At 44.3% G+C, this 243,793-nt stretch overlaps 12 protein-coding genes and 1 long non-coding RNA gene across 50 annotated transcripts; 9 read left to right on the forward strand and 4 right to left on the reverse strand.

The window, feature by feature from the left end:
• Positions 1 to 3,673: 3,673 nt before the first annotated feature.
• MYL2 (myosin light chain 2) lies at positions 3,674 to 7,780 on the forward strand. Its single transcript, XM_051785420.1, has 7 exons — positions 3,674 to 3,894; positions 4,793 to 4,882; positions 5,480 to 5,555; positions 6,383 to 6,487; positions 7,184 to 7,259; positions 7,349 to 7,397; positions 7,531 to 7,780. Exons 1-7 carry the CDS (start codon positions 3,892 to 3,894, stop codon positions 7,627 to 7,629), a joined length of 498 nt encoding a protein of 165 aa, XP_051641380.1. The 5' UTR covers positions 3,674 to 3,891; the 3' UTR covers positions 7,630 to 7,780.
• A 568-nt stretch (positions 7,781 to 8,348) lies between these two features.
• On the reverse strand, positions 8,349 to 15,963 carry CCDC63 (coiled-coil domain containing 63). 5 transcript variants are annotated; one of them, XM_051785429.1, is made up of 12 exons: positions 15,895 to 15,963; positions 15,261 to 15,354; positions 14,453 to 14,613; positions 13,813 to 14,002; positions 12,632 to 12,751; positions 11,983 to 12,164; positions 11,690 to 11,871; positions 10,827 to 11,035; positions 10,299 to 10,373; positions 9,545 to 9,716; positions 8,685 to 8,876; positions 8,349 to 8,495 (listed from the first exon to the last, which is right to left on the reverse strand). In XM_051785429.1, exons 2-12 carry the CDS (start codon positions 15,273 to 15,275, stop codon positions 8,362 to 8,364), a joined length of 1,632 nt encoding a protein of 543 aa, XP_051641389.1. In that variant the 5' UTR covers positions 15,276 to 15,354; positions 15,895 to 15,963; the 3' UTR covers positions 8,349 to 8,361. The 5 variants fall into 5 exon arrangements, with proteins under 5 accessions (XP_051641389.1, XP_051641386.1, XP_051641388.1 ...); XM_051785426.1 differs by having other exon boundaries at positions 14,453 to 14,616; XM_051785428.1 differs by having other exon boundaries at positions 15,261 to 15,462; positions 15,895 to 15,953.
• Positions 15,964 to 34,225: 18,262 nt separating this feature from the next.
• On the forward strand, positions 34,226 to 51,359 carry PPP1CC (protein phosphatase 1 catalytic subunit gamma). Of its 2 annotated transcripts, XM_051785847.1 has the most exons (8): positions 34,226 to 34,487; positions 43,462 to 43,593; positions 44,642 to 44,872; positions 46,414 to 46,518; positions 47,486 to 47,709; positions 48,092 to 48,226; positions 48,671 to 48,731; positions 51,208 to 51,359. In XM_051785847.1, exons 1-8 carry the CDS (start codon positions 34,433 to 34,435, stop codon positions 51,222 to 51,224), a joined length of 960 nt encoding a protein of 319 aa, XP_051641807.1. In that variant the 5' UTR covers positions 34,226 to 34,432; the 3' UTR covers positions 51,225 to 51,359. The 2 variants fall into 2 exon arrangements, with proteins under 2 accessions (XP_051641807.1, XP_051641806.1); XM_051785846.1 differs by lacking the exon at positions 51,208 to 51,359 and having other exon boundaries at positions 48,671 to 49,909.
• Positions 51,360 to 52,645: 1,286 nt separating this feature from the next.
• Positions 52,646 to 58,254, forward strand: HVCN1 (hydrogen voltage gated channel 1). Its single transcript, XM_051785849.1, has 6 exons — positions 52,646 to 52,739; positions 54,111 to 54,337; positions 54,780 to 54,884; positions 55,351 to 55,582; positions 57,566 to 57,678; positions 57,940 to 58,254. The coding sequence occupies exons 2-6, from the start codon at positions 54,143 to 54,145 to the stop codon at positions 58,003 to 58,005; spliced, it is 711 nt and encodes a 236-aa protein (XP_051641809.1). The 5' UTR covers positions 52,646 to 52,739; positions 54,111 to 54,142; the 3' UTR covers positions 58,006 to 58,254.
• On the reverse strand, positions 55,951 to 72,047 carry TCTN1 (tectonic family member 1). Of its 6 annotated transcripts, none has more exons than XR_007904285.1 (16): positions 71,836 to 72,047; positions 70,251 to 70,371; positions 68,448 to 68,578; positions 67,552 to 67,718; positions 67,078 to 67,165; positions 66,156 to 66,265; positions 63,539 to 63,559; positions 62,997 to 63,122; positions 62,290 to 62,415; positions 61,866 to 61,950; positions 61,395 to 61,533; positions 60,943 to 61,099; positions 59,985 to 60,110; positions 59,522 to 59,666; positions 57,708 to 57,860; positions 55,951 to 56,073 (listed from the first exon to the last, which is right to left on the reverse strand). XR_007904285.1 is itself a non-coding variant. In XM_051785845.1 (15 exons), exons 1-14 carry the CDS (start codon positions 71,999 to 72,001, stop codon positions 59,523 to 59,525), a joined length of 1,707 nt encoding a protein of 568 aa, XP_051641805.1. In that variant the 5' UTR covers positions 72,002 to 72,047; the 3' UTR covers positions 56,050 to 56,073; position 59,522. The 6 variants fall into 6 exon arrangements, 4 of the variants coding, with proteins under 4 accessions (XP_051641805.1, XP_051641804.1, XP_051641803.1 ...); XR_007904286.1 differs by having other exon boundaries at positions 57,708 to 57,896; XM_051785845.1 differs by lacking the exon at positions 57,708 to 57,860 and having other exon boundaries at positions 56,050 to 56,073.
• Positions 72,048 to 72,373: 326 nt separating this feature from the next.
• On the forward strand, positions 72,374 to 77,665 carry LOC127470395 (uncharacterized). Of its 2 annotated transcripts, none has more exons than XR_007904288.1 (3): positions 72,374 to 73,252; positions 73,968 to 74,093; positions 77,068 to 77,665. It is a non-coding gene; the product is annotated as an uncharacterized LOC127470395 (long non-coding RNA). The 2 variants fall into 2 exon arrangements; XR_007904287.1 differs by lacking the exon at positions 77,068 to 77,665 and adding an exon at positions 76,778 to 77,050.
• A 1,601-nt stretch (positions 77,666 to 79,266) lies between these two features.
• PPTC7 (protein phosphatase targeting COQ7) lies at positions 79,267 to 99,788 on the forward strand. The gene is made up of 6 exons (XM_051785857.1): positions 79,267 to 79,627; positions 88,895 to 89,074; positions 91,753 to 91,951; positions 94,093 to 94,216; positions 95,739 to 95,868; positions 97,098 to 99,788. The coding sequence occupies exons 1-6, from the start codon at positions 79,426 to 79,428 to the stop codon at positions 97,154 to 97,156; spliced, it is 894 nt and encodes a 297-aa protein (XP_051641817.1). The 5' UTR covers positions 79,267 to 79,425; the 3' UTR covers positions 97,157 to 99,788.
• A 614-nt stretch (positions 99,789 to 100,402) lies between these two features.
• RAD9B (RAD9 checkpoint clamp component B) lies at positions 100,403 to 108,352 on the reverse strand. 6 transcript variants are annotated; one of them, XM_051785854.1, is made up of 11 exons: positions 108,179 to 108,352; positions 107,256 to 107,326; positions 106,109 to 106,258; positions 105,812 to 105,926; positions 104,861 to 104,960; positions 104,648 to 104,754; positions 103,227 to 103,333; positions 102,716 to 102,780; positions 102,063 to 102,182; positions 100,995 to 101,294; positions 100,403 to 100,881 (listed from the first exon to the last, which is right to left on the reverse strand). In XM_051785854.1, the coding sequence occupies exons 1-11, from the start codon at positions 108,210 to 108,212 to the stop codon at positions 100,860 to 100,862; spliced, it is 1,191 nt and encodes a 396-aa protein (XP_051641814.1). In that variant the 5' UTR covers positions 108,213 to 108,352; the 3' UTR covers positions 100,403 to 100,859. The 6 variants fall into 6 exon arrangements, with proteins under 6 accessions (XP_051641814.1, XP_051641811.1, XP_051641812.1 ...); XM_051785853.1 differs by lacking the exon at positions 100,403 to 100,881 and adding an exon at positions 101,566 to 101,779 and having other exon boundaries at positions 101,015 to 101,294; XM_051785851.1 differs by having other exon boundaries at positions 100,403 to 101,294; positions 108,208 to 108,352.
• Positions 108,353 to 109,462: 1,110 nt separating this feature from the next.
• On the forward strand, positions 109,463 to 112,951 carry VPS29 (VPS29 retromer complex component). Its single transcript, XM_051785891.1, has 4 exons — positions 109,463 to 109,517; positions 111,678 to 111,869; positions 112,074 to 112,309; positions 112,602 to 112,951. The coding sequence occupies exons 1-4, from the start codon at positions 109,515 to 109,517 to the stop codon at positions 112,717 to 112,719; spliced, it is 549 nt and encodes a 182-aa protein (XP_051641851.1). The 5' UTR covers positions 109,463 to 109,514; the 3' UTR covers positions 112,720 to 112,951.
• A 426-nt stretch (positions 112,952 to 113,377) lies between these two features.
• On the reverse strand, positions 113,378 to 148,648 carry KNTC1 (kinetochore associated 1). 2 transcript variants are annotated; one of them, XM_051785880.1, is made up of 63 exons: positions 147,960 to 148,529; positions 147,735 to 147,858; positions 147,217 to 147,332; positions 146,825 to 146,897; positions 146,149 to 146,226; positions 145,623 to 145,657; positions 145,357 to 145,467; positions 144,351 to 144,444; positions 143,955 to 144,007; positions 143,577 to 143,689; positions 143,017 to 143,071; positions 141,786 to 141,884; positions 141,204 to 141,247; positions 141,026 to 141,091; positions 140,849 to 140,924; positions 140,320 to 140,445; positions 140,138 to 140,227; positions 139,516 to 139,581; positions 138,975 to 139,036; positions 138,502 to 138,613; positions 137,650 to 137,793; positions 137,370 to 137,426; positions 137,178 to 137,279; positions 136,830 to 136,946; positions 136,227 to 136,370; positions 135,858 to 135,956; positions 135,318 to 135,421; positions 135,101 to 135,206; positions 134,595 to 134,729; positions 134,052 to 134,171; positions 133,193 to 133,262; positions 133,055 to 133,122; positions 132,220 to 132,512; positions 131,433 to 131,605; positions 131,151 to 131,245; positions 130,203 to 130,344; positions 129,544 to 129,600; positions 128,845 to 129,008; positions 128,223 to 128,327; positions 127,440 to 127,568; positions 126,652 to 126,768; positions 126,148 to 126,257; positions 125,723 to 125,933; positions 124,974 to 125,063; positions 124,524 to 124,695; positions 124,054 to 124,112; positions 123,692 to 123,908; positions 123,038 to 123,111; positions 122,052 to 122,262; positions 121,839 to 121,948; positions 121,421 to 121,461; positions 120,983 to 121,061; positions 120,391 to 120,509; positions 119,912 to 120,047; positions 119,467 to 119,562; positions 118,731 to 118,787; positions 118,351 to 118,405; positions 118,208 to 118,271; positions 117,068 to 117,197; positions 116,111 to 116,200; positions 115,444 to 115,589; positions 114,554 to 114,644; positions 113,378 to 114,302 (listed from the first exon to the last, which is right to left on the reverse strand). In XM_051785880.1, exons 1-63 carry the CDS (start codon positions 148,089 to 148,091, stop codon positions 114,261 to 114,263), a joined length of 6,666 nt encoding a protein of 2,221 aa, XP_051641840.1. In that variant the 5' UTR covers positions 148,092 to 148,529; the 3' UTR covers positions 113,378 to 114,260. The 2 variants fall into 2 exon arrangements, with proteins under 2 accessions (XP_051641840.1, XP_051641838.1); XM_051785878.1 differs by lacking the exon at positions 113,378 to 114,302 and adding an exon at positions 148,620 to 148,648 and having other exon boundaries at positions 114,325 to 114,644; positions 147,960 to 148,097.
• Positions 148,649 to 148,863: 215 nt separating this feature from the next.
• On the forward strand, positions 148,864 to 162,705 carry RSRC2 (arginine and serine rich coiled-coil 2). Of its 3 annotated transcripts, none has more exons than XM_051785888.1 (10): positions 148,864 to 149,003; positions 151,831 to 151,990; positions 152,538 to 152,581; positions 155,125 to 155,337; positions 156,250 to 156,393; positions 159,718 to 159,840; positions 159,939 to 160,018; positions 160,631 to 160,863; positions 161,625 to 161,714; positions 162,063 to 162,705. In XM_051785888.1, exons 2-10 carry the CDS (start codon positions 151,907 to 151,909, stop codon positions 162,240 to 162,242), a joined length of 1,191 nt encoding a protein of 396 aa, XP_051641848.1. In that variant the 5' UTR covers positions 148,864 to 149,003; positions 151,831 to 151,906; the 3' UTR covers positions 162,243 to 162,705. The 3 variants fall into 3 exon arrangements, with proteins under 3 accessions (XP_051641848.1, XP_051641847.1, XP_051641850.1); XM_051785887.1 differs by having other exon boundaries at positions 155,147 to 155,337; XM_051785890.1 differs by lacking the exon at positions 148,864 to 149,003 and adding an exon at positions 153,459 to 153,536 and having other exon boundaries at positions 151,897 to 151,990.
• Positions 162,706 to 163,078: 373 nt separating this feature from the next.
• On the forward strand, positions 163,079 to 175,672 carry ZCCHC8 (zinc finger CCHC-type containing 8). Of its 6 annotated transcripts, none has more exons than XM_051785883.1 (15): positions 163,079 to 163,285; positions 164,147 to 164,189; positions 164,750 to 164,824; positions 165,347 to 165,452; positions 166,120 to 166,197; positions 166,503 to 166,606; positions 167,989 to 168,054; positions 169,065 to 169,128; positions 169,685 to 169,827; positions 170,512 to 170,654; positions 171,458 to 171,573; positions 172,469 to 172,552; positions 173,021 to 173,135; positions 173,889 to 174,475; positions 174,764 to 175,672. In XM_051785883.1, exons 1-15 carry the CDS (start codon positions 163,123 to 163,125, stop codon positions 174,974 to 174,976), a joined length of 2,100 nt encoding a protein of 699 aa, XP_051641843.1. In that variant the 5' UTR covers positions 163,079 to 163,122; the 3' UTR covers positions 174,977 to 175,672. The 6 variants fall into 6 exon arrangements, with proteins under 6 accessions (XP_051641843.1, XP_051641844.1, XP_051641841.1 ...); XM_051785884.1 differs by having other exon boundaries at positions 169,068 to 169,128; XM_051785881.1 differs by having other exon boundaries at positions 173,889 to 175,672.
• Positions 175,673 to 181,288: 5,616 nt separating this feature from the next.
• On the forward strand, positions 181,289 to 242,727 carry CLIP1 (CAP-Gly domain containing linker protein 1). Of its 14 annotated transcripts, XM_051785751.1 has the most exons (29): positions 181,289 to 181,427; positions 193,184 to 193,380; positions 193,826 to 194,400; positions 206,550 to 206,674; positions 207,673 to 207,889; positions 209,618 to 209,815; positions 209,991 to 210,094; positions 211,912 to 211,972; positions 213,036 to 213,068; positions 216,948 to 217,052; positions 218,398 to 219,342; positions 220,628 to 220,744; positions 221,651 to 221,708; positions 221,915 to 221,998; positions 222,953 to 223,109; positions 223,760 to 223,925; positions 224,008 to 224,223; positions 225,314 to 227,578; positions 228,721 to 228,858; positions 229,688 to 229,794; positions 231,379 to 231,499; positions 235,073 to 235,125; positions 237,206 to 237,226; positions 239,850 to 239,967; positions 240,212 to 240,371; positions 240,506 to 240,552; positions 241,329 to 241,334; positions 241,487 to 241,611; positions 242,282 to 242,727. In XM_051785751.1, the coding sequence occupies exons 2-29, from the start codon at positions 193,287 to 193,289 to the stop codon at positions 242,502 to 242,504; spliced, it is 6,639 nt and encodes a 2,212-aa protein (XP_051641711.1). In that variant the 5' UTR covers positions 181,289 to 181,427; positions 193,184 to 193,286; the 3' UTR covers positions 242,505 to 242,727. The 14 variants fall into 14 exon arrangements, with proteins under 14 accessions (XP_051641711.1, XP_051641701.1, XP_051641708.1 ...); XM_051785741.1 differs by lacking the exons at positions 241,487 to 241,611; positions 242,282 to 242,727 and having other exon boundaries at positions 207,673 to 207,859; positions 240,506 to 241,417; XM_051785739.1 differs by lacking the exons at positions 181,289 to 181,427; positions 241,487 to 241,611; positions 242,282 to 242,727 and adding an exon at positions 181,632 to 181,765 and having other exon boundaries at positions 240,506 to 241,417.
• The last annotated feature ends 1,066 nt before the right edge of the window (positions 242,728 to 243,793 follow it).

Here is a 243,793-nt window from a genome sequence, read left to right on the forward strand (position 1 = left end):
ATCCTGTTGCCAATGCAAGGCACAGCCCTGGGACAGGTCAGGAACTCAGGGATGGGGAATCATCAGTTCTTGTCCCCATCCTCAGGCCACCTACCCCCTGGCTCTGTTTGGTGGGTGGCAGCTCTTTCCCAGCCCCCTGGGCTGGACAAAGACTCCTGGCCACAACCACGGTGATATATCCTTCTGATGGAAAACAGAGCTGAATCAGGCAAAACTGCTGAATTAAATCTGTCTGGAAGAAGCTGTTAAACATGGAAACCTTCTGAACATGAACGGGAGAGGGATAAAATCCTCCGAAAGCTCCTGAGGATGCTGCCAGCAGAAAGGGGCTGTGGAGGGGTGTGATGAGCAAGGGAAGGATTTTCCCAAAGCTCCACGCAGTGGGAACTGAGGTGCAGGGATGTGACAGAGGGCACAGAAGCCGACTGAGGCAGAGGAGATGAATTCCAGCCACCAGCCAGCACTGGGACACACAGGTCACCCCACGGCCCCCCTCAGTGGGGAGGGGGTGACCACCACTGCCAGCTTCAAACTGCAGCTCTGAGCTGCACAGGAATCCATCCTTCTACCTTTAATGAGCTTTCTCCCTTTGAAAATAATCATTACCAATAAACAAATATAGCAGCCAGTGTATATAAGCATCAAATTAAGTAGCTACATGCATTTGTTATATTTGATATAGCCTTGTTAACTGAAATTCCTGGGTTTGGAATACGTATTGATTTCAGCAAACATATATTATTTTACTGTAAGTACCAACAGCCATTGTAGTTAATATACAACAGTTTAATTTAAAATGCATTAGTTTAATAAAAATGCATAAAACAGAAGGGAATTGCATTAGCTTCAATAAAAAATTCAATTTCATAAATATTATCCAGTGTTAAAATGCATTGATTTCCTGGGAAAATGTATTGGTCAGAGGTAATTTACATTGGTTTGGGTGGGAGCGTCCTGGTGTGTATACATATGTATTAGTTTAGTCAAATGTGTCTGATCACAGAAAAAAATATAGGTTGGAGCAAGGGATATTCGTAAGGAAATGGTGTGGAGCGAGCAGCGGCACGGGCTGGCTCTGGAGCATCCTGCCCCAGTGCTGTGGCTGTGCCAGGGCCTGGACACCCCCAAACCAGCTCTGTGGATGCTCAGACTCGGGGACACCACGTTGCTGCCGGAATTCCCGGGACACAGGGAGCCCATTATCAGCCCCGGGCAGGACTTGGCTGGGGCGCAGGGACACGTCTGGCTCAGGCTGAGCACACGCCTGGCAGAGAGCGGGGGTTAATCAAATCCTTTTGACTCCGTTTTTTATCGAGCTCAAGAGGGGCTGGCCTATTAATTAGAAAGGCTTTTTCATGTAAAACACAGGCTCTTTTGCAGATAAGAAGGGACGATGCTTGATTCTGCCGTGGCACGGATACGTGTGTTATTCCCTGACATCCATCCACGGGCTGCAGCCACTTCCCACAGCTCTTTTGTTCACTACAGGGCTCCAGAGGCACATATGGACATACAGACATATTTAAAGCACTCAGGTTTTCCTGGGTGCCAATAAGCCCCCTGATATCCACAGTGGGAAAAGGATACATACAACTCCTGGAGGTGCCTCTGTCCATAGGATGGACTGGAATCCTTGTGGGGAGCAGGATCTGGCCCGTGCAGCACAGAGGATTGCAGCTGGCAGCAAGAAGCGAGCAGTGGAGCAGAGGCACTGTCTTACAAATTTCAACAGAAATCCAGGCAGCCACCTGCACCCCATCCCATCCCAGATTTCTGTGCCCCTTCGGCACCACCGATCCCTTAAAGCCCCCAGTCACCATCTCATCCCCATTACAACCTGGGCAACACTGGGGAGAGACCCAGGTCTGGCCTCTTCCAGGCTGGGCAGGCAGAAATGCTTATTCCCCAAAAAAACTCATATTCTGGGAGATCTCCACGGCTCCAGGAATGCCTCCTGCGCCGCCAGCCATGCCCGGCACGGACACGGAGCCGGGGACGGGAGCGCCCAGGCGGCGCCGGCGGCTCCATGGCCAACCGGTCCCGTTAAACCACCACACATCACTTCCCTGATGCTTATGGATTTTTCCTTAATGCCACAAATTAAGGTAATTGGGCTCGGCTGGCCGATGAATCCAGCTGAACTTGTCAGGAGGAGGGAGCGGCCGTGCTGAGATTGATCCCCCTCATCCCTGGCTGTGCCCGGGGCCGGTCCTGCCCCCAGCTCTGCCCCCGCGGTTCTCTCTCCTGCCCTTTTGCTCACGCAGACCCCAAACCACACCCTGAAATCCCTTCCGTGAGCTGCAGCTCCATGCAGATGAGGCAATCATTCCAGGATCAGGAGTTTTCTCCTCTCCAGGCACTTTTCCCAACATGTTTCCCTTCTGCCTACAGAAATCCTCCCTGTAATGCCATCCTTGCTGGCTCGGCTGCGGCAGCCGGGCAGCGAGGTGAGACAGAGCAGCGAGTGCCAGGGATTAAACACGATATTTGTGTCCTCTGGGAGAACAAGGGCAGCGTCTGGGCAGAGCCTGGAGCTCTGGGGATCTGGTTTCACAGTCCCTTTTGTTCCCAGCCTTGTCCCAGACCTCCAACCTCCTCGGCATGCAGAGGGGATGATGCCAGGAGCGAGGCTGGCAGCCCCCTGTGCCAGCCACTGGGTCATGGCCATGCCAGGCACCACAGAGCTTGGGGGGCTGATGGGCATCGTTGGGCTGCCAGCACCATTCCCACCCCAGCATTCCCACTCATCCACCTCCAGCCTCATCACGGGCAAGGCGAGAGGGAGGGGAGATAAAATAAACAGGCTAAAAATACTGAAGACAAAAGGGAACCACCAAATAGCCCAGTCCCAGCAGCCATCGATCCTGCTCCATGAGAGCAGTTCACATGGAAGAGGTTTTGTGGGATTGCTGCCTGCCTACCGTGGGTTCCATGGCTCCTGCTGCAGAAATGCAGCTTCTGGACAGGGCGGTTGTGCCACGGCCAGGGTGGCTGTGCCATGTCCAGCTGGTCAGTCACGGCATCCAGGCGGTGTGAGTGCCATCACTCCTGGTGCTGCAGGATGTGTCCCTGGGACAGAGCCCAGGATGGGGAGAGTTAAATGTGTGTGTCTCTGGGACCAGGGTGAGCAAGTGTTTGGCTTAACTGGGTGACAGGTGCCTCAGTGAGGGATGACACTTGAGAGAGGAGCCCTTGGTGCCTGCCCGGCTTTGTGAGAGCTCGGCATCCACCTCTGGCCTCGTCCCGGACAGGGCTGCAGCAGGATGGTCCCTGTTCGGCCACAGATGGAGTGACCAGGCAGCTGCTCCTGCTCTTGGAGCATCCCAAGCAAAGGCATTCCAGGGCAGGGGGGCTCCTCCACCTCCAGCAGCTGAGCAGAGCCCAGCTTTGCCATGCCAATGCTGCAGTGGGGCACCAAGCATCCCAAAGATGCCTGGCAGGACTGAGGGAAAACTCCACAACGCTTGCAGGATTGTAGCTGGGAGTCCCCTGGGGCCAGGCCCTCCCTGCATGTCCCAACAGAGGGGACAAGCCCAGCCCCAGCCCGAGTGACAAAGGCAGGTGGGGCTGCTCCCGTGCAGTACGGGGTCAGCATCCCCAGGGTGGGAGCCGGGGGCCGCCTGGCACTTGGTTAACCTTGAAACCCTCCAGGGCTCACATGTCACGTCAGCCGGTGACAACAACAAGCTGCTATTCCAGATTAGAGAGAGGGAGGGCCAGAGAAAGGCAGAGACAACAGGGTTGGGGGCGGCCAACTCACCTATTACAGCCAAAAGTGGGCATGGGGCTATTTTTAACCCCGAGGGGGGTGTATTTATTGTTTGAGCCGGGGAGAGTGAGTGACTGCCTCCAGGACACCCCTCACTGCGACATCGGCAGCCCTGCAAGGCCATGGTGAGTACTGAGAGCCCAAAGCTCCAGTGGGGAGAGAGAAAATCCACTAGATTTTCCACCAGGATAGATTGAATGGGAAGGGAGTGATGGAGGCAACAGGGATCTGAGGGTCAAGGGTCCCTCCTGCCCTGGAAAGGGGGTGAGCAAACTGAGAAGCATCTGGCTGGATCAGCAGCACCCCATAGGGAACAGAGAGGTGTATCCCGTGCTAGCAAAGCTTTCTAACTGGGGCAAACCTTTTGGGGGTCCAAATGCCTTTTTGCTCCTTTCCCTTCCTCCATGCAGCGAGGGGAAGGGCGGTTGTGTCCCCCAAAGCCCTCCTGCTCTCCCTCCTCTTGGCAGACCCCTCCAGTAAGAGGGAACGGCTGCTGGAGCAGACACTGGAATGAGGGATGATGGGCAGGGTGGGACAGTGAGGGGCTCTGTCCTTCACTCTTCTTTACAACACACATTGAGCCGTTTCTGGTTGTTTCAAGCCTCAGTGCAGGAGAAGGCAGAAATTTTCGTTAAGCAAATACTTTAATAAGTGCACAGCAGGGTGAGGAAGCACCTAATGACTACAGCCCTTGTGCAGCCTCAGCACCACTCCCAAAGCCGGGGTTCCAAAAGGGATATCTCGCCCTGGTGCCAAGCCTTTCACCTGTGACTGGGAGAAGTGATTTCCCGCCTCATCTTTCCTTGAACATATTTGGCTAAATTCACCAGGAGCTGTAATTTAAGCAGGAATCTTAATGCCCCTCCGTATCCCAGAGCTGCAGGGGGAAAGCAGCAAGCCCCCAGGGAAGAGAGTCCCAGCCCAGAGCTACCACGAAGGAGTCACGACTAAGGGCAATTTCGTGCTTTTATTCCACCCCCAAAAAAGCCAGTGAGTTAATGAGACATCCTTGAACCCCTGCAGGCACCCAAGAAAGCCAAGAAGAGGATTGAAGGTGCTAATTCCAATGTCTTCTCCATGTTTGAGCAGGCCCAGATCCAGGAATTCAAAGAGGTAGGTGGGTTTGGTGGGAAGGACTGAGGGTCCTTGATGTGATATGACCTTCAGCTCTCGGATCAGGGACAGCTGGTTCTCAGCAAGAGGCAGCACACCCGGTTTTTGGGTCGCTTTATTTCAAAAGTGAGAATAACAGCTCAGTGACGTTGTTAAATATGGCATTGCCTCCGAGCTTCCAAGGAACCTGCACCCCACAGAGCAGCCGGCAGCATCCCAGAGAGCCAGAGCACATCTCCCAGCTAACTCCCACCTGCAGTGCCAGGAGCTCTTACCCTCTGCACAGCAGGCACTTGGTCCTGTGTAGATTTCAGTTCCAGGGATAACCGGACCCAGCTGGGGAGCTGATGATTCAGGCTGGCTTCTGTCATTGGTCTGCCACTGCCTGAGGCTGCAAGGACCAGGATTGCTGCTGGATTAGGGATTAGGGTGGGTTGTTCCTCCCTCACTGGGTGAGGACTCCCAGAGCCCCACCCTGGGAAGGCTCAAAGGGCCCTTGTCCCATCCAAGTTGAAGGGAGGAGGAGGAGAGCACTAAAGCCTTTGCAAAGGCCAACAATTCTCCCTCTCCCTGTGCTCCCTCCTCCTGTGCTTCCAGGCATTCACCATCATGGATCAGAACCGGGATGGCTTCATCGACAAGGCGGATCTGAGAGACACATTTGCTGCCCTCGGTGAGCCCCTGTTCAGCACCCTCCCCTCCCCAACAGCTTTGCCAACATTACACCTATTAAGTGATAAACGAGGGGGGACCCCCCCAGTAACCAAGCCCCCATCATTAACTGGATCTCCCGTTTTGCCAAAACCCTCCTGATCCAAACCCAGGCCTGTTAGCCCGTGAGATCCCACACGGGTGACCCAGAGCAGCTCCCACAGCAGCGCTGGTCTATCCCATCAGTACTAGAGCCAGCTCCTGGATTACACTGAGCCAAATGCCTTTTCCCATGCTTAGAAGCACCTGGCTGTGCCCATCCCACGGCATCCTGGGGTGTGCAGGCATTAAGGGGATTTACGGGATCTGGGAGAGACTGTGACGTTGTGAGCTTGGCTCTCCCATCAGGGAGGTCACCATGAATCAGCAATGGGGCCAGGGAGTCCCAGGGACAACCCAGCCCCAGGAAAAAGGATGAAGGCATTCAGTCCCATTACCCTCCGGTGCTGGCGACCAGAGGAAACCCCAATGGTGGTGGTTTTGACCCAAAACACCTCCTGAGGAGGGCTGAAGCAGGCTGATCTGTGGGGCAGTGAGGGAAGGAAGCAGCACAGCATCACTCTTTTCTGTGATCCTGGAGCCCGAGGAACCAGAGCTGGAGATGGTTCCCCCACCTCGCTCCTGCTACTGCTGTTCCTTGTCAGAGGTGGCTCCCCAGGGATGTGCTGCTTCCCTCGGGTGGGGGGAAATCCCCCACAGGAAGGATCCCACGGTGTGTTGTAGCCCCCAGCACATAGAGCAGAGCAGCCAAACATGGACATGGAATTGTTCCAACACGGCTCTCCCCAGGGCGCCTGAATGTGAAAAATGAGGAGATCGATGAGATGATAAAGGAGGCCCCTGGTCCGATCAACTTCACCGTGTTCCTCACCATGTTTGGGGAGAAACTCAAGGGTGAGTTTGGGGAGCTGGAGGGGTGGTCAGTGGGCACCCAGGGAGCTGGGGGGTGGTTGGTGGGCACCCACACCGTCACCAACATCCTGTCCCACCTGGGCAAGCCACCCAGCTCCTGGGACTCCAAACCCTTCCAGGTGAGACCTGTCAAAGAATCTTTGAAGGGTCCGGATCTCACTCCATCTCATACCCGTTGGGGGGGTATGATGTGGTCTCCATGCCTCAGTTTCCGCAGCCATTTACAAAACCCAAACAGCTGTGATGCTGCTGGCCCCACAGGAGGGGGGGACAGGAGTTCTTGCAGTACCTCTGAGCGTTCTGACACCAGCAGTGGCACCAATGGCCACCCTGGCTACCAGCCACACTCTGACCCATTTTCCCATCCAGTTGCACCCTGTATCATGTACTTTACCCAAGGAATGCAGCCTCCTGCAGATCTCCAGGAGGCTACAGGGCCCCAAGGGCTGAGCCTGGAGCTCTATAAATACACTCCAAAGATTAGATAAATGCCGGATGCCGGAGCGGTGGCGACACAGCCTGCTTTGTGCTCACACCACCACCCTGCGTCCACACTCAAGTGTCCAGTTGCAGGGTCAGCATTCCTGCAGGGACCCTGCTTCCCCCTACGAAAGCTGGGGGAAGCAGGAGGATTCCTGCTTTGCCAACCTCCAATGGCCATGGCTGTGTCACCCGCAGGTGCCGACCCAGAGGAGACGATCCTGAACGCATTCAAGGTGTTTGATCCAGAGGGAAAAGGCCTGAAATCTGCCTAGTGAGTGCAGGGGTATCTGGGGCAGGGGGTTAGGAGGGGGTGTCCCCACCAAGACCTCCCCAGTGCTTACCACACTCTCTTGTTTGCAGCATCAAAGAAATGCTGATGACGCAGGGCGAGAGGTTTTCCCAGGAAGAGGTATGAACTGCTTCCCACCCTCTGGCTCTGCCAGCCTCCCATGCCATTCATCCCAACAGACCCCATCCCTTCTCCCAGCCCTGGTCCCAAACCCCTTCTGTGCCACATTTTCAACCTGGCTCTTCCCTGGCAGATCGACCAGATGTTTGCAGCCTTCCCTCCAGACATGTCAGGCAACCTGGATTACAAGAACCTGGTCCATGTCATCACGCACGGCGAAGAGAAGGACTAGCCCACACTCAGGGCTGGGGCTGCCACTGGGAGATCACCTCTCCCCAGATCACACGGGGTTTCCCTTTCCTCTTCCCCTGGAGAGGCATGTGCCTGGGAATTTGGCACAGGAATGGCATCCACATTAAACTGCCTTTTGGCAAGAGGATGCACCCGCTGGTATGAGCAGTGTTTGGGCACGTGTGGTGTGTCTGCACGGTGCGTCTGTGCCCCACAGGACCCCTCCCAGACCCCACTGCCCCCAGACTCCCAGCCCTACTGCACGTCACCCTCGTGTGCCCTCAAATCCCTCTGCCTTGCTGTCTCCCCGCTCCCACCCCACAGCCCATTCCACACTGGGCTCTGGCCATCCCATCTGGTCCCATCAGCCCAGGACCAGCACTGAGCTCAGATTTACTTCAGGCAGCAGAGAGTTACCAGCTTGGCAGGGAACACCCTGCAAGCACAGTCACCCCCCTGCATCCCAGGCCCCTCAGGCAGGCATTGTGCAGGAGCAGGACCGTGGTCCCCAAATCTGGCTGCGGGAAGCCCACTGGGCTGTGTGACAGGGATGTCACCCCGACATAGAGCAGCTGATCCTGACCATGGCTGTGGGTCTGTCAGCAGTGGGTGAAGCCTGGCCAAAATACCACCTCGTGAGCTTTTGCAGGCTGCGGAAGGTGTTGGGCTCCTTCCAGAGAGGGAAGATGGAATGATGTCCAGGACGCAGAAGTTCAAGAATGAAACTGCTTCTTTACTTCGCCCGTGCTGGGCTCTTTGATGGGGATCTCCTCCTCTTCTTGCCCGTGCTGGGGGGCTTGGCCGCCTCCTCCTCGTGCCTCTTGATAACCATCTGACGCAGCTGGTCCTTGTCCAGCGGCTCTTCCGCTGCCCAAGAGAATGGCCACCCCATGGTATCACGAGCTTTATGTACCCAGTGGGGCAGGACAGGCTGGTTGGATTGACTGGGGAGGATGTGTGTGGATGTGTGTGTGAGGATGCAGGGGTTGGCCACGGGGGAATTGGGGAACGGCTGCTGCCCAGCCACGGCCCTTCCCTCCCTCCTCCCGTGCTCACCAGTGCCGGGGTCGGTGCTGTCCGGGTCGGGGGGCGGCGGGCAGAGCTTGTTCCGATCCATCACCCAGAGGAGCCCCGAGTTTCCGCTCATGGGGCTGATGAAGGACTGCGACCGGTGCGCGCGGTCGACTGACGTGTAGCGCAGGAGGGACTCCAGCACCAGGAACTCATCGACCTTCTCCTCCACAGGACCTGGGTGGGAAGGAGCAGCATCCCACAGGGTCCCTGCACCGAGATCCTGCACCAGGACCCTGCCCAAACCCACCCCTGGCCTTTGCAGAGCAGGGGATCCATTGGCTTCCCCGAGGCAGCGTCAGTGGGCAGCCTGACTCCCCAGGGGCAAGGGACCAAGGCTAGGTCATGGAATCATAGAATCACAGAATCACTAAGGCTGGAAAAGACCTCCAAGATCATCAAGTCTAACCTTCAACTGAATACCCCCATGCCTATTAAACCATATCACAAAGTGCCACATTCACTTGTTTTTGGAACACTTCAAGGATGGTTCCCTGGGGAGTCTGTTTCAACACTTGACCACTCTGTCAGTGAAGAAATTTTTCCTAATATCCAGCCTGAACCTCCCTTCATGCAATTCCCCTTGTCCTGTTGCCAACTGCCTGGGAGAAGAGGCTGACCCCCACCTCTCTACAATGCCCAGAGACAAGATGAGGGTTTTGGGGGTCCACTGGGATGTTTATACAGCTGAGTTGGCTCCCGAATTCACTGGGAATTTGGTGCTGCAAATTCACCCTGGGGACCCCCTGCCTGATGGGGCCGAGGGAAAAACCCAGCTCAATTAAAACACAGAGGGTGGTGGACACACACAGCTCAGGCCGTGTGGTGTGGGAAGGCAGGCCTACCAAAAAGTGGCAGCAAGCTGCTCCCGAGCGGCTTCACCATCTTTGTGGTGTCACAGTCAATGTCTTTCAAGAGGGTCTCTATGCGGGATTGAAGCTGTCCCAGGAGTTTGCTGCTCTCTTTGCATTTGGCTTCATACTTGTTGGCTTCTTCAATGGTTTCTGTTAATTTTGCCTATCAACAAAGGTTTTGGCAGGTGTCACACCAGCTCCTCACTGATCCCACCACCCCGGTGCTGCCCAGTTTCAATCTGGACATTGGAGACAGAGTCACAGAATCACAGAATGGGTCAGGTTGGAAGGGACCACAGTGGGTCATCTGGTCCAACCTTCCTGCTCATCCTAGAGCACATCACACAGGATTGCATCCAGGTGGTTCTGGAATATATCCAGTGAGGGAGACTCCACACACTCTGTGGACAGTCTGATCCAGTGCTTGGCCACCCACACAGTACTCTTTAAATACAAACTAAAGAAGACATCCCAGGAGAGGCTGTGGGATGCTCCCATCCCTGCAGGGAAGAAGGTCTGTGAAGGGGATTCCAAACTCCCCATGCCAGACCAGGGCTGGCAGGAGCCCCACTGTCACCCTCTCACCATGCACTGGGAGCTGCCAAAACCTTTGCAGGGCCCTTTTCTGCCCACACCTCTCCAGCCACTTGCCAGAGCAGCGCTGACAGGACCAGACTCCCTGGGACAAGTGCCGGGACAGAGAGGGATCTGCAGCCCTTCCAGAGGGAATTCATGGCTGCCATACCTCCAGCTCCTGCATGACATGAAACCGGGTTGTCTCCTCCTCTTCCCGCTCCTGCATGGTGGCTGTCATATCATCCTGTGTAAACACAAGCACATGGAAGGGGTGCTGATGGAATGCCCACCAGACATGTCAAACAGAGGCTGGGGACATCCCTCTGCCCTGGGATCAGGGACATCCCTCTGGACTCCTCTGGGGACCGCTGTCCCCAGGCCAGGAGGGCAGGGGATGGATGACCCCACTTCTCATTCCAGTCAGCGCCACACACTTCAAGGAAGCTCTTGGCTGTCCTGGATACTGCAGTATTTTTCCTGGGTACACGGTGGCAGCATTGAGACACGTTTAGCTCTGACAACACAGCGTTGGGAATTGCATTTTTGGCTACTCCTTCACATCCCCCAAATCCCACCCGTGTGCCTGTGAGCCAGGCTCTGGTGTGGGCAGTGATGCCGGACACTCGGGAGAGGACAAACCCACCCCAGGCCAAAAGCACTGCATGGAAAGGGGAGACATGAAGAGCCTGGAACAGACCTGGATGGCCTTGATCCTCTGTCTCATGCCCTCATTCCGGACGTTCAGCCTGATGGCATAGGCGAAGAGGATGAAGAATCTCCTGTTCTTTTCCACGAACTCATCCAAGAGCTGGTCGATCTCTCCGTCCGACAGCTCCAGCAGGCGCTTGTAAGCCACCTCATAACTCTCTGCTTGGCTCTGCTTCGCCCACTCAGCTGCCTTCAAAGCTGAGAGAGACAGAGAGCCCCTGTTGTCCCTCCCTGCAGTGCTGTGGGGTTTGATGTGGTGCTCCCCAGAGGGGCAGAGAGTGCCTTTATTTTACAGAGAAACTAAGCAGGGAGCTCAGTGTTCTCAAGGGAATGGAGCAAACACAGTGGGACGCCTTACCAGGAGGATAAAATAAGTACATTAGATTAGATTATCTTAGATTAGATTAGATGTTAGGAAGAAATTCTTCCCTGTGAGAGTGGGGAGGCCCTGGTACAGGTTGCCCAGAGAATTGTGGATGCCTCTTTCCTGGAAGTGTTCAAGACAGGTTGGACGGGGCTTGGAGCAACCTAGGCTGGTGGAAGATGTCCCTGACCATGGCAGGGGGTGGAATGAGATGGGCTTTAAGGTCCCTTGTAACCCAAACCAACCCCAAACATGACAAAGGCAGCCATGGCTGCAAGAGGAGCAGGTTCCCAAGGGCACCCCAAGGCACTCAGTGCTGGGTGGTCTCAGTTATCACTGTTTAACCTTTTCCCTTGTAGGGTGAAGGTTGGGTTAGGGAGCCTGCAGGCAGGGCAGAGGTGCTATAAACCACCATAACCAGTCCCCCGCCAACTCTGTGGACTTTGGGTTTGTGGTCCCAGTTACACACATCCTCCCTCCTGTGATACCTTCTCTCTGTTTGGCCTTTTCCTTCAATTCAGAGAGATCTGTACATTTGGTGACAAAGAAATTTTTCAGTCTGATCTCCTGCTGAAGGGCACACTTCAGGTCCAGCATCTTGATGTTGAACTGGATGGTGTCTCTGATTCGTGCTTCCCTAATGTCTGAGATCTTTGAGAGATACTCCATCCTGCGCACAGAGAGCAGCAGTCACTCCGTGCTTTGTGTTCCTGGCCATTCCCATGGATCCCTGTGCCTGATCTAGCAAAGTTTTCCCCTCAGGGCTGGCAGGGTCACGTACCACTGCTCGTAGTCTTCTGTGGCCAGTTCAACAGCAGAGTTCAACAGTCTATTCTGCTGAGTCAGCTGCCTGTCATACTTCCAGTAGTAGTTGTCAAAAACGGCTTTCTGGATTTTCAGGCTTCGGGTCTCCTCCCGGAGCTCGTTATTCCGGGTCAGGATGGTGTTGTAACGCACAGTGGCCTGGGGAGAGCGGAGCAAAAGGTTTGGAACCGGTGGGAGATTGAGGGGCTCAGGTCTCTTCTGGAAGACCTTGACTAGGGCAGAGACAAACACAGCCCAAGAGATTTGAAGTTGGCCCTGCACTGTCCTCCTCCCCAAGAGAGGAAAGGCAGCAGAAGACCAGGGCAATCACAGCAGGGACCTGGAGCTGGTGTTGTCCAAGGTAAGGTGGCTGCAGGCAGCTTGGTTTGATCACTAAACAGGTGCAGACCTTCAGGCCTCTTGGCACGGCACAAACCCTGCTTTTGGGTCACCAAGCTTGAAGGAGCCTTTGAGATATTCTGGGAGCAGTCAGGCCAGTGGAATCAGACAGCTGATTTCTGCAGCTTTTGTCAACCACAGAAATTTGCACCGCTGTGCTTTGTCCTGACCAAGAAGGTCCCAGGCCCCTCTGTGGCCCCACAAAGGTCTCCAAAATGTTTGCTTACTTGGTTTAGGCGGAATTCCAGTCCATCGACCTTCTCCTGCAGCCGTTTGTGATTTCTTGCTTCCAATGCCTTCGCTGTTATCTCTCTTTGCTTTGTAATCTCTCTTTCCAGCTCTAGCACCTGCACATACACAGAGGGGAAAAAAAAAAGAGGCAGTATAATCTCCACCCCTGCCTTCTGGACTCTTGTCAGGACACACAGCCAAAGAAAATACCCTCTGTAGACCTAAACTGCAGCAATAATGTCATTAATGAGCTCACAGTTATAGAAGCAGCTTTAATCCCAAAGGATCCCATCCTGCACATGCAGAAACAAAAACTGTAGCTGGGAATGGGTTTATTTTCGTGTCATGAAGAAAATGCAGCTGCCTCTGGAGGGAACTCCAGCAGGTGTTGAGCACAGCACAGCAGCACTCTGTGGGGTGGGAGAGGCAAGGAGGATGGGTTTTGGTTGGGGTATTGTGCTGGCCAGGCAGAGATCCATGGGGTTCTCCCTGGGAATCAGCAGAGGAAAATTTTGCCAGAAGTGGGAAGCTGTCAGAGCAAATAAATCCACGGGAAGAATGAAGTAGTTGGGGAACAGCAAAGCAGGGGGCAGGTCAGGGAGATATGACTGAGCCAAGAGATCCCTGACTGAAAGCTGACCCTGTTGGGAAAGCTCTGCAGCACCTGCAGCAACTGCAAACTATCCAAGCATGTTCCCTGTCTTCCATCATGGGCAGCTGGCTCAAAGCACAAGGCTGAAGGGACCTGTCACTTCCATAGCCCCACATTTCCCTTGGCCTCCCACCCCACTGCTGCCCAGATCCAACCAGGATGTCCTCAGGAGAAGGAATGGGACATCCCTTAGGTGCTGCTGCTCCTCTATTTGTCACAGGCAGCATAAACTTTCCATTTTTGCCTTTTTCAGGACAATAAAAAAAGTGAAGGGAGAAGCAGAGGGATGTTGTGTGACCCCAGGCAGGGATCTGCCATCTCAAAGGGGCTGCAAGCACTGGTGGGACAACCAGTTTGAGAGTCTGACCTTACTTTTCCAGTCAGCACTGCTGACTTGAATGGGAGCCTGGCTCTACCCACTTGTCATTGTCATGTGTCATTTGCCAGGAGGAATATTCCAAGTCCTGAATTAAATGTATTTTACATTGAGGAGTTTCAGCCAGGGAATGGTCCAAATACCCTTACCTGCTTGCCCAGGTCAGCTATCTGGGCTTTTCTCTCTTTGATCAGGGCCTCATTCTGAGTTTTGATCTGAAAAAGGGTTTCGACCTTTACACGATTTCGGTTTTCTATCATCACATTATTTGGTGAATAGATCTGGCTCAGCATTAGTGACACATGTCTGTGTTCTTGCTTCAGATCATCTATTGCTTTTCTGTAAAAATGGAATGACAAATAACATTTAGCACATCCCATCTGCAAGGCCAGGGCAGGCCCTTACCCCTCCCCATCTCACCACTCTGGTCCCCACCATCTCTTTATAAAAAAGAGAGAACAACTTTTTACACAGTCAGACGGTGATAAGACAAGAGTGAATGGTTTTAAACTGAAAGAGGAGAAATTTAGATTAGATTTAGGAGGAAGTTCTAAGAATGAGGATGGCACAGTTTGCCCAGAGAAGCTGTGGCTGCCCCATCCCTGGAAGTGTCCAAGGCCAGCTTGGGTGGGGTTTGGAGCAACCTGGTCTAGTGCAAAATGTCCCTGCCCATGGCACAGTGGGGAACTGGATGAACCTTAAGGTCCCTTCCAACCCAAACCCTTGTGTGATTCTGCAACTCATGGAGTTGCTTCCCAAGCACAGTGTGGCCTGTGGATCTGTACTCACTGCTGAGCCTGGATTTGCCTCCAGATCTCGGCATCATAAAATTTCCTCTTGCACGCTGCGTGATGATACTGTGTCTGCAGGTGCCTGATCTCCATTTTAGCCCTTCTGTCCTTCTCATGCTCAGAGAGTTCCGAAAGGTCCTGGCTCTTAGAGGGTTTCCTCTGCTGTCACAGAGAGGGAGGGTTTGGTCACTTGAGCAAGCACAAGCAGCACTGGCAGCTGGCAGAGCCGGACATGGGGGAGTGGGTGAAAGGCATCACCAGCCCCAGCTCTTCTCTGGCACCTGAGATACTCATCACCACCTGAAACCTCAGTTCCTGGGCAGAGAACAGACCTCCACCACCGGGGAGGGCAGGGGATTGCAGGTTGTCACTTGTTTTATCAGACTGCAAGGACCACGTGAGTCAGAACCAAACCCACTCGTGCTGTGGACTTGAGGGAAGGCAGGTGACCTTGCCCACGAGTGGAGCAGGAGTGCTCCCATCTCTGGGTGGGGGAAGGTGACTTCTACTGAGAACCTGCCCAACAGTGAGCACTGAAGCTGTGGCAATTAGATCCACCATTACCTGTGTCCTCAGCTGACTCATATTGCCCAAATCTGCCCCTCTCAACACCCAAATATCGTGCCGTGCCCTCATCCCTGGTACAGGAGGGCAGGCAGAAGCAGCCCCACTGCAACCCAGCACCTTGCTGGCAGAAGCAAGGCTGGTTCCCCACTGCTGGACCTGTATTCCAACAGATATGATCCCTATGGCAGATCTTCTGTAGTCCCTGCAAACTTCAGCTTTAGTTTGTGCTTCATTTTCACCTTTGAGCTCTTCATTTTTCCTGTCTAACTCTGCCAGTCTACTCTGCAGACGCCTCAGGGAAGGAACAAGGGAGACTTCACAGGGACAGGATCGCTTTCCAAGGGAAAAAATGAAACAGGAGTAATGGGGTGGTTGTGTCCTCCTGCCCATCCCTCAGCACCCGCTCGCATGTTTGGCACAGGAGGAAACCATCACAGATGGCTGCGAGAGGAATAAAAGGAGAGCATTTTTAGTGATGTCATTGTGAAATGATCGAGTTTACAAGTAGGGGAGGAACAGATGGTTTGAGCTATTCCACCCCGTTCAGTACCTGGGTTTCCATAGAAATTCCAGTGAGGTCAGTCCCCCCCCACCCTGTGCCAGCAGGCAGAATTCCTGAAGAACACCTGGATTCACCCCCCCATCCCGCTGCTGCCAGGGAAGGCTCTAGAGTGGACCCCACATCCCTTATCCCAAAGCTGGTCCCCAGCAGCCACACTGCAGCCCTCTGGGTCCCCTTGAACCTCACAACACTGCTCAGCCCCCCCAGGGTACTGCAGCTCCTCTCCAGCCAGGAGACAGAAACACAGTGGAGTTGTGTATTCCCAAAGATCAACTTCTATTTCCAGTAGGAAGCTTAGGAGAGGTGAGAACCTAGAAGGGAACAGGTCCCAGGCCCATCCTGTGCCCTGCACTGCCCCATGCCCTGTGGAACAATCACTGCCTGGTTGCCATAGCGGCATCATCACAATGGAGTGTGGATGGTGCTCCAAGGATCACTAAGAAGGATGGAGCAAGGAGTTGCTGGGACCCCACACTACGTGGACCAAAGGAGTTTCCATGCCCCAAAACCAGCCCTGAACCACATGCTCTGATATCTCTCTGACTTCATGTCCACAGCAAGAAGAAACTGTCATTTTACCAGTTCTCCTCTTTCCAGTGTTCGAACTGACCCATAACCTGGAACTTTGAAGCCTTTTGCTCCAACAGGAGCATCCAGGGGTTCACCATCCCCAGCAGCACTTTGGGGTCACAGCTGCTGTTCCCTCCTCATCCTTCCCAGCTCCACAGCTTTCTGAGCTTCTTGGATTTTATCTGTTCTGCTCATGAAGAGGCAACAATCACCACACACCACTGTTGTCCCCCTCAGCATCCAGACCCCCTCAAGGTGCCCAGTGTCAGGAGAGAGCAGTGGTTGGCACTGCCAGCCTGGGGAAGGTCCCTGGAAACTGAGACCAGTTAGGCAGCTGATTAGGTGCCAAATTGAGGCTTCATGCCTGCTTCTCTCCCTTCCATGCAGGGAAGCACATGAGATCCATGTCCTGAGTCACAAGGGCCGTGATAATCCGTTCCCTGTAAGCTGGAGCACGTGGCCAGCTCCTTCCCAGGGACTCAAACGCTGGGATCCCTGGAGGGCTGGACACAGGAATCTGTGTTTTGTAGCCCTGGAGTTGCTTACTCAGCTGTGGGTTAAAGGGGAACAGAGAAGTACTGAAGGTGAGCAAAGGGCACCCGTGTCCCAGTTTGCAGGGCTGCGGTGAGTTCAAAGCCATGAGCAAAATCCTCGGCCAGCATGTCGCTCCCAAGGCAGCACGTCCCCTTATCCCAGAGACTTTGATGAGCTAACAATCCAGTCACCGAGTACCAGGCTAATTCCCAGTCAGATAGGCTCTGAGAAGGCATTTAATTGGAAATTATTTTCATGGCAGGGAGCAGAATGTGGTGTTTGATAAGAAAAATCACAGCCGAGGGCAGAATGATGCTGGGAAGGCACCGGAGCCTGAGGGTCCTGCTGGGGCCAGGAGAAGCTCCTGCATCTTCCTGCATGATCAACAGCTCCATGGAATAATAAGAGCAAGCTCTCCAGGGCTGAGGTTGTCCCTCAATCCCGGTGGCCCTTGTTATGCTGCACATCCCTTTTCCTCACCCTCAGCAGAAACAGGGCCAAGCCTCCAGTTCAGAATAAAGGTAGAGGTGCACGGGTGAACATCATTATTCCAGAAACAATATCACTGGGTGGCTTGAAATCCTGTTTTTTCTTGGCTTGGACTGGTCCAGCCTCAAAATACAGCCCACATTGTCTGTCCTTTTTTGTGTTCTTCTCCATGGACCAATTCTCAATTGTTTAACAAGAACAAGTCAGTAAATTCAGGAGGGCTCTGATTTGGCAGAGTCTGTGTCTGTCACCCTCACTGCAGAAGCATTGATTTCACTAAAGGGGACTGTTTTCACCCAAACAATGCCCAACTGTCAGGCTTGCTTGCTTGAGTGAGGGTGACTTCATTGTCTGAATGGACCTTTAAGCAGAAGGTAATTGGAGCAGGATGAGATTGTCCATAAGATCTGAATCCAACAAATCTCCAACTTCTGGGATAAACAGAAGAAAAGTGACTTTCTGTGCAATTTTCACCTTAACCCATCTTCCCTGATTTAACAGGTACATTTAGCACTGATTGACATGGAGAAATTATTCTTTCAGCCGCAGATCTGGGGGCTGATTGAAACTACCTGTACTATTTTAAGGGTTGAATTCTGATCTGTGCAAGCAGTGTAAATCCTTCCTGATTTCAGCAGAGATTTCCCTATTTCACCGGGTCCAGTTCCTGGTGGCAGCAGGGGATGGTCAGAGCCGGGCTGGCTCTGATCTGAGCTCCCCCCTGGGAGTGTCCCATCGACGTCAAACAAAATCTCTGGGGTAAATTAGAGAATCAGGCCCATATTTTCATGCAAATGTAGTACATTCATGTTACTTAATGCCTATTTATAATAAATCCAGAACTTAATTCTACTTAACCCGTCTTTAGTGTTTGACACATGAAATCGGTGAGTCAGAGGGCTAAATATGGAACTGTCAAAACTTTCTTTTTTCCCTCCTCTAAAAGCCTGGATTAAATCATAATCAAACTCCCGTCAGCTCCAGCAGCAGTGCTGGGAGAAGCAGGAAGATGCTGACAACTGCTAAGGCAGCTGGTGATGGGGAAAGATCTTCTCAGCCAGGAGATTGATGACAAAACCTCACAGAAAAGGTTGTGAATTCGGACACAGGCTGGGTCCATCTCTGCTGGAATCATAGAATTGTAGAATTATAAAATGGTTTGGGTTGGGAGGGGCCTTAAAGATCATCTTGTTCCACCCCTTGCCATGGGCAGGGACAACTTCCACTATCCCAAGCCCTGTCCAACCTGGCCTTGGACACTTCCAGGGATGCGGCAGCTACAGCTCCTCTGAGCAACCTGTGCCAGGGCCTCACCACCCTCTGAGTAAAAAATTTCCTCCTAACATCTAATTGAAATCTCTCCTCTTTTAGTTTAAAACCATTCCACTTTGTCCTATTGCCATCTGACCATATTAATGTCATCCTGTGGACCTGGAGTGACCCCTTGGCCTCCTGGTGTGACCTTACCAAGACCTGCCTTGCAAAAGGTGTCCCATGAGCACATTTTCTACCCAGGTTTTTATTTCTTTCCTCTGATGAATGTTATCTTCACATGTTCATGAACCATACCAGCCTTCAAGATCCATTTTGGCCCCAAAAAACTTGTGAACACACTGAGAGTTGTGGTCCTGCAGCTTTTTGCAACTGAGTTTTCTCAGTCTGTTTCTTACAGAAAAGGTTTCTTTCAAAATACACACTTGTTTGGTCCTCAAATGCTGAGCTGTTCTCTCCCTGCACCATATCATTTCTTCCTCTCTGCCCTTCCTGGGTGGGGTAGAGACATCTCTATATGGACACATGGCTTCAAGTTTCAAGAGTAACTGGTATGAGAGAGAGGAGAGGAGGCTGTTTGTCTGCCTGCTGGATTACAGCTGTAATTCCTCCTCACTCACAGAGGAAATTGTCATCCTAATTTCCTGCAGATGGGTTTCTTCTGAACTGCTGACACCAAGTGAAATGTGATTTCCAACAGGGAACTGTCTCCTCTGTGGCATTACTGGGTATTATTTAAAGCATCATTTGAGGAGCAAGTTCCCCAAGCCTTGACTTTGGGAGAGTAAAACTCTTCTGCAGCAGGCTCAGCCACTCCAGCAGAACCTATTAAAATGGATTTCATCCTCTGTGCTCCCTCCCAGCCACCTCTGGCTGCAGCAGGTATTCCCTGCTGAATTACTGCTCAAAGGCTACTGCTGCAGGGGGGGAATGAAGAAGGGAAATAGTCGAGGATGTGCTGAAAGCAAGAAGAGACCTCTGAAAATTTCATTGGCCTGAGGTTAAACCTGGCATGTAGGAGGCACACAGACACTGTGGGATGATTTCACCTAAAGGAAGAGAACAGGGGACTCAAGGACAGAAGCTACTGTCACCTGAGGTCATGCCTGATCAGAAATGGGTTCTCTGGGATTTCCCATCCCTGGAAGTGTTCAAGACCAGGTTGGATGGGGATTGGAGCAACCTGATCTAGTGGAAGCTGTCCCTGCTCATGGCAAGTGGTTGGAACGAGATGATCTTCCAACCCAAACCATCCTGTGATTTTATGACATTGTATTTCACTGTGATTTAGGCAAAGCTTCACAAAGTAACTCTCTTAGTGGGGCTGCTGGTCCCTCAGAGGTTTTGGAGGCATGAAACCCAGGCAGGAGGCAGGGTTTTTTGCTGTTTTGCTGAGGGGTGGGATACATAATGCAATAGCTCTCCAAGTCTGCCAGGGCTATGGCTGAGCTGAGCTAATAATTTCCCACATTCTGTCCTTCCCGAGGGAAGTCTGTTGGCAAATCCAGAGGCTGTGCTGGAAACCCTGCATGCCAGATTGAGCTGGGGAGCACTGGGAGAAGGGATAGGAGGGTGGTTTGTGGCTGAGGAAGTGGCACATCACAGGTGAAGTCCCTTCCCCGCTGATCCTGGTGGCTCCACGTCAGGTCTGGGCAGAGCTGGGCAGGCTGGGAGAGCACAGCAGGTACAGCCTGGTTTAGAAGAGCTATTTCCAATTAATCATTCCTGATTACTGTCCTGTGCAAGGCTCCTGGTCAGCACTAAGAATACCTTATTAGTTGAGCATGCTCTGCCAGTGGCTTAAGGCAACTCAGGATTTGCCTATATAAGATCACTCAGGGAAACTATTCTGAATTAACATTTAAAGGCAATTAATTAAACTGCTGTATGGCTGTTCTGCACCACCTGCATCCAGTTTATTTTCTTTTACTTTTCTTTTCCAAACCAAATAAAAGCCAGTTGATCTCTAGGTTGGACACAGGAGAAAAGTATCCTGGGGGAACTCATAAGCCCTAAAGAAAGCAGAACAACTGAAATAAATCTGCCTGGAGAAACTGCATCCCAGGTCCAGCCTGGTGGGATGTTGATAAAGGCAGTTCCAGAGCTTTCTGTCTCCCCAGTTTTGGCTTTATGGGAGAGGTCTGGGCACTCTTGTTCCCTTCCAACAGCAACTGCAGCACTGGGAAGAAACTGAGTGCACCAAGTGCTCTGGCTCAGTGATGTTAATGCCATGTTAAGTAGGTGACAGAGTGAGACAGTAAATGCTCAGCCAAGTGCAGGCAGAGGACCCGAGGAGGATCAGCAGGGTGTCCCTGCCCAAGATTTTCCCAGTGGTTGGGGCAGAAGGCAGAGGACACAGCAGTGAGCAGGTCCATGGGACAAGGCAAAGCAGCACAAACCTCCCTGGAGAGGAGTCAGCCCAGCAAAGCCACTTGGAGCCTCTTTGTTTGATTCAGGACGTGTCTCCCAGTAATTAGCCTGGCTCGGCCCTGCCATTTCTCTGAAGCTTGGGTTTCAGACCAGCTCACGCCAAGAATAGCTGCTTTCCCAGCCTGCCACCGGCACCACAGCCCTGCTCTGGAGCAGGAACAGATTGTTCGGAACAAGCTGGTCCATTTGCCATTCCTGGGAGCTGGCTGGATTTGCTGTTTATTGCCACTCACTCAGTGACTGATCTTGTGCAAGATCACAGCTATCAGTGCCTCCCCTCCCGTCTGCTGCGGCTCCACGGCTCTCACTGTCAGTCCAAGGCTTTCTGAGGGACATCAGCTGATTTTTGTAATAGTTGTTACTCAAGAGTTCATTTAAATTAAAGCTTTAGGAAAGAAAATCCCAAGGGTTTGGGCTGCATGTTTCTCTTAGTGTAAATCTGAAGCAGCTTCCAAGGAAATGCAGAGGTGACAAGAATCAAAGTCAGGTTATAATGAATCCTCCTGGGTGTTTTCCCACATTTCTGGGACTAGTTCAAAAAGGAGCTGCACAGCTTGGAGATGGGTTAGAAAAGAGAGTCCATTTCTAATCCTGTTGTTGAAGGAGTGGGTTGGATGTGCAGGGAGGTCATCCCCACTGGTCAGGAGCATCCTGTCCCACCAGCAACCAGTGGTCCCTGCTTTTCCTACTGGTACCTTCCCAGACAGGTGGAAGTAGGCTGGGACAGCCCAGGAATGCTGGGCTGGCTGGGGCAGAGGGATGCAGGGATGCAGGATCCCCTGCTCACTGCTCAGAGGGAGGAGAGGCTCAGAAGGCGTCAGAGCTGTGCCAGTTGCTTGGCAACTCCCCTGCAAATCTCTATCCTGTCAGAAGACATTTTTTCCAGTGATTTGGATGGGTTTCACAGGCACAGGATCAGGCTTGGATGATCAGGTGGTTTTAAGAAACCACACATTGTACCTGGAGAGGCCACACACCCGCTTTGGTCTGGTCCTGGCCATGCAGCAGCTCCTGAAGGGCAGAGCAGAGCAGGGAGGGCTGTGAGGGGGTGACGAGGCTTCCTGGGGCTCCTACACCTCCATTTCAGCCTCTGCTCAGGGACCACAATGCTCTGCATCATCTGTGTCCCAGCAAACAACAGGGAATGGAGCACACTCACCCTCTCCCATCTGCAGGCAACCCATGGATGGAATGTAAGCCACCTCTGGGGGGGAATGAGGGGTGGATGTGAGCCCAGGTGAGCTCCTCTCTGGTTCCATTGGCTCTCTAGGCTGAGAGAGAAGCTGAACCAGGCTGATTCCAGCTCAATTTTTGCATCTCTCCATCACTGCAAGAGCAAGGCTGTGGTGGCATCATCCTCTGGTGATCCCAGCCAGGCTTTCCTTTGACATCCCATGCCTCAGCCATCCTTCAGTCCACACCTTGAGTCCCAAAACTGAGTGGTCAAACCTGACCTGGAAATCCATCTAGCTCCTCTGTGACTGCCCAGCATCTGTGGTCTTCACTTTATGTGCAGAGAGGAAGGACAAAGAAGATGGGCCGGGTTGTTCCCAACATTTGATGGAGAACAAGCAAAGCAGAACACTGGGGACCATGCTGGGTTTGGCAGTCAAATCTTAACAAAAAAGTGGCAAAACAGCCCTAAACCACTGCCAGAAAGGCTGGATGCTGGTACATACAGCATCTCTGTTCATCTCTACTTCACTCCACTCCTGCTTGCATTTCCCATGGGAGATGTTCCTGGCTTTGTCACCTTCGAGCTGCAGGAGCCCGGCATCACCATCACCATCACCAGTTGTCATCCAAGAGAGGAAGGATGAGCCATCCAAAGCTCCCTTTAACCCCCTCCGCACTTCAGCATGAGCCCATTTGTGTGGGAGCTGATCCTTCTGCTCGGAGCTAATGAAGAGGGAATTTCCTCAAGGGAAATAAAATGGTCTCAGCCTGAAAAGGCTTTTTTCGCCTGGATTTTTTGGTTGGGAACAGCGGCTGGAATTTTCCTCTCGGCTCTGCTGACACAACCCCTTCTCATCCAGTGTGGGAGGGGAATTTGGCCCGCTGATCCTCTGTGCCAAGTTTAGATCGGGATAATGATATACTGTTCGGGTTTCTATAGATTCTCAGGTCACTTTGCAAACATGAATTAATCTTGACAACGCAGCTGCAAGGAAATGGAGGTTTTATTGTTCCTGATTTAAAGAGAGGGAAACTGAGACCTGGGGAGCACAAGCTTTTCACAAGGTTGCACAGAAAACAAGCAATGGAGGCTGGGAGCAAGCCCAGGGTCCCGAAAGCCTTTCCGCTCCTCGCTGAGCTGCAGAGGCTCCTTCCCACACAAACCCATTCTGGAGCATCATTTTACACCAGCCCAAAATGTAACTCTCTTTTTATATTTAGCTCCCAGGTTCTGTAAAGGGACGTTATGTAACAGACCTCAAGTGTGGCATTTTATAATTTACCAGCTCAACTTGTGCTGCTTCTCCAAACCCGCCTGTGCACTGTATTCCCCGGCTCCCCCTTGCCCATCTCCTTCTGAGCTGGCAGAACATCCCACTGGGCACCCATCTGTGGTTTTAGAGCCCCTTGGCGTGCCATCCCAGCCCGCCACGCTGGCTCTCAGGCAATTAGTGTTGTCGCCAGCTCCATTTTTATTGCTGAGCTCTTTGCTCCTGCAGGAGGAGAGGACGTCACTGGATGTGCTGCTCTCGGAGGGCAGGCACAGCCCTCGCTGGTGGAAAATCCTCTTTTGGGTTGCAGAAGGGTCCAACAGGCTCTGAAATCCCCAGCAAGGGCAGGAGAGCACCCAAGCCCCTCTGCCCAGCTGGTCCCATCCATCTATCCCTCCAAGGAAAATAGGTATCCCCAAATCTGGAAGGTGATGCAGCAGGCAGCCAGCACCACGTGGTGATGCCTCGCTGCCACACGGTCCCTGTATCCCTGCTGCTCCCACTGCCAGGCACACCAGGAGGGCTGTGGACCCCTGTGCCTCAGAAATGGGGGCTTCACACCCTGGGGTGCATCCCTAGGGAGGAGAAACCCAACCCCAAGCTCCAGAGGCCACGTGGTGTCTGTGATGCTCAGTGCTCCCGACAACCTGTCTGGTCCCATCCAGCTCTGCCGCTCCGATCCCACGCAGGAGCCTGACGCCTTGGGAAGGCCCCTCATGGCCACACAGTTGTCCCCACACGTGTCCTCGCTCTGTGACTGATGGTGAGTTAAGCACAGACCCACCGGAGCGGGGAGAGCATGTGTCCTAATGGTGAGAGCTCAGCCTGCTCCCTCTGCCTGCAGCAAACTGGTGCTCCGGACCTGGCAGAGAGATTTTCCAGCAGCTCCTCTGCTCTGGAAGCAAGATCCGCCCTGGACACAGCTGGTCCTGCCAGGGACAGGAGTCTACTCCAGCACAGAGCAGAGCTGGCAAATACCAAACCACAACCGCACTGGCAGCCCACAGACTCCTGTCCCATCTGTGTGTTGACGCTTCTCAGCGCTCTGGATGTCTAGTGACTGATGAAGAGTTTGGAAATCTGAGGGGTAAGGAGGGAAACACCAGGGTCCCTGCCATCACCCAGCTCGGGAGGCTGTGGAGAGGCACTGCAGGTAAAGCACCATTGCAGGGCTGACACCTCCAAGGTGAGCTGGTGCTGGCAGGACAAACACAACTGACAGGGTTCCTGGCTTCCATCCTTGCCTGCAGGCAGAGGCAAGGAGACACATAAAGGAATATTTGCTGAAGTGGAATAGAGCGGGACATCCTGGCTTACCCCAGCTCACCCCTCAGCCCCTCTGCTGCTGCTGTGGCCTGGGACAAGCCAACAACAGCCCTGGGTGGGCAGATGGACGGACAGACAGCCCTGATGGATGGACAGGCAGCCCTGCTGTGCTCATCTCCAAGCCAGAATAACAAAGTGACCCCACACTTCTTTCAGCTGAGCTGAGCAATAATGTGGAATGGCCTTAAATCCTGAGTGTGCCTCTTCCAAGACATTATTTCTATAATAATATATATCAACTGGAGCTCCCTGGAAGTTTTGCCATAAGCTCTGGTGCCGATGAGCAGTGAGAGCTCATCCAGCTGCTCATTTCCTTCTCCCTCCAAAAGCCAAGCATTTAACTCCCAGGTTATTTTAACCCTCAACATCTGCAATAAACAGCAGAAGGGACTTGGTGTGTAACTCAGAGAGGGACGAGGAAATGACCGGAAACTTCAAATCCTGAGCTGAAAACACTGTTTTACTAAAAATACATGTTCAGGCTGTTTGAGCGCATGAGCCTGTCCCTGCCCTGGGAGCTGAGTTTCAATCACATCACTGAACATCACCATCAAACAAGTGAAACAGAAGAGCATTAATTAATCAAGCAGTTGACAGCACAGCATTTAAAGGCTGTGCTTGGGAGAACCCGGAGCAGTGAGCAGAGGATTTAAAACATCACTTCATGCTCCCACTGCACCCGAGGGGAGCTGGGGACACCCCGCAGCCCGAAAGCCACTTCCAGAGCAGGATCAGTGGCAGCACAGGGATGTGTTCACCCAGCCTGGGCATATATGATAGTTTCCATATTAATCAGAGCACAGTAAAGAACACCAAACAGAAACGAGCTCGCCAGCGTGGCCGAGCTCCCACCACAGTATCGAGTGTGTTGTTATCCTTGCTCTTTGCACCCCTGGGATTCCCAGTCCCTCCTTGCAGCTTGGTTTTAAGCCCCGGGGAATTCAGCAGCGGTACTGCAGTTTCACCAAGTGACTCATGGCTCTTCACCTTTAGGTTTTATTCCCTCCCCGCTCCCTGCTTTCTCATGCAAATGTTAAGCTGCCAGAGTGCTGCGGCTCCGGGAGCGTTTCTGGCATCTCCTGCTGCTGCTGGAAGTCTGGATGAGACGGGGCGGGTGCATTCACTAGCTGGGGCTAGGAAGGCACTGCAATATGCACACTTGATAATAAGTAAATGCATAATAAAAATAAATGCGAACTGGGAAAAAAAATTAAATTAATTAGAATGTGTCTGTGGTCAAACAATGTAACACCGCAGGGAAAAGCTCCTCCTTCACAGATGGTGCCAGGGACAGGAGAACCTGGTCACGGCACAAGGGACATCAGGCAGCATGGGAGGGGGACACCCAGGTCGGGAAAAGGTCATTTGAGCAACCAAAATTTAAAATGGTGCAGGAAGAAGGAAGACACAGGCAATGGTGGCTGCTTGCCTTGTTTCAACCTATTGCCCACACTTACACTGCTGTGGAAAGAGAGACAGATGGTGTTGATTTGGGTTGAAACAGCAGTGAAGACCAAGCAGAGAAATTGTGGCTGCCCCATCCCTGTGAGTGTTCCAGGCCAGGTTGGACAGGGCTTGGAGCAACCTGGTCTAGTGGAAGGTGTCCCTGCCCATGGCAGGGGCTGGAACAAGATAAGCTTTAAGGCCCCTCCCAACCCAAATCGTTCTGGGATTTTATGACTGGGAGAAGCAGCATGTGCTCATGGGTCCTCTTCCAGAGGCTGTGAAGGCACCTCATCATCAGGGCAGGCTCCATGGTATCCAGGACAGGCATCTCCAGGGTCTTCGATGAGCAAGTCTTGGGGGTCAGCCAAGGGTCAGCTTGTGTCCACCCCAAGTTCTTCCCCCATATCACTGGTCCCAGCACATGCCATGGATTTCCTTACTCAGTTGGGAAGGGCCGTGACCTTGCCTCTGGTTCTGCCTCGTGTGTGCCAAATCACATCTATAAAAGAGAGAAAAGTTCAGCTGAAAAATACAGCTCACCTTTTCATAGAAGAATATGGGATCTGTTACGTTCCAGCTGAAACCCTTCCAACAATCCAGGTGGGACTTTTTCTATATATACTTCTAAATAAAACCATTTCTTTAAGGAAAAAAAAAAAAGAAAAAGAAGGAAGAAAAAAAAAGAGCTCTGGCAACTATCCCACGCCAAGAAAGACATTTAATTGAAGCCACACAAAAGGCAGTCGGTGTCAGCAGCAACTGCACTTCTATCTCCTCCAGAAACCCTGACACACAAATCCAAACCCTAGGATGAATGTCAGCTGTCAGGTCCCTACGGCTCTGCAGTGACCTACATGCTACAGAGAAAAAAACCACCCAACACTTGTTTGAGGTTGTGTTGGGAGAAGTGACAAAGGCAGCACTTGGCAGAGGGGGGGTCACTGGGTTGGGAGCTGGGGTGAGGCATCCCCCACGCAGGCACTGCCCAGTGAGGCCCCTCTCCTGGGGAGTTTGTGGTGTGAATCCCAGCTTTCACTGTTTCCTTCCCCATCCCCTGTTAGAAGAGTTAAATTCACAGCAAGAACTCTGCAGGCAAGTCAAAGGGTATTGGAAAAGGAGTGCGAGTGGAGCCCAAGGGCTGGAGACCACCAAGGCGTTGCCCTTTGGTGGGGGCTGCAGAGAAGCAGTGTGCAGTGCATGAGGAGTCTCTGATCCCCAGCAGGATTTCTCCATCTCTGGAGATGTTCCTCCTTCACCTCCAGAGACTTGTATTTCAGGCTGAACCACCTGGGAAGAAGTGGTTGTGCTGGGAAGTGTCCCTCTGAAGAGGTTTGCCAGAGAAGCTACAATGGTTCAAGTTATCATCAGATAATTTCAGGTATGCACAAACTTTCCCAAACTACTTTCCTTCTAAAATTCTGCCTCGTGGCCTCAAAATCCACTTTTCCCCCTCATGCACAACAGGAAGGGACCTGTCCCTTCATCAGGTTTGGCCACACTGCACATGCAGTATCAATGGGAGCCTTGTGCCTCGTAGGGAATGTAGACTCATATGTGGGGTGTCTCTTCCCTGCCTGGACGGGAATGTGGTGACAAGATGTAATGATACATTTGAACCCTGAATGCATCCTTGAATCATCAAAGCTGTCCTGGACTCATCCTGTGATCTTTATTTTACCTTTCAGGTGGAAGGAACGGACTGTCCGTGCCCACAGCCTTTCACTCTGAGGCACAAGTTTAACATCAGCCATCCATGTCTGACGGGCTGACCCAGAGCTGATGCAATGCTGAAATCTCACCCAGTCCCAGCCTGAATCTCACCTGCTACACAAACATGCAGGGCATTCTTACTGCAAACAAGGCAATCTACTTCTAAAGTGCAAAGAAATCACATGAAATAAAATACAGAGGGAAAGACGGGAAAAATTGAGCTCCTGGGGAGCAGGGACTGGAAGAAAAGTGGCAAGTTTCCAAGGCTCCCTTTTCACCCAGATTAATGTTTCTGACTCTCTGGTCTCACCTGCTGCCTGGCAGTGAACATGTGCACGGAGCATTTATGTAAAAGGCCAGTATATTGGCTAAACCCCACCACTGTGCTCACTATCTTTCATAGCACTTGGATTTGTCACCACATCCAAACCCAAACACTCATGATTTGTCACCAAAGGCACCTGGCTGGAGACAGCGTGGGAGAGAGGCCAGCTCCATCCCCTTGGATCTGTCTCTGCCATCACCCTGAGATGGGATTGCAGCTCCCCGGGTTGTGTTTGCTTTAAACCAGCTCCCAGCAGCACCCAAAGCACGTGGGTGCCACGGGGAGCCTTGCCCACCTTTCCATCAAGTCCATCCTCTCTGCTGCTGGGCTGAGCCCCCACATCCTCTCCAAGGGGTTCCAGCAGTTTGCCTGGATGAAGCCACCCATGACGTGGAGGAGAGAGCATTCCAGGAGAAGGAGGGATTCCTCAAGTTCCTTAAGGCATCCTCTGGATGCGGGTGCAGGTTTTTGAGCCAAGAGCACAGCTCAGAACGACTCAGGCTGAGGATTCCAGATGGGTTTAATCCGTTTCATACGCCGTCCCTCAATCGGATAATTACCATTAATTAAACAGGCTTGAACTCTGGCCATGCTCTCTTGGAAACCTGGAGAACCTGCTCTTGGAAGTGGCTGCGTGCCCAGGAGAGCCAGTGTGGGACCACATTTGCTGCCACAAGGCAGCTGTGACAAAGGCAGGACTGTTGGAATGTCCTGGACACCTGGTCCCAAGGGATGTCAGGGCAGAGGATACCCCAGCAGCTCACAATGGTGTGCCCAAACTGTGCAGATAAAACAGAAAGAAATCCAGGGATCAAAGGTGATTCCAGCCACGGATCCCTCTGAATCCAATTTTGGCGCAACGTTATGTAAGAGCAGCCCAGCTCCTGAAAATCTGCCAGGCAAGGAGGAGGTGAGAATAGAAACAAATAAATAAGCACACGTGGCAGCTACCTCCACAGTGGACCACGTTTTCAAATGCTGCATCTAAGCAGAAATTCCAGGTGTCCAAGGGCCGTCAGTGGCATTGTGCTGGATGTTCAGGAGCATAAGTGAAAACACAACCTGGATCAGCAAGTCACTGCCTTCTGAACATTTGTGACCTGTCCCAGGTGCACCTTCCTTCAGGCACATGCAGGTAGGGTTTCCCACATATTTCACCTGCATTTCCAAATCCTCGGTGGAATTAGGGATCCCTAAGGTACGTGGAAGATCTCTTTCTTGCTCCTGTATCTCATGTTCAGAGATGTGTCTCCTGCCAGGGTCTGCAGTGGCATCAGAGACACAGCAGCTGTTTGACCAACAGCAAATCATCAGACTTTCATCCTATTTCCACTTTCCCACTCCTGTGACAGCCCTCCTGATCCTCTTTTTCCATCAGGTTTAATTAGAGAAGAGCTCAGCCTGGGAGCAGGGCTGTGCTGGGGTAAAATCTGAGGCCGTGTCCAGGCTGCTAATGGCATTTCTGGCCTCTGCAACGAGAAACATCCACAAGGTGTTTTCTCAAGCCACATGACACTGCAGCTGCACAAAAACGTCCCACTTTGAGAAGCAGTTTTCTCTCCTTGTTTTGCAAGGCCTGCTCCACACCATGGGACAACTCCCATCCCTCTGTACCACCACATCCAGGTGTACAAAGCAGCTCCATTTCCCAACGCCACCTTTGCCCCCCCAGCACAGGGAAAAGACAGATTGTCCTCACCCCACCACAAACCAGCTGGAAAAGGGCTGAGAAGGCCCTTTGCTGGATGTACAACACTGGTTGCTGCCCATGTTTTTCCCTTTCCCCTCAGCCGAGCCCCATGGAAGCCCTCAAGAACTTTCTAGCTGGTTATGAAACTCGCTTTGGCCGAGTGTAGAGATTCCTGACAAAGAGGGGAGGACGGGGCTCCACTCGGTGCCAAAGCGGCGTCAACTGATCCGCTACGGCTGTTCTACACTTAAAGTCAGACAAAGCCTCCTTTGGAGCTGTTTCTCCTCTTTTTATAAGCAATCATCACACTTGACAGGGATGCCCAGCCACAGACAGGACACATCAAAATGGCTCTTGTGCCTGGTGTAGCCCTAAAAGTCAGATTCATGTCAGAAGGGTGGTATGTGCTGTGTTTTCTTAATCCAAACAGTTGTAGCAGGAAAAATCCTATTGTGGTCACTGCTATATTAGAAAAAAAGTGACTTATGACATTTTTACACGAGAAGGATTTTATTGGTAGTATTTCTACCAGTTTGAGCCTTCCAAAGCTCACCGGTTTTCCATTTGAAAATGCCTTTCTTCAGAAACCCATGAAGTACATCAACTTTTAATAAATTTTAAAAAATAGCGGGGGGAAGGAATGGCAAATCATATTTCTTCCATGTCCAAATAACCTGTCTTAAATTTTCTGAGCTGAATCTTTTAACATCAGTTATCAAAAATTTTAACAAACTTGAGATGGGCTTGCCATTGTTGTTGACAGCTGGGGGGGGGAGAGATTTCAGAGGGAAACCAGCTGTTGAGGCTGGGAAACAGTGGGAATCAAGGCCTGGCTCTGGTGTGCTGGGTACATCTGTGAGAAGAGAGAGTGTAACGGAGTCTCCAGCAGGAATCTTCTTGCTGGTTGTCTGGGAATGAGGCTTCATTGAGCTTCTGCATGTGGTTTGAGTCCTCGGAGAGCCCCAAGGCAACGCCGGAGGCTCAGGAGCATCCACCAGCCCCGAGCTCCTCGCCGGGTCCCTCATGATCCACGGGGTTCGTTGCTGGAGGGAGATCGTGGCACTGTGTGTTTTGTAAATAAAACATGACACTAAGAAAGCTCCAGTCCGTGCGTCATCAGCTCCCCCTGGAACAGGACACGGACCCTTCCATCTCCAGCTCATCCTCACGGCTCTTCCAGCTGCTCCTCTTTTGTCTGACAAATTGGCACCCTCCACTCCCAAAACTCTGCAGCAGCTGCAATTTGGGGGGGTAGCAAAATGTTTCAGGTGTCAGAAGCAAGAAGCAGGTGCAGAAAGGCTTTATCTTGATTGTAACACCAGGTAATCTGGATGCAAACAGTAGGAGTTATGAAAACATTGAAGTGTTGGCTGTGGATCAGGTTACGAAAAATAACATCTGACCCACAAGTCACCCAGTCTTGTTTTGGCAGTGTTTGAACAGCCCATGTAGAGCTTTGTTTGAAATGTACACAAACACACTGAATTTCACAGGCTTAGCAAATGTGTAATTTAAGGCGAGGGGAAGTGTGGATTTCTTAGGACCCGCCCATGGACAGGGACAAAATAGGGAGTGTTTCATTATTATCTGCACATATATACATGTATGTGTGTATGTATGTAGTGTAAATATGTATAATACACACAGTATATATGTGTATATATATTTTTATATATTTATATGCATAACAATAATGAAATCTCATTTTTCTCCTGCACATAGGTAGGTATCATACATATAATATAGATATATATTAAACTTAACCGCATTATTAGCAACCATACAATAACAAAGCGGCATGTGCATGAGAGAGTGAACACAAATCACTGGGGAAAGATATTTTACATGGAGGTTTCCAAGGAATGTTACCAAAGTGGTCATTTGTGGAATTTCAAGGGGGGAAAGGAGGAAAAGACACAAAGGTCTCAGAGCTGTGAGTGAGGCAAATCATACATCATCATGTGTTTAGCAAAGCAGAATGAAAATTGTAGACAAATAGAAGGGGTGGAGATGTTGGTATATGAACAGTGAGCTTCAAAATCAGGGAATGTTTAAAGCCCATGTGCAGAATTTAAGGACAAAGGGATTTCCCTGACTGTTCCCTCTCTGGAAATAAATCTGTTCCCCCTCTAGAAATAAATCATTGTTGTGAGCAACACCGGAGAACAAAATACTTTCAGGATATTTATAACACCTTGGCTGGGTCCCTTTTCTAATCAGGGCATGGGGCGAGGCTTGTTTTTTTTTTCCAGCAGAGAAAAGTTGGCTTATTAAAAAGATAATTTTGTAGTGGCATTTTAATACCTCTGGCTCTCCACAGAGTTTATGGCTGTTAAGGAAGGGTCCTTATTTTTTATGAGAACGAGAAAGACCCTAAGCAAAAATCCAGCCCCTCCAAAAAGGACACTGGGCGTTGGCAGCTGCCGTTGGGACTTGGAGCTGCAACAAGGCTCGTTGGTTATCAAGGTGATGACGAGGCCTCAACAGATTCACATTTATGTGTCATTTCTCTTCTTTCCTCCTGGCTACGCCTCTTTTAACAAGAATTGACAGTGCTTTGGACCTTGCCTGATATGGTTCAGCAAGTGAGGTGGATTCTTTGCCCTGACCAATGTCTTTTGAAGGGCTGGATCCTTCCCTCCAGAAATACTGGAGTTTCCAGTGAATTCCCAAGTACATCTCCTGGGTTGCACCTGGGTTGCTGAGCTCTCCCCCACCGTCCTGTTTTCCAGAGCATTGACAGGACTGAAAGCAACTCAGGACCCCACTAAAGGTGCTCAGATCCCCAAATGACTTGTCCCTGGAGAGGGGGTAACAGCTCCCCAGGATGACATAAGAAGAAGGTATTTTCAGCAAGGAAAACAAGGCCAGGAAGGTTCCTCTGGAAACACACGACCAGTTTTCCTTGTTAAATAATTCAGCAAAGTCCAAGAGAACAACTCGCCCCGCAGAATTAGAAAGGATTTGAAAGAGAAAGAAAGCATTCGGTGCAAGAGCCGGAGGGGGCCGTTCCCCGGGAAGGTGCAGCACAAAAATAGATGTAAATCTGCAAAGGCTGTCACGTTGAAGTAAATCTGAAGTAACTCTATTGTTTTCAACGGGGTTACTTTGGGTTTACACCAGCGTGACTAAGATTAGCATATCAGCCTGGGCGTGCTCATTACGATAAGGTTCGCTCGGGGAAATCGAGCGTTGAGGCTGCGATGGCAAGGGGCAAGAGCCTGTGTTTCAGGTAGACTCTGCATCCTCTTATCTCCTTCCTCCTGCAGACCTGAGGTGTGCTGAGACTGCAAGTCCTTTGCTTTATCGCCCTCACAGATCTGAACTCTGCTCCAGCCCCACCACGGCAATAAGCCGTAATGAATATTGTTTAACTGTAGGCAGGAGGAATCCGCCAGGCAGAGCGGGAGCAATCCATGCAGGGAGGGGAGGGGAGGAGGAAAGAGCTTGACACAGCCGTCCCTGCAAATTAAAGTAGGAGTAAATAAAGCAATTAAACAATATTCAATCAGAGATGCAAAGTGAACAGTGGGAAGGGCCCGCACAGCCTTGGCAAACGCACTCCAGGTCATGAGCACAACCTCATTTAATTGTTTGTAGCCAAGCTGTAGCTACATACAGAACAAAATAGTAGATGTGTGAAATAAAATAGCAGGATGCTTTTGGACGAGGATGCTGATTTCTTCATCCATAAGGGTTTTTAAAGTGCTGTGTGCTTGTTTCTGAAGTATTTGCAGGGGCAGAGCCACATGTCTGAAGGTGCTCAGGAGCCAAAGGGCTGCTCAGGCCACATTGCCTCCAGCTGTGAGGCAGCAGTGGCTGGGTGTGAGGTGAAGGATAGGAGGGATGTGTTCCCCCTGCCCTAAAATGGGGTGAACAGCACCAAAACCCTGCCTGCAGCCACTGTCTCCCTCATGGTGTGCAGGGACAAGGTGTGTGGGGCACGTGGGGCTGGGGGGAAGAAGGTGAAGGCGATGGTGGCCCCTTCCAGTTCCCTGCAGTCCCCAAGTCCTCAGGGACCCTACATGGGACCGGCCTTTCTTCACAAAGAGGGCGATTAGACATTGGAACCGGGGAGGTGGTGGAGTCACCATCCCTGGGGCTGTTTAGGGCCAGACTGGACGTTGCACTTGGCGCCACGGTCTAGCTGACAAGGTGGTGATCGGTCATAGGTTCATCGGTCGATCCCATAGGTCTTTTCCAGCCTAATCGATTGTGTGACTCTGACAGCCACCACAACGCGACCGTCGCGACAGCCGCGACACCGGGAGGCGGCACCACCGCACTACTTCTCCTGCCGGCAGCGGAAGGATCCCGCGGATGGCCGTCATTGCCCCCTCTGTTCCCGCCCGGCCTATAAACGGTTCCCGGGGAGGCGCCTCGCGCGCGTAGTATCCATGCGCCGGGCTCGCTCGCGGAGGGGACGGCGGCCATTTTGTTCGGTGCTGGGTCTGCGCTGAGGGGGCGGGCGGGGGGGGGGGACAGGGAGAGCGCGAGGGAAGGCGCACAGTAGGAAGGGCAACAACGAGACAGAACGAGGAGAGAGACGTGGGACCGGCCAAGCCGCGAGCGGAGCGGCGGGGAGGGCTCCGCCCGGCCACTGAGAGGCGATGGCGGATATAGACAAGCTCAACATCGACAGCATCATCCAACGGCTGCTGGAGGGTGAGGGTCGGGGCGGCGGGGTGTGTGTGTGTGGGGGGGGTGGCGGCCGGGCCTGTGCGCCGCGTCCCGCCCGCCCGGCGGGGGCTGAGGGGGCACCAAAATGGAGGGGCTTGAGGCGCTTTGTCTGCCCGGGGTCGCCGCCGCCGCCTCCCCGCCCGGCTCTGCCCCCCCAGCCCCAACTTTCCCCTCAGCCCGCGTGTTTCCAACGTGTTCCTGCCTCCTGAGCCCCCCCGTGCAATGCTGAGACCAGCCGGCTGTCCCCCTGCAGCTCTGAGGGGATGCTTAATTCAGTATTATTTTCGTGGGAAGGTGTTTTAAAAAGCCGGGGGCGTTCTCTTTGCCTTTCGCACATGCACATGGGGTCAGGGCTTGGCTGGGCAGTCGGGGGGCTCTGGAAATCAAGACCCAGCGTGTTTAAAGAGTGTTTCGGCAGCTTTTCAGCAAGTCGGGAGGGATCTGCCGTGTACCCTGGGTTTAGCTTTGATTAGCTGCTCGCATTAACGCTGCCACAGGATTTTGGCTCTTAACTCGTAACATATGGTGGGGTTTTAGGTGTGAATCGAGGGTTGGGTTTTGGTCTTTTTGTCTGGGCTTATTGTCTGGTATTGTTGGTGCTTTGGGGGTGAAAAGAGTTATCTGGGAGTTCCTAAATCGAAGGAAAACCTGGAAGTTGCAGGGGGTGTCTCCAGCATCATTTTTTCGCTTGCAGGGGTCAGCACTGGACTGGAGTTGACTGATTTTAGGTCAAAAGGCTGAGAAGTCACCGGTGAAAAATTCTCTTCCAGGCATCAAGGAAAATCATAATTATTCAGAGGGGGAAGCTCTGCTGATCCAGCCTCATTTCATGTGTGTCAGGGCAGGCATCTCATCTGGGCTCACACTTGAACAGCTTGTTCAGGGATTTAACTTTTTAACATTTGGCAGAAAGTCATCTGGGATGTTGCTGAGACAAATGGTGAAGAAATGTCTTTCTTACACACTTTCCTTCTTACAGGATTTTGCTTGTGTAATGCTTGGATAGCAGAAGGTCAGGCAGAGGAACAAGAGTGCTATTCTAGAAATTATTTGGAGTTAAAAATCCTATGGATGAATTATGGGATTACTGAATAAGTAAAAGTAAATGAGGTTTTTCCTCTCATCCGTTTTGGGGTTTGCCTGTTACCAATTTAAACTCCCCTGGCTTCAATTATTTAAAGACTTCCCTTCATAAAGTTAGACCAGGATTTTCCTGAAACTCCAGTAGTACAACTTGTAAATGTCAGGTCTTGTATGTCCTATGTTTGGTGACATATTAATACATGCCCAGTTTTACTGCAGGTATTGGTTACAATTCTTACTGATTTTCCCTAGTGCCATTTTCTCAAAGTGTAAATTCTTAATATCAAAAGGATGGAATAAAATAATCCTAGAAAGAGACCTGAATGATTTTGAATTATTCCTCTTGTTAAGTTTCAAAAAGTAGTGAGATATACGGTGTCAATAATTTAAGTTCTTACCCAGTTTATATCAGTATTAGACTTTTGGAGCAGATAAGAATTCGTAAATCAGGCTTCAGAAGGTTTATTTTTAACAGATGCTTCCTTCAACTACAGATGTTACCTGAGGTTGCATCAGCTGCCAGAACTGAAATTAATTTTTGTCCTTTATTAATATTTCAGAAGGGATTTTGGATTCCTTGAGGCAATGATTGTCTTTCAATATTTGAAACAATTACCAGTGTTAGTGACCTGTGCTAGTGCTTTTTTTTTGCTTTTATTAAATGTCTGTTATGAACATCTTTGCCAGACAGAGAGTTGTGACTGACCTTTGTGACAGTCTGTCATTTTTATACTTTTTTTTTTTTTCTAAAATGATGGTGCATTTTAGCAAACATTGCATTTCTTTATAGAGTGTTAAGTTGTGCAAATCACTGTGCAATTGTCTTGGGTTGTTTAAAATTAACTTGACTCATCCTTTTCCTGAAATTATTAAGGTCTGGCCAGGTAGGTGACAGGACTGAGCGTCCAAGGTGGTGATCTGCAGGGTATTCAATGGAAGGGGGACCAATATTTGAAGCATGTGTAAGAATTCTCATCCTATTTAAATTTAGAGCAAACAAATCATACTTTTTCAGTGCAGTTCTGGAAGAACCACTGATTAATGTTAGTTTACAAAGTGTGATGTGCCCGTACCTGAGCACTGTTTCAGGTGATCTCCCCTTCAGACAAGGTTGCACACAGATTAAAATCATACTCAAGCATGAAACCACTGCTTTAAATCTCGTTTAATAATCAGATCACAAACTGAGTTGCTGAAATCCTTGTGCAAGCTTTAATTTTAGAGCAGTTTGATATTTCATTTTAGCTCTCTTCAAGCCTTAAATACTTACATATTTTTACAGTGGTTAGCTTTAGGTGATTTTGCTAATGAAATGTAAAGGGTATGAACGGGGGCTTATCCCTTTTAAAGGGTAACAAATCCAAATATTAAGAAGATACTTAGAAAAACAGTGGAAATCAACGAGCAAACACAGGCAGGTTTTTGTTTTATCGTATGCCTTAGCATTGCACTGTTGGAAGAAGCAGTGATTCTAATGGTTGAGGCAAAGTGAAAGGTGAATAATAAATTACTCCTGCTTTTGTCCTTAATATGGGGTATTAATAATGTATTTGTGAGGGATTTTAGTTGCTCTCTATCCTGATTTCTCTGGTCAAATGATGTTATTCCTACTTTTCCCCCACATAGTGGATATTCTCCCACTCACATTAGGCTGGCTAGCTGAAATGATTAGTTTGTTCTTTAAGAGACCTGGAAGTATATACTTCAGCTTCTCATTCTAAGGTAAATATTTGAAGAGTCTTTCTTGCTCTGCATGTTTACAGTACAGAGCTGTTTGGCTTTGAAATGTCACAAAAAGCATTTTTCAGTAACATTGTTCTCAACCTTGGAAAAATGATCAGTTAAAACGTTGAACATGCTGATCTGGTTTTGCTGGAGTTGAATTTATATTTGTTCCCTTCTTTACTAACGAGAGTTGTGTTCTGCTGGGAGCAATCTCACGAGTACAGGGTGTCACTTTTAGTAACTGTAATAATCACAAGAATAAGGCCTCTAAAATATAGTAACTGATAATATCCTGCACTGAATATTAAAATGTTTCCTAAGTGTCCTTGAGAGTGGATAAAGGCTTGAATATTGATGGACATAACTCACTTTCCTGAGGAATAAGAAGGGACAAACACGAGAGCAGATTACTGCCCTTCTGGCAGGAGTGCTGTGGGCAGCAACTGTGCTTGTGAGCCTGCAGCTGTGTGTGTGCTGAGTCAAAACTCCCAGGAGACAAGACCCGAAACCAGCTCCTTGTAAGATGAAAATCAGTGGCACCTGTATGGTCTTGGAAAAGGTTCCAGGAAATGGCAGAATTCCTGCTCAGCTCCCAGTAAAGAATGAGTGACAAATCCTGATTCCCTGAGTGTGAGTGTGGCTTCCTTTCTGTGTCATGGCAGGTGGTGTTCCTATAACCTGAGCCCCTTATCCATTTCCTTCATCGACTGAGTTGGCAGCTTTTGCAGCTAAGTAGGGTCTGGTTTGGAGCTCACAGCAACATATTTAGAAAACAAGATTGAAGTGCATTAGTCCTACCATGGTAACAATGAAAAACAGGGTAAAATAACAGTAATGTCAGCAGACATAAGTGAACCCAAGTTGAAATGTGTTTCTGAAAATCTTTCCTGTGCTGCATCCTCTGCAAGCACTAAGGGAAAACTAACTAATGAATGGAGGCTACTCTGCAGAAAGCCATGCAAGGATAGAATGGTGGCAGCCATTCTGAAAGCTGAAATCCTGGTTAGTGCACTAAAATCAGCAAAAAGACTCTTAAATCCTCAAACATTTCTGTTTATACACCCACAGATTTCTATTCCCAGTAAAGCCCGTTGTAGAGCTGTCAAGGACATACTCTCTCTAATTTGCTTTAAATAGGGGAAGATTATCATCGAGTTATTAAAAATAGTTGAGCTAAAGAGCATGGATAAACTTTTGCTGACAACAGAGAAGACCATTTCTTACAAATACAGTTCTCTGAATTCTTTTTCACCTTTCTGCTAAATACAGCATTAACTGGGTCTGCAGGGGGTTGCTTGTTCTTCAGCTTTGTGTACTGAGAGAGGAGTCTGATTCTCAGAGATGTGAACCTGAAATGTCTCACGTTTCACTTGTGGGTGAGTTGGGATGCTGTGATGAGGTTTCTTGTAGACAAGCAGCACTTTTTGACCTCTGAACACATAATTTTCCATAGTTTGTGTAGCTTAATGTTAATTGTTTCCTGCTGTGGTGCAGCAGTTTCTAAGAGTGGGAAATAGAAACTCTCAATTCCAGAACTGAGGGTTAGATTCTTATCAGTGCCATGGATTCAAATAAGTCTGTTAAATTCAGTGCTTGTTGCCCAGGCAGTGAAGTGGAGGAATTTGTCATCTCTGAGTGTTTGTGATCAGTGTTTGTGACCTGTTGCTCTCCATCTGTCTGCATGGGGAAGTACATTACAAGATGAAAAATTTGCAGTCATGCAGAATCTTCCATTTGATAACACTGTTGTGAACTTCTGACATACTAGAAAGCAGACTGGAACTTTTTCTTTTTAGAGGCTTTTACAGAGGAGTTGCTTTTCCGTTTCAGTTTTGAATTTGAAGTGATCTGATCAAAGCTGGAAGTGCCTGCAGTAAAGTAAAACCTTTTTTACATCAACCACTTTCAAGTTATTTATTCCCTTTGTGCCTGTGGTGCAAAACTGACTGTGAAACTGTCATTGGGAGCTGCTAAAAAGATTAAAACCAACCTGCAGTATTTTTGGAAATGTCACTGGGATTGCAGGCATCTTAATGTAAAATATGGTAAAACTGAGAGACTTGTTTAATAAGCCAAAAAAATTAACTGACCTGCAGATAGAATGTTTTCCCTAAAACATTTTCTGTAGGACAGGTTAATTTTCTCACTTCAATTGGCAGCTTTTCAGCTGCTTCTTTTAATGCAGTACTGAAGGGAAATGAGATGTTTGGATCACTGAAATTTCTGGCATTGTTGAACTTTCTGCTATTTTCGAATACTTTCCTAATTATCATCCCTTTCATAATAACCTTGAGTGACGTAAAGGACTGTGGCACCAAAGTGAGTGTTGGAAAAGGGAGGGGAGGTGGGGTAGGAGTCTGTGCTCTGCATGGATGTGCTCTGTGGGATCTACAGCAGTCATTCCTGACCCATTTATCCTTCCCAAGGAAATGTAGAACAGTTCTCCTGGATGTCAGGTGGTGTTGTAACTCCTGGCAGCTGCAGCTACACTTTGTACTTGCTCTGTACTCGCTCTGTTTGCTCTCACCAAAATGACAGGGGTGCCCTAAGTTCTCGCTCTTCTTCCTTTTCCTTCCTGTTCCCCCTCTGCTGGGCGCCTGCCGTACTGCACCGTTTATAATACGCTAATTTTAGAGCTGGTATCTGTTGCTGTTTTCTGGCAGTTTTTGTCCTTGTCTTGGAAACCAACATTAGTTTTAATAGTGGAACCTGTGTTCTCGGCAGTACTTCTCCAGAGATCTTCCAGGTTCCAGGGAGGGATGTTTTCTGTAGTCTTTTCCATCCAGTGGAGAGCTTTATTTTTCCAAAACTTCTCATACTTGTACAGTAGAAAAGATTTTACTTGTTAGGAAACTGCCCAGACTGGACACTGAAATTTAGGCTCCCAAGAAATTATTTTTAAGAACAGGAGCGTCTCTGCCTAAAAGAGGGTGGGAATATTTTGCTGTCTGGAAATACTGCAGCAGTTGTTCAGACACAAATAAAATACTACTTGAAATGGGCTGACTTTTTTCCCCAGTTGATTAATCTTTAGCTTGTTTCACTGTCAGCTCCAGACTGTTGTTTCTGAGAGGTTATTTTTTATTCATTGAAAGAATAAATGTGCCCGTACAGGACTATTGAGCTGCTCTTTTGACTTTATGACCAAGCTGTCAATTAGCATCCTACTGTCTGGTCTCTGCAAGCTGCCTTGTTTTGATCCAAAGCAGAGAAAAGAAACTGTAAACAAAAACAGATTTTTCATAGTATATTATTTTTGCCTTTCTTAGAGGGCCTGAGTAATTTGAAGACTCAGAGAAACCTTTTAAGAAGTCATTAGACTAAACATCCTGCATTTCTGTGCCAGCTCTTTCATTGTGGACGAGAAAATCTTTGCACTAAAAATACAGATTCCTCAAACCAACATGCAGTTCTGCATATTCAATTCTTCTGAAGCCAAACCCACTTTATTTCCCAGCTTTTCAGGATATACAGGTCAATGTTAGAAGGAATTGAACACACTCATTTCTTCTGTGCCAGTTCCTTGTTGGACATAGTGGTGACAATGTCACTGGCAGGCAGAGCTGAACCAAACTGTCCTGCTGAGTTTGGGAACTGCAGCAGAGCACCATTTCATCTTGTCACGGTTTTCCAGAAGCAGGTGACTAAAACAGCATGAGGATTATACCAGTTCAACGAAAATGTATTGAAGAAACTTAGAAAACCTGTGTCTGAAACAGTTTTCAGATCCTCATTTAATCTTTAGCAAAAATTAATGCATATGCTTTATTCATGAGCTTTAGTGACTCAGTGCATTACATAGTCTGTATAATATTTTGTACTTTTTAATTTATGGATGTGAAATACAGGGTTCAGTTTTAGCAATTTCTGACATGACCAAAATCATGGAAAATCAGATTTTTGGCTTCTCGTAAAACTAAATACAAATATATTGTATTATCTTGAAAACAAAGGTGGCTGGTAAAATTTAAGATTAGGGGGAAATCAGTTTTACATTCATAATTCAGCGAGCTTATCACTTAATTCTAAAAATTTCTGTTCTTTATAGCTTCTGGATATTTGGCATTTTGAGTGACTTGCTTGTTGCTCAGGAGTCATTGGAAAATTACTGTATGGATGAAAAAATGACTGTGTAGATGAAAAGCCTCATGCGTGATAAACTGCTGTGACAAAGATTTAACTTCCATTTTTATGCTTCATTACTTGGGATATTTTAATGGAAGACATGAAGTGCAGTGGTAATTCCAGTGCCGGCGTGGAATGTCAGTGGTGGGCAAGGAAGAATAAAGGAGCACGTATTGCTTGAGAGATAACTGTTAAAGCCCTGACTTTTGACCTACAATCGTGTCACTGTCAGTATACGTTGTAATTTGAACTAAGGTTTAATTTGGAAGCTTGTTTGAGGACAGTTTGGGTGGTTTAGGGTGTTGTGGTTCTGTAGGGCAGCTGGTGCCGCCGTGCCTGAGGTCTCTGGGAGTCAGGGAAGAACTGTTTTAGCACTAACACTGTAGGGTTGGTAGGGATTGTATCTGACACGTGATTTTATGTATGGATATTGCACAGCCATTATTTTATTCATGGTCTGGGTAAGATCCACACTGGCTGAACAATGATTTCTGCTCCTGATCAGGGGCTTACGTAGAAGTCGGAAGCTTCTGTGCTAATGAGACATTGGAACACAACTGTGTCTGTTCGTGCTGTTCCCAAAACATGCCCCGAGCACCCCCCGCCCTTCCTGCTGCAGTTCTCACTTGGCTCCACACGGCACAAGGCCCACAGTGGCAGTTCAGGGATTTGAGTCATCTGCACCTTCCACATCTCTCACTGGGGTTAGACAGGCTGAAATGGTAGCTGGTGAAGAGGTTATTTAGGAATTCAGGAAGATGATACTGCATAGGTATTTGGAGGGATTGTTGCTTGCTTTTTTTTGCAATTAAATATCAAACCTTTTTGGATGGGGCATTGATTCTTCAGTCTCAGTGCAATAGGAGTTGCTCACAGTAAGTCACCTTAACTGGGCAGCCTTACCAGTGTAGTGATTTTGTTTCTGGAGGTGTTGGCAGAGCATTTCCAGGCAGCTGAGGCTCAAGTTCTCAGCTCCTTTGGCTTTGATACAGCTAAACCAGTGGGTTACACTGTGGACAATGACTGCTGCTCTTACTGCTTTTTTTCCTCTTCAGCTTTATCAGTGTTGTGTGTTGTCTCTGGTTTTGATGCCAAATAAAAATAATCTTCACCACTAATGGCATACTCAGAAATGTTTTTGTTTAGTCTTATCCTAACCCTGATAAATGCTCTTGTGTGCCATCTGAGCCATAGTTGCTGCTGTAGAAATGTCCTTTGTATTTCTGGGCAACACAAAGGGGGGGGGTGAAACTTGTTCAGACCAGTCTGGTGTCCTTGTCCAGAGCAGGAAACTTTAATGTACATAAAAGGGAACCAACTATTATAAATTGTTGCAGTGGGGGAGATTGAAGAGATAATGGAGGGGTGTGAAGGAGGGGAGTTGAGAGGGTGAAGTGGCCTGGGGCTGGGCCATAGATCTGCTCACTTGTCTTACTGTGCTCAAAAGGCAGTGATAAGGAGAGATGTTTTGTCTTTGTGATCCAAAACTGCTTCCTTAACTATAGTCATGGCTTTCCAGTCATGTGCTCCTTTATCTTCCACCTTTGCATCCACAACGTAGAACGGGGCAGTCCAGGATTTATGGGCCCTCTCTTGGGCCGGGTGCTGTGCTGGTTTAGGGGAGCTCACACATTTGAGCTGTGCTGTGCTGATCAAATGGCACTCGCCCTTTTCTCAGGTTCAGACAGCTTTCAAGTGTGTAACTGCTTCGTTAAAGGAATAAAATATATACAGTCACATTGTCTGAGCTGGGTTTATAGCTAAATGGAACTAAACTGTTGCTATTTAAAATGTGACATTGAAGGGGGGAAGTGTTGAGCCATGAATTCTGTTAAATGAAAGTAACACAGGCCTTGAAGGGACACGCTCCCCTTTCCCTGCAGCAGGGCCCTGTGTTTCACCTCAGCAGCGTCATCCTGCCCTGGTACCTTCTCCTTCAGTGCTACACTGACATTTAGTCAGGCTCTTAACAGAACCCTGGGGGTGTTGCTGCTCTTGATAACTGACTTCTGACTCCTTCTGACAGTGCGAGGATCGAAACCGGGCAAAAACGTGCAACTCCAAGAGAATGAAATTAGAGGACTGTGCTTGAAATCCAGAGAAATCTTTCTGAGTCAGCCTATTCTGCTAGAACTTGAAGCTCCCCTGAAAATCTGTGGTGAGTACTGTGATTTTTGGTTTGGTCTTTGGGCGTGTGTCAGGTCAATGCAGACCTTAGAGAACAAATAACTGGATGCTGCTTTCACTTACTAACAGTGGAACTAATAAGTAATTGTAGCAAAAGGGAAAATAAAACCCTGCTGGATACCTAGGGCAGAGGAATGGGGAGGAGGTAACATGTGGGAGTTGATGCAGGAACCAAAATATTCCAAACCCAAAAAGTAACTGGTCCAGTTTCACCAGGTCTTGGGGAAGGGATTCACAGGACGTTTTGGAAAGGAGTTTCTGTATCAGTTAAATGACATCTGGCCCATTCTGAACAAGGGGAAACAGTGAGGAACTGCAGTAGTTTATTGTAGCTGCTGTACAGCGTTGACAATATTTTAAAATCCTTCTGCAAACTTAAATTTCTGTCCCGTTTCTTGGAATTACTTTCTAGTTTGGTTTCACCACACTTGCAGACAGCAGTGCTCATTTTGCACACACGTACATGTCTGCTTACGCTAAAAGAATGAAGAATGTCAACATAAAAGCCTCAGTAAATGCACTTTTGAAAGCTTCTAGCAAACAGTATTTTATCCTACTCTAACACTGAGGACTTACTTCAAATTGAAGCAGCTTGTTCAATATTTATAACATGGGTAGTCTAAAATCATGATTTAGCATTCTGCTTGTCAGAAACAAACCCATGATTTAAACTAAAGGCAGAAATACCAATTTCATTTTTGATGCAGCTTCACTGCTAGAATTTGAATTACTGTTTCCAGAAAACACAGTTGGTTTCTTGGAACCTTCATTTTGTTTTATACAAGGGAACATTTTTAAGTAGCTACCTGCTATTTCTTTGTGCTGTTAACCATTGCATTGCATAGATGTCAAACTTAAAATGAGATGATCTTACATATATTTACTGTAATTTTAAGTACATTATGGGCAGCATGTAACTGCAAGCTTTTTTCTTTCTGAAACATCTGTGATTTTCTCTGGAATAAATCAGAGAATGTAGTGAAGGGTCACTTCTGTGCTGTGTCTGAATCTCGTTGCAGGTGACATCCATGGGCAATACTATGACTTGCTCCGACTCTTTGAATATGGAGGTTTTCCACCAGAAAGCAACTACCTGTTCCTTGGAGATTACGTTGACAGAGGAAAACAGTCTTTAGAAACAATTTGTCTTCTGTTGGCCTACAAAATCAAATACCCAGAGAATTTTTTCCTCCTCAGAGGGAACCATGAATGTGCCAGCATCAATAGAATTTATGGGTTTTATGATGAATGTGAGTAACAGAGGTGTTACAGTAACAGCCTCTCTGGCTGCAGACAGCAGGGGAGGAGGGGCCGGTGTTGCAGAGGTAGATGGTTCTTTCTGAATTTGCAGTGCCCCTTCTCATGTGCTCTTTAGAGGGGCCATTAACCCATTTTAGGAAGGGAAGTGTGTCCTTTCCCTGATCCTGCTGGGAGTCTGATCCTCACATACAAATCAGCAACCAACTGGGTAATTTCATTTATTGGCTGCTATGTTAACTAACAGTTCTCAGTGGTAAAATTCAGAAGATAAGGTCATCTAATGAGAGATGAGAGAATGTAACTTGATGTGCTATTCACAACAGTTCATCTCTTTCTTTCAGTCTGAGGGGTGGTGCTGTATTCTTGTGAGGGCTGGTCTTGCTGTGATTATGTTACAGTGCTTGACACCTATTTCCTATTAAGACCTGTAACACTGTAGTGTTAAAAAAGAACCCCCAGCCGTGGCCCTTCCCTGGATACAGCCCTGCTGTACCGTGTGCTGTTGCTTTGGCCAAAACCAGTGTCCCCTTTCCTAAACAGGGCAGAGCTGTGCAGCCATCAGTGTGACAGTGCTTGGACTGAGCAGCAGCTCCTTGGTGTGTCAGTAGGTGCCTTCAGCTGCAGGAGGTGTTACCTGGAGCAGTGTTACCTGGGGATGGAGGAAGTGCTGGTATTTCTTTGGCACCGTTGGGCTCCTTCTGAACACACACGGTGTGGCTGTGCCGTCACCGGCTCTGGCTCTGCCGGGGGGGGTGATGGGGGCTGTACAGAGACATCACCAGAGCAGAACAAGCAATTTTGCTGTGAAATAGAAATGTATGTTCATGTTTCAAAGGATATGACTTAATCCAGATGATATAGAGGAGATGATACTGTTAAATTAACTGTGCGCTGAAGCACGTCACAACTTGTGTGGTGCGACATACTTGGCTTGCAGCTTACGAGATGTGCTCTCCATGTCTTGCTCTCCTCCAGTGAGGAAACAAAGATGTGTGTGGTATTTCAGAGATTAATCACAGGCTTAGTCATAGATCGAAAAATGTTCAGGGTTTGTATCTGTTGGGAGAGTCCTTTTGAAATTCGTAAAACTGTAGCAATTTCGTTTTTCGGTCCCTGTTTCGTTTTTCAGTCCCGTTTCTTTGCTGAGAGTGACTTTATATGGTAAAGCAGAATTTTAAAGAAAATCTGCTTTTCAAGAATTGCTGTCTTCCCTTGAAGGAAATGGCAAGATTTTCTGAAATTCTCCAAGGGATAATTTTCCAAAGCAAAATTGAGACTGGAGAGCCTGGCTGCCAACAGGAGAATGCCATCCAGTTAAACAGACTTGTGCTGTTCTCAGAGCTCTGCCACAATGAGAGACCTTTGCAACTGTCTTTGAAGCAATGAAATAAGTCAGTGGGTGTCAGAAGATAAATTGTGTATAGGCTTTTGTGCTGACCTTTTGCAAGTCTCAGTAAACTTAAGGCAGCCATGTTAGGTTGGTTGTGGTGTTAGAAAACATATTGACTTTTTTCTCCCAAATCTCTTCTAGGTAAGAGAAGATACAATATTAAGCTGTGGAAAACCTTCACAGACTGTTTTAACTGTTTACCAATTGCAGCTATTGTGGATGAGAAAATATTCTGCTGTCACGGGGGTAAGTCGTGTCCTTAGGTGGTACTTGAGGAACTGGATACTCAGTATCAGTCGTGGCATTTTCATGTTTACATTGCTGAAGCTTCAAAATTTCAGGGATTTTTCTCTTCCTTGGCCCCTGCAGGAGGAAGGGTTGGGCTTGATGAGTGTCAGTTTTGTGAATCACAGAGCTTGGCAGTTTTGTAGCCTCGGACACAATGATCTGCTTTTCCTTTTCCACTAAAACACGTGTTTAATGGACTCTCCTTAAGAGTAAAATATCCTTGTAGGGCTTTGTAGACTTCTGACTAGGAGTTTGTTCTGAATCAGAGTGGGGTGGGGTGGAAGGCACCTTTGAGGGTCACTGAGTAGAACCCCCTGCCACAGGCAGGGATGTCTTTCACCAGGTCAGGCTGCTCAGAGCCCTCTACGACCTGGCAGGTTTAATTTGTACAGATGGGCTTGTACCTTGTGATACCTGCTCCGTGCAGCTTTTTGAGGGCTTAAAATACACACTGCACCTTAAATGTTTTATCACTTACCAGCCATTACAGTTGCCCAGGGACACACATCAGTGAAAAACTATGTGAGATTGGCTTGATACTGTATTTCATCTTACTAGGCCTGATCATCACAGTAAACATACCCTGTGATTTCTGGTGTAAATGCCTCTTTTACTTAACAGCTCTTTTATCAGACACTTGCACAATATTATTGAGATTATTGTAATCCTGTAAAACATGGAAATGGCTTTGCTTATCTTGCTTCCAGTAAATCTCCTAGGAAGTGACTTGTCTTCTGTTACAAATGCCTTCAAACAAACACAGGATTAAAAAAATGCCAGTTTAATGTCGCCGTTGAACTGCATAAAATGGCAGCGGTGAATCACTCGGAATACGGAGTATTTTTGTCCTGAAGGAACACGTCAGTCCTGCAGAGCAGAGCTGGACTGACATGTGGACTGTGTGTGTGTGTCTTACCTCTGACAGGTTTGTCACCAGACCTGCAGTCGATGGAGCAGATCAGACGAATCATGCGGCCCACTGATGTACCAGACCAAGGTCTCCTGTGTGACCTCCTGTGGTCTGACCCTGACAAGGATGTCCTGGGCTGGGGTGAAAATGACAGAGGAGTGTCCTTCACTTTTGGTGCTGAAGTGGTTGCTAAGTTTCTCCATAAACATGATTTGGATCTCATATGTAGAGCTCATCAGGTATTGTCATTTTGTACTTTAAAACAGAGAATAGTTTAGGTTCAGGAGGACCTGGTCCAGCCCTGCACACCCGTGCTCAGCCCGAGGTGCTGAGGGTCTTGTCCAACCAAATTGGAAATATCTGTGAGGATCTCTGAATGTGTCCCAGTGTTTAACAGCCCTTGTAATGAACATTTTTCTTTAATGCATAAAAACTGTGACTCTTGAACAAGGGTTTTCTCAATGCTAATGGACTCTGTTGCTGAACTGGTTCTTGTGATGTTCCTGTTCTGATGTAAAAGTTTGGAACTCATACTCCTTAAACACATCCTCTGGTAAAGCTGCTTTGCACCTTGGCAGGAAGAATCTGCCCAGATTAACACTTCTGCTTTTCTCTCTAAAGGTTGTTGAAGACGGATACGAGTTTTTTGCAAAAAGGCAGTTGGTAACTCTCTTTTCTGCCCCAAATTACTGTGGAGAATTTGATAATGCGGGTGCCATGATGAGTGTGGATGAAACACTAATGTGCTCCTTCCAGGTACAGTAGCTAAACGTTTTTACCTCCTAGTTAGTGAGGTCACATGTTAAATTTGTGAATTTTGCATCAGTGCTTTATTGTTAAAAAACAATAATAGTTCCAAATAAGTCTTTACAGCTATCACATGTAGACAGGGCAGTGTTTGCAGTCACGTCTTCAAAAATGTGATAAGCCTGTGCTGGTGTGATTAGATGAACTGTTTTACCCTGGAATTAAATCACCCAGGCAAAGCTGTTGGCTGTCAGCCTGGTCCTACTAGTGTGGGCTCTGGGATCAGCTGCTCCAAGCCCTGGCCTAGCTCAGAGCAGGAAAGAGAGGGAATTCTGGGCACGTTTAGGCTTGTCCAGAAGACCCATATAACACCTTTGAGCGAATTATTGAATTTGGAAATTTGACTGGAAAACAGCTAAAGCCTTTTGCTAAATGACCCCACTGTCTTTTCAGATCTTGAAACCTGCAGAGAAGAAGAAGCCCAATTCCAGCAGACCCGTAACACCTCCCAGGGGTATGATCACAAAACAAGCCAAGAAATAGTCACTTGGCTCTGCCTTGTTGGGACTTGTATCATAGTCTATAACCTCCATTTTTAAACCTGTCATGTTGTGCTGTTCAGCTTGCTCAAAATAGATAACGTGTTTGTGGTTTTCCTTTTCCATTTGATGAATGGCATTTGCTGGTTGTAACAGCGAATGAAAGACTTTTGTCCCTCCCAGGAAAAGAGTTTCAAAGTCCCCTTTTTGTCGGTGTTACAGCAGCACAGCTCCACAGCATCCCCTGCCAGCCGGGTAAGGCACGGCTGCTGGGACTGTACCATGAGTAGTGTAAATCTTGTTCTTTAGGATCTAAAGAGGGCACTCGTGTGCTGTGAGAGTAGAGATTTGTTCCTGTCAGCGATTACATACTGTTTATACAAACCACTGTGAACTTTTTTTTACGTTAAATTTTGTTTTAAAGGGATTGCTTTTCTTTTACTGTCTTGTCTCTAGTTTTTATTGCTGTTGACATTAGGAATAACCTTCAACCTTGCCAGCATCACTGGTAGGATGTATATTTAATTCAGACACACGGTCCTCTCCTTATACTTCAAATGACAATTAAAGCCATTATTTTAAGTGTTTGTGTCTCTTTCCTGAAGCCAAAGTTTGCTTAGAAACCCGTTTGTACACGACCCCCCTGCCGAGTTGGCCGGGCTTCCCATCCACACCTTCCTCTCGGAGAGAAAAGGAAGTCCTGGCTGGAAATAGCACATAAACACTTGTCCATGCTCAGAGTGAACACATTTGTACAGTTTCCTTGTGTTCCATGGAGCAGATCGTAGTGCTGAGACAGCAGTCCCAGGGCAGGGACAGAAATGGCTCTGGGAGTGACAGAAATGGCTCAGGATCTGCTGGAAGGGGTTTGTGCATTTCAGCCTAAAGACTTTGTTCTACAAAGAAACCCAGAAACTCGATAAGCCAACCAGAGGTGTTACTCTTGATCACCAGTTTATATAAATCTCTCACAGAATCTTGTTTTTTAAAAGCTGTTGATCTTTTTTGAACAGATGACAGTGTACAATACCATGTAGTGAAAATCACTTATTAAATGATGAAATTGTTAAATCTTCTCCGTGTTGGTTTATCACAACCTAGGCCCTGCTCTCCAAGGGCCTGACTTAGAGAAATAAATTGTTCTGGAAACCCACGGATTCTCGGTTTGGATTTGTCTGAGCTGCAAGAGGGGGGATTTTAAGCAGCAATGCTGGGTTTAGCTCTGGGACCCCCCCGGGGGTGCAGCTCCCCCAGTGACACGTGTTGGTGACAGCGGTGTCAGAGCTGGTGCTGTCACAGCCTGTGCTCGCGGCACCGCACACGGCGTGGGAGGCCACGCTGGGCTCGTGTTCGTTGTTGTGTGCACTGAGCAGGGCTGGCCTTGAACACAAGTGCTGCTCTGAGAGGAGGGGTAGAGCTGAGGGCAAGATCATTTTCCTCTGGTTTGTAATTAGAGAACTGAGTTCTTGGTGAAATGGGGAACTTGGGTAAACTTTATCAGTGCTGGTGTGGGCCGGCTGCCACGGGTGGTTGGTGTTGCTGGGTGAGGTGTGTGCCCAGAACAGCCTGGGTCCCTTGTGGCCCTGTGGAAAATGCTGTGGGATGTTCAGCACTCAGAGGAGGCGGTTTGTTCACAGCACCACAACAGCTGCAGTGCTGCTGCATCCCCTGAGGAACCAGTTTGTTGCGGAATGCCCAGCTCACATCCCCCATGGCTCTGTCCTGCTGTCCCACCCAGTTCCCCTCCATGTTCAGATTGAGTGGGACTTTCTTGACACAAATACATTTTCTGGCCAGACCCAGCCAATGATTTTATTTTTTAATGTATTTCTCTGAATCAAAGAGCTGTTTTCCTGCTCTGAAGACCTTTTCCCCCTCCCTCTACAGCTAATTAATCAAAAACCTCTTGCTAACCACGATGAGCTCCTTTTATCACGTGTCACAGATCACCTGTTAATAGTTTCTCACAGACTTTCACCTTTTAAATCACACTTGTGGTTTCCTTGTGGGGCTCTGTAATTTTTCTCCCTCCTTGTACAATGTCCTGTGGTCTGTTAGTGCTGTAGTGAGTTGGGCTGTGCCTGGTCACCCCTCACTCCCCAGCCCTGCTGCACGGGCTGTGTCACACCTTTGTCCTCCGTGACTTGTTTTCTCTCCTCAAAGGCAGTTTCGGTGACACAGGTGCCAGTTCTGGGCTGTGCTCTCTGCCCAGCTGCATTCCCTGGGGGTGGGTCATGCACCTCGAGCTTCCCAGGGTGCAGGTGGAGGTGGACGGGTCCTGTCCCACTGCAGGGCTGGGAAGGGAAGGAGCTGCTGATCCCACTGCAGGTTGTGATCGACAGCTCAGGGACATGTTTTATGCCCGTTTGTTGGGGTTGGGTTGTTTAATCAGTGGAGGGACAGAAGGAGGAGTAGATGCTGATTCCTGATTTTTTTTCCATAACAATACAGGTAGCTGGAGATTGTGACAAACCCAAGTTCGCCTCAGTCCCTGTCTTGTGCTCTGGAAAGAGTGGTAAGATCTGAGGCACTCCCTTGCTTTGGGTATCACTCAGTGACGTGTTCCTCTAATTTCTTCAAAATAAAGAGTGTCCCCATTGCCATCCAGCTGTGGAAAGGCTGTTTTTCCACACAGGTCACCGTTGCCTGTTCCTGGTTTGCTTTGGGATGTGTCAGGGCTGTTGTGGCTTTCAGCTTGGAGTCAAGTCAGGCTGGAGCACTTCAACAACAAAACATCCATTTTCCTTGCACTGTTCAGATGTTCAGACCTGTTCTGGTCTCCGGGGACATGGGGTGGAGGGGTTGGGCACATGTCCCTCATAGGGAAGCAGAAGCTGGTGGGGTTTTCTCCTTAAAATCCACAGTCCTTACCCAGAAGGGGATCAGCTCTGCAGAGCTCTCAGGTGCAGATCTTCCACCATTGGCTGATTGTGTTGGTGTTTATTGGACTCAGCTGAGACCAAAATGCCCAAATTAGCTGGAAACCCCCAGGACAAACCTCCCTGCTGCGGCTCCAGGGCTGTGCCTTTGCTGTCCCACTCCTCTCTGCTCAGCTCTGTAAGTGGGTGTTTTGGGGGGAGGGTTGAGGGATGGGGCATTTGGAGTTCCAGGAGGGTGTTACCTGTGTTCATTCCCCAGGGAGAAGGATGGGGATGGGCCTGTGCACTCAGAGATGAGGTGCTAGAAAATACTTAGGTTCCAGGAAAAGTTTTAGGTGTTCTCTGGGAGGAAACCCTTCCCAAAAGGGTCTTGGGGTTCTTAAAAGTGCAAAACTGGAGAGATGTTTATTACTTGGAGAAAATCAGAAATATTTGATTTGTTGTAGCAGAGATGCCTCAGAGGTGCTTTTCACAGCTGATGGTTTTTTCAGGACATTTCCAAAACAGCTTGTTTTTGGAAGCCAGAGAGGAACCCTAAACATGAAGAGGCCTCTGACCAAACAGGAGCCTATAAATGGAGGCAGATTAAACCAGGCCTGATTCCCGGGTTTTATGTTCATATAGTCCCTGGACCTCCACCAACTTTGTGAGACTGATCTGTGTCCCTGCTCAGCAGCCGCGCTCTGAGCTCGGCAGAGACTCAGGATTTAACTTCCCACCGTCCTGGAGCTTTGCTCGCTGTGTCGGGCAGGAAAAAAAAAAAAAAGTTTAAAAACAGTGGAAAAAAAAAAGTTTAAACTCCATCCGGCGGCGTCTCCTGTTCCGGCAGCTCCCCAGCGGGGGAAAAAAGAAAAGCTACGGAAAGGGGAAATGTCGGACGGGACCGCCGGGGATGGATGGGGGGACCCTAGGGATGGATGAGGGGACCCTGAGGATGGACGGGGGACCCGGGGATGGATGGGGGACTCGCTGGAGCCCCTCCGGGCGCGGTGGGAGGAGGCGGCGGGGCCGGGCCGGGGCCGCCCCTGTCCGGGGGAGGCGGGGCCGGTTCGCGGAGGCCCCGCGGCGGCGGCGGCTCAGGCACAGCCGGGACGAGCACGGACGGTACCGGGGACCGAGGGGAACGGGGCCGGGGGTAGCGGGGGCGGCCGGGGCGTCCCTGGGGCTCGGCGCGGTGGGTGCCGGCCGGGGGTGGGGGGTTGCAGCGGGGGCCGCCACGTCCTTCCCCGGGGTCCCGCCCCGCCCCAGGGCTCCGTCCCGCTCCGCCAGGCTGGGGATGGGGCAGGTCGGGGAGCCCCGGGACGCTCCAGGCCCCGCGGCCGCCCCGCACGGGGCCGGGGGGCGATGCCGGGGCCGGGGGGCGATGCCCAGGGCCGCTCCCGGCGGGGCTCCGCTCGGTGCCCGGGGACGGAGAACGAAGGTGCTGCCCCTGTGGCGGCACCGAGGGACCATCTCCGTCCTCACGGCAGGTGACGGGGTGGCCGCAGCCCACCCGCCCTCCGGCACCACCGCCGCTGGGAGCGGAGCCCAGCGGGAGCCGAGGGCAGGGCGAGCACGGGCTGGGCCGGGGGAGGTTGTGCTGAGCCCCCCAGGCGGCTCCGGGTCAGGACGGGAGCGGGGTGGGGATGGGGGTTGTGCTGGCGGCGGGAGTGCATCTCGGAGGGTTTGTGGGCCACACAGTCTCGCCGGGCGGCCCAAAGAGGAAGGAGAGCTGGGGGGCTGCGATGGGAACGCAGGAGCCTCTCCTGCAGCCCTTCAGCCCATCTGTGAGACCCCCGGGTCTTGCACTCCCAGCGAACTCGGTGTTTCATCCGTGTGGTTTTCATTGCTGGAGTGTGGCCTTAATGATTAGGAGCTGGGTTTGGTGGTCTTGCCCCTCACAGGGTGTCCACAGGGACGGGCTGAAACTGGGATGCCCAAGGGTGAGGTCGGCTCTGGAGGATGCAGGGAGAGGAGATGGGGAGGTCGGTGTCACCCACCGGCCAGGCTGAAACGTGGGGATCACCCGTTTCATTTACCTGCAAAGGCTGAAATAACAGGGGGCCCTGATGTTAATGAAGGGAAACCATGGCTGTTTTTCCCCTTGGCTTCTGACCAGCAGCCTCTGTGGATCAGTGTCCAACAGAAACACAAGGGCAGCTGCCTCCACCTGCATCACAAGGTGCCAGATAAGGGCTGGTGCTTTTTTGCTCCTGTAATCGATGCTTTGCTTGGAGAAGTTTGGAAAAAACTCGTGAGGAAGTTCCTCGTTGTGGAGCAGCAGATGGGGCACAAACAGGGCTGGGGAGGGCGGCGGGGGCTCCTCGTGGTGCCGGGGGAGGGGGAGGTGATGCAAAACCTGCGGTCCCAGCGTTTAGCAACTTCCCGTCAGTTGGGCCGGTCACGGTCCTGTCCCCTCCCTGGGGTGAAACCGGGAGATTTGGCATCTTTGGTCCACCCTGAGCGGGGAGGTGATGCTCTGCTCTTGTCCCTCAGTTGGCAGGGTGATGCCAGCTTGACCCAGAGCCATGTCCAGGTACCTGAAGCACTTCACGGTGGTGGGCGATGACCCCGTGCAGTGGAGCAACGACTACCAGAAATGGGAGGAGGAGGAGGACAATGGGGACAAGCAGCAGGACTCGGAGATCAAGGTGGAGCCCGCCAGGAGACACATCTCCTTCCAGGACATGATGAAAAAGCTCTTCAGCTCCCACAAGTTTCAGGTGAGGCAGAACAAGCCCAGGCCAAGGGCGGGTGTGGGATGGAGCTCAGGAAGCGAGGCTGAGCTCGTGAGCCCTGGCTGAGCTGTGCTGTGGGAGCTGAGCTGAGCTACTCCCGTGGGTGCAGGTGTTTCCTGAGCGGGGACAGGCCCCGGTGCCTCCGGGTCACTGCAGCACCAGCACGTGCTCCCCCTGTCTTGAGCTCCCCACATCAGGGGCTGGGAGGTGGTTGGGTTTATGGGGAGCCAGGTGGTTTCATGGGAGTGGGACTTTGCAGGAATAACCCACCATCCAGAGGGAGTGGGAGCAATGGAAAGCTCCATGAAACACAACCAGCTGAATCAGGGCTGTGGGTGTTGGGGTGTGTTCAGCTGTAAGGGCCACAATGGCTCCTCTTGTGGTCTGTGCTGGGAGGGGATTCACGTTGGTTCTTCTCCTCTGACAGATCGGGGTTGTCTGGCTGGTGATCCTGGATGCCTTGTTGGTTCTTGGGGAATTGCTCATGGACTTGAAAATCATCCATCCGGACAAATATAACATAACCCCAAAGGTAAAGTGTGGGGAAATGTCACCATGAACAGTGATTTCCCTCCCTTTGGTGGCTCAGACCCTCCCCTGGATAGGCTGGCTGGGCAAGGCAGGACCTGGAGCTCCAGCCCTGCCGACCTGATGGTCCCAGCACACAAAGGAGGGGCTCACAGGGGTGTGTGGGGCTGACCTGGCTCAGCTCACGCCAGTCCCTGCAGCAGCTTCGGGTTTCCTTGGGCTGCAGCAGAGCTGGATCACTCCCACCACCCTCCTCCTGCTCCTCTTCACAGCTCCTGGACCAGTTCCCCAGCACCACAGGCTGCCACATACTCTGTCCTTTAGAGCAGAAGAAAAGTCCCCAGCCCTTCTCCCTGTAGAGCCCAACCAGACGTGCCCTCGAGCAGTGGAGGTTTTCCATCCTGCCCTGCTCGTGTGCACAGAGGGGGGTTTCCCTCTTCCCACCTTCAGCTTGTGCTGCCTTTTCCCAGGTTTTCCACTACCTCTCCCTGTCCATTTTAACCATCTTCCTGGTCGAGGTGGGGTTCAAGGTGTTCGTGTATCGCCGCGAGTTCTTCCACCACAAGTTCGAGGTGCTGGACGGGGTGGTCGTGGTCGTGTCCTTCGTGCTCGACGTCGTCCTCATCTTCCGGGAGCACGAGTTCGAGGCCGTGGGGCTCCTGATCCTGCTGCGGCTCTGGAGGGTGGCCCGGATCATCAACGGTGGGTGAGGGGGTGTCCTGGGCCAGGGGCTGGATTTGTCACCTCCCCTCAATTACCTGGGCTCGTGTCTTTGTTCTCTCCTCACACCCATCTGTGAGACCCCTGGTCCTGCTCTCCCGGTGAACTCGGAGTTCCACCCCTGTGGTTTTCCTTGCTGGAGTGTGGCCAGAGTCAGGCTGCAATTTCTTTGGAGCAGGGATAGACATTCCCCCTAAAAAACTTCATAATCTATTCCTCTTCACACCTCCTGGACCAGTTTCCCAGCACCACTGCCTGCCACACACACTGGCTGTCCATCCTGGAGAAGGATGGCTCACATCCTAAGTTTCCACTGTAGGATCCTTCTGGCAGTGTTTTAACAGGGGAGCCCCTGTCTTCCTGCATCTGCTTCTACAGCAGAGTAGGATTTAATGCTCTGTTCTGCTGCTACTCCTCCATCCCCTCCAGGGATGCTGCAGGAAATGTCCTTGTCTCACCCTGGATCTTTCTTGCTCAGATTCAAAGGTTTTACCATAAAAAGAGAAATAGAAAAGAAAAAAAAAATAGAAATCAGACTTAAGTGACTTTGCTGTGGAAATCGTAAATTGTTGCAAATAGATGTTAATTCAGAGTATAGCTGGAAACACTTTCTTCCTTCTTGGGGAAGGAATTTTGGGATTCCAAAAAATGTAGCAATGAGATTATCTCTAATTCCTGCATGAAACCTCAGCCCAACTGCTGTCCTGTGCCTCCAGCTCAGGTTTGGTGAGTGCTCTGTATTTGGCACAGAGGGATCAGAGGAGGGGATGGCTGGGGCTGTGTCTGTTTTCAGCCCTCACTGCCCTTTGGATGGGGAGAACGTGCCTGGTCGGCAGCAGCTGGAGGGAGGGAGGATGTGAGAGCAGCTTGTGGCTTCTCTCAGTTCAGAGTGAAAGTCAGAGAGAAACTGGATTTGCCTGCAGCCCTGGGAGCCACGGGCTCTTACAGCAGAAAACAGGGTTGCTGTTACAAGAAAATCCCTTTATCCTTGGCTGCTCCTGGTTTCCCCACCAGCTTCTTGCACTTGCTGGAGGAACAGAGGGAACAAAGGGAACGTGCCCCACGCTCGGGTGCCGTGTCTGTGCCTGGCACGGTTCAGTGCCCCTGGCAGGGACTGGGTTACACCAGCTGGGGACTGGTCGATGTTACCAATGCAAATAATGCTTTGTCCCCTGAGCAATGAACCCCAAAACCCCAAACCTGCTGCCTGGAGCACGAGAAGCAGACACCCCCCGGTGCCTCCTGTGCGTTGTTCCGGAGGAGCCGTGTCGGGGAGGAGGAACAGGATGTTCTTCGTGCTCCCACCAGGCTGATTTATTTTTTTCTCCCCTCAGAAAAGGATGGCAAGAAAAAGCCTTTAGTGTGGGGGCTGAGTTCACATGTCATCACCTGATGGTGCTTGGAGAGAAGTGACACCTCTGCCGTGGTGAGACATGGCGTGTCCTTAGTGCAGCTGGGCAAGGTGAAGCCAAAACCTGGTGGATCTGAGGATGTGCCATGTCCTGTTCCACTGGGCTAAGCCTGTCCTGATCCATTGGGATGTTCCATGTCCTGTTCCCCCAGGCCACAGCAATCAGCTCCAGGGCACGAGCCCCAGGCTGTGCCCTGCTGTCAGAGCAGGTCGTGACTACACCTAAAACCTGCTAAAACACAACAAAGCTTCCAGCTCCATCCCCCCCAGGCTCTGCCAAGGGAGTACATTCAAATTCAGGATTTGAGTGACAGTCTGAGTGATTAATTCAGCTCTGCCTCTTCCCAGCAGAGTATCCCTATCCGAATCCCTCGGGTGGCTGATTTAAAACCCTCCTCATTAAGAAAAGCACTTGGGAAGGGTGGTTGGAAGATGACAGAACCTAAACTGGAGAGGAACATGTTTAACTCCTTGAGGACAGACCCTGTGTCCTGTTAATTCTGCTCGTGGCTGTTTTACAATGTAAAGCAAATCCCCTGGGAATTGTTCCACAGGAATAATTTTATCGGTGAAGACCCGCTCGGAACAACAAGTGTCCAAGTTAAAACAAGCCAACCTGAAACTTGCAACAAGGCTGGAACAACTGGAACACAGCTGTGTAGAGAAGGTAAAAAGCCACTTTTAATTTGAGTTTACCTGCCTGGGATCCTTGTGCAAGGCTGGCACTGTTGGAATGGTTTCCTCACTGGAAAGTGTGGGGTGCCCTACCCAAGTTCCCTGAGCTGCTCCTCCTCCAAGGAGTGATGTTTCTCTCTGTCCTACTTCCTTTAGCCAGGTTGTCCTGCTTTCCTGCAGCAGTGGGAAGATCTGTGGGAATCTGGGGAGCTATTTTAAGGATATTAATGATTTGACTTTCTGTCTCCTACAGGAGCAAGAAATCGAGAGGCTGAACAACATCTTAAAGCAGCACGGACTCCTCAGCCAGCCAAAGTAGGAGGCCAGTTTTCCAAGGTGGGAATTCTGCCTGGAGAGTGCAGTGTTGGAATCCACCAGCTTGACCTGAAAGGTTTTTCTGTCTCTTTACTTCCTCTTGCATTGTGTTGTCTATAAACATTTTCTATTTGACCACACTTTGATCAGACCTTGAGATTGCAAAAAGAGTTTTGCTGGAAAATTAATTACACGCAGTCCCTGTAAACAACAATTTTTTTCCCCTTTCTTGTACAGTTGTACAGTCAAAATTGCAAAATAATTTAATAAAGACACATCTTTACAAGCTACACACCCATAGAAGTACCACTTATTTAAAATAATTTCATTTTTTCTGTGATAACATTCTTTGTTTGCAACAGTAGAAATGATAAGAACTCAGGCTTGAAAAGAGAATTTCTCCTCCTCCAGCTGACTGTTCATGATCAGTACATCTCTTTGCCAACCATTCTTCTCATATTGTTGGTAGTTTCCTCATTTCTGTTGCTGCTTGTGCCACTTTGTTATTTATATAACATTTGTTTCAAAACCACCAACAGGCCGCTCCTTCCCTTGACAATCAAATCAGCCCCAAAATAGAGACAAGCATGTGCCACCCCACGTCAGACAGAGCCTTGTTCCACCAGCAGGTCCCAGGTCTGATACTGCTTTTCTCATCCCTTCTTCCCTTTTCAGTTCACTGGGCTACAAAGTTCTTTGTTTCCACAGCTCATAAATCAAGGTGTTAAAAGAACTGGAATATGTCAGAACAGATGTAGGTGAGTGGAACTGCTGGGAACAGTCAGGCTCCAGAAAAGCCATTAAGAAGCAAATTCTAAAGGACCAGGCTGGTGTTTGAGCACAACATGAGCATTTGCAGGTACTGGAAGGTCCCTGTGGAGACACTGTTTGATAGTTGGAGAGTCAGATTCGATGAGTGGGAATTCTGAAAGGTGTCTCCAATGGATTTAAGGCAGACTCAGCTGGAAGGGTCCCTGAGTTTTGCTCAAAGCATAACTGAACTGTTCAGATTTTTAAAGAAAGGTAATTAATTAGTGGTGTGGGGGAAATAGCCAGAAATATGTGGCTTATTCATGTATGGGGGTAGACAAAGCAGAGGCCTTATCTAATAGCACATGATTGCTTTAATTAGCAATTTAACTCTGCTGTTATGGGATAATGAAGCCTGGTTTCCTTTGGAGCTGTGCTGGGTCCCTTCCCCTCCTGCCCCCACAGGCAGGGAGCTGGGAATGGATCTGATGTGCTGGAAGGCTGGTGGCTGCACATGTGCTGACCAGCAAGTTCATATCTGGACCCTTTTTCCTCTCAGTGAGTTATAATTTGGAACTTTCCACTTAATGTGGTTTTTTTAAACCCTTCTGAGAACCCTCACAAGGTCTCGCCCCTTCTCTCTCGGCCGATTTTAGCCCAGTTTATCTACAATTTAGATGAAACTCATGGCCCATCACAGTGACTGGATAAACATTGGATGGAAAATCAGAAAAAGCAGAAATGTGGGGGTTTTTTTGATGAATGCTTACCTTAGACAAATGGGTAGAAAAAATCAAAGGGTAACTTGATGTTAATGGTGGGCCAAGCTTTATAGCCTGGCTCTGCAGGTGAGGAAATGTCAGTGAAAACAACAGAACTTGTTACAGGAATAGTCCTTTCCCTTCCTGAGGGAAGCTGCAATGAAAATACAAACAGGAATTAGCTTCAGCCTTCTGTTTGTATGACTGGTTTATTTGGTCTGGGTTACATTTTCACCTGTCAGTTGTAAATTTTTTTTTCCATATACAGTCCCATGTTTCTTTTCATTAATGATGTATGGATTTTTATTGAAGGGTTTTGGCAAGCAGCCACAGCTGTGTTTGAGCTGGAAGAGAATTGTTGGGTGGAATAAATGTGAAGTGCTGCCTTCAGATAAAGAGATTATCTGGGTCACTGGCACACAGGAAAACAAGCCCTTTGTTTTATCTTAAACCCTATAATTTAATTACATACCTGCTTCAGTGTGGTGGTGGTGAGTGTTGCTGTAACATTCACTATCCTGGCTTGGGGATTGACCAGGGATCCATATTTAGTCCACTTCACTTCTATTCCAAAGGACACTGGAATTTGGCACGAGCTCTGCAAAGTGTTAGAAATCCTCTCATTGTCTGACTTACACAAAAGCCACTTCATTAATTAATTATTCTTGTTATTAAGGGGCAGGGTGACCCAGGAAGCTCTCTAGGGAGGCAGCAGAGGTGCTGCAGCCTTTGCTGCCCCTGCAGAATCTCCGTAAAAGTGACTCTGTACCTGCATTTCAGCAGGACTGTCCTGCCTCAGGCAGGATTTGGCTCTTGGTGATTGTGCTCAGCTGGGACAAAGTAGGAATATTGGTGGGACAGCAGAAAATCCTGGACTCTGCCAGGGCAGAATTTTGAAGCCAACAAGCTGAACTATTTTTAGGCATTTCTTCTTGAACTGTCACGTTTCTGGTGACAGAAATTACTCACTCTTTGGTTGCAAAAGCATTCAAGGCACCTATACACAAAGTGTCATCTCCTATTGTGCTTCAAAGGATTCTTGTTCTCTTACCCTGACCTGGTGCAAGAGGAGAAACAGTGATTCTGTTACTTCACTCTTTCAACCTCACCTCTGATGCTTCATCCCCTCTGAAGAGTAGGACTAAACTATGGCTAGAAGTCATTTTGCACCCAGTATGTTGTCCTGAGCCATAAGAGGGTAGCAGCTTGATTCAAAATAAACCCTGTCTTCTACAGCCAGAGTGAAACTCCTCATTTGTGAATATTCCAGGAATTTCCTCCAGTTTGTTTATGCATTTTTTCCCTCCCATATTTTTTCTTCTAACTGGTTGCTGCGTTTTTAGGCTGGGAAGGTTGAGCTGGTGCTGCATTACAGGTACAGAGGAGAGAGAACAGTGAGAGTGAAGGTGGAGGGTGGTGTGACTTTTCACCTGTTCTGAGATGTGGAGGTGAGTTATTGGCACCCAGTCAAGCACATCCTGGGCTTGGGAATTCCCAAATGAGGCCACATACTCAGGAAAGTTTTGGCCCTTCAGTACATCCAGGAGGGTCTGAGCCAAAGGCTGGCATTTCATAGCTGCTGTAATTCTTCCAGAAAACAAAACAAAACAAAAGAGATGAGTTACAGCAAAATCCATTGGTTTGGCACAGGCATCATTTCTCCTGCTCCCATGCTCTGTTCAAGCCTTCTGGTTACAGTTGCTAATGCCACAATCTTTTCAAGAGAAAGACCATTGTTAATTAAATGCCATTTTTTAGAATTAAATACTCCGTTCCCAATACTCCTCCAGCTGTAGGAACAGCCAGGACCTGAACAGAGCCTGAGGGAAAAGGTTGTCAGAGGGTTAAAAGCACTAAATTAAAAATAAAGATTAGTTCTTACCGTAACTTACAGCCTGAGATCATGTTATAACCAAATAACACGGGGGCTCTGGCTCCCTGTGCTGCCAGGCAGTCCTGGGTGGATGTGCTCTGCAGGATGGAGAGCTGGCTGGGTTTGTTGGTGCTCTGAGTGATGCCAGATGTAACACACAGTTAAAGGGAAATTCAGCACTTCGTGTGTTTCAGGACAAAAAAAGAATCCTTAATCATATCCTTAAAATACATCTGAAAGTGCTGTAATAGCTCCAGACTCCTCTCACAGTGTGAAGCACCAGGGTGTGCAATGAAGGTCTGAATCCACTCACTACACAGTCCCAGGAGATTGCAGTCAGGACTGAGTCATTCCCTTCTAAAACACAGCCAGAAAACCACTCTTTTATACAGATATATTTTACAGATGTCCAGGCTAGAAAGGGTTTGTGAAGATGGACCAGAACAAGTGCTGCAAACAGAAATTCAGCAGGGAAAGGATATCCTTGAGGCCAGAATCCTGCTCTCACAGGCAGCCCGACAACGTAACCAGGATTGCCACTGAGAGGAACTGGCTTTGTGTCTACCTGCAATGCAAACACACAGGATTAGATCTTACCCTGCACTGAAAGGGCTGGGAAACACAGAAATATTTCAGTTATTTTAGGACTATTTATTGCCTGGAATGATGAGTAGTAAGGCTGTAAGTCAGACTTTGCTTTCTCTGGATACAGAGCCACAAGATGGGGCTTGTAAATGTGACACTTTGGAGGCCTTTACTGCCCAGCTCTGAAATGCTGCCTCCTCTGTTGTATCCAGGGCAAGTCATACTTTACTTTGCTGCTCACAATTGTTCTGATTCAAGTTTAATAAGTTTTGTAATTAAATGTCTCTCAACAAGTCACCCATGACATCTCCACAGTTACCTGAGTGAAGCTGATTTGGAAGCTCTGCTGGATTGAAAGTGCTTCTTTGGTAATTGCCCCCAAGACAAAAGCAGCAGCTGCTTCTATTATTTCTCCTGTGTCTGTGTAGGTAATGTGATAACTCACCTGAAAATTAAACATTTTAGATGTTCATTTGAATAAATGCATAAGAGAAACTAGGGGGGAAAAAAATGAAGCTAAAATTATTCAAGTGTTTTATTTCTTCCTTGCTTAAGAAACTCTGAACTACAGAGTGGGGATATATTATATCCTCTAGAGCTTCTTCAAAACTGACTTCTTTAAGCATAAACACAATGTTCATCTACTTCAGATTACAAAATGAGATGATGTGCAACATCTATTCCTCTCTCTGTGCCATCAGTGTGCCTGAAATCATCTTCTACCAAGCATAAAGCAGATTCTACACTCATGTTATTGTCTGTTTTGTCATATACACACAGTAATGACAGACAAGGATTTCAACCTTTCAAGGATTTCTCCTTGAAATGTTGCATATAGTTATTATTTTGTTGCAAAACACTCTCTTTTATCCCAAACTTGGTGTCTCTCCTGTGACATTTGCTTTGGGGATGTCACAATCCATGGGAACTTCAAGGCCTTCCTGACAGCTTTGCAATTTGTGCATCAGAAGTGATTTGCTGCAGAGATTCCTCCCATCAAACACCAACAAGGGCTGTCAGACCTACCCCAAGGACTATATTTAAGCACAGTTCATCCAAAATCATGGGGAGCCTCGGGACATCAGCACCCTTCAGTAAAGTCCTCATTCCATCCAGGGACTGGACAACTATGGACTGGACAGAAATATTAACCTGGAAAACAAACTCAGGTCAGTTCTGAATGTGAGTGTAATTAATTTTGGCTCTTTCTGTGTTATTGTATTCGTGACCCTTCCTGGTTCTGTCCCACAGTCAGTAATTCTCTGAACAATTACTGTGTTACACATACTGCAGAAGGTCAACCAAAGGGTCTATTTTTAAGTAAATAAAGAGATTTACTTAAAAAGAGAAAGTCTTATATGAGGGGAATATATCAGGCTTGAATGTTTGCAGGCAGTATATTATCTTGCTGTTGCTGAGTACCATTACTGATGGCAAATTATATTTTTTTTTTACTGTAAATATTAAGGATTAAGTCCCTGTTCTGATCAAGTCAGTCAAAAACTTCCAATGACTATAACTAAGAATTTTGCCCCCAGCTCTCCCAGCTAATTTAGAAGGGTTCTTACCATCTGACTTGATTTGGGCACCTAGGGAAGAATAAAAGGACAAATTAAAACAATAGCAAAGGTAAGACCTATCACAGTAGCAGTTAATCAAAGCAGGTAAGGCTTAACTCCTTTGCCTATTTTAGTCCCTCATTACAATAACTTTCACACTGTGGAAGTGATTGGATACACTCCACAGTATCCAGAGGTAGGAAAAGAACTGCTGTTCTCTGTGGCCAGTGGGAAAAATCTTATAATCCAATCCCCTCCTTCCTCTGAGTCCTGGAACTATTCACAGACCTCCAGTTTAGGAAGTTGGCCAGGCTGTGCTTCCCAAAGAAATGAAGAGCTTTTGTTGTCCTGTTCTGATGGTGAGAATTCCATAGTTGCATGCTCTTTAAACCAAAAAATGAGAAGCAAGTCTCCCTTTTGTTATACAGCACGAAAATTTCCACCAATATTTCATGGAAAAGCAGAAGTATTGGACCAAGGTCATCAGTCAGGCCTGAAAAATACCCTCATAAAGCACCACTTCATCAAATTTCACTTTTCTGATTTTCCAATGAGTGTTTGAGTCACATCTTTGGGACAGGACCAAGAGCTGGACTCTGACCATGAAGCAATTGTGCAGAATTCTGATGGGATACAGAGAGCAGTGACTCATCCAGGAACACATTCCCAAGAGCTGGAGTTCTGGAGGTGATGCAGGCAGAGTCTGTCCCATATTTATCATCCCAGGGTACAGCTCAGCCATCAGAACCAGCTCAGTGAATAAAGGTGCTTGTAAAGATTAGATTTGTCCTTCAGGGCATCACTATTCCTGACTAGGGAAGAGGGAATGAGCACCATTCCTGGAATTGTGTTTATCCATGACTGGGGTGATGGATCATGGCTCTGTAGGTCGCTGGCACAGCCTCCCTGTGCCTCCCACTGACTCTGCTTCCCACCTGGAAGGGAGGAGAGGGAGGGCAGGAGCAGCTCTTTGCTTTGGCAGCTCCAAGTACCCACTGACTGTGGTGGGAAGCATCTTGGTAGAGGATTCCAAGAACCACCCCCCCACTGGGATCTGCTGGACAGGCCAGGGTAGAGAGAATCTGGTTAAACAAATTAACTGCAACAATTACCAAGACATTCCTCCCACTCCAGCTGTCCCTCCCGGCAGCGAGGACGGGGCTTTCTGAAGGCCCCACTGTCCCAGTGCTCCCAGTAAGGCTCCCTGGCTTACTGGTTTGCCGTTTCTTTGGCCAGCAGCTCCACCTGCTGGCACTGGCAGGGCTCCTGCTCTGCCCTGTGGCCACACTGTCCCCAGTACCACCATCTTCTGATGTCACATCCCACCCTCAGCTCCATTTGGGAAGGGGATCTCCCTACAGAGCGACTCCAGCATTTATTCAGTCTTGTCCAGTTCCTGCATCTGATCCTTCCTGACACCCACTGACCTCTCCTGAGCTGGGCCACTCTCTTGGCAAGCACCATATGGCTGTTATTCCTCCCTGTTCCACTGAGGAAGGGGAATTCATCTTCAAATTCCAAAGCACTCCACTGCTGGAGCCTGGCCTGGCCATCCTCGTTCTCTCCTGGTCCTGCAGCCAAGGAGAACTCTAATTTTGGGAGGACATGGAAACACTCAAAGCCCTTCTGAGGCAGTTTTTTCCACTTCTTCCCCAGCAGGTTGATCAAAAGCCAACATCTGTGAGCAATCCCTGCCTGATTCCAACAAGGTTCTCAATGAGCAGGAGAATGATCCCACCTGTGAAAGTGGCTTTCCTTTCCTGTTGGCACCTTTGGAATCTGTAAGGAGACTGGAAGGGGTCTTTAAGCAGTCACTCGCTGCTAATTAAATCAATTTAAATAATCACATAGATTAAAAACACCTTAATGGTGGAGAGGATGCTGTTTCTTGAAGAGTTTCAGCTTCTGGAAGGAGCCATCGGGTCAAGGTCTGATGGGCTTCAGGTTCAATTTTACAGGAGTGATTTCTTTGTCTTCCTGAATATCCTCAAAGGGGATTTATTTATACATGAGACATCATCCTCCAGGTCAAAAAGGGAGGGAAAAGCAGGCTTAGCTTTGAAAAATAACCACAGACTGGATGTGGTAGTTGGCAGATCCAAACAAATTTGCTGTCAGTGTCATGTTCTTTGAGGAGCATAAGGGAGGTTTAGCATAGTGTGCCATCAAAAGTGAGGCTTGGGGGAAAGGGACAGATGCAGAGGATTAAACCTTAGTTTTACCAGCTCTTTAAAACTCAGATTTCTTGGAATTATGCACTCTGGTAACAGGCTTCTTGGAAAAGCCTGAACATGCACAAAAGCATGAAAGTGCAGCAAGCACTGGTTCAGGGAGCTTGTCTCTTCAAAACTATTATTTTGTATTTCATCTTTGACTATATTATTTATATTTGGCTAAGCAGAGAACAGAAAATTATTCTGTTACCAAAGCTTGAAGTAAAAACATTCCCAAAGGCTTTCTGTATAAAAGTCTGTTGTATAGGGAGATGTTTTTTTCCCAACCCACAATTTAAAAATCCAAATAAAACACCACATCCTTTAGTAAATAGACATTACTTAATTCTGCAGATTCAAAAAGATCTGTAATATCAACAGGCAGCTGTACAACTGTTTCAAATCATACTTACTGCCAAAATGCTGGAGTTGATGTAGAACAGCATATTAAGTGCTTGAATGCTTTCACATTTTTCCACACTTACGGATCTGATGCATTTTGTGGCCTGGTTTACTAAAAACCCTGAAAAAAAAGTCCAAGTATTAAAGGGAATTAAAGAGTAATCATGAAAAGCAGAAATAAATAACATTATAAGAATCTTAAGTACAAGCAAAAGTGAAAGTAAATGTCATCTCTACTGTAGATAAGGATACAAAGAATGATACTTTCTTATATTCTCACAAAATGGTATGAGATAAAATATTCCTTCTTAACAAGCAGTTGAAGCTTCATAAAAGCTAGAAAAAGATTTATTCCTTCATTTTTGAGATCCCATAAGGTTTTTTGTTTCACAAGAGACCTCAGCTCTCCTCCAGTCACCACCAGGACTGTTGTGAGACCCCGCTGACAGTGGGGTTTGGGAAATGCAGGTGTGGGTTTGCTCGTGGGTTTTTTTTTTCTTTTCTTGCCTCTGCAGATTTTGAGGAAACTGTGTGAAAGGTTAAAATGTAGAGCTCCAGCCTGCAAGTGGGACTTGAGAAAGGGACCTCAGTGTACAAAGGGACAGCTGGCAAAGGCTGCAATACCCTCTTCCCTCATGGGGTCACCCTTGTGCTGTTTGATTAAACCAATTAGGCCAAATAGGGTGTTTTATTGGTGGACAAACAGCCCATCAACAAGATGCTCTGGGGTTTACTTGGAATGTTCAACAGAGATGCAAAACAACTTCCATTCTATGTCTAAAAACCACAGAGAAACAGAAGCTATTTTCAAATAATTTGCTTGTTTTATCTGGATTTACATTGAGGGGTGTGCCACCTTTCTGCCTGGTGAATCTCAAGCCAGAGAAGGATCCTCTAAAGAAAATAAAATGGAATTCAAATGTGTTTTCCAACCTGCAGGATTGGCATCAGAGCACCAGGAGGAGACAACAGGACTTGGCAGTCTCAGAAATGCATCCTCTGTCTGTACAGGAACCCCATACTGCCAAAAAAACCACAGATTCGGGGACACAGGTGTGTTTCAGCCCATCAGAGTTTTACAGCATTTCCATTAACAGTAAATATGAATAGAAGAAGTGCTTATTTCTACTGTATCTGTCAATAATTTATACTATTTTGTGCATCAGTTTTTAAGCTACTGCTACAGCAAAAGAAAGCTACTTAAATTTCAAAGTCCTTAAAAATCTAGTTCTCTTTATCAGTTAACACAAAACACTACACTTCTGCTTTTTACATGTCCATATTTAAAGACCAATATAAATTTTGTCTCTTCCAGAAGAACTGTACTATTTAAAAGCAGATGCAAACAATGCTGACTTGTTCTTTTATGGAACAATCTAATACTTATTGAATCAGATAATTATTTACCTCATATCTCTGAGTTTCATTTGCATCAGGAGGGTCTGGAGCATCTGTGTCCATATTCCAGCTCTCAGGCTCAGCACTGAAAGCAGCACTCCCAAACTCATTAAGCAAATCATCAAAATTTTCTGGAGTTGGCATTTCAGGGGACCTGAGGTAAAGTGCTTGTTTATCTGCCCAAACATTTAAAAAATGAGATAGCTTTTAGGATATAAAGGACACAGAAACAGTATTTAGTAACCATTTCTCCTTCTGGAGTGGTTAAAAACTCTGTGATAGAAAAATACCAATGCAGCTTAATCTTTAAGAGAAAACCTAAACAGGATCTTAATTCATCTCACCCAGATGCATGAAAGCACAATTTTTATCATAAGGAAAGTCCCTGGCTTTCAAAATCCTGGTTTCTAACAGCAGAATTTCCAAACCACACATGTCAATTAGTGTCTGCAGTCTCCATGCTAAATATTCAGGTGATTACTGCACAGTCATAATTAAATTAAGAGGACATGGTGCTGATCACTTTTAACTGCCCTGCAAGTCACTTCAAACTTGGGCATAAAGGATTTGTACCACAGATTTGGATCGGATTGGGAAGTCACTTTTCCATGAGACAATTTTAAATTTGATTTATAGGAGATGATAAATTATTTTTTTTTTAAAAAAGGCACCCAAAACTGTATGTTTTTTTCCCAACAGAGACGAGTTAAATGTATGAGATGTTTTAAGTCCATGGTTTCACAAGTGAAAGGATCACAACACAAGGACTGTGAGCAGGCAGAATCACCAGTTTTCTGAGAGGTTTAATAAAATAGAAACAGTTTTAAATTTAGTCTCTTTCCGGTGCCTCAAGAGCTTACAAAAATAACACCACAATGTTTAATAGTGGCAACAACTCTACTTACAGTTTGTAGCATGAATGCAGAAAATACTGGGGTTGACTTGGTCAATTAATTGAAATATCCTTTCTGGTGGGTTTGCTCCAACATCAAGAGAATATACAGCAGCTTTCTGCCTGCATAGGTGGCTGTCACCTCTGCAAGCAAGGATAATAAATGAATGATCCACTAGAAGTTAGTGTTGACCAGATTTTAAAGTTCTTTCCACGTACTGAAGCAGCATCACAAAAAAAAAAACCCCATAAGATTACTGTTTTAACACAATTTGTATAATTGTGCAGCCTTAGAAGGCTCCTGTTGTTTTATACTCTGTGCTTAGTAATAAATAACACAGAATTTTTCCACATGTGGTATTTAGCAGAGAAAACTGTGAGCAGCAGCATGAAGGAAGGTAAGTAACAGGGAAGAACCTGCCAGGGATAATACTGGAGCTAAAATGACAAATGGGATGGGATCCAGATGGTTGAGGCACCCTCTTCCTTGGGATCAGCCAAATTAAATAAATATACAAATATATATAAACCCAGATGTAAATAATGAGATGCACAATACTTGCAGACATTAAAAAAGCCCCTGGATTTTCAGGCAAAAGGAACATTTCACACAAAAAGAATTTGGGGAAAGAAACACAACTTCATTTTAGGCATTTCTAGTTGACAAAGAGAGAACAGTCACTCCAGGCAATTTAAGTGTCACTCAGGAAGGTGTTGATTAGACCTTTCTGATATATAAATATCTCTAAATGGGTGGCAGGAGTCATTGTGTGCAAGAACAATAAGAAACCACAGTCTGGCATGATTGCTAATTCAAATTTCAAAGCACCAAGAATAAACCCCAGTGCTCAGATTGGCATAATTTATACAGAAGGTGGGCTGAAAAGCTGCACTTATTGTTCTCAGAGTTCACCAAGAGATCTTTTTTTTTTCCATTAGGATTTTGAAGTGAGCTTTCTGAACTCCTTTTTGAGAGGAAGAAATGAGATGAAGGGGTTTTTAGAGCAACTAAACAGCAAAGAAACAACTATTGGCTCTAATTTATTGGTATAATGTTAAATTTTAGTGGTGTTGAAGTGACAGACTGGCAGGGAGGCAGCAGGTTGGGATGGTGACTTTAAGACCAGAACAATGCTCACACTACTTCAAAAAGCTCTGAAATGATCACGTTTTTAGCTGATATCAAAAATGTAATCAAAGATGTTGCTGATTAATTGCTAATGACCTACAGAGGTGGTCAGATGGTACCATTTTCCTTACCTTCCAGGCACTTCATTATATTAATGGAAGTCTAAAGATACATCATTTTCCCCTCTAAAAAAGCATCACCACCTGAGTGTCCACAGACAGGAGCACAGGAGGAAAGAAGGAATAAGGGAAAGAGAAATGGGTGTTTATACACAAAAAGCATTGATTGCATCCAGAGAATGGTTCTAGTACCAATAACTATGTGCTATTTTATGGCAGCACCTTGTAGTTGAAGGTCATTGGAAATTTTTAGGAGGGGAATGAGAACCTGCAGCATTCAGGATGCATGCACTTGGGAAATTGTGAAATGCAACCATATATTTAGAAACTGCTGCAAGTTAGTGAAGAGATCTCTCAAATAATTTGAAAGAAATATGTCTACAGACTTCTCATTTAATGATTTTAAAATAAGGGAGCTTGTTTAAGTATTGAGGCCAAAGGTTTCCAGGCCCAGGGCAGGAAGATCTGGAGAAAGTGGAGTTAGGATGGCAGCAGGGAGGGGCTGGGAATTGGTGAGAGGAGAGGGCAGAGCCCTGATTTTGTGTTTTAGTGTTATTTATCCACTCACGTGACCACAGGGACTGAACAGGCAGTGAAGAGGCTGAACTCCTCGGGGCTGCAGTCGGGGTCACAGCAGCAGTTGACATCACACTGTGCCACCAGCAGGTCACACACACACAGCCTGGCAACTGCAGAGAGATGAAATCAGAACTGGGGCTGGGATTTCACACCTCCCAGCCCGTCCCAGAACACCCTCACTCTTCACCTCCACTTGGTTCTGACAACGGGCAAATCCAAACTCACCTGCTCTTTTTTGAAGGCATTTTTAAAAGCCATCCTTTGAAAAAGTCTATTTGGGACACATAGACAAACTGAGACACTAAAATCTGACAGTGAGAAATAAAAAAACCAACCTAACAGGAATTTTGAAGGCATGAAAATATACTCAGCCCTGCAGATGTCAAAAAAAAAAGAGATACAAACAAGAAGGTGTTAATTTTGTTTTACTGGGAAGAAATATAAAACATTTTGAAAGAGTGAGATGTTTATAAGCATTGAGCAGTAAAACACTTCCCTGATGTGCCAACATAACAAGAGTTGACTTCTTTGAAACTGTTTTTTCTCTCTGTCTTTAGCTGCTGTGAAATATTGTAATCACAGAGAGGAATTGTTGATAATTCTGTAAACTGGCCCCATAAAATGTTTGGTAACTTAAAACAGTCTTAGGTTTTCAAGTTTATAAATGCAAAGAACAGATATTACTCTACTGAACTGTTTTGAGAGTTGTTCTATAATAAATCTTGACAAAAGAACAGCACAAAATGAGGAAAATTAAGCTCAGTGTTTTATAGGCAAGACATTCAAAGGGTATTTTCATAATTAATTCTTTTATTTCAGTTAGACTGTTGTCTGTTTCTCTACGGCTTCCTAAGTGTTCTCTGACCACCTGAACAGTATCCAGGTATTTCCTGGAATCTCTGAAGTTCTCCCTGTTCTGCTGGCTGAGTTTACCCCTGGAATCCTTAGTTCACCCCGTGAACAAGAGCATTTTAAACATGAACGATTAGATTGCAAGGTTATGTCTCCCAGATTAGGGATTTAAGTCTCTTTTCCCTAAGGAGGGAGCACTGGGACAGGTTTCATTTGGCAACTAATCCATAGAAATCTGAACTGATGGAAGTAAGAAGTTAAATTAAAATGTAGCAAATAAGACAGTGGGAAACACCTTCTGAGAGCACAGTAACAACACTTTATTTACATTTGGTATGACAATGTATCCGCAGCACTGGGGCTGAATGAGGAATCTGGGGGCAAAGTGGGCACGTGGAGCTCTCCAAGGAGATCCAGGGGAGCCTCTGCGGGGTCAGAGCCTGCGCGGGGAGCGGGGGAGGGCTCAGAGCAGGGGCTGGAGGGGCAGGACACCCTGCCCTACACCCGCGGGCACACGCAGGGCTGGGTGACGGTCAGATATGTGACGGACACATCTTGCTGCAGCAACCCCCAGAGATGCCCAGGGAGAAGCCGGGCAGTTTTCCCAGTCCCGGGGCGGCTGCAAGGGGAGGGAAAGAGGCACCAAGGGCCCAGTGGCGACAGGAGGCCGCGCGCGGGGCTCCCCTCGCCCGGGAAGGGCCGCAGCCCCCGCAGGGACCCACCGTCCGTGATCGGGGCCGGCGCGCAGTGGGCCCGCGCCTGGGCGGCACCGCGAGTGTCTGCGGGCTCCTCGCTCGGCTCCGCTGCCCGGAGCGGCGGCGGGAGTAGGAGGAGGAGGATGAAGAGAAGGGTGTGGACGGGAACGGCTGCTCTCCCGGGCGCCGCCATGGCGGCCGCCCTTAGCAACGGTTGCCAGGGGCAGGGCGACCTGACTCTCGCGAGACTTGGCGGGGCGGAGGGGAACGGCCACACCCCGGCTAAGATGGCGGCCGGGGTGGTGCGGGGGGAACTGCAGGGTCTGTCAGGGTCTGTCAGGGTCCTCCGGGCTCCCCCATCGCCCCTCAGCGCGGGGAGAGGCCGCACGCTGGGCTTTGGCTGGGTATGGCCGCCGCGGTGGTGTCAGGCAGCCGCTTGTGCCACCCTCAGGAACAGTCCAGGCCGGCGTTGATCGGGTGCTGCCCCCTCAGTACCACAGAAAAGGTTTCTGGTGTAGTGAACCGCGAAGGAGGTCTGGGGAGAAAAGCTGCTGGAAAGTCACACACAAAAAGAAAAAAAAAAAAAGTGTGCGGAATGGTGCCTTGTGAGAGAAAAAATTCTATATTTCACGTTTTTTTGCAACTGTGTTTTTAGTAATCTTGCCTTAAACTAATTTCTGAAGTTTTAAAAGTTTCTCCTTCTGAAAATGCCCTGGGTCCTTCATGCTCAGTGTATATTCATTAATTAAGCTGGTTAGAAATTTTGCCATATATGCAGGTAATTTTGAGGTCTTTTTTAACCTAAATGGTTAATGATTCTAATGATTCTAAATGATTCTATTTTTATAGTAAATTGGAAAAACTAGGCTAGAGAGTGACTAGTGATCAGGGTTACCTTACAGATGTAACATCCAAGCTTAAGTTCAACAAGGAAATTAATTTTTAAAATGAAACCTCATCGAGTTTATGTTCTGCATTACCTGAGGGGAAAGTTTGTCACTCTCTACAACTCCCTGGCAGGAGGTTTAGATTAGATATTAGGAAATATTTCTTCATGGAAAGGGTTGTCCAGCATCAGAACAGGCTGTCCAGGGAAATGGTGGAGTCACCATCCCTCGAGGTGTTCAAAAATGTGTGGATGTGGCACTTGGGGACATGATTTTGTGCTGAGTTGATGGTTGAGCTCTAAAAGCTCTAATTTTCCAGTTTCATCCACTGGAAATGGAAATAATGTCCCTCCTTTGCGCTGTCCACTTACCCCCAGGGGTGTGATGAGTTACACAAGAGCACTGACTGTTCACTCCCTGTGAGGCCACCAGGGTGCTCTGATGTTCCCAAGTGCTGCTAACCTGGATTTGAAGCAGCTCCATGTCATGTGGCAAAGTCCTGGAGTCCTCCTTCCCATGGAAACACCTCAGTGCTCCAAGGACATGGTCACATGAAGGTGAGAATCCGCTGTACCTCAGAGCTGTGTGTGCCTTCCATCCCAAAATAACCTCACTGGGTCTCCAGCCTGTGTTCCTTGTTCCAAAGTTTCTGTGTTCACCTTTCCTTTTGGGGATGAAGAACTGGTGTGTTCAGTCTCTTTGTTTTTTGCTGTTTGTGAGATTTTTTTGGATTCCATTGGAAGCATCCATGCACTTCCTTTCAGCCAGGTGGTCAAAATGATGTTACAAGTGTTGGGTTTGTTGTTTTTTTCAGGCTTAAACAGCAACAGTGACTTCAAGACACTTCCATTTTGAAAGGAAATTGTAAAAATGGCACAATAGGACTTTTTTTTCTACTCACTGAGGCTGTGTCAGGACTGGCTGCAGCCATCCAAGGGAATATAGCCCTGTATTTGAGGAAATCCTGGGGATCTTTAAAAATCCATCTCTTGCACTGTCCCAGAGCAGGGAAACAAAAAGAAAAGCAATCCTACAAGTCCTGCAAAGTTGGAAACTTGGATTTTAGATTACAGGCTTGGAGGGAAAGTGGTGTTTGGTTTATTTATCACCATTGGTTATATTCTGTCTTCTTGTTCCCCTGCAGTGCCACGAGATAATTAATATTAAAACTTGTTAGTTTACACGTTTCTGATGCATTTAAAATCGGTTAAAAAAGGGCTGTTGACAATGCACCAGGGAAAATAGAATTTAATACATACTTTTTGCATCCAGAATTACTTGGCAAAGCTGATGGTGCACAAGGGACCAGACTCCAAGATGAAAAGCGAGCCTTGCTGGAATGTGAAAGCACAGATTGCACCCTGGATGAATGTGGGCAGGAGCTGGATGAATAAAGAGGTATTAATTCTTCCTGCATCTACCATTGAAATAGAACTGGGCGACTGTTCAATAGCAAAGTAGGATGGAATTAATCTGTTTTAGTCATGACCTTTTTTCTTTTCTCAGAAGTGTTAGGGCTTCACTCAGAGCAGCAGTTCACCTAAAAACCCATCTCCAGTATTTGCTGTAAGAGAAGAATAGGTCAAACAAGCTGCTGTGTCACTTCAGCTCCCTCTTTATTGGTGTTTAAGTGAGCGACTCTGAATTCCTCAGCTGTAGGATGTGATTGTTCAATAGGGTCATGAAGCCTCTCCAGAAATATGCAGAATGCAAAGTCCCTGCAGAAAGGAAGTTAAATAAAATACAACCCCCCCACCTTTGTCATGGAGAGAGGAAAAGCAAAATAAAAACCCACGTCTAAGAAAAACCGTTTGAACACCACTCCCCCAGAAAACCCACCTTTGTGTTGGATTTCTGAAACAGGTTCCAAAGAGCAACTCCAAGTGTGTAGGACAAGATCAGGACATCAATAAATAAGGCTTGTTCTCCATCACAGAGATTTTAATTTACCCTGTCAACATGAGTTAATTAATAATTAAAGAGGGCACTGTGATCCTCGTGTGGGAGGTCCTAGAAAGTGAAGATGCAGCAGTTGAAGATGCAGCAGGGTGCTGTCTATTAAAAAGCATATTAAGGGATTTGCTGTATTACTATTTTAATTATAATTTAAGCTGCAAGATTTTGATGTGCATTTAAGCATTACAACGTGGCATTTCCAATGCAAACATGGCAGGATTGAGTCCCATCAAGTAAATCCAGGGGAAGTAACTGATTATAAACACAAATAAAACTAACACAGATGTCTGATAAAATGCTAAGACTAAGCAAAAAGCACTACTTATATTTCAGTTTCTCTCATCCAAGCTTATAGTAATAATTCACAGTAAACTTTGGTTTTTAGCCATAGAACTTTCACCACAGCCCTTTCCTTTTAAATTACTTGAGATTTAAATAACTTTAATTACTTTTAAATAATTTTAATTACTTTTATACAGCTAAAATGATTGCTGTTCCTCAGAACAGAGGGCACTAGAGTTTTCAGAACAGTGCACCAATACCTGTCCTGCCCATGGACATGTATCATTTGATTAAATGTTTTAATTTTATTTTTGGACATTTAAACTCTGAGTAGAATCAGCTTATCAACCACAGTCTCATAAATTATGATGGATGAGGTGTTCAGACTTGTTAGGAAGTTTTTAGTGATAAAAAGTGCAGAGTTAATATAATAGAAGAGCTTCTCTAGGAAGTGGTATAATTCCTGTTATCTTAGACTTTTAAAATGAGGAGAAAATCCTAAGAGGAAACAGTTTTGGATGTGCATTACTTGATCTAAATATATCTTCTCAGCTTAATGCCATTCATAACATTCATAACCAAAAGTCAGAGTCACCAATAAACTACAATATTTTGTATTTTATAGGGTGACTTGGGTGAGGTTCTAAAGGAATTGAGAAACTGGTACAGAGAATAAATCAGCTCTCCGGGATTTTGGACAGCTGGGATTTGGGAGACCTTCAAGCCCCTTTCAGTGCTAAACGGGCTCCAAGGAGCTGGAGAGGGACTTTGGATGTGGCATGGAGAGACAGGACAAGGAGGAATGGCTTCCCACTGCCAGAGGGCAGGGTTAGATGGGATACTGGGAAGGAATTCTTGGCTGTGAGGGTGGTGAGGCCCTGGGACAGGATGCCCAGAGAAGCTGTGGCTGCCCCATCCCTGGGAGTGTCCAAGGCCAGGTTGGATGGGGCTTGGAGCAACTTGGAATAGTGGAAGGTGTCCCTGCCTATGGCAGGGGGGAGGAACAAGATGATCTTTAAGGTCCCTTCCAACCCAAACCATTCTGGAATTCTAGCTGGTGACTCTGCATCTTCTCTTGACTTTTCCATGTGGGAAGTCTGGTCCTTCTCACATGAGTTTTGTGTTTAATGCAGCTGTGCTGTCTTGAACTTCATCTTTCCAAGGCTGATGTTGGTTTTGCCGTATGACAGATCACTCTAAGAGTTCAAGTGGACAGGCATTTGGAATTAGAGTCAAAACAAAGTCAAACCAGGCTGAAATAAACTGTGTTCCGGTCTAGCACAACATTAGCCCTTAAATAAATAGTGAGGAGCCTGGGCTGTCTGTAGGGCAGATGGCATTACAGGTAATATTTATCATGCTCCAATCTCAGGACTAAGGTACTTGGGAGAGAGGATTGACGTCAGCTCCAAGTGAATCAGTTTTAAAACCAGCTGAAAACCTGCTTGTGCCTCCAACAGTTGATTATACTGTGCAGCACTTCTGCTTTGTGCATTTGTTGGTCTGAGCAAGCCTGGCAGGAAGAGTTCATTTTGCTTTTGCAGCTTAAATGGGCTGATGTAAATAGATCTTGGACTTTGAGGTGGGAAGATTCCACCCAGCTGCAGTAACCAGGGGGATGCCCTTTGCTCCAGTTTTTGTGCCAAATTTGTGCACTGGGGAATTTTAAACAAATATCACTTGGCAGAACATGGACCCTCAGGGTACAAGAAAAACACCGGCGTGAGGCAGCAGGGCATGGGCTGGGAGGGATTTACAGGGAGAACTATCCACACTGACACTGAGCAGGGGGAACAACCAGTTCTGAACTGTTTTATTAAAAATAGTTGGTTTTTGCGTCACAGGAGCCCAGTGATCCTCTGAATGAAAACCAGGAGCAGTTTCTCATCCGGCTACAGTGTGCAGGAGTGTGAAAGAGTTCAGCAAAGGTTACTAATTATCATGTAAATTATGAGGTCTTCTGGCTGTCTGGACAGACCTGGGTGGCTGGCCTGGGATAGAATCATAGAATGATGGAATCACTAAGGTTGGAAAAGACCTCCAAGATCAAGTCCAACCTTCAACTGAATACCCCCATAGCCACTAAACCATATCACAAAGTGCCACATCTCCTTGTTTTTTGAACACTTCACAGAATGATGACTCCACCGCTTCCCTGCAGAGCCCGTTCCAAGGATTTTCAAGGTTTTCCAAGGATTTCCAAGGATGGAGGAGTGTGAACTGCTCACGGTGTGCCTTGGCTCTGGAGCCCTCACTAAAACACGGAGTTCTGCTCTGCCAAGTGTGTTTGTCAGCCCTGAGCTCACACCAAGTTTCTCAGCCCTGTGAGTCAGGGCTGGTGGGCAAAGAGGCATGGAAAGCATCCCATCCAGCTCTGGGAATTGGGATGAGGCATGGACAGCTTGGGTTTAGCTAGAAGTGTGTGGGGGCTCCCAGGCTGAGCAGCACAGCCCAGCTGCTGTGGGACACACCACCTTGCACTACGATGAGCTGCCTCAAGGTCACTGTGGGCAAAGGTGCAGAAAAAGGGCTTAGGCCAGGCTGGACTTGTCCTAGAAAGGACGTGGACAAAGAGGAGGAAGATTGAGACTGAGGGAAGGGAAAGAATGATTCTGTGGGGGAAACTCTGAAAATATGTACTTCCCTTTCCTGATAAAGTCACAGAGGGCGAGGCACTGAGGAGAGCTACCTTGTTTGTCTGCTCTCACACCCTGACAGGCCTGGGCAGCAGCACCCCCTTATCTCCACCACGTTGGCACATGTGGCTGTGTTCCCTAATCCACCAAACGGGGACTGGGCTGCTCCTTGTGCTCCCTCCACTCTCCTTCTCCCTGTTCTAACAGGAGCATTAATTTTTAATAACTTTGGATACAATTTCAGCTCCAGCTGGAAAACTTTCATGCTTTGCTTAAGCCTTTAGCAGTGTAAGGGGAAAGACGTTGTCTCTGTCAAGGTACAGAGAGAGTGAAATGCCTCCTGTGTGACAAAGATGGTGCTTCAGAGCATTCCCATGGGCTGGGTCCATGGAGTGTGGCTCTTCTGTTCACTGCAGCAGCTCGGGGTGCAGGTTTCACACCTGCCTGTGCCGTGTTTACACCCCTGTTTGTTACTTAAGTTATATAAGTGGCAGCAGCCTCTTGATGTGTGTGTACACAGAGGAATTAAATTAATTTGCAGAGCTGCATGCTGGGAACCTCCAAAGGGACTACAGGCCCTTTTGCACACCCACGAGCAGCACAGAGAACTGAGCTGTGGGAAACAAGGAATTGGGTCTTTTTGAACCCACTGGGTCTCTATAGCATTGGAGCTGTTGAAGTTGTGCAGGGGGACAGCTGAGAGCTTTGTCTCTCTCACCTACAATTAACTTTTTTTTTGTTAACTCACCTACGATTAACGTAGTTTTAGTGGGTTTTGAGTGATGACTGCATGCCATGGCCACGTCGTGAGGGTTTTATTTGTCGTGAGGGTTTTATTTGGCATTTCACGTTCCTTACCCAAAATGGGTTTAACTCCCAGCACTCCCATGGATTTCCACAGAAATCTATCACGCACTTCCACAGAAACCTCTCCTGGCAGCCCTCTCACGAGCTGGTTCCGTCCCTAAACCAGCAGGGCGAGTCACCCTTTCAAACCCACATTTTTGCGGGGCGTGACTCCCATCGCTGTCCCCGGGCACCCGGAACGCGCGAGCGGCCGGAGCAGTCCCTGCGAGTTATTCGGGGCACGCGAGACACGCGGAGGGCGTGGAGGGGCAGTATCTGGGTTAGGCGCAGGGGCCGACAACGTTAATTGGGATAACCGTGGGTAAAAGGCGTCTCGAGACGCGAACCCGCGGAGGTCGCTGCGAGGGGATCGCTGTGAGGGGTCGCTGTGAGGGGGCCGCGACGAAGGTCGCTGTGAGGGGGTCGCGGGGACCGCCGGGAGCCGCCCGCTGTTATTGTCCCGCAACATGCAAATGAGGCGGCGCGGGCAGCCAATGACAGGGCGCCCTTCGGGGCCGGCCGCGCACGCGCGCCGGGGGGCGGAGCCGACGCCGCGCCCCGCCCAGTGCCGGGCCCTCAGCTCAGCACGCGCGGCGAAGATGGCGGCGGCGGCGGCCGGCGGGGCGCGGGGGCGGCGCGGGCGACTCTGACCGGGCACACACCGGGAGGGACGGAAGGGGCGAGCCCGGAGAGAGCCCGCAGAGCTCCGCGGGCAGCGGGGAGGAGCGGGACCCCCCTCGGGGGGGGGGAAAGTGGCGGCGGCGCGGAAGAGCGGGGGCGCTGCCGGCGAGCCCGGCCGTGAGGGGCCGGCGCGCGGGGCGTGAGGGGCAGCGAGGGCCGCACCGCGGGGGACGCGGTCCGCGGCGGGCGCGGCTCGGGGCGGCACCGGCGCGGTCCGGCGGGCAGGGGGAGGAAGGCTGGCGCCCTGCGGCGGGCGCTCGGCGGGCAGGAGGCGGCTGCGCCGGTGGCTCCCCGCGTTCCTGGCGCTCGGCTGCTGGGCGCCCCACGCCATGTTCTCGGTGCTCTCCTACGGCAGGCTGGTGGCGCGGGCGGTCCTAGGCGGCCTCTCGCAGACCGACTCCCGCGACTACAGCCTGGTCACGGCCAGCTGCGGCTTCGGCAAAGATTTCCGCAAGGGCATCCTCAAGAAAGGCATGTGCTACGGGGATGACGCCTGCTTCGTGGCCAGGCACCGCACCGCCGATGTGCTGGGTGAGTGCCCGCGCCGGGGGGCTCAGGTGGCTTTGACCTCCCTCTCCCTCTCTCTCCCTCCCTCCCTCTCCCTCTCTGCTCCGCACATGGCGAGCGCCTCAGCCTCTGCTCGCAGACAAAGGAGCTGGTTCTGCTAGGCAGTGTCAGCGTGAGTTCGCTTTTTTAGCTTCCCGAGGAAGCTCTCTGCTGCAGTTCAACCTGCCTTGGGCTTGCGGGGCTGTGTGTGCCGGGTGTGCGGGCCCAGCCTGGACGTTTCACCTGTGGGTGCCTGTAAGGCCCAACGGCTCCAAAAGTCACAGAAACAGCTCCTGATGCGTTTCACTTTCTGTCTGCCTTTAAAACCTGACCGAACCCTGTGGATATTCACTGCAGTTTCGCAGAAAAGATCACTGGAACAGACACTTCCTGATTTTAGCGTGTGCTGTGTCCTTGTCAGGTGAAAGGCAAAGTGACATTGAGACTGGAATCAAATGTCAAACTTCAGTTTCGGTGTTTGCTCTGGCCTGATTGCGCTCTCTGCTTTGGATTCACGGCTGAAATCAATCGTAAGGCTTCAAATTATAGATAACCAATGGAATCTTCAGTCCGTGGGCAGCATTGCTTTTGACAGTGCTTGACCTTTCTCCTGTGTGCTCAAGGTTGAATTTGGCTGACTGATCTTCTGCACGAGTTACTTGTGCTGTAACTGCCAGAAGCAAATTGTCACTAAAACTTTGACACTTAAAAAAAAAAGCTTCCTTCCCCCTGCCCCTGTTTTTTATTTATTTCTTTAAAACCGGGGTTACACTGTGGTATCTCACGATGTGGGAGTGCTTGGTGATTCCTGTCGTTGTAACTTGGTTGCTATTTAATAGAGCCGAGATATTTTCTGCAGGAAGCTGTAACTTGGTGCTGGGTAACAGTATTGCTGGTTATTCCCAAGGGAACTGTTACTGTCAGGGTGATGCCACAGCTTCCAGGGAGATGTGCAGAACTGGGCAGTGCATTTTAGACACTCTGCATCTTCCAGAGAAACTTTTTTTTTTTTAATTAGAATTAGCTGCTGGACACCCTTCCTTTAACATGTGACCAACCCTGGCTGCCTTTAAAGTTCATGTTAGGCCAGCACTGATAAATAACTGAGCAATTGGTATTTGCCCTTAAGAGCAATGCAGAATATCCTTCTACTTCAAGGTGGGCTCTTGGTGTCAGAAAAAAAAGATTTAGCCCCATTTGATGATGTTTAGGGTTTTTTGGCCATATTTGGTAATTACTGTGTGTGAACCTACAGCTTGTCTTGTCTTCCTGCTGAAATCAACAGAGAGTTGCAGTTCTGAGTTGGGTCTTTGCATTAATTTTCATGGCAACTTGGAAACAAACAGAATTGTAGCTCCACTTAAGGATCAAACAACAAAGAGGACAGCAGACCAGGATGTTTGAAGTCCCAAGAAGAAAATAATTTAAATAGCAAAACTGTTGATTTGGGGGTTTGGTTTGGTTTGGTTTTTTTCCCCTTGTACGGCTATTTTCATGTTAGTTCTTTATTACTTTTTTAATGCACATACCAAAAAAAACCAGATCTGTGTACATTCTGCAAAACCAGCAATGCTCAAGTGGGCTTTGATGCCTCTAATTCGATGCTTTCTCTTCATCTGTAGTTCTCAAGTTTTCAAGCAGCAGTTTCTCCTTGTTTCTGCTGCTGTGATCATCTCTTTACTCTCCCTTTCTCAGCCAGCTCTTTTGCACTGTTGCAGGGAGAGTTTCAGCACCAGAAGTGTTTTCCTGCCCTCAATTCCTCTTACTCTCATCACAAATCGAAGGTTCCTTAAAGATTTTCTTAAAGACCCTCATAAATTTCGTATTTACTCAATACCTGCCTATCTCTGCACCTCAACAAAACTGGCTGAGCTGAACTGCTGGGTTTCCTACTTAATTTTTTGGCATTTAAGGAAGGGGCTCACGTGGTTTGAGCCAAAGTGAACACTTGACACAGTAAGTGCTTTTGGAGAACAGTAAACTTCCAGTGTATCACTTGGAGTTGGTAGTCACCAGTGACAAAGCCATGGCAGATAATTTATTTGAAATTCTTCTGTGCCAGTGTTTTCTAGAACCAGTGTGTGGAGGGCTGGCCTGTGTGGGATGGATCTGGGTGTGGTGGAGCAGTGAAAGAGCTACTCCCAGTCCTTTGGCACGAGTGCTTGGGGATTCATTTTCTTGGGTCAAACAAAAGTTGACTTGACAGTGTGTTTATAGCAGAATCAAAATGCTAAACACTCCTTTTGTTGTAGCTGTGCTGTAGAGTCTAAAGGCTGAACATTAACAGTGTCTTGTAGGCTGAGCTTTATCCTTTCACAGGAAGATCAGCAGAAAGCTTAAAGATTCAGGTTATTTCCATCCCTCTGTAGTTGTTAAATGCTTGGTAAGGCCCGTTACTGGTGTACTTGAATTCTTTGGGGGGTTTATCTCTCGTTTTTATTTTTGTCTGGGACATACCTGTCAAATTTGCACGTTTTCTTCCCATTCTGAGCCCAGGGAGAAACAAGAAGCTCAGAACCAGTGTTTCCTTGGGGATCCCCCTGAGAAAAGGAAATGGCTTTGCTGCTGATGTTAATCTCCAGAGCTTTATGATTCAGGCCTATGGTTCCTTTCTGCTGCTGCTCGTACCATGTTGTACCTTTTTGTACATTCATTATCAGTGTCTTGGGTGTTCAGATCCTCAGAATATTCAGGTATCTCATGGAGATGTGGGAGCTGTTCTGTGCTGCTTCATGTCTGAAGCCTTTGGAACTTTTGAGGACAGAAATACTGTTTTTCCAAGCTGAAAACCAAAACTCTTCAGGAGCTGACAGCTCTGGTTTTCCTTATTGGCGTGAGAGTAGAATTTTTAGTACATAGGGGACAACCCAAAATTTTAAAGTGAACTTGAACAGTTCTATAACCATTTCACTTATTTACCCAGAGTAAACATTAAAGCTTTTTTAGGAATTTTGAGCTGTCTCGTGCTGGTGATTGGGTTTTTTTTCCTTATTGTTGGGCTTTACCTTCTCTTGCTTATTCCTGCCTTATTGGGCTCCCGATGTCTTTGCTAGTTTTTTATGGATTTTCCAAGCTGTTGTGTGACTCATTATTGAAACATTGCTGCAGCCAATGCTGCATCCCGTGACAGCATCACTTATACAATGTCTGTGCTGGGGACAAGTTTGGGTGTAGCCAGTGAGACTTCACTAGTCTTCCAAACTATTTCTGTCCCTCAGGAGTAGGAAAAAACTGTCTGGCAGCAGAGAACTGTTTGTCCACTGCAGAGTTAAAATTGGACAACTGTCCTGTCTGCTGCAAATCTTGATTTTGAATTCTTTTGGGGGGGAGTGGGTGGGTGCTGCAGGGCAGCTACTCTAAACTGAAAGGAAATGCACTTCATTTGAAAATTCAGTTTGTCAGCTGCCTTTATAAGAGCTGAAACTCCAGAGTGGCAAAGCCCCTGGAATATTGTTAGTCTCACTGTCATCAAGGAAAGTAAACTACAACACCTAAAAGGATTTGTAAGTGAAATGTCAAGGTTGTTCTGGCAGCTGTAGAGGAGGAAGGGATTCCTGCTTGGATGCCTGAAGGTTACAGAGGACTATGTTAAGTGTTTTATTTGGTATCATACCTATTAAAGACATTGCTGCCTTATCACAACTTATCACACCAAAGGAGGCAAATTGTCTGCCTCCCTCAGAGCAGCCTTTCACCTACTGCAGTGGGAGAGCTCAGGGCACCTCAGAGGGAGTGATCAGTGATTTGCAAACAGTTGTGGTGTCTTAATTTGTAACAGACCACGTGGAATTTTCTGTGTAACATGGGAGCATAAGTATAAGGAAACTACAGATTGAGAAACATCCCATTATCAGTCACATTCTTGTCAATGTAATCCACATGTCAGCAGACCTGTTCCTGAGTGGCACTGAGTGGAACCTCTGAGAATGAAACTTCAGTCTGCTTGTTCTTTTCCCCCACAGTATCTGCAGGGATGTTGCACACAACGTTTCTGATCAGAATTTCCAGTCGAACACTTATTTTAACTGTAAATGCTGTTGGTGCTTGTTGATAGCAGAAAATTTTCTATTCTTGTGTGGGTCTTGGCTTGAAGGAAAAGCAGGCTCTCTCAGAAATCAGGGATTTAACTGAGCACAGTGCAGGAGGTGAGGATTAGTCATACCTGTGTCGCAGGAAACGTTGCAGAAATCTCCTGCTGTTTGCTCTGGTTCATCCTCACTGTGCTGTGAGCCTGAGATTGTTCAGCCTGGCAGGGATTTCAGTGCCTGCCCCCCTTTCTCATCAGTTCCATTCTTGCTGAACACCTTGAGATTAAATAGTTATAATTAGGGAATTTTTTACAGAAAATAGTTTAGTGTTCTCCTGGAGCTCCCCAAATCCACCGAGTGATTCCTTAGGCTTAAATAAAATAGGGAAGAGATCTACCTGGTGGAAACCTGTTTCAGGAACAAGTGGATGGTAGCAGGGTGGAAATAGATAAAAGGAACTGTTGCTTTTTCCCAGGAGTAGATACACAGTTTAATGATTTCAGTTCCCTGTTTCTCCTTCAGTTTGTTTTTCAACAACCTCACTCACTTTGCCTCTTGCTTTTTGTTCCTTGTTGTCACTCACCCAGTTACTCCCTGAAAACCTTTCTATGTCATGCAAGGGTAGTTTAAGGTTTACTGTAGCAGTGTGAATAAGTAACCTTTCCTTTTGTAACTCATTAGCAGTCACACACAACCTGCCTTTAGGGATTTGTATTTAACTGAGTTATTTCTTTCTCAAAACCTGAGGGGAATGTGGACAGACACCCTTTGGCTCTGAGAGATCCCAGGGGAGCTGCTGGAGGGTCACTGCTGGCTTGGAGCATTGGACATGCTCTGGATGGAGAACCTGTCTAGGTGTGTGATTTATGTCACCACTGATAAAACAGGAAATGTTATCAGTTTATCTCAGTTCTGATATGTTGACAAATATTAGGTGCTGTATTTCAAACTTGTGTGGTGCAGCAGATTGCCCATTTTTTACCATTTTAGCCTGCTGTTTTTGATGCAAAATTAATTCAGCCATAAATATATCCTTTTGGTGTTCTTTTGTCAGTGATTGATTGCTATTTCAGGTGAGGATCTCAAGAAATGGAAAGTTCAGTAGGATGTGTGGAGTGTCTTACCAAGTCAGTTGTGGTTGCATGCACGAGCAGTTCCTGCTGACACACTTGTGCCTGCCTGGGGCTTCTGTGTGAGTTTTATTCTTGGCTGATGCAATGGCTGAAAGTATCCATCTTCCAAGAGATTTTTGGGAACAGGGTGGTACTTTTGGACTCTGACCATGTTTGCCAGCAAGCCAGAACTTCCCCTCATAACACTATTTATATTAAACAGGATTTGATCGGTATGGTGGGTTTGTTATGAACTTTCAGCCTGTTTAGTTTATATTTGTATGTAGTTTATATTTCTGAGCTAGGCAGAACACCTGGATCTCACAAAAGTATGTGGTGAAAAGCAAATATTGCTGCTTTCAACGCTGGCTGGGTATTCCTGGGCTCCTGCAGTGAACCTCGTGTGTGCTGGCAGGAAAAACAGCTTCCCATTTGCATTTCAGCTGGTATCTTATCCCAGGTGCTTTCAGCATTTGGAAATCAGCTTTCCCAAGTTTCCCTGCCAAGATCTTCCCTGGCTTAGTCAGTGCTGCAGCATCAGAGGCTTGGGCTTTGTCTTGTAGCTTCGTGACAAGTGTTTCTCTGGGAGAGATTTGGATACATGGAATCTTTGAGAAGTTGGAAAAAGCTTTGTTTTGGACTGACACATGCAGCAAGTATTTCATCTGGCAGGAATATATGTGTGTTTTCCAGCAGAAGGCAAGGTAGTGGGGTGTTAACTCTCAGAGATTCTGAAAGGTCTCCATTGTATAGTTAAATCTTGGAGAAGTATTTATTCTTTTGAAGTAATTTATTGTGAAATTTTCAATTGCTTTATTTACACGGATGGTTCATCTGGCTGCAGGCACTGCTCTGTGTCACGTGGATGTTTGTGTAACTTCTGCCTGGGCTTGAACAGGGAATAGCCACAGGAATGTTCCTTCTATAAAATTTTCTCATTTACTGAATAGCTTGAATGAAAAAACCCCAAGGACTGTGTACAGCTCAATTTCAGCAACTCCCCGCTGTGCAGTTTGTCTTAAATGTCCTGAGAATTCCTACTTTGTAACATGGTTAATACTGGAAGACAATGGTTTATGGTTCAAATATAAGAAAAGAAAAATCTGAGTAATCTTTTTCACTTGTTAAAAAGGTAATTATTTTGAATATTTACCTTTCTTTTTGGACTTGGATGAAAGCAATGATAATAGAAATAAATAGAGCTTGGCATTATTTCTTGGTAATGATCCTGCCAATATCAGTACCTTTGAATTTTCCTTTGGTGACAGAGGGAAAACATGGTATTACATCAAAAGTTGAGTTTTCAGTTCTTGCTATTTCTGGAGTCTGGAATATCTCACAAGTAGTTTTACTCCTTGTTTGCTGTGAATCAAATACCACAAAGTTTTCTTAAACTTTATTCCCCTTTACATCTCCTCTATTTCAGCAGCATTTTACTCAGTCTGATTCAAAATCATATATTCCTTTCCCATGAAACTGTTTAGTTTATAGAGAATATTGAAAGTAAAGATGCTGTTTTTATTTAAAAAACATGCTGAAGGCTGGCAGGACAGGATGGCTGGAGATCTTGGGGACTGTAAAAATCTTCTAAGGCAAAAAGCAATGAAGGAGGATGTTTTCTGGAAGTCCCTGTGTAGTGTGGGGCTTCTTGGCTGGACTTGGCCTCTGTTCTGCCACTGGGCTTGGTGGCACCAGCAATTCCTGGCTCAGGGCTGGAACAGGAGGAAGCATTTGACTGCTTTGGTGGTGTTGGATGCTTGGGGAGCCAACAAGGTCATTTAGCTTACATCAAATGTAGTGACCTATTATCTTTAAGGGATACAGTTCAAAAAAAAAAAAAAAGGTAGGAAAAAAAGGCCTTTGGGGAAAGACCAAAATTGGTGCCACGTGAGTTGCTGAGCAGATGAGGTGTGAGGGTGTCCCAGTGAAAGCAGCCTCCAGGGGCTGCTCCTGAATGTGATGGTCCCGTTGACTTCTGTGCTGGGATGGAGCAGGGATCCAGCTGTCCTGGGGACTGGGGAGCAGACAGTCTGTTCTCAGGGCAGAGGAGCTGCCTGGGGATGTCTAGGGGGTGATTGCTTTGGAAGGCACTGGCAGAACGTGCTCAAAGCTGTTCATAGCTTGCAGAAAGCAGACAGGAAGGCAAAGACAAAGCCAGTTCATGGCCCAAGACAGAGGATGGAATGTACTGTCATGAGCATGGATTTGCATTTCCTGCCTGGAGTGAGAAGTGAGCAAGGAAAATCAGGTGGCACACTCTTATTTTTCCTCTGAAAATGGAATAGGTTTTGATAACTCCCTTCTCAGGTGCTTGCTGTGGTGGCTCTCTGGTCTCAGAGAGCTCTGTAGTGTTTCTGTTCCCGTGTTTCCCAACACTAATGTAAGGTGTTTATGGATTGCTTGAGAGAACTCCATAACTTCTGCCCAGCTTTCTCTAGAACTGCCTTGGGAGCCAAGAGCTTTGGGCAGCACTTGTCAGACAGCATCTTTTCCTTGCATTCCCCTGCTGTCAGTGAAGCAGTGCAGAGTGAAGCAGGCACAGTCTGGATTGTGTCCATCTTAAAAGGAAGTTAAAAAAAACAAACTTGTCTGGTAACTTCACGTAAAGCACCATCATCCAACCTGGAGTTCCTGTTTCAAGTTCTAGGTCTAGAACTTTTCCTTTGTGATCTCTTATTCTAGACCTGTCCGTGTGGCAGCAAGAAGCAAAGGGTCAATCCAGTATTAACCTGAGGTTGTGAGACCTGTAGGGAGGGGATTAATCTGTTCTTGAAGACTCCAGAAAAGGTGTTTTCGAGAATGCCGGGGTCCTACAGAGCTTCTTCCCCGGATCTGGTCCCAAGGGGCGAACGAATGCAGGGATCCGCATCCCTGTAATATTCTTCTGAGAAAGCAAAAGGACAAAGCAGGTGTCTAAAAGGTTGTGCACTATTTTAGGGAGAAATCTGATTAATGTTGATGGGCTGTTCAGAATCCTGGCAGATTATAGTTCACACCAAGGTCGGCTCCAACCCTTCCGTCTCAGTTTCAGCCCGTGTCCCGTGTGAAGGGCGTTGGGAGATGAGGAAACTGAGTTTTAGCTTCTCACTCACATTTTCATGCCTTTGCTTGCAGTGTGTTGTTTTTTCCTGAGGAGACTGTCCTTCAGCACAATCTGAGCTCTGAAATTCCCCCTTTGTGCTTTTATCATGAACACATTTTAGCTTTATTACAAACTGGGCTTGAAAGGGTTCGTCCCGTGCTGAGGATCAAAAAGATTTTTGGAAAGATTTTTACATAGTAACATTTTAATCTCAAATAATGCCTTCAGCAGTATTTTACTTTAATCATTTGGGGGAAATTCAAAGTTCTAGCTGAATGACCTGCAGAGTATGATGTCTGCTGCTCACCTCCCTCTGAACACCCCCTTTCCATGAGCACCTTCCCTGTTTTCCTCTGCAGCTGCTCAGAAGTTTCCAAAGCTTTGACAAAATTGCTCAAATTTTCTGATCCAAGTTTTTTAGAATAACTAAATGCAAATTGACTGGATTGTAGTTAGTTTTCATTCTCTTGCTTGGCTGAAGCCATAAGCAACAAATTCTCCTTGGAAGGGGTAGGTCCCAACATTGTGTTGGTTACATGGATTTTGGGATACATGGAAATTGAGATTACCAAATAGAAAGTATTGTTTTTCATATGAGCATTGAGAAAAAACTGGGCTGCTGGGTAGTGGGGAAGAGTTTCTTTATAATTTCTGTACTAGTTAAATTCTTAACAACCATCACATTTAATTTTTCCTTTCTAATGAGCTAATCAAAGGTTAATGGGATTGAATTCCCATCTTCCCCCCCAAATTCCCTATTTCTCCAGTGGAGTCAACCTCCTCATCCTCAGCATTAGACTTTTGCCTTTTTTCCAGCACTTCAGATGATATTTAGGGTTTGTCTGGGAGCTGATGTCAGCAGTTATCTCACAAATACTTAGAAATTTCGTTGCTAATCCAAACTGTTTTTCAGGCAGGTGCCGAGTCCTCCCTTTTAGTTACTAAATATCCGAAGTGATGTAAATAATTAAACCCCTTGTTTTGGAAAGCATTGCTGTTCATGTAACACTCATTTTCTCTTCTCTTCCAGGGGTGGCAGATGGTGTTGGTGGCTGGAGAGACTACGGGGTTGACCCCTCTCAGTTCTCAGGGACTCTCATGCGAACGTGCGAACGTTTAGTGAAAGAAGGACGGTTTGTTCCCAGCAATCCTGTCGGGATTCTCACTGCAGGCTATTGTGAGCTGCTGCAGAACAAAGTACCTCTGCTTGGTAAGACACCAGAAATCTGTCAGTTCGATCTGGGTTGTGTGTTACCTACACATGGACTTAGTGAGAGTTGCTTGAATCTGTTGGCAGCTCCTGCAACAAATCTGCAGGCAGTCAACTTCTCTTATTTCTGTGTTTTCAGTTAATTTGGAGGCATCCTTATTTCTCTTGTATGTTTAAAAGCTGTTGTAATTAATTTAGTAATGCAGGGAGTATTTGTGTGTGTGTGTGTGTATATATATATATATATATATATAAAATGAAAGGCCAGCTGCCTTTCTGTGTGAAGGGTGAATTCACCAGAGTTTGCAGAGCGAGTTCTGCAGCAGAACAGGCTGTGGCACATGTGCTCACCCTGTGTTTTGGAGGTATAAATAACTGTTCTCTGCTGAAAACTCTTCATGGTTGGTTGTGGCTTTTTGCTTAAGCTCTGCAAGGAAAAATATTTTCTGAGAATAACTGGATGCAGTTCTGCTCATTCCTGGCCTTACTGCTCCTGTTGCCTTTTATGTCTAGTGAACTCAAACCCCAGTTGGCTGATCTCAGTAGTTTATATCAGCTGATCTCTGGGAGTATTATTTTTATAAATCTTTGTGGGGGATTCATTACAGATCTTTCTGAAAGCCAACTGAAGTAGATGCTTCACATATTCTATGTCAGACTTGATGTGAGACAGGGCATTCAGCTGCCTTGGGAATGGGAGCAGATAGAGAGGTGCCATTTGGCCTGAGCTGCCAGCCGTGCAAAGGGGACACTTTCTAAAGGACATGAGCCCTCCTGTGCACCAAGAAAGTGTTGCCCTGTGTGATATGTGCAGGGCTCACCTGACCTTAAGCTCCTGTGCCAGAGGAGTGCAGGGTGAGCTATATTTAACTTGTCTGCTGAGCTGGGAGCAGATGTTCTCGCATTATATGCCTAAAGAATAGGTTGGAACCTCAGCAGTGACCTTAAGTGTCACCAAAATAGCAGAGCTCAGTAATTACATTAGGATTTGGGGTGGTTAATGGTGCTTATTTCTGCAAAGCAGATGTAGCTGTAAGTGATCTCCAAAGTGGGCCACTGGAGAGAGCTTCCCCACGGCTTTGGAGACGGAGGCAGCTCAGCTGGGCTTGACCTTTGCAGGGCTGAAAAGCAGCGTGTGCTGAGTCACAAGATCTGCATTCCACACATGGCCTCCTGGTTACACTCTGCTAATAGAGTTAGAATTTGAAACTAATGATCCTTAGTGTTTCTCCTTTAACAGAGAACAGTATTTTTAGAAGGAGGAATAAAACCCTGGAATTACCACAGCAGTGAGCATTTAGAGTTTATTTAAAATAAAGGGAAGGGAGAGAACTTCATTAAGGAGGATTCATTAGGCAGTAACTTTTCCTTGCTGTTGTGCTCTGAACCTGGATACTTGCTTCATCAGAACTGAATCCAACAAATATTATAAAATAAAACCAAAATGGGAGGAAACTGTGCCAATTATTTAAACACTGTTGTGTTGCAGAACAGTCTTGGACACTGTCACATCTAAAATCGGAGCTTTTCGTGTAGTACTGTTTTGTAAGAGTGGAGAAGGTCCTGTGTGTTCACTAGAGAACAAATTCAGGGCAAGTGCATTGCGGGGAACTCTGTGTTAGAAAGGGAAATGTGTGGAACAGGCAATGCCTGGAGCCAGCTGCACTTGTGCACTAGCAGGGCTCATCCTGAGCTTAGCTCATTGCAAGCCTGTGGTCTGTCCAACATGTAGCTGTGCTTGGAAAATCCTGCTGGAGGAACACGGGATAGAAGATGCAGACTTGTGATATGAGACAGAAGTCAAGAAGAAAGGCTTTAGCTGTATCTCACTCTTGAGGAAGGTCTGCTGTGGATGTGCTGTCCTGTCCTGTCTGCAGGAATGGAGCAGTTGCTGGTTGCTCTGAAGGACTCTGTGTTTCTTTGCAACACAGTTATTTTTGTGGCTTGCAACCAAGCACAGTTGGTGGCCATTTCCCAGTGAATGAACCAAGAATTCCTCGGTGCCCTCAAGCATAGCTGGGATAGTTCTGAGCCGGGTTGACATGTTCCTGTTGTTACTTTAATCTGGAATAGTGTTTGTCTCTGAAACATGTTTTCTTTACACTTCGGAAGTTGGTCTCCTGAGGATGTGAAGCAGGCTCTGCACAGCCAGGCTGGGAAGAGCAGCATTTTCATGTTCTGAGCAGAGAAATGCAATAGGACCTAACACTTAATTGCAAACATTCTTTACTTAGCGTGGTTTATTTACAGCTGATGAGTGAAACTGTGTGGAGAGCACCTGGCATTGCATGGATGCTGCTGGAATTCTATTATGTCCATGATTTCGGAATTTCAGTATTTTATGTGAGTTCTGTAAATCCAGTCCTATAGCAGAATGTGCTGACATATGTTGGGTTGGAAAACTGTAAATAAGCCAAACAAAACAGGTATTTGTCAGCATAATGTGTTTACCAAAATCAGAGCAGGGAAAGTGAGTCCTACACAAAAATCAGACATGGCGTTGCAAAGATTTCTAGCACTTTGCTGTCTTTATTTCATATTAGTTGTGGCATTATTGAGCATTTCCATTTCTCCTGATTATTAAACTTGGATAAGTGTTTGAATAATTGAACTGTTGATGAAATCAGTGGGAGAAGCAGCAGTTTGTGTGAGGCTGACTGCAGTGGCTGTGTTTGCAGGGAGCAGCACAGCTTGTATCGTGGTTCTGGACAGGACAAGTCACCGTTTACACACAGCCAACCTGGGGGACTCCGGGTTCTTGGTGGTCAGAGGAGGAGAAGTTGTCCATCGCTCTGATGAACAGCAGCATTACTTCAACACTCCCTTCCAACTCTCAATAGCTCCTCCAGAAGCAGAAGGAGTTGTCTTAAGTGACAGGTAAGGTGGGAAAGGAACTGCAATTTTTAATCTGTGCGTGTGAGCGGCTCCCAGGAAGTTGCAGTTTTGCTGGGGGGCTCTTCCTGGCCTGTAGGGTTTCAGCTCATATCCAATGAGGTCCACACCTGATAATGTGAACATTTATCACCTTGTACTTAACTTTGTACCTGTCGCAGAGCATGAGTTTATTGGGCTAATGGTTATTCATGCTGACCTGTTCCCATGGTCCTGATCCATGGGGAGATGTCAGTGGCTAAAGCTGGTGTATGTGCTGGTCATCCTGGACAAGTGGCTGCTCTTACCAGTTCCAATCCCTGTCTGTGCTCCCTTGAGACTGTTTGGAGTAGCTAATTTAGATATCTTGGCACTGAGGTAGCAAGTGCTTGAAGAATAGAGTAGAGGGACATGTGACTGTAAGTTGTGTTTCCAAGTAGCTGTTTCCCTCAGCATATTGTATTTGACCAAAACGAGCAAAAAAACTGCTTGGCAGAACACCAGGCTGGGAATGAGAGGATGAGGAGAGGACAATCTGTTCACAGAAATGAGTCCTTTCAAAGGCTGGCTTGTTCCTATGTCTTCCCCTAAGAATATCAGGCTGATCCACCCTGGCTTTGTGAACCCTCATCGGTAATATGAAATAAATTTTTTAAAAATCAGCTTTCAAATTGTGTTAAAATAGAATCAATTAGGTCGGAAAAGACCTCTGAGATCGAGTCCAAGTATATACAGTTCTCAGAATTGGTTATTCACTCATTGAAGTGATCTCTGTCACCTGAATATAGGGAGATTGCAACAGGATCTTCAGACAGTGGCCATGGCATCCAGCTCAAGTCTTTGATGCAAGGTTTGGACTCGGTGATCTTAAGACTCTTTTCCAACCTAAGTGATTCTCTGAAGTCTCAAGGCTGAGGCAGTGAAGGTTATGACTTCAGTGCCAAAATAGCTCTTTTTGAAAGTGTTGTTAAAGTTGTTGAAACTCCTGACCGTTCCTGCCTGTGGCTTTATTTCCTCATCTTACAACTGCCGAGAGGAAGCCAGGGTAGAACTCTGAAATTAAACCCCTCAATAATCCAACCTCTTTGTCAGACTAAAATTAAATGATATTTGAAATTCCAGAGCTGTAAAAGTCTTCATTTTTCTGAGATTCTCTGTCATCCATAGGAAGACCATAAAACCCAAAAAGCAGAAGGATAATTGATCATGTCCAGTGGAAGTCAGGGAAGCCAAGTAATCTGAGTCATCTCATAATAAGGAAAAGCACAAGATAAATGTGCTCCCACACTTGAGCTGTGAATCATGATTACAGCTTTCTGGCTGGTTCCTGTGCTGTTCCTGACGTTAATTAGTACTTATGGGCCTCACCGAAACACTTCTCCAGTCCCTTTTTTATTTGTTGTCCCAGTTCAGTGGGGAATTTGGCTAAATATGGGCACAGGCAGGCAAGCTCAGCTCCATCAGCCTTCCCGAGGCTGCAGATCAGTGGAGCAAAGCAGCTTCTCTGTGTTTTGGCAGAGAGGCAGCAGTTTCTCCTTTTAAAGACCCCTGAAGAGTCTTTAAAAATGAAAGTTTTGTTTTTATGTTGCCTCAGAGAATCAGATTTTGCAGCAATATTCATGGCCAAATGGGGTGTTTTCTCCTCTTGCTGTTGTCTAATGTCTTAGACACAAGTATTCCAGCTGGCTGAGGTCTCCTGGTAGACGTATTTCTTATTCCATTGAATTAGAAAGTGATTCAAAATCCTGAATTGTTTGGGCCATTATGAATTGTCCTTTCAGGTATTGCTCTCTTACATGTTTAAGATGAGCAGGAGGAAGCCCTGAGCTGCCCTTCTGCTTACTGGTTTCCATGGAGATACACTCATGAAGCAGATTAATTTGCAGGATTGTTCATCTGGGAATTGTAACTGCAAATCCTTGGTGGAGTAGCTGGAGTTTTACCTGTCTGCAGTCCCAGTGCTGTGCTGGAGCTCCCTGGCCAGGCCGTGCTGGTGCAGAAGCTCCACAGTCAGTGATTCTTCCTTTCTTTTGCAAAAAGCCCCAAACTGTAGTGGAGTGCAGGAGCTGTGGCTGTGCTGTTGGACGTTCCCTGGGGGTGTGAGGGGTCCTTTTTAACCTCCCTGTCCCCTCCCTGTCCCCCCCCAGCCCCGAGGCTGCCGACAGCACGTCCTTCGATGTGCAGCTGGGGGACATCATCCTGACGGCCACGGACGGGCTGTTCGACAACATGCCCGACTACATGATCCTGCAGGAGTTAAAGAAGCTGAAGGTGGGTGTGTGATTCCTCAATCCCTCACATCTTTTGTGCTGCTAAACCTGAATCCTTTAAAGGCTTTTCACATAATCCCCCATGTGAGCAGTGGGAAGGGATGCTGACCCCAAAGCTCTGTCTCTTGGATCTGCATCCAGAGGCAGCAGCTGGGGCATAAATTTCCCAAGTGGCAGCTGGTTCCATGGCAATAACTGGGAAGGGAAGGGGGAAATGTTCAGTCCAGGCTCTGCCCTTGGCCAGCTCGTCACACACGGCACCTGCAGCTTGTAGATGCTACACATGAAAATAGAGCATCTTCTCCCAGGTTGTTTGGGGGCTGAACTTACACTTCAAATAATTTCCAGCTTTTTTGAAGGGTTATAAATCAGGAATTCTAATGGAGTATGTGCTGTCTGAACTGTGGGTTGCACGTGCTTGAAAATCTTTACTGTTCTGTTAAAAAAAAAAAATCCTGGCAACTTTCCCAGGTTAGTGACCACAAATGTTCTTTTTAAATAGTAAAAATGCATTACAATATTTTAATTTGGGTGAGAACACTTAGCTTAAGGCTATTTACTTACAGAAAGGAAAGTATACTTAAGGAGATATCAATATGTATAACCTCCCTCAGGAAACTACTTTGCTGTGAAATGCAAATAAGAATGACATAGAGAATTACAGTGTGGTTTTCAGAGAATTTGGCCTGTTCTTATCCTGCAGCTACACAAGTCACTACCCCGTGTGGCTGCAGCCACCTCACAGCCCTGTCTGTGGGCAGGGAAGGGTTGTCCTGGGCGGACCCTGGAGCTGGAATTCCCTTGTGGAAGAAGGCTGAGCTCCACCTTTTGGCGTGTTTGGGAAAGGCACCGGAGTTCCCCGAGGGGTTCAGCCAAAAGTTAATCACATAAACGCCTGCTAATTCCCAAACCTGTGGGGAAGGCTCCTGAAATGACAGGGCACTTCAGAACGGTTACAGACTAAGAGAGCAGTGCTTGTCTGTCACGGTGGCCTGAGCGAGACAAGCCTTGCAGTGAAGCAGCAGAGTTATTGAAACTGAATTAAAAACAGACCCTTAAAATGCAGCCTGGAGAAAGTTTGTGCTTTTTTTGTCATCTGACTTTTAAAGTGCCCCTTCTCCCCAAGTGTGCTCTTGTTGATTGGGGTAAGAGGGTCAGGGGTGCAGGAATTGCACCTGAGGTAAAGCATAAACACTTCACCAAAACACGAGTGGGAGTTTGCAGGTGAAGTGCAGGGACAGCTCCAAATGTCCCCTTTCCTTCAGCTGAGCCTGGTTTGAGTATTAGTTTTCTAAGTTTGTAAATTCTGTAAACACTCCAAACCCAAGTCTTGTAGCTGCTGGGGGGGGTTGAGGCCCGGCCTTGGCTCGTGAAGCTGCACAGTTGTGGGGAGGGCTCTCTTTGCAGGGGAGGCTGATAATTAGTGCCCTGGCACTGAGTGACCTCCAAAACTGACAGGCAGCAGCAAACCAACGCCTGGAGGCTTCCTCATAAAAAATAAACCCTTTTCCTGCTGAATTCAGAACTCCAACTACGAGAGCATCCAGCAGACTGCCCGGAGCATCGCGGAGCAGGCGCACGAGCTGGCCTATGACCCCACCTACATGTCGCCCTTCGCGCAGTTCGCCTGCGACAACGGACTGAACGTGAGAGGTGAGAGCGGCCTCCTCCCACCCTGCCATCCCCCAGGAACCTCCAGCAGAGGGAAGTTCTGTTGTCTCAAAATACAGTGGGAGAACAGAACGTTAGGAAACGTGGTTGGCAGGAGAGCACCAGGCTCGTGTGGGATTTGGAGTAGGAGCCTCCCGTGGGGAAGCAGCTGGAGCCCAGAGAACGCAGCGCACTGGTGGTTTTATTTTTAACCCAGTATGTACATTCCTGCCCCAGGCTCCTGGGGAAACTGTGCTTGATTTGTTCTTGGATTTGGATGTGTGGGTGGTGATGTGTGAGGATGGCTTTTGTTGAATTTTTTTATTTTTTAAAGCCTTCTCTTACAGCTGCATTTCAGCTGAGGTTCTGCCCAGTCTTTGGTAGTTTTTGGGTTTGTTTTTTGGTTGAAATGTGTGACTCTTGTACCATCCCCATCCTGATCTCTCCATTGGTTCTGCTTCTGGGCTCTAAAAGATACTGACACCTGGCAGAGCTCAGAGCCTGAGCAAACACCTTTCTTTTATTGTTTTTTTTTCTTTTAAATAACTCAATATAATTCTGCTGGTAAAGATGTTCTTATCTCTCTATCAAGAGGGCAGGATTTCCTGCCCCTTTCCTAAGGTAGAGCTTGGGCTCCCTGGTGCTCCAGGCTCAGCCACTGAGAAGTGAAACTGCAGATCTCTGGATTCCCTGGTGTGACTTCCCAATAACAAAATACCTCTCCTGAGCCCTTTCTCCAGGATCCGAGTGTGTTGCTCTGGATGTTGAGGATTGAAAAGTAGCTACTAAAAATGCTAAGTAGCTTTTAGAAACACACGAGGTAATACAGTGCTGGAGAAGATGCTAAAGTGATGTTTGATTTACAGTGGAAATTCCTGAGGAGATCTGACTTCATGGCAGTTTCCTTGTAACAGTGCAGTGTCAGGTGTTTTCTGCATTTATTCAGTAGTCTGCTAGAAAACAGGCTCTGTGCTCTGCCAGCTGCCAGTGTTCAAGGTTCTGACCTCCTTTTCTCAGCCTGATCTCACTGGAGCTGAACAGGAGAGTGTTTTTGTGCCGTGTTAGATGTCACTGCTCCCCTCGTTTGGAAAGGAGATGGAGGAAGCAGAGCTGGTGTCTACACTGAACAGGCTTTGAATATTTGATTTTAAAAGAATTTTCCACGGGAAGTGACCCAGATGATGCGAAGACGACGAGTTTGATGAAATAAGTGATGTTTTCCTTCACTGCAGGGGGCAAACCAGACGACATCACCGTCCTTCTGTCCATCGTGGCCGAGTACACAGACTGAGGGCCCGCTGGCCCACTCCCGGAGCCCCGCACGGTTTCCTGCTGGCAGGATTGATCCCTCCTCCCTCCTGCCCTGGGCAGCTGGCCCTGAGCCCGGTGCCTGTCCTGAGACAGCCGAGTCCTTGCTAAGAACCACTCGTAGAACACTGGTCTTGCTCTGCCAGCAAGAGATGAAGAAGCTCAAGGCCTGGAGCGTCTGTCAGAGCTTAGTTATCGTCCGTGCCGGGGGCAGGATCCATCCCACGGCGTTCCCGCACTGGAGATGGGACTTTCCAAGGAGTAGAATTGGTTGATCATCTTTCAGAGTAGATCAGTAGGTAACCCCTCTGCACGAGGGCATCTTACTCTTTCCTAGGAACGTTCGCTGTTGTTGAGGGTGTGTTACAGCCCCAGTTCCATAAAGCATAGTCTTGTTCCAGTGGTAGCCGAGGTTTCGTGTTCCTGAGCTCCAGTTTTCAGGAGATTTATAACTGCTGTAAACATTCTGCTCTTGCCATCCATGGTGTCAGCCTTAGGAACCTTTTCTAGTACGAGATTTCAAACAAACCTAGTTCAAGTTATATGGATGCAAATGTGTTTTGTGATTTCAGGTGCTTAACTGTGATCTTAAAAAAAGTTCTGCAGATCATTCGTCCATAATGGGCCTGGTTCTGGATGTTTTGGCTGTGGATAATTATTATTTTTATTAAACAAGACTTCTAGCTCAGTCTCAAACAGCCGAGCTGGCCATAGCTGAGGTCTTTGAGCATTTGAACCCATCTCCTGGTGGGAAATGCTCCGGTGGGAGGTTGCACAAGGAACAGCTCATCCTCAACTCCCAACGTCCTCACTTTGGGTAGATAATCCTGTCGTTGATGAAGCCTAATTTGTGTTAATAATCGCCATTGCTTGTAGAACAGAATATGCTGCACCACTTTTAAGTCCAGCTCATCCTTTCTGACTCAACAGGCACCTCTTTGCTTCTGCTGCGGCAGCGAGTACGAAAATGAAACTTAATGAATAATCAGCAAAACTTACATTTCAGTAACTAAAGTTTAGGGGTTTCAATGAACCTTAATGATGTTTACAGTTATCTAACAGCCACTTTGCAATATGACATTTCGTTTTCAATGACAGTAGCTCACGTTTGTTCCCCCCCCCTTCCAGCCAGCTTTTCCTTTTCCTTTCCTGAGGCTCATACAAAAGCTGAGAGCTGTAAAGATATATATATTTTTGGTCAGTTTTTCATTAACTTTTTTGCTGGTAGAAAAGTATGTAGAAATAAATTAAAGCCATGTTTTTATATATAAAAAGTCGGGTAATGTTGCTGTTTAGGTGAGTGCAGTTAAACTTGGTCAGTAAGGAATCTTTCCTGCTCTCAAGAGGAGATTTTTACTACCTGGTTTATTGTATTAAAACTGTTTAAGTTTGAGGTTACCTCAACTTGTTTAAAGAATTTTTGTGGACTTGTACTGTATATTTGCGTAACTATGTCAAGCTTTTATTTAAGGTCATTTAACATGTACCATGTACATGTCATTTTACTATATTTCAATGCATCATGCTTGTAACAGGCATTTCATTTATAATAAGTGATTAATTTGGGAGCTCTTCAGTAATTTATCTGCTATTCCTCAATTGGCATAATGTTAGGGATCTACTTTGAATCACCTTGTAATTACTTGTCAAAATGCCTTAACTACCCTAACTTGACCAAAATGGGATTTTGGTGAGGGTATGGGGAGGATTCTGTTAATGAAGAGAAATTAATTAGTTTTGTGACACATGAGCAGTGAGTGGTGGAGAACTTTGCACAACCTGTCAGTCCTTGTTTTGAACTGGCCCAGCTGTGCCTGGCTGGCTGTTCGAGGAATGTATTCACTGAGCACAGGGCTTTGTTCCTCGCCTTGAGGGGGCCTTGCCCTCCCAAATCTGGGTGTCTTCACATTTTGTCTGCCAGTATTTCCCCTCAGCTTCTGGATTAGAGCAGATTTGATCAATTCTTGTGTCCCCTGACCTTCCCTTCAGGAGCCCTTGGGCTGTTGCTCTGACCTGCTCTCAGCACAGTTCCCAGCCCTGGTGTTTCCCCCCCGGCTTTCCAGAACTTTCCCTGGGGACGTGTGCGGGTCAGAGGGATGCACCAGGGTCTGGAATTGCCTGTGAGGCCAAGCTGTGCTCCCTGTCTGTACCCACAGAGCCCTTTGCCTCATATCACACCATGAGTTGTTGTTTTTTGTTTTGTTTTGTTCTGTTTTTTCTCATAAAGAACAAATTTGGATTTTGATTTACAAATCATGAGTTTTTCCCTCACCAGGCACACCAAAGACCAGTAAAGCTTTTAGCTTTTCCATCTGTTTATAAAGCAATACTGTATTATAAAGAATTGATATTTTTATCACATGCTTGATTGTGTTGGGTTTTTTTTAAGACGTGCACTCTGAACATATCAAACCTGAGTTTTTCCTACGAACTTATCGCTGTCTGCGCACAAGAGATTTTGGGAGAAGGAAACGACAGGGCCCATCCTATCAAAGTAATTCCCAGCAGTGCATGAAGCAGTAACACTTGCTAGGGGAAGGTTAGTGGGAATGTTCCCGAGGGGAATGGACAAGAAAGGTGTTCCCTGACTTTGAAGCGAGCGGAGCTTGGAGCTGCTGCAGAGGGTTGTTCTTTCTGGGGAGCTGGTGGGTCAGGAGGAGTTTGTCCCCCAGGAAGCTGGGATTGCTCCAGCAGCATTAGGAGGGGTTGGGGTGAAGCAGGGCTAGGATGTGGTGAGTTGAAAAGCTCTGTGGTTCCTGCTGCTTTCCTGGCTGTCTCTAGGAGAGTTGTGACACACAGGTTCCCTCCAAATGTCCTTCGTTGTGTTTCTCGAGAAGGTCAGGCTGAAAACAAAACCAAAAAGCAGATCTGGGACCAGACAGTTACGAGTGAGTGGAGGAGAAGGGAGAGGAGAAGGTCTGGCAAAGGTGGGAGGATTTAGTGATGGAATCTCCATGTCTTGGGAAGGGACATCCTTTCTCCAGGGGGAACCAGCTGGTGTGTGTGGAATCCACTGTATGCAGTTGCTGACAAAGGTGGCTGAAACCATGAAGCAAATGTGAGTCTGTACCTGAGGATGCTTTTCTGTTGCTGTTAAAATGAGACTATCATCTATGCTTACCTAAGAGGCAATTATGTGAATTTCATGTCTGAGGTATAACTTATGCAGGAATAGTTCTGTAAATACATTTAAATGAATTGTAAAGATATTTAATAAATATAGTATTTATACTAAAATGTGCTTTTTTAAAGTCAAGTTGCCTGCAAACCCTCTGTGTGTTGCCGTGGGGAGGTGGTTGGTGGTGCAGAGGCACAGCCAGTGCTGGGGGGGGGCTGTCACTGTCACCCCCCTGCAGTGCCTCAAATCCACACCTGAGTGACACCCAACAGTCTGGCAGGAAGGTAATGATCCTCTAATTGACCAAAGACTGGGAATTTTGGTGTTGTGTGACTTTGGAAATACTGCACTGCCCCTGACTTGGGGAAGAGACACGGGGAGGGAAAAGAATTAACTCAAGTCTGAAACACAAACCTTTATTTCTTAAACTGTGGTTCTGTGACAGCTTGCGTCGTTCAGTTAAACGCTGGTTCTACAGAGTTTCTGTAAAACCCTGAGTTATCCTGGAGCTGGGCTGGGTCTGGCTGTGCCAGAGGGGATGGATGGGATATTTTTCCAGCACCCTTAACTAGAACAGCAGCTTCATTTGCCTGAAGTGGTAACAGGGTTTGAATTCAAACTGTGGGACTCTCTCAGTCTCCACTGAGAGTGTTCTAAGAGCAGAACCCCCAGACCGTTCCTGCAGAACTCGGAACACACAAACCTCAGCTGAGTCAGTCGTGACCTAAGTCTGGGACAGTCCAAGAGCAGCAGCAGCTCTGGAACAGTCTGTGCTGCTGGGTCACAGCAGCAGGCACCGACTGTGGGCCTGCCCTGCCCTTCCCTCCCAGGCAGTGCCCAAGCCTGTCCTTGGGCCCGAAGCCCTCGTGCCCTACAGCACCGGGGAGCTCTGCAGGGGGCCCAGGTCCTCCTCGGTGTCGCTGGCTGTCGCCAAGCTCTGGAAGGTGTGACCCGTGGCATCCTTCTCCTTGTAGGAAACAGCTCCAAAAAACAAGGAGTGGAACTGGAAAATGCAGTATTTACACAGGTAAGAAGCCACGTGATACAGAATTCAAGTATTAATTATTTGTGAAGCTTTTGCCACTTTCAGTCTGCAGCGTTTCCCAGAGAGACCCACCTGCCCCCGGGAGCGTTCCCCATGTTAAACATGACACTGCTGGTTCTGCTGATCCCATGGGAAAGCAGATGCAGAATGGAACGTGGTGTGACACACCCTGTGCACAGCTCAACCCCAGCTGTGCTTCCCCTGCTCAGGGGATGGGGAGTCCCCTCACCTTCTGATAAGGAGCCTCCGTGGCCTCTCCTGCTGCCTCAGCCGTGGCTGTTCCTGCTCTTCCTGTCACATCCCTCCCCGTGACTCTGGGAATTCTTTTTACCTCTTGTTTAGCCACAGGACTGGTGGGAGCGTTCCCATCCTGCTGGGGATGTTTGGAAATGTCTGTGCTGTTGGGCTCATCCCCAGAGGGTTTATCAGGATGTGTCTCTGAGCTGCATTGGGCAGAGGAGGGCAGGTTAGTAACTGGCTTTGTGCATTTTCCTCAGAACATCGTGATTTTCTGTTCATGGAAAGATTATGGCTTTAGAGTAGATTCTCAGCAAGTATCTTCCCACCCCTCCTGCTGCACCCAAACCCTGCAGAGATGAGGAGAGCAGAGTTACTATGGAATGCTCCCTCTGGCACCCCTTTATTGCTGTGTGTGCTGCTGAGATGTTCCTAAACCTACCTGGTTCACAGTTTCCCTGTGAAAACTTGAGGGTTTCATCCTCTTACCTGCCCCACTGCTGTGGGCAGCAGTGCTCCTGGGAATCTGCCTCCTTCTGAGCCTCACACAGGGTGGCCAGGATCAAGCTGGCCTCCAGCAGCACGTCCTCAATGCTGAAAGCAATGGGCCTAAACACAAACAGGGAGACTGCACAGCACATGGAATTACAGACACTGGGGGAGGAGACACAGCTCCTGTGATTCTACATAAGGGTTAAAAAATGCCTCCTCTGGAAAGCTGGAAATCTCCTGTGTTTGCTGCTGAGGAAGGAGAGGTGTCCTCCCATTACAGGTGTAATGCCCCAGGGAGCAAATGCTACGCAGTGTTATAGCCCAGTGAGAGTTCTGGATGTGTAATTGTTAAAATTATACTTATTCAGAAAATGTTTCTTTAACTGCTAAATAACTCATTGCAGGCATTCAACTGAGGGCCTCCAGTGTCCAGGGAACCTACACACAGCAGCAAGGCTGCCTTGGCAGTGCCTGGGTGAAATGCTTTCTGTGGAATTACAAACTCCTTACTCCAGGATCACAGGTCAGAAATGGCTTTTGGAATGGAATGAAAATGTGCTCCATTGCTGCAGGTCGATATTCCCTGAGGGACTGCAGACACAACCCTCCTGTAACTGCAGGGCTCCCCCCGTGTGTGTCCCAACACCTACTTCCCACATCTGTCAAAGTGGATGGACACGGGAACACCGGTGGCTTCGGAAAACGCCAGCAGGCCCTGGAAAAGAAGGAGTGGGGGGTTAAGTGCTGATTTAAACCCACAAGATTAATATTAGTATGTAAGTTTATCCCAGCTCTTGGTTACTGGCAAAAAGAGGGTAAAATTCCGCTGCTTCCAAAATAATTTCTTGCCTTCCCTGCCAGAGCTTTGCCAGAGGAGGCTCTGCATGGAGAACTCTCCAGGGCAGCTGTGTCTGCCCAGCACAGAAACCACAGTTTGGGTTTAGAAAAGCTTTGTTTGCCTTCCAAAGGCTGCTCTGAGGGGCTCTGCAGAGCCCTGAGGACCCTGGGTTTTAAAGCTAATCCTTGACCAGCTGGTGAAATCCTGCTGCTGTCAGGAGGGCTGGTGGGACACACATTCCATGGGACCATCCTGCAGTGTCCTGGTCCAGTCAGGCAAAGTAATGGGAAATGGTTTATTTTCCAGACAAAGTCTTACTTTACCCTCAACTCTTTAAGGCAAAATGTCAGTTCAGAATCTACTCCAACTTGAAAGTAGTCAAATTCCTCTGGACTGAGGTGAATCTCAGTAACCATCGTCCTGGAAAAGTCTGTTTGGGATAACAACAAAATCAAGGACTCACAGGAGTGAAGTTTGAACTCAACAAAACTATGCTTATGGCCCCAAGGTTTTTACATCAGCATCGTTTGAATAATTGTGTTTTTATAGTGATCAACAGTAATAAATGTTTAGCTTATCTAAATTTATTTCATGATTAAGTAAAATGAAATCCTCCATTTATTTACAGCACTTTGTGTAGATTTAAATGGATTTTAACAGAACCCATTCCATGTCCTGATGTGTGATCTAACCCTGTGCCTGCTGCTGTTCTTGTCTATCTGCTCCATCCACAGGTATCCCTCACAAATAATATTCCCAGCTGCCTATTGTTGCAGGGTTGGGAAGCCCAAAATGATGCCTGGCTTAAACTGATTAATCAAACTCGCTGACAATCAGCAGAGCACAGAGGGTGGACTGAGGCTCTTTGTTTTAAATTCCCATCTTTTCCTGGCACGTGAGTGGCAACAGGAAATTGGCTCTTCAGTTCCAGGTATTCAGTTGTTCATTACCAGCTGATTAGGCCGGGGCTGTTAATTGGTGTGTGAAGAGAACATGAGAGGTGCTTTCCTGATGTGGAACAATCTGAGACACTCAGAAAAATTCCAGAGTGGCTGGAGCAGCACAAACAGCCCCAGGGAAGGCAAGGCTGCTAAGGGAGTGTTACAGACTTCCCAGACTGTTCCTAGGTCATTGTCCTCAGCTTTGGTCATAACAAGTATGAAAAGCACCCCTTTATTATATGATATCCAAGAACCTCTACTTCAAAAACACGATTATATCTTTAAAATTAGTTTGAGTCACACTCCAGGAATCTGCAGATTTGTTCTCCACCTCCTGGAGATGTGACCATGGCAGTGTGAGCCCAGCTGACACCCTGTACTGTCCTCAGCCTAAAATACACTCTCTAATGATATCAATTCTCTAATTGTGGTGTTCAGATTTAAACAGTTCTTTTTAAAACCCCAAATCAGCCCCTGTTCCCTGGCAGTTGCCACGCTCCTGCTCTTGCAGCACAGTAATTACCTCCTTCAAGCCTACAGCAAGTGGCATAATTTATTTCAATTGGCTGCTCAGTCTGATATCTGCCACTGACACCCAGAAAATGTTATTAAAAACTTGCTTTCTTAAAATACATTAAAATCAGAGGGTGGCAGCATGACTTAAAATCTCTCTATATATGTTCCCTCTCTTAAAAGTGTCATTGAGCCCTAAAATGCATTCCCCACTTATGACAGCTATTATTCCTTGAGTTCACCTGTGCTAAAAGGCCAAGTATTGGTTCATATATTCTGAATTTCCTTACCAGTGTCTTCCTCAGTGTAACTCTTGAAACAAACTTTCACTGGAGTAACTGATAAGGTTATTTCTTCTTGGCTGGTTGGGAAGTGAATCATCACATCAGCCAGCAGCCTGTAAAATGTCACTCAGCATTGAAATAATCTGTCACAAGGGACTGGTTGGCATTTGTCACTCCCATCAGAAAGCAAAACTCAGAGAATGGTTTTGTATTTGTTACCTGGAGTGGACTTTAAGGATGTTTGGACACATGTGCTTTGCAAAAACAGCCTGCAAGGGATCACATTCCTGAAATGTCAGGTTATATGTTTTCACAACACCTAAATATAGAGGAAATGAACACAAATCAATGCTGGTCTGTAATCTTGATTTTTTTTTTTTAAGTATTAATTGTTCAATAGAGAAAGTAACCAAGGGACTTACTGAGCTATGTGGAAGTAAATAGAAAATGGAATTCACCTGCCATCCAAGTTGTGCCCATCCAGCATCCGAGTTTTTTAAGACTCCACAAGAAATAAATGAACAGCAAAAAGTGCAACAAATGCAGAGGAAAAAAGGCCTCAATATTTAACTGGTAAAATAATACAAATGGGAGTGAAACACAAAAGGCAAACCCTACAGACCTCTGTGTGTTTGTGGGTAAGCCTGGGCTAAAGAGAGCCGAGTTGTCTGGGGACCTAATTCAATATATTACCCCATTATCAGTAATACAAGATAGATTTTTAATAATATAAAGCACTGCCTGTGACACAGTACAGCTCTGTGTTGGTAGATGGTGCTTCTTTGTGAGTTTTGCAAAGGCTGATGCTGATGAGCATTCCAAGTCCTGCTCCTGTGCTGAAGAACTGCATTAGAAGTGGAGAGACCCAGTAAATCCTGTAGTTCAAACAGCTGCCAGACCAGGATTCCTCTCCCTTCCCAGAATGTGCTTTTTTTCCCTCAGAATTTAATGCAGACTGATTCAAAATGTTGTCAGCTGAAGATAAAGCCTGTTATAACTTCACTTTAAAAGTTGTATGTGATAAATATTAACATGACAAACATAAATTATGACGTGAAGAGGCTGGAAGTGTTTGGCAAAATGTTCAGTTGATAACTCCATTAAATATTGTGCTGCCCTGTGGTTTTAAACTGCTCCTGTCCCTGTGAAGCCACTCCCTGTGTCACCCACCGTGTTTGCAGAGGAGCTGGAAGGTGATGTGATGATCACTGGGGCTGGTAGAGATGCTGCACTTCTCTACATTCCTTCCCAGCACATTTGCACATCTAAATACAGGGAGAACTGCCTGGGAAAAATAAAAACAAAATCAATCAGTGCAGAGGTTACTCACCAAGCAACTTTGCAGTATGATTTCCCTGTTTTTGTAGGGTTTATCTGGAGCTTCTGCTCCTCCCCCTGGAACTCCACCTGGAAATGGGGTTAATTTGCTGCTTCCAAAGCTGTGTGCACCAACCCATTGAGATGTACCTTAACTATCAGTTTACACGGGAGGGATGACTCCTTCTCCTTGTGACAGGGATCAGACACAGCTGCCCAGCAGTAATGTTGGAAAAACATGGATGAGAAGAAGACATAGGCATATGCTGACCTCGAGGAGTTCACTGATCTTAAGGCAAGCTGGAGATGGAATCACAGAATCATTAAAGTTGGAAAAGACCTCCAAGATCATCAAATCCAACCTTTGGTGAGGTAGAAGTAAAATAATGTATTAACTCAAAACTATTTAATATTGAACCTTAAAAAAAGCCTCCTCTGGGCTTTAGAACTGCCAGAAACCCCTGAGATGTACATCTCAAAATAAATACAGATTTATTAGGAACACAATTATGTTCAAACTTCCCACCTTCATTATTACCAGCCAGCAGTCAGTGGTACAATACAGGGATGGGATTCCAATCTGTGGGTGTTTAAGTGGTCCTGAAGGGTGAGTTACCCAAACACCCAGAGCTCAGCTTGTGTTTGAGGCATTTGAAGGAGCTGAGTTTATTCTAAAACAATCTTCCTGTACATGATCCATGCAAATAAGCAAAGACACTTCTCACACCTCAGGAATTCTTGATATGATATGGAATGTGATACACCCATTCAATACCACAGGTATAAAATGGAATTATCTCCACTTGTGATTTTCCAGTGAGTTAAAGGAGAGTTGGTCACTTTTAACTAAGAAACCTCTAGAGAAAACCCTAATTCTGCTGGAAATTGTGTTTGGTTAATCAAAGGCATTAATGGATGTGTTCTTCCTGTTGAGTCACAACAGTACAAAACATGTTGTTTAGAGGCAGCTTCTGTGTGGTAAAAAACACAAACCTTTTGACCTGTGACAGCACAAATGAACCCCTTGGCAATAATCTGGATGTCCTGGACAAGCCTCAGCTTGGGTCACAAAAAATCAAAGGATATTAGGGCAGAGTAAGAAGGAATATTCCATGCTGGAATCTGCATAATTACAATTACAGAAAATATGGCTTTTGTCCATACTGAAAGTGGAGGAAGTTGGGATAGAGTGTAACAGGCTGAAGGGCCCCTCTAGGAAAACAACACAACGTCCAGCAACATAAATGTTGGGCTTCCAAAGAAGATTTTAAAATTAGAATAAATCAAATTCACTTACACCTTTTTCTACGGGGTCAAACCAAAATTCATCACTAATACGTGCTATGGCATGGATAGCTCTTCCAAACACTGCCAGGGAAAGAAAACAGTGCAATAGGCATCCTAAATTAAGATAAAAAGGTTGTACTGCATTTTCCCAAGAATAATTTATGAGGCAACATTACAGATTTCCTACACATTTGAAAGAAAACTGATAGTGGAAAATGTTACTTTTTTTTTCTTTTTTCACTGGCACAAAACCCTCGATGTTTTGGAAGCTGCCTCTGATGAGGCACCTCAGTGTCATCTGTCCCTTTGCAGCCCCTGGGGCCTGATTTCACCCCAAATTCATTCAGTCAGACCAAACACCACTTAGAAATTGTATTTTGCAGATGGAAAGTTTGGGAAGCTGTGAGCAGTGGGATATCTGCGGAGATGGAACCCTGAGAAACAGGGCAGAACCCAGCAGAGGGGCCTGGAATTTGCCTCTGGCAGGGGCAGAGCAGCCTTTTCCACAGAGCGCTGCACCCAGGAGTGCGGGTGTGCCTCTGGAAGCGCACAGGGAGACACCAAGGAGTGGATGGTGCCTCTGGAAGTGCACAGGGAGATATCCAGGAGGGCCTGTGCCGCTGGAAGTGCACAGGGAAACACTCGGCCAAGCCATGGCTTCTCCACCTGGGAGTCCCCGAATCCAGCGCTATGCTCCCTAATCTGAACAATTCCCAGAGGCCGCACGTTCCCCACGATCTCCCGTGTCCTGCGGGATGAGGAGGAGGTGGATCCCCCGTCAGCTCCAGGGCTCCCGTCCCGCTCCGCCTCGGCGCCCTCGGGGCCGCCCCTGAGGGCAGCGCCCGGTCCCGCTCGCGGCCGCGCCCTGGGCTCCCTGTTTCCCGCACAAATCCCGAGGGATTTGCGTGTCCCGGACTCTCAGCACCCCGGTACCTCGGAGCTGCGCCCCCCCAATCACGCACTTCATGGCCGCCCCGCCTCCCCTCACGGCCCGGGGCGGGAAACGCCGCTGGGGCGGGGCCAGCGGGCCCCGGATGTGGGGCTGGGAAGGAGGGAATTACGGATTGTCCTGAGCGGGAAGAGACAATAAGGATCATCGATCCAACCCCTGGCCCTGCTCAGGACACCCCAACAATCCCACCCTGTCCCTGACAGCGTTGTCCAAACGCTCCTGGAGCTCTGGCAGCCTTGGGGCCGTGACCATTCCTGGGGAGCCTGTTCAGTGCCCGACCACCCTCTGGGGGAAGAACCTTTCCCTGAGATCCAACCTAAACCTCCCCTGACACAGCTCCAGCCCTTCCCTGGGTCCTGTCCCTGGTCAGAAGAGATGGGTTCTGCCCCTCGAGGAAGCTGTGGATTGGGATGAGGTCTCCCCTCAGCCTCCTCCAGCTGAACAAACCCCGTGCCCTCAGCCCCTCCTCACACAGCTTCCCCTCAGACCCTTCCCCATCCTCGTGGCCGCCTTTAAATGCTCACTAACACCTTCAATGTATTTTTTATATTGTGATGTCTAAAACTGACTCCAGAACTCAAGAGGAGGCCACAAGAGCATTGCAAAATACGGAATACGTAAAATTTTTCTTAAGTAAGGATGTTCTTCGATGTTTGATCTTTGTAACTTTCAAGCCTAGTTGACAAGAAGGGAGATTTAATCGGTGAAACAGCAGCCAACAGTCTCTAAGTGATGTCCAGGCGTTAGGAAGATAAATGACTTGTGGGTAGAATTGCCTTGTTGAGGTCTAGGGCTGGACATGTTCCAGTGATCTCAGACCCGGGCAAGGTTAACAAAGCGAGGGGAGAAGGATGAACCACTTTGTACCACTGAGAGCGGGCACAAGGAATGCAGGATTTATGGACCACAACGACCTCGGGCAGAACCCCCTAGATAAGGAAGAAATTAATAAACCCAACTCAGCAACTGGGCTGAAACCAGGTCCAACTGGGTAAAAGGTGATTCTGGCAGCGGGATCTGTGACCACCGACCCAAGAAACCCCCAGACCCAGGAGAAGCACTGAGCATGGCACTAATTAGCATGAGAAGCGAGAGGATCGTTAATCAATAGGAGAGATAATAATCAATAAGAGAACTATGCAATTTGTAGCCAATGAACAGGGATTTTCGCGGAGAACGCTCTTTCCACGCCTGTGAAGCAGCTCAGTGGGTGCGGACGCGCCACGGCCGCGTTGGGCGCTGTATTGGCCGCTCGCAGCCGCCGTAGCGGGGGCGGTGCCGGGCGGGTTCCGGGAGGGCCGGAGCGGAGCGGCCGCGATGGTGAGAGCGGGGGGACACCGGGATCCCAAACCCCGGGAACCCCCGGCATTCCCCCCGGGAATTCCTCCTCGGCACCCCCCCGGGCCCCGCGATCACCTCCTCCCGCGGGGCTGGCGCAGGGCGGGCGGGCGGGGGGTCCCGGGCCGTCCTTGCAGGAGCCCCGTTTATATCCGTATTAATTTAACCGTAATCGCATTGATTTATTTATTTTTTTTATTTTAATTTAACGCTTCTCTCATAACATCAACGATTCATTAATTATTATTTGCGCGTTCATTTGGCTGTGTTTTCTCTTCTGTTGCTTCCTCTCGTTTAACATTGATCATATTTTCCACCCCCCTTGTCTGCAATCAACTCCTCCATCCCACTCAGGCCGGGCACAGAGTAAGTTACTCCTTGGCTTTGCTAATACCGGTATTAGGGGCTCCTTCGTGGCAGTGGCAGGTGAATTAGGGGCTGCTGCTCAACCCACACCCAAATTCCTGGTAAAACCCAGGGGGTTTGACATCCTCTGCCTCAGTTTTATGCTGCAGATCCCTGGGATGATTGAACATTTTGGGTTGGTTACTGTAGCTTTTCTTTAATTATGGGAGCTCCAATGTGATTTTTGGGGGAGAATATGGGGCCTGACAGTTCAGGGTTGTGTGTTTTAAGCAGCAGGATAATTTTATTAATCATCAAATAACTGGTATTGCACAACTAAGTCCCTCAGGCATCAGTAAAACAATCTTATCTATTGCCACTTATTAATCAAATAATTTTGATTAATAATATTAAAATCGCAGTTACCCACTTTTAACTTGCATCCCAGTACCCTTCCCAGGACCCTGCTTGGGGCATTTTTCACTGGGAATTCTCAAAAGACCATCAAAAATGTGTCTCTTTTTTTGAATTTTTCCTCTCCTGGTTTAATTTTGAATTGGCCACTCATGGATTAAAAAACTCTGGTGTTGCTTTATCAACAATACTTCAGCCCCTCTGTCTCCAAAATGGCTTTGCTGGCACTGAGATGTTCTTAATCTGAAAAAAAACCCCACCCCCAAAACCAAGCAAAAAAGGCACCCAAGTTCCTTCTGCCTTCCGTGATGACTGTTAGCAAGAAAGTAGCTGCATGGCCTCAAAATAGATAAAAAAATATTAAAAAATACCATTTCTTATTTAAAAATACCATTCTTCTGTTATTGATATTATATAAATATAGCCTAGCTATATTTATTTTTATATATATAAATATATCTGGGCTGTGTCCTTTACAAATTGATGGTTTTTATTTTAGGAACTGCCTCTCTAACAAACATTTTTAATGTAGAGCCGTTTATCAAGTTAACACTGGATCTGGAGACAACCATTCCCATTTTCCCAGTGCCATAACATCCCCTGCTTTCTAGAGCTGATCTTTGCATAATTAATTTATTGCTGTGTTGCATTAATTCTTTATTTGCAGATTTAAAGCCTGTAGTGTTAAACTATGGCTTTGCATCACCTGAATTCTTAATTTTGAAGCCCCCATCCCATTTTTTTTCTTGCATCTGTTGTACTGAAGCTGTGAATATACAGAAATTTATATAAATGGTAACAGAATCCCTCTGTGCAATAACCTGCCTTGGCTCCTCTGCAGTGCCCTGGTTGTAATTTGTGGTTATTTTTCAGCCTTTTTCTGTTCAGTGGTTCCTAAAATATGGGCTCTGAACACTCTTCCTGTCACCTATTAACACATTGCAAATTTGCTGCTTTCTAATACTCTTGTAATACTTTTCATGTTTTTTATAAGGGAGAAAACAGGAGTCTTTTAAAGTAGAAAAAACTTGGATGAAGAGTTAAGGGAAGTGGCCTCGGTTTAGCCAGGTCTGTGCTAGAGAGAAAAAAAGGGAGTTTGTGGTAGTTGCCAATTTTGTGTGAAGTACCTGAAGTACTAACACATTCCTGGTACTGTGTCTTGCCCAAAATAAAGATGATTCTGGAGCCTTGTTTTTAAGGTAATGGTTTAGTGAGGGCCCTTGTTTTCCCTCAGAGCAATATTCCATCACCATCTCATTCTTATTTTAGTAGCTTTTCCATCAAAATGCAAAGTTGGGAAACTGCAGGAGACGCTGTTTGCTAATGATTGTTGCCTTAATGAGTGTGTGTAATGATCTTTCTCCCCCTGATGATCCTGGGAAGTTGGTGCTGGTGTTGGGAGATCTGCACATTCCCCACAGATGCAACAGCCTCCCAGCCAAGTTCAAAAAGCTGCTGGTTCCTGGGAAGATCCAACACATCCTGTGCACAGGGAACCTCTGCACCAAGGACACCTATGACTACCTCAAAACCCTGGCTGGGGATGTCCACGTGGTCCGAGGGGACTTTGATGAGGTACTTTGACCTCCCTTGGGAATGACGGGTTTTGTGCGTCTTTTAAAGGCAACATTTGGGTTCATCCAACTAAAAGTGGTGATGAAATGAGGTCAGAAACTCTCCCCTTCTCTTCCTTGTTGTTGTTTAATTATAAATCTTTGAATATAGATATAAATTTTTAGATATGAGTGTGTCCATCTAATACTTGGTTTTTATTTCCAGAACCTGAATTACCCCGAGCAGAAGGTGGTGACTGTGGGACAGTTCAAGATCGGGCTGATCCACGGCCACCAGGTCATTCCCTGGGGTGACATGGCCAGCTTGGCCCTGCTCCAGAGGCAGTTTGATGTGGACATCCTCATTTCAGGGCACACACACAAATTCGAGGCATTTGAACATGAAAACAAATTCTATATCAACCCTGGATCAGCTACAGGAGCCTACCATGCCTTAGAGAAGTGAGTGTGGGAAGACTCTGGGAGGGTTTTTTGGGAACAAAACTGAGCTACAAACTCATGGTGAGGGTTAATGTTTGTGTTTTAAATGTCAGGGAGAAGAAGGGTCGATACTTGTACTTCCTAAATCTCCTTGACTGAACAGATGAGAGTAAAATCCAGCCTCAGATCTGATGTTCTGTGCTTTCAGAATTAATATCCATTTTTCTTTAAGTGATTTCTGCTGAGTAGTGGTAAAAACACTGCTGAAGAGATTATAGACACAATTAATATGAATTTTTTCCTCTCTTTCCAGCAACATCATTCCCTCATTTGTGCTGATGGATATTCAGGCTTCTACAGTAGTGACATATGTCTATCAACTAATTGGAGATGACGTGAAAGTAGAAAGAATTGAGTACAAAAAGTCTTAAAAAGGCTTTTGCTTGTCTGGTATTTTTACCATCTCATTCTGAACTGCAAGTTCCAATACTTGATTGCTAGTTTACAGCCCTGCACCTATTGCTAACAGCTCAACAATGTAATGAATTTAACCAACATTGTGTTTGCTTTTCTCTGTATGAATGGATTTGTAAAATATTCCATTAAAATAACTGTCCAAATACTGTTCCTTAATGTTGTAATAAACTCCACTTCATAGAAAAACAGAGCTTTATGCAGTGTTGTTGGGGGAAGATGCAGCAATTGTGGTTGGCTGGGAAATGCCTGGTGCTGTGGTTTGGTGTCCAGCTTCCAAGGGATACTTGAGCAAAGGGACTGAGGGCTCTGGGGCCAGGCTGTGTTTGCTTCAGAATCCAGTTTACATTTCATTTTCTCAATTTAACATTCTCAATTTAAGTTAAAGGAATAAAATGGCTTGATAGATTCTGAAAGTGTTACAATTGCCTCATAATTTCACTGTAGAAAGTTTGAGTCTTAAATGAATAATCTCATTAAATCTAGAGCCAGTGAAGAGAGGCTTTCCTTTATTTGTGGCTCACATCTGACACTACCTGTGTGTGCACTTTGCTCCATGTCCAGAGGCTTTCAATAATGTAATTCCATGTGACACAGGAGCTGCTGCTGCAGGGAAGTGTTGGTTGTTCAAGACAAGTGGAACTTTGGGCTCTTCTATTGCAGTGACTGCAGGGAACTGAAGGTATTTAACAGCCCCCATTTCCCACAACTGCTGTAACTTCCCAACAAAAACAGTTGGATCTTTGTTTTCTACAGCAGAACATTTAGATGTTGGCCTTTGCTTTTCCAGCAGGTAGAATGGAAATTCTGCACAGAACCCTTATTTCTGTGTCATGAGCTAACTAAATAACTTATTTCTATTCAAAATAAACCTGCTTTTCCCTGGACACAGACCAGGCATTTCAGGCTGGTGCCTCAGGAGCCTCTAACTGGCACTGCATGCAGTGAGGCTCATTCCTGTTGCTTCATCCTGCTGCAGACAGAGCAAACCTGGAAAGAAAACCTTGGCACACATTATTTAAGGGAGGTGAGTGACTGGAATTCAATTTACTGACAAACTCATCATTAAAAAAGGTTTACAGAATGCTGTAAGGCCAAAATTGATACAGAAGTTTATTTCTGCTCATTATAGTTAAACTTACAGTTTATCTACAAAGTATTTTACATGAACCTCACCCCTGACAGTTTTATAAAAGAGTTTATCCCAATTGTGCAAGGTTATGTTGTGGTGAATGAATTCAGAGTGATCCTGACAGCAGGAATGTGGGGAAATACAGAAGTAAAGGAAATAAACTTTCATCCTTCCTAAAATTAAAGTGCTGAATATGACCAGGATGGAGGAGAAACAGCCTAGAACAGCTGAAAAAATGTGGAAAGGTCGTGGAAGCTTTTGGTAAAAGCTTTGAGTTTTTAGCCTGATGTTCTTTTGAGTGCTGTGAGTGCACAGATCTCCTCTTGCCAGGAGAGGGAGGGAAGAAAAGGATAAATCAAGACCTTATCAGGGACTGTTCCAGGCCTCCTCTGATCCATTCAGGTACATCTGGAAGGGAAAAGAACAACATTAACAGGGCTTAGGAAGAGCTGTGGAAGTTCCTGGAAGTGTGATGCTCAGCATGGCACAGACTTGGGTCAGGTAAAATGAATTATTTGAATTGATGGAGATTTTCTTACATACAATATATTTTACTAAAATTAATCAGCTAAAAAGTATTTTTATGAAATGCTGAGTGAAATTCTTTAGAAAAAAAAAGGAGAAAGTACTGCCTGAGGTACAGAAGTGGCTTCTTTTACCTTCAGAAGATCAGATGGTGGGGTGTCTGCCAGGGCAGGGTTTCCACATTTCTTTTGATACTCTTGAATCAGGGCTGTTGCTTCATCAAGGCTGTAAAGGGCAAAAGGTTCTCAACTTTGTCCAGTTAAGCTCTCTCAAAAGCTTAACTTAAATTTACATAATACACACTGGAGTAGAAAAATGAAGCATGGTTCCCTGGTTTGGAAGTCAGATGGCTCCTGTCCTTCCCCAGTAGAGGAAAACAAGCCCTGACGAGCCTGGCCTTTAATAAAACCAATATATATTAGAATTTCAGTGTTTATTGATTCCTGTCCCAGTGTGACTGTGGGATAACTGGGAACCAAGTGACTTGCAATGCTGAGTATTTGGGCTCTGACATGAGTGTTCCCAGGTGAGCAGAGGAGCCCAGGTGCTGTGAGACCCCCCCAGGCCCTTTGTGTTATTTAACTGAGCACAAGAGGTGCTTTAACTCTTGAAACCTGGTGGCAAAAGCACTAATTCCCAAGTCTTGAGTAGGGGCAGCTCATTTATTTTTCCTGAGTGTTCCTGTTGCTGAAGCTGTGACTCTGTGATGCTGCTGAGCTGGGTTCACCTCAAGGTAAGGGCACTGTTTGCCTTTTCACTCTGTTTTTTTACTTCTGTTTGAGCTGCATTTGATCTGCTGCCAGTCCAGGCTCACCAGTCTGTTACTTGGTCTTGAATGACTGTAAAACTCTATCTTAAATCTGCAAAGTAGTGAGATGACATTTGTATTTATTTAAATTAGCAAGACTAGTCCTTAGATAATAAGTACTAGAAAACCTCCATGGCTTGAAATAGATGAAAACAAAATAAAGGAGAGATTCAGTTACCAGTAATGCAGCACCTGTTCTACCTTTTATTAACTTACCTGTTCTTTTTGGCAAAATAATCCACCAGCTCTTTAATTCTGTGAGTGTTTGTCAGGTGTTGCTTCAACAGTGGATAATACTTGGTTTTCAAGAATTTTTCATAGAGCTTCTTATTTATGATACTGTCCAAAACCAAAGACCTGATCTGTAGATTAAAGTTTTAGTAATGAAAAATATGAATATTTTAAATGTAAGAAATTGTATTTCTGAATGACAAGAGCTCAGAGTTTTCCTATTTGGCTCTATTATATGGTTTTGTGGTTTTTTACTTTTTTTTTAAGTGCTGTGAAATGGCAGGTTTTATAAGACTAATTTCAGATTCAGAGAGGGGATGAGTTAAGAAACTTGCCCAAGGCAAGAGTGCACTTTCATAAGCCCTTTGGCCTTTTAGCTTCAAATATTTATTTAGAAAAATAAGGTGGTGCTGCTGCAACCTCTGCTGCCCTACAAACAGGGGCAGCCTGGAACTCAGCACTGGGCATGGACACAAGAAGTTTTTCAGTTGCACAGCAGAAACAAAAATGCATTTTTACAAGTATTTCATATTTTTTGAGCATTATGGCAAGTAAGGCTGGACAAAGTCAGAGGAGGGAAAATGTTCTGTGTACACTTATCTGTCAGAAAAGCCTCCAAGTCAATGGCAAATAAATTTATTTATTTATTTACCTGAGAAGCAAATGCTACAACTTCTCCAGTGCCCATGTGTTCATCTATTTGCTGCAGCACAGTTTCTGTGTTACAAGTTGATAAGAAACCCTGGTGAAAATAAGTTACAAAGCATTAATATTCTGTGACTGATTAAAGTAGAAACTCTCCCTTCAGAGCAAGTATTTGATTCATTCAGGAACAAGGAATATGTTGATATTACAGGTGCAAAGGTGGAATTACCAAACCAGGAGCTGTGTGGTTGGACTGAAAGTATTGCTTTGAACTCTCAAAGGGTGTTTTGCTGTAGCTGTTACAGATTTTTTGGACTCATTGGCAGCAGAGTGAATGTCCTACACTACTGCTGTGATTTGGGAAAATCTTTCTGAATGTAACTTTAATGACTGGAAGTCTAAGGATTTAAGGTGCCTTTCCTGGTGCCAGTTTGCTCGTGGCAAATATGGTTCACCTGGAGAACAATGTGGAGCATAAATTAATGGGAACAAATGAGAAGAGAAAGGGAACTGTAGATGGTGAGGATGTGGCCTTAAGGCAAAGGTTTTACATCACAATTTGTGCAGATCAAGCATCTTTCTTAGAAGTCAGGAGCTTTCAGCTCAACACTCTTCCAAAGTAGGATTCAGCACTTCTCTTACAATTTGTTATGGCTTGGGGTTTGCTGGGTTTTTATCACGTGTTTTATGGGTGGGATCCCATAAAACACCCTCAACTTCTCAAAAGGCAAAGTCATATGACAAAGCTACTGAGGGTGACTTGAAGCTGGGTTTGCTTCAAGAAAAGAAAAGGAGAAGGAAGTATTCACATGATCCCTTTCAGAAGCCTTTGTGAGTGGGAAATGCTGAGCAGCTGCCAGCAGGGATGCATTTAAATAAACTGGAATTGAAAGTGGCTGTCTTTTACAGAGCATGCTGAAAGGCATTTCCCTGGCACAGACAGGACACTAAACTTATTGTTTACCTGAATTTGCTGCTCTCTCTTCTCGGGCTGAGGGATCAGCAACAGGCAGCCCAAGGCTAAGGCTGGAAGGTCCAGCTGAGAGTATTGTTTGGCAATTCCAATGACATCCAGGTCAGCCAGGACAGGACACCTGCAGAGGGAGATCAGGAGGGAAGTTCTCAGCTGGTATCTGTGGCTGGATGGGTTAGTGCTGTGGGAACTTTAAGCCAGGTAGAGCAATACATTTTTACCTCATCCTAATTTTGGAAATGGTCAAACAAGTTGAAGTTTCACTGAACATAAATCCATGAGGATTTTGTAGCTTGAAAAAAAAACCAACACCAGTTTCTCTTTCTAAGCACTTGAGGTCCTGTTTTGAGGGGAGTTGTTGGGCAACTGCCCAGAGCAGAGCTTTGGTTCAGATGTGTGTGCACAGGAGTGGAGGATCCCTTTCCAGATGATCTTTAAGGCCCCTTCCAACCCCAACCATTTCTAAATCCTAATTAACTCTTTGTTCAAGTCAGGCTCTCTGAGCTCTGGTTCTTCTTTTGAGCAAATCAGAGGATTGTGGTGAATAAGATAACGATTTCTTGTGCTTTTTTACATTGTAAAGGCAGTGCAGGACTGGTTTATGCACAGAAGGTTTAAGAACATTAATACCATGAGTTAACCACACTTGCAGATCTGCAGCTTATAGATCTTTGTTGAGTCAGGTTTATTCTTTAGAGGAAAATGAATTCTTTCTGTCTTATACTCTGTGTTTATGTTCTAGGAAATGTGCTGTATTTTGGGTAAGAGATATTAACTGGACTTTCAGGGTTGACCATGAGTCCTTTAAAAATATCAGGACAGGAACAGTCCTGGGGCAGCAACTGGGCAGATAAATTGGTTTTCAGCAGCCTGTGCTGCTGATTCTCAGTCCCAGTTCAGAGAGCAGTTCCCAGTTGAGTTTCCACAGCCCAGCTACAGAGTTGCAGCACCTGCTGTCCATGCTCAGAATTTCTGGTTGTGTTTCTGTCCTGTCCTTCCTAAAAGAGGCAAAAGGTTTTTCCTTGTGCCTCAGGCTCCCCAGTTCCCAGAACTCCTTTGCATGTTCAGGGTGAGAAATCACAACTGGGCATTCCCACTAGAACTAAACTGTGGGATGGACTGTCCACTTACTTGAGCAGCATCACAAAGCACTCACAGCACTCCTCCAGCTGGCTGGGACTGGGGGGACATGAAGCTGAGAAATAAAGAGAAGATGATAAAGTAAATATAGAACCAAGTTACTGTAGGAGGAGGGGAGACAATCCCAGCCCTACCTGTGAGGAAGGGGGACAGGACCACACTGCGCCAGGCCCGGAGAAAGTTGGGAATCTGTTGGCAACAAAGTTGTAAAGTAACAACCAAATCCACTGAGTTACAAGTGTGTTGTAAACACCCCCCTGCAGGGGAAGGAAGCCTCTCAATGTTCTTTCCTTTTTATCCTGGATGAATTATTCCCTAACATTGCTTTCATTATCTCAGAGTCTCAGATTTGGCCATATTTTGACTGCTGGCAAAATGTTTCTGTCCAGTGTTTACTGACATGCTGCACTGTACATAAAAATAGTAATTCAAAAAAGGTCTTTTCAAGGTTCACACACACACTAAATCCCTGGTAAGTAAGAAAAAGATGAGAAGTCAGAGGATATTTACTTACCTCCCATAATGAATGAATGCCAGTAATTGCTGTCAAAACTCTTCTTAGATACTGAGTCTGGAAAAGAAGATTGATTTTAAAATAGTTGGGTGGTTTTGAAGATTTAGCAATAATCTACAGAGCTGCATTATGCTTGTTTTGTCTGTAGGATGCAAACTGAGAGTTCCTCAAGGTACCTTTGATACATATGGAAATATGCTTTATAGTTAAGTAAATTAAATCATCAACCCCATTGCCAGGTACATCTGTTACCTCCTTAGGCTGTAGCAACATCACATAAAGTTTGACAATCAGAGGTAATTAAGATTCTGAATGACAACAATCAGGGTTGCTATAATTATAAATACATTTTAGGGATCATGATTTTGTATATGTATATACAAACACATGTAAATACATACATGCACAGTTTTGTATGTATTTGCACACAAAAATAGGCATGCTATGTTATCAAATTGTAATAATGTGAAGGAAATTTTCAATTTATTACCATAGGATTTGCTCTTGCCATCTGAAAGGCTTTAAAAAAATGAAACTGGAACAATTTAAGAGCACAAGTCAATGCTAAACCAGAAATTCCTCAAATCTTCACCAGCTCAGTATCTCAGAGCCCAAAGTAAGTGTGTAAATTATCAATAATTGGTCACAGGAAGTTTGCAGTTCATGTATCTGTCCCGTTCTTCTGAAACCAGTGGATAACCCAGCCTTTTTCTCACCTTGCTTAACAATTCCTTACCATGTTGAAGCCCAGGAGTTTCTGGAGGAGGCCATTCCACAGCTGGGGATCATAAACTTTGTAGTCCAAACTCAGTTCTGTCACCAGTCTCACGGCCTGAGGGAGAGCAAGGACAGGCTGTATTTTAACAAACATTCATGGCCTTCAAACCTTTCCTGCTTGTCAGTGGCATTTGAGATTTTTACAGCATTACCAGGACCTTTAACTCCTCAAAAGCCACGAACAAGCCACTTTCAAAATGAATTTACACATGTGAGCAAAGCCAAAAAACCCAGCTGTGTGTGATACCACTTTATTTTCTAATTGTAGGAAGGGTAAAGCTTTTCTCTGTCATTTCCAGAGTCCATTGAAGCAACATCTGTTTAGCAAAGCTCTGCACAAAAGTGTAAATCCACACAATGTGTAACAAACACTCAATAATTCACAAAGGGTTTAAAAATCCTACCTTGGGTTCGTGGCTGTGATTCTTCCATAGCCCTTTAATCATTCCTTCCTTTGGACTCTTATGGAATGATTCATAAGTATATGGAATATTCAAGATTTCAAACTCTGCCAGATAAATGCAGCACCTTAGAAAATACCTGGAAAAAAGTAACCCCCAAACCAGGAGTTAATGAGATTTACAGTGAGCATTATATTTTAATTCATATGCTCAACCTTGGGATAGTACTGCAAAGTGTCCTTCTGTTGATTTAATAACAAATATGTAGCCTGTATTTATAATTATGATCTTAATGAAGTAAAAAACTGTCTGGTAATTGCTTAGGGAAAGCTCTTTCCCCTGAATGATGGATGAGTTGGATCATCTCTAAAGATAAACCAGTTACTGTAACTCTTACAACTCAAAGTGCAGTCCTGCACAGAGATTTTTTTTTTCAACAAAATGTTACTATTAAGGGATGTTTTAAGGAAAATTCATCTTACTTTACTGTCTCAATGGGCTTCTTGAAGAGTGATTCCACAGTGTTGGTATCTGCCAAGTGGAGCAGACACTTCAGTGCTCTGCTCCTGTGAGCAAAGGTCAGCTGAGTGACACCAATGGGCTGAGGAGGGGAAAAAAACACAGTGAAAAGAGAATATTTGACTATTTGTGATATGTAGTATCACAAAAAAATTTGGTAAGAGTGAAAAACTGGAGCTTAAGGCTCTGCTAAAAGAATTTTACCACTCTGCTTTAATTGCCAAAGTGAGCCAATGTCTTACACCAGCTTAAAGCACGTTCCAGAATATGTTTAATGAAGCTGTTTTCAAATAATATCAGCAATAAATTTAGAAAACCCAGAGTTCAAGGGCTGTTCTTGACAGTCAATAGCAAAATTCCATGAAAATCACAGTTTTACCCCAAAGGTTGTTGGAGAGGGAGAAACACAGAGCTCATACAAATCTATAAACTATTGAAATTGCAGATACAAAGGCCTCAGGTCGAAGCCTGTGCAGTTAAGCAGACAGCACTTGATTTTAATAAGAGGTAAAAATTTCATGAGCATCAAGCTAAAATTAGAATTCAGCAACTTACAGATGTGGTAGAAGTTGTAATTGCAAAAAGCAATCTTGAACTGTAATCCATTGGGCAAGACTGAAGCAGGTAAATAACTCTGCAAAAACAGGTTTGCTTTTAGTACCAGCACAGCTACTGAAACACAACACACCAATAGTCACTGAAATGTAAATATTTCACTGTCACAAGGAGATCAAGGATATGATATTCCAAGGATATAGAAAAGGAGGGGGAAAACTCCAAATAGCTACTCTTAAGCACAGATGTAACTTATTGGGAATGGCATTCCATGACATAAATAAGTATTTGATGATTCAAAACTGATGTCACCAGAAAGCAAAAATAAGAACAGTGAGTTCTGAATCACGCACAACCTCACAAGGTTTCTTGAAAAAGCTATTTTTAGCTTGCAAGTTAAAAATAATTCACCATGTTTATGTGAGACAACACACTCACCTTCGGATTTCTTCATCTTCTCCAAAGATTTCATGAGTTTTCTGTAAAAAGAAGTGAAAGTTGTGAGTTTTCTCTGTTGTTTGGATAAATAGCTTGGTCATATCCCTGCTTAAACCCTACGGTCTCTTTAATAAGGCTGATTGTATTTACAGCTGCTTTACTCCCTTAGGCTGAACACACAACTTTTTTCTAGCACCAAAGTAGGATTTTAATCTCTGTAGAGAGAGAAAGAAAAGCATTTCAAGTCTGTCTCACCAGAGACATTACTGTGCAATGTTACAAAGGGATTGAAATCTTAAATAGCTCCATGGCTTCTAAAGGCGAATTCCACCAAATAACCTTAGTTTTTAGGTCAAGTGAAAAAAAAAAGAATCCATATTTTGTGTAAGTGGCCTGTAAATCTCCTGTGGTGACTTACTTCTGAGGGTGGTGTGCTTGGACACAGCCATTTTTCCAGCAGTTTGTCCCGAATTTTGTTCATATCCAGGTCATTAATCTCAGCTATCTCCTCAGCTGCCATGTGGATATCTACAGGAAGAGGCAGAGACAATGGATTTCCAAACATGCATTTTTGAAGCCCTTTTTAAAGAGCTTCTCTTTGCTCCTTTGAAACTGGATTATGGATCCTCACCTGGATAATCTCTGCCAGTGGGATTTTGGATTCTCTGGTCTATGCTGTGGTGTTCATAGAGGGAAATGATCAGATAGGCTGGTTTCCCAACAGACTTGATCTGCTCCCCCGTGTTCAGGTTGTGAGTTATGAGAACATTTTCTGTTGCTGCTCGTCTATACTGCATATGTAACTTCTTCTGCAGCACTTTTGCTTTTCCATGGGACTCATCCTTTAGCAAAACACCACAGTTTTACATAAAACAGCCTCTTTTACTCAAAAGCACAAGAAAAATCATCTGGGCTTTCTGCTCTGCTAGGAAAGGTATCTTGGAAGAAATGGCAAAGGTATGTTGTGAAAAAAACAACTAAAATAAGAGGCAGTGTGTAAAATTAGGATATTTTGAGGTAAAAATGGAGAAGGAAAAAGATTAATATTTAAATCTTGGCCTCTGGAATTACAGTAGAATTTTGCCACAATTCTGTTTGAACATGTGGCATAGTACAGAGAACTATTTAGCGTTCATTGTGTCTCAACAACTCTGCAGAAATTTGGGTATTTGTAATCAGGGCTGAGATTCTTCTTCACCTTTCCCTCCCAACCATGTGAAAATGAGCCAGAGAATCAAGTCAAAGCAGCCTTTCTTTATATACAACACCACAGAGAGCTAAAAAATCTTGGAACTGAAAGTAAAAGTTAATCATGTTATTGATCCAACAGCTGGAACAGATTCCAACTCATTCTCCTGCAGCAAGAAAAATGCACAGAAACAGGAAGAATAAGTTGTTCTTTCCCCTTAAGACTGTCTATTTTTTTGTCCAGCCTCCAAGGCTGTGAAGAGGAGAATGTTCCAGAACAGAAAGGGTTCTCCTGGGGGGTCACTTCCCCTAAAGTACTTCCCATATCAGGGTTGGTTATGGTACAATTTACCCACCACTATCCCAAACACCAAAAATCAAAATACTACCATAACTGCTGAACTGTACAGCAGTCCTGTTTCCCATTACCTCAGCTGTGGTGTTCTTCAGCCACTTGTCAGCCAAATAGAGACAGAATTTCAATGCCTGAATCTGGTCAGGACCTTTTTTCAAAGAGAAAAAAAAGAAGTAAATAAATTAAGTTTTCATGAATCCTTCCTACAGTACACATTAGATCCATTTTATTTCAAAGAATTCAAATTAGAAGCAGTTTAAAATGTTGGGGAAGCTCTTGTGCCTGAAGAGCAAAAAGATATCATATCTGTTTGGATTCAGATAATAGAGAAGCCAGCTTAAATTGGCCTGAAATATTTGCTTTTGGGGAAAACTTGTCTGGAGATGGCATGAACATGCAGAAACTTTAAGCAGGACAACAAGGCCAGGTTGGACAGGGCTTGGAGCAACCTGGTCTGGTGGGAGGTGTCCCTGCCCATGGCAGGAGGTGGAATGAGGTGGTTTTTAAGGGTCCCTTCCAACCCAAACCCTTCTGGGATTCTATAAAAAGAGAGGAAAAAGGATTTAATAGTGACACTGTGATAGAAAACTGGATGTAGGAGACAAATTAATTTTTACTCTCAAAGTTTCTTGGGTTTCACTGGAGGATACTGGACACGTGTTTAGTCACATGCTCTTGTCTCGAGCCTGTTCTTCTCCAGTCTCTCCCCCCTCCCGTTTGTGCCTCACCTGCTGGGAATTCCTGGACGATCTTGAGGGCGATGGCCACGGCCCACTCCGGGTTGACGATGGCCAGCAGGTAGGACTGGATGGTCTGCACGGTTCTGATCGTTTCCTTGTTCACCACTGAGGGGCAGCCACTGCTTCTCATTTCGAGGATTTTTGGCTTCAGTTTTTTCTCAAAGACGTAGCGAGCTGCAGACATGTGAAAGGTGTCCAGGGAAACCTGGGAAAGCATGGAAGGGGATTAAGAGTCGTGAGAACTTCTCTAGTGAGGCCAAAATCGTGCAAAAGAAAGATGAAAGCTCCTTTTTTTTTTTTGGGTGGGGGGCAATAATTTTGAAATAAATTCTTTCCAGGTGCTACTTTACCTTCATTAGTTTGGCAATCAGCAGGAGGGTTGGGAAGGATTCCTCACTGAGCTCTGGGGCTGAAAGGAGAAAGACAGTTGCTTGTGAAAGTGGCCCAGTCCACTTGCAGTTTTCTCTGTGAAATTAAGAACTTTTAGTTTATTGGTAGATGGGGACCTCCATTGGGAGAGAAGGAAAATGATCTTCATTATCCACACCAGGCTGGGAAGTGGGATATATGGATAACTTTGGTCTTTGGGAGGTCCCAAGAAAGAATTTGAGGACGAATTCTGCATTGTTTCTATCCCCTTAGCTCCTCTGGGTGGCGATTTGGGAGCACAAATGCTTTCAGAAGTACCCAAGATGAAAACTGCATTAACAATTACAGTTAATATTCAACATATACTGTAGAAATTTAAAGGAGTCAGATAGCAGAGAAAGGGAATTTTTTATATATATATATATATAACCATAAAAAACACTGAACCTACATATGATGTTCCAGAAACAGTGTGCAGTTCTGAAGAATATCAGGTGGAAGGGCAGCCTGGTGTGAGCAGCTGGAGACAAGGGATTCACATGCTCTAAAACATATTGGTGTTCCAGGTCTACAGGGGGAGAAATTCTTTGATAAGATCCCAGATGTTTGAGGAGGCTCAAAGCCTAGGAATAAAAAAGAAATAAGAAAATAAAAATAAACAAACTGCTAAGTCCCAGAGGCAATTTTCTGGGGCAGAGTTGGTAAACATGTGGGGATTTTTTTTATCCTTGCTATGAGCCACTGCTGAGATGACTTCCTTGAATTTTGTTTTCTGAGGGAGAGCCGTGTACAGAGGATAATTCCCTGAATTCCAACAGTGGTGAATAAATAAATAGCTAATAAATAGACAAAGCAGAACAGAGATGCCCTGGCAGGGTGACAGGGACACTCGTGGCCATACCTGGCTGAGCTGGATGCTGGTGTTCTTCTCATCAGCGTTTTGTATCACCCTCAGGACAATTTCAATGGTTTCATAGTCATAAGGATCCAGCTGTTCAAAATAATGGTCTGTTTGAAAAGGCCTGGCATGGTTTGTCTTTATAAAAACACACAAGTGAGTAGATTTTCCCAGTTTTAATATCAACTGTTGTAACATCAGTACTGTTTCTTCAGTGTTATGTCAATATAAGCATCGTGGCCTAATTCTTTGAAACAAAGACTCCCACCTCATAGTCCTGAATCCTAAAAAAACTATCAGGATATTGCAGAAAGACCAAGCAAGAAGTGATGGGGAAAAAACTCCAAAAAAGCCACAAAAAAACCCCCAAAATACAAAACCAAACCCCAACATATAATTTTTTTGACTCCTCACCTATTTTTAATATGGAACTGTGATACTTAGATCTTACTTTTTTGTTTGATTGTTTTCTGGTAGTTTCTTTAAGGGAAGTGGGGGTGAAAGACTCTACCTGCCTTTAATGAAAATTAGATATGTTGCTGTAATTTTTTTAGAGAAGCAGAAAACTGCAACTTAACCTTTACCTGCTTTAGGAAGATTTGGGGAAAAAACATAACCTTTTCAAATTTCTGAGGAATTATTAATCTGTCATTCAGGTGACACAGGGCACTTGAAATACAGATTCCAGGGACTCTTTTTGATTGTTTTGGTGTGGTTTTGGATTGCCTTGTTTGTTTGGTTGGTTTTTTTACCTTGTACAATATTCCAGTGAGGTTTGTGACCAGGACTTTGGTGCTTTTGAGCAGAGGAGTTATTTCCAGGGCTCTGGCCAGCAGAGTGGAATGAGGTTGCTTCTCCCTGTGTTCTTCAGAGTCCCCTTCCTCCTGACTTGTGGTGGTGTTCTGGAGCAGGAGTGTTTCAATGCAAAGCTGCAGTGCAGCATCACTGTCCAGCAGGAAAGTACTAGAAAAATACCAGAATATTTTCTCTGTGAGCTTTGGTTTTTCCTTAGGAATACAGTAATGCAAGACCAGGATGTGTTCTGAATAATATTTTTTTAAAAAGAACAGTTTGCATATGGTATTAATTAGGATTTATTTAAACTAAAATAGAAGTCAGTGGTCATGGTTATTATTACAGCAATAATTGAGTACAGTTAATTTGAGAGAATCAGTACCTGCAGTAGTTTAGGATGAGACCTGTGTCTACTTCTGGGGTTTGGACCAGCATCCTTATGAGTTCTTTCTTCCTCAGTGGTGGTTGTCTAAATACAGTCTCAAAAGAAATCTGTAGGTAAAGAAACAATTTCTCTTCTTCTCAAAAAATCTTTTAGACAATATTTGGACTAATTCCTTATATAGTGGACCTTTTCTGTTTTCCTTAGTATCAATCCAGACACTTTTAGAGCAGGAAAAAGCAGTGCATTTGCTGACTATCCCCTGGGCCAAATAACACTTAAAATCTCCAAAGCTCTTTTATAGCCCCCTCAATTATTGCATTTCATTTTCTGAGGTTTATTTAAGCAGATTGAAAAATTAAAATCAATCCCAACTGTGCCTACATTTGAATGTGAAATCTGTGTAAAACCCACCATAAATCTCAGACTATACTGACATTATTAACTGATTAGTTAATAAACCCCTAAAATAAATAATCAATAAATAAATAAAATCAATCTTACACCAAATTTGCCAAGCTGGAGACCCCATTCTGCATCAATAGCCAATTCTTGGAATTTTTTCTTTTCTTCTGCCTCACCATATTGGTCAGCAAGTTGTGCTCCAACCAGAGCTACTGCCTGAAAGGAGTGAGAAGGGAAGTGAATACAAGTCCAATAAATAATCTGAAAATTGGGAATCCTAAGGTCTAAATCCTTAGAGGAATTTAAAACAATTCATAGATGATCACACAACTGTGTAAAATGAAAACAAATCTCACAGGAGGTGACAGGACTATTCCACCTCCTGAGCTGGAAGTTCAAAGCTACTTTAAAATTAACTTTCTCCAAAATATTTTCTGAGTGGTGTAGAAGCTCATACAAGAGGTACTTTTTAGATATATTTTCTCAAAATTAACATCTCTCTCCCTCCCCATTTCTTTATGCTTTACTTCCCATCTTCCTTTACATTTTAATATATTTATTTATGAGTTCCATTCTTGACAACTGCTGTCAGAGAACAACTTATCCCAAATAGGATGTAGATATATGATGGGACCTGAAATAAATGCTTCCAAGCTTTGGAAGGAGTCATGATGAGCTAAAACCCAATGCATGGGCTTAAAAATCATGTTGAGTGTTGACAACAACTGCCTGTGCACACCTTGTGATACAGAGGAACTTGTTCCAACAGCTCTGCCTTTAGTCATGGCAAACTCCTGCCCCACCACATGGTAGTGTTGGTGTCTTTTTAAAAGAAACTCCTCAACATTCTCTGTTTGCTGAAGGAATACAAGGATTTGGGAATTTACCAGGACTTTTCTGTAATTTTGCCAAGTATTGTTTATGACATCCCACAGCTTCTTGAATGTCTCCTCTTTGGGCAGGATTGTGCAATACCCCAGGGCCAGGTTCTGATCTATGACACGGCAGTTGAACACCTGTGGTTTGGCAAAAAAAAACTTAGAAACTTTAGGAATTTATTTAAATAGGTCTCTTTCTTTAAAGTGTAACACAGAGTGTACTCTGTAATTCAGAGGTGTGTTGGGACTATAAGTTAGAAGGGAAAAAAAAAAGAATAAAAGTGTATTTCAGGTTTTAGAACTTAGAATCTAAATGTCCTGGAGCCAGTCTAAAAGTAAGTTCCCTCAGTCTAAACTGCCTTAGAACACAGTGGATTGCAGATTTTGCAGATAGCTTTTTTTAAAAACTGACCCCAACTAGAAAAAGTCTACAAATTAACCCAGGATTTAAAATGAGATAGAGTGTACCTACAGATCAAAAAGGCCATTATTATAATTTAGGACTCTACAGGATCCCCCAAAGTTGAGGCTCTCACTGTACATAACCTTTGAAGCAGAGCAACTGGTGCAGGGTCAAAGAGCCCCAGTCCACAAGAGGCTCAAATCCACCCAGCCAGGGAGTGGAGTCACCATCTCTGGAGGTGTTTAGAGGACCTGGTGCTCAGGGTTTAGTGTGGACTTGGCAGTTTTAGGTGAATGGCTGGACTCGATCTTAAGGGTCTTTTCCAACCAAAATGATTCCAGACAGAGCAGAGAAAGGGCTCCCTCTTACCCCTTCCAGAGCACTCTTACCTTGTGTAGTAAGGTCAGGGCAGTGCTCCTGATGACTGAAGAACATTTCTCTTTCATAGCAAGGAGGAAGGTCTTGGTTTCAGCAAGTGTGCTGACACTGTATAGCTATCAGGAAAACACCCCACAATTAAAAATAAATTCTAAGTCTTCAACCTCTCTTGTCATTTACAGCATAACAGGTACTAGAGTAATAATAGGTACTCTGGTAATTGTATGTGCTGATTTATTTAAGATCTTGCAAAGATTTCTTCTAGACAGAAGAAGGATTTCTGTTTCCAAGTGCTTTTGAATTGAGGAATGTTTCTTGAATATTCTACTCACAACTTTTCCCTTGCTAACCGATGATAAAGCAACATCATAAACCATTACTCATCTGTTCATTCTAGATCAGGAATGAAAGTTTAGCTCTGAACATACTTTGCAAAGAGAAAGAGGACCATGAAAAATAGGGGAGAAACCACCAGCTCCTTTCACAAACTGGCTCAACATGTGATCAAGTGGTGGTAACACAAGGGTTGTGGTGAGGGCCTCTCCCACATCCTTATAGAACTGCTCTAACCTTGTTAATAGTTGGGATACTTCTAAGATTGACTCTCAGAATTCAGCATTGTCCTTGCCCTACCTTTTCACTCAGGGCCAGGTCCATGGTGTTGGAGATGCCGTGCTGGAGGCAGGACCCCAAGGCACAGACCATGAGCCTCAGGGCCAGCTCACACTGACTGCACTCCAGCAGGGTCTGCACTGCTGCACTCAGGGGAGCTCCAACTGCCAGCAGAAGGTTCTGGCCTGTCAAAAACAACCCCAGAAAATAATTAGTGTATTTGTATTAACCACATTGTTCTTGGAATTCCTATCAGAGCAGTTTTTCTTTTTCCTTGTTTAATTTAGGACACAGGATCAGCCTTAGTTTCCTTTGAAACCTTCAGGGCTTTTGATTTAATACAGACTCTTATTTTAGTTCAAAACCCAGAAGTTTTTGACCAGAAGTCATCTTCTTGGGCAGGCTTTGATGATCCCAGCTCACAGTACTTCTGGACTGAAGTACAGCCTTTGACACACTCAAAATCCCATGGTGGAATGGTAGGAATTACCACCCAAACTGGTGTTTCCTGTGCTGAACCAAAATATGGCTTTAAATGAACATTTAGGCACCTGTTAAAAAAAACCCTAAGAGCTAATCATGCTTGTGGAAGTTGAGTTTAAATTTCATGTTTTCCAGTGTCTGGTTTACACTGTCAGTGCCATCATGTCCCTGCCCGTGGCAGGGGTTGGAATGAAGGGATCTGTGAGGTCCCTTCCAACCCAAAGCATTCTGTGATACCTTCAACAAAGGCACGGTTTGCCAGGCTGGTGGACTCCAAGGGATACACCTTGTCCTCTGAAAGACAGACAAATAACATCAGCACTTTGCCAGGGTCTCAGCAACACTGGGAAGTCTGGCAGGGCTTAAAAAATCCTACAGGGACAGTGCAGAAAATAAAGACACGTGAACTCTGAGCCATTTGCTGCTATTTTTGGCTGTGCCTGGTCAGAAGTGATTTTCTAGGGGGAATATCTCTGTCAGCACCTACAGGGTTGTGGATTTCGATTTATAATACTTGAAAGTTTTAAGAGTTATTGTATCTACAGTGGTGTAAAATACAATTTTAGAATGAGCTGAAATTCCTCTTGATAAAATCCTGTTGTCATTAGTGGCTGCCAGAATATCTAGAGAAGATCATAGGAACAGTACAAGTTTATAGTGACACTTCCCAGAACATTCTCCAAGACTTCAGGCATTTGTCACCCAGATTTTTCCTGAGCCAGAATAAAACCCAAAGTCACCTTTCAATTCTACACCCCCCAGTGGATATTTCTTCTGGGAGTTTGTCTAATTGAGATTTCTGAGGTGATAATTTCCACAGACCCCCTGAATTAGTTACATTTCTAGATAAAAATCAGTAAGAAACACAGACTCAATGTTCAGGAATGCAAGTTTACCACAGAGGGGCAGAACAGAAGAAATAAATTCATATGTAACTGGCATCGTTGTCTGTGCATCAAGGACTATCCCATCTTCATTAAAGAAGTCACCATAGGTCCACTCTTCATAAGGATCTTTATCCCCTCCAAAGGATGTTGTCTAAATAAGAACATTGTCAAAAGTACACTCAACAAAAAGAAGAGTTAATAAGTCTACTAACAAACTCAGTGTTGCAAGAGATTCCAGTTTTGGAATCCAGGAATAGAACACAACCTTCTATTTAAAAATGGATTTTGCTCTCCTACTTTTGTTGAAAGACCAGTAGCAATAAACACATTTCCTCCCTTGAGTGGCCCCATTTCTCTTTCATGTTGCAGTTATTTAGCTGTACAGCCAAAATGCTTTCTTAATTAATTTAATGGAGGCTTTCATAAACATTCTTGGCCAAATATTACAAGCAAACATTTTTCAAATGGATCATTTTTTAGAAAAGCAACACTCTGTGCACAAACATTGCCCAGCTCTGCTCCACTCCAGCTGTAAGAGCCCATTCATTTCAAGTAGCCTAAAGCACTGCTTGACCTAAACAAAAAACAAAGATGCTGTTCAAGGACTTGATCATCTCAGTTTTACTCTTGGCAATGCCTTCACATAATGCATGTATTTAAAAATCAAGCCCTCCCTGCCACCCTTTCCAGTCAGCTCTCTTGCAGCAGTTCTTCAATAAAATCACTAATATTTTCAGCAGGATTTAGAAAGTGGAGAATGCTACTTGTGCTTGTCCCACAGCTGCACTGCTTTTAGGACTCAAATCATTCTTTAAGCTGAATACACTCATATTTGAGGAAATTTTTCTTTGTAGAGCTCTGTGTGGATTTGTTGTTGTTGTTGTTTGCTTTCTCATTGAATATTGCTGGAGAAGTGAGAGGGAAAATAACACCTAGAGTGGACAGTACAGAAAATACCTTTGCTGTAAATCCCTCATCTATTTGGCACTGTCTGTAGGTGTCCTTGGCAATCAAAGTGTATTGACAGAGTTCCAGACAATCCAACAGCAAATCTGTAAAAATATGAAGTTCATCAGCATGAACAGAAGGTTCATATGTCCTATCAGGAGGAAACAATTTTGCAGCACTTCTTTTTACAGGTGCATATACAGAAAGTCACCCTGGTTTCAGGTTTATTGGTTGCTGTTTGGGAAGCTGGGACTCCCAACATGAACACAATTAACAGATCACAGCAATTACCTGCACTACACACTGTGGCTGCCTGGCAGGCCAGCTCATGGATCACTGCTGGGAGGTTCATGTCAGTGGGAAGGATCATTGGAACATCAGCTCCCAACATATGGCAAAGCCTTTGACCCACTGAAAACAGGAGCTTCCCTGTTTCTTCATTGCAGTGGTTTTCATAGGACTCCCTGTTAAAAAAGAGAAGGATGTTAAAAAAACCCAGTAGTTCTCAGGGCTTTTACTTAAGGCCACATTCTGTTTTAATTCTTTAACTCCCTTTTAGCTCACTCACTGCTGTGACTGAAGTGAGAAGCACACTGGAGTTACCTTTGAGATACTGAAATACCTAAAACACATTAATAATAAAAATATTTTTCACACTTTCATCTGATCTCTTTTGGGGGGAGGAGGTAGTAAGTTTAAATTATGTGACAACCTAAGCATGAGGCAGAGACCAGCTAAAAACCAGTCAGTGTGCAATAGTTTCCTTCTGTTAAGCCAACAATTCTCATAACAGTTATTTAATATTTGGCCTTACTCTATAAAAGGAGAGGGAATCTTTTTACTGAGTAATCATGTTATGGCAAAAACCAGTGGCAATTTTCAGAGGCAATGGCTTAATTCCACACTCAATATTGCATACAAACAATAAGCATGTTGCTTAAACACTCATTTTTAGAAAAAAGAACTAAACCAGAAAACCCTTTCCTTTGCTTTACACATATTTAATTCTGCAAAGTATCAGAAATAGTTCAGAAAAGCCCATTGAAAGTGAGGATCTTGAAAAGCTCTGCAGTTTTACCTGCATATTTTTAGAGCAACTTCAACTTTTCCAGCATCCAGAGCTCTCAAGGCCAGTTTTTCTCCCAGTTGGTGCTCTGGCACCTGCAGGAGCAAAGCCAGTCTGTACAGCCTGGATTCACTGAGAGGGTTCTTGGCTTTGCCATCCCCTGAGTTACAGGTCATTGGCTGCACTTTTCTAGTCTTTGCTGCAGATCTGGCACTTTCATAAGCATTTATGTGGTGCTCAAGAAGCTCAGACATCAGGGAAGGGTTGCTGAATTCTTCAGCTGAGAGAAAGATATCAAAATATTCCTGCAACGACAACAACAATTGTATATTTGTATTCACATCACTTCCTTTAAAAATGTTGAGGTCTTCTTTTTTTATGAAAATGTTTTTATTCTCTGTTTCATTAGAGGAATATTTCAGTACAAAGTTGACTTTAGTGGTTTCTATCAACTACTGATTTATGTAATAAATTAGAGGATTTTGCCAGGCAGTGGAGAAGCAAAACAAAAAAACCTGAAGGAAACCCCATGCTCAAAAGCTGTATTAACTAATATAAGTGTACCTCCCATACTAAGTTCTTCACAGTACTCTATCATGAAGTCTTTGCAGTGTTACCAATTAAGACTTTGGGAGAGTGTCTAAATTTTTGGTTTAATTAGACAACTGAGTTTTAATTGGGAACTTTCCCAGAAGAGTAGCCTTGGAATCTCTTTGAAGTCAATACTAAACCCAACCTTTGCATGTATGTTGTAAATACAGTTAATTTTGAATATAACCCACGTGGTAAGAACGATCTGGAATAACCACAGTAAATCAGAAGTGGTTTGAAGCTATCAGTTACCTACCTGCAGGGTGGCAAGTGTTTCAAACATCTTTAGGTTTGCTTCATGTTCGTGTTCCTTCACGGGATTGTCTGTTGGAGGAGAAAACCAATTACTCTCTGATTCCATTTCCAAACAACATGTCAGGTGTTAAAGTTGTACCTTTTTGAGTGTTGAGCAGGAATTTTAGGACTTCCACGAGTGTCTTGGTCATAAACATTTGTGCTTTTTGCTGCAGGAAAGGAAGAGGTTAATGGGTTTGGGGTTTTTTTTTTTGGTCAAAATGTTTCTGGTAGCAGAGTAACCCTCAGGCTTCAACTCCGTTAAAACACTTTGTAATGCTCTCCAAACATCTTCAGCAACAATTATCAAGTCTAAGATACAACCAGTTGAAAAGCAAGGGAACAAAAAGCTATTGTAAATATGAATCCTTTATAGAAACAGTAAATACTTTCTAGGTGTAATTATGTATTTGCTCCACACAGTCTGTTAGCTCTCACAGGGGTTTGGAAATATGCACCCTTCTCCCTTTCTTTTTCCTTCCCTTGCCCAGAATAACTCCCCCAAGCAACTGTTCACAAAAATTCCCTTCTGTGCTTGTGAGACAAGGTGTAATGTCAGCTGGGAAGCTGCAACACACTTTGGTCCATGGCAGAGTCACACCTACAGTCTTTGAACAGGTGTTCTCCAAGGAACTAAAGAAAGCACTGGAAAATATGTAGGATTAGAGGTATAATAATAATAGAGGCAGGATTTATAAACTATTGATTGAATTCAGATGGCCATGCTACTCCACAGAGATGCCTTTAAAAATAACAAAAAATTATATATAGTGCAAAAGATCAAGTTAGAAGAGGCTTCAAGAGGTGCCCCAGTCCAACCTCTTGCTCAAAGCAGCACCAGTTCATCCCTTTTTTGCTGGAGGACACAGTTTTTCCATTTGCATCCCCTACCTCTTTTTAAGCATCTGAGTAAGAATAGCACTTGGAATAACTTTTCTACTACATAAAAGACTTGGTACCTCTTCAGAATCATCTGGTTTGTTCTTTAACACCAGTTTTCCCCATATGGTCAATCTCTCTGCAACTTCCTCAGCTTCAGCAGGAGTCAGAGACTTTAACAAAGTCAGAGATTCTTCTCCCTGAAGGGAGAAAAACAAACAAACAAAATTAAACCAGAAATAATGCAAAGAGATGGGCATTTGCTTCTGGAAAAGCTCAGTTATGTGGGTGTCCTTGTTCTGATACCTAACTGGCCATTGTGCAACCCTTGTAAGCAAAACCAGTATGTGATAATATGTAGAGACTTCAATTCCAAACTTGTCTTGTGTATTGTAGGTCATAACTTTCATCCTTTTCTGCCACAAATGAAGGATAAAACTCTGACAAAGGACTCCTTTTCAATGTTGAGTATAGGCAGTTAGGTGTAGAATAACTAGAATTTTAATTAAAAATATATAAGTAAAGTGCTTTTAGGATCTGAGGAAGCAATACAACTCGCCCCTGTCTTGTAAATAGGTGTCACTGTCTAAATTCCAGAATCACCTGATGAAGTATTTCCCTACCCTTTCTTTGTCAATCAGGTCCATCATCCTCAGAAAGTAGACTTCCCCAGTGGGCAATGCATATGCTTCTACAATTTTCAAGGCATCCTCCAAAGAAGTAGTGGTATCTTGTTTAAGAATGTATCTCACAAGCATCTGTAAGAAGAAAAGAGATCTGGACTTTAGTTTCTTGATGTATAGAATAACACAGGAATTAGTTTACCCACACTGCTTCACCATTGGAACTGTACAGCTTGTACCAAGCAAGTTACTTGGAGGCTTCAAACTTTCATCTGGAGAAAACCTGACTGAAGTGTAACTGGGACAAACCTGGGCTTGGGGAGAGAATTAACCTGGGAACTCTGAATATTCATCTGGCTCCTCAGGATGCCAAGGAACTTTTCCAGAAATACTCACATTTTCTCCTAATGAAGGGGAGATGTTGAGAAAATAACAAAGTAAAAAACCACCAAGTCATGTTCCCTGTGACCCTGGGAGAAATCAGGCCTGAAGTCTCAATTACTCACCATGATCATCTCGTTGTCCCTTAAAAGATTTGTATCCCTTATCCCATAGGCTCTCAACAGCTTCTTCATCTCCATTAGCCTGTAACTGTCCTGCAGTAACTTCACCCTGTGGACAAATTAGACTCTTATTACTGTCTTTGCTCTGTGATTTAACCACCATACTACATCAGAGACACAGTATTTCCCCTCCCAAGTGTAGCCTGTGGATGTTTCTTACTTGCCATGATCCATTTCCAGGTGCTGTTTCACCAGCTGCTCCACTGCTGCACTCCATGGGACTGTAGCACTGCCCATGAGCTGCAGAACTGCATCAAATTTCAGCTGGAAAAGGAACAGAAACAGCTTCCTTTTCAAATCAAAGCACTTTCAAATCTCCTGAAGGATTGTCCACGTGTGGCTGATTCCTTTAGGCAAGGGGTTTATTTCCTTGCCCCATCTCCACTCACATAAAGGACACTCAATATCATAATATGAGGTGTCAACCCAGGTTACAAAATGCTCAGTCATTTCCCACACTGTGGAGCTGGAGTTTAATATGAAACTCGGTGAGTTTTCCATGTGCTGACATCAAAACTACAATTTAATTCTCAAAGAACATCACATGGGAGATGACTAAAATAGAATAAAAAGATAGCACACTGGTTTCCCCTCATAGCACTCATGTAAAAATGTACCCAGATGCTCATGTAAAATTGATGTTTCAGTCTGAACTGATGTTTTGGAGTCACTTGGTGCCTCTTTCATAGAATATACTTACATCTGTGTCAGAGATGCAGCCAATGACAGCAATGGCCTTTGCCTCCCACGCAGTTTCAAACACTGAGATGGACCGTGTCCGACAAGGTTCCAGCAAATCCTGGATATACAGATGAAGATTATTAGGATTATTTTATAAACAAAAATGTAAAGTTTCCTGGACGTTGAGGGATAAATCTGGGTAACTCCCCCTGTATCTTTTATTGCCTCATACTGAAATAGTTACTATCATTAAGGTCATTGACAGGAATAAGCTGATCTGAAAGCCTGTCCTTCAAAAATTCAAGTGTAAACAGAAATGGTCATGGGATTTGTTTTCTGCTTACTCATGCTGAACCAACTTCCTTCAAAAGGAAGAAAATCTGGATACCTTTATGTACTGTAGAAGAAGTTCATCTTTCTGGAGATTATGTTCACACAGGTAGGGTTTGATGAACTTCTCCAAAATTGATGGGATGAGCTCTGGTGCCAAAATTTTATCAAACATGTGGAACACAATTGTAGTTGCATTTTCCTGAGCAGCAAACAGAAATACACCATGTTAGAACATCACACACAGAACATCTCTTCTAAATAATTCCACATCCAGAGGCCACTGAAATCCATTGAATGATATCAAGAGCAAACAACCCTCTTTAGCCCCAAGAAAACCTCTCTTTTACTAAGCCCCTTCTTGTTCCCTTGTATCTCTAATTTCTCTGCTGCTGTTTGCTCCACAATGTAATGAACTGCAGATCATGGAGTTTGAGCCACACCTTCTCAGAGTATCTTCTCACATTATATTTATGCCCAGAGCTGAAAGAAAATTTGTAACAAACATATCAAGCCTTAGCAGGTGATGAACACCAGTTTAACCAACCAGTCCACAAGGATTCCTCTTGTATCTGATCTTAAATTGCATGCTCCGAGATTTTTCTCCTTCTCAGAACAACCCCCTACTCAAAAGCACTTTTTGAAGTGTCTGCAGAATTACCTTTTCAAAATCAGAGAGTGCCAGCCTGCAGTTGTATTTTCTGTACAGATTGATCAATTCTTGTAAATCATTTACCAGCTTCTTTAACCTCTGGATCTCTTCACAGTCACCACATCTCTGAAACAGTGTTTAGAAGTAGTGAAATGTTAGAAGACTGTTAAAAGGTGTCATAAACATTTTGTTAATCTTTAAATACAAGAAAATTAGAACTTGGTTCCTTCCTTTCAAGGAATTAAGTCAATCTTTACCTAAAACAATAGTGATCTGAGTATCATCCATTCCAGTTCTAGCACAGAGCATCTGTTCAGAAGTCTCTCAGCTAATTCTTATATTTGTTACATTTCTTACCAAAGCAGTCAAGTGGCCAAAAGTTGGCAGTCCCCCTTCACCTTGGTTTTTACTTGTAAAAAAAATCTCTGCCATTTGGAGTCCATTGTCTGGCCAATTTGCCTGTCCAAAATAATTGATATTAGCAAACTATATTGTACATAGAGAAATATATAGAAAAACAAGACATGCAAAGTTTCTGCAGTGACTCACCTTGTCAGTTAACTCAAGGTTTCGAGCACCTTGTTCCAGCCACTTTGCTAATATTTTCTGAAAAAATACAGATATAAATAGAGTGATGCTGTTTATCAAAGCAAAAATTGCCACTAGAAATGTCTTTTTTAAAAGAAATCATTCAAGATATAAACAGTGGGGAAAATAATCCCTTTAAATGACAGATGATCAAGATCTTGACATTCAAAAATAAATCTGTAGATTTGACTCAAAAATTATCTGAGAAAATGACATTTTGCATTAATTCAGTGAGTCTTACCTGTCCATTTGGCACAACTCTTCTCGAGAAGGGGATCACAATATTTTTAAGCCACAAGCACAGTTCATGCAAAGGAACAGTGAAAGGGATGGCACTAAGCAAGTCCTTCAGCATTTGCTCATCAAAGCTGTTTTCAAAATCTGCCTAAAATATTAAAACAGAACAATTACAGACAGATAGAGTAGATGTTTACCTGATACTTTATGAATTGTTTCACTAATAGGAAGAAACAGTAAATTTCACAAATATAAAGAGAAAATCTCAATAATCATTGACAAGAATAAAAAAAAGCAGCCCTGATAAGAACAACTAGAGCTTGGTCTTCTTAAAAAAAGACCTAATAGAAGCAATTTCTTTGCAAATTACTGTTCCTTTAGGACTTGTTCTATAGTTCTGTTTTAAGAAAACAACAGACATGGACCTCAAAGTCCTGCATTTCAAATCAAACAGCAGCCCACAGCCACTACTCTAAATGTGTCATTCAAAGGAGTCACTGTGATTATTTTGGAAGGATTTTAAGGCAGGCAGCAAATGTCCACTAAAAACTCTGAGAGCTGGGCTTGCAAGACAGTAAATGGACAATTACAGGCACCACAGAATAAATCAAAGAATCGTCCTCCTTAAGACCTGCTAATATGTATTCTGACATCAGAGAGACCATTTTAGTCCTAAATCAGTAAGTTCAGCCTGCCAAGGATGCAGGTGAACAGGTAATCATTGTGATAATAGATGAGACTCTGCCACAGACCTTTGCCCCTCTGAGGAGCTGTTTTGTAACCAGGTTGGTCTGGCTGGAGAATTGAAGAGATTTAACCCCCTCCATAAATTCAAGAGGTGTCTGTGCCATCTCACCTGGTGCCTGAGCCACAGGTACTGTGCACAAGAGAGATGTCCTTCTTCCAGCTGAGAGATGATGTTCTTGAACATGTCTTTGTTATTCAGGAACTCTGTCCAAGCAATTCCACTAGAAATGAGAGAGGGAAAGAAACTTGGTTATATGTCAGTATTAAATATGGGGAAGAACTTCAAACCTTTTCTCCCCAGTACTATGAGCTGTAAGAGACAACAGATTGTGTTTGTATAAAATCACTCTCCTCCATATACACTGAAGAAAAATATCTATTCAAGTGCATGTGCAACAGATAATTTAGGTTTTCAACATATAGGATGACTCAAGCTCTCTTCATTCTCCCTTCCCCACAGCACAGGATGGGAAACTTCAAGGAGAAAAGGAAGGGTTTAAAGTTGAATGAACTTGAATTTCATTTCAGTGATACATATTTGACCATTAGGATTAAATTTGCTTTAAACCTCAACAAACAAACCTGAATTTCTCTGGTCCAAAAGCTCCATAGAACGTTGTAAGCCTTGCCTGAGCTCTCAATACCTGAGTGCAGACAGGAGATTTAAGGTCAATTTGTGACTTACCAAAAAGTGCTATAACAGGGTTAGAACAACCATCACAAAGAGGAAGAATGGAGGAAAAGAAAGACTTTTCAAGAATTTCAGTTGATTCTATATGTAAGCATGAATCAAAAATCTCAGTTGTGTGACACTTTACACTGATTGTCTTTGAAGGCAGATGAGGCCTGTCCAGATTCCAACAGGACTAAGCCAGAAACAAAATTTAATACCTAACAGCAGTTTAAGAGAGGTTCTGCCTTCAATTTATGGAGCATCTGAAATGGAATCTTTCTGTGACTGAAGGAATGGCTCATTTCTGAATATGTCATTACTGGGGTTCTCTTTCATGCTATAAAATATGATCTTGTTTAGACTTTTTAGAAGTTCAACAGTAAACAGCTTTTAAAACTCTACATTGTAATGGTTTCTATGATACTGCAGGTCCAGGAAGTTTGTCCTCACCTCAGTTATGGACACTGGAGCCCCATCAGATGATGGAGGAGTGGTTCTTTCATCTTTCTTCAAGATCTGAAACAAATACAGGAGATGGTTTGGCTGACAGCTCAGAACAGGCCAGACAAAACCACCAGTTTGAGAGACATGAGGGAAATCTTAGTACTTCTGCCAACTGAGGTCTTTATGTGACAGAGTTAGATTGGGGTCTAACCTGGTCCAATCAAATCTGATTGGATTTCTGCATGAGTGGAGGATTAGACAGACAATGTGCATCTCTCTGCTGTTTGATAAGGCAGGAAAGGCTAAAATAATGAAAACAATAAAGGTGGCCTATTTTAAGCTTTAGTTTGAAAATTAATACTTTAAAGGTACATAAAAGGACTGCTACTCAGAATTAGAACCTGCTTTCTGGGGCAAAAATAAAACTGTAAGCAATTTTTGGTCCTTGAGCAACAGCAAGAACAAGGTTGGAACAAATCTTGCTGCTCCTTCATGTTTGGTAACATAGAATATATAATGCATTTACTTTTTGACTGGCTGTAGCTGGTCTGTTCCCCTCTCAAGTGGTGCAGAAGGATGGAATAGGAATCAAGGATCATCAGCAATTTAAAGAAATAAAGGCCCTTACTCTGACTTTGGCGTAGTTCAGCATTTCTTGAGTGCTTTCATACAGAGGCCACGGAGCATTTATGCAGTAATTCACAACAAACTGGCTGTCCTGTTTGCACAGGGAAACAACTGAGATGAATTCCAAGTTCCTTTAGAATTTGAATTACTTTGTAGAGAAAGAGGGTAGAAATAAAAACAAACCTGAATTTTTTGCAAGTTTTCTTTGGCTTCTTTCACAAGATCCAGCCAGACTTCCTGACCATAACTCCCAACAGAAGCTGAAGCCATTTTCTCTAAAATAGTGTTTGCTTTCACCTGGTATACAAGCTGTTTGAAAAAATAAACAGTTTCAGTTTGATGCAGTTAAGTTTAAGCAGACAGTCCTCAAATGACAAACTCTACACTTTTGTTAACTTTCCTTTCTTTGTTTTATTTTAAGCAACAGTTTCCTGCAAATGTGCCTTGTCCTGATCCAGCAACAGTTATTTTGATCAGAAGATGTACTTCTACACCACTTCTCCTTGCAAGGTTTGTTAGTTATTGTCAATACAAACATAGTTCACCTCACAGTCAGCTAATTTTGAATTAGTTTTCGAGTAGTTTTGTAAAGTAACATTCCATGTATTTGTAATATTTGTAATATTTTCTGTTGGGCTATAGGGCAAGAAGCTTACTCATAAATTCAGTTGTACTAATTAATCTTAAATGTATTTCTCATTGAGCAGCTTACCTCAACATCCAGTCCAAACTGAATAGCAAAGTTCTCTGCCTCGGTGAATTTTCGTTTGTGCAACAAACGACTCAGTCTGGGGGTGAAAAAGCGAAGTAAAACCACTCCATAGAAGTGCCAAAGCACAGATTCAAAAAAAAAAAAGCTCATAAAATAGTGTTTCACAGAAAACAGTACCTATTTTCTGGCAAGGCTTCAGTTAAACTCCTCATCACAACTATAGAAACTGGATCTTCAGAGGGCCTGGGGGTGAGAGGGAATTCAGTGAGCTTCCTTCCAAAGAGGGCTGTTTCATAGTTAATAATTGCCATTTTTATATAACCATGATCTGGTAAGAAACAAAATATTATCTTACATCTGAGGCTTTTCGTGAATTCCTTCCAAGAAGTAAATTGTGTCCTGGAACATGCAGAAACAGAAATCCTTAGGTGGTGAAGGAAATCAGCCCTGAGAAAGCCCAACTGTAATGAATCAAGTGTGTCTTAATCTAGAAACAAACTCCTGCTTCTCTCTCAGAAAATTTTTGTTGGGTTTTTTAAATGTCTTTTTAAGGAAGCTGTTTACACAGGAAGAGAAGTAATTCTCTCATCTGAACTGAAATAAATTCCAAATAAATCCAGAGCACTTTTCTACGCTTAGAGAGCTTAAAATTTCACACAGTTTTTAGCTGTAAAAGCAGCAAGAACAAGTGACAGTACAGTTAAATATTGCAGCAGACCTGGGCCTAAATTTCAACTGTTCATTTTGCCATAGAATACTGTATTTCTCCCTATCCTTTGGGGACATCACTTAAATTTTTCTTTGTATAGTTCTTGCACAATTTCTAGCACAAGTTGATTCTAATCTAACAAGAATAATGTGGTACCTCTTCAGTATTTCTATGTATTAAGAGAATTATATTTCTTCAAAGAACAAAAAGAAAATCATCTAAACCTACTGTGCAAATCCCACTTTGAACAAGGGATGAAACACCAGATACTTCCAGAGAATACAGTAGTTGCATAGTGGGCAAGGCAAAAAATTTTAGACTTCTCATCTATTAAAAAAAGAGAAAACAAACAAAGAAATCAGAATTACTTTTTTTCCTTACACTGGTGACAGAGGGAGGTTTGCAGAATCGTTTCTGAATTCTGCTGCAGTTAGAGGGAAGGCTATTTTTGTAAGTTTTTATGGAAGGCAGATCTCCAGTTTGAGAAAGTTTAATGAAGCTTCAGATGTTGCCTCTCTCTCTCTGGGCCCATTATGTATAATTAGGCAGGTTTAATTTAATGTAAAAAAATGTATAATGTTCATCCTGACATTCTCTTTCAGTGCTGCACCTGGAGGGAGATGCTGAATGCAGCAGAGCTGCTGCTCTGGAGAGATCTGTGAAGGTGTAGGTGAGAAGGAAGGGGCTGAAAGAGGAAGATCTGCAGAGGAGGTGTTTTTCTTTCTTTAGTTGTTTCCCCTCAAGATAACTTTGCAGCTGGGAATGCTAAAATATAGTTTTAGTGTGGGAATTTTTACACTGTGTTTCCTTTGGGTTGTTTTCTGTCCGTTGAAAGAAATGCAGTTCTCTCAAGGAGGATAACAGAATGTTGTTAAACACTGCAAAGCACTTTCCCCCAGGCTTGGGGGGAAGGGAGACAAGAGAGGCAGTTTAGAAGTGTAAAAAGCCAGCCTGGCTTTGGTGTGTGAGTAAGACAAGGCTCCAGCTGCTGAGCTTTTTGCCCCTGCTAAGTTTGGACTTAGCAGAGTATTTGTGTCCCTGCAAGGATGGAAAAAATCTCTTCTTCCCACCTCAGCTGTGAGTTGTGGCTGTCCTGATTAACCTGCCTCCATCAATTCTCACCGTGTGTAAGACAACAGCAAACTTTGCTGCTCTCCCTTTTCTGCTCACCATTAAAAACCCCAAACAAATAAACCCCAAATAATCCATAAAAAAAAATCCCAAACAGCAGGACAGCTTGCCCTGGTCACATCCCAATAGCCTTCTATTTATATTCTGAAATATAGATGGTCACATTTCAGGTTGGACTTTAAGCTCCTGAGAATTCTCTGTGCTCCCAATATTTAGCCATTCACCTCCTCCCCCTTTTTAGGTTTCCTGGGAGCAATTGCATAACAGTTGAGGAACAGAATAAAAGACAGAAACACAGATTATAAAGAGATATCTAAAGAGATCATACCTGTCTGTTATCTGGTATTGTCATGACAATCAGTTTAAGGTTGGCAAGCCCTTCCCTACAGAAGGAGAGAGAGAAAAGAAAGCAAAATATGCTGTATGAATCTCATGTTAAAAGTATGAAATATTCTTGCTTCTGACTTTTAGAAAATTGAGTGTTCTGAGGAAATATGTAAATTTAAATATGCTGCAATGCACCCAAAAATAAATGGTTTAGTGTGTACAGGTCATATATTTATCTTCTGATATTTTAAGCTTTTCACATAGATCTGATTTTAGTTTTTTTAAACTGGCACAGAGCAATAGAAAGAGCCAAGAGTCTTGTCTTTTAATCTTACTTGGCAAGAAAATTGACAAGAAAAATATGAGAGCACCAAGGTTTTCTTTTCTAAGACACAAAGCTGAGGATACCTACAGTCCAATTATTTGACTGCTGACTAGAAAAATTTCAACAGAGGTTCCTAAAGATTCACTGCCACAGAAAACCAAGTGTTTGTGGCACATTTCCTGTAACTCCAGACAACTTCTCCCTTTTCAGAATTGGGGCTGTAACACTTCACTTACCACACAACCTGAGAAGAATCTGATTCTGTAGTTAGAAGAAATTCTTCAATATGTATTGAAGGCCAATCCCAAATTAGAGTAAGAGAATAAACATCCCACACACTTAAGATGTTCTAGATTAAAACAAAATCAGATATGATTTCAGATTTTCTTCATAGAAGACTTTTTTTACTTTTTGAGCAAAATATTATCATATTCCATAGCTTAAAGAATGAACAGGAGTAGAATAAAAACCCAAACAAACAGGAAGATCAAGATATTCTGTAAATATAATCATCTTTATTTTATAGAAACTCTATTTTAAAGCTATTATTTTATAAATATGTTTAGAAGCTCATTCAAGAACATTGTAAAACAAAGACTAAACATTGCACACACCTCTGTATCTAAAACAAAGAGCAGATTGTCAAGGACTTGAAGTTTTGCAGCACCTAAAAAGTAACAATAGTCACATAAATTTATTATTTTTCTTGGGAAACGCATTTAAAACAAAAACATAGGCAAACATAAAACTAAGCACTGGATGCCTATGGATGTTTAACTTCATGGGACTTCCCAGGACTGTGCAAAGTTTAGCTTAAAGAGAACTGTGATTGCCATGTCTCAGTTAAACTCTGCAATTCTGAAGCCCGGTTTTGGCTGTACCTTTACAAGAAGTGTTCTCTTTGGTAAATGTGTATTTACTAAAAACAGTGAAATAACTGAAAAATTGCTATTTTCTGCAATTAAACACGAATTCTACACTTGTCCATAAAACTAAAAAGCCCTTTTTACCTTTGATCAGACTTGAATCAGCAAAACTTTGAAGAGTCACCAGGGCGTTGGCAGTGTCCACCTCCCATTTGGAGAGCACGTGAGCTCCTTTCCCCTGGGAGGGAAGGCAAAGGAAAATGGGGTTCTACAGCAGATAACTGACCACTGACAACTGCTCTTCAACTTGTAAGGCTGCAAAACTAACTTACACTTGATTCCTATATTGATGTTCAGAAAAAATACATTAATTTCTTTATTTTTAATTTAATCTTTTTCCTTTCTCCTTTCAAGGTAAGGGTTGGACTCTGTGATCCTCGTGGGTCCCTCCCAACTCAGCATATTCTGTGACTCTGTGATTTTACTGCAGTGATTGGTACAGTCAACAGTTTATGGTTCTTTTAAAAAAATATTTCAAAAACTCCACTTTCCATTCTTATAGAACATAGAGGCTGAATGGAATTACACTGGACCCACTGAGAAAAATCACATTGAATTCAACAGGTTTCAAAAAACAAACTTGTTTCTAGTCTAAAATAACATTTCGAAATATGTCTATATTTTAATTTTTTTATTAGTTCCTCTACTTAATTTATGCTTAAAAGCTTTGCTAAATTGGACCTTGTTACTGTAGCAAGCCTTTGTTGAATGGGAAGCTGACTGGAAGATTCTTTCCAACTCTGGCTTTATCTTTGAGCTCAAGGATGAGACTATAAATGGTCCAGCCAGTTCAGACCAGGCAGCAGTGATTTACTGAGCTCATGCAACCAGAGTGGAAATATTTTCCCCTCATCCATCATAACAATGTAATTTCTGAAATGACAAGTTATTTTCTTATGAGAAAAAAAACCTACAGACAAGCTGCACAACTGATAACCTTTAAATTGACAGTGAGGAAAACTAAAGGCAAAAGAGTCAGTGCAAAAAGCTGATCAGGTTTTTAACCAGCTAAAGATAAAGTCTGTGGCAGATCAAAAAACAGCATCACTGATCACATAACAAGTGTTGCAAACACATCCTGAGTCCTCACCCCAATTATCAGATGGATCTTGTTCACTGTGTTGCTGATCACAAAGTCCTGGCAGGCCAGGCCGTGATGCTCCTCCGTGGAAATGAAAGTTGACTTTATCTGTCCTTGTAACTTGTGGGGCAGGAGATGAAGGGAACCCAAACAAATGGGGAAGAAAAGAAGTTGTTTATACCATCAGTGGAGAAAACCTTGAACTGCTCATTTCTCCACGTGTCAATCACAACTATGAGCTGGAATAATGTTACCAGTTTGCAGGTATGTCTTACTTTCTTTGCTGTAGCCATGTCCATCTTCTCAATTGCTAGACAATAGGAAAATAAAAAAATAAAATCAGTGTTAAATAAACTTTTTCAAAATTTAAAAAAGCCACTAAACATCATGTGGGACAGTTTAGTCCTAACCTGACTATGCTGAAAAACACTTCACCCAGGATCTTTGGCAGTGTCTGTTTCTATTGATCACAGTATTGAGTTACAGAGAATTAACTAATAACTATATTTATACAGCATGAACAATTTAAATGATTCCAAGTATTCTTAAGTACAGCTAAGATTATGGCTTAAAATCCTGTTCTCTAAAGCAGTGACTGAGATAAAAGAATTACTGGCAAAATCTAAAATAATTTTATTATAGACTTAGTTGTGTATTGGTTTCCCTTTAAAAAACAAACTCAGATTACACAGAAAATCCCAACTCAGTAATTTATTCCCATTAGAAATGGCATGGAAAAGCTTTTATAACACAGCTCTCCCTGTCCCAGTGAAATCCCAATGGGTTTGTAGCTCATCCTACCTTCCTGTGTTTTAGCAAGTGGGAGACACATAATGCAGAAACATCCATTGCTTGTGAGAATGAACATGTGATAAACACCTAAAAAAACCCAACACAAATATTTCAAACTTAAATATTCAAGAGTAAGTAAAGAGAATACTTGCTTATAAATAGGACAGTGAACTAACTGACCAAAAAAAAAAAATCATCTTACCAGTAGATCAGATTGTTTTAAACAAAAATTTTGTCATCTTCAACAAAGAGCAGAATCAGTTTTGTTTGAAATGATGATTTTTGTATGCAGCTATCAGACTGCAAATTCTGTTTTCATGGCAAAACCACATTTAAATACATCATATTGTGACACAACAAGGCTGGGGGCTTATGGAAGAGAATACTAAAATCTGAAGTCTGATAGAAGGAGAGAAAAGGAATTCTTTCTTTTTGAGCACTTTCATGTTTAGCACAGCCTCAAAATAGAGATAATGAGTTCTGAATCTTTGTTTTCTATGACATTTGTAAAATAATGAGACAAAGAATCTGGTACAGCTTTGCTTTGCATTGCACTTATTAAATGTACTTTTCTTCAAGCTTTCCTGTATTATTTATTTTGCAGTGTCTTTCCCTGAGAGATAATAAAGGGGAACAAAATCACAAGAATTCAGACAAGGGGGAAAAACAATCACACAATTCTTACCTGCATCTGCATTATCTTTTACAATAAAGAGGTTTAAGTAAGCCTTTTCTCTTGAAGAATTTTCAACCAAAATCTAAAATAGAAAGAGTATAAAGACTATTACTCTGTATTTTATTAAAAAAAAAAAAAGAAAATATTGATCATCAGCTCAGAATTTAAACTTTTTTTCTTTCATGAAGTACTGGTTCTTTTTTATACATGCAATTCCTAAATATATTTTCCGTATTCGTTACTCATGGGAAGAAAAGTGCCCCTTTTAGTGTTTGATTAGAATGTGTGTTAAAAACACAGGAATGTTTATACTTTGACATTTGGAGGAAAGATTAAAAAAACCTCAAGAAAGTCTGAGAACAAAAGGTTTTCAGCAAAACCAAACACAAAAGTTACTGTACCTTAGTCAGCAAGGTTTGTTTGGATGGAATGTGAATAAGATGGAAATTGCCACTTCTCTCACCAACCACAAGAAATTGTTTTTCTTGACACATACCAACTACATCCACGTTAGTATCTGAAAAGTTCCATGGCAAAATGTCAGATATTAAGATTTGGGTTTTATGAACAGACATTCACATTTGAAACACAGGAATTGGACAATACAGTGTCCCAGATTCCTTTAAAACAAACTATTTTGATTAAAGTAAGTACAGAAAAGGGAAACAGGGAGTGGGTTTGGTATCCATTATTCCCATTTCAATGAGAAGTTAGGAAGCATTCTAATTAAATTGCACAGAAATACTTAGTTCAATGTGTTGAGAAGCAGAATTTTTTATTACTTAGGTACTTATTACAATAGTTCCTTTTACAGGCTAGTTAGACATGCAAGACACTCGCTATGTTTTCCTATAAAAACAAATATGTGTTTTAAAAGCCAGTTTTCATTTCCAGCAGAATTCCAGAGGAATGAACTTACCAAACTGAACGTGGAGCAGAAGAGACAGCCTGGTGCTGTTCAGCAGTGCCACTGATCTGTCAACAACCACCACAATGCTGCCATCCCTTGAGCTGCACCCTTGGAGCTGTGGGTTAACAGAGACCTGGGAAGAGAAAGGTTGTTACAGTAACACTCCAGAAAATACGACAAAGAAGTTCTGGTGATCCTTAAGAAAAATAAAAGCACAGTTCTAGTGGATTGTACCTTTTCTGAAGATGTGATCTGCAGCAGTGTATCCACCTGGTATAATGCAGTGCCACATTCCTGTCCCAAACCCACAGGGAGCTGCACACTCCCTGTGTCATCGCTGAGCAGGATCTCGATGTCATTCCACATCTCGCCCTGGGATAAACATTTAGGGAACGTGTTGCAGAGCAGAGAGCCTTAGAGTTACACGACCACAGACAAATCAGTGATTTCATTATCGTGACACTGTGCCGAGGGGAAGGACTATACAAGGCTCATCACGGTGAACTGTGTGTGTTTAGAACAGGGTAAACAGTGTGGATCCCGGCCCGGCTGGAGGCAGCTTGGCGAGAACAGGTTTCGGGAACAAAATTCAGGGTCAGAGCCCTCTCTGCCACGCTGTGGAGACCCCCACGAACAGGGACCCCCATCCCCTCATCGGTGGAAAACCTCCACGCTCAGGGACCCTCATCCTCTGCTCCCAGGGACCCCCTATCCTCAGACCCCCGATCCCCTGCTCTTAGGGACCCTCTGCCCTCAGGGATCCCCCATCCTCTGACTACAGGGCCCCCGTGCCCACAGGGACCCCCATCCCCTCACCAGTGACACCCTGCCCCATCAGGGACCCCGTTCCCTCATCGGTGATCCCCCATGCCCTCAGGGACCCCGATCCCTTACCGGTGACCCCCCCGTGCCCTCAGGGACCCCGATCCCTTACCGGTGACACCCCCGTGCCCTCAGGGACCCCGATCCCCTCACGGCGCCCCCTCGGCCGCTCCCTCAGGTTTCAATTTGGCGGGAGCCGGCGCGGGTGCTACGGGAAGCGGCGGCGGCCAAACCTCCCGCGAACGCGCCCGCGCCGTCCCCGCGATCCCGCCCGCTCCTCCCCGGCCCACAAGGCACCGCGGTCCCCCGCGCCCCCGCCCCTCGCTCCATCCGGGCACTGCGTTGAGGGCGGGCGGGGCTGTTTCGATCGCTGTTGCCGCGGCAGCCGAGCGAGGTCGAGCCTCTCCGAGGACGTGCTGAGGGCCGGTAGCGGTCCCCGGGCGCTCGGTCATGGCGGTGAGCGGCGGCCGCTGGCGGGGTTTGGGAGGGGGGGAACCGGGGAAGGAGCTGCGGGGGGGGAGAAGCCGGGGAGGGCCGGGTCGGGAGCCGTGTGCGCGGAGGCACAAAATGGCGCCCGCCGCGCCTTGGGCTGCGGCGCCATGATGGGCTCGGGGAGGGGCAGCCGCGCTGCGGCCGCCGCCGCGATCCCGGGCTCCAGAAGTTTCTGCTCCGGGCTCGGGAAGAGAAGACGAGTCCCTGAAATCGAGGAGCTGTGGTTCCCTGGCTGCGGGGAGAAGCGGTGTGGAGATCCGGGTGTTTCTCATGGGGACTGTGGCGCGCAGGTTCCCTGTGAGGGGAGCGGTTTGGTGTCTGTGCCATGCTCGGTTTTCGCTTATTTTTTCCTTACCCTATTATTTGCGTTTGGTCCCAGGTCTTATATATACTTCCTGAGTTATTCACACTCATCCTGCTTTCTGTAGTTAATACCGATAAGAAGCGCCTCTGCTGTAGTTACCACTGCCCCTCATGTTCACGAAGGGTTTGGGAATGCAGCTTTATTCTCTTTCAAAAAAACGACGTGGCCTGGTAACGTATAAAGGTGTTTGACCCATTAATGAGGTGGAGAACCAGTAAGAGCTACCAAAGAGTTATGAAACTTCAAGTGGTTAATTTTTTCAAAGGTTATTCAGTAGTCTTGAGTGCAAAAAATAAAAACGCACAAACAAAGCAGGCTTGAAAGTGATAAAACTTTTTAAAGTTGACTTTGAGCATTTTGTGATGTGTAACCTGGTAACTAAAAGTTCTTGTTTTGAAAACTTGAAACAAATTTTCAATTTGTGGTGAAACAGAAAGAGGAGAACTTAAACTTCTGGAGAAAATGAATCTCTTTTTTATGATTTTTTTTTTGTTTGCTTATATAGCTTAACCTGTTAAGATGTTTTCCTGTAAAAGGACTTGAAGAATTAAGTAGTTTTGCACTGACTGAAGGCACTATCTTTGAGGTTCCTCTGAAGTGTAGGCAAGTGGCTTGTTCAAAGTAACACTGAGCCTGTGGCCAATCTAAGAACTGACAATAATCTCACTGAACTCTGGCAGCTTTTTTATTGCTGGTTTGTTTTTTGTTACACTGAGATTTCCCTCAGGTGCAGAGCACAAGGGCATTAAAGAGCAGCACTGTGTGCAAATAATGAGACTGGGAGCCTTTGAAAAGGTGTCAGTGGGCTCAGTTTCAGCTGGATAATGTGTTTAAGATCCCAGCTAACTTACACTCTGAACTGTTTCTCTCCTTTTCAAGTAACTTCAAACTGTAAATATGTAGACATCTTAAAATTCCTTTGAAAATTCTTCTAGCTGAGACTTCTTGAAACCTTAGATGGGGAGGGGGGAAGGTGTAGATAAACAGATGATAGATAGGTGTGGAATGCCAGGTATTGTGATGACAAATAGGGGATCCTTCCTGCTATCTGTCTAATGTGCTAAAGTTTTTGGGAAGGTGTGTGGGGCATTAATAGTATTCAGAAGTGTCACTGGGACTAAAGCTCTGCTACAGGTCCAGTCCTAAGCTGTCAGTGCTCAGCTAGATTCGTGTGTACCGTGCAAATGGAGAAGTGAACAGCTGCTTTATATCTTAAAGAGAAATGTTATTATAGATGTAAATTAATAAAGAACTGGCCAGATTAAACAGGAACAGCTGAAATACAATTCCAGATATGTTGCATGTAATAAAGAAATTCTGTCATTAATACACAATATATTAATGACAACCTGTTGAGGTTTAAGGAAAAGTAGCTGCTTTGTTTTCAAAGTAATGGATATAAACCAAATTTTGAGAGGTTTTCACCTGTCGTGTTCAGTTTACAAACAGTTCTATCAGTTGCAGCTGGTGGAAAACTGCAAGTTCAGGTCCTCTGCTACATTAAATTATCTTCATGAATAGCATTTCTGGGTCAAATAATGTCCTTAGTGACATCTCCTGCAGCCACAGGATGCTCAGAAGGTTTGGTTATGACTGGCATTGATGAGATCAGAGCACGAGAGAGCAGTGAAACTGTGAAAGCATTAATGGGGCACATTCACCTTTTCAGGGTGTCCTGTTTCCATTCCATTCCTTTCAGTGCACTGTACACCAGTTGAACTCATTTACCTCTCTTAGATGGAATCAAAGTAGTCTTGACTACACAAGATAAGTTTCTGGGTTTAGTCCTCCTACATCAGTGGAGGGAACATCTTGTTTTTGTTAGCAAAGAAAAATGTGATATTGTTGGAACAGCTGTAAGTGACCTGTATGTGCTCACACACAAATAGATTTTTGCATAGAGATACTGTTGAGGTTTTTCCTCATTTAGAAATTAGCTGTCTAACACTAACACAATCCACCTAATTTTGTTTCTCTTCAAAGTTCATTCCATGCTTCAAAATAGTGTGGGGATTTTGTGAGGTCAGTTAGATCTGTTGGTCAGCAGTGACCTTGAGTAATCTCAGTAATGGGAATGTTAAAAGGTAATTGACCTGCAAACACCATTTAGAGAAAACTGTGCATCACAGTTTAGTCTTCCTGATACTCTCAAAAGCACATAGAAAAAATAAAGTACAGTCTAATGTAGCAAGAGAGTAAAATGTTATTCTCTATTAGTTCTCTCTATTAAAGTCTTAAAAAACCAATCTATACACAGTGAAGTGCAAGTCTACAAGCTACTGCCTAACTGTGGGATGGCTACTCACAGCATTGTCTTTGCAGAAAAAAAAATGAGGTGTATCTTCAGAGGAAGTACAAAGTAAGTAGTTTTTCTCGGTTTTTCAGCCCTGAGCTTCTGGTTTTTAAACATTCTGTCCTCATGTGCAGGGTAGTGACACAGAACGAGATGGAGTAGCCCCAGAAAAATCCTCTCCAGAAAGAGAGAAGAAAAAGGAACAATCGGATGCCTCGTCTGGCTCTCCCAGAACATCAAAGCATCATTATTCCAGATCCCGCTCACGGTCACGGGAGAGAAGGCGGAAGTCAGGTATGGTTTTCATTAAAGCATGAATTGCTTGGAGAACTGAGTTCTCTTTGAAGCCATTTTGGAAAAAATAGGCAGACTTAGCTGGGGTAACCTGTTAGAATTGGGGAAAAAAATTGAGCTGCTAACTTTGGTTTTGTGTCTTAAATGTGTTCTGTTGAAACTGCTGAGGGAAAAATTCTCGTCAGTGCTGAGGGGGCTGGGGAGGGGGGACATGATTGGATCACAAAGAGGAAACCGATGCTGTTTTGTCTTGATTTTAATTATAAATGCTTAGACTGGGATACTTTTGCATAGTTGGAACAAAAATAAGGGTACCTGGCAAAAGAATGTGACTGGAGTAGACATGGGTTACTTTGTCACTGTCCCAGCTTAAGTAAATGCAAAGAACTGGGACTACCAGAGTTTGCAGAGTAGATACTCAAATAGTGCTGTTTGTTTTCTAACTCTTGACTTTGGGGGGTGGAATAACTGAAAGGAATTAGAAAGATCATAGCCAGGTGATCTCCTCTTTAACCTGGTAAATGACAGTAAATGTTTTCTTCTCCAGATACCGAAGGAAGAAAACACAGAAGCCGGAGCAGGAGCAAAGAGGTAATTAGCACTTTGTAGTGTTTAGGTAATTGTACATCGTAAAAAGTATCTTGTAGTAATGCACATATGTGTAAACCTATAGAAATGACTTTATGGTAAGTACAAGAAATTGAGAACTTAAAGCTTAAAAATGGATATGGAGAGCCTTTCATAGTGAAGCATGATTGCAGCCATCATGTTGACAAGGTAATAGTTTGATAGAAAAATGCTTTCAGAAACTAGTAACTTAATTTCTTTCTTTTTTTTTTTTATTTTTGTGGAAACAGCCAAAAGAAAGAGTTCATGTGGAGAAGTAGAATGGTGTTCTTGATGACTTTCACAGAGCTTCCATTATCCAAAAGCCTTGGGTGGCTTTGTTCCTGGCCAATGTTCAGGACTTTCAATAAAACATACCCATCTACTTAAGGCTATTAAAAATATTTCCCCACCTGACTGAGCTCTGATTATTGCATCTTTTAGCTGTGAAAGCTGTCGTAACTTGACAGACAAGCTGAGTCAGCTGGAAATGGGACAGAAGCAGCAAAAATTTCAGAAGGCTGTCTCTTAAATAAAAGTGTGTGTGTATAGAGGGGAGTGAGAAGAGACAGCATCAATAACACCTTAAAAATAACTGGCTCACACATCAGAGAAGAGATTAAACAAGCAAACCAGGAGCATCCAAATAGTCACAAAGAAGCTTAAGCCATGTGGGGACAGATGAGGGACTTTAACTTCTAACCCGGGTCAGGAACTTCTCCTTCCCTCATTCCAATGGAAGCTCTGTTTAAAAAAAAAAAGAAAGGAGGAAAGAAAAGCAAAATCTAGGCGAGTTTTTGTGAAATTGAATAATCTCTTGTCCAGCTCACATGATAACATTTCTATAATAAATCATACTCAGCGTGCTAATGCGCGAAGAGACTGAACTGAAGACGCTGCAGACTCAGATAGCAAAATTATAAGCCTACTTCATGATAAGGTAACTATTAGTCATTCAAACTCATATTTCCCTTAAAAATATCTTAAATCCTTATGGGATATAGTGGTGGTTTATTACTAAGTATGTGTCTGAAAGATGGGATTTAGAAGAGAAATTTCTAAGCATCTCTTTAATGATTAAAAAGCACTTAAAATCCTGTGCAGTGTTTTGCCATGTTGTTGGATCTGATCTTACACAGGTTATTGAGCAGCTTCTAAGTTTCACAGAGTGAACAGATGAGAAGTGATGTCCCACAGTAGGTGTGCTATTGTCACTCATTTGCAAGATTAAGCTGTCTGTAGACTAAATAAATATCAGTAATTCTTAATATGTATATCAGAACAACTACTTATGTAAATATATACTTAAAGTTAGTGTACAGGTAACCTGCAGATGTGTTTTTATGAACTATTAAAGGACTTTAGAATAAAACACTGTAAAAGTGGGAAAAAATACCTAATGTTCTTGTTTACTTGAAGAACATATTTATAAGTGGGTATATATTAATAAGGAGTCAGAAAGACTTGGACAAGTGGGTATAAGCTAATTATAGCATCTTCTCCAGACTTACTTCTTTTGAGAGAGAGTTCTGATTGTAGGAAAGGTTTTATGAGGAGTTAATAGGTTTAGATGAGTTATAAAAAAACCCAAAACGTTTGAATAATTGGGGTTTATCTAAAATGAATGTGTCATGCTTAATTTGTGACTTGAAACAGAACATTATTTAAGCATAAGACTTAAGTGGGCTATACTTTTTTTTGTAGGAAGATTTCAGAATAAACTGGATATATTAAGAAAGGGTGTTGATGTCACGACTTAGTCTCTAAGGAAGACACTGGCAAAAATCTGGCCTGACCTTGCTAAATATTTTTGGCATTGCAGCTATAAAAAGGAGTCTTTTTTTTTAAGAGGCACTGCAGGAAGAAATTGCGGTGTAGTGGAGCAGCATAGCTGTAATTTAAAACTGCTGGGGGAAGTCTGAGTGATGTGTGTTAGCTTAAATACAAAAATGGGATGTCAACCATGTAACTTAATATTTTGCTTTTCAAAAACTCTTGGAAGTTACTTGCTGACTGAAAAGAGCTTTGCTCTAAAAATTAATTACCTGATGATGAATAGATATTTTTTCGTTCTAAAAGCAAAATAGTATGTCTGCAACTATGTATGGATTTAAGGAACTTTCTGTGTGGAAGGGTTAGGCAAATATTAAATATTCACTGCAAATGTGTTTATATATATGCATATTCATACATTGTTAGGTTCTTAAAGATAGGAACTTATTGGAATGGAGACAGTAACTGAAAACAATAGTTGTTTTTGTTCCAATGCTGTGAACTCTTATATGGAAACACTGTAAAGATGCCTTGATGGATGCTCTAGAAATCCTTTATAGACAGTGGGGAGGAGGGAAAAGGGGGAAAAATTCTAGGATGCATTTACAGCTTTGGGTAGTTGGTGGCATTAGGCAAAGCAGCCATCACTCATGATTGAGTCACACTCCTAAGGTTACTAATGTTGCATCACAACTTATCATTTTTATCTTCTGATACCCATACTAACTCTCTTTGTTGCACTATTTTCCTGAAAGAACCAACTTCTTCTTAAAACAGGCAAGAAGACATGAATCCAAAGAGAAGTCCTCAAAGAAGCACAAATCTGAAGACCACAATGACAAAGAACATTCTTCTGACAAGGGCAGAGAGAGCCTAAATTCATCTGAAAATGGTGAGGAGAGACATAAACGCAAGGACAGAAAGTCATCCAGAGGGAGGAGTCATTCCAGATCCAGGTCTCGGGAAAGGTGAGTTGGTACATGGGATTATTCTGGAAGTGCATTTGCAAAAGCAGTGGTTGGAATTAGTGTAGGCTTGTGCAGAACAGCTCAAATCCCTCCCTGACCTGGTTTAAAGCGTCAGTTTGGGCTGCTTGTTTCAGTTCTCTTTGGGTGCATTTGCTGAATAAAAGTACAAAATATCTCCAAGGCTCTGTATAGGGGATGTGTCTCATGTTTATACTTGGTATAGAAACTACTAACAGAGCCTCCTAAACGTGCCCTGTTGTCAGTGACAGGAAAGCAAATGCACCTGAGCAGTGTCATGGCTCTTCACCTCCTAAATCACGAGCTTTCCAGGGGCAGTGCTGGCCAGTCCTCCTTGCCTGGTAGCCACCCAGCACACTCCAAGGACAGGAGAATTCCCTGGGACAAACAGGTTGCTGCCAGCAGAACTTTTGGCCAACTCTGCTTTTAGCAGAGGGATCTGCAGCAAACAGGATGTCAAGGAACAAGCTTCAGCTAATGATGGGCTGATGATGTGACTCACAAGCTGAAGTTTGGGCATCTCTTCCTGTCTTAGAATACCATGGGGAGGAGCAGAGTTTTGGTGCCTCAAATTTAAGGCTCCTGCATCAGATTAGTTTGGCTTTGTATTTGTTTTGAGATGTACACTTTAGTGAACATTACAAACAGCAATATTGGAGTATGATTGTGTACACAAACTGTGTAGTTCCCCTGTTGTGGCCAGTGGGAGCCTTCGGTTCTTTCCCCATTTCCCTAATGTGCTCTAGGCACGAACTCTTGCATGTGTAGTTTGCAGTCTCCCCACCCTACCCTGATGCCTTTTGCCCTGTGGTGACAGACCTGTGTGTCAGTCCTTCAGTAGAAGTTGCAGTTAAAGCTGGGAACACCTGTAAGAATTTGGGCCGTGTGTTTCAGACGTCACCGCAGTAGAAGCCGGGATAGGAAAAAATCCCGATCCCGCAGCAGAGAGAGGAAACGGCGGATCAGATCCCGGTCTAGATCCAGATCCAGGCACAGACATAGGAGCAGAAGTAAAAGCAGAACTAGGAGTAGGAGCAGGTGAGTGTTACCTTCCCTCTGTGCTCGGTGGTGTGTTTGGTTGGACGTTCTCCGGGGGGCTGATGTACTGCAGAGTGGTGGATTTGCCAGTTCCTGACTGTTCAGTGCAGCCAAACGTGTTTGGCTTTTTCTCAGCTGTGCTGATACAGTGGGTGAAGGGCTGGGTGTTCACGTGCTCTTACAGAAACATTTGTCCTGGATAGCTCAGACTCCAGCTTTTCATAAGCATGATTTCTTGTCAGCAATTAAAAATGCTTAACTTGTTATTTTGGAGATACCTTATAAAATATCATTTTGGAATTTTTGGCTCATAAAGTAAGGAAAGTAAATAGTAAAGAAGGAAAGTAAATAGTATTTTGAGTAGTAGTAATTGCCACAGCTCAAACTCTTCTTGGTTTCTTAAATCACAACTGAACTTAGCATTTCAATATCCTATTTGAAATAGTATTTGAGTGGTAAATACTGAAGGATAAGATACAGCTGGCCCTTTCCTGTGTTGGGTACAACAGTAATGTGGTTGGTGTACTGCTGTATTTATCCCTCTAGTTTGGGTATATATATCAGAAAAGGAAAGTTTAACTGGGAGTCACAGGCTGTCAGAGCAGATACAACGATCAGAAGCTAATCCTGACCAGCTCCACAAAGTTGACTTAAGTTTGCTGTGAAGTGGCACAGTGAGTGTGATGTTCAGGTGAATTTTGAATCAGGTAGACTGTTTCTTATCTGAATGTACTCTTCCATGTTAATGATTAACTCCTCTTTGTCAAGTTCAACTTGAGAATATTTATGATGTTAATTTTTCTCCCTATCTTGGGTGCTTCCATTTCTTCCTTAAATTGTAGAAGCACAGATTGAAACACTCAGCTAGACACATTGGCTTACTGTGGGCCTGTTTGACAGAGTTGCCATCCATACCTCACCTGGCATATGCTAGAGTTGAGTTCAGCACTGAATAGAAGGAAATGTTTTCCAATGCTGATAAATCAGTATTGTGGTGTAGAGTTCTGAGTCTGTGTGTACCTTTGCATTCATAATGCCCTGTAGGATTTTCTGAATGACTAAGCTGAAATATGACTGAATGACTACTACAGATCTGGTTTTTCCCTCCTACTCATTGGAAGTAGTTTGAATGCAAATCAGTGACCCTCCAGAGCTCCCAAGGAAGCGTTGACAGTGTTCCAGTTCGTGTAGTAGTGTTTTAAATTGCATATTTAAAGGGTGTAGAACTTGGTTGTGACTACTCAGCATTACAGTGGATCACTGGAGACTTAACAATCTCACACTCGTGTGATGCTACAACATCACTTGGGAAACTGTTGAGAAGACTTATCTTTTTGAAGAAGTAGTTGTATTATGTGACCTGTGTCGTATTTTATTTTGACATTCACTTTCTACCAAACTTCCAGCTTTGGGGTGAGTAGAGCTGGGTCTGCAGTTGGTACACGTTACTTATATTTAGTGGGATTTAAGCCACCTTCAGCATGTTGTGCAAGGCTTCAGCTCCCTGTTCTTTCCAGTTATTGTAGGTAATATGCACTGACTGTTTTTAAAAGTCACTTTGAACATTGTGTTTAATGGCTCCATGAAAACTTCACAGCCCAGAATAGATTTTTGCTGCTGCAGTGGAATTCAAATTACCTGAAACAGAACATCAAATGTGGGAAGAGAAAGTAAGAGATAGTCACAGCTTAGGAATTTCTTCAGCTGGAAACAGGCCTTGTTGGATAGTCTCAAGAATCCTTTGAAGTACTATTTTTGTCTTGCAAATTCTAGAGAATTCCAGTAAGTGAGGCATAAGAGGGTTTTTTTTAACAGTAGGTGGAACACTTTGTCAAGTTCTGGGCTCGAGTGATGCTTTTGGAAAAAGAATTATGAGCAAACCTCAAGGAAAACTCTCCACAAGCCAGATAAACATGGTGTGGAAAGCATCTCAGCATAAATTCCCTCACTCCTGAAATGCAGTGTTTTTTGTGTGACAGAAGCATTTGCAAACAGTAGAGTTGGACCTTCTCTTGATGGTTCTTTGCATGATCTCAAGCTCAGGTTTTCAGGTGATCTGAGTCCTCACTGGCATTTAAACTAATCTTTTTGTGTAGACCCTCGTGGCAGTTCTTTCATGCTATGGCTCTACCTAAATGCTAGGTGGAAAACATGACACCATCTGCTTGTTTCAAATGGAAATACTTAAATACAAAAGCTCAAATACTTATTTCCTTGATGTTTACCAGTGCAATAAAGCATCAGACCAAAGACAAGACCAAACTACAGTAGTCAGCACGGGAAAATGAAGGTATCTTTGAAACATGCATTACATCTTATCTCAGGAATGCAGATCTGTCACTTCCCAGTGCCTGAATCTGCATCTTGTCATCTTCTCTGAAAAGATAAGTCTTGCCTCCTTTGTATTCTACCAGATATGTCATGTAAACAAGGATCTTTTTGTAACTTCATGGTGTTTGTAGATGCTGCCCAAGGTGCAAACAGAAGCAAGAGAGTACCTGTCTGCCATGTAAGGTTGCTGTTGTCATTCTGTTACCTCCAGTTAGCCCTTAACTCAGATGGGGCAGAATGGGTCAGATGATCCTGGCACATTATAGTACTTTATATGTGTATTTGAGTGGCTGTTGTTTAGATGGGATGAAGTGTATATGTCCTGAGAATGACTCCTGCTTGGGATGAGGTGGAGAGAAGGCTATTCAAGGAGAATTGAACTGAATATTTTGGTATTTTGCTTAAAAATACATTTTAACTGGGTGCTTTTCTGATGGTCAGGTTCCAGATAATTCATGTTCATAGTTCTCTGCACAATCTGGTCTTCTCAGGAGCAAATCACATATTTAAAGCAGGTCTCACATTCACATTCAGTGTGGCAGCCTCCTTCAGACAGCTGTCCAAAGCACATTTAGGGAAGAGCTTGCAGAGGGGAGAGTAATAATAATTTCCCTAAGTACTATTCCAGTTCTTAACCTGGACCTCTTCAAAATCCTCATTATTAATATGCTTTGATGTCTCGTGATTTTAAAGCATTCTTCTAACTTGATTATTTTTAAGTTCTCTTGCAATTGACTTTACCAGAAATTAGAATTAGAAATTAGAATGTCCAGAATTAGGCATTCTGTTACAGTTGGAAATCTTGAGTTTTAGCTCTGTGTTGCAAGGAGAGTTTGGCTGTTACACTGTCCCAGCATAATCCCTGTGAAAGCTCTTGAGAGCTCTCCAAATTAATCACTAAGCAAACTTTTAGTGCTGTGATCAAATCCTTTCTGAAATGTTAAGCTCCATCTGTCCTTTGATTGGTTTAGCAACTGTAAAATTTGGTTACAGGGAGAGGAAGAAGAGAATTGAGAAGCCCCGAAGGTTCAGCAGGAGTCACAGCCGGAGTCCCAGCCCGCCGCCCTTCCGGGGCCGGAACACAGCTATGGATGCACAGGAAGCATTAGCCAGGAGGTCAGCAATTGTTAGGATTTTATTGATATGGGACGTAAATAAGCTCCTGATTGTTGATTTTTGCATGTCTAAATATTTTTATTTTCATGTACTTCTAGACTGGAAAGAGCAAAGAAACTGCAAGAACAGAGAGAGAAGGAAATGGTTGAAAAACAGAAGCAACAGGAAATGGCTGCAGGTAGTTCATGTGTATTATATTATTCATTAACAGGAGTGTGAATGAAAGATAGTAAGAATAGGCTTATTGAGAGTATGTTGTTATGAGCTGAGTGTTACAGTCCTGTCCAACAAATGTGCAGATTGTCTTGGTATAATCTTAACTTGGTCCATATACAAGAACAACAACCAGAAGGAAGAAATGTTTGAAAAAAAACAAAACCAAACCAAAAATAAGAAACATAAAACCCCAAGAAAAATGATCAGGATTTTCTTATCACTTACTGAGTGTACAATGGAAATGTTGTGTAGTTAGGCCTGTACATGATTTGTGATGGTCATTGGACCCTTTGTGCATCAGAGTTTGAAGGCTGTTGTCTGCTCAGGGCTATTTAGAACCCTAGGGTACATTAGTTTCACTTCTGGTTTACTAAAACTATTGGAGATGTATTTCTTAATTTACAAACAACATTATTTGATCGTGCATTTGTTATTTGTGCATTTTCAACTTATTTCCGTTGAAGGGAAGCGTTTGGGGAGTTAGGCTTTTTTTATTTGCTTTGGGGGGGTGGTTGGTGATTGGTTTTTTTTCCTCAAAGTCCAAACTTATTCATAGCAAGTTCCTTTTCTGCAGCGGCTGCGGCCACCGGGGGCTCCGTCATTAACGTCGCTGCTCTCCTGGCGTCGGGCACACAAGTGACTCCTCAGATTGCAATGGCAGCTCAGATGGCAGCACTCCAGGCCAAGGCCCTGGCAGAGACTGGAATAGCTGTTCCCAGCTATTACAACCCAGCAGCAGTGAACCCCATGAAATTTGCTGAGCAAGAGAAAAAACGGAAGATGCTCTGGCAGGGCAAAAAGGAAGGGGTAATGCTGGCTTTTTTTGCATTTGTGAACATGTTTGGAAGGATCTTACGTGCAGTTTAAAGATTCTTATTAGTGTGATTTCCAGCAAAATTACTTTCATACCTGTCAGGAAGTTTCCCTGTTTTAACAGCAGCCTGAGGTAAAGTTTTAAAATCAAGAGTTGGACTCTTGATATCAGTTGCCTGCTGATACTCTGGGAAAAATTGAGAAAATATTTCTGGGTTTGCCTTTTGACTCTGTGCTGGTACAGAAGTGTTTGTTTAGGTGAGGTACCACCACACATCAGTTACATAACAAACTCCCTCAGCTTGTCACAGGCTGTTCCATAAGATGGGAGAAACTGAAACTGGTTCCCATGGCATTGATGGGAGACAGAAGGGAGGGAAGAACAACCCTGAATGCCTTCCAGGCAGTTCTTCCTGAATTATGCTGTATATAATCACAATAAGCAAATTTGGTTTTCCATAATTCACTTCAAGCAGGAATTCTGACAAGGTTTCCAGACCTTTGGAAAGAAGTACAGTGTGCCCAAGGAAGGAACATACCTCTGGTTTTGACAAAGTGGTTAGGGAGACTTCCCTCTCAGCGTTCCTGTGAAGATACTGCAGGAATGTCACACTTGGAAACCTTTTACTTCCAGTTGTGCTTCAGAATGGGCTCATTTTTAACACCTTCTTTGCTTGCTACTGTATTGTGATATTAATGGAAACTTGCCTGAAAGTTGATACATCTTTTCTTTTTTTTTTTTTTACCCTGTACAGGATAAGTCACAATCTGCAGAAATATGGGAAAAACTAAATTTTGGAAACAAGGACCAAAATGTCAAGTTCAGAAAACTGATGGGCATAAAGGTAAAGAATTCTGAATGTAATCAAATATATTAATTGTAGCATAGTGATTTCTCTATTTATTTTAAAGTCTGCCTTAACCGATAAGGGTACCTAATAATACATGATGTAGTTATGAACTTTAGGTATTTATTAAATTCAGAAGTAGCATCTAGATCTGATTCAATTAAAATTGTAGAGTGTATCATTATGTTTCTGGCTAACAGAACAACTGTTGTGGTCTGGAACTAAAAATTGATTTTATTTAAATTTAATTTTTCTTTACTATTGAAATAATTATTAGGAACAGTCATGTTCAGGACGCAGCCTCTGAACCCCCAGAGCTGATGTCTGTGTTCTCCCTGTTTGCAGAGCGAGGATGAAGCTGGATGCAGCTCCGTGGATGAGGAGAGTTACAAAACACTGAAGCAGCAGGAGGAGGTGTTCAGAAATCTGGATGCACAGTATGAAATGGCCAGATCACAGACTCACACACAGCGAGGAATGGGATTGGGGTTCACATCTTCCATGAGAGGAATGGATGCAGTTTGAAAAAGGATAACAAAACATAAAACAGTTTTGAAGTTTGGGACTGTGGAAGGTTCTTGTTCACATGTTGGGTCCTTGTTCACCAAAAAGCTAGCATGGGTGTTGCATTGACTTTAATTTATTGAAAAATACGATTTTTTTTGTAAATATCAGATTAGTGATACTGGTGTTAGTGTTGTAATCAGGTTATGCCCACTTCCATTAAACTTGACAGAACTAGAGAAGGACAGTATTTTTTAGTTAAAAGTTCTACTTTTCAAACAAGCAGCAGATGGGATAAACTCATATATGGATATTTCGTGTCCACTGTCTTGTGTACTTTTGTACTTTAACCTTGTACAGTTATTTTCAATTCTTGAAACATGAAAAGAAACATTGTGTAGATGTTATTTAGCAGTCTGGGCCAATAGGCACATAATCCAGTGCAGAAAAACTGGTTAATAATAAAGACATTTTTTTTCTCTAAGGTCGTACTTTATGTTAATTTGTATTGTGGACCAATCTCCAAGAGAGGTCTGGAAAATCTAAGGATTGTCAGTTTTGGTTATTTTGAAGTGGGCAAAATAAGATTTGCAGTGTGGGACTTTAGTGTAGGACAATCTACTTGAAAATAGTCGCGCAGCTCCTGCCCGGTCTTTGTACCCCCCCTCAGAAGAGAAGGAAAACCGGTACCAAAAGCGGGAGCGAGTCCTCCGTTCGTTTGGTGACGACGGTGTTGTAGGGCCCGCGCCGCCTACAACTCCCAGCGCGCACCGCGCCCCTGTGGCCCTGCGATTTTTTTTGCGGCGCCGCGGTGCATGCTGGGAGCTGTAGTCCCACCATTCGCCTCCCGCGCTTCCCGCCGCCCTTCGCCCCCGCCCCGCCCTTCCTGTGGCGGCCCAAGATGGCGGCTGAGGTGGATTTCGGGGACCGCGAGCTCTTCGGGCAGCTGGAGGGCGAGGACGAGTCGCCCTCACCGCCCGCCCTGGACGTGCCCGTGGCTCTGCTCCAGCTCTACGAGCGGCTGCGGGACCGTGATGAGACGGTGCATCGGCTGCGGGCGGAGAATATCCTGGGGGGCAGGCAGGTCCCGCGCCGGGCCGGGGGGACGCGGGAGCGCTGCTGCCACCGCCGGTTCCCTTCCGGGCCAAGCGGGCCCGGCCCTCACGGGGTCTGGCTTTTCCTCTGAGGGGAAAGACCTCTCGGTGTCCACCGGGGCCCGGGCGCGTCCCGGAGGGCGGTGAGGGCTGAGCTCCGCCCGAGGGAGCCGTGCCCGGTTCTCCTGGGCTTCCTCAGAGGAAGCTTCTCCCCAAAACTTTAATCCTCAGGCCCGCGCCGGCTCCGCCGCAGGAGGAGGCTCAGTTCTTGAGTCCTGGGCTGACTGTTTAGCGGCTGTCTCTGCACTCCTGCTTTCTGTCTTTCTAGGGAAAAGAAACATCTGTGTGTTCACTTTGACAGTCCATTTTTAGCGTAGCTACAAATAATTTTAAATTGTTAAATTGTGACGGGTTCCCTAAAGGAGTTTTGGGTTCGCCACTGCAGCAGAGTGGGATCTGAAACGGGTATTGTCGTTTATTTCCCATTTACAAGTACGGGTGTATTACTGTTGCCTTTTGTTTTGTGGTGATGACAGAGTTTTTTGAAATAAAGTATTACAAATCTGTTAATACAGCCCTAGTGCATTGTGCATGAATTGCATTGTTGGGATTGTCCCAGCTGGTCTGCTTTTTCGTATTTTTTTTCTTTTTATTGTGTTTCCTCAGCAACAAGTGGATTTGTAAATAATCTCCTGTGTGGTGAAAAGGAGGGTCTGAAATCCTATTTGTTAGTCTGGAAAATTTTTCTTCAGTGTTTTCTTGTTTGGTTTGGTAATTAAGGTGGGGGGAGTGTTTTCCAAAGAAAATCATATTCCTTAACCATAACTTAACATCGGGAACTTAAAAGGAAGCTGAATATTCTGACTTGTCCCAGGTATGTTAATGCCGATATATATATATGTGTGTGTGTATATATAAATAGAATTTGTCTGAGATAACAATCTCCCACATATTTTTAAGCCTTCTTTCCATGTCCTAGTCCCTGCTCAGTTATTTGGCTTCTAAAATGCCATTTCAGTTCTTGAAAAGTCTTTTGGAGTCGAATATCAAGGACTTAGTTGGTGTCACTGTAATTTAATTAATTTGTGTGTATCTGACTCTTTATGAAATGTGGCCTTTAGGGAAACAGTTTTAGTGTAAAGTTCAATCAAATATTTCAGTAAATAAGAGATCTCATTTATAGGTTTACTACAGTTACAAGAACCTGAATAGATTTCTGTTCATCCAGAATATGAGTATTTTTGTAGTGTGATGTTCTAATTTATTTTCTTTCCACTTCACACCAGCCAACCTGCTTAAAAGGAGGGTGATTAAGTGGATAGGAACTTCTTAAAAGGATAAAACTTGTATTGGCCAAACCTTCCTCTCCCTGTGGAATAAAACAGATGGGGAATATTCACTGTGACCATTGTCTGTGTCTCTGTTCTGTCCTAGTGGAATCTCAGTGGAAAACTCCAAAGTTGATGGGCCTCTCTTGCAGATTTTATTTATGAACAATGTCATTTCTAAGTAAGTATTTCCAAATAAAAAACAATCCTTACAGGAAATGGGAATTTTTTTGTTCATTTGGGTATATTAGAGCTGTGCCCAATGGATGGGTGTACTTTTTATTTAATAACATAAACTGTTAAACTTGAAAGGGAGAAGGAATAATGGGCAATGTGAAAGCAATATTGCTTTCATTAGCAATGTCTGTAATTATCTGAATATCTGAAGCTCTCATGAAATGGATGTCGCTTCGACGATCTCGGAGTGAGTCTGAAGAGCAGTTTGAATTTCAGGAATGTTGTGGGTAAATGCAGGAAATTAAATTTTCCCTGCCTGAGTTGATTTTATGCCACATCCAGGGTGCTCTCAAATAACAGATTGTATTCCCCTCGGATGAGGGTGGGAATGGGACAGAAAAGAATGTCACTGCCTCTTTTCTGAGTTCTTTAAGAAGTGGTAAATGCTTAAAAAAAAGCCACCTGGCCTTTGTTTGAGCCTCGCTCGTGTCTGATCTCTCTGTGCTGCTTCCTTCCCTCTGTCCAGGCGGTACCGCCAGGAAATTGAAGATTTTGTTTTTAGCTTAGTTCAGAGGTATGAGGAGCAGAAGAAATGTGAGCAAGAAAAGAAACACCTGAACGCTAAACCCCAGGTATTTCCAAATTCCAGTTGTTCTGAGGTGTTCCTTCTCTCACACCTTTCCAGTGGGAATGTTGAAATGCTGTGCTGTTAAATAGTAACAAAACTGAGCTCAAGTAACAAACAAGTGTTGTGTAACCATTTGTGCCAAAAATAGAGCCCAGGATAAAGAAAAGGTCTTTTCTGCCTGTGGAAATGCTTCTTTGAAATTTCAGTCAAGGCAAATTAAGAAGTTGGTTTAAATAATCAAGAAAAGACTGCAAAGTATAAACTTAATGCATCCTCTTCTGGTGTGTTTGGCCCAACTCTGAGTATATGTAAGAGAATATCAAACAAAATCTGAAAAATTACACTTTCTTCTCCTAGTTTAGATTTTTGAGTTTTACCCAACATTCAGTTTGAATAAACGAGTGGAATGGCAGATTTCCCTCCATCTTTCCCTGAGCTTCCTGATGAGAATGAAGATGTTGTTGTGCAGAGTATTTCTCATCAAAGGAAACATTAGAAATGAGCTGTGTCATGCTTTGGACTCTGGAAAGCATCATGACTAATGTGGACATCTCCAAAGGACAGCAGCTGAACTCCACATTCTGTGCCTTTTCCAAACCTCACTAGCTCAGGAGCTCTTCTATTTACTGTTATTTCCAATTAATTCTTTTGATTTTTGCTTTTCCTGCCAGCCCTCCAGTGTTGTTTTGGAAGAGGACTATAAAACAGCCAGCTCATCTTCTGCTAAAAAAATGAAAGAGGCTTTTAGTGTAAGTTTTTGACTGTGCTCTTCCATGGTAGGTCCGACTCTTCATTCTACACATTCTACTGCCATTAAAATAAGATCTGTTCACTGCTGTTACACTGAGAAATCAAATTTAAGTTCAGCATGTTTTGGCTACATCAGTGAAAAAAATCTTATGTGTCCAAGTGTGGGTGTGTGTTATTTGTAAATTCTTACAGAATGGGGGAAAAAGCCTGCAATTATTTCAAGCAGTGTAAATTTATAGAAATGCTACAGATCTCACCTAAATACTGACACATTTCTGACAATTCTCTGACTTTTTCTCTGCAGGTTGTAGGAAGTGTTGTGTATTTTACCAATTTTTGTCTCGATAAACTGGGACAGCCCATATTAAATGAGAATCCACAGCTGACAGAAGGATGGGAAATCCCAAAGTATCCTGTTTGCTAAAACATCTTTATTCTCTCTGTTTGTCAAAGCCAAAGAATTCCAGTTGGTAAATTGAACTCCAATTCTCTTCAGTAGATTTTGTGTTTCTATCGAAACCATATCAGTCATTAGAGATGGAAGGTTTTAATGAGTCATTAATGGCTTTTTCACTCAAAAGCAATAAGTATTTTGATATGATTGACTTGTTGACTTTTAGCCTTATCCTTGGGAAGAGTGAATGCTTTATGCTTATAAAAACATCCTGTGAATTTAGGAATTTCCTGGGCCAGTCCCTGATTAGGTTTGGAATGACAACTCCTTGCAGGTTGAATAAGTTTTCTGCCTCTATAAAAGGGAGAAGAAAAGGGTTTGGCAAACTCAAATATCCTGTAAGATGGTTTTTTATTAAAATGGACTTATGGAATGCTCTTAACATGCATCCATGTGGTTCTTTACTGTTTATTAAAGCCACTGTTTGAAAGGTGGAATTGAGGGAAACGTCCAAAAAAGTTGGGAAGTGTTGAAATATTTTTTAATACTGTAGTCTCCCATGGCAAAAAGAAATGGGACAAGAAATTTCTGAAGTAACATCATCCCCAAATTTCCAGTATTGCTTCAGCCCTGGAAATATTCAGGACAAGAACCAATTTCCCAGGTCATTTCTGCAATATCTGGTTCTCAAGTTGTAATAAAGGTCATTTCCTAGTGTTAAAAAATTGCTTGTACCTGAACAGAAATTGCAAATTTACAATCCCCCAACCTCTGGATGAAGGGAGTAGATTCCTAACAGAGGAGTTTCTCCTAAAATGCCAGGTTAAGTGTGGAAGACTTCCATGTCTTCCAGCTTAACTTTGATATTGTTCTTTAAATGTACTTATTGCATCTTTCTGTAGAGCTCCCAGAGATGATATTAAGCCTAAACCAGCACTTTTTTGAGTGAAATGGTGCATCAGGTGCTGGCTTCTAAATGACCAAAGTGCTGCACTCAACGTGCAGTTTTGAAGCTCTAACAAAATGTGACCTTTTTATTAAGATTAAACAAAATGTTATGTTTTTAATAAGATTGCTGGAAGGCATTTCAGAATTATTACCTTGAAATTTCTGTCTATAAACAAGAGAATTTTAGTTTTAGCTGATAAAGTGCTGATAAAGAGCAAAATTGGATATTGAGTACAAACTTTGCACCAGGAAACAGCATAAGCTCATCTTAGCAGATAGTTTAATAGATATTATTTTATAGTTTATACTCTGGATTTCATATCAAGGACCCATCTGTAACTTAATGGAGAAAAGTCAGTATTCAAAACATTATGAAGTTTTCACTGATATTTTAAACAAAATTGAAATTTTGCTTCATCCAGTAGCAGTTCCTTATTGAAATCTAAAGATATCAGCAAGTTTTCAGCCAGATTCTCTCCCTAGATGGACAAGAAATACAAGTAAAACCCAAAAGGTTTGTATTACTCTTAAATATCAAGTTTTGAGCTGAAGAGTTCAGATGTACTCTGTGATTATTCCCCAGTTAATGAACCATTGGACATACTTAATGAGTTTAAATTAATTAAACCAGAGCTGAGCTTTGCAGTCTGTGGGTCTTTTACTGACTTTCTTTAGGAAGGGCCTAAAATCAATGTGTGAAAACTTTGTGAATTTTATACTCAGTTTCTTCTGTTTCTTGTATTTTTAGTGATTAGTTTGTCATCCTTACACTGGTGTATTGTCATAATTCTTATTGTTTTATGGAGTAACTCCTGTCTGACTTATTTAATAGAATTTTAACTGATCTCAGGGATGATTGTGTAGTTTTTATGGGAGGTAAGAAGCAAAGCGAATTCAGTTTCCAGCTGACAACTGGTTTGGTGTTTGTAGCATCTAAAATCCCTGATTTCAGAGGCAGAGAAGACCAGGAAAGCTTTTAGTGGGAATTTCAAAGATAAAGGGGAATGCTGAGCTAAAGTAGTTTGATTAGCAATATTACTGAATGGAAAGCAGATGGAAGGGTTGTGCCCTGGTGTGGGACAGTGATGCAATACTTGGATCCCCACAGGAGGTTCCTGTTTGAGTGAAGATGAAGCACGAGACACTTCACTTTATCTCATTTGAGGCTTCAGGAGGTTGGACTGTGGGGGGGGGTGGCCCTGGACACTTATTCTGGTGCCACCCTTTCATCTCCATTTCTGGTTCTCATCCTAATTGGGTAAAAATGAATGTTGAGAAAAGAAATCTTTCTCTAAAATCTTGGTTTCCCCTCCAGTGATATTGCAAGTGTTTGCTGTCATGGCATGAATTTAGAAGGAAAATGAAAGCTGAAGGCAGCTGCAGTTCCATTCCAAGTTTTCATTGGTTTCTTTCTCAGGAAGTCTAAACCTAAAAATCTGTCAAGAACAAAAATTGTTAAGTGCTTTTATTTAACACTTTTTATTTAAGTTACTTTCAGGCTTAATTTGTTGTGCATTTTTTAAGCAGGCCCAAACCTCATTGTTTCAACTGTGGTTCTGAAGACCATCAAATGAAAGACTGTCCAGAGGTAAAGTCATCACCAGTATTCCAAAGATTGCTGCTCTCCAAGAAATGTTTCATTTAAAAAAGCATTAGAGGTGCTGGCATCTGAATGGACGAGTGGTTTTATTCATTTATTGATTAGATTATACTGCTCATATTATAAATTCTAACATACTAAATCAGAAGGGAAATTCATGTTGTAACATCGTGGTTTGTCTCTTTTTATTTGTGGGGCAAACTTTTCTTCACCCAGTAGCAGTTTCTTTTTGAAATCTGAAGTTACCAGCAAGTTTTCAGTCAGATTCTCTCACTAGATGGACAAGAAATACAAATAAAACCCAAAAGGTTTTAACTTTGAACAATCTCCTCCTGTTTTAGAGCTCTCCAAATCCAGGGCAAATACTCCTGGGGTTTGCTGTGTGGTTTCCATTACACCTGGTTGTATCTCTGGGCTGTGTGATCAACAACTGAGCATGAGGAGGGCAGGCAGTGCTGGCTGATGTAAAATATTCCAGTAATATATAATAATATATATAAATTGTGACTTTAACTCTAAACTTCCCAGTTTTCTTGTCTTTAAGCCACGAAATGCAGCTCGGATAAGTGAAAAGAGAAAGGAGTTTTTGGAAGCCTGTGGGGACACGAGCAATCAGAACTTTCAGCAGCGTTACCACGAGGAAGAAGTAGAAGAGAGGTTTGGAAAATTTAAGCCAGGAGTGATCAGGTATCTCTTTCCCCTCCATTGGAATACCCTTTTGACCTCTGGAGTGCCAGATTTTCGAACTGTGGGTTTATTGTGTTTGAATTTGCTAAATAGAATCCTGTTTAATAAATGGCAAAGATATTTTTCAGATGAAAACTCATCGCCAGCTTGGTGGTCCTCCCCTTTCCCATGGTCCTTTCCCTAATTTAGGGAGACAAATGTTCCACTTTGACTTCTCATATTGCAGATTTATGATGATCCTAATAAACTAAAAAAAGCATACAAAATTGTGAAAATTTGGAGCTTTGAGTGTCCCTTCCTCTCTGTTCAAAATGTTTAAAAGAATCATAGTTTTATGTGGCAGTCTCCAAAAAATCCCCCAGTAAATTGAGTGTTGAGTTCCACCCTGCTGGTTGTGAGTGTGACATGAATCAGAAGTAGCAGGTTAAATAAATTATTCTTGGTGTTGAATTAGTTATGTTAAAGCATGTGAGAAATGCAAAAAGTTATATTGTATATCAGAGCTGGTTTGGATCTAAAATTGCTACAGCTGTGATTGAAAAGCAACTCAGTTTGAGCTAAAATTCAGCTGTTTTAACTCAACAGTGTAAAATGCAAAAAATGTTCAACTGCCTTTTGTCAACAATCCCAGAATTTGCTGTAATTTTGTTTTCTGTTTTGTTTTGTGTTTGTTCTCTTGCTCAGTGTGGTCCTCCAGGATGCACTTGGTGTCACAGACAGGAGCCTCCCTCCCTTCATCTACCGCATGCGCCAGCTGGGCTATCCCCCGGGCTGGCTCAAGGAGGCCGAGATGGAGCACTCAGGACTTGCTCTTTATGATGGAAAAGGTGAGGAATGTGGGGCTGGAATGCACTCCTAGTATGCCTGCTGTCCTCTGGCTGCACCCTACCCAGGAGACAGTAAAGTGACTGGTTTGTAAACCTTCAACTTCCTCATGCAAGAGGGAGAAAGTTGCAAATCAAGTTTTTCTGGTCTTGTAAAAATGCTCCTTCTTTATCGAGCTGTGATGTAGCAGTGAGACAAGTTCTGTGTGATTGGATTGCACAGATGAAGATTGTCAGTGTGATCTCACTGTTAGAACCTGGAGTTCCTGTGAAACTCTGCAGGCCTTGCACATCACAGAATCACAGGGACCCACATGGATCATCAAGTCCAGCTCTTAAGTGAATGGCCCATACTGGGATCAAACCCACAACCTTGGTGTTATTGGCATCATTTCCTCTTCTCTTGGCATCATAACACTTTCTGAAGTTCAGTAACTCCCTTGTATATAGGAAGACTAAGAAGACCAGCAAGCCAACAACGCGTTTCTTGAAACCCAACTTAGAAAGTAATTTATCAGCTTTTTGCTCTGGCCAAAGTTTATTCTGCATCTCAGAACTGTCCCTGGGGCCAAATTCTGAGGATATTAGTGGTACATGAAGAGCAGGGGTTTTAGGAATCCCCAGTTGGGTTTCTGGGGAAGCTTCATGCAAGTACCTGATGGATTTGGTCACTGTTACTGCCCTTGTGGATTACAAAACCTTCTATCAATACTTAAGTTCCAAAACCCCATTCTTAAATCCTGGGGATTTTTTCCAGTAACTTTCAGTTCTTAATTAACATCACTAATAATTATATTTCCTTACAGGTGATGGTGATGGAGAAGATGAAGAGTCTCCCCAGCACAAAGGTATCACTTACGATGTCTCCAAGTTGGTAAATTATCCAGGCTTTAATATATCCACTCCCAGTGGCATCCCAGATGTAAGTACCTGTTCTTTGCCTTCTAAATAACATGCTGAGTGACAGTAAATGCTTTTAGTTTTATATTTTGCACCTGACAATTTTCTTTCAACAGTCTCTTATTTTGAAGCCCCTGGTTTGGGGCTGGGGACTGTAATTTATGTGACATCAGTCTGACTGATACCTGTCATGAGTGCTGGGGGTAGGTCTGACAGTGCTTCTGTGGGGGTTAATTCCATTATGAGACCATCAGGAGCCCAGAAGGATAATTCAGTATTTTTTAAACACAAAACTTCACACATGAATGGCTGTTCCTTCCCTACATGTAAATTTTCTGAAGGTGAAGTAGGAAAATTACTGTGGGTGTTACAATTTCAGCCACAGAAACTGCATCAGACCAGTGACTGCACAACCTCTGCAAAGCTGTATAACAACCAGAACAAAAACAAGTCAAAGACCCACATAGTGGGTGCTCTCCTAAGCTCAGAGAACACAAAAAAATCTGTGGGTGCTGCACTTTGATTTTCAAAAGCCTTTTAACCTGCTGGTGGTGAATTTGATCACTGATGTATTGCCTGTGCATTAAAAAGAACCACTTGAGCACTTGCAGCTTTACATTTGCCCATTTAGTGTTTTTTCATTCTTAACCAAAGTTCTATTCTCAAGCTTTTTCAAGTTTTCACTAAAAATTAAGTTTTTTAAAATAAACCTTTTCTGTCTGAACAGTTATTTCAAGGGGAAGTTTGTAGTTGTGTTACAAATGTCCAAATCTAGTTATTACTCTGATTAATGAGGCTTTTGATGAGAAATTCATCTTGTCTTGTTAATCTCTCAGTGTTTCCTTTAATTTTTACTGTTGTGTTATTAACCAACCACATGCAACATTATTTCTCTGGTTTTTTTCTCTTTGCTGTAGGAGTGGCAGATCTTTGGTTCCATCCCCATGCAGCCCTCTCAGCAGAAGGATGTTTTTGCTCAGTACCTTTCTAATTTGCAGGCGGTGAATGTATCTCCTTGTTATTATAAACAAAAAGAGTTGTCATGCAGTCAGTGTAGTTAATGATTTCTTGCTTAATATCTGCATTTTTTGCACAAGGGGACAGAGTTTCTTGTTGACACCAAAGGGATGTGAAATGCTGATCTGGCTTCTCTGTTTTACCAAAATTGCTTCATGTTTAGAATAAATTCCATTATTTAGTTAATATTTTGCACTGATTTATAAACAGTTGTGAAAAAAGATTGCTATAAACTTTTACAGCCTAAAAATGATCTTAGTTCCAGATTCCCCTAATAATGAAAAGCTTAGTTACCATAGTCATGACATCCCTCAAATGTCAATGTCTGTTTACACTCTGGGTCCCTAAATCTTTATATAGTTACAAAATCCCTTTAAGTAGGTTCTTATAGCTGGAAATGTTACCCTGTACAGTTTAATACTAATTCTTTTTGTCCTCTTGGATAATTTCAGCTCAGTCGAAAATCCAGCAATAAAAGGGCTGCACCTCAGTCAAAGTCTCGTCATTCCAAACGACAAAGAGAAGACAGTTTGGAGGTAGCAGCAGCTGACATGGACCTGGACTCTGGTACAGTCACTCTGCACTTTTTTTTTTTTTTCCTAATTTCAATTTTTATTTTCAAAATAACTTGCTCTGAATTAAACCGCCAGAGTTAAAAGGAGGAGGCAGCGTGTCAGTGGTCGTTCTGGTGGTAATTAATGGCAGTGCTGACATGTGCCAGCTGTGTCCTTCCCAGTGGCATTTGGCATCTCTGCAATGAGCATTTTGGGTTGCTGTGATTGTCACAGGGGTTGTCAGATCCTCCATCCCAAGCAGGAGGTTTCGGGGGTGCTCAGAGCAATTGCAATGTTAGGTCACAAATATCTCCTTACTTCAGGTGTATCCCAAAAAAACTTCTTCACAGAAGACCTCTAAATCTTTAAATATTTGGATGAAATAACATAGAAGTTACAAGCTTTCAGCTTCTTAAAAATGAGTCAGTCTCAAGGAGGACTTAGTGTTATTTAAATGTTCAAAGAGCTGGAGAAACTTCTGGCTTTCCTTCTGGATCTGCTGTGAGGAATCCTTCAGTGTCGAATGAGTTTGTTCTTAATACATTCAAGAGGGTTTTTTTTTTTTCCTTGAATAAGTAGCAGAGTAAAAATCCCAAAACCCATGATTTTGGTGGATATTAAAACCTTCACAAAGTTCGTTCTGCCTCAGCTAAAAAGCAAGGATGAGAAGACATAAATCTGGTAGTTAATGACAACAGGGACACTTCGAGTCTTGTCCTGGTCTCAGATTTCAGGTTCTAACAGGTGTCATTTAATCTCTTTCTAGATCTGGAAGCGGCACAAAGATCCCAAACTCCCAACAGTTTTCAGTTCCAACCCCCTCTGCCACCTGGATCTCCATCCATGTCCACCCCTCCTCCCATGCCCCTAGGAACACCCCCCCTCACCCCCCCTCAGCCCTCCACACCCACCCGCTCCCCTGTGCCCAGGACTGCTCCACTGAACCCTTCCAGTGATATTCCTCAGCCAAAAATAGTGGACTCTGTCATGGATGAGGACACCCTGACCTTGGAGGAGCTGGAGGAACAGCAGAGGTTGATCTGGGCAGCTCTGGAGCAGGCAGAGAGCACCAACAGTGACTCTGATATCCCTGTGGACACACCTAGAACTGGGAATTCCGTTACATCCTCTCCATCCAGGAATGAGGTGGATCTCGTTGCAGAAGGCAGGTCACCAGAGAAGGCGATCCCAGCAGAAACTGGGTTTTCTGACATGAGTGACCAGACACCAGAAAATGAACTTTCTATAACTAGTCCTAATCCAGGAGACACTTTACTTGTCTTAAAGGAAGATCCTGATGATGCAGTTTCTGAAGGCATGCTGGATAACACCATCCCTACTCCCAGCCCCAAGGTGGATGATGGGGAAAATATAGGAGAGAATAAAGTGGCCACAAGCACTGAATCACCTGCAAAAAAATATAGTCTTGTTCCTGACATGAGCAAGTTTGCAGAAGGCAAGTCACCTGAGAAGGTGAGCCGAGTAAAAACTGAGTTTTCTGACATGAATGACCAGACACCAGAAAATGAACATTCTCTAACTAGTCCTAATCCAGGAGACACTTTACTTAACATAGAGGAAGATCCTGATAATGCGGTTTCTGAAGGCGTGCTGGATAACACCATTCCTCCCAACCCTGAGGTGGATGATGGGGAAAATACAGGAGGGAATAAAGTGGCCACAAGCACTGAATCACCTGCAAAAAAATATAGTCTTGTTCCTGACATGAGCAAGTTTGCAGAAGGCATAACACCGTTTGAGTTTGAAAACATGGCAGAGTCCACAGGGGTTTATCTACGGATAAGGAGCGTGTTAAAAAACTCCCCAAGAAACCAGCAAAAGAAAAAGACTTAAACCTTAACTGGTCTTCCTTTGTTTTCTTATGTCCAAATCCCAGCTTCCTTCTGTTTCCTCCTCCAGTTTTACACAAACTCAGATGACCTTCCTCATCCTCTGGTGGGAAAGAGAAAATCTTGACAAATACATTTCTGCCCCGTTCTTCCTTGGAATTGAAGTCAGTGCAGAGCTTCCACATTGACCAGGACCACCAATGCAGCCAGAAAATGTAGAATTTTCCCAAATTCCACTAAGGAATAACAGGACTGTTGATTTGTTAAGAGCATTTTACTTGCCAATACTCAACACTCTGAAAAGAGGAGTTTGTGGTTTGGTGTTCATTACTTTGGCTAAGATTTATATTGTCCTTGAGTTTCAGGTGGATTGGTGATTTTTTTAATATCTGTCCTTTGTACAATAATCTACATTTTATACATTTTGCTAATTATCCTGTAGATAAGTTTAATATATTCAGAATGTTTTTAAAAAGGTCTAATGTTAAGATTTCCCACATCAAAGTCCTGGCAACTGGATGAAGATAATGGGGGATTACAGTGCTATTTTCACCGGTTCAAGTATTTTTATAAATTATTTATGTGGGTCTGTTTTAATTATCACTGTACTTTTTGTACCATCATCCTTCATGTAAACTTGCTGTACATACATGTTCATGGTTGTGTACAGAGGTTTAATAAATGGGCTTTTAGCTAAAGAGCTTTTAATTGGAGTCCTAAACCAGCAATATGCTAGGTTTTGAAATTTAGCTGCTGAAGATAATTAGAAAAACAAGCCGATCAAAATGAGGATGAATAAAATTAAATATTTTTGGAAGGGCCACAGCTGTTGGGTTCAGATTTTTATAACCAAGGAGCTGCTAAAATTATTTTAGCTATTAAATAGAGCCTTGCCATAAAATTCAGTTTTTATAAGCTGAAGAGTTGCCCACTTTTGAATCTTAGAAGTGTTATAATTGTGCTGATTAACACTTTTTTTCCTCTTCTCAATTATCTTCAGAGGGAGCTGTAGGTGAAGTGACTGTACCTTACTCACATTGCCAAGAGAGGGAGCAGTAGATCGATGAAACTATTCCTTGGAGCTGGTAAAGCATTTGGCCTTCCATAAATGCAGGAAAAGTCTTCCCAAGTGAAATGCCACTTCAGCCAAGTGAGATGCATGATAAACCAAAGTAAACCAGAGTAAACCAAAGCATTTTTAAGTAGCTAAGAAAAAACTTGTGAAGAGGGGATGTCAAAGGTGTTTTTTGTAAGATAACATCAGAGACTGAACTTAATTCTTTACATTCTCAGCTTTGCAGTTAGTGCATGTTGGCCAAAGATCCTTAAAATCCATGATATTAATACACTCTGCATTTCAATGTTTGAGGGAAGCCCAGGCTTTTTGCAGTTAAAGCCTTTAAATTTATATTTTTCCTGTAAACTTTACAGGAAGGGAAACCCAAAGTGCCTTTATATATGAACAGCTTGTCTTCTGAGAGGCTGAAAAACCTTTTTGCAGCATCCCCCAGTTCAATTTATGTGGTTGCATTTGGAAAGCAAGTCAAGGTAAGTGTTCATTGTACATGCTGAAAGGAAAGGCTTTTTCCTCCTAATTTAGAGGAGAAATAGCATTTCTGTAACAGGAGAGACCAACAATATGTTGCTTCCACCTTCTACACACCTGCAAAGGAACCTCTCTGGGGAAGCAGGTGGAGATCTGGCACTTTCTCCAGGCCTTCTCCTCCCATGGAGTTAAAAACTCTCCAGGCCTTCTCCTCCTCCCTGGAGTTAAATCCAGTAATGCCAGTTTACACAAACCCTCCTGAGCTCCTGTGCTGCATCACTCCCACGTGATGATACTGGGATGCAGGGCATGAGGTAACAATTCCCAGGGCACACACCTTTGGGTGTGTGAAGCTGCTCATATTTGAAACATCCAGTTCTCTCTCCACACCTCAGAAGATGGTTTTTTAATGGCTCTTATAAAATGCTGCTGCTGTAGCAGGACAATACTCACGTGCTTCTGCCTTGCTCCCAGAAACCACAAGATGAAAATCGTCTTTATGTGCCCTCTTTGTTCACAACAAATTCATCCTCAGTCACCTAAGGATTGATTAGAGTAGATAAACAAACCAGCTGTGACTAGAATAATTTCCTTTGCTGTTCCTTTGCCTTTCAAATTGTAAAGAAAACTTCTACAGAAGTTCCTGCAATACTTATTTTTTCTTAAAATCAGATTTTTGCGATGCATGTGTTGATCACAGGCAGCCTGTGGCAGGGACTGTGTAATTTCTGGGTTTAATTTTAGAATTAACTTGAAGTAAGGGTGATCATACACCATTCTGGGCACTCAGAGGTGTCTTCTAACTTGTTCTTTTAAATCTTCTCTTTTCAATGGTCCTTTCTGTGGAGGAGGCAGTCAGAGAAAATGGTGCAGAACCAGTAAGTAAAACTCCTCCTCTATTTAGCTTTGCTCTAAGACACAGTTAATTAGGGATGGGGAGTTATCCCTCCTGTTTTTCTCATGGTGAGGAATGCATTCATCTTGCTCCCTTCCCATTTATCTGTAATTCACTCTTCTATCAGGGCTCCATATTGTTGCACTGAAGATACTGGTAATTACTGAGGGTTTTAATCTGTCAGCTGGAACTCCTCAAAGAGGGTTTGGATATTGAAACTGCAATCAGATCACACTGGAAGTTCTGAGGAAAAGCTGAATAGTAAAGTATTTCTGGTCCTTTTAAGTGCCATTCCCATGGTGATGGGTGTGGCATAATAACCTAGATTAGAGCTTAAAATGAATGAGTAATAAAATCTGTCATGAGGTGGGTATAGTGTGAGGAGGCATCACTCAAATTTTCCCACAGATCCCTGTTAGCATAGTCCTGGTGTTTACAGCATTTGGAACAGCAAAAGTGTTTAAAAACGCTCATGCACATCTGAAAAATCAAATCTGCCAAATATTCTGGGTATCAGGTGGGAAGTTGTGTCTTAAAAAGCTTCAAATTTTTAACTTGCATTTTTACAACCTAATTCTCAGTGCTTAAAACATTATGAGAAGAGAACTAGCTGAGATTCTAGAAGAGATCTGAAAGATGTGTTAGCTGCTAAAAATAACTATTTGCCTGCAAACTCTTAAGGCAGCATAGCTGGGGATGAAAAAAAAAAAAAGGGAAAAACGAAGAGGAGGAAAAAGCTCCAATATAATTAAAGTGTTCCACATGCCTTGGTAGTTGCCATGGAACTCGTAGTACCTCCAGTCTGCAGCAGGGCTGTGGTGCTGCCTCTGGGAAGTAAAAATGCCACTGGAGATTGATGCTGTTCCATAGAATCCAGTCACAGCCCCATTTTGGGGGTGGCAGAGGGTGAGTCAGAGGTAGGAACTGGTCGTGATCCCTGGAGAAGCTTAAAAACAGGATGGGTTAAATGACATGGTAATTACTGAGTGACAATTGGGCACTTCCTAAACTTTAGTTAACTACAGGCAGCAAAGATGTTACATAAGATTTCTTTACAGTGTATATTTATATGACTGAATAAACGTTTATTTATCCTTTCTTTAGAATTCATCACTCGATAGGAGCAAAATCCTTCTGCTTTGCTTCTCTGTAGGTGAGAATTCAGCTTTTGTTGGTATTTCCATAAGTGGTAGAATGATTTGCATAGTCCCTCTTTATTGACAAACTGGGTTCTCAGTTATCTGTGCCATGAAACACATCAAGATGAACGTTATTGTTAGTTTAAGCATCTTGTTTAAACCACCATGCAGAAAGGAGTCTCTTTTCGTTAGTTTAAATACTGTTTTCTGTTGTTTTACCCACACTGGGTAGAACAAACAATGCAAAATTGGATGAAAGCTTGTCCTGTGTAACAACAACAAAGAACGTGGGTTTGAAGAGCTTTTTTGTGCTGCTGCTGGTTGGTGTGGCTGATGTAGGGAGGGAGGCCAGTGAGTTCATGGGGTGGGTTGACCTTGGCTGGACACCAGGTACCCACCAAAACCACTCCATCAGTGCCCTCTGCAACTGGACAGAGGAGCCACCCCTGTGTCCCCCCCAGCTACCAAAACCTGGCCACACAAACCCAACACAGCACACCAGGAATGGGAACACTTGCAGCCTTTACGGAAAAGAAACTCCAGAAAATAGCAGAGCAAGTTCCTTTGCTGGGATTTTTGAAGCAGCACTTCTGTGATTAAAAAAAAAAAGAAAAAGAAAAAGAAAAAGCAATTAGCTGCTTTTTCTGTAGCAGATGTGACCATCAGTTCTGTAGAGGAGCTGCCAGATGTACATATTGAAGAGTTCATCCAGATGAAATAAAAATCCTGTACTCAAAATCTTCCCACTTGGGTGGATACATCCCACTGAATAGAAAAATGGATTTCATAAGTCAAGAGATCTTTAAATGCAGTTCTTAAGGAACAACATTTCAGTGATTCAGAAAGCTTCAATGATTTTGGACCCTTCAGAAATCTGAAAAAGGACAGAAACAATTGCAACTGGTGTTCCCATTACTGAAGAGAACAATTTTCATTCTAAAGTGAGCCTTGTACTTGTGGCCAGGATGCCAGCAGTTATGTCAGCATCCTGAATTTCCCTGGAGCATCCAGCAATTCCTGCTCCATAGAGGTAGGAAAATGCCTATATATTATGTGTTGACTGATCTGATCACGCAGAACAGAAAATAAGAGCCACTAGGACTGGAATCAAAGATATTCCAGCTTTTGATCATATTTAATCCTTTATAGGAGTGTGGTTTATAATACCAGCATCTTTTTTATAATGATTCCTCCAAATTGGCTGTGACCTACTGGTGCAGAGGGGCTGCCAACCATCCCTAATTGGGATGAACTAAGTTACAGTTGCTCTGAAGCTACTTTTTCATGGCCTTACAAGGGAGCAAAGAGAGTTACTTACACATTTGAACCATATTTTTTTATTTCACCACAGTTACTGCTTCCACTTTATTACAAGTTCTAAAGAACAGCACGAAGGTTATAACTCTTTGCTTCCATCTTCAACAACAAGCTGACTTGTTGCTGTGCTCTGTTCTGGATACATGAGTCTAAAATTGCTTACGAAATTTTAATGCTGTGCACTGAACTGCAAATGCTTGAAATGGACTTACACAGTGACAAATTACCTGAGAGACAAAAAACTCAAATTAATGATGGAAAATTATGGCAAGCACAAAGGTTCACCCCCGTGGCTCTCAAGCCAGCAAATATTTTGGGCAAGTTCTGTAAAGTTAGTCTGACTGTCCAGTTCTAATTGCAGTTTTGTGTTAGGGGTTATTTCCATAGCCAGCGGCTGGATGGTCATTTTTAAAAATGCAGTTCTTTGCTGGCTCTGCACTTCTAGAGACAACCCAATATTTAAATCCTGAAGTCCTTATTCAGCAAAACTTTTATCAAATTTTGCAGGGAGAAAGAGGGGTGGCTGTACATGGATTCCAGTATCTGTTTCACCATCTAATGGCCACGGCAAGAGATTCTATTTAACATTTAGGAAGTGAAATTCTAGCAAACATTGCTAAATGCTGATGTAGTTGAAACCCATTATTTGGAGGACTGTGTCACACCATTCTGTGCTTTACTGTGCTGGGTCAGTGCCAGAGAGCGAAGCCAAAATGAGACACAAATTGCAATGAGTCCCCAGCCATGGAACTGCTTTCTCATCACCCTTTTGTTCAAATGGCATCATGCAGAAACCCAGCGAGCTCTCAGGCTGCAAACTGGGGTTTGCTTTGTGGTGAATTCGGCAGGGACGGGCCAGCCCTGGCTGGGCTCTCCTGTTTGGAGGAGGTGAAAACCATCTCCTGTTTGGAGCGGAGCTGTTTGATTCAGCCTTGAAAATCGGCGTGAAATGGGTGCTGATGGCTTTGGAGCTGCTGCTCCAGCTGTTTAAACTTCAGCAGCGGGATAACGCCAGGTTCCAATGTGTTGCTTCACAAACAGAATGAAAACACGAAAGGAAGAGAAGGGACGACAGATCTCTGGATGGCAAATTCCCGGGCGTCAAAAGGACAAAAGGAAAATGGAGAGAAGCAGCAGACAGTGAAGTTATTCACCCACCAGAGCTCTGCGCTTCGCACCTCCCTGTCTGTGCCCACCCTCTCTCCCCCTCCCACCCAGCCCGGCGGTGCCGCAGCGCTCCCCGGGTGGAGGGTCCGGGACCGCCGAGCCTTTCCCCGCTCAGAGCCAGGGCCGGGCAGAGCCGCTCCTTCCCCCGGGGCGAACAAAGCGGGGGGCGGACAAAGGCAGCGGAGGGGCCGCGGGGGGATCGCGGCCGCGCCGCCGGTGCTGCCGCTGCTGCTGCAGTCCCCGCCCCGGCGGGCGCAGACGTTGTGCCCGCCCCGCTCCGCCTCCTGCGAGCCGGGGCGGCGCCGCTGCAGAGGGGGAGCCGGGGAAGGAGCAGGAGCCGGGGCAGGAGGAGAAGGAGACGGTGGAAGGAGCGGTGCCCGGCGCTGGCGGGGTGAGGCGGCGGCGCGGGGCCGGGGGAGGCCGCCGGTGGGACGGCGCGGGCGGCGGCGGTGTGAGGGCGGGGGGAGCCGCCGCCGCCTCCCGCCCTGGGGCCTCCGCGCTTCCCGTCCGGGCGCCACGGCGGGCGGGCGCGGGGCGGGTCGGAGGGGACGCGACTCGGCGCTGAGGGACCCCTGGGGGCTCTGAGGGGCCGGGCCGGGCGGGCCGAGGGCTGTTGAGCGGCCGCCACACGTGCTGTGCCGCCCGGGCCGCCCCGCCGGGTCCGAGCCCAGCGCCGGGGCTCGCCCGCCTCACCCCCATCAGCCCCCGGCGGGACGGGGCCCCGGCAAGGTGCGGGAGCGGCGTCCCCGGCGGGGCTGGAGCCTTCCCGGCCTCGCCCCCCGCCGCCCCCGGTGGGCTGTGAGGGGCAGGTGGGACACGAGGGGCTGCGCGCCCTGCTCGGGGCTCGCCCTTGGAAACTGCGGCGCTGTGTCTGGTTCTTGGCGGTGTGAGCGGGTGATTCTGGGGAGGAGAGGTGTGAATATTCCTTCTGTTCCTCGGTAAATGCTGACCTGCAATTCCCAGCATCCTGCACTTACATCCTGATATTTCGCTGATGAACGATTTGCCTTATAATTTACCTTGGTTTTTTTATTTGTTTGGTTTTGTTCTCTGCCCGCTCCCCATCCTTGTGTTGTTCCCAAAGCTCCTGATTTCCAGGTGAGCTGCCCTTGTATCCCCCCAGGTGGCTCAGCAGAGTTCGCTGCCATGTTCTAGCCAGCGTTAGAGCTGCGGGATTCCCGGGAACAGGCGCTGCTCCAGGCCCCTCCTGCTTCCCGCTATAGCACTCGAGCTGCTTCCTCAGGCCATGCAGTGCTCCCTTTTCTGTGCCACAGCAATGGGGCACAAGGTAATTGCTGCTGTTACTCACATGGTAATGTGGCTCCTGCTGCATGAAAATCAGCAGCGAGTTTTCCCTTTCATCCTGACATCTTTGTTCTGATCTTGTGGTTTAAATAATTTTTAAAAATATAAACAAACAGAAGCCAACACCACAAGAATGTCTTCCAAAGGGAGGAAAATTTAGTCTGGGATTGTATATCTTTGAAAATATGATTGTGAAATGAAGACTTGTCCCTCCCCACCCCTTCACTTACTCCGTGTGCTGCATGGGCAGGGTTTTATGGAAGTTCACAGGTTGCTTTGAGATCTTTGAGCAGAAGGATTTTCAAACATGTGATACCTGTGTTGACAAGTAGGAAGAAGAAAGGAAAGAGGTGCAAAAGAGGAAATGCCTTTCTGGTGGCTGCTTTGCAAAGAAAGAGCAGAAATATGGGTGTAATTCTGAAACCAGCAACGACAGAGAGAGGTTTTTGTGACGTGTGTGTCTGTGTGCACCTGCTGCAACATGTAGGGAGACAGCAAAGCAAATACCTCCCCTCCACCCAACAGCAGCATAGCCTAGTCTGAGGAATGTGTAACTGCTCAGGTACAAAACCTCTTCATTTACATGCTGAGGATTGTGAGTTCTTGGTGTCAAATGGTGAGATTTCAAGGTTCTCTTCCAGCCCATACGTGCTGGAATGTTTTCTGTCTGTGCTGAAGTGCACTAAAGCTTTGTGTGTATTGGAGGGAGAGGGATGAGTTGGCTGGAACAGAAAAACTTGGAAATGTGACCTTAAATGTCTGTATCTTTAGGGATCAAGAGGGAGATTTTATTTGGCGGAAGAAATAGTTTTATGTAATTTTTATGGTTTCTCTTAAAGAGAAGATCTCAGCTTTCTAGTGAGGGCAGAAAAGCAGCTGTCTTGTATCCTCATCCCAGATGTATCCTGTAGGGAATAACAGCCTCTTTCCTCATGTGATTATACTGTAGGAAGGAGGAGAGCTCTCTGTGCTGATTGCTATGACTTCCTAGAGCTCCTGGAGATTTCCTGAGTTACAGTTGTAGCTCTTTACCATCTTCTGAATGTGTGAATATTCCTGGGTAAATATTTGCCTTTATTTACTCAGCTTGGGCAGATTGTATAACTCCTTTAGTGTTCCTCCCTTTATCCTTTTAGCCCTGTTAAAATTTTTCTTGGGAGGGACTGAGACCATTTCAAAACAGATCCTCCTTAAAAAGCAGCAGAGTGATCTGCCTTGCCAATATGATTTTTCAGAACTGCTTTTCTAAAACACTGGGGTCAAATGTTAGCTCTGTATGTTGAATGCAAGTTTTCTAATGTTTGAACATGACGACCATGAATGAATGCAGCTCTTGTTGAATCCTTTGGCATTCCCTGGGGACTACTGGCTCTGCTGGCACATATGAAAAGTAACTTGCTGGAATCCTTATTGGAGCAGCATGTTTGGAAATGCCTCAGCTGGCTGGTGCTTTGTTATTTAATGAAAGGCAATTATATATTGCATTAGCTGTAATCTCAGCTCCAGTTTCTGCAGGAGCAACCATTTCATTCTGGACCAGCAGAACTCTGGCAGCAGCTCCCTGATGATTCAAACACCTCCTGCCATGTCAGTGCTTGTCCAGGTGTGTGTCCTCTACACACTTTTATTTTTGCAGTGATGTTGCTCTCGTGTGCCTGACCCTTCCAAATACCCCCAGATCTGGGATCTGGCTCCAGGCCTCCGAAAGGCTGCAAAGGATTTAGAAGATGGATCTCAGAACAGGCTGTACAAGTTTCTACTTTAACACCCACCAGAGTTTTTCCACCTGGAGTGTCTCATCAATTGTTTGTACAAACTCAGACAGAAGACTCTTCGGTGAATAGAATACATTCTATTAATTCATAAGACTCTACTGATTCCAGAAGAAACACCATTGAAAGCTATTCATTGCCCTGATCTTTATAATCTTACTGTGTATATTTTTAACTTATTATGAGAGGAAATTGCAAGGCAAAGAGAGGAACTCAGTATTTTATAGAATTAGCTTATTTGACATTCTCATTCTGCTGCTCTCCTTGGCAGCAGCATCCACTCAATCACAGCAATATTTATCTAAGTTCTGAATTTGGGCTTGTACTTTGTTCTGTGCCAGCCCCACAACAGTCATGGTGCTAATTTAAAAGGCTCAGAACACGGGGAGCTAAAAAGGGACTGCTGACTTGATGCTTTCCCCGAGTGTGAAACAGTTACAGTTTCACCCAAGTCTATCAAAATGAAATCCTTACTATAAAAAGCAGCATCTTTGTTTCAGCTGCTTCAGTTGGAATTGTATTAAGGAGAAGCCTTTGTGTCTTTGAGTGCTTTGGGGTTTGAGGCTGACAGGAGGTGGTATTTTCCTTCTCAAGAGTTTCATTTGAACTTTAGATCCCAAATAACTTAAACTTGAGGCTCTGCTATTCCAAAATCATCATTTTATTGTGACTGAGACTGTAAAGTGATCATTTTATTAATGCACTCACTGAGGTGGTTGAAGTGTTTTGTCACCATCAGAAGTCAGTGTGAGCAGTCAAATTGCTCTTGTTATTATCAAAATGGAGGATTTTTGGGAAAGGTAAGAATTCCCTTGGAAAAATGTAGGAAAGATAGTCATGATAATGGGCTTATAAGATTATAAGGTGGTAATTATTTACTTTCTCAGTTGCAAACTTTTTCTACTCCTCAGTCCTTGACTCATTCTGTAGGGAATGATGTACTGAGGAGGATCATGTGCTTTCTGATCTTTTAATAGACCATAGCAGCGATGTTTTTATAATCCATGTGTTCAGTGGCAACTTGAAGTGTTAGAGTTTGCATCATATTAACAGCCATCAGCTCTTCCTGATTAATTAAAGATGGCAGGAATCATTTTAAAGCAACTGAACAGACCGTGTTTGAAATAGCAATAGACTGAGAAAAAATTACCTGCAAATTGCCAGCCCAAAATAGGGTTTTTTTTGCTTTGTATTCAGCAGTCTTCACGTTCCAGTGGCTTATTTTTTTACTGAGGATCTGGAGGCATTTAGGAATGTGACTGAGCAGAGCAGGTTCTGGAATGATAAGGTGAGGTGACTTCAAATGTCCTTGATGCAGAATTAAAATGCACAGGCAGAGCAGAAGGTTTGATGAATTACCTTCCTCACAGCATTGCTGTAATATCTGACTGATGCTTTCAGCTCCTAAGCCTCTTACTATCTTTGATCTGATTCAGCTGCTTCTTAGTGCAGTTTCTTACTTACAGGAATTTGCCCCTCCTTCCCCCTTTCCCAGGCATGTGCTGGGAGGATCCTGTTTATACAATTTGCAGCAAATATCCTGCACTTCCCAAGGTAGAAAAAGAGCCATGTGTCTTATTTACCAACTTAGTGATGTCCCTAAAACCTTCTCATTTTCAGTGGATTTGGGTCTCAATAATGGTTGCCTTCCTGACTGTATTATATTTAAATTTTGTATTATCTCCAAACAAACTGATAAAACCTGCTGCTGCCAAATGTATTGACAGCAATACTCTGGTTTTTCATGTTACTTCAGAAATTAGTTGGTCTGGTCTAAAGTCTGGGAGAAACTCAAGGCTATTTGAACACGAGTCTCTCTCCTCCTAGTTCACTTACTTCTGTAAAACTTGCAGGAATGTTATGTATTTTTTTTAAAGATCTCCTGCCTTTTATTTTATTTAGTTGATTTTATCCCAGCAGGTTCAAAATCGAAGCAGAAATACAGATTTCTGGGCAGGCCTGGCTTCCCTAAGTCTGATGTTAAAAGATACTCTAAAAGTCTTTGGTCCTGAGTATAATATGGATCTTTGAACTAATATGGAAAACAGTTCAAGCCATCTCCATGGTAGATAAATACAATATCTGCTGTTGATCTCAGTTAAGAAACAAATCTAAAGTTGCTGGTTGAGCTGTGGGTTCCCATGTCCGTAATGAGGGACAGTGTTTGGGGGGTTTGGATTGATTCCCAAACATTCTTCCCCAACCCCTCTCAGTGCACAAGGCAGGAGGAGTGTCCTGTGAGTTCTTAAGGAAGCAGGATTGACTCTCAGAAGGCACAGAAGCCCAGGAGCTGTTTGTGGGGTATCCTCAGCCCGTGCTGTGGTGTTGGTTGATGGTGGGCTGGGGATGACAAGGAGCAGTGTTTGTGTCACAGCCTTGGGACCGGCGGGGACATCCCCACGTGCCTTTGTTTCACTGGCTGCTTCAGACTAGGGAATGCTTACCTAAAGCAATGTCCTCAAAACCAGAGGTGAAGGGTTTTCCAGGACCTGTGATCCTACAGATACATTTCAGTTGGTGAGATCTGTCAGCCCCTCTCTGTTGCAGGTTGTGCTCATCACCTCAGTGGCACTGTCAGAAGAGCTGTGTCACAGCCCTGGGCAAAGGGCCCAAATGGCTGCAGCCTCTGGCTTTGTGTTTTTGTGGCAGCAAAAGCAAACTGTGCTTTGAGTTAGACTAAAGACCTACTAGAACTTGCATGCAGCAGTAATTTCCTGGTTATCCTGGTAGCAACTGTGAGGGCACTTCAGGAGAGCAAGAATTGCTTTCACTTTGTTAATTTAATAAACTAACCAGAGATACACTTCTTCAAGAATCTGTCTCCTCTGAAATTCATATTTATGTTAAAAACACAGTGTAAACACTGAGGCTTTAAGGTTCATGTAGGATGAGTGTGTGCCTTTGGGAAGGTTTACCTCTCTGCAGTTCCTGGGATGGTTATTTTGGATTGGGCTGGAATGAGCTGAAGCAGAATGTCTTAAGGATCCTGTGTAAATTAGGAGACACTCTTGCTTATTTTCTTACTACATTTTTATTTCCTATACCAGTATCTGCAAACAACAGATCTGAAAGGTTTGGATTCCTTTTCTTTTTTTTCCCTGCCTGATCAGCTGAGTTTTAAATGCAAATTTTTTTTCTACCTTTAAAAGTGAGTACAAAACACTGGTTTGATGGGCACATACCAACCCACATGTTTTGATGCTGGCAGTGAGCAGAGCATCTATTAACCCAAATAAATATGATTTGATGGCATTTGGCACAATAAACATTGAATTAAATAATGTCTTTTCTCATAGTAATGATGTATCTGAAAACTATATTCAGGTCATCACGTTACTTGATTAATTGACATAAAAATCAATGGTTTCTGGAAAACAAAATAAAACTGTTTTTAAATGCTCCCTTTCTCTAATTGCTGTGTTGAATGAGTAAGCAGATGTCAATCCTTACTCTATTGAAATCTTTCAGTTCTTAATTCAGTTTATTTTCTGCTTTATATGTAAATTCTTTCTCAAAGTCTCTTTGTTTCAACTCGAATGGTGCCTGAAGATGCCTCCAATGCCACAGTGTCATCACTGACCAGAGCAGTTAAGTTCTGGAGCCACATTCGGGTTGGTTTAGCAGTGACCAGGGCAGAGATGTTCCATCAGCACCACAATAATTTGCAGTTTGTACCTTGCTTTGTTGACAAATGCCTGCGGTGCTTTCTGAGGTGTTGGAGTCTGGACTTGCTGCTCACTCAATAAGTGCACAGGGCTGACAAAACATGTGGAATTTGCTGAGGGTCAGAGGGAAGTTCACTCCCCATTTCAGTGGATCAATGCAAAGGGACCTCGATGGGAATTCATTGCTCCAAAATAGTTGTGTTTCAGTAGTGAGTGGCCTGGAATACCAGGTGTGCTCCTCATTCCAGAGGAGCTCTTGTAAAGTTAAGGCAGGGGAGGCTTCCAAATCCAGCCTTCTGGTTTAGCAACTTGTAATTGTACAGAACTGACTCTGCAGCTGAGACACTTACAGTGGATATTGTGGGGAATATTTCATTGTAAATGTAACCCAACGCTTGCAAAATGGTGATTCAGCCTTTTTGATTGCCCAGGAAAAAATAACCTCCAACAGACCCAGGAGGCAGCAAAGGAGGAATCAGGATCAGGAAGATTTTTGTTCCAGGATTCAGCTTTTCTCTCAGTCTGTGCTGACATTGCAGTTTTCCAAACATGAGGAATCTGGCTGTGGAATATGAAATAGGGGAGGACTATCCTTGTATTCCCCTTGGAAACAAAACAAGGTGGTGGCAATAGGAAATGCTGTTTAGGGAGAGTGTGTGAGGCTTTTGCTTTCTGCAGTTTATGTCTCTGCTGTGCCACCTCATCCAGAATTGTTCCTGTAGGGATTCTGGTGGGAATGGCCCAGTCTGGTCACTTTAGGGACCTGCTGAGCTTGAATTCTTCTCATTCCCATCTGAACCTTCCAGTAACTGGGCTCTGTGATCTGACACATTTTTGCACACAGAGAACTATTCCTAAAGGGGCAGTGCAATGAGAAGGCATTGATTTTGTTCAAAGCAGAATTGTGGTTGTATTTTTAAATTGTGTATGAATAAATTCAACTAAAGGCATGAAGTGGTTTTGTAAATATTCGTACTGACTTTTTACAGCAGTGTGATATCAACCCAGGAGACTGCAAATATGACTTGGGGGAGCTGTAGTAGGAATTAGATCTGAATCAGGCAGAAGATGTTCATGTGCTTTAGTTTTAAGATTGCAATAATTTTAGGAGTTGCGTTTGTGAAGGGTCAGAGCTCTTGGAGTAACTCATGGACCAGAGGAGAAAACTTTCCAGGTTCAAAATTCCAAGTTACTTTCTCTAAACTCAAAACACTTGAGGAATAATTCATGAGCTGTGCCAGCTTGGCCACAGTGGCATGAACAAGAGTATGAAACAGATATTTAAGAAATGCTGCTCAGACTGTTTCAAACATGGTGCTTCTTGTGGTGAGTTTGTCTTTCTCCCAGGAAAGTGAAGTGGCTGTGTTGTGGTGGCCTTTGGAATATATTTTCCATTTAGCTTTTCTACAGAAGGGATTTTGTATTTTGGTCATGTCACCTTGTCTTGATGGGATGGTCAGAATTTGATTTTTAGGTACCTACTGTTGATGCCACAGGGATTGCTGATGGGTTCTAGATCCCTGTGAGATTTTTCAGCAGTTATCTATTCTACAAACCCCTTTTAGAATATTTACTCTTTATCTGTTAGTCTGAATGTATTTTGCAAAGTACCTCTCATCTCAGCACAACTAACAAATGATGCTTAGAAATGCATTGGCATTGCCAGGCATTTTCCAACAGTATTTAGCCTGTTAATGGTGTTAACAAAGTTAAATATTAATCTTTTCATGTGAAATGTTTTGAAGAAATTGTGCATGACCCGTAGTGGGTGATGATGGGTTAAAATAATTGGCTTAGTTTATTATCCAAACAAACCATGGGTGGTGTTCCAGCCCCAGAGAACCCTGCCCAGAGTCAGGCTGGTGTGTCTACCCACAGCAAGCAGGGATTAAACACTGTCCTGACTCCATTCAGACATTGTGCTGCTCTCTTCTGGAATATCCTCTTTGTTTCTGCACCAAAGGGATGGACAACTTGCTTCTCTCCATGGAAACACTGCATCTGTTCCCTGGGAGTTGTAAGCAGGGATGTTGGCAAATGTTCCTTCCTTAAATTGTCATCACTGTTTCAAATATTTTACTTTTAATTCTGGCACTACCTGTGCTGAGGAGGGAGAGAGTTGTGGCCACGAGCTCATCAGGTTTAACTAAGCTCAAAGAACAGCTGGACTTAATGATTTTAGAAATCTTTTCCAGTCTGAACTGTTGTGATTCTATTGCTACTCTTATTTTCTTGTCATGACTTTAGTGCTAAGTAGATTAGACTTTAACTTTTCTCCCTATTTTCTTATTTAATTATATTTTAGTTGGTTTTGGAATGCTAGTTGTTGAAAATAGTCTTGAAAGAAAGGTTGGACATCTGCTTTCTTTTTATTATAGGAATTCCTTTTGTGGCAGTTGGGAAATACTCTGCTTTTATAACCCAAGCTTGTGTGGTTACATTTTGTTTATTTATTTTTAATATCAACTTGCCAACAGAATTCATATCTGTTATCACATTAGTAGGATTTATTTACTTACACCAATGGTTCTCAGCCTGTTGCTTATGGATTGCTTTGATCTGTGCACTTAGAGGTCTGTAAAAGGTAGAAAAGAATATTATTAATGAGCTAAGGGGCCAGTACAAGGATTCTTGTCTGCATTGGGTAATTTTTGATAGTTAACACACACAAAAAAAATAGCAATTAATTTGAGACTTTAGCATTTTCATGTTGTGTGAAATCCTGTATTTCCAATAATGGCACAACTGTAAAGCCTGTGTTTAAAGTCTTTGTATGCTCAGTTACTAATTGGTAGAGCTGTAGTGGAATATTTTATCAGAGTCTTTCTGGACCTTTCCTTGGGTTCCTGAGATGATATTTTGAACCATTTACAGTTCATACTTTGCCTGTTGGTTATAAAGATCCTTTTTCAGGAGAGCTGAAGGAGGGAAAGGGAAGGAATGGGGACAAGTAGGGAGCTGCTCTGTTTGAACTAAAATGAGATCATTGACATCTGGGGCCTGTTAGGAAATGCTGGAGTGTGTAATTCTTAGAACCACTTGATGCAAATTTCTGTGCTTTCAGTGTTTGATAAGCTCCATGAGGCAATGCTGCTGTGAAGGTCCTTCCCTGAGACCCAAAGTTGCTTTTGAACTATGGAAATAAGGGAGTCATTTACCAAAATGTGTTGCCTATAATTTTAGCTTTTATTTTGTTGGAATTAAGCTACAATTTCAGCAACTCTGAAACCAGGGCACAGGGATTGTGTTACTTCTGGCCTAGTTGAAGGCCTGGTGTTGAGAAGAGCAAATGACACAGCAAATATATAACCCATGACTGGGGAGGGCAAGATTAAAACATGAATGAGTTCCCTGAGCCAAGAAACGCAGTGTTAGAACCTTCTAACTTTTTGTTGAGCAGAGGCTTGTTAATAAATATTAATAAATAATTGCCTGAAACTGGAAAAATGTAATTTTGGGTGGTAATTTAGTGTGTGTTTTCTTGTGATATACCTGTCCTTGCTCAGTGTAGATGGTTATTACCTGTGTGGTCCTGGAATGCTCTTTCTGGGCAAAAAAAGAGTTAGAGTATGGAAAAGAATGTCAGAATGCTCTAGGACAGTTCCAGCTTCCTGGCTTTAGGAGAAGTCTTCCTTAAGGGAGCCCAAATTTCCATCAATTTAGTGTTTGGCACTGTCAGAAAAGATCATGAACTAAAAAGACCTGACCTTGATGCTTCTTGTTTGTCTGTGTTTGTGCCAAATCCTTCTTTATCGTGTACAGTTTTTCCGCTCCATGGATTTGGATGGGTTGAGGAATGTAAGGGAGGCATGGAAAGCCTGGCTTTGGAAGGAACAGGGGCTGCAGCCTGAGGAAGGACAGGTAGAGAGCACATGTATGAGATGAAAGAAGTCCTTGGCATGTAAGAGCAGAGTACAATTTTAGAAGATTTCTAAAACAAAACGTAAGGAAATATGATGCTTTCAGACTATCATTTTCATGGAGCAGAACTGGAATTGTAGACAAACACAAGGTTAAAATATAACAAACATTACTGGAGCCTTAGAAAATGCCTTGAATTTGGCATGTCAGGTGTTGAAACAGCATAAGGAATGTTCCTCTTTGGTGCTGAGGTTCCCAAAGCAGAGTGTGCCTGACACTTCCTTTCCACAGTGAATTGATTTTTACAAACCCTGTTAATAATACACGAGGGGACAGCTCAGACTGGCAGTAAAGACAGGCTTGGTTTATCCCCTGAGTCTTCCTGCTGCTCCTTCAGTCAGGTTCGTTTTCCCTTTAACCACTCTGTGCTCCCAGCCTGCACCTCTGGGCACTGGGAATGATGGTTTGGGAATTGTGCAGCTGCCCAGCTTTGTGCTCTGACAGGTGCCAAAACGCTGAGTAAAGGGCAGGACCGAGCCCTGCTTTGTAGTTCTTGTTTGTCGTGTTCTGAACAAACAGTCGAGCAAACTGTGTTCCTTTTTTCCCCTGCAGGTCTTTGTGGAGGTGCTGTTTCAGTGGCACTGCTGTTCTGGCAGTGTCTTAGAGAAAACTCAGCAAACAGCCAAGCTGCTCATGCAGAACATTTATTCTTTTGAAGATGGGGCAGAACTGTTGCCTTGAAGTTCAGCTTTGAATTCACAGCGAGGAAAAAAAATACAGATTTTTCGCTTTAGGTGAAAAAGGCTTTCTGAAGCCTCTGTGATCAGAGGGAAGATGCTTCTGTGGCAGCACATAGTTCCCTGAAAAGCTTTTAGCTGGCTTCCAAGTTGGAGCAGGGCTCTGTCCCAGCAATGTTGGGAAGAGTCCCTCCTCCTCAGAGCTGGGGACTGGGAGCCAGAGGATCTTGTGATCTGAGCTCACACAGCTGAGCTGGTGTTTGCTTTCCACTTGTCATCATCCAGCTCTTGATCAATTTTAGCTTTTCAGTTCCAATCTCACATAAAAACCTTACTCTTTTTATCCTGCAGTTCTTGATTCCCTTGATTTCCCTTGCAGTTCTCCACTCTCCAGTTGGTTTTGCTGGGATATTGCAACACTTGAAAAAGAGAGGACTTTAAAGTCAGTGTGTGGAGTGATTAAATCTATGTGTAATGTTAGTTATGCTGTTAAGGGCTCTGTTTTTCCTTCTTAAAAAGGAAAAGCAGTTTTAGTTTAAATCTCAAGATGAGATATAAACTACTTTTAGTTTGAATCTCACGATGGAAACAGCACCACTCAGAGAAGTGAGTTATTTTGATGCTTTCAGTTCAGACTTGGCGTGTTTTAATAGGAAATGGCCTTCAAAAGATACATTTAAAATGCTTTGGTTGTTACTGTAAAGCAGCTTTATAATGCATTTCATACACAGACTTTGTGTATGTGGAAATTCCTTCTGCAGGAGTTCAAATACTGATTTTTATGTCATGTCTATTTTTTATATACAGGTTTATTCCAGAGTTGAAAAAGCTTGAAGAATATATTTTATCCATGTTTGGGAAAAGATAGTTGCTACAGACAAGGGGGAGAAACACTGGGATTGATAAAAAGATGAGTATGTTAAAACCAAGTGGACTTAAGGCTCCTTCAAAGACCATCAAGCACGGGGGTACATTGCTGAAAACACCTACACCTGTTGCAGCTGGTAAGGAATAGTCAACTATCTGAATTTTCCCCTTATCTTCTAAAAAAAAGTAGCTTGAATGCTGTGAGAATACTCTGTTTTTACTCATTACACCAAGGGGTTTTTGCTTGTATTTATGGTCTGAAAAATTAAATGTACGATTTGCAAAAAACTCTGAATTTACTAATTGACTGTGATCAAGCTGTCCCTGAGGAAACCTTGTCATGGTAAAAATACTTGGGTAGTTTTTGAGGTAAGACTTGTGATTTCCACAAGATTTTTACCAAAACCTTCATTAAATGCATGCAGTGTCTCTGTCCTTAGATTTTGAATTACTGCATTCCAGAGTTTTCATAAGAAAATTTGGATTTGTGCTCTCCCTGCTTTTCCAAATGCGTTGACACTGAGTAACGATGCTCTTTGGAATCTCAGTGTGTTTGATTCCTGTTGTTTCTCCTGGTTCCAGCTGCAGCAGAAAAGGCAGTTCCCAGTGAGAAGCCCCCAGGCCCAGCCCCTGCAGATGCCCACGAGGAGTTTGTGGACGATTTCAGGGTCGGGGAGCGCGTTTGGGTCAACGGGAACAAACCCGGCTTCATCCAGTTCCTTGGAGAAACCCAGTTCGCTCCAGGGCAGTGGGCAGGGATTGTCCTGGACGAGCCCATCGGGAAGAACGACGGCTCCGTGGCCGGGGTTCGCTATTTCCAGTGTGAGCCCTTGAGGGGAATATTTACCAGACCATCCAAGCTGACAAGGAAGGTTTTGGCAGAAGATGAAGCCAACGGTACCCAGACCTCCCACCCTTCCAGAGCCACCTCCCCCACGTCCACATCAGCTGCCAGCGCCGTGTCTTCGGCTGCTGCTGCTGCGCTTCCCCCGTCAGGAATTCCCCAGAAAACCTCCCCGCTTGCTACTAAGGAACATGCAACTCCTGCTCAGATGAGCAATCTTTCCAAGACTGCCAGTGAATCCATATCAAACCTCTCCGAGGCCGGGTCGCTCAAGAAAGGAGAAAGGGAGCTCAAAATTGGAGATCGAGTTCTGGTAAGATTCCCCTGCAGATTCCCCTGCAGCCTCTGGCTCTGCTTTGCTTTGGTTCGTTGTCATTTCGGCTGATAGTCAAAACTTTCCTGCTGGTTCCTGGTCAGGGTGGTGGAAATTTATGCTCTGGTTTTTTTTTCTGTAGTGTCTGCTGTGAACAAGCTCTTTGCCCGCTGGAGGAAGGTCTTTGCAATACCAAGAGAAAATGATTAATTTGGCAGTTTTTAATCTGTTGTGGTTTTGAGTATTTAACAACATATTTGTAGCTTATCTCTCCATATCTTCAAGAACAACATGCTAAATAATAAACCAAGCATGTGAGGCTTCCATGCAGCTCTTTTGCCCTGTCCAGGGTCATGTCTTTAGAAAGCAAAGAGGTCAATAATTGATTGTTCCTCAGTGGTGATGGGCAGCAACAGGAGCAGTCACATAATGCCACTGATCAGTCACATAATGCCACTGCTCACCCAGGAATTCCGTGTCTCCTGGTGATGTGCCACGTTACTTGGCTGCCCTTCCCAAATTCAGAACCCTGAATGCTTCTGCTGATGTATCATTTCACCTTTTTAAAAGGGAGCTAAGCTTTGTTAAACATTTTTATTTAAATAATTAGCCTAGAATGATGGTGTAAGCCTGTAATTTGGATCAATGCAATAGAGCATGGAGCATTTGTGATGATTGATTTGATAGACACCAAGAAAAGTGGGAAACCCTGCCTTGGAACAGTAGCCTTTGCTTGAAAAGGCAGTGGAAAGCTGGTGGTGTGTTGTTTTGTGTTGTATTCTTAATTTAAAGACTATGTATGTAGCTGCAAATGTAACTGGAATGGTCCTTGTGTGCTCAGCAGATCTCTGATCACTGTAACATCTGAGTTGAGGTTTGATTTCCTGCCACGTGTATTAAGCTGAAGAATTGTCTCACTGTTATTTTGATACAATCTCTCGTTATTTACAATATAATTTTAAAATCTCCATTAGGTTAAAGCAAGGGCAGGTACAGGTGTCCTGGCATAGAAGACATTTTGGGGTTATTGTAAGGACATTGTGTAGAAAAATCTCTCGTGGATTTTATTGTTTGTCCTGCATTGCCCCATCAGACAATGACTCAGCAGTAAAGGTGGATTGATATTTAAATTTTACTGTATTTTTAAAGGAAGAATTTGACTCCTCTTTCTGTTTAAAGAGAGCTTAAAACACAGGGCCAAGTTGAAGAAGGAGACAAAGGTGAAGTGAGGGCAGGGGTTGGCTGACAGCTGGATTTGGGCTGAGATGTGTTTTCTTGGAGTGCCAATGGAAACAAAGATTTACCCTTTATCCCTGGCTATTTCTGGCAGAGACTCCAGCCCTGGTGTCCTCCAGACAGAATCAGGGTTTAACCACTTGTTGGCCTTTTCCTCAAGGACCTTTGTGAAACTTTCTCAAGTTTCTTTGTTCCTCAACTCCTCTGGGGTGTCCTCCTTGGGTGGGACAGTTCTCTGGTGCCCGTGAAGGCATCGCTCCAACTTTCCTGTATCTAATTAGTGCAAATTACAGAAAAAGCACATCCTAAGTGCCACAGTTTGATAATAATAAGGTCCCAAATTCTGTTTGTTAAGTAGGACAGGTTAAACTTAGTATTTCATCCTCTCTGCTACCTCTCTTTGCCTTAAGTATTCCTCTTGAGTCATCAAATGGTAGTTTGAGGTTTTGAGGCAGCAGCATGTTGGTGATGCACATCTGTAATTTCTGTACCAGTATAAAACACTCTGGAATAGGAATGTTAAAGGGGCAGGATCCTTGTCTGCTGGTTTTTAACACTTTTGGGTCTTGTGCTAATTATTTGTTGTAGATCCCAGACTCTGCTCTCATCATCTAACAATAATTCAGATGTAAATATATTAAATCACCAGGTTAGTGCAAATAATGCTCAACTTGACTGAATTCATCTGTTAATAATTTTATTCCCTGCCACTGCACTCCTGTCCAGCACTGTGGACTGGAGAGTTGAGGTGTCACTGAGTAATTCTGGAAACTCTCCTCAAGCACTGATTGTTGGGAAAGCCCTGCTTGTCACTTGCTGTAACTTGCTTGGCCATTCCTGCTCCAGCAGAGGTATAAATCCAACTGGAATGCTCTGTGTAATTTGGGTTTATTTATGCTGACAGCAGTCACTCTGCAGCAATATGTTCCCCAGGAGGATGAGAGGCTGGATGGAGGTTGTGTCCTCCCCTCCAAGTGACAATGTGGTGCCACAGCCACAAGACATGTTCCAGTCTGACTGTACCATTGCAGGGCTGCAGTGAGTAAATGCTGCAAAATTCCTCAGTTCTTGCAGCTTGGAGCAGCTGCTGGTGGATATTTCGTGAAGGTTCTTAGTAATGATGATTGTGGGCACGGGGGGGAAACAAGTGCTGGGAATTACACCTTGAAAATGGTGAACCTCCAGCTGTGCAGCACTGCAGTTCAGCACAGCAGTGGATTCAGGATAGACAAAAGCTCACTTGGGAGTCTTATTAAAATAGCTAAATGGAAAATTATGTCCTTCAGGGCGGATTTGTAGATGGGGAGATGTAGCTCATAAGCCAGGATTACATTCCAGAATGCACTTCAGATGTGGCTCAGGTTTATTGATCTCAGTGTGTGATCTCAGGGTGGGGAGTGGTGACTGTTACACCAAAGTATTTCAGTCTGTTATTTTTTTTCCTCTAACTTGGATTCTAAAATATACTTAGTAGGAGTCACCTTGAAGGGATCAGTTCAATGATTTTAAGTTTCTTTTAGTTGTCAGTAACTGGCTGGTTTGGGGTGATCATTCAGTGAGAAAGGTCAAACCACACAGCTGGTTTCTGTGCCCAGTCTGGGTTATCGAGGGGCCATTCTGACAACATTTACTAATTCACATCTCAACTTGGCCTCCTTTTTGCTTTCCACAGATGTAAACCTGGCACAAGTTTGAACCTGAAATGTTGGGTTCAAAGCATTTCAGGCTTGGCCAACTGATGTTTCCCAACAGCTGAGCTTTGTTGGAACATTTTCCTTTTCCTCCTGAGACGTTTGTGCTGTTCCTCCCCATGAAAAGCATCTGTCAGCTCCTCACATTTACTTGTGTGTTGTCACAGCAAATGCTGCCTCAGTGATGTTGGGGTGAGGCATTTTGATTAAATCTTGAGAGTTAAAGCTCTGGTGCATGTTCTCTATTGTTTTATGTGGGTAGAAAAGATGTCTTGGGCTTATTTTCTTATTTCTTTGATCTCTAGTTGTTTCACCACTGTTTGTGCACTTAGAATTACCTGATGCTACGTCATCCCATCTTAGAGTCCCCTCAAATTTCTTTAGAACTGATATCTTTAAAAAATACAAAGATTTAAATAATAACATCCTTTAAATAAAGGAAGCTTCCCATGCACATATCCCTGATTTATTTGAATATGAAGACAGGTGCCCTACACAATCTTACCTTAATTCAGACAACTTAGGAAGAATAGTGGTTACATACAGATTGTTTGGGACACTCATTCAGAGGGAAAGAAATTCCAGAGAAGAAAGGAAATAAAATTTCCAGACTGAGGGAGGGGGGGGAAGGAAGAAATATCAGAGAAAGGAAATTCCACTGCAAAAAAACAAATAGAGCTTGGAGGTGATCACCTGGATATTCCCCAAACCAGGCTTAGAGGGTCTCATGTGAGGCTGTGCTGAACAGTGTGATAGATGTGGAGATAAAAAGATGGAAAACAAGCAGCCTTGCTTTTTCAGGGAGCAGAAAACCTCTTTTCCCAAAAGACCTTGTATATTAGAACAGAAAAATTTCGTTGCCATCAAAACAGCCGGTGCTCCAAGGTATGGGATGTGTCAGCTGAGCTGTGTTCTGTGGATGCCTGTGGAAAAATACTTGTAGATTTGCTGCAACGATCAGCTGCAGCTTTCCTTGTGTTTTCCCCTCAATTTGAAGATGACATGTTCAGTAAATTGGCTGTTAAATTGAGTTGTAAACATCAGAAAAATAACTCCCGGGAGACATCAATGCCCCTGAGGGAAATATAACAATCATGGAGAAATTCACCTTGTCCTATTGTCTTAGGATTTCTCTTTCCTGAGATTCCAGAGGAGTCAAAGCCAATCAAAACCAAATCAAACTAAAGGAATACACAAGCTGAAGTATTATAGCCCCAAGTGGGTGTTCTAGTGGGAGAGATCCTTTGATTTCTGTAGTTTACTGCTCAAAGATGATTAAGCTGAAGCTGCACATTGTCCTCTGCTGTCTTGAGAGTCTCTGAGGATAAATCTGTCTCCCTCAAATCCCCGTTTATCTGAGCCATATTCAGCAACATGTGCCTAATTTCCCTTTCACCAACAAGAAACTAATAATGCTTCATGTTAATGTGTGGAAATGTTGGTAGATGAAGTGGACATTTAAAAGAACTGTGTTCTGTGATGTGTAACTCATTATTCAGCTTTTCAATTGGTGCAATGATGTATAACTTTTACTGGATAAAAATATGGTGAAACCAGGGAAAAGTTATTAATGCAAAGAGTCATTCCAACAGCTCTGTATTAGGCATAATTTCCATTCCTAACATATGATGTATGTTCTGGAATCTGGATGTGATTGAGCTGTTAGAACATTAACTCTGGGCAGCCTGAGCTCGTATTTGGGGATTCTGTAACATAGGAAATATTGATGTGGAAATCTGCACTTCCCTCCTTGCCCTCACCCAGCCTTTCCTGGGTCAATGACACAGTGCCAGGTTGATTTTCCTGCTGAAAATCAGGCTCCACTTTCAGCATTTGAACTTGTATGCATAAGAATTCCCGGGCAAGAAGTGCCGGTGGCAGTGCCGTGCTGGTGCTAAACCAGCTGGGGAAAGAACAACAGAAAAGCAATTCAGAAAACAAATGACTTTCAGGCTCAGCCAGTTTGGGTTTCCTGGTTGAGCTGCAGCCAGAGAACCTGTTTGCCCTGGTGTTGGGAACACTTGGGATGTCTTAAGAGCCCAATGCAAAGTTGATTTTAAAAACAAACAAACAAACCCCTCAGAACTCCCGAACGAAACTTGTTAATAAAAGGGGAGAAGCTGCTTTGTATGGGGACTGCTGCCTGTACCAAAAGTTGAAGCAGCTTTGAGAGCTTTTTCCTGAAGGGACCAGATGCTGCATTTTAAATAAATAAATAAAAATCTTATCAACCTAAGGGGCCTGAGCCGTCTCAAGGGATTAAAGTGCTTTCATTCATTTAACCAGTTACAGCTTCATCCCAGGCTGCCAAATCTGCTGCTCCTGGAGCTGAGCTGTAAAGCTGAGCCTCAGCCCCCTCCATATGGTCACCCACCACTGCAGACTCCCTTTACAGGCATTGCTGGTGTGGCCTTTCTGCAAAGTTCTTCTCTGTGCACGAGTGACATGGAATTTCTCCTTCTTCCCTGCCTTCCTCCTTGCTCTGTTCTTCCTTCCTGAGCTCTGTGGTGATGGCACAGGCAGGGGTTGACAGCAGATTATTGGCAGATTTGTTTCCACCCATGTAACCTATCTGGGAGTAAACATGACGTAAGGCTGCCAACTGATTACATTCCAGGGCTCTTAAAGGCAGGGAAGGGAAAAACAAACTTCACATGGAGAGAGGAGTTTCTCCCTGTAGCAATAATTCTGTATTGTCCACGTGGAGCTTTTAAAATCTCCTTTTTCTGTTATTCTTTTGTAACATCCTGAATAGAAAATGCACTTCTGAGTTTAGCCTGTTTAAAAATCTTATCACTGTTAAAAACCCAAATATTCAGCGATGGTGTTGCAGTTAAAGCAGTGCAAAAATACCCTGCACAAAGCAGATGAGGATGAAAAAGGAAGAAAAATTTGGAAGTTGGCAACGTGTGGTTGTTTTGTGCCAGTATTTGACTGCTCAGTCACACTTGTGCTTTATCCTGGAGCTGAGGTGGCTGTATGAGGTGCTTTGATGGCTTTGTCATGTTAAGTCAAGATGAAAGTAATTCTTATATTTATGTATGTCTACTTAGGCACAGCATTTGGGTGCTGTGAAGTACAATGTAGATTAGTTTGCTGAGTGGCTGCCAGAGCATGAAATATGAGAATATATCTGAGGGATGAAGGGTATCCAAAGGCTTTGTCTGCAATTCATTGGGTGATTTTTCTCTGTGCAAACCTCAGCTTTCTTTAAATGTTACTTGTAAGCGTTTTTCAGGAGATATTGTTACCTCTCTGCTCACAGACAAATAAGATGTTAAATTTATCTTACAGCAAAGTGTGAGCTGTGTTTAACTGAGTCATTCTGTTGTGGCCACTCCTTATTTAACTTCCAATTACACGTGAGTTCCTGGGATGTAATGGCAACAATCCATGATGTTTCCACGTGCTTTGGTAATAGTTAATTCATTTTTTGTGTGTGGACTCCTTGGCTTCCCTTTTCCCTGCCTTCCCAAGGGGAATGAGATCCAGGAACATGTTGTCCTTGGTCACTTCAGCACAGGATGGGCAAAGGAACACTTTATTTACTTAATTTTAGTCTTTGCCTTTTTTTTTTTTTTTTTGTGGTGCTGAATTCACTTGTGGCTTTTGTAGGATGGAATTCCTGTGAAGTTTTTTTTTTTTACTTTCTTTGAGTTGATTGAGTGAATTGAATCTCAGTTGCACATCAGTTGTAGTTACTACCCTGTTTTCTTGGGGAAGTGAAGGGTTGTGTGGTAGCACAAGGTCTGTGGGAGTGTCTTATTTTTGCCCACTTTGGCCTCACTTTGGAACTTTTTAGTTGACTGCAACCAAATTGGGTAGAAAGAGAGAGGTTTTAAAAAGTTCTTCCAAGTTCCATGGAAACAGTCCAAGAAAAGGAGGAGACTCAAAACCACCAATTCTGGAAAAGCTGCAATTTGCCTTCACAGAATTTTGCACGTCAGAGAATCCACATGATCGAGGCTCCTCTGAACACTGTTCCCATCAATAGAAGCAGCATTTTTAGGGAGTGAAGTCACTCAGCCATAATCTCTGATGCCACAGGAGAACTGACACCATTAATCCTGCTGTTCACAGAATTGCTGGGCTGAAAAACCTGAATTACAGAGCCCAGTTTGAAGTTTAGGAGATGCTCTGGCACTGCTCAGTCGTGCCTTGATCCAGAGTCAGATGTTATGGAGATATTTTTTAAGGAAATAGGATAATCTTAAGCAAATGTCTGTCTGGTATCTGTCTAATCTCAAAGAGAAAAAACAGGTAAAAACTAAAAGAGCAACCAGATGTTGACAAACTAAAACATGGCAGGTTTCTCAAACACAATTTGCTTTTTTCTTTGGCACTATAGATTTAATGGAGAAAACGCCACTCCATGCTGGGATTATTATTATTATTATTATTATTATTATTATTATTATTATTATTATTATTATATTTTGAACACTACCTAACAGTAACTTCAAAATTAATTTGGCCTTTAGTGATATATTTAAAACTCTGTGTAGTTACATCCTTAGTTATTTAAAAAACCCCTTGGAAACATTGGCCAGAATTCAGAACAGAGCTGTAAAATGACTCAGGCAAGAGAAAGTATCTTGCAATAAAAGATTTGAAGAATTTAAGCTGTTAATTTACAAAGGGAAAAATTGAGGTGCCCTGCTTAGAACATGGGAGTACCTGCTGAGGAGCTCTGTCATCTCCCAGCTCAAAGCACAATGAGAGCCAGGGGCTGAAGGCCACAGTCACATTTGTTTTATTTAAAATTTAAATGTGTTTGCAACAATGGAGAGATTAACTATGAAAATATCCTGTCAGTGGAAGTGTTTCCTGATGGATATCAGCTCTGGAAACAGTCCCACACAGAGCTCAGCACAGTTACAGGGTTAATTACAGGTGGAATGGAAGGACCTGTTCCAGCAGAGCCCAGGAGATGATCCCGTGCTTCCCTCTGACCTTGAATGGGTGAACAAATCAATTAAATGCAATTTCTTTTGCCAACTGGAAAAGGTTCTGCTTAATTATGAGAAACAAGAGAGAGAGGATTCTGATGAGAACCTGGTTAGTGGATCCAGGCAGCATGTGGTGGGTCTGGATGGGTTTTGCTTTTCCAAGCATGTTGTGGGTGCTGAATGGTCCTGGAAATGCAGAAAATATCCAAGAGTCACCTCAAGCACTTGCTCAGGCAGAAGGGGAGACAGAACAATTGTTATTCACCTTTTCCCTCTCTCAGGGTGTAAGTGATATTGTTACACATCCAGTGTTCAGACAGTGAATCCTCTTTTCCATGACCCCTCTCATTTTTTAGACCATCCCTCTCTTTTTCCCTGGGTTACACTGGTTTATTTGTTTCCTGCTTCTCCTTATCTTTGGAAATGTGGCTCTGCAAAGGTTTTCACAAGCTTAGATGTGTCCTTTCATGAGGCAATTTTTAACCACTTCAGGTTTACAAACCCACTTTGCTACTTCACTTTACCTTGCAGCAAATTAGTATCAGTTTAGTTAGAATTGGGTAAATGGAATTTAATCACTTTTTTTATGTGTTTGATGTAACACTAGTGAATTCCAAGCAGAGTCCTCACCCCACAGTGACCTGTGGTCTAACCCAGATTCTCTGCTGTGTTATTGATCTGTATTTTACAACTTGTCTGCATTGAGTGTGGCAACTGAAAAAAAGCTCTGGCAGTTCTTTATCTATTATTCAGTGACCTGCCTTAGCAGGGATGAAGGTCATGGAAAACTGTCTTCATGATAGTGATGTCCCATTTTTTTATAACTTTTAGAAACTTTCTAATAAACTTTTTTTTCCCTTTTCTTTTAGAAACTGGGCTTTTTATTTTTAGTCCTTCATGGGAAGTAGATCAGTTTTTGGTTCGAGGTTGGGTTTTTTACCTTTCTTTTTTCTATAATTCTTCTATAATTTTTAAATAATGTTTCTATAATAAACACTACAATTCTGTAAGTACAGTTCTCTTTTCATATTGGTAGGAACAGTTTCAGTGTAATCATGTCATAATCTTTTTCCCCTTTATGGCACTAATGTTACAGCAACTTTGATCATGAGAAGCCTTTACCCTCCTGTGTTGTCCAGTAGCACCTCACATTGTCCTACCAAGGGAATAAATTATGATTATTGTGTTGTCACATACAGGGCACTAATTGCAGCTGGAGATAAATAATAAATACACTGTTTGGGGCAGATGTCTGGGAATGATTGGAAGCCTTGAGTAGTCTCAGGCTTTCCAGAGTGGTGCTGACTTGTTTTAAAGCTGAAATTTTGAAGGCTTTGGCTTGAAACTCAGCAAAACTGCATTTACAGCCCTTTGCTGATGCTCTTGGTGAGGGCACACAGAAAGCAAGCAGAAATGGAGGAACTGGTTATTCCAAGATGCTGGAAAAAACCAAAAATTCCTTGGCATTCTTCCTTGCATCTTGTTCTAAAATAAGGCAGCACCATGGTGACAGGACGAGTCACTCTGCTCTTCCTCCCGGGGAGCTCCCGTTGTGCATCCCCATATGTTCTGGGATATGAATCCCTGCTTTTGCTCACTCCCACCAGGCCTTGGGTCACAGTTCCAACATCCAGGCACTGGGATGGCTGGAGCAGGTCCAAAGGCACTGGGCAGTGCTGAATTCTTCCAGACTGTTTCCCAGTTTGGGATTTGAATGGAATATCTTCAGACTAACTGGACATTTATTACTAAATGTGGAAGATGAGCAGGGCCAAGGGATGAAACCAAAAGGGATGAATATTCTGCACCCATGTTTAATCTGCCTTATCCTGGAGCCAGCATTCCTGGGCTGGAGGTTTATTTACAGTGTGGCTTGGAGGGAACAGATTGCAGCAGTTTTTCCTGTCCCCGGGAGCCTTTGCTTGGAGTGATCCTATTCCACTAAGCTCTCACCTTGCCTGCCCCTCTTCCCTGCCCATGGAAAGGTGCTGAGTGGGTGTCTTTAGGCAATTCATTTATGTTGTTTATTACAAAAAATCACCACAGAACACGCACTCCACAAAACAGCAATAAAATTCCTTGGCCTGGCTCAAGGGTTCTGGAAAAGGAGCTGAGGAATCCTCTGTGTCACCCCAAACCTGACTGTTGTCTTTAAGGGGATGCTCCTTGTCTGGGCCATTGTTCTGGTTTTCCTGTCTGATTTCTTTCATGGCTTTTTAGAGCTTAATTTGATTTAACTTTTGTTTTTTTCAGGCAGAAAACTGTACAAAATTGAGCAGGGAAACAGCATCTAGCCAGTCTTTTTACCTAAAGATATCTTCCAAATTTACCTGTAGAGAAAAAACACCTAACAAAACAAGACAAAAAAATTATAAAAAACTGCCTAAACTTACTAGAAAAGGAATAAGAAGAAGGAAAACTTGGAACACCCATGTTTTTCTCTCACACTACTCAACTAAATGTTATTTTTATGTTTATACTTAGGATAATGGTATTTATCCTCTAGAAAAAGTAGATTATGTCTGATGGGTAATAACATATCCCTCAATTTAAGGACTAGTTCTTTCCAGGAAATCCTTTAACAATATTATATATTCTTTCTTCACCACTGTGCCACAGAGCTCTGGATTCTGTGGAGCTCTTGGGCTGGTTACAATTCTCTTTTTCTGGTGCTTGTTTTCCAAGAGGGGAAGTTTGTGTGTTCTCTGCCAAGAACACCAGATACCAAACGTTCTACTAGTTACTATATTAGGCTGAGTCATGATAACTGTAAACTTTGTGTGTTTTTATTCCATGGAGAGTAATAATTTGCTACAGAGCCACTTAAAGCAAGAGCTAAAGGTTGTTTCCAGACTGTCTCTAATGAGACAGAAGGAGCTGCCACCTTAAACAGGGACTAGAGATGCCTCTGTCACCTTTGTCACTGAAGTAATATCAAAAAAGGAGAATTATTCTCCCTGTTTTTCTGAGGTTTGTGTGGAAAAAGAGCTGCCAGACTTCCCAAACTCATTCGTGTGAGTTCTCTGCTGTGCTGTGATCACTCACCTTAATTTACAGCACAAGAAACTCGTTGTTCTCCTTTAATCCTGGGAATTTCCTCCCAGAAATAGAATGTCTATGGAAAAATGATGTGCAATCCTAGTTCACTTTTTAGTGTATATTTTGGTAGCAGGTCACATCCAGGCTCTCTGCCGAGGCCTCAGAATATTCCTCGTTGGATAACATGGGCTGGAACCCACAAACGGACATTTTCAGTGCCATTGCTGTGCTTTCCACGTGGAATGCTGGGAATCTCTTGAAGAGCTTTCATTACCTTTCCCTTGTTTTCACAGTGCTGGATTCAGGCTGAACAGATTTCCACAAATTTAGGGCACAACATATGGTCCCTGTGACCTGCAAGAGCCCTGCAGTTCTGGCTGCTGGCCCTTCCTGGCAACTGGTGGCCACACAACACCTTTTCCTCCTTCACTTCATTTAATTCTTCCCTCCCTGGGTGTTATAAAAAGCTGTAGCTCAGAGACACTGCAAGTCATTGGAATTGCTGTGAATATTTCAGGTTTTAAGTTTGAAATCAGCTGATTTCTAGGCTTTCCCTTAGGAGTGTTTGGGGGGTTTTTTGTTTTATTTTGTTTTTTTAAAGTGAAGAAAAGATTAAGGAAATGATTGTTCCCTTTTTAAGGATTCATGTGGTTATGTCTCCAGTTCTGCCAAGTGCTCTACATTGTGTTTTATATCAGATTTAAATACAAGAGGGTTGTTCTATGTATTTTATCTGAATTATTCCTTAGAGAAAATATGAAAGGATTTTTTTCTCATTTCATTTCTTTTACTTTTCCTCAGAGAATTTGAGTAAGAAATAAGCAGTTCTTAGAAATCCTTATCTGCTGATAGAAATTTGTTTGAAACAAATATCTGTTCAGTATGTTCAGTATTCAGGTTATACTGGGTGTTGTTAATGTATTTTTGGTCTTACAGACATATCAAGTCACCTGCTGGAATTGTGGCCTTCAGTCATTACAGTCTTTGAATACCAAATTGGACAGAAATGCTAAGAAAGTGATTTTTATTTCATTTTTTCTTCTTTTTGGTTGTGAAGATCTGTATTTGTTCCACATCAAAACAAACTCACGAATTAAAAAATCTGCATTTTGAAATCAGAACTGGTCACATGATTAACGTGCTTTGTGCACGTGGTTATGCCAGAAGCTTTTTCATTGTATTTGGTATTTGAATTTGGAAATGCATTAAATGCAGGTGTGTTTTCCTGCTTTAGGTTGGTGGGACAAAAGCTGGAGTTGTGCGTTTTTTGGGAGAAACAGACTTTGCTAAAGGAGAGTGGTGTGGAGTGGAGCTGGATGAGCCCCTGGGAAAGAACGATGGAGCCGTGGCTGGAACGAGGTTGGTCCATCATCCATTTGCCTTCTAAGATTTTTCTCTGCAGTCTCTTTTGGTTTTTAATATCTCCATGAAAGTTTTCAATCAAGGCAGGGAGGCTGTGAACCTGAGTGTCTGCTGATGGGGTGGTACACGATGACTTGAATTTTATGAATTTTCTGGAAATCCGGATCAACCCTCCATTCATGGGATGAGCTGGTCTCTCCCACTCCCATGTGGCTTTTATTCATAGCCTGGTAATGGAAAGCACAATTTCCTGCATTTGGAACACCTACTTGATTTCTGAATGCTCAGTGAAGAAAATCTCTGGGTATCTAAGAGCTGTACTTAAAGGAAATCTTCCTGAATCCCAGGGGTGAAAGCTCCTGTACCAACAGTTGCCTCATTGTAGAGGCTGGGAGCAGTGGAGCTGCTTCCTCCAATAAGTCCCACTTAGAAAGCATTAATTCACACCATAGTGTGACTTTCTTTCTGATTTGCTATAAGGAACAGTCTTTTACCTCCTTAAAAAAAGGTTTTACAAGGATTGTGCCACCTTAACATGGGTGATCACAACTTAAAATTATAAGTGGTATTTGTTTATATGTAATCAAAGATATATATTCTGTATAATCAAATATGCATAAAGAGTATGTATGTGATATAAAACTACTTGATCTAATTAAAATCTGCTTCTTATTTCTAACTCTCAGCCATCACATATTGTTGGCAGCTCAGAGGGAGAGGAAAGTTAACGCGTGTAAAACTGACTCTGAATGGAATTTTTTTAGGAAATAGAGCTACAGCTCAAGTGGAATTTCTGAAGTCTGATATAATCATGCTTCAGCCTTTCAAAATCCCTTTTCCAAAAAAAATATGATTGCAGTGTAGTGTAGATGAGAGACACCAGCTGTTCCATTAATACTTTCAGGCTCCTGATGCGGAATTCTTTGTGAAGCCAGACCGTGCGTGTGAAAAGAAGTTGATTTCTACTCTCATCTCCTTACTTTGCTTTTTGGAAGGTACTTCCAGTGCCAGCCCAAGTATGGATTGTTTGCCCCAGTGCACAAGGTGACCAAGATCGGGTTCCCCTCGACCACCCCGGCCAAGGCCAAGGCCGCCGTGCGGAAGGTGCTGCCGACGCCCACGGCCCTGAAGCGCAGCCCCAGCGCCTCCTCCCTCAGCTCCCTCAGCTCCGTGGCCTCTTCCGTAAGCAGCAAGCCCAGCCGTACAGGACTAGTAAGCTCCTTTTTCTGTTGCATGCTCCCCATCCCCTCAGGAATCCACAGGAATCCACGTGCCCGTGGTCGGCGTTGAGACTAGAGCAGAGCACGGCACCCGTTAGTTGTGCTGGTTCCACTCAAAGCATGCACGAGGGAAGGAAATCTTAGCTAGCCCTGGAGATTTGAATATTTAATACATGTATCAAATATTTGGAATATTTGATTCAGGCTAACAGTGATTGTGATAAGAAAGGGGCTTATGGCACCACCAAACCGGTCTCTGGCTGGAACCTCCATCAGTTGTTCATTTTCACTGCCTCTCTCATAAGAGGTTTGTGTTTGAGCTAAAGCTTCCACGGACCTCACTTGTTTTATTCAGCAGGAAGCTTCAGATTGTCTGAAATGCTCCAAATTTTCTTTGTAAAGAAAGAAAATTTCTTTGCAAAAGAGACCGAAAGAGATGAGTCAGCTGAGAAATCCAGAAGTAGCAATTGCCAGGTCCTTGCTGACAAAAAGCCTCTTTCTTTTCTTTTAGATTTGGTTTTAATCTGTGAATTCATAAAGGCTAAATGTTGCCAAGTGCAGTGGCTCAGGTGAATTCTAACAGTACTAATTACACCTAATACACTTACTATGGATTCTTTTAAAGTTGTTTTGTTACATAAATGTTCTAATCTTGGGTTGCAGCAGGAAGACGGAAATCTGGGAAAGCTGAATTTTGAGAAGTCTCTTTTAAGGCAACGAAAAGCATAGAAATAGTTGGGTTTTTCCAGGGTCACCCTAGATTTTTTTCTTCATTTTTTTTTTTAAGCCAAAGTCCATAATTGCATTTAATTAGCAGGAGGTGACTCCCAGTGGTGTGGAACTGGTTCTCTGGGACAGTGTCCCACTGACCGGCAGGTGCAGAGGTGACCTACCCTGGTCCTGCAGGACTGAAGCAGATTACAGAGGTCAGCAGCTGGTCAGGGCACTGGGGTTAATACCTGACCACAAAAAGGATTTTTATTTGGCACAAACACCGGGACTTCATTACTTAATCCAGGGTGGAAGTTGCACTTGCAGCTGCAGAGTGCCCTCTAGTTTGGGATCACTGCACTGACACGTGGAGCTGCCTCAATCCATGAGGAAAAGCATAAATATGGACTTCAGTGTTTTATTCCACATACTGTGATCCTCTAAGTTACACCTTGTAAAGGTCTCAAATATATTTGCTTATTTTGCCTCTGTTGTGCTCCAGGGATTTTGCATGATTTGGGCCATAAAGCACAAAGCTGCTGTAATCCATTACTTCTGGAATTAAAATCCCGTCTTTCTTCCAACTCTTTCAGGCAACACGAACATTTGGTGGCCATTCAAGTTAAAAGGATTGTCTGAATAATTTGGAGACTTTTTCTTTAAAAGTTAAGCTGCTGAGGAAACAAGATTTCCTGAAATCAGTTCTGACACAGCAGATTTCTTGTGCATCGGTTTTTAGGAAAACTAAAACTTCCCTGAAAATTGCTGGACTCTCACACAGTCTGCTCAGCTGTTCAGGGCTCTTGCTGTTTTCCTGTGTCAGACAAGCAACTGTCAGGTCATTTAATGTTAAACTGGGGAAAATAAAGTCATTTAGATGGAAAAGGAGAAGGTACAGCAGGTCACAGGAAGCATTTGCTTTACTAACCCCGTGTTTGGAGAGGCTGGAGATATCCCAGTTTCCTTTCCCTGGATGCAGAGTGGTTTTTAATGGATTTCCTTTGTGAAGTTGACAGAAACCTCTTCCCGGTACGCCCGGAAAATCTCGGGAACCACGGCCCTGCAGGAGGCCCTGAAGGAGAAGCAGCAGCACATTGAGCAGCTCCTGGCAGAGAGGGACCTGGAGAGGGCAGAGGTGGCAAAAGCCACGAGTCACGTGGGGGAAATGGAGCAGGAATTGGCCCTGGTTCGGGATGGACACGACCGGGTAAGGGGGGGGTGAGGGCTGCTCCTAAACAGGGAGTACGAGGTGGGGTTCTAAAAGTAAAGTTATCCATTATATCAATATATATAATAATAATATCCACATGAATCAATATGATACCCATGTAATAATAACAGCCATATCTATATAATCCATAATATTCCTCCTCGTTGCTCAGCACGTTCTGGAGATGGAGGCAAAAATGGACCAGCTGCGGGCCATGGTGGAGGCAGCTGACAGGGAGAAGGTGGAGCTCCTCAATCAGCTCGAGGAGGAGAAAAGGTACCCAAAAATGTCTGCAGGAATTAATTCTGTTAAATCAGACTTTTATTGGTGGCTTTCAGATATGAAACAAATTTTGAACGATGGGCAATTACTGTGTAAAATCATATTGCAGTTTGTTAAAATTTAATGAAGAACAAAACCACCCTCCAGTTTGGAGAGGGGAAGCCAAAGAAAGTGGATTTGCTCAGAGGCTGTAAAACTATTGTTTATAACTGATTTTTATCCAACTCAATACTTGCACTATTGTTTTCTACTATATTTTATTCCTCCTCATATGAAATTAATGGATTGTACCTGATCTTTTTGAAACACTTTTCTTCCACTTCCAAATGAAAAGGTTGATCATCTCATTCCCTGACAGTTCTGGATTAGGAATTTACATTTAAATCTCTTGTGAATAATTCATTACTGTTAGTTGTGTCTATATAGGGGATGTCTCTTGCAGGCAAATCATCAAGGCCATTAATTCTAATGCCTTTTCTAATTCCCTTTCATAACCATTAGAGGAAAGAACTGAGATTACCAAATAGGTGAGGTGGGGTTGGGAAAGGAAATAGTCTGATAAATTGTTGGGTCAAGGTTAGGTGAGGAAATTGTGATAAATTGATTTAGTGGGTTTGGAATACTTTGGAAGAGTAAAGTCTGTTTAGAAACCCTCTGTGAGTGTGTGCTCCTGGAGCCAGTCAGTGTTGGCCTCTCTGAGGGGCCTAAAACCAGAGGTCACAGCTGGAAAATGCAGTGGTAAAAAGGGCAATTCCTTTACAATTTTCCTGCTGCCTTTTCATGGGACCCAATAGAACAGAATTTTCAAAACAGTCAAGTTTGATCTGGAATTATTTGTATATTCTCCCAACCCCTCCAGGCTTATTCACTCTGTGTTATGTGTTCGGGTCAGTCTCAGCAGTGACCTAAAGTCAATCTTTAATCCCCTGTTTCCCAAAGCACTGGTGAGACCCACTCCCAGTCCTAAATCCTTATTCTTTTATTTTGGACTCCCATCACTTGTAACTGTGTTTGCAGCAGTGCATTCTGTATCTGTCAGCCAAGCTGTGTGTGTAATTCCAAGGAAAGGAGAGATCCTTGTCTCTTCCCTTGCAGCATCTTAGTGATGAAAGATCAAGGGGAAAAGGGGGAGATCTGGCCCCTTGTTCATTGGGATATACCAGAGTCAGAGGAGGGAAGCAATAACTTCTTAAAAATTTGATTTTAAGTTAGATTTTGGCTTCTCTCCTCCCCGATCCCATTCTGAGACTCCTGTGTGGACAAGGCAAGGCTTGTGCTCCCCTTCTGCATCTTGCAGTTCATCCTGACCCCCAACATATTCCTCAGTCCTGGAGACTGGATTCAGTGTGCCCAGCACACATCCAGGCCTATGGATATTTTGGATGTCTCCTAAATTTCTGCCTGTTTCTTTGAGGAATGGTAGAATATATGGAATGTGGGATCAGACTGTTCATTTCGGTCACTCTCTCAAGGACATGCAGGAGGGTGAAAGGATGAGAGAATCAGTGATGACTTAAAGGGTGAAAGGATTAGAGAATCAGTGATGACTTAAAGGTTTCCTTTTTAATTCATCAGCAAATACAACAGAATACACTTTATGGGGTTGCAGGAAGGCCCGTGCCTCCCTTTGTCAGTGATTGTTTAAAGGGAGCCCTTTTCCCTCCCTCTGATGCTTCCTGGGAGAGATTTCTCCTTTGTGTTTCGGGCACTTTGCTGGGGTGATGTCCCTGTAGTTCTGATTTCCACTGAAAATGAGTTTGAAAGCATTTTTCTTCCAAAGTTACCTGAATTTTAATGAGTTGTCCCCACAGGAAAGTCGAAGACCTTCAGTTCCGTGTGGAAGAAGAATCCATTACCAAAGGAGACCTCGAGGTAAAACATCTCCAGCTTTGTAAACAGAATATTTAGGAGGGCAGAGGAATGCATTTAGTTTGGGTTAAGAGCACTTTTCTCTGGAAGAGAAAGGCGGGAATGATTAAAAAATGCAGTATCCACTTCTGCAGTCCCTGAGTAAACTAATTGTCCTGAAAGTGCAGGATTGCACCCCAAATTCCATGCATTTCTGCAATGGCTGTGCAGTGGAATGGCTGTAGTTGTTCAGAGTAATTAAATTAATTCATAGAAAGTTCTACCTTTTGATATTAAACCAAAACAAACAAAAAATCATTTTGAAGTTATGAAATTGCAAGTTAATATTTAAGCCTTTAAAAATGAATATTGAAGACTAGTCCTGTTTGATCAAATTTTTGAGTAATCCCTGTGCTTCCCTTAGGGAAGATGAATTGATGAGGAGTGTTTTATCCTGACAGTGTTGCCCATAAAATGTAAACAGCAATGCATGTGTGCAGCTTTTATCCCTCTCCTGTTTGTATAATTATAATGTTGGGCTAAACACACTGTGTTATTACACAGTCAGAAGAGAAAACATTTAATAAAGGATTGCTCTCAGATATTTGAACACTGCCAATTTTTATCCTAAGATTCAAATTAAAAAGCAGAATACTTTTTAGTTGTTCTGTTGTTGTCAAATTAGAAAAATACTAGAATTTCTTGCACAGCATAAAATACAAATGTAATTAATTTATGTTACCGTAAAACATTTATGATTTAAGTGAAGCCTTATGAAAATTATTCATTTCATATAACATTTCTTTTATTTTAGTCTTCCATTCATTTTAAGATACCTATCTAGACTCTTCATAGAATGCTCCTTTTATTGTTTAGTCCGTGGAAATATTTGAGTTTTTTATTTTCTGTTAAATCAATCGATAGTTGTGACAAACCATCTTAAAGCCTCTGGTTTGTCAAGATGCATAACTTGGAGTTTAAACTGAATTCAGGCTGATGAAATGTATCCTGTTGCTTGTGTTGGAATGGTAGTGCTGAGTCTGCAGGTGAAACATTTCTGTTTGTTTGTTTTTAATTTTACTGATAGCGAAAGAGGCAGATTTCGGAAGACCCTGACAATGTAAGAGGGCACTTCAATGTGCAGAGACATCCCATGTTAACAGATTGTGTGCAGAAAATGCTTCTACTGATTCACTAACTGCATAATCTGTTATTGAAACCTCGACTCTGGTATTTGTGTGCATGTTGCTTTCAGAGCAATTCCAGCATTTATTGGAAGGAATGTGTGTAGTGACTAAATCCCCATTAACTGAGACAGGGTGAATGTGGCACTGGATTCTTGAGGGTCCAAACCTCTGCAACCCACTGGAGAGTGTAGGGGCATCACTGACCAGGATGCTGAAATAGCCTTCATTTAACTGTAGGATTTCAGCTGTTTTCTTCACAAGCCCTGCCTGTTTTCCTCTGAGCTCCTGCTGCTGTTCACTAGATGTAAAGTGCAAGTAGCCAGTTAATGTTTCTCTGCCCACCTCCCCTTATTTCTTTCCCTTTTTGGTATGAAATGCCAAAGGGGAGAGATGATAAAACCCATCTGAACAATTAGTGTGCAAAGCTGCCTGATTTTACTGTAGCTTCTCTTGAATTATGTAGGAAAATTATGTTACTCAATAGCAGAAATGGCCTTGCAAGCCCTGAGCAGCCCCCTTGCTACCATAGCTCAGAAGAGAGGAGTTTTAAAGGAAAATTTATCCCAGGCTGCCTCCTCTGCTGCATCCCCAGCCAAGATAGGAAGTTCTCAAGGCTGAAACTGGTTTCCTGTGCATTCTTAGTGTTCTCAGTCTCCACTCAGGCTGATGATGTGTTAGAATAACTCTGCATGTGCACTCCTGGTTCAATCCTCTCTTTACTCCTGATTTCCCTGTTCTGATTCTTCCATCAAAAATGGACATCTTTGCTCTCCAAAGGAGAGAAGTGGGTGATCACTTGGTTTTTAGGCTGATCCTTCAGGATCTCAGTGGTGTTCTGGGACTGTTATCCCAGCACAGAGGGACTGGAGGGGTCTTGCCCCACCCTGGAACTGATCATCAGCATTTATGGCTTCAGCACAATTTCACACTCTGGAGAAACAACAGTGAGGTTTATTCTGAAGTGAAAGAGCAGCACAAATGCTGCAAAAGCTGATGTCCAGTCTCTGAAGTTTGGGTGGAATTCTTTAAGGTTCCAGGCAGAGAAAAGCTCTCCCATTCCCACATCACTGATCCAGCTGCAAAGCTTTGGAGAAGGGGAAGATGCTTCCTTTGCTTTCATTGTCTAGGTTTTTGTTTCCTGTCTTTCTTTGCCATCAAAGTTAAGGTTTACAATCAAATTCTTCTCTTTCTGCTCTTCTCAGTTCGCTGTGCTCTGGGTCTCCTCAAGGAGAACCATTATCATTGGGAATTTCTCTCTACATAATGATCATTTTGAGTGATTCAAAATTCTGTAGTGATTTTTACCTCAAGAAAATGGAGCCTGTCCCTTGGAAATCAGACTTGATTAAAGGATAATCTGTCATACTCTAAATGGGGAAAAAGATTTCTAGCAAAGATGTCCAGAGTATTATTTTTTTTAATCTTTTATTTCCATTTTGGTAGGATTTTAACTTGTTTCTGTTTGTAAGAGACAAGACTTAAAAAGAACCCAGTAATCAGTAATGGTGTATCTGATCTTTGCAGTAGTAAAACACTGTCTGTAAAATTACTGATCAAAGTGTTTGGGGTTTATGTAGCATAGAAAAACATATTTTCCAAAGGCATTCGGGGAGAATTCTGCAACTGTCAGGTTTGGGATTTCTTGGTTTTTAGTAGATCCTTTGAGTTAGAGCAAGGAAGGTATGAATTTCCAATTTTTAAAATAGATTACTTTTCATACTTACAATTTTGCTGTGGATCAGAACTAATCACCTGTGTCAGAGAAAAAAACTGAATGTAGCCACTTAAAAACCAGTTATTTCCCTTAGAACACTTAATTCCATTTTCAAAACCTGTGGGCAGCAAAAAGAGTAATCTCTGTTCTTGTGGAGCATTTCCCCCCATATCCACTGAAGATCTTCCAGTGAGAGAGAAACAGATTTTCGTAAAATAGTCAAATCTAAGAAGCAACTTCTAGTGGATTTTATGTCTTCAAGTAACCAAGTAACTCCACAGTAACACAGCCAACTGTTTCCAGCTGGGAAGAAAAAGGTTTAAAGAATTAACTCCCTGGATGTTGCATGCTTTGGGAAGGAAGATAACCTGCTGCTGTCAGAAGGAATTCTGTGTTTGGAGAACAGGCCTGGAGCAAAATGAGAAGCTCATCCCATCCCACTTGCTCTGCAGGGACCACAGAAGGTCCTTGGCTGCTGTGCCTGGTTTGGAGGCAGCACTGCTGAGCTTTTCACTCCAGTCCCACAGTTCTGCAGGGTTTGGGTATCATTGCAAAGGTGGGAGAAGCAGCAGGTCCTGCCACTGTGCACACACAGCTGCCCTTGGATTCCTGAATGAATCCTGGTGGGATTCATCCAATCCAGTGTTCATGTTCCAGGGCTCTGCTCTGTCCATTCTAGTTCATAGTTTTGAACTGTGTTACTTGTTCTGCAGGGAATTAACTGGGCAGTCCAACTGTGTAGAGAGAACTTTCATCAGCACTGGTGGATGCAACTTCTTTGGTTAATAAACACTTTTTCAGCTTCACTCAGTCTTCTGAAAATCCACCTTGTTCCCACTGTGGCCAAGCCTGGAAAGCTGCTCTGTTTGGAAAAGACCCTGTGAAGCATCAATAGGTTTTCCCAATCCTTTTCATTTTTGGATTGTTTACTAAATTTAAATAAGGGACCTGTCAAGACCGATACAGTACTTGAATCTCTGCACTTCAGAAATAGGCAGAAATAGGAGGTTCTTACCTCTTTATATTTCTCTTTCCTTTTTTCTCTTCCCCAACAGAGGTGCAGATCAGCTTTGAACTCCCTGCTGGACTTTACTGGCACCTCCCAAATTTCGGGCTCCCTCGCAGGCCTCTGGCAATATCTGGATATCAAGCCAGAATATCCAATATTCTGTGTTCTTGCTAACAATTCCACCTGTTTGTAAGCAAAAGGCAGGAGATACCTGCTCACTTAGTTTCATCTGTGTCCTGCTCCTCTTTAGGAACCTCTTAGAATTCCAAAGATCTTATTTTCTTTTTCCTTGCTTCCACATCTTGTTCAGTATGTTTAGACTTCCATGACTGCAGAGCAACCAGGATGATACTTTCTTATCTGCTTTTGGGGAATCTTGTTACTTAAACAAGTACTTGTTATTTTTCCTTCCTGGAAGAGGAGAGGGAAAAAGCAGGAGGGTTTTGGAGTGGTAGACAACCCCTCTCTTTCTATTCAAAGAATTCAAACCACAGTGGCAAATGAACCTTCATGTTCTAAAGTCTTGGCTAAAAGCAGTTTTATGGCTGGGACTTGAGAGACAGCTACTATAAAAAAAACCAGAAAGTTAAAGTTTGGATTTGTCACATGAACCTCAGTGTGGAATTTTGTCCCCTGGTTAATAAATAAATTATTTATAAAATAAACCCAACACATTAAAAGGGATGCAGGGAAAGGGACTGACCATCCTGTTAGAACAGGCAGGGATATATATGCACATATATATATATATTTATTACATAACTACTCTAATTTGTGCCAAAAACCTCATGTACTGATAAATAACTCCTACTCAGCTGCATGAAACCTTTTTGTTCCCATTCCTCCGTTTGCCGTTTATTTCCGTTTGCCTTATTTATTCATTTCTTTATTTTGCCATGTCAGTCCATCCCCCCCTTCAGCCCATGTTCCTCATCCACAGCATTTCCCTGTCCATTTTCTCCACCGCATCCTCTCTGCTCATCACTGGTAGAGGCCTCTGGCAGCACGGCCTGCATGTGGCTCCCTCCTCTCGTGCTGGCATGTGATGGTGGCACCGTTGTGTCTCTTCCTCTCCCTTTTCACTAACAGACGCAGACCAAACTGGAGCATGCCCGCATTAAGGAGCTTGAACAGAGCCTGCTCTTTGAAAAGACCAAAGCTGACAAACTCCAGAGGGAGTTAGAAGACACTAGGGTAATGGATTTCACTCTTTGGATAACGACACTGCTTTGTGTGGGGGAGATTCCTGGTGACACGTCTTGGGTGTAACACGGGCTCAGACAGGTCCCTGCTCCTGCCATAGAGCTGGAACACTTCAAAAATTAGCTTTATTTTGGTGGTGTGTGTATGTGTGTGCCTGTACACGTGTCCTCTCTCCTGGAGGAATTCAGGTAAGATGCCTTCCAACTGCAAAATCCTTACTCAGTTCCGAATGTAGCACAATGGGACCATGAATTGACATAAAAGTAGCAAAGTGGGACCATGAACTGACATAAAGAAATGTTCACTGGTTCATTTTAAGATGTAGCAAAGTTCATGAAACCCCCAAAAAAATAAGATTGAATGTGCCAATCCTTTTAACACAAACTTAGTGTTTGGGGCTTGGTTTCTGAGGTCTTCAGTAGTTGCTGTACTTCTTGCTTTGCTAAATCATGGTTTGCAGGGGCTTTTTAGCTCTTTTTGCCCACCAATGACATAATCTTTTAATGGATATCTCAGTAGCATTAGTAATACTGTTACCTGCTAAAATATTACTGGATATACTTTATCCCAAGTCAGAAGTTCAGCAGATATTCTAAAGGATATAATATATATCCACACACACACATATATCCGTGCTCACACATGGGGATTTTCTTGAAGTTGAGGTAGGATGAATAAAAACCCCAGGATGAATAGAAACCCAAGAACATACTCTGAAATAAGTACTTTTAAAGAGCAATTGCAGGTAAGTAATATTTTTTTCAGGATGTTGGTATAATAAGGAGGTTGAAACAGTAACTTTCTAATTAGAATTACTTGTGGGAGCTTTGCTGTGGCACAAAGTGCTTCAACAGAAAGCTTGGATAGTGAGGACACTTTTTCAGGGACAATTAAGTGGATGTGGAAGGAATTTCAGAGGATTTATAGGCTGAAAATGTGTTTATAATTTTCTCTGACATCTCAGAGCTGGGATGAGATTAATTTGGAGGCCTTATTTCAACAAGTAAAGACCTCGAGGTTCTCTGTTCTTTCCCAGTCTGCTTAAAATGGTTCTGAGAAACACTTTGTTAACCATTGCTAATATACATCAGTGCAGTTTGTAAGTTGTTCAGTAAGTTGTTATTTCTAGGTGACTTCAGAAAAATGGATTTAACTGAATTCCATCCTTGGAGAGAATATATAATATGTGTTTAATACAAACTTGTGGACATTTTTCTTTTTTTTTAAAGCAATTTGCAACACTCAGTGGATTCTTTTCAGCGAGGCCTGAGTGTCTTTGTGTTAAATGTATCTTTGATAATTCTTTCTTCTTTTCTTAAAACGCTCTTGATCACAGGTGGCCACAGTGTCAGAAAAATCCCGTATCATGGAGCTGGAGAGGGATCTGGCCCTGAGGGTGAAGGAAGTGGCTGAGCTCCGAGGGAGGTTGGATTCCAGTAAACACGTGGATGACGTGGACACTTCTCTATCCTTGTTACAAGAAATCAGTTCTTTACAAGAAAAAATGGCAGCAGTTGGCAAAGAACATCAGAGCGAGGTGGACTCCCTGCGGGAGAAGTTTGGGATCAGTGAGGAAGCCCTGCAGAAAGAGATCAAATCCCTTTCGGCTTCAAACGAGAGGATGGCAAAAGAAAATGAATCCTTGAAATCCAAGCTGGATCACGCCAACAAGGAGAATTCCGAGGTGATAGAGCTGTGGAAATCCAAGCTGGAATCTGCAATTGCCTCCCATCAGCAAGCCATGGAAGAACTGAAAGTGTCCTTCAGCAAAGGGGTGGGGGCTCAGACAGCGGAGTTTGCAGAGCTGAAGACTCAGATTGAGAAGCTGAAGTTGGACCATGAGAGTGAAATGTCCAGTTTCAAAGTGAAGCAGGAGAATGAAAGATCTCAGCATTTGAAGGAGGTCGAGTCACTGAAGGCAAAACTCTTGGCAGTCACGGAGGAGAAAGAGCAAAGCCTGGAAAGCCTGAAGACCAAACTGGAAAGTGTGGAAGATCAGCATCTTGTAGAAATGGAAGACACTTTAAACAAATTACAGGAAGCTGAGATAAAGGTAAAGGAGCTAGAGGTACTGCAAGCCAAGTACAATGAACAAACCAAAGTTATTGATAGTCTTACACCACAGATCAAAGCTGCTGAAGAAAAGCTTTTGGACCTTGCTGCACTTCAGAAAGCCAATTCTGAAGGTAAATTGGAAATCGAGAAACTTAGCAAGCAGCTTGAGGCAGCCGAGAAACAAATTCAGACTTTAGAGACTGAAAAGATTGATGGAATTAGCCAGGTTTGTATCAACATCCATCCTTTTCTTTTGCTTTTGCTTTTATTTGACATCTGTACTGTTTTAATCTGCAAATACATCACAGGAAAAAGGAGTTTTACTGGTTGTGTGTCTTGGTACCACCTGAGGAGGTTTAGAGGGAGCGTTGACTGGGTCGGGTCTCAGCAGGTTTTTGGTGCTCCATCTGCAGCAATAAGCAACAGGAAAAGATTCCTTCTGCACTTTCTTGCTGCAGGCTGAAAAACTGAAAGCTTCCTGTTATGGAAAGTTACTTTGTTGGCTTATCTGGGAGGAGATCCCACACATCCTGAGGCTTTAACTTTGGTGACATTCAGACAAAGTGACCTGGGGCTCAGTGGGGAATGTTCCCTTCACTGCCTCTCCCATCTGACAGGGTGGTGGAAGAGGTTGTTAAAAACAAAAGGAAGCAAAAAAGATCCTGGTGGAGCTTTTCCTCAAGCCCAGGGTCTGCAGGGATGTTGTTGGCCCTGGTTCACAGCATTTTTGAGCCCCAGTCTGCAGTGGGATACATCTGACCAAGGTTTTCCTCGGGTTTGGATGAAATATCTCCTCAAAGCTGAGCCATTCAGTGCCTGGAAGTTGTCCCACCACTGGAGCCAGGGATAAAAGTGCTGAGATACCATTTAATGATAAAAGTGCTGAGATACCATTCAATTTTTGGGGTTCCCCCTCAATCTGTGCATGACCCGACAAGCTGGAGCTCTAATTGTGAGAGTAGCGAGAAAGTGACTGGGAGGAGCTTTCCTAAACCCTTCCCAGATGGTTCCAAGATACCAAATTTCTACCTTTGACTCTTTTTTTGAGGTCACACTGAGTTTGTGCACCACCCCAGTGGTCAGAACCCTTGGAAAAATTCCATCCCGCTGTGTGGATTGATCTGAAGCCCAAATTAATCAGTTTAAGAAAATTAAAACAATAAAAAGCCCAAACTACTGATTGAACTGATGCTGTAAGTTTGATTTGAAACTTTGAATGCACTCAAAAGCATCTGGCATTAAATGTCTTCACCATTGATTCCAAAAAACTACATTTTAATGATTTCAAATCTCTTCCAAGATGCAATTAGTGCTGTGATGTTTCTGTCATCAGTGGAAATCAGCTCCGCTCAGTTAACACATCACTTTTTTTTTCAGTTTTTTTTTTAAATTTTTCATCTTAAAGTGATTTTAATATTATAGTTTTTTTCTTTCAGATTCATCTCTTAATTTTCCTGATTTTTCACTCATGTTTGTCATTTTATTTTACTCCATTTCATCCCCTTTGTTAGGCCAGTAATCTGGCCACAGAACTGCAGGGCAAAGAGCAAAAGCTTCTTGACCTTGAGAAAAACTTGAGTGCAGTAAATCAAGTTAAAGATTCTTTGGAAAAGGAACTTCAAGTTTTGGTGAGTAAAACCCCAAAATTTCGACTTTACTCTTTGGATTTTGGGTTTTCATGGTGAGAGTGTCATTGAAATCTGTGGATCAGTTCTGAGCAAAGTCTTTCCAAGATGTTTTACTCAGGGAAAGAAGGCAAGGAGTGGTTCATGGATAATGGGAGCTGAAAAGAGCATTTCACTGGAGTCCTGTGTTAGCAGGAGTTTTGTGTAAATAAAACTCACCAGTTTATGGATTGCAGAATTAAACTAAAATTAAACTAAATCAAAAGCAGCCTGGAGTTTTGGACTGCTCATTAAGGAACACATGGCCCTTAATTATAAGTGTTTTAGTGATTGTTACACACTTCTTACAAATGGTTTTTTAAGACATTTTTCATCTGATTTCTTATTTTGTAAATTTAACTAAATTTCCAAATATTCTTTACCTGGGGAGAGGGGGGTTCCTGAGGAACTACACCAGAGTAGTAACAAAAAAATGGGCCTTTTGTTTTTACTTTCCATGGCCAACAGTAAATATTCAGAGTTGGTGGAAGAGCCTCACTTGTCTTCCTCAATATCCCCCTTTTTCTTCACTGTCTGTCATCAATGCTTGCTGGAAAACACTGGTGAGAGCTGGATCACAGATGTCACTGTGCAGCCTGTGAGCAGCAAGGATAGAGACCCCAAAATCAGGCTTCCTACTCTAGAGAAGTTATTTGAATGTTGAGGGACTTCCTTGCAACCAAAGAAAGAGAAGATCTTGCTTTATGTTGCTGAACAATCTGTGCTGAACTGTAATTCAGAAACCTCAGATCTATTTATGATGGGAGCAAACACTTCCATTTTGTACTTGAAAAATACCTAAAATAAAGTCAGTGGTTGAGTTGTACTGTCATCACCAAAGCTCACCTTGGGTTTTTATCCATTTTCCAGAAAGAAAAGTTTACTAGTGCAGCTGATGAAGCTCAAAATGTTCAACGGGCTATGCAAGGTATGTGCTGCTGAAGTGAACAGAGCTGAAAAGCTGCAGGAATTACATGCAAAATAAAGAGGTTTTTAAATGCCTTCAGATTTACCCCTGGTGGCCCAGCACTGTCAGTGGCTGTGGAAAGAGTAACAGTCCTGACAAGCAGGTGGAATTGTCTGCATCTAAGTAGTTATTTGCTAACTTTTGTTTTCAAAATCTTCCTTGCCTAGAAACAGTGACAAAACTGAACCAAAAAGAAGAGCAGTTTGCACTCATGTCTTCAGAACTGGAACAGCTCAAGTCTGGTTTGACTGGTAAGGAAGGATAAAATGGGCTGTTTTGAAAATTGCAGCAGCTTTGTGCTTTCCTGTGCCTCCTGTAGTTGGTAAAATGCTTCCCCCAGTGCCTGTGCCTGCAAAGGAAAGGCTTTCTTGTGGGCAGAAAGCAGCTGTTGTGGGCTGTGAGCAGTGACCCAGCAGTGATGATAATGCTCAGGAGATGGTGCAGTGAGGCCCAGGATTTGCTGCCTGGGTGTGTTAAAATCAGTACTTAAATTCTTGTTTGACATTGCAACAAACCCCCCCTGTGGGGATGGTCAGACCCCAGGCAAAGGCTCAGGGACCAGCCTGGGGGTTTACAAACACGAACAGTTCCTTCTCAGCCTTGTCCATAAGCACTGTGCTCTTTTTGAGGACACCAAACAGCCTGTGTCAGTCTGGGTGTCTCCTTCCCCTCTCCCAGGAGGCCTTGCTGTGTCTTTCTCGATGTCAAACCAGCGTAGAGAGAAGTCAGGCACGGTCTGTGCCCTGAAGCAAACCTTGCATGGCCTTGCTGGGGCTGGAGAAGGGATCCCAGGGGCTGTTGGTGGCAGTGCCTGCCCCACACTGAGTCATTTTTTTGACTGTAGCTTCGTGTTGCCTTCACTGTTCATCCTGTGCTGCTCCGCTGAGCAGCTGCTGATGCTCCCACTGGAGGGTGTGCAGATCTTCCTCCAGTGCTTCCTTACCCTCTGACACAGCAGAACCTGTACCCACCTCTCATGGCCTGATGTGACTCACTTCTGAAACAAAGAGTTCATGACTAGTTGCTCTTTACTGTTCCTGAAAAGTTCTTAACCTTTTGGTTCAGTTCAAAGTTCAAACAGTCATAATTTTTAATTTTAAGGGCCAATTTGCAAGGTCTGTACATCAAAATTGCTGTTTATGGTTCTTCACCATAACTACCCTTCCTCTTAAATTTCCCAGCCTAACAACCTTTGTTTTGCCCAGAGATGGAGAGGAAGCTGAAGGAGCGAGAAGAGAGAGAGCAGCAACTGGTGGAAGCTAAAGCCAAACTTGAAAATGATATTGCAGAGATCATGAAGTCCTCAGGGGACAGCTCTGCCCAGCTCACCAAGATGAACGATGAGCTGCGCTCCAAAGAAAGGTATTTGCTGGTATTTCCTCTCTGCCAGAGCTTTGTGACATTAATTCCTCACTCCCACACTCCCAGCTCCTCATCTGATTTTTCTGTAAATATCTGAACAAAATGCTCCCCAGTGTCACATTGATATGACAAGTGAACTTATTCCAGCAAACTAAATTAATCAAAACAGGCTCCTGGGAGTGATTTGAAGAGCATCAAACATTTATAATTCTAAAATTCTTATATAATGTCTTCTCATTGCCCAGAGTAAATGACCTTTTTAGTAACCTAGACTGTTTTGTCACTGTGCTTCAGGATTACTTGATTGCCTGATAAGCTCAGTTTATTTGGATATATAAAAGACTTGGGTCACATTTTTTCTAGCAAGAGAAAATGTGTTTTTTTCCAAATGGAAATTGTTGTTCTTTACCTTTACAAATCCCCAGACTGGGGGTTGCTCTGGCAGCTGCTCTGCACACGAGTAAGGAGCAAGTGCTTGGTCTCCCCTGTGTATATTGAATTTAGCAAAATATTTTCTTTATGTTAAATAATTAAATCTCTTTCTAAGTGCTTGGACAGGATATAGAACTTCAGCATAACTCTGACTCTTTCATCTCTGTGCTTGTGGTGCTGTCAGCAGAAAGTGATGTCCTTTCATTTGGGCTTTCCAGGCAGTTGGAGCAAATACAACTTGAGCTCACAAAAGCAAATGAAAAGGCTGCTCAGCTTGAGAAAAACGTGGAGCAAACAGCCCAGAAAGCTGAGCAGAGTCAGCAGGAAACTCTCCAGATTCATCAAGCAGAACTGAAAAATCTGCAGGATCAACTGACAGACATGGTAAGGACTCTAAAAGCACCAAACTGTGCGTGGGACATCATCCCACTGCTGCCTGACCTGTGCCTGTTCCATCTGCCACCAGAAAAAGCAAATCCAGACCAGCCAAACTCAGTACGAAGATCTTCAGGCAAAGTATGCAAAAGAAAATTCTGAGCTGGTGGCCAAACATGATGCAGAAATCCAGGGGTTCAGGCAGAACCTGCTGAGTGCAGAGGAGGCTCTGAAAAGTGCCCAGAGGAAAAACACCGAGCTGGAAACACAGACCGAGGAGCTGAGGAAGGAGGTGGAACAGGCCAAAGTAGGTGTATTTTGTTACTCTGGGAGTAATTTAAGGTTGAAATCCTTCTGTCTCAGTGAATCCCTGGGGATTTTTTTCTGCTTCGACCTTTCATAGCAAGATTTTTGCAGTGTTTTCCTTTTTGAACTTTTCCAGGGTAGGTGGGTATGGGATGGGGAAGAGAAGCACACAGGACTAACTGGTTGTTAATTCTTCTCTAAATTACACAAGAATTGATGAAATCCAGTTCTTTGATGTTAACAATTTATGCTCAGAGATAATGTGGCTCAGCACAGTCACTTGGAGCCAAATGTCATTCCCTGGATTTTAAATGTTGAATTTTATGATACATGGTGAGCCATTTCATTTAGAAGTGCTGCACCCCTGGAATTTCATTCTGTAGTACAGTCCCATAAGATCTGCATCTATTTAGTGTGTAGCTTGACTTCAGTAATTTTAGTTTTTCTTCCTGTTTCTTTGACATTACTGCTTGCTTTCATCCCTCATCAGTTATTTGCTGTAATCTTTGGTTTATGCTTTAGCAAAGTATTTAGTGTATAAATTGACACACAGTATTGACACCACTGCTGTGGGGGTTTGAATTCAGGGGGTTATGACAATATATTTTTGAGAGAATCATGAGAATTATCTACAGAAGGTGAAATTGAGAATTAGAATATCTAATATCGATATCAATATCTAATACAACTCTCTGCATTTTAATTTACTTAGAGTCTCATTAAATAATTCTGTGGCTCTTCTTTCTGAGTAATTTGCATTCAGACAGTTTGTTGAGAGTAGTTTTAAAAAACAAGATGAAATCTTGTATGGAGGAACTTTTAAACCATATTTATTATTATTGTTATTATTGTTGTTATTATTGTTATTATTATTATTATTATACCACTGAAAGCTTCTCTTGTGGATGGGAGGTGTTCTGTGATGTACCAGGGGGGTCTGTCAGCAGTTGAGTTCACACAGGGACTGTGTGTCAGTGTATACACTTTTAAAACTTGAATTAAAATTGCTCTATTTGCCCTTAAAGCACATTTCTCATTTGTCTGCTTGACTTCATTTTTGTTTTCCCTTCTCCCTGACTTTATTTCTTTAGTCCCTGAGCTCTGTGTTAACATCAGCCAGAAAAGAACTTGAACTAATGTCAGACCAGATGAGGGGTTTGATGGCAGAAAAAGAGACCTTGGCACAGGAGGGGAATGCTTTAAAATTAGAGAGAGGTTCCTTGTTATCAGAACTTAAAGAACTGGAATCAAAGATTTCATTAATGCAACAAGACCAAGAAGAACTGAAGACAGAAAATCAAAGAATCCTAAAGCAGAAGGAAGAAGCTGAGGCCAAAAGGCAGCAGGAGAGCACAGAGAAGGGAGCACTGGTCTGTGAGAAAAGCAAATTACTGTGTGAACTCGAGGCAGCCCAGGGAGACCTCCTGAAGGCAGCTCAGGAGAACAATGCTCTCCGGTCCTCAGAGTCAGCCTTGCTCCTCCAGCTGAGAGAACTCGAGGCCAGCAAAGATGCCCTGGGTGTGGAATGTCAGAAACACACCAAGGAATGGGAAGAACTGGGGAATTACCAGAGGAAACTTTTGGAAGAGAAAGATGCAGTTATAAAGGACAAAGATGATGTTATCCAGAAGCTGGGAAGTTCCTGTGAGGCCTTGGCCAGGGATCAAAGGGAGCTCCAGCAACAACTGTCAGCAGTGACTGCAGAGAGAGATTCAGCCCTGGGGGAACACTCAGCTCTTCAAAATACCCTTGGAGCCCTGAAAGAGGAGCTGAGCAGTGTCCTGCAGACAAGTCAGAGTCTGCAGGCAGAGAAGAAGGTGCTCCTGGAAAGCATGGAGGAGCTGAGAGTGAGTTTGGACAACATGGTCAGTGAAAACCAGGTGTTAAAAGTGAGAGAGAAAGAGATGCAAACACAACTGGAGACTGAGCACAGGGAACTCACAGTTGTGAGGAAAGACAACGTGGAGCTGGAGAATTCCCTTGGGAGTCTCACTCGCCTCCTTGAGGAAGTGGAAGCCTCAAGAGAGACACTCCATTTGGAATGTTCTCGGCTACTTCAAGAGAAAGAGGCTCTTTCTTCATCAGAACAAAAGCTTTTGGCTGAGAGGGAGGAACTTCTAAATGAAAATAAGGCAATTGCTGAGAAGCTTGTGAAGGCCTCAGCAGAGGCTGAGCTGGCTGAGAGAGTCTGCACTGAGAAAATAAAGGAACTGGCCTCAGAAAAGGAATCTGTCGTTCAGAAGTCGCTGCTGTTGGAAAAGCACAATGAAGCTCTTCTCCAAGAGAAGGAGGAATTGGAGAAAAAATACTCAGAGCTTCTTGAGGAAAACAAGTCTTGTGCAAAGGCAATTTGTGATCTGAGGAGAGAACACGAACTGGGCGTCTCGTCCAGGAACGCTCTGGCCCAGGAGAATGTTGTGCTCCAAGATTCCATCGAAGCCCTCAAGGCAGAGCTACGTGAGAAGACTGTAGAAAATGAAGAGCTAAAAGCCTGTAAATGTGACCTTTCCAACCTTCTGAAGGAGGCCCAGGATGCCAGAGGTGTGTTAGAAGGCGAGCTGGCGGCGGCATCACGGGCCGAGCAGGTCCTGTCATCTTCCTTGAAGACCTGCTCCTCTGACAGGGAAAAGCTGACCAGGGAGAGGGATGAACTGCAGGAGAGGTGTCAGGAACTACATGGAGAGGTTGCTGCTGTGAAAGAAAACTTAACCATGGAAAAGGAAGCTAGAAAACTGGACAAGGAATCGTTCCTGTTGGAACGTGTGGAACTTCAAAGCACCATCAGCTGCTTAGAGAAGGAGGTGGAAGAACTGAGAGAGAAAAATAAGGGATTTCTGGCTGAGAAAGAACTTCTAGTTCAGGAGAAAGAAAAATCTGATATTAAACTGGTGGAAATAATGAAAGAGAAAGAAGCCCTGTGTGCAGAGAAGGAGCAGCTTGTTTCCAGCATGGAGCAGCTGAGAGGTGACTTTGCTTCCGTGTCCAAATCAGCAGCAGAATTCCAGGACCTGCACGGCCGTGTCTGCCAGAGGCTGGAGGAGCTCCAACCCAGGCTGGAGCTGATGGAGGAGGAGAGAACAAAGTTACTTGAGGAAGTGGACAGTCTGAGGGCTGAGCAGAAGAGTCTGGTCCTGAGTAAGGAAGAAATAGGAAATGAGAAGGAGAAATTCTCCCAGGATTATTATAAGCTGTGTGAGGAGGTTACACTTTTAGAGCAAACTAACAGTGACCTCTCAGGCAAATTGTTGGAGTCTCAGGGCAAAAATGAGATGCTGCAGGAGGAGATGAACAATCTGGCTTTGAAAATAAAAGAAATTGAGACTCTCCAGGCCCAAACAGTAGCACAGAAACTGGAGGTATTGAAATATAGTTAAACAGTCAAGTTCTACTAATCCTGAGCACTAACCTCTGATTTCCTCTGCACCTCATTGCACACTCAGCACTTTATTTCCATGTGAACAGGCTGGAATTCTGGGCTCACTCTCAGTATGTTACTTTGGGTTTGTCACAAGTTGTGAGCCTGAAAGACACTTTATTATTTTTTTTTAAATATTTTAACTACAAAAGCCTCTGTTGGCGCTGAATGGTGCAAGAAAACAACATAAACTGTGAATAAAAGGAAGCTCTGTTCCCTGAATCTGGGAGGAGACACTGAGCAGCTCCTTCTGGTCAAGGACTCTGCAGCTTCAAGTCCAGAGTATTGATAGATAAGGTTTAGATTAGATCTTTTTGTTAAATTGCAACAAACTCCAAATTTGAGTCACTCCAAAAAATATAAAGCAATATGCTGCTCCTGGAAATGTAATTGGATAAAAGCAGTGTAAGAGAGTGGGAAAGACACTGACAACTCTGGTGTTCTTTTATTCACAGAATTGTATTGTATTCACCACCAACAAATTGTGCAAAGGATTTTGAATGTCAGTTTGTGTGGCTTAAAGCCCAGAAAACCACTTTAAATACAAATTGGGATCAAGATACCCTGTGGATGATACCTACATGAGTGTTTTAATATCCTTGGGAAGTATTTCCTTTCATGAGGCCACAATGAACAATAAAATAACTCCATAATTGGCTTTATCTCCTAGTCCATTACTGTCCAAATTTTTGAGGTTTTGTAATTCCATATTTTCTGAAAACACACCAGACTGTTGGGAGTGAATATCTACTGAACTACTACTGTCTAAAGAGGTCAGAGGTCTAAGAGCAGCCACAATGGTGGTAATGAGAAATCCAGGAAGGAAAACAGGGAACGGATTTCCTCGGTGCTGACACGAGCATGAGGTTATGATCTGTCTCTGCATGGAATCGAATCTTCTCCACTGAAATTTATACTTTATGCAGCTTCAAAATGCAAATAAATTCCCAGTTGAAGTCCTTATTTAACTGGGAAGCAGCTGGCAAACCGTGGAGCTGTGCATGAAGTATTGGGGTTCATCTTTTGCTGTCAGAGGTCCCTTTGGTAATAAGTGCTTTTTTCCCCACTCCCCTTTATTTATAGGCTGCCAAAATGGCAGAAGATGTTTTCCAGGCTGTGGAGCAGGTGACCAAGGAGAAGGATGCCATTCACAAAGAAAAAATTGAAACTTTGGCCTCTTTGGAGAACTCGAGACAGACGAACGAGAAGCTCCAGAATGAAGTAAATCACATTTAAATGCTTTTCTATGAAAAGTTTGGCCTGGTTTGTAAGAACAGCTTCTGAATTATGGAGAATTAGATGGGGCAGGAGAGGATTCTGTCATCTGCAGCTCCATAATTCTGGTAGGGAACAGCTGGGCTGCCCTAAATGTGCTAAAATGGGAACAATTTCCAGCGAGATCTGAGGGCTCGAGAATTAGAAATGGTGACGTTTATATGGGAGGGGTTCACTTTCTGGATTAAAAAACAATCCCCAGGGCCCTGTAATGCCATGAGAATGGCTGGAGATTATCTCTTATATAATATCATGTGTGGCTGGATGGGAACACATCAGGTTCACAAGCTCGGGGTGTTTCCCTGGTGGACACAAGCTCAGGAAATAGATGGACTACAGTTTGTCCCATTCTGCAGGGAATTCATTTCCTGAGCTGGCAGGCACAACACTCACCCTATTGAATCTCAGAAATTAAGGTATGGAAAAGCAGAATTTACTGGTTATCTTAGAGGAATAAAGATCAAGGAACAGGTAATTTTAGCAACAAGCTTTGCATTTAAAAACAAATAATGCTTTGAGTGGTGCAGCAGTTGATGGAGCTGAGGGGCTTTGGGCTTTACCTCTTTACATCAAATTCCTGTAAACTGCTCCCCAATGGACTTGGAATTCTCTGTGCTGCTCAGTTTGGATGCAGAAAGTCTCATAACATACAGGCTGGATTAATTTAAGGGCTAAAGCTGGAAAATGGACCAGCCCAGGCCCCATTTTGCTGGACATCATGTCCTGAGAACTGTGAGGTTTCTTTGGTGTAACGAGGGTTTTTTTCCTCTTGAAGTTGGACATGCTTAAACAAAACAACCTGAAAAATGAAGAGGAACTTAATAAATCAAAAGAGCTTCTGAATCTGGAGAACAAGAAAGTGGAAGAACTTAAAAAAGAATTGTAAGTATTTTTGTTAATTTTTGGGGTTGCATTTAACTTTGATTGTTTTAAGTATTGCCTTTCTGGTATCCTCACTACAAAGCAGGTATTAGGTCAAAATTAAATAGTAGTTTGGCATCAGAACACTGCTCCTGAATTGCTGATGAGAATTGAAGCAAGTCCTTGGAGCACTGTTTGAAATAATTTGTTTGTTGGAGGCTTCTGCCACCTGAGGGCACGAGATGATGTGAAAATCTTTATTATGAGAGAATTGTTTGATTTCATTACAAGTACACTTGGAGTGTTGTTTTAAGTGACTTTGTTTATAGCATATTTGGATCTACTTTTATTTTTCTTTGATGGCTTTATGCAGTTTATTCCTGTTGCCCCACTGTGCATTTGTTTCCTGAGTGGTACAAACCAAATATTACAAATAAAAATACATCTTGTGTATTTTACATATATATAAAAATACATCTTATGTATTTTTGCTATATATATATAAATGCACATAATATATATTATATATATTAATATAAAATGTATGTAAATATATGTAAACCAGGAGAATTTCACAGCATTTCCACCTGGTGAGACAGGTACGAGAAATGGCTGAAAAATCTGAGTCACAGGAGATGCTGAACTCAGAGTTAATCAGAATTGTGTCTAAATGTACCCAATAACAGACCACAGATCCTTGTGTTTTGAAGTGCTTGATTAAGTTTCTGACTTAAGGGCTCTTCTACTTCCCACTATTATAAAAGTATTTTTAATATTCCAGTCAAGATTTAACTCTGTAGTAGTGACACACGGGAGTACTGAGACTCCTTTTGGTAAAAACTAAACAGTCATAAAAATGACTGTTCAGTGAAATGAAGGGGATCTCTTGTATTTTTTGAGAGATGTCAGATCTAAAAACTTGTGTTAGTCACTTGTGTCAGAGGCAGCATGCAAGATATGTGCAAAAATTTGTTGAAAATAAACTTCTTTTAAGGAAATCACATTTAGTAGCAGCACAGGCTGCAAAACCTTTTTTTCCTTTAGCTTTTGTCTCATTTTCAGTTTGTATCTGTTAAAATAATGGAATAGATGAGAACCTTTTCCTGGTTTGCTTCCTGTGATCCCAAGGTCCAACATTCTTGAATGTCTGGATATCAGGGAGTAGTTAAATAGGTGGAACTGGAAGGGTTTTTCCTGTTGCCTTTTCTAGCTTTGTTTTTCTTTTTTTTTTTTTGCTTTTTAAGCAATTCTGCTGTTTTACCTCTGGCTGCAAAATTCCCTTCTGTGAAAGCCCAGGCTGCAAACCTTGCCAAGACTTGTCAGTCCCTCCCCTGTGCTCCCAAATCCAAGCCTCGCTGGCCATGGGAACACGCAGAACTTGGAATCCGGACTTACCTCCCATTTCTGAGACCCTGATACAGAGAGGAAAAGGTGTTTTGTGCTGCTGCCCCCGGGGTTAACCCGAGCCCTGGGTTGTCCCACTATCCCAGCTCCCTTCCACACGTGACCTGGATGTGTTTTTCCGAGCTGTGGAGCTGCCTCTCTCCCCCAGTTTTCCCTGCCTGTCCCGTTCCTATGGTAACGATGCTCTCTGTGTCCTCGCAGCGAGGAGCTCAAACTGGCAGCAGCTCACAAGTCCCAGCAGCTCGAGGCTCTGCAGGAGGAGAACGTGAGACTGGCCGAGGAGCTGGGCAGGAGCAGGGAGCAGGTCACGAGCCACCAGAAGGTGAGAGGGGCCGGAGCCTTCCCGGATCCAGGTGGGAAGAGCCGCGCGAGCTCCTTGTGCCGCAGGTCGGTGCCTGGAGGATGAGCCGTGCTGGGAATGTTTCAGATAAATGTGGAAGCCACCTGCACGGGGAGGTTGGAAGTGCAGCTGACAGAAGGTTATGTAACCTCGGAGGGATCCTTGGGAGGCTTGGGAATGAGCATAAATTAAACGTGCTCTAGCCAAGGGAATTAACAGGCACTTGCTGGTTCTGTCAGGAGGGGAAATGGCCACGGACCAGCACTAAGGAAATGGAGCTGTTTAATTCTCTTATTCCTGCTCTCCCCACTAAAACAAGGAGTATTTAGGATGTATTTCAGAGTACTGTGTAAATGTGCTTGGTTGGACTCTGTCCCTAAGAAGTGCTGTGCGTGTGTCTGCTCAAACTTCACACTGTGCCTGGACTGTGCTGCAGCCGGGCAGGGGTGCTGGGGGACTGGAATCCATGTCAATCCTTTTCTGGTGGCAGTTTATGGGGAGAAACAGACTCTCTTAAATTTATATTTTTATTTTTTGCTATTATATGTTGAACATGTTGTTGGAATCTTGAAGTACGGGCTTAGTTACCCAACTTGGATCACTGGTACTTGCCAAAAAAACCCCAGATTTACAGCCACTACTGTGGTGGGTTTAATCCTTGTGCAGCAGTTCCAGTGACAGGCACACCTTGAAGGAATCTTGGGAAGATCTTGCCCAAAAGGAAGAACATGGAAGACAGGGGTTTGTGTACTGCCTTTCTGAGATAGCACCTGTGCATAGGAGGGGGATCCTGCAACAGTCTTAATTTTTTGAAGCCAAGAGGCTGATTTTTCCCCCAAGAGTCCTGGTTGGAAGTACTGAGGATCAGTGACTACAGCTCTGGCCGGTTCCTAAATCCTTTGAGCTGCTGACAGGAGTAAAGCTCAGGCTCCTTGATCCTCAGGAGCCTTTGGAGATGATGAGCAGAGTCCCAGACGTGTGGGCTCAGCACTGACTCACTCTGCATCTGAGTAGTGGGGTGGTAAGAAAAGGTCCTAAACAGCCCGTGGGAGCTGCTCCCCACTCCCACAGGTTTTCCTAAATTATTTCAGAATCCTTGAGGCAACCTGGTATTTTCAGGGAGAGTTGTAACTTGGAAAGGATTCAGCAGCACTGGTCAAATCTTTGAGCATTTTGACGCACAGAAAGCCCTGAGGGAAGGGATCCCTCCGCCCCAAAGCCATGGGCTGGCAGCTCAGTCTGGGGCCTCCCTGCTTTCCCTGACCTCCAACATCCTGCTGTGTGCATCCTGCTGACTATGGATCTGTCAGCAGGGCCCCTTCTCTCACTGCCAGGACAGACAGCTGTAATCTGGGAAGCACAGGGACGAATCCATCGCCTTGCAAACTGGAATAGTGTCGGTCCAGTTGCACCACAGCCTGTTCTGCCTGGGAATAGATGGCTCCGAGATCTGGAAGATCTGCTGGAGCTTGGAGACACAGTTTCTTTGCCTTCATCTGTGAGGAAGCTGTAATCTGAATCTTGGGAACATGGGAATGCTGCCTGTTGCATTTCCCAAATGTGCTATTTGGGCTGTGGTGTCTTCAGGTCTGGTGAACAGCAGGGCCTCCCAAAAGCCTGGGAGAGGCCTTTGGTATCCCAGGTATCCCAACACCTCCTGTCAGGCCGTGCTCAGGCACAGTGGCCACAGGCTCTGGGCTCCCTGGGTTCAGGCTGGCTGTGGGGAGCAGGAAAAATGCTCCCATGAAAAATCCTCCAGTGGATTTGGAGAAGTGGCTGTGGTGGCAGTGAAGGGTTTGACACAGCAGGATGGCCCAAAGGGAGGGCAGTGAGGAGGAAAGCAGAACCCAGCAGAGCTCAGGCTGTGCAGGGTCTGTGCAGGTGCCTGTAAAATGCATCAGAAAGGGGCAAACATGGGTTTGGGAATTTTGAGCCGTCTCTATGGAAACCACATAAATTCTGGCAAGTATGTTGTCAACTGGGGTAGAGAATGTGTGGCTGCATGTGACACACTGTGCAAAATTAATGAATCCTGTGGCATGAATGATTTATCTGGACATCTAAAGGTTAAAGTGGCTCCCACCAAAGCAGCTCTTCTGTATTGATCCATAAATAATTAGCTGATTGTAATTCATTAAAGATTTGCATTCAGGCAGATTCTGAGTTCAGGGAACTTTTCTGGCTTCAAATTATTTGTTGTGGCATTTTGGGAGCCTTAGACCTGCCCAGGCATTTGAAGTTCATTGGAGAAAGTGTAGGAATATCCATGTTTTATGAACGGTGTGCAGGGTCTGCTCTGAGGGAATGAGCCAGGGAGAGGATCCTGGGAAAGGCTGGAGACAGAAGGGGGTCCCTTCTCCCACAGGAATTGTGCCTCCTCTCAACCATGGGGTTTGAAACTGCACAACTGCCCAAATTAACTGCTTTAAGAATTTTTATATTAAGTCTCTCTACACCCTTCTAGTATTTCTTTTTCATATCAATAAAGTTGGGTGATTATGCCCAGCAAAATGATCCCAGTTAAGCTCAAAGCTGGAAGGTTTAAAAGCACTGCAGCACAGGAGAGGAGAAGGTAAGTTGTCAGAAAATGTGGAGGAGAGGGTTTCTCTCAGAGAGCTGCATTTAGCTGAGAGCTGGAGGCTGGAGACAACCTGCCTGCTCATGGGAACTGGTTTAACGCCTTCTGTGCCTGCGATCTGAATAGCTGCAAAGTGCTGAAAGAAGGCACTCAGGGAGAGACCAGGAGCTGTTGTCAGGGCTCTGGGGTTTCCATTATAAATGTATGTCTTGCTGACCTTGTGGATGAACCCTGAAAGCTTGTGAAATCCCACCAGAGACTGTTCTCAAGGCAAGGCTGGGGGACGTCTGCTACAGACGGCAGTTCTCAGGGCTGACTTTGTTCACTGAGTAAGAAGAAAGGAGGAGGTGGTGAAAAAATAATTATTTGGCTTGAAAAGTACTTAATTTTTTCAGTTGTCTCTGTTTCTGGGCAGTTTGGATCCCAGGAACCTGCAGCAACAATATTTTCAGCTGAAGGCCTTGCTGGCTGTGAGGGCTGAAGGGTGGCCTTGCTGAGTTACAGGGTGGTAACAAACACCAGCAGCTCTGGGGATCAATAGTTTAGCTGTAAATAAAATAAGAGTGCAGTAACAAATACAGATCAGGGGTACAATTATCCAGGTCAGGACAACAGCAAATCCAGGAATTCCCCAATACTGGCCAGGCACACAGAGGGTTCTCTTTGGTGTGTGGGGGGCCTGGAAATATCCCATAACACTGATCTCACACACTGGTCTGTACACAGGACGTGGAAATACTTTATTTAATTATTTTTATTTAAAAGTCTTAGCCCCTCACTACCTGATACTCTTGGTCACTGAACAATTTCTGTTTGGGTGCATGTCTGTGCCTGTAGAAAATCTGTTACTTTGAGGATTTTTGGGCTCTGTAGCCTCTTCCATGTTTGTTTTATGATGATAATGTTGCTCTGATATATTGTACTAAGGAAACAATCCTTAGTGTATTAACTGGAGTCTGTTTGTACTTGTGTTTTAGCTGGAAGAGGAGAGATCAGTACTCAATAACCAGTTATTAGAGATGAAAAAGAGGTAAGTTGTTCTTGCTGGTGTGTGTTTAACACACAGTCCTACAGAAAATGTAACACCAAAACCAAGAGCTGTTCTGTTCTGTGCTGTCCTGGTTAGAGTGCTGAGGTTGTCACATACTTTGGGTTAGAGATGGAATTGTCCATGTTTCCTTTAGTTCCACACCTCCCCACTGTGGTAATTCTTACCTGCAGTGACCAGTTCAGTGTTTGGTTTCAGTCTGCTCTGCACTGTTGGATTGTCCCCCAGTCTGATAAAAGCTTGTTTTCAGCTCTGACACGTCGTCGAGCTCTAAAGGAATAATGGCAAAATACAGAGGTGCTGATTAGAAGAAAAGGGGAAGAAGAAGGAAAAGCAGCAGTTACTCAGCACTGCCTGGCTGCTCTCATGATTTTGTGCAGTTTATTGTGGCAGGAGGTTATTGCAGTTCATTCAGCACTGCTTTTAAATCCCAGGAGATTTGTCCTGGGTGACTGGGGCATCCCTTTGTAAGCTGCTGTTCAGGGAACAGTCCCAAGTCACAAAACTGACTGTCTGTGCAGTGGCCAAGTGCCACAGTGTCCTGGGGAAAATGGGGGCTTTTCAGAAGTAGTTACATCAATCCTTAAAAACAACAGGGCTCCCCACGACACCTCGAGTGTTCCAGGAAAAACAAACTGTTACATTTCCTGGATTTGTAGTGGTCACAACAAAGACCAGTGAGCAGTACTTGGGTATTTATGCACATCCTTGGCTACTCAGTGGTGTCACTCGTCCCTTCTTTATTCCCTGATTGTTCTTTGGGAGGTGGGTCGTGCTCTGTTGTATCTCCCCCTCTTCTGAAGGACAGCAGGCACAGGGGGTGTTTCCCGAGCTGATGCTTCCCCAGGGAATGTCAGAGTTGGATCAGCTGTACCCCAGAGAGGCCAGTGAACAGCTGAGCCTCCAGCTTTCACCAGCCTGCTGAGCTGCATCACCAGCCACACTTTTTAAAGTGTGTTCTAAACAGTGTAACTCCTGGAAGTTACTTGAGGAAAGGGAGGACAGAGGGGGGACCAGGAATCCTTCAGTACTTTCCGGCAGTTCTGTTTCACAGAGGACATTTTAAAAGACAAACTCTTTAGTAAGTTCTAAAAAGGAAGGTCTGTGGCTCTGATCTTCCTTCTCCTTTTTTTACTCAGCTGTGTGAAATAATCCAGACAGTTATGAAATAATTGAAGTGAATTTTACCTTCAGTGGGTTACACCAAAATGCCCAAATTTGTGACATTGCTCAGCAGTGGTGAATAAACTGCAATAAAGGGTAAAATGAGGAACAGGAACAGCCTCCAAGTGCAGGCACTGGGACTCAGAACATGCCAGCACATGGCACCAGTTGCTCACAAAAAAAAGGCTGAATAAAGAGCTAATTAAATAAAAATAGCGAACAAACTTTCTAAATTCCCAAATTCCACTGAAGTTGGTGGCAAGAGGAGTGATAATTTCCTCCTTGTGTCTGAAGAATTTGAGGTGAACCAGAGCCATCTTTGTGTTCCAGTTAGGTCAAATCTCTAGTGGTGGTTTCCTCACCTTCCTTCCACCCCCAGGAATTCTCTTCCCCTATTTTGGCATCTCCTTACATGGAATAGCCCAGCTGGGAGTGACAGGAGTGTGGTGTTTGTGGCTCTGAGGGGGTTCTGTGTTACTCAGCTGTTGGGCTCACTGTGGGTTGATGTCTGACTGTCTTTGAGCTTCGCTATTTATCGATACTCATCTCATTCCTCTCTCTTCCCTTTCCTGCCCTTGCTTCCCTTGCTATATCTGTGTGTCTTTAATGGTAAGACTCAAGAAAGTCTATCCACGTTACAATAAATAATTTTAATTTTTTTTAAGTAAAGTTGTTGTACATATTTTGGCTGCCTTTGTCCCTTGGTGTCTTGCTTTTGTTTTGTAAAACACTCAGCTCTATATATATATATATATATGTATTATGAAAAAAAAAAGTCTATATATTTTTTACCAAAACAAAAAAGCCCCTTGGTGCAAATTTCATTCTTCCTTACAGTATTTTGCATTTCTACTCCATGTTTCTAACATGTGGTTCTTGTTATCTTGCATTTTTAAAGCTTACCCAGTAGCACTTTAAGGTATTTGCTTCATTCTTAGAATTTCTTATTTTTGTAGTAAGGGAAGAATCTGGGTGACCTTTTTAATGTTTAAACAAAACCGAACCCTCTCCCCCACGACTTCCACACACTGCTCAGAACATGGTTTAACCTCCTCAAAAAAGTGCAGTTTTAAAATGGCATCTGCAACAAAAAAGTCATGTTTATTGGTTTTCTTTACCTCTGGGCTGGCAAGAGGATGGTTTGGAATTGAACTGGCAGAAAAAAAATTTAAGTTCCCCAAATCAATTTTTTTTCTAATAAAATAAAGTTTCCACAAGGTTTTCTTTGCGAGCTCAGTTATTTCACAATCAGCATCTGCTCCTTACATTCAGTGTCTCTGTGACTCCCACTGCACGTGGTGCTTCCAGCATCGTGCACTTCCAGCTGAGACTCTGGAAGTGGACTGTGCTCCACACTTCTGGATCAGTGGGTAGTGCCAGCCACCTACTCTGGTTGTAGGTTCTTCAGTTCCAGAATTTTTGGGTCTCCCTCTGGAGCAGTGGAGCACTGTCCTGGGAAAGTTAAAACCGAAGCTCCAGCACAGGGACCTTTTTCCCCTCTTGTTTTCTCTCCTCTTTTCTTCTCTCGTTTCTCTCCCCTTGTGTTTTAGTATTGGAGACTCCTGTATTGAGTTTGTAAACCTCTTCTTTCTCTCCTTCCCAACTGTTTGCCTTTTTCAGCCTCTCAGGGCTGTGGTGCTGAAGCCAAGCCCGATAAATGGCGAATGATCCGTATTTGTGCAAAGAGCGTCTGTTTGGTCCTGATCTCTCCATGAAGATCTGACCAAGTGGAAACATTGGCTAAATCACAAGCTCCTGAGCAGGAGCTGAGTCACTGGGCTTTCCATCTGTCCTCCCACAGCTGTGTGTTCAGCACAGGGGAGCTCGGGAGAAGTCTTGGGGACAGCAGAGCTTGTGAGCAGCAACTCACAGATGTGCTTCCCAGATGTACTCACAGTTTACTTCCCAGTAAATCCTGGATTTGCAGCTCTGTGGCTCGGAGAGGGCACCTCTGCTCTGTCAGCAGCACCCCTTGCATTGGTGGCACATTCTTTCCCACAGCACCACGTGCCTTTGATCCAGCTCAGCAAAGCACTGAAAACCAGGGGTTAGGCTGGAGCATGTTTGGAATTCTGCTGAAGGACACGGACACGGCTGTCGTGCTTTAGTGCTTTGCTGACTCAGGGTTGGCAAAGGGGACCTGTTTCATGCCAGTGCCCTGTTGGGTTTTATTAATGGGATGATAACTTGGATTTGAAGGCAAGATTGCTCAGTCTGCAAGTTGTTGTGTTTCTGCTTCTATTGATTCTCTCATTGTGAAAATACACCAAAACCAAAACAACCAGAACCAAATCAACCCTCTGGTTCCTGTTTGGTAGCTGCCTCACTGCCTCAGCTTTTCTAAACCCCAGATTCTCCACTTGCTGCTTCCATTCCTGAGTACAATCTGAACAATGAAGGAATTGCATTGATTGTGCTCTCATTGTGGAGTTCCCCTTTCCCTCGAGTGGGGGAGATTTGTTGTGTTTCATGTCTGGGTATCGTGGCTCTCACTAACTGTAGATATTGTAGAGATGAAAACTTTGCCATTTGAACTTGATAAGCTGTGCCCTGAGCATCCTCACACAGGATCCTGACCCCTGGGGCAGTCCTGGAGAGAGCAGTGTGGTTTGGGATCCCTGCACCTGCAGGAGCTTGGAGAGCTGGCAGCCGGCTGGGGCACTGCTGGCTGTGCTGGAAAGCAAGTTTTTCCTGGAGAAAAGTAGTGTTTAAAGGAACTTTTGGGGGGCTTTTTTAGCCAAAACCTTTCAGCTTGTAAGGAGTTTTGTAGTGATACTCCTCACATCAGAGGACAGTAACTCATCCCTGTGTAGTGTCAGGAAGACTCACTTGCACCAGTGTGGGGATGTCACAGCTATGGTGCCTTGAGGCAGGAATTCTAGGCAGAAGTCATATCTCTACTAGATCCATGGAAAAGGTTGGGAAAACTGGACATATGTACACAGAAGGGGGTTGTGCCTGCTTTGGAAGATTTCTTTTTAACCCTTAGCCCACGAAGTCAAACAAGTCCCGTGTGGTTTCCGGCTGAAACTGTTGTTAAAGGCCCAGAAACTCTCTAAGTGTGTGTGCAGGAAATGATGATGTCACTGAAATTAGTGAGGACCAGCTGATATTTCCAGCCTCATCCATGCTTTGCATGACAACCTGTACAATGAGCTTTGCATGCCTGTTTTGTTGCTTGTTAATAATTTTCAAGAAGTAACAAAACTCTCAAGTCAGGTTTTGTGGAACATTGTGCAACATGTTTGTTTATCCTGTATCTCCCCAGTCTGTTAACTTGCTCCTTTAAATTCAAATGGATACGGTGCTATGCAGATTCTGGCATGTACTACCTAGGTAAAGTTTTTGCTTTGTTTCCACAGTTGTAACATCTGAAATGTTTATACATATTTAAAACCTAGTCAAGTACAGAATTGTAATTTGTTTTTTTTAAGAACCACTTCTTACAGTAGTTTAATACTTGAAATTAAATAAAACTACTTTAGGCCACTGCAGTTATCCATTCATTAGATGATTTCTGGTTGTATTTGGTTTTCTTTTAGAGAATCGACTTTAAAAAAAGAAATTGATGAAGAGAGAGCATCCTTGCAGAAATCCATCAATGTTACTAGTGCCTTGATCACACAAAAAGATGAGGAACTGGAAAAACTCAGACATGAGGTAAATGGGGAATAGTGAATGGTTCCTAATTTTGATTAAGTTACAGGCAGAGGCTTTGTGTGCTGCCTGATTGTTCTTTAAAGTGGCACAGTTAAACCTTAGCATTAAATCTTTGGATACCTGTGCTGAGTTAGGTGACTCCTGGCACATGTTTTTGGTGCTCTTTAGCCCTGGCTGGGAGGGATGTGGTCTTAGTGCTCTGCCTTCGTGCTGGAAGGCCCAAGCCCTCACATAACTCTTGCAGATCACGGTGCTCCGCGGAGAAAACGCCTCTGCAAAAACCCTGCAGTCAGTGGTGAAGTCCCTGGAGTCTGACAAACTGAAACTTGAGGAAAAGGTGAAGAACTTGGAGCAAAAACTCAAGGAAAACAACGAGCAGCCTTTAACTGTAACGAGCTCCTCAGGTAAAGCAAAACCTGCCCCACTGTCTGTGCCTTCAGCTGGAAGGTTGAGACCAGAGACTGTGACACCGTTTCAGTGTCTGCCTGAGCCACCCCCTGTGTCACATTACACCTGCTTTGGTTTCTTTTCTTTAAAGGGGACGCTGCGAATCTGCTTCAGGAGGAGATTGCAAGAGAGAAGCAGGTACTGGCTGTGGACATGAGATGCTAAACCAGCAGTGGGGCCACAGGGGAGGGAAATCCAAAGACAGTCCCTATCAGGTTTTGTCAGTCGGGATTTTAATGGGCAGATTTGTCTTGTAGCCTTCAGCTTCTGAAATGACAGTAAATATTAAGAATGAAGGGATGAGTGGTACTGGAGAAACAGTTCAGATTATGGGAATGTGAGGAAGCAGGGAATCAAGGGTGGCAAGGGCTGACCTGTCAGTGAGGTACAGCCCAGCAGAGCAAACTCACTGCTCCCTGGCCTTCTTTCCAAGGGTTTCTTGGATGTGAATGAGCAAAAGGCATGGCCCACCTGAATCTGGTGCTTGCCAAATTGGAGAAATGGGCTTCCTGAGCTACTTCTAAGCTGCTGCAGTTGAAAATGTTGGCCTTGGCTTGTTCCCAACTGCAGAACTTGACTCAGAACGAGGGTTGGCCGCAATGGAGAGGGAAGGTGGTCAGTTGGCACGTGCTGGGACCAGGAGAAATGTGATTCAGAGTGTGATAGTCATAGTGACCACGTGAAGTGCTGCTGTATCACAGGGGCCTGTGCCAACAAATGTCTAGGAAAGATGGTTAGAATAGAATCACCTTCTGCTCATTTTATTAGATCACCAGTGTCAGTCCCAGTGATTAAATGTCCTTCCTAGCTGTGCAGTGATAGGAGGTGTCATGAACATGCACTAACCACCAATCTTTTTCTGGTTTTCTGCCTCCCTGAATTCACCTGCTGATGGCAACCCTTCCTTGCACCAGGGCGAGGTTGGTTCCACTTCTTGGCTTCCTTTATTTCATTCCCTGTTGATTTGCCAAGTGATCCTTGGTTACATTCAGCAGTGCTGAGCTCTGGGCTGGGGCTGTGGGAGGTGCCATCCCCCTGCTCCTCTGACTGCCCTTGTCCTTGGCTCTCCCAGATCGACTTCCTGAATTCAGTGATAGTGGATCTACAAAGGCGAAACGAGGAACTGAACTTGAAGATACAAAGAATGTGTGAAGCTGCCCTCAATGGCAATGACGAGGAGATAAATAACTATGACAGGTACAAATCCCAAGGGAAACCTGGGCTCATGTTTTGGGAACTGTTGGTAGCAGCAGGTCGGGATCTGCACGATGCACCAGCCTGATCTCAGCCATGAGGAGGGACAGAGGGAGATTTCTCTGGAGTTCAGTGGTTGAATCCAGCCTTCTTTTTACACTGGGATGTTCCTGGTGGTGCAAATGATTCTCTGTGGTTATGGACCACAAACATTCACTTATTGTGACATGTTTGTTGTCAGGCTTGATGGATCTGCCCTTCCCAAGTGCAGGAGAAGGGTCATTGCTCTCAAGGGGCCGTAGCTGTGTTGGGATGGGGAGAGAAATAGAACTAAATAGAATAGTGCAGAGAAACAGAACTAAAAGCTTTTTGATATATTGTGACTTCAGATCCCTCCAGGGAAAAGAGAAACTGGTTTACATGTGTTTCTTTTAAATGTCTGTATTTGTGCACAAACAGTGTGTTGTGTAGTAAATATTGCAGTGTAGGGGATTGTGGGGGCACTGCAGGGTGGTGGAGGAGCTGAGATCTTCCCGAGGGGTTTGTAACTGCTGCTTGTTGAGCTCTGTGGCGGTTCCTCAGTCTCAGTAATCACAGAGCTCACAGTGCAGGGCCACAGGCCTCGCTCCCCTGTGAAGGAACCGTGTCCCCCTGACCTGTGCTGCCCTTGCAGTGAGGAGGAGAGCCTGTCCAAGAAGAAACCGCGCCTGTTCTGCGACATCTGCGGCTGCTTCGACCTGCACGACACCGAGGACTGTCCGACGCAGGCGCAGGCGCTGGAGGAGCCGCCGCACTCGGCTCACCACGGCAGCCGGCGGGAGGAGCGGCCCTACTGCGACACCTGCGAGGTGTTCGGGCACTGGACGGCCGAGTGCAACGACGACGAGACCTTCTGATGGCAGGGGAGGGACCGGCCCCGTGCCCCCCACGGACCTTTGGAACCACCAGCAGCTGCGTGTGCTGAATGTCAGGGAAAGGGACAGCGGTTCTGCCCCTCCCGCTCCCCCTGCCCGTCCACCTCACAGGCAGTGAATGGATAAATTTTTGCTCCTCCACTAATAAATAACCCCTGTCCCTTTTTAACAAACTTTACGAAGGTAAATAAAAGATTTAACAAGTGACTTTATGCTGTTTTTTCCCAGGTTCTGGGTTTGTCCCGCCCGTAACAGGAAATGCTTCCGTGCTGTCGCATCTGTTGATGGGAAAACATGTATAGGAATGAAGCACTAGAGTTATATTAAAGCTTATTTAAATACCTTAAAAATATGCTGTTAATTTTCATATTTGCACTAAACCATTTTAAGGCTGAATTTGTACATTTAGATTTTTAAGCTTTTTTTTTTTTTTGACACTGGACTGAGTTGAGAAATATTTCATCTTTATTTTCCTTTACTCCTTTGACTGTGATGTTGCTCGGTGCCGTGAGCTCTGGGTTGTGGTTTGGTGTGAAACATGGAAACCCGGCGCAGGTAAGGAAGGAACGGAGCTGCTGGGGGTTTTTGGAAACCCATATGCTGTGCACACCTGAAACAGTTTGTGGGACATCCCTGTTTTGCATTCTTTCAGCTTCTATATAGTGAGTGTGTGGTGTGTGTGTATATATGCATATATATATTAAAGTTATATTTTGGAAAAAAAAAAAAGTGTGTTTTCTTTCCTACCTTTCTGTTCTGTTTGGATTGTTAAGGGGTTCTGTGTGGGGTCAGCCAAGGACTGCACTGTAGATCACAGGTTGGGAAAGACCTCCAAGATCATCGAGTCCAACCTGTGACTGATCCCCACCTTGTCACCCAGGCCAGAGCACTGAGTGCCACATCCCACCTTTCCTTAAACACCTCCAGGAACGGTGACTCCACCACCTCCCTGGGCAGCCCCTTTCAATACTTGATCACCCTTTCTGTAAAGAAGTTCTTCCTGATGTCCAAAGTAAACCTGCCCTGGTGCAGTTTAAGATCATTTCCTCTTATCCTGTCCCTTGTTCCCTGGTAGCAGAGCCCGACCTTCCCCCGGCTCCCCCCTCCTGTCAGGGAGTTGGAGAGAGCGAGAAGGTCCCCCCTGAGCCTCCTTTTCTCCAGGCTGAGCCCCCCCAGCTCCCTCAGCCATTCCTGGTGCTCCAGACCCTTCCCCAGCCCCGTTCCCTGCTCTGGACTCGCTCCAGCCCCTCAATGTCTGTCTTGCATTGAGG

This window comes from Manacus candei, unplaced genomic scaffold (assembly GCF_025592945.1).
Source record: "Manacus candei isolate 608988 ecotype Guabito, Panama unplaced genomic scaffold, ASM2559294v1 h1tg000020l, whole genome shotgun sequence".
Lineage (NCBI taxonomy): Eukaryota > Metazoa > Chordata > Aves > Passeriformes > Pipridae > Manacus > Manacus candei.

Bases quoted from the DNA above. Each gene is read 5' to 3' on its own strand.
- VPS29 (XM_051785891.1), top strand. The intron at 111,870-112,073 runs GTACTTTGACCT...TTTTATTTCCAG, and splicing joins TCCGAGGGGACTTTGATGAG to AACCTGAATTACCCCGAGCA. The intron at 112,310-112,601 runs GTGAGTGTGGGA...CTCTCTTTCCAG, and splicing joins GCCTACCATGCCTTAGAGAA to CAACATCATTCCCTCATTTG.
- CCDC63 (XM_051785426.1), bottom strand. The intron at 14,003-14,452 runs GTGAGTACAGAT...CCATTTTTACAG, and splicing joins AGGCAAATCCAGGCTCAGCA to AAAAGCAATAGATGATCTGA. The intron at 8,496-8,684 runs GTGAGCACGGGA...TCTCTTGGGCAG, and splicing joins CAGCACCGACCCCGGCACTG to CGGAAGAGCCGCTGGACAAG.
- RAD9B (XM_051785850.1), bottom strand. From the start codon at position 108,212: ATGAAGTGCGTGATTGGGGGGGCGCAGCTCCGAG. The intron at 106,259-107,255 runs GTAAGTGAATTT...TTCCATCTCCAG, and splicing joins TTGACCCCGTAGAAAAAGGT to CTTGCCTTAAGATCAGTGAA. The intron at 104,961-105,811 runs GTGGGTGACACA...CTCTATATTTAG, and splicing joins CCAGCTCCTCTGCAAACACG to GTGTTGTGAAAACATATAAC.
- KNTC1 (XM_051785878.1), bottom strand. From the start codon at position 148,091: ATGTGGAATGACATCGAGATCCTGCTCAGCGATGACACAGGGAGTGTG. The intron at 133,123-133,192 runs GTACAACTTTAA...CTCCTCCAACAG, and splicing joins CCTGCTCAACACTCAAAAAG to ACAATCCCGTGAAGGAACAC. The intron at 129,009-129,543 runs GTATCACAGAAT...TGTTTTTGACAG, and splicing joins AAACCGTGCCTTTGTTGAAG to GCCAGAACCTTCTGCTGGCA.
- PPP1CC (XM_051785846.1), top strand. From the start codon at position 34,433: ATGGCGGATATAGACAAGCTCAACATCGACAGCATCATCCAACGGCTG. The intron at 46,519-47,485 runs GTAAGTCGTGTC...TACCTCTGACAG, and splicing joins AATATTCTGCTGTCACGGGG to GTTTGTCACCAGACCTGCAG. The intron at 47,710-48,091 runs GTATTGTCATTT...TTCTCTCTAAAG, and splicing joins TCATATGTAGAGCTCATCAG to GTTGTTGAAGACGGATACGA.
- CLIP1 (XM_051785751.1), top strand. From the start codon at position 193,287: ATGAGTATGTTAAAACCAAGTGGACTTAAGGCTCCTTCAAAGACCATC. The intron at 211,973-213,035 runs GTAAAACATCTC...TTTTACTGATAG, and splicing joins TTACCAAAGGAGACCTCGAG to CGAAAGAGGCAGATTTCGGA. The intron at 239,968-240,211 runs GTAAATGGGGAA...TAACTCTTGCAG, and splicing joins TGGAAAAACTCAGACATGAG to ATCACGGTGCTCCGCGGAGA.
- TCTN1 (XM_051785845.1), bottom strand. From the start codon at position 72,001: ATGGCGGCGCCCGGGAGAGCAGCCGTTCCCGTCCACACCCTTCTCTTC. The intron at 68,579-70,250 runs GTGAGTGGATAA...CCTTGCTTGCAG, and splicing joins TGTTCAGTCCCTGTGGTCAC to AGGTGACAGCCACCTATGCA. The intron at 60,111-60,942 runs GTGAAAAGTCAC...AACACTTTGCAG, and splicing joins ACCTCCACATCTCAGAACAG to AGCTCGTGCCAAATTCCAGT.
- RSRC2 (XM_051785887.1), top strand. The intron at 156,394-159,717 runs GTGAGTGTTACC...ATTTGGTTACAG, and splicing joins AGAACTAGGAGTAGGAGCAG to GGAGAGGAAGAAGAGAATTG. The intron at 160,019-160,630 runs GTAGTTCATGTG...CCTTTTCTGCAG, and splicing joins GCAACAGGAAATGGCTGCAG to CGGCTGCGGCCACCGGGGGC.
- ZCCHC8 (XM_051785881.1), top strand. From the start codon at position 163,123: ATGGCGGCTGAGGTGGATTTCGGGGACCGCGAGCTCTTCGGGCAGCTG. The intron at 163,286-164,146 runs ATATCCTGGGGG...CCATAACTTAAC, and splicing joins GCATCGGCTGCGGGCGGAGA to ATCGGGAACTTAAAAGGAAG. The intron at 166,198-166,502 runs GTAAGTTTTTGA...TTTTCTCTGCAG, and splicing joins AAATGAAAGAGGCTTTTAGT to GTTGTAGGAAGTGTTGTGTA.
- PPTC7 (XM_051785857.1), top strand. From the start codon at position 79,426: ATGTTCTCGGTGCTCTCCTACGGCAGGCTGGTGGCGCGGGCGGTCCTA. The intron at 91,952-94,092 runs GTAAGGTGGGAA...GTCCCCCCCCAG, and splicing joins GGAGTTGTCTTAAGTGACAG to CCCCGAGGCTGCCGACAGCA. The intron at 95,869-97,097 runs GTGAGAGCGGCC...CCTTCACTGCAG, and splicing joins CAACGGACTGAACGTGAGAG to GGGGCAAACCAGACGACATC.
- HVCN1 (XM_051785849.1), top strand. From the start codon at position 54,143: ATGTCCAGGTACCTGAAGCACTTCACGGTGGTGGGCGATGACCCCGTG. The intron at 55,583-57,565 runs GTGGGTGAGGGG...ATTGTTCCACAG, and splicing joins GGTGGCCCGGATCATCAACG to GAATAATTTTATCGGTGAAG. The intron at 57,679-57,939 runs GTAAAAAGCCAC...TGTCTCCTACAG, and splicing joins AACACAGCTGTGTAGAGAAG to GAGCAAGAAATCGAGAGGCT.
- MYL2 (XM_051785420.1), top strand. The intron at 7,260-7,348 runs GTGAGTGCAGGG...TCTTGTTTGCAG, and splicing joins AAAGGCCTGAAATCTGCCTA to CATCAAAGAAATGCTGATGA. The intron at 7,398-7,530 runs GTATGAACTGCT...CTTCCCTGGCAG, and splicing joins AGAGGTTTTCCCAGGAAGAG to ATCGACCAGATGTTTGCAGC.